Raw genomic sequence first — 288,358 nt, 5'->3', positions numbered from 1 at the left:
TTCCCCTAGGAGCGTGGGAATCTGGAGACCAAGCTTTGGGGCTCTTTGGGGGTTTTCCAAGATAGGCATCCCCTCTCTCACCACTAGCCCTGAACTTGCCACAGGGAGGCTGAAACCACTCAGAAGAGAAAAGGACAGAAGCCGATGAAGCCCAGCACCCCTCCACACCCGCATGCACAGTGATGGGGAGCTCGGGGGGGTCCCGCACTCTGGAGCCACCCCAAGTCACAGCTGAGGCTGGTGCCCAAGACAGCGGGGCTGGGACGGTGCAGCCAAAAGCCAGAGGCACCAGCAACCTGTTGGCACCGGCGGCTGCACAGGCTGCCTTCCCGGGGGTGGGGGTGACTTCTCAAACCCCAAAAAACCCCAACCCTCTCTCCTGGGCAGGCCAGCGGGCACGGGCTTGGGAGGGCTCGCTCGGTGCCGTGCAGGGGGTACTGGATGTGCCGCACTCCTCAGTGAGGGCTTGGGGGTAGCGGGGCTCTGAGAGCCGGACACAGCCCATTTCGGTTTTGATTTTACGTGGGGAGGGGGTTGTTTAGAGGGCGGCCGCCCTTGCAGCCTTGGCGGTGGCTTTGGGAGCGATGCCGGCCTATCCCCTGTCCTCCTCCCCCGGTGTTCCCTGGTCCCTCTCCGGTCCCCCCCCCGGCTCCGCCGCCGGGGTCGCCTCCCCTGCCCGGGGCTGCGCTGGGACTCGGCTTTTTGTTATTTTCACGGAGCAGATATTAATTAAAAGAAATACATGATTAAAAAGTAATGAGTTGAATAAAAATTATCTCCGCTCATTTTCTGATTATGTTAATTGTTAAAAACCCTTCAATCACGCTGTTGCAGTCAATGGGTTTTAATGTGAAATTAGTGGGCTCTTGATAACTTACAGTCCAGAATAATCCTGGAGGTTTAGTCATCATTCCTAATAACGAGATGTTACTGAGAACGGAGATTTTACATGATTTTACCACATTCAGCCCTTCCCCCACGAAAGGGGCTGCCTTTGTGGCACACAACTTCAATTTTCCTGCCGACGACTACTTTGTTAGTCTTACCCTGTGTGCTGCTCCCTTACATGCCAATTACAGATTTGATGTGTCTGGGGGACGTCTGGATATTTAAAAAATAAATAATAAAAAAGGAGCAACACATGCCCGGAATAAGGATAGAAAAATAATTTTGTCTCTCATGGATTCCTAATTTTATTTTTCCCCTCCAACTCATCACGAACCTGGAGCCTGTTTCTCTGCTCTGATTAATTATCCCCTCCGAGATAAGCAGAGGTTTATACTGAAAGTATTTAAAGTAATTAAACTCTTAGGGAAAAATTATATTTGCTGCAGGAGCTGGAATGCTACGGACAGGCTTAAAGACTACGAGGGGAAATAAAGATGGAGAGTTTTTCCGATGGGTGCTTCCTAAGAGCCAGGATTTGAAGTAACTTCAGGCCCGCGGTTCCGAGATGCTGAGAAATCCGCCTCTCCCAGAGATGACGGCCCCCAGACCACTCTTCTTTTAGCCAACGTGGGTTTTTTCCCCTAGAAATTCGTTTGAGAGAGGTTTCATTTTCATGCAGATAACTAAATGTATCCTTCTCTTCTCGACAGCCTTGAAAATTTGCATCTAAAAACCGCTCCTCGCACCCACCGAACAATTTAGCAAGAATCTCGGGCACTGACTCCTCGCTGGAAGGAATGGAGAGGGGCGGAAAGGCGAAGCGGCGGCGGGACTGAGCCGGCTCCCAGCCCGGGAGCTGCCCGGTTCCGCCGCCGGCGAGGAGCAGGCGGGGCCGGTTGACGGCCCGTGGCCCGTTCCGTTCCCTTCCACTCCTTTAGGTTAAATTGGGAAAAAGAGGAGGAAAAAAAAAAGGGGGGGGGGGGGAATGCAGCTGCAAAATTGGCACTCTCTGTTTGTGCGCATGTAAGAATACCCCCGTATTTCTGTCCCTCGAGACACAGTGCCGGTGCTGTGCATCTCTCTGTCACCGCAAGGATATCTAATTGCTGCTGATAGATAAGAAAGGACGTTTTCGTGCGGGATGAAGGGGCTGGCGAGGGCCGCTGGGTGCAGGGTGCATTCCCGGCCGGCACCTCGCATCCCGCCCTGTGGAACGGTCCCCGCTGCGGCGACTTGGGCTGCTGTCGGTTGCGTATTGATCCTCCATCACAGGCGGCCGAGACAGGGTGTTGGACTGCCTTGGAAGAGGGGTGGTATGGGGATCCGGCCGGATCCTGCACCCGTGGCTCCACTGGGATGGGGGGAGCTGCCAGGGTCGGGCTGTTTGGGTGCTTTCCCCACGACATCTTCCGGAGGCCTCGGGGAGGGGGGCGAAGGGTGTTTATGTCCTGATTTGTTGTGAAGGGGAGTGCTCGGGGGGCTGTTGTCGTTGTAGTTTTGTGGGTTTTACCTTCTCGTAAAAAGAGCCGTTTGTTTACTCTTCCCCACTGCCCTCATCTGAGCTCCCCGAAGTTGCCGGGGAGGGGGGGAAATACCCCTCCATGCCGGCCCCCCTCGCTGGTTCATTTCGCTATTTGCATCCCCTGTTAGCTGAAGATAATTTTAATAAATAACAATGAAAGGGGAGCGCATCTAGAGGGCTTGTCGGCAACATTCAAAAGCCAATAGAGTTTATAATTCTACTCTATCATTTCTTATTGATTAGAGTAATCAAGATAAAAAGCTAGCCGGGCTCCGAGAAGTTCAGCGGCATATCATTAAAGATAAGAGTCAGTTAATTCTAGCGCAGGGGTAATGGTGCCGGCGATGAAGAGTTCATTTGCATGAGATGCTGAGCCCCGTAACAAGAGGACAAAAATCACTAATTAGGACTGCAGAGTGTCTCGAGTTCTTCAAGCACCCTTTCGAGATGAGGGATGATGCAAAGAGACCGCACTTTTATGTAAATCCAGAGCAGGACACCGTGACCGGGGTGCTGCTCCCCGGCAGGGATTGCCGAGCAGGGCCGGGCTGGGCCCCCTGGGCTGCTCCGGGCCCGGTGTGCGCGGTAGCCTCCGCACCGAGCCTGCGGGACGGTGACTGCCCCGAGCAGCCGGGGAAGCACGGCCGCAGAGAGGCCCGGGTTTGCCCTGAAGTGTGCGGACAGGGGGCGACGGACAGGACAAGAAGCAAAAAAGAGAAAAAGAAAAGGTTTATTCGTAGGTTAAAAAGAAAAAAAATAAGTGAAAAATGAGTCTCATGCTAACGAGAAACCAAAAGCCTGCACGAAGGTACCCGTGGGCCCGCACGCAGCTACGAGTTGCTCAAAACTAGGAAAAGCTCTTTGCGGCAGCCGGCCGGCTTGCGGGCACAGCACGCACCTCTGCGGGCCTGCCGCGGGAGCCCGGCGAGAGGGGACTACACGGGATGGATTCCGGATCCGCCACTCCCTCCCGCTGCCTACGGGCAGCCAGACGCCTCCTTCCCCACGGACCACGAGTGGGCAGCTCTCCGTCCTTTCACCGTGGCTACTGTCCTCCCCCTTGTGATCCCCACCGTGTCTCTCCCCCTCTCTGCCAGCATCGACGAACCAAACCCGAGCAGAGCCCCGCAGCTCCTGGCAGAGGAAGGACACCCGGGGGGCTTTGGGAAGCTCCCCGCAAGAGCCGGGGGCTCAGCAGTGGTAGCTATGAAGTTGTTTACTTGCCCGAAAGGTACGAGCCGCGGGAGGCTTGGCAGCTGCCTCTCAGCGGTAACCTTGCCCCTCGCTTGGCCGGGGAGTAAAGGATTCACGGCCTTCTTGTGGCTAATTGTAGGTGTCAGCGTGGAAAGCGGCAGTGTTTGCCGCCTCTCAAAAGTCTCCCTGTCTCCCTCGCCCCGCAGCAGCCTCTGGGCAGCCCTTCCAATCCACACGCTGCCCTGTGCATATGCACACGCAGGACTGGGTGCCCCGGCTACGAGTACCCCTCGCAGCCTCGTCCCGCTTTCCTCCGTGTTCACACCTCTCTCTTTTTTTCCCCCTACACGTGTCCTTTCCCCTCCGCAAAGCTCCTTTCACACCCCTTCTTGCAACCCCTCGCAAACCCCAGCACTCTCATACACACGTACCCCCCCCCACCTTCCTGCGAGCTCACCTGCTCACATGCCCTCAGAGAGACAGACACCCCGCTTCACCCCCCCTTCCCCGGCACCCCCTGAGCCAGGCCCGGCCCGGTGGCGGCTCTCCTCCCGCCTCGCCTCCCCGGTGCCCAGCTCTTTGGACTTTTGTCTGGCTATGTGGCTGAAGGCTCCTTTCCCCTTGTTCTTCCCATAGAGAATAAAGTCAGTCTGTATTTAATGGTTATGGCGGATGTGAGGAGGATTTGGCAAATGAAGAGGCCTTTTGCTCTAAAATATTGTTCCTTACGTCGTGTGAGTCTACCAACCCACCACGACCCCATATTCTTCTCCCGGTGTCTGACTCGAATGACAAACGAGCTGATTTTTTCAGTACATCGCTGGGAAATGTAGTGAGTGATAATAGAGATTTCTCTTTCATTTTTTACGCTTGACTTGGTTATTGTTGCTTTTCTTTTCCCGTGATTCCTTCTGAGGATTAGCTCTGACTTCCCCACTATTGGCGGTCAAAGTGGCCCAAACTCTGGATGACAATTGATGGGGATCAGGGGATTGCCCATTCTGTGCCTGTAAGAACTGATTTGTGCCAGAGAAACTCATCAAGTATAGGCGAAGAATAAAAAGCATTCGGGGGTAAATGTATTCATTGAGAAGGGTTCTTCCAAATTGCTTCGAAGTTTTCTTAATGAAAAGTAACGCTTGCAGCAATCAACGGCTTTTTGACGGATTACAAACCTGGGCAGGACTATGGGGCTGCATTTAAAAGTGCCCCAGCCCTAGCATGGGGGCAACTGCCTCACAAAAGTGCAGGAACGGGGGTCAGGCCGAAAAACACAAAGCCGAGGTTTGATGCGTGGAGGAGTAATGAAAGGTGCGTTAATTTATTAACATGGTGCGAGCAGGAAAAGTGAAAGTCCGGCCCGGTGTAAGAAGAATCATTAACTCTCTACCCCAGGGACCCACCCAAGGCTCGGCATTTACATCAAAATAGTTATTGTAACTTTAGAGAGAGGGAGTGTGAGAGAAATCCCGCAGCAGCAACAGCCCATGTGAGAGGTGAAGGACAGGAGATAAATATAATAAAATAAATAATAAAATAAAATAAAATAAAATAAAATAAAATAAAATAAAAAAAGAGAAAAGAAGAAGAGAAGAGAAGAGAAGAGAAGAGAAGAGAAGAGAAGAGAAGAGAAGAGAAGAGAAGAGAAAAGGAGAAGAAGGAAGAAGTGGTGGAAGAAAGGGAGTCGATGTCAGCGGAGATTCAGGGCCGGAGGGAAGGAGCAGGGACGCGGCGGTCGGGCCCCATCCCCATTCCCGGCCCCATCCCGCGCCCCTGGCCCCGCGGCCGCCGGTGTCCCGGGGCGGGCGGGACGTTGGGCTGCAGGTCCGCTTCGCTGTCCCCTCTCCCTCCGCCTCCCACCCACACCCCCCCCGAAGTGTAGCTCCGGGAGTTTAAACATCGATTTGGTTAATTAGTGTGATCATTAAGGGCCAGGGAGAGGGGACCGGGAAAGGGTCAGGCGGAAGCCGGCTTCGCGCCGGGCCGGGTGAGCGCTCCGCCGGCACGGCTGGGCCGCGTTCCTCTTTTCCTGCGGTCTTTCTCTCTAGTAATTTTCTTAAGCAGTCGAAAGACACAGTGAGAACGGCTCCGAAGTGAAAAGGGTCGGACCAGGAACGGGAGCCGGGAGGAATCTCCAGTCCTTCCCCGCCTTCCCGTCAAACCCGAAAGGGCGGAATATTAACTTTTTTCCCCCTGCATCTTGTCAATGCTATCATGGCTTTGATGGGAGGGTCTTCAAGGTGGCACATTTCTGAACTTAACCCCTTTTCAAACTAACTCTCTACCTCCCTTGTTAGTGCCCAGCTCTGAACTTCTGAAGAGTATTTTTGTGTGAGTCAGGGTTCATTCACTCGGGGGCTTTTGTAGGACTTTCTTCCTTTCAGCCCTCAGTGTGTTACACCAATTAAAGGACGACGTGCTGTAAATGTAATGGGCCGAGCAGTGATTGTTTTTGACAAGCAACAAAACACATAGATCCACCCCTTAGATTAGGCCGTTGAAGGGAGGTTCATGCCGGTCAGTTTACTGAATAGTTCATGAACTGTAATTCTGAGGGCTTGTGTGAAAGAAAATGTCTCTCTCCCTTTTTTTTTTTTTTTCTCTCTTTTTTTTTTTTTTTTCTCTCCTCTAAAAAGAAGCAACTCCAAGCATCTCAGGGAAGGGGGTGGCTGGGAGGGTGAGGGGACTCGGAGGAGAGCAGAGGTGGCTTTGTCTTGTCATTTAGGAAGAGAAAGAGAAAAAAAAGAAGCTAACAGTCAAGCCACTTTATGTCACTAAACATGTCAACCTCCTTTGCAGAGATGCTCCTCTCCGTACATCTTTATAGGCAGCCTCTAGCTAATAACTTGCTAAGTGTTCCCAAACATGCAGTGTTTGTATCTGGCCTACAGCTCCCTTGTAGCTGGACCAGAAGCCTTGGTAATTCTGATTTCATTTCACAAGAGGAAGAAAATGGCAATTAGAGTTGAACTTTCAAGGAGCAGAAAGCATAAAAAGTATCATAGCATCATGTTATGGGCCTGATCCCATTCACTTCCAGCTCAGGAAATGGAAAAAGGGGAGAAAATCCTCTATGACCTGGACAGAAGCTGAGTCAGAGGATCTGGGAAATGGAAAATGATCTTTCCCAAAATGTCCAAGAGCCAAGGGGGTTTTTGGCTTACCGTTTAAGTCAAAGTAACCTGCATATTCCCGGGAAAAGGTAGGCACAGTTACAAGCTGTGGCAAGAGTGGGAAGGAAGAGGTGGATGTTTCTTGGAAAGCAATGAGTTCCTTCAGCCTTTCCTATGAAGATTATCCTGGGCACAGCGCATTCTCTTTAATTCAAGAGGCATCTGCGGTCCTGCAGCCACACAGGTACCACATGTGGGTGTCTGAAGGGAACAACAATAGCACAACCCTGTCAAGAAGGGTGGGAGCAGGTACAGCACAGAAATGCCTTCAGAGACTTTTGGGAGAGGAGAATGTGATCCCAAAAGCCAGCCTGCTGGGAGACCTCTGGGAAAGAAGCTACCTCAGGTGCTCCTGCTGAAGAGCCCCAACATGATCTGCTCTCCACTTGCGCCTGGGTACCATTTCACCCTCAAATTGAGAAGTTAAATAAATCATCTGTCTTACTTTCAGATGTGCTGTGTCTTCAGGCATTTTTTAGCACCTCCCAGTGTATGCTAAAACCCTGTTAATTCCTGCGGGGCCTCAGCAAAGCCTGATGACATTTGTGGAAATAATGGGGCTAGCTCTCTCTCAAAAATCCAGAATTACTGCTGTGCAATAACCAGATCACAGCCGCCTGGGCCCAGGCAGTAGTGCATTGCAAATTTTTCCAACTCTTCTTCCCTTCAGTTCAATACAATGGGACCTAATTCCTGCCACACTTTTTTGGGATGCAGCAAGTTGTTTACACTGGTAATAAGCGCACTGTATGTGCTGTAAAATTTGTATTTGTTACTGCAGGAGATTAATGAATATGTGAATCACAGCTGAGGAGTTTAACTCTCATTGACTTCATTATGCAGAAGGTATCAGAAAACAAAAAGACACGTGTGCTAACTCATAACAGAAGTACAGCACTAATTCCAGTCTGCAAGCCCTGCTACAGCAGACTTTACATCTGCTCCCCCAAAAACACTGTGTGCCACTCATGCTGACACACAGATCACAGTCATCTGAGGCCACAAATGCCACAGGAGATGGTGACACTGAGTGAACGACAGGCAGATATCAAAGAGGAGCTGTCTGACTCTGGGATCTGAAAACTCTTCATGAAGGAGATGGATCAGAACTGGGTGAAGGTGAGCAAGGACTGAGAGATGTTGCACATGATGTGCCCTTGCAAAGGATAAGACCACCATCTGATCTGTGTTTGATCAATAACAGTGCAAAATGCTGCAAAATATTATGGTAAATAAGCTCTCTCAGCAGCATGGGAAGAAAGTTACATCTGGTAAAATGAAGCGGAGGTATTTCTGCAGACGAAGGCTTCCTGAAGATTTTCTTCTGGTTGTCGTTTTCCAGATAGGCCTTCCCAAAAAGACTGAGCCTGGGAAAGCTAAGGAAATTCTCTTTTTCAGGTTGGGAGAGAATATTCAAAACAGCTAAGTAAATGAAGTTATACATTTGTAAACATTTCTGTCATGCAAACAGCCCGCTCTGGTTGCATAGCAGTAGGGTGAATCTCATTTGGGAGAGAAAGTATAACCCATGCAGAGGTTGCCAGTTGTAAGTAATGTAGCCGCCCTAAGCCCATGCCAAACAACCTTTCTGCTATGCCAAACCATCCCAGATTTTGTGTAAATTTATTACACCAAGCACACAGCAGCTGTTTAATTGCAGAGAATTTAGGACAGGAAGTGAAGAATAAATCTGCATCCAATTGAATCTGCAGCATGTAATTATCTGGAGCACAAATGGGTAAATAACTAAAACTAATGTGTCTAGGAAAATAAAAGCACACATATAGACACATATTTGTGTGTGGAATGGAAGTGTGTTTCATTCAAGTAAAATGACTCACTCACAGCGCTCCCTTGATCTGGCTCCAAGTGTTTGCAGTGTGCCTTGCGATTCTTGCCTGAAGAGTGCTACATGGCTTCAAAGCACAGTAACTATTTTCCAGGTGTTACACAGCATTTTACAGCAGTAGATCTCATGGTTTGACAACTTTGGGTAGTAGGCAGGAGGAAATGAACCTGTAGATTCATCACTGAAATTAGCGGAGAGTTGTGCTCTTTCAGGCTGGCTGTACACTCACTCCATGTAGAGGAATGAGAAAACGCATCCACTTGTACCAGTGAAAAAACGCCTGTATTTGTGGCTTCCACAGAACCAGAGAAAATGAGGACCAGCAGGGATTAATTTTTCTGTACCCCCTGTTAGAGAGAAGCACAGTATTCTTTACACTTCCTGCAATCCTGAACTTTTCCCAAAGAGAGCAGAGAAGGAGGACTGTGGGTCTGTTTTCTCAGAGCAGGTTTTAATTTTTGCAGATTGCTGTGAAAATTCGTATCTGACAACGGACCAGTAAAACCTATACCCTCAGTGAAGGTGGACAAGCTGCTGTAAGCTGCCCCAAAAATATGGGGGGAAAGTGTTCTGGCCAGTGGATAGGTGATTGGCAAGTAATGTAACCTCCTGGGGTAATGGTTTTCAGATCTCCTCCCCAAATAGATGTTGAAAGCATCATCCTGCTTATCCAAGTTAATACGGTGTGAATACAGTGCTGGTTAGCTGCGTGTAGCAGGAGAGCTATAGCCTGAAAAATCTGTAACTGAGATTTACTGGTAAATGCGGTATCAAGAAAGAGTGCCTACTAATCTGCTCCCTGCATTTTCCCTCTCCTGCTCTATGTAATTTTCCATGGCTTGTATAACCATTTGGACACTCACATTAACACTGTATACCCTTTCCCAAAGCTATGAGCCACTTTTACAGTCTTCTTAACTCTCAGGGTTTCTCAAACAACCCACTGGAGGGGAAAAAAGAATCTACTGAACTAATACTCCACATTCCTTTTGGTGGCAGGTTTATTAAAGATTATAGTTTTGGGTTTTTTTAATTGAGATATTTTTCAGAGATGAAGCAAATGGAGAGAGAGGATCAAAGCAAATTTTCATTACTGGGTGACTGAACGATAGTTAGTGAGACTAGAGGAGATTGACTGTTTTGTAGAGAGATTAGCAGAATTCACATCGCTGCTGAATGAAAGGTGGAGGAGGCAGAAACCCTAAACAAGTGAATTCAATTACTTCTGAAAGGAATAGGGTAAATGAGGATTCTCTCTTTGGGTTTGCTCCAGGAAATATTTCTGAAAAGTTTGTTGAAGAATACCAGTCATCCAAACCCTAATTTTGCTATTATGTAAAAGCCCCTTGCTCCATGGCAGCTTGTGATTTGGAAAAGCTTCCCTTGTTTTGTGTACGCTGCTGGCGCATCAGCTCTTCATTTAATTTTGCTCTCAAATTACACCACCCAGTGCAACTTGTTTGCACATGTGGTGAGGGTTTCAAAAGGAATATAAACCTGATCCCAAGCCCACCGGAGTTAAGGAACAGATCCTCCTCAGCTTCCCTGGACAACAGCCTTGATGGAGGGCGCATTGAGCTACAGGCTCTCGGCGGGGCGGTGTGCTGGGGTGTGATTGCTGGCGCTGGGAGGGATGCTGTGCTTTGAGCTTTGGTGTGCCCTGTCACAGCCTGTGACAGCCTAGAGTTCATGACCTGGAAAGTTTGGATTTTCGGTTTATTTGTTGTGTGCAAAGTTTGTAAGCAATATGGCATGGTAGGAAGTAGCATTTTTTCCACCAGGCTATTAAAGCAAAGTCTCTTGATGAAGAGGCATGTTCTTGTTGCCAGCCTGTATCTCTGTTGGGCAGGAAAGCACCACAGTGCACACAGTACTCTCCCCCTCTTTCCCACTGCATTTGAGGGTGCTAAGCACAGAGGGCCTCCCAGCTTTCCTGGGACCTTCGGGCACTGCCAGTAAAAGGACTAGGAGCTGAGAGAGTGATTCCTGCAGGGCTAGATAACGAGGTGGTACCACAGGGACACGTCTGCCCCCATCCTGATGTACCAGAAAACATTGCTAAATAGGCACAGAGTGAAGAGACACTGACTTGCAGATATTCCTTCCAAGCAGAGATTTCTCCTTTCCACATCTACTGGTCTGCTGCCGTCCCCAGCACGGTCTCTAAGCACTGCAAACCTGACATATCCCACTTCCTTCGTATTCCCCACCCTGCCTCAGTTTCTATCTGCAACTTCTGTTTCCTCCCCTGTGGGTGCCTCTGCTGCTTTCAGATCCCCCCAGCTCATGGGACACAGTTCCATATTTTTGGTCCTACCAACCCCCCGTTCTCAGTTCCGGATGCCACAGAAATGTCTCACAGTTTCACCACAGTGGGAGTTACTGAGTGAGGTGCTGTGCACCTCCCCCTGAGGTGCAGAGGGAGAACTGGCCTCTGCTAAGACTGGCCACTGTCTCCTAAGTTCTATCTTCAGTTTATCCTATTTCCTCCTCATCCATTTCTACTGCAGCAGGTGGGATTACACTTTATTCACTCTGACGTAACTATGCACTTCGGCTGTATGGTAGACAGGGACTTACGTTGTTAGAATGAGGTAACCATTTGATGATCCATCTCAGTTCTTTTTTCTCCTCTCTCTGAAAAAGTAAACAAAATTTCCTTCTTCCCCAAATTGAGTTTAAGTTCTTGAACACACCGCAGAGTTGACAGGTGTCAGGAAGGTGGCTCCCTCTCTGCAGCAGAGTGTAAGCAGAACTGCCCTAACCAAGCACACTGGGTTGACCTCAGCCACAGCTGAAGGTGGCAAAGGGTGGCTAAGGAGTTATCTTCCCAAGTACATCCAAGGTTCACTCTTGGAGCACATGTCTTGCTCTTTTCCCAACCCCCACAGCAAAAAACAACACTCAGAAAACCAAGCTGCTGTGAAAAAGCAGCTCCCTGAGGAGGGCAGAAGAGCACAGAGGAGCTGAATCTGCAGCTGGGGGGAATGGGTGGTGTTCCATGAAAGTAAATGAAGCTGTGCTGCTTTCTCCCAGCTGATGATGTGACCTACAGTCCTTAGCTGAATCTTTGTGCTGTGTACAGCCATGTGGCAGACTCTCTCCCTCATGGGGATGTTCCTGGCTGCACAAGCTGTTCAGGAAACTGAAGTAAAGTCTTGGGGTTCCTTTCTATATCCTGTCTCTAATAAATCCATAACCAGCTTCTTCCTTACTCCCGTATATGTAGTCTGTCCCAATAGCTTTATTACTGAAAAGAGCTAATTTCTTGACAAATTTCTCATGCTTTTTTTTCTGGTGTTTTACTCAGCACGAATGGTCTAATAGTTTCCCTAAGATTTTTTTAATTCTCCAAATATCTGGAAGTTTCAAAACTCTTGCATAGCTCAGGACTGAGCTTTGAGATATTTAGGATCATCAGCTTGTACCAGAGACATTGTGGAAAAGTTTTCCCACCTTTTACATAATTTTCACTTTGATCTCTTTCACAATGCCAGTTCTCCAGTACTCACGGGTGAATATATTTGCCAAGACATTTTCTAGACATGCTACACCCAAGGCAGAGTCTTTGGAAAGTATCTACAATTCTCCAGCGTATCTGATCCTGTGTAGTAGTATTCAGGACATGCATCAAACACCTTTGAGCCTGCATGTGTTACAGAAGTGAGGGGACGATCTTCTTTTCTAGAGCACCTCTCTTGAGCAATCTGGCTTAGGGCAACAATTGCAGCTGACTTTCACCAGCCAGCTGGAACAAGGTATCTGTAGGAACTTTCTTATTCCAGAACATAGTATGACTACAAAACCCCACCAATTCCCCTATTTCTAGGCAAACTGCCTCTCTGAACTCCTGTTTACAAGGTGTCTGGATTACTCAGACCATTGTTGATATAAGTAATATTAGATACTAGATCTTCAACTTTATAAATTCAATACCAAATCTTCAAATTTACATATCCTTTGAGTTCTTATTTCAGAGCAGATTTCCCATCTGCAGGGATTAGCATCGGAGCCTGCAGGGGCTACAACACCCTCATGGGTTTTAAAATTTGATCTGCCAAGACAAAACCAATCCTAACTCTGAAAGTGGTTAAGTCTCACCTATCACTGCAGTTGGTGTCTCTTTCTCACCGACTTTATATAGCGGGTCTGCAGTATTGGCCAATCCACAAATAAGGCCTTCGTGGCAAATCCAGAGCCCCACAAAACTCTGCACATCTGTGACTGCCTGGGAAATTGCCCAGTCCTGTGCACAGATGTATTTTTCTTTTCGTTAGAGAAAACTCTCTCTCTCTCATCAGGTTGTGTGTCCATGAGAAGGTGACTCTTTTCAGGGCAACTCTCATTTCAGGAAGCTCAAGTTCAGTGGTAGCCTTGATGTGATCCCAGGCTGATTGTAAATGCAGTCTTTCTTACCAGCAGTCTCTGAGTGTGCCCAGAGCTGTCTCAGCACAGCAGACAGGCTCAGAGGGACCTATTTCGCAGTGACTGCTTCCAAGATCACTCAGTGTCAGCCAGAAGCCGGCACTTTCAAGTGCTGCTTACTGACGCAGTGGATATGCTGTCTCCTGCCTTTCTCCCCTGCTCTTTGCTTCCACTGCCACTTGCCAATTCTTCCTAAAACCAAGTATGGAAACCAGATTGAAATGTTACAGTATCCAAGGTGCTATTCTCTCATGACAGCAACTGCACCTATTTTGGTGTTATTTCTTTCAGCGTGTTCTACTTTGTACTGAGGCACACGCTCTCATGTCCCTTAAGCAGATCTGTGGATGACATCCACATTACTGCTGAAGGCACCTTTAGGTCTTCACTGGTCGGTACAGTGCCTTCACCCCAGACAGTGTGGGGCAGTTTAAAGGGTCAGTGCCTCTAAAGATGAGCCTTGAGTCTTCATTATAAAGTAAAACCAGCGACTTCAGGACTCAGAGGAACCATCACTGAGCTGTTAGCAGAGGCAGAGCTTCATAGTCTTTTTCATTAACTAGAGCCATTAAAAGATGTCCTGACCTAGCACTCACCTTTTCTCTGTTTGCTGCCCATAACTCACAATTGCGCAGTTCCCGTATCTGCTGGCTGTCTCCATGTTGGCAAGAACTTTGGCTGAACAGAAGACTGAAGCAATTACTGGCCTCCAAATTTACACTGCATATAGCCTGAGGGAGGGGTTCCTTCATGTAACATTTATTCAGCTGCTTTGGACCAAACACACTAGCACATGAGTGCATGGGATGCTTGAAGCATATTCAGTGAGCATCTGAGCTTCCCAAGCAGTGTTCACCGACAAGAGATGAGCTCACATGCACTACAGCTGCTCTGTTACTAAGCCAGCGTGCAGCAAGTTGGGTTCACCACAGGATTAGCTTCAAAGCTGCACCGCTGCTCCGAAGCAACCTGCTTATGCAGAGGCTGTCCCTGATGTGAGTCAGCATTCACTGCCAAGATTTCCCAGACCTCAAGCCACATCTTGGACGCTCCTCAGCTTTCTTTTACTAGCAGAACACAGACTATGCCACCTTCTACAGAATATGACACCTTCTTCTCCTATAAGCATGGTTACTCATGCCCTATAGATCAGATACTTTCAGCTCATCTATTTCCTCCATGCAACATTGCAAAAGTGACAGTCTAGACCCCACTGTTCATAGGTTGGCCTTGCACAAGCAGCTGCAGAGAAGATCCCACCATGGTCCCTCCCTGCTTCAGCCCATGCCCACCCAATGACCTGTATGCTCAGCTGGTGCCCACTGTCCTCAGAGCTGGTAACTCCTTATTCATTTGGCCACAGCCAATCCACCTGCCTAAGATGGCTGGGTCAGCAGCTCTGACCCTTGTACTTCCACACTTTGACTTTCAGGTCAACAAGCTGCACCTTTTCCCTTTCAAAGCTGGGCAAAGGTTTTCCCTGGGTGCCATCAGTTACTCCATGTCGGCCACACTCCAGGTTGTCCTTATTGTGGTATTTCCTTACCTGCTCCCCTTAAACTAGCAGGTAAAAGAACTGCTTCCCTTCACAACCATTTTACTTGTCACGCTAACCGATTGTGTCATTCCTTCTAATCACTCAGAAGTGCCATCAGGCAGATTCCCATCCCGCATACAAGACTCTTGCCCAGACTCACTGTGTCCACAGCTCTTTGTTCTGGTCTCTGTCCTGCAGCAATGTCCCCTTTCAGCATACAGCTGCACCCAAGCCCGATGGCAAACACCAGCACCTCTCAGAACAGCTCTAGCCTCCTTGTGCTGATCTTTGCAAGCCAGGCCAAGTCCAGCTCAGTCCCTCTAAATTGGTTCATTGCCAAAGAATCTTGGCAGCCCTTGCTGGAGGCGTGCCAGAAGAGAAAGCTCCTCAGGTTCCCCCTCAGCTTAGGTAGATTCTCCCCTTCTCTCCTCAGAGACCCCCACTGAGCCCCAGCCTACTGGGCTGATTTCTGGCTTTGGGAGTGTGCCTTGGTTTAGAAATGGAGTGGACAACTGAGTTTATTTTTTGCTGCAGGTGATGCTTCAGACCTGTCTGATTCCTGGGAAATTGTTGCTGTCCATCTTCTCTGCCATAAATGTTCTGGGCATACTTCCTCAGGTCATTCACTGCAATTTCTGTGCACTTTTTTATATACTGAGAAAGTTTGTTTGACTACTTCCCTTTCGGTTTCTGCAATAGTAACAGTGTTAGGTAAGGCTAAGCAATAGAAGTTCTCTGACAGCCTTAATTCCACATCAGGTTTCTGACTTTAGCAACTTTCTGATTTCCCTGTGCTGTTGGTATTTTTAGCTTTTTTAATCCTCACTGCCATCCTGTTCAGTTAGTAACCTCCAAGCTTGCCAAAGATTCCTTGGCCTCCCCTGTCCCCGGAAAAGCTGCTGGTCCTCAGCCATCTGGTTACTGGTTCCTTATTCATCTATTTTGAACTCATTCCAGCTTCTGCTGCCCCCAAAAAATTTTACCTCCAATCTCAGGCCATCTCCCAAGCCTTTCAGCAAAGCCTTCAGATGTTGCTTTAATTCCTTCTGCAAGGTTTCATGCTCTTTTCTCAGGTCTTTACACCTTATTTTAGTCACTTGTGATAGCCTTCATTTCTGCAGGTTTTGTTCACAGAATTCCACAGGAAGTCTAAGTGCATGGCAGAGCACAGCATTCCTGTTTTCTTTTCTCTACTGGAAAGAGCTCATTTGATATAACCTAGAATTGCATTTGCCTGCTTGGCAACCCTATAACTTTAGTGTCTCATGGTCAGAGTGTAGTCAGTAATAGAAAGAGGTCTTTTCTTTTTACCCCCTTTTGCATATCTACATAATGAACTTCTAGCTTCAAGCAGAAATCCTAGAGATTCATCCTTAAGGACATTTTACTCACAAATCATCTCCATTATATTTTTAAAGGCCATGAGCTCTCCCTGTTGGATATTCCTGTCTTTCTCTGTATAGCTGATGCTGCTATGTCTTGTACCCAGATATTCATTAAAAATATAAATCCTCTTGACAAACTCCAGCAGTGATATTCCTTGATCTGACAACTCCCCTGTCAGCATAGCCACCTGCCCCCTGTTTTCTAACCAGTTTCTTTTCTACCACATAGTTCCTCAGCGATCCTTCGTTCCTTCCACAAGGTGTTATATGCTGGAGTCCCTTCATTAGAAAATGTTTCTGGTTTAGCTACAGCACTCAGTTGCAAGGTTGAACCTAACTCAGATGAAGCTGCGGTCCTGATCGCCTTTATACTCCAAGGAGGGGAGTAGGCATGTTGAGGGCACAATCCATATTGTCTTGATATGGGAGTCTGAAACAGGCCAAAAGAACAATCTTTACAAGTGTTCCTCTGCCCACTTGAATAAAAAAAGACACTTGGGACACTAAAACAGGAGCAGATGCCTAAGGCTAGGCCGAATTATCTACCTTCTAGGTATCCAGATTTACCCAGAAATCTCTTCCATGATGCTTTTAGAGAAGATGTCAGGGGCAGAAAGTGCACAGGCAGCCAAAAGCAGACTCCTGAGCATTCAGAGAACTTTGCACTTATTTTGCCTTGTCTCCTGTACTGATTCATTCCTGTGCTGTTTTAGGAAATTCAAATTAAGTGGATTAAAAAAAACCAACCCAAACTCAAACCCACTTTCTCCTTTATCAGTCCCTTATAAGAGCTGCTGTATAGAACATCATAGTTAAAAAGTATTACCTGTGTGCAGCTTTTACCAGCCTTCTCAAAGCTGTATTAGCTGTGAAATCACTGTAAAAACGTGCTTGCAATGATTTGTGTTTGCTTTGCTCCTAGTCACAGCCACCAAGAAAAAAAAAAATCACATGAAAAATCCAAGAAAGTTCCATAGCAAGGATACAAACCTAGGCTGCAACTCTAGGAACATCAGCTGAGAAAAAAATAGTGGTAAATCACTTTCTCATCCTTTGTACATTTCTTTTGTATAGCTATATACATATAGCTATATAATTGTATAGCGATACAAATCCTCTTTCACCTTGATTTTAGCTACACAAATCCTCTCCCTTCCTTGAGATTTTATCCTGTCTATACTCTTGATAACGTCTCCATTAGTAATACCCTGCTTATCAGGGGCTTTTTACAAATGCTGTTCAATACTTCCAGGCAATTCATTGCAGGAGTGCTCAAGCTAACATGGACACCAGCTCTCCACACTCACATGCATTTTAATATGAAAGCTGCTGTGACACAAAACTATGTTTAAGCAATGGGGAGCCTGTGTTCCCCTACCCAGAATGATTTCCAAAGCCTCCCAAGGATGCCACCTTAAATTTAGGAACCCTCCTCAAGTCACAGACCAAAGCTCTCAAAGCCACAGGACTGCTACTAGAAAACAAAAGGCAATAGGAAAACATATAAAAATCCATAGTAACTCTTGAACAGCCACTGCTGCTCCATAATAAAAGAATAATAGTGTGTGGCCCTCTTATAGCACTTTATCTGGGGATCTCAGTGGCTACACAATGAGTGAGTTAGTTTGTTTCTTAGCCTAAAAGAGAAAGGTCCAAAACAGAGCTGTGGGAAAACAATGCCTCTCCAGGTCAAATCACAATTCTCTGGGAGCTCTTCAAAGCATGGAGAAAGCCTTACTTATGGAGCATACCTTGCTCCATCTCCCTGTTGTGATTTAACCCCAGCTGGCAACTAAGGACCATGCAGATGCTTGCTCCCCTTGCTCTTCCCTCAGTGGGATGCAGAGAAGAGTTAAAAAAAAAGGTAAAACATGTGGATTTTTTACTTGTAAGATAAGAACAGCTTAATAATGGAAATATTATAATAATAAAAAATGTAATAATAATAACAACAACAATAATAATAATGATAATGGTCATGGAGTAAAACAAAAAACAAAAAAACAAAAACAAACAAAAAAAACAGAGAGAAATAAACCCAAAGATAGACAAGTGATGCACAATACCATTGGTGTGACCGATGCCCAGCCCGTACCCCAGAAATGATTGGCTCCTCCTGGACAACTTCCCCCAGTTTGTATACTGGGCATGATGTGCTGCGGTATTGAATACCCCTGTGGCTAGTTTGGGTCAGGTGTTCTGTCTCTGCTCACTCTCAGCTTCTTGTGCTCCTTCTTGCTGGCAAAGCATGGGAAATGGAAAAGTCCTTGACTTAGTGGTAAGAATCACTGAGCAACAACTAAAACATCGGTGCGTTATCGGCATTATTGTCAGCCAAAATCCAAAGCACAGCACTGCATCAGCTTCTAGGAAGAAAATTAACTCTATCCCAGACAAAATAAGGACACTCCTTTTTGACATAGGAAGGAAGCAGAAAAGCTGAGGGCTGCATGGAGAATATCAGAAGCAGCTTGGCATTTCTTTGCTACTGTTTCTGTGCTCATGTTTGCTTTCAATATGACAGATTTTGGATATTAAAAATACTATGTAAGCTTGAATTATTTTATGGGAGAGCTTGAATTATAAGCTATATATAAAGTACTATCTACTGCAGCACACGGAAAGATACAGGCAATAAGGCAGGTATGTGCCCTGTGCATATTAAAATTTGTTTCTAGAATGTAGCATTTCAAATTTGAATTTTTTTTGGTAGAAAAATTCATTCTAATGTGAAGAATTTTTTTTACCAGATATGGGATGTAAGAGTAAGTACAAGATTTTTTTTGGTCTTTCATGGCCTGGAACTGTGTATCATTTACCCTGAAGAAGACCAGTCAATGAAAGTATTATTCATCCAGTTGTTTCATTTTTTAAATCATTCTAAAGCATTTTGTACCACATGTTGCATAGGACATGGTCCTCTAGATATCCAAACAGCTATTGAGTCCCTATTTTTTAAAACCCTCAAACCAATGGCTCCAGGCAGCAGGTTCCAGAACGTTACTGCTGGGACAGCACTGCATTAACATAAACACCCTCGACTGCAGTAGCCCTTGTCTTTGCCTTCCTCCCCCGGAAGGTGATGGCTTCCCATGTTCAAACAAAACACGTCTTCAATGCTAGGTCACTTTCTTGCTTACAACACTGGACACGCTGGACTTGCTGTAGTCACTGTTCTTGACATAGCTTATTCAATGTATAGGGAAAAACGTCAAAACTAAACTGGTAAAGACCTTCTCCCAGCCAGTTCTCACAGTAGGTTAAAAAATATACACATTAAAATGTCAGGACTGTCTAACGTTTCACTTGAAATTCTCCATAGCAACACCACTTTGGTACTGTAGTGGGAAAAAAGAGAGTAAAAAAGAATAATCGGAGGTCTTCAAAAAGGCCCTTCAACTTTAAAGTGAATGTGTTCATGGAGAAATGAAGGGTCTGTTGTGCAGATGGCTGTTTGCTCTCATTGCTAGAGGCAGGCAGTCTTTGGTTAGGAGGGAAAGGGAGTCCGATAGTGTATTACCATGCAAAAGCAGCAAGCTTTGCTTATGATGACTGCAGTATTAACTCCCAGAGCTTCCTGTGGCTGAGAGGCAGCAGCAGCAGCAGCAGCAGCAGCGGCAGCAGCAGCAGTGAGTTTCACTTGCCCCCTGCCCCCCGCCCCCAAGCTTCCAGGTTCAATAAAGATTACATCATGGAAAAAGTATGCCATGTAAGCCTGAGAATCAAAGCCATCACAATTGGCGGCTGTTTAACTGTAATGTCGCTGAAACACATACTCCCTCTATGCGCACACACACTTTCCCCCTCAGCCCTCCCATCCCACCCTGAGCCCTCTGCATCTCCTGCGATTAAGGGTAGTATTACTGGGGAGAGGAAAATCTGATCAAAACTGTCGACCGCCAACTGCCAATTTTCTATGGATTCAATAAAGGCCACCTTAACGATTTCCCTAATTAATGGATGACATCTTTGGCTGGAGGAGAGGCGCTGTATTCTACTCTGCCTTAGTCTTTGTTAACCTTCTAATTAACTTTCGTAGGTCACCCAGGTCTCCCAAACCTAAAAGTGAAGAGAGCCATTGTGCTAGAAGCAGTAAACTTACTTTTTCTGCCTGGGTACTTAAAGGGGAGAATGATTATAGGGAGGGAAAAATAACTCCATTTAAACTCTTTGTGACTGTGGAGAATGCATAGGTCCCTGCTTTAGAAAATAATTGAAACACCTTTTATACCAATATTTGCATGCATAATAAACCAAATTAGCAAATATACAACTAAATTCAACTGCAGTTTCAAATTGATTAGGGATTTGGAGGGGGTTTTGGTCTCTTTTTTTTATTTTTCTCTTTGGAATGTGGACTTCAGTGGGTCAACAAAAGGAATTGGATTTCTTGACCAAATTGCAACTGCAACAGCTATCAGCTTTTACACGGCATGATCTCCAGCAAAGAGTCTGGGCTAATAGTACTCACACACACATTCTAATACTATAATATTAGGCCAGATTAATCCCTGTGGTAAGATCATTGAAGTCAATGGAATTGTATCAGAGATGAATTTGGTTCACTGCCTTTTGTGGAATCTAATATGAATTGACCATTGAGCTGGAGGCATCAAAGATGATAAATGCAGCCCTCTTTCAAACAGTCTGATGCAACCCAAAAAAGGGCAGGCAGAAGGCATTTAGGATGGGTGGCCTTTTCTTCTGTCTACAGCTTTCTCAGGGAAATTCTGCCCTCATTCACGCCCATTGACTGAAGTCAATTAAATTATTTTAATAAATTGTAATTAAAATTCACAGTGTACAATGAAAGATTGAAACTTCATAGCACAACTTGACTAATAAACCTGAAGTTAATTGCTTCTTGAAAGTAAAGATTGAGAGTGGTTCTTTGGCTTACGGAAGAGACATGAAATTAATTGTTCTTAGTTTTCTCTGCTCAGCAGAGAATAACAGAGCAGAGTAGAAGAGAGTAATAATTGCTTCCCAGTATAAACATACAGATGTACATCCCTGCTTGAATATCTGACTGCAACCCATATTCCTGGACAGAATGTACTGAGCTTAAAATACATGGGGGAGAAACAAAACAAACAAACAAACAAAACATAGGACAGAATAGTTTGGAGAGATTTTTAGATTAACTGAAGATGAAGCATGATATAGTGATCAAGAGATGCCTGAAAATCAGGCCGTCTACAGTCTTATCCATCACTGTCATTGGTGCATAGTGGAAAATGGTCGCTTTGACCTTGATTCAGTTTCTCCATCTTTAAAGGAGTTTTGTTTCACTGAAGTAGTGTTTAAAACAAAAGGTCTTGAACTGATGGGGTATGAAAGCTGTAGACATGCAAAATGCAACATGCCAGACCAGAAGTCTGAGTTTTTAAATAACCAAGTTCTTTTTTTTTCATGGTTTGATTCTGCCACTAGGTACACATTTTCTAATGGAATAATTGGCATGCAAGGTGGCATCTATCGCTTCTTTGCTCTATTCTCCAGTCAAGTGGTCCAAAGTATACTTACTAATCATCCTCCCAAGTGTCCCTTCTGTGTTCTAGCTGCAGCCCAGTGAGGGATACATAACTATGAAAATTTGACCATGCCACCTTTCAGAAACATCTTCAGTTTAACACACCTTCTGCATTTCTGCCTGTAAGGTGCCAAATTTGGTTTGGCATCATGTGGGTCTGATTGCTGAGGAAAGACAACCAAATTACATGTATGGGATCAAGATACAAAAAAGAAGCACATTTTCCCTCCTGCTGGATGTCACTGCTATCAGACAGCTGGAGGACGCATGGAAGCTCAGGGCTCTACCTGCTCCTACTGAACCAGGCAATGTTTTACCTGACCATGCAGAAGACTGACATTTCTGCCCCAAGTGATCCCACATCAATAGTTAGGTATTGCCCTTTCTAGCTTAATGAAAGCTTTCAGAGTCGCCAGTGTCAGGCTCTACCTCAAAAGGAGTATCTGTACTAAATCAAGAGGTCTTCCCAGAAGGGCATCACCATTAAGGTTCTCAGGAAAACTGCATTCATTCTCAGACACCAACACAAAGCTGTCAGGTGACATGGAGATGGGATGGTTCATCTCGTTTGACTTTTAATATCCATGTGAATATATATGCATCTGAGTTTTGTGAGACTGGATGCCTTCAGAGTCAGTGGAAGGAAACACATCAAGCAACTATTAACCCAGAAGTGTATATTTCAGATGTCTCATACAGGAAGGATGAACTGTGACCCAGAAGAGTTTTCTCTCAGTTGACTGCAAAGAATCCACATACCAAACTTGAACATTTGCAGTTAGTGCTACAAATGTCTGTTTTGTGGTCATATGAATACCACCTTCATCCCCTCTGCACTTCTCCATTTGTGAGAAGAAGATAATGGTATTTCCATTCTTCTGTCTTTTGCCAATTTTGCCCTCTTAAAAAGTAAGATCCTTAAAGACCTGTCTGGGACTCAGTTGGCAAGAAGTAGACTATTTTTAGGGCATCTACTAAATTGGTGCCTTTGCAATGCAATTAATCTCGCCCAAATTTGAAATCTAAAATAATAGATCTAAACAATGCATCATAAAAATGTCTTTTTCTCTGTATATAGGGAGATGGAGATAACCCATTCTGCAATTCAGATTTCTAATGTCAAGTAATATTAATCTGCTGTTTGTTTATACAATACCAAGCACAACAGAGACCTCTGACGAAAATAATTCAGGCATCTTGAAATACAGTTTTAACTACTTTTGTATCTTAAATAATCCAATGACTAATTAAGTGGGAAATCCTGATTAACAGTCAGTAGAATTAAGTGTAAGACATTTTGCTCAGCAATAAACAAAGCAGAGTCTTTAAGTCTCGTTATTTCAAACTAAATAAGTTATCTATGGAAATATTTCACAGCAACTGAGACATTCATTATCTCTCTTCCTGACACAACTCAGAGTTGGGTGTCCCTAGAACTGGACTCTGACTATTAAAATCATATTTCATAGTCTGTGAAAGAGGCAGCAGCTAGAGGCTGATGCGTTCTTCCAGCTCAGCCTATCCTTTTCCACAGGAAATCAATTATTTTTATCAGATAGCCTTGCAGAACCCAGTAGTGTTCACTTAAATTATACTCAGTTGTTATCCAGAAACAACAGTAATTTCATACAAGTAACCCTAAAAAAAAGTTATAGGCAGAAAGTGTAAACCAGGGCTCCTAAAATGAGTTTAATTTGTCTTCTTACAGCACAAAAATGATCTTTTTAGGTGAAGCTGGTAGCAAAGTCCTGGGCACATAACGCATTGAACCCAACTGCCTTAGCAAGACTGGATTTGAACCTCAGGAACTGCAAATTTTCCAACTCCGGTATTATGAACTGGACCAGAAATTCCACCTTGCCACCTTCTCAGCCTTGAGGGGTGTGATGAGCTGCTTCCCATCCCAGGGGGCTCAAACGGGCTTTCTCTGTCTTCTGAACTTTTCTGTGGAGGAGAAGCCCATGAACTCAACAGAAACAGAAAAGTCAATCCTTGTTCTTCCCAACTTCAGAGTGAGCTTGACTCTCAAAAGTGACCTTATACAAAGCAGAGCAAGACTGCACATTTGCTGCCTCTTGGTGGTTTCCATACCAAATGTGTTCAATTTACCTGAAAACAAGATAGTGCCTCTTTTCCTGCTTGGCACTCTAGCAGAGACAGCCTGGGCTCTGAGAAGCAGGAGGCTTGATCACCTCTGATCACCTCAGTGCTCTCCAGCAATCTTGTCTTCACACTTAGCTGTTCCCACATTGATGTTTACCCAAGGAGGCTGAGCAGATGGCCCTGCTTGGGATGAGCACAATGCAGCCCAGTGCAAATGACATCCTGGTACGTACCATAGCAACCTCATGTCTGGTAGACAAGCAAAATCAACTCTACCCTGTTGCCTAACATGCCAGCAAACATAGTGCCTAATGCAAGGACCACCTTAGTAAAGTTTCCATGCAATAGGCCTGCTTCTCTTGGAAGAGAGATCCACACAGTTCTTGTAATACAAATAAAACCACAACTCATAATCTTGTTTCTCCTACAAACCCATTTACACTTCCAGAGCTTTGTGGATGAGCTGGACAAGATTTACAAAGCAGTTTTAGACATAGAAAGGCTGACTGAGTTGCTTAGCATTGCCCAAGAGCAGAGGTGTAGGGAAAGCAAAGGCTTTATCTCCAAAATCAGCTTTTTTAAGTGCCTCCAGGTTGACATAGGCACCTGTATGTTCATCTTGGACACTGAAGAGAAAATCAGGAGTCAAAGGAAAATCAGGATTCAAAGAAAAGCTCAGTCTTAGCAGGAGAGCCAGTTGCTGAACACTAGACTCTCCAGGTAGGAAGCAACAACAGGCTTAGGAGGCAGGTCCACCTGTTCAAGATGCAAATCCTGATAATTGAGAAGTTCTGAGGATTCCAAAAGGTTTATATAAATGAAAAAAAAAAAAAAAAAAACCAAACAGAGAACTCATAGGCTATTCCCTGGCTGTTTTTCTGTTTGAAGAGTATTCTTTATATTATATTATCAAGGCCAGGTTGGATGGGGCCTTGGGTGTCATGGTTTAGTGTGGGGTGTCCCTGCCCATGGCAGGGGGGCTGAAACTAGATGATCTTAAGGTCCTTTCCAACCCTAACTATTCTATGATTTCCCAACTACATCAACCAAGGTAGGACCGTGGGCTTTGGAAACCCTTATGGCCACACCTGAATATGTGTTTTAATATGTCAAATATAGTTTAATATATCAAAATACCTTGTACATAATAGCACTGCTGTCTCCACAGTTCTCCCAATTCTCTTTGCCTCACTGTGAACTCTCTTATGTTTGCCAGCTGTGATGCCAGTCCCTTTCTCCCCTGTTTTCTTTCTGCTGCCTTATGGTGTGTTCATGGTAATCATTCCTTCTTCTCACTGTTGCTATTGGGCTTCTCTTGATGATTTTTGCAGCTCGAGTCCTATTTTAAGAGCTTCAAGTTTCAGCTGCCAGCCCAACAGAGAGTCACTGACCTCATGGTGTAGCTCTTTCTGCCTTTTACATCTTGTGCATTCTCCAGTTACCTTTTGGCTGCTCTGATTTCTTTGTCTTTCTTTGTCTTCCCTTTAGCCCATCAGTGTGGTGATAGTTACCCATTACTCTTCTCTCAGCTTCTCTTGTTGCCATTCCACACCCACTGACTACTAACTCTGACAGCCTTTAAACTGCCTTACTTTATTCAGGCACAGTCTGGTGAACGTCTCTGGACCCTTGTGTTCATCCTCTGCATCTTTGCATTTCTCCTGGAAAAAAATTCTTTCTTCATCCACTCCCTGCTAGGGTCCCATCAGCCTTCTCCCATCCCTACTCATTCACTGATTAGCACTTTCCTTCTCCAGACTCACCGGCCTACTCTTTGTATGGATCACCCTCTTCATCTGTTTTCAAATAAGCCTCTGAAGTCTCTGCAAAAACAACCCTCCTCTACATACCATTATGCCTTTCTCATCTCCTTTACCTCTTATCCTTTCAAATGACTAGTTTACTCCCATTCTCTTGAACTCACCTCTCTGACACTCAGCAGTCTGGTTTTCAGCCACTTCACTCTGCAGGAATTGCTCTCTCTAAAATCACTAATGATGTCCTTCTAGTCAATTCTAACCGCCTCTTCTCCAGCCTCTTTCCCTTTGATTTTTCCAACACCTTTGACATACCAGACCATTCCTTCCTTTGGAGTTCTCCATAATTCAGCTGCTCTGCTGAAAATTGCCATCTAGTTTTAGGAGAGCTTGAAGCATTACAATAAGAGCACAATGAAAAGGATAATTCTTTGTATTGTCTTATGCACATTAACGAAGATCCTCTTAGGAAACTACAAAAATTTTAAGGGCATACCCAACAATAAGGAAAACCCCAGCAAGGATCTCTCTGCTTTCCATAGACCTCTCTGCCAGACTTAATGTATGATACAAGAGATTTCACCTTTGTCTCAGATATCTTTGCCTTGATGGATTCTTATAAGGAGGAATAAAAGGGAGAATAATGAAACCAATAATTATACTTTTCTACAGATTTTTTTGTTTCATGTCTCTCCTTGTTTGCTGATAAAATCAGAGATGGATTAATTCTGAACTATATACAGACATACAATACAGACAGAAAGAGGATCAGTCTGTGAAGATAGTGGAGTCTTTCCAGTGTTAGGTCAGCTGAAAGCCAAGGAACATCATACAAGGTAAAAGTAAATGCAGTAGCATAACGAAGGTCACAGTCAAAGATCTGGGGAGTCGTGGTGCAAATCCTACAGATTAGCAATGAAGCCAGAGGCTCTTTTCAAGTTAGCTATACTTGTAGAGCTACATTGTTAATGTGAACAAATGTTCCTGTTGTTTGGCTCTTACTGTACCCATAGTTCTACTTGAAAAATGGACAGAATAAAATCTGCAATCATTTTATTTGGACCTTAAAAAATCAGAAGTTCATGTGCAGAGTGCACAGCAACATTAACACATGAGAATTATCATGAACTTCAAACCAAACTGTGGCACTCTGCAGCCTTCTACCCTAGTTTCAAGCTCTGCCTGTCATATAGTCTGTAGCAAAGCTGTGGATGATAAAACACACTGTTTCCCGTTAAAGTAAGAATAGGTTGCAGAAAAGAGTGTTTAAATCAAGAGAATTAACTGTTGGATGCCCAGCTCCCTCCACTGTGTGTCAAAACAATTAGTAAGAGTCAGATCAAAGGATCCACTCTGCAGAAAAGGAAGAAATAGAATCCAGCGTGAAATGTCCCCCTGCAGAAACAAAATATATGCAAATAAATTGCAGGTAATAGGAGATCTGATACTATACCACCGCCAGGAGGAGAGGGTCAGCAGTTACATCTGATAATAGCCTCCCTCTTTTATTTGGGGATCTCTATTTTCCAAAAGAAAAGCTAAATATTGATAAAGTGATATCTCAAATACCACAAGATTATCAAAGCAATTATGGGGATTAACCTTCTAAAATGCTCCAGTATAACTTCAGCTGCAGAAACTGTGCCAACTCGGTAATGGCTATTAACATCTGCATGCACAAGAGTAATCCCCTGGGTTTCTTTCTTCCTCTCTCTTTCTCTCTCTGATTGCTTCTATATATATTACATTTTTTTCTGAGTGAATGGGATGTATCACTTAGGAACCTTATTCTGCATTCCCTGGTGGGACCTTAGAGTCAGAGGAAGTCAAAGGTTATTCAAGGAGGACACAAGACATTTAGTTGTGTTGCACACTTCCACAGGAGAAAACCTTTGCTATTAGAATAAGGCAGGAGACTTTGCCAGTCACGAAGCCCTGTATGGATATGCTGACTTCAACCACACTAAGTCACTCTGTCTCCCTGATAGTGCTAACTACCTAAGGATTGAATGTCCTGCAAACATCTTTGAGAATAGCATCAGATGGCTGGAGAAGTTTGTCACCACAAAATAAGAGCTCTGGCTTGGTCCCCAGCATGGTCAGAGTGTTCAGGTTTCTTGGTAGCTTTCAATCCTCAGAGCCCACTCTCATGTTCATGCTGATGGGGACGGCTCACTTTTGCCTCCATTTTCTCCCCTCACTCTTCTCTTAGTGGGAGAAGCAACTTTAAAGCATGGGAGAGACAGACAGAGAGAGCATGATGCCCTATAATCCAACAAGTCAACTTCCCGAGCTCAAACATGAACTGATTTTTTTTTTCTTCCCTCGCCTTATAAAAAAGAAATTGACTTTTGTTTGGAGTTTGTGAAAAGTGGGACTCGGGGCCCAGTCAATGGGGCTCCCCGCAGCGCAGGCTGAGTGGAGCCATCTCGAACCAGTCAGCCGCGGCACCAATTAATCCGCTCTTTGTCACAGCCCCGGCCTCAGCAGCAGCGGCAGCAGTAGCAGCAACACATTTGGCCATTGTTCAGACCTTCATGCAACGGGATTTACCCTTTCAAAGAGGCAGTTTTGTCCCAAAGAGTTCGAGCGGAAGTTTCTCACTGACAATTTGCCCCAAATAGATAGATTTGTCAGCAGCAACCTTTAAAAGCAAAAAGCCATGGAGGAAAAAGGGGAGAAAAAGAAGTGTGGGGGGGAAGAGCAAGTGCATCCTTGTCTGTCTGTCTGTCTGTCTGGGGGCCTGTCCTGAGCAGGTGGGGTGGGCGCAGTGCCTGAGGTACAGAAGGGTGAAATGGCATTGATGGGAGCTCTTGTTCATCTCAAGGCAGATGTAGCAAGAGAGCTAACAAGCTCCCAGTCTGTTGTATAGCTGCTCTGACTTCTGAAAGCCTTTCAGGGAACTTCTTTTACATGGCATTGTCATGCCTGCTACACAGCACTGTGCTAGGCTGCCCAGGCTTTCTCAGCCTCAAATACTTCACCAGCAGCTCAACTCTGAGAGTAGCAGGTCTCATTCTCTGTGGTCTTGCCACCAAAATCTACATTTAAACCAATACAAGCAGTATTTTGCAAAAAGGTTGGTTTAGCTTTTCCTATGCACAGTGCACTGGGGAACACATCCCAGGCAGAAAAAAGGTGAAACAAACCCACAGATATTTCCTGCCCCCCCCCAATACTGATAAACTTCTTATGGGTGCACTCCCCTTTGAACTCCAAGGACTGTGTGCATGAATGGAGAGTCAAACCCGCTCTGTTGCAACTCCAGCTGCTCACTTGCACTGCTGTTGCTCCCACCCTCAGATCACAGCACTGTCCAGTATCCCTGGCTCACACATGGGACCAACCCTTCCCCACAACACCTCCTTGCGTACACCAAACCCAGAAAGTTAGAATGTGCAGGAAATTCTCTCCCCCCAGCTTGGGCTCCAGCAGATCCAGGTCCATACACACAGAGCCTCTCACAGCAGCATGGAGATAGCCCAGCTCTCACATTGGAGGGCAGTAACTGGGAAGTTTCTGATCCTGTCAGACTGATCTTTCTTAATAGCACAGATTTGGGGAAAAATTGAAAAAACATATCTAACCTTGCTTGTGACTGCACCTTCTGTTACACCCACTGGGCAGGGGTCAAGGGGCTGGCTAGCAAGTTCCTGTGAGCACCGGGGTGTTGAAAACTAGAGCCCTGCTTTTTCCTAGGAAAGGTTGGAAACAGTTGCTCAGCCCAATATAGGTTGTCCTTTGCATATAAGAAACTACCATTTCATCACCTAGACAGCAAGTACAGCCTGCCCTGACCAGCAAAGAAGCCAAATTCACAGAAGAACAAGGAGTTCTGCTGCAGTCACAGTCCTTACCCACTACTATTCAGACAGTTTGGCTTCCCAAACAAAGCTGAAGAAACCCAGGTCATTGAAGTAGATCTGCTGCAGCTATCTGACCAAAAGGAGGGGCATGAGAAATGAATGCAAGTCAGCTATACAGTCCTAAAACTTTGCAGTGAACTTGAGAAACTCCATTGCTAGGTGACAGCCAGTCCAGCTGTTCTGTCAGATTACTTTGTCTCGCTGTATCTTAAATGGGTTTGATCTACATTACTCAAAGAACCTCATTGTTTGAGTATTGCCCAGCCCACTGGTGTTTATTTGATGGCCTTCCCAAGGCATTTCCTGAAAGACACAAGAAAAATGAAGGCCAAGTTCAAACTGACATCAAAAATATCACCAGCTTGCTTTATACCTACCAAGTTCCCCTAAGCCTGTTTACACACGTGCTCTTGGAAAGGGAAAAGGATACAATCACTGCAATCTAATTAAAAACCAGCCAGAAGCAGGGGTCATTTACAATTAGGTTAGGGCTATTCCAAGTGAATTGTTTTACAGCAAAACTAGAACACACTGAGCTAAACTGAAACATCGGGTTCCGCTCTTGAAGACAGCAGTGGGTGTTGTGCGTTCTAGGTGGCCTTCAACATAGGGGACAGAGAGCTCAACAAACAGTTGCAGATCAGCAGTGTCCTCAGTTGCAATGAACAGATGTAAGACCTAAGGCCTTCCCCATCTGCAGAGGAGTTTTAAGAGACCATAAAAGCAGGTAAGTAAGTACAGACGCACGTTGCAATGGTGTAAGGCACTGAGTCAAGATAAAAACCAAGTGGTACAATTGCAAATATGTTAAAATACAGTTTTCTCCAGGAAGTCCAGGAGGGAAAGATGCCCATGTGGCATCCCTCCTGTGGAGGCCTCATTCATCCAACAATCCTGGAAATGCACAACCAAATTAACATTGTCCCTCCCTGGCATGGGAAGAACATTGGTACCAGGGACAATGGTATTCCCTATGAGGCTTAGCTGTCCCACCCTTTATTAACCTGACTGGCCCTAATCATCAGTAAAATTGAGGGGATTCCCAAGACAAAAACTATTCTTCCTCCTTGAATAGTGGTTTTGCCTATGATTTCAAATAGAAGAAAAATCTGGCTACTGCATATGACAGAAAATATTCTACAGCTACAATGTGTTTACCATGTGCACAGGAAAATGAACAGAAGAACTTATTTCCTCCATTCACTTACCAGGTGCTGAATCACCTCAACTTCATGCCAGCAAGAATACTAGCTGGATTTGAGTAGCATCAGCCAACACTGACTGCAATAGCAATATATTAAAAATGTCAATAATAATCAAACAAATGCTCCTGACAATATTAAACTGGTTCACAATACAGTAGATTTGAAACAATTTCCCATGTGTATCTGCAGCCAGACTACAGTATTTGGATCACTCTTGGGGTTTCCTGAACATTGATTTAATTTGCAGTATAGTCTCTGCACTTTTAATTGGAATATAAGCATTGTTGAGCAACAGTCTGCATGTTGTTCTACTGCTTTAACTAAGAGATCTGTCACACAATTTTCCTTACCAACCAGTATCAGCACTTCCACAGAACAGAGTAATTATGGTTGCAGTTAATGTAAGCATTACTAGCTTCCACATGCACCATTCCACGCTGCCTTGCCATCCATGCCAATTTTTGGAGTTTTAGGTTCAATGTTTCAATACTTTGTGCTCCATATTACAGCACAAAGAACTAAGTCACAAAATAAATCTCTGTCCCAGGATTCCCATCACACATCCCCCTGGTTTATATTTCTTTGTAAGAGCCATTCCTCATGGAAGAGAGGAACATGGGGTTACTGGAGCGTATCTGACCAAATAGATATCCTCTTTCATGTTCAAGCACCTATAATTCCCTAATATGTATGATGATACAATGTTCTTGTAACAATTACAGCAAAACTGCATCTGGCAAAAACATGTGAGGGTGTGAGTGATGATATCTGAACTCTCTTTTAAGAGCATGTAGAGCTTGGAATCCCTGGGTCGGAGGTATGCAATTGCCCCACACTGCAGAAAGCACTCCAGGCACCAGGGTTTGTGAACCACCAAAATACATTGCAAGTTTAAGTACATGTATTTTAATGGTGAAATCTTAGTTGAGGACTGCCAAGACTTTTCAGGCCAGATAGGCTGCCTAAAACTTTGATTGTTGATGCTAAATTCTGCAGATCTTGCGTACACCAGCAATGCTATCAAAGCCCATTAAACTATTACCTAATTCATATTTACAATGGAAGACCGCAGGATGAGAATCTGCCTCAGTCATATGTTTTCATTGGACTGCATTTTCTGTTCCGGTAGAACAAATGCAAATAGGTGCAAGTGTTAAATTATTTTACAGAGGAATACAGTAGACCTCTGCTTTCCCCTTTTCTTAGAGGTAAGAGTGCTAGATTTTGTTACACTGGTTTCTCAAGCTCACCATCCTGGCCTCATCTATGTCCAAAATCTCACAGGGCAGAAAATCCCAACCAACCTCATAACACATCTAGCTAGTTGCAGAGTGACGCATACTATGCTCTTCTCTGCTTGGACTTGCCAGTAGTTGCTCTACCTGCAAGAAAATTCTATGACCTGCATTTTATGAAGAAAGAGATAAAGCAAGCATGTCTATAAAAGTCATAGACAGTCATAAAACTGATAATTTCTTTTAAAAATCTATCTGCACCAACTGACTCAATACTTTCAAGCAGCACTGAATGTGATATGCTGACTCAATGCTGCATCTGGAAGAATTTATTTTCGTTGGTTCTAAATTTGTTTCCCAAAATAGATACTGCAGATCTAGTCTCTAGCCAGTATCAAGAGATATAGCAAAATTGAAGTCAGTGGAGCTGGGCCATTACATTGCTCTTCAGAAATATGGCCCTTCCTAAGAGCATTCTTTGCTGTCACTAGACAGTATTTTATTCAGTTGCCTCAAAGGTCAGCTTATAAATAAGCTTCTACAGCAAAATTTGGAAGGCCAATGTACCATAAAAATGATTATGCTCAAAGCATGATCAAAGTCACAGCTAAGGCAACTCTTTCCTACACACAAAGTGCTTAGGATGTAACCAGAGCTATTAATTTAACACATTGGCAAAATGATTTTTAAATGTCACAGCATAGCTCCGAGATGTATTTATTCCTTGTAGTCAGAATTCTTTTGTTAGTGTTTTAAAACTGTTGAAGTATAGACCCAATCTTATTTTTAGTATTCTTTTACTGAAATAATAATATATTTGCCCTTGTGTTCGGACCTTTCACTAGTTTTATATAGCTGTGTCTCTACCAGCTTCAGTATTGATACTGTCTTTTGTGTTCATGTCAGGAAAACTAAAATGAGGCTGTTTCTCTCTAAATTAGATTGCAGCTGCTGCTACATCATTGGCTTATTACGACACTTTGATTTATATCTAACTAGCAAACTAACAAATAAGTCAAGTTACTAACTAGAGCTGCTTTGTTAAGCGCTTGTCTTGCATTGTCTAGATGGGATCAGGTACCAATGTAGGCGTATAAGCCAAGCCTGACATATCCCTTTCAAAGGCATATGTGATTAATGGGGCATTTCATTGCTGCAAGTGAACTCAGGCTTGTTCCACTCCTGAATACGAGTATTGAGGAAAAGTGCCATAACTTACAGAGATACTCTTTCCTCAGTTGTCCTCCTTAGGCATAGTTTTCCCTGCTATTCTGCACAAGGTGGCTTTGCTAACATACGCTCATCAAATGCACGTGTGGAAATAGAGCTACATGGTCACTGTTTCATGCAGTCATTAACCTATTTAATCAAGCATGCACATGCACAAGGGAGAAACTCACCACTTTTTCACTGGCATCTGCAAGGAATGCAGGTCTTTCCCAACTTTTTGCTGGATGGATTACTCCAGGTGGAGGATGGGCTGAGAGCTAGTCAAGCCCAAAGTATGCCAGAGATAACTGGAACATTTGCCAGAGCACCTCAGCACACGGAGTTCTAACACAGGGTGCCACTGGCTCAGGGAAGGTCATTTCTGGCTGCAGCAGGAAAGTGGGTTTGCTTTACAGAGGATAAATAAACATGAGGAAATCCGCCTTGCGCAACAGGAGAAAGAGCCTTCACAGGGCAGTTTTTTCACTGGGTCGCCTGTTCATGCCTTGGATTTTCACACTTTGGAAAAAAGCCGTCTCTTGCTCCACCTGGAGAAAACTCACAGCACAAAGCTGTGAGACTTGGTTTTGTTTTGCCTTTTTTTTCATTAGCCAGGGCTCCCAGCACGATCCTGCAGCCCTGGAAGGTGCCCACCCACAGGGTGCTCACGAGGTGGCACCAAGATGGCCGCCAGGGCAGTTGCCATGCAGTGTCCTCAGCCCCCAGGATCAGCCATATTGGATGCAACAGCCCTGGTGGGGCACTGGGAAGGCCAATGCCACCATGGCTGTTCCGCAGTGTGGGGTCCTCTGGGGAAGGTGTCCATGAGGCAAGGGCTTTGCAAAGAAGATACTATACCTCAGGAGAGCCGATCAGGTGCATTTCCATCACCCACATGGAAAACAGCCTGAGCTGGGTGTCAAGCACAGTCATGTTGGAGGCCACAAGTGTGGCGGGCAACTGAGGAGCAGCATAGTCCCTTCAGCAACCTTTGTGGTGCCACTGCCCGTCCATCTGCCTACAGGTGGATGCAGAAAGGGATTTAGAGACATCAATTTGATGGGTGGACCACTCGGTGGATAAAGAACTGGCTGGATGGCCGCACACAAAGAGTTGTGGTCAATGGCTCAATGTCCGGCTGGAGACCGGTAACGAGTGGTGTCCCTCAGGGATCGGTGTTGGAACCGGTCTTGTTTAACATCTTTGTTGGTGACATGGACAGTGGGATTGAGTGCGCCCTCAGCAAGTTTGCCGATGACACCAAGCTGTGTGGTTCAGTTGATACACTGGAGGGAAGGGATGCCATCCAGAGGGACCTTGACATGCTTGTGAGGTGGGCTGATGCCAACCTTATGAAGTTTAACCATGCCAAGTGCGAGGTCCTACACCTGGGTCAGGGCAATCCCAGGCACAGCTACAGATTGGGTAGAGAAGAGATTCAGAGCAGCCCTGCGGAGAAGGACTTGGGGGTGTTGGTCGATGAGAAAATGAACATGAGCTGGCTTCAGTGTGCGCTTGCAGCCCAGAAAGCCAACCGTATCCTGGGCTGCATCAAAAGGATCGTGACCAGCAGGTCGAAGGAAGTGATCCTGCTCCTCTACTCTGCTCTCGTCAGACCTCACTTGGAGTATTGTGTGCAGTTCTGGTGTCCTCAACATAAAAAGGACATGGAACTGTTGGAACAAGTCGAGAGGAGGGCCACGAGGATGATCAGGGGACTGGAGCACCTCCCGTATGAAGACAGGCTGAGAAAGTTGGGGCTGTTCAGCCTGGAGAAGAGAAGGCTGCATGGAGACCTCATAGCAGCCTTCCAGTATCTGAAGGGGGCCTACAAGGATGCTGGGGATGGACTCTTCATCAGGGACTGTAGTGACAGGACAAGGGGTAACCGGTTAAAACTTAAACAGGGGAAGTTTAGATTGGATATAAGGAAGAAATTCTTTACTGAGAGGGTGGTGAGGCACTGGAATGGGTTGCCCAGGGAGGTTGTGAATGCTCCATCCTTGGTGGTGTTCAAGGCCAGGCTGGATGAGGCCTTGGGTGGCATGATTTAGTGTGGGGTGTCCCTGCCCATGGCAGGGGGGTTGGAACTAGATGATCTTAAGGTCCTTTCCAACCCTAACTATTCTATGATTTCTATGATTTGTGGTGGTGCTGCTAAAACATGGACTGTGACCTACAAAATAAGGGAAGGTGCTTCATAATTCAGAAAGGGTTTAGCAATCCAGAAGAACTAAACCCAGCAGGTATTTATTTACACTGTGAGGGTGCTGCCCTCTGCATAGGGCTGCCTGAGGCACTGAGGGACGCCTCAGGGCTCTTCCCTGGCATGTGTACCAAAGGAGAGGAGTGGAGATAGCTTCTGAAGCACCCCAAAGCAACAGCAGCTCTTCCTCCCAGGAGAAACCAGCACTATCCTTTCCTTCCTTATCTCCTGCACAAGAAAACAGGTATGTTAGATTTGCCTGATCTTATCACCTGCTTCCCACTGAGAGAAAGAGATGAAAACAGCACATCTGTGTATTGTGCTGCTACATTCATACACCTCTGGCAGCTTTAACTGACCTCCCTCATTTTTTGCTTTTCTCTTTCTTTTTTTTTTTTTTCCCCACTGAAGATCTTTTGGCTCCTCATCCAAAGAGCAAGGTAAAGGCAGAAGGAGTGATGTATTTGAAAATAGGACACACATTGGATTTTCCTTGCTTCTGAGACTCCAACTAAAGACACTTGGCAAGAAACCATGGCTCAACACTGGAAAATGCCACCATGTAACTGTAGTCATAGTCCACAGTCCTGAAGGAGATATAGTGAAAAGGGAACACACACTAGCTTCTATAGCAGGACTGATAACTCTTTGTACTTCCAAGGCATTATGAGGAGACAGTAAACTTTATTACTATATTAGCATCTTCTGTATATAGAACTGCCTGATAAACAAAATGGGATGAGAGAGAGAACTGGAAAAAGGGTAAAAGTTGTTCTTTGAGATAGAGACAGTTTAATAGGACAGAAAAGGAAGAGGTAATAATGATAAACGGATATACAGAACAAGTGATGCACAATGCAATTGCTCACCACCCATTCACTGATGCCCAGCCAGTCCATGAGTAGTGGGCCACCACCCTCCAGCCAACTTCCCCCACGTTTTTTGTTCAGCACGACACCATATGGAATATCCCTCTGGTCAGTTGGGGTCAGTTGTCCTGGCTGAGTTCCCTCCTAACTTCTTGTGCACCCCCAGCCTGCTTGCTGGCAAAGGCAGCATGAGAAGCTAAGAAGTCCTTCTACACTAAGGTGTAAGCAATGCCCAGCATCAACTAAAACATCCCTGTGTTATCAACCTTATTCCCATCCTAAATCCAAAACACAGTGCTATACAAGCTATTAGGAAGAATGCTAACTTTATCTCAGTTGAAACCAGGACAATAATGGTAAATACTAAACAGTAATAATAGTAATAATAATAATACTAAACGCTACCTATAATTTTCTGCCTTGTTGAAGCTGGACTAATTTTCCACCAGATGACCATGGAAACAGCTTTAATGGAAGCTGCAGTGAAAAGCTGGACTGGGGAGAGAGGTCTTCCCTGTACTCTTGAAGGATGCATCCTGCCTTCACTTTCAGGGGCTGAGATACCTCTGTCAATCATGGAAACCACAGGAAAGGCTCTGAAGAGACAGAGGACAAACCTCAGCTGGTGCAGGACTGCAAAGCGACACCAGTCACTGCTCAAGGGATAGGGAAGGGGCTGATGATTTGTGTCATCCTCAGGGACCTTCAGCCCCATCCCACCTGCAAGGCCAGTTTTGGGTTTCTGGGTTAGGTTAGTGGAGATTTGGGTGGAAGGGTGAGTAGTTTGGGCTATTCTTTATCTCTCTTGGCAGAGCCTGACAGTGGGAGGCAGAGCCCTGCTTGCATTCAGAACAGCCTGTCCCAGATGTGGCTGGAACCTGTGGGCACAGTTTGGCCAGCCTTTGCAATGTTTTTCATGTGGTTTTGAGTTTACAGGCAAAGAATTGTGGCTGCTATGAGGCAAGACTGCCCCATAGCACTAGTGTCTCACTAGTGTAGGGTATGCCCAGGGCCAGGTTTGGGCCATGCTGCCATTTAATCTTCTCCCTCTGTTTTGCCCTCCAAGACCTGCTAATATAGAATGGTCATCTCCTTCCCTGTTGCTTTGAATTTTGCTCAAGGAGGCAAACTTTTCCCTGCCTCCCTGGAAGCAAATTTGAAGTGAGTATCTGCCCGAGTTCCCTGATCCAGCAGTTTATTTGCTTTCTGGTATCTCCCTGAGCAACTTCCCGGCCCTCTGGACAGTGTCCCTCAGTATTAGGCAGGACTGAACTTGTCCTAATTCAAGGCCTCATTCAAGAAGGATCTGTGCCATGGATGTGCTGGACCCATGGGGAGCAAAAAGCAGAAAGCACTGGGGTCCCAGTGCTGCCAAGAGTCACGCAGCCTTGTGACACAAGTATGGTATAGGCACGAGACAAGTCACCTATGAAGAGGAGTCACCCATGGCTTAGGACAGAAGAATGGAAGAATGAAATATGAAGTGCACAAGGACAGGGACAGAGTGTCTGCGGCTGAGCTGAGCACCACATCCCTCCAGATCACAACAAGCAAGAGGGAAGTCAGTTGTGCATTAACACCTCACACCAGTGGCAGGGATGAGAAAGCAGTGACAGAGGGACATCCAAGGGCTGGTACAAGCTCCTCAGCAACTGCCGGCCCTCCTCTCTGGTGCCACCACCCACCTCAGCTTGCATCCGCAGGAGAGATGCTCTTTCCTCCCTTCCCAGACACCCACCTCTCGTCACCCTTAAGCTGCTCTGTCAGCTCCCACCTCACAGTTTTCCACAGGAGTGGGAGAGCTCGGAAGCCCCTAGGTGAAACGAGAGCTGCTGAGTTTGGAAGGGGTTCCACCTGTGGCGCCTCACCGCCCCCCTGGCAGCGCTGTGGGACACTCGGTGTCTGGATGCCGGGAGTCAGCGCAACCCTGCGGGGCAGGCGGGGCCCGGGGGGGGGGGCGGGAGGCGTGACCTCAGCTGCGGGAGGGCTCCTTGCACGGCCGCCGTGCAACAGGTCTCGGCCGCAGGGCCGGGTCGGCTGGCGGGTGGCAGGCGGAGGCGACTCCGGCTCCGGAGTTTTTCGAGGCAGGAGCAGGGCACAGCTCCCCGCCCCTCCCGAGGGCGAGCGCAGCCCTCCCGAACTCTCCCCTGCGCCCCCCCGCCGCACGCATCCAGGAGCCAGCCTAGCCAAGCTCCCGCCATGCCAGCTGCCATCTCACGCCGCAGGAACGGGGTCCGGCCGCCCGGCGGGAAGGCTGGCAGCCTGGATAGGCACGACTCTGCCCGGCGCGGGTCGGCTCGGCTGGCATCCCCTTCCCGCTCCCCGCCAGCCGCCAGCACAGCCGCTACCCGGCCTGGGGCAAGGGCAACGGCAGGGAAGAACCGCAGGCTGGTCCCACCTCGCCAGGGCAAAATGGGAAAGAAACGGGATCTTGATCCGTGCTTTCTGCTTTTCTTTTGTCTTCTCTTTTTTCTTTTATTTATTTCTCCTTTTTTCTTCCCTTTTTTTTTTTGGGGGGGGGGGTCGTGGTGGTGGAAGAGGTTGTCCCTTTCTATGACAGAGAGGGTACAAGGCGAGCAAGGAGGCGGACTCGCCTCGGCGGCCGCCGTGTCCTGTGCGAAAGGCGCTCGGGTGTTCATTAATATCATTAGCATGTAACCCCCTCCCCGTGCCCGCGCGGGGTGACGTCACGCGGCGGCGGGAGCTGGAGGGAAGCAAGGGGGGCTCGGTGGAAGAGGGGCGTCCCCTCCCCGCACCGCCGCTGTCACTTGCTTCTGCCGCTATTATAGGGGCCGAAGCCTGGAGCTCAAAGCGCAAAGTCAGCCAGTGTAATGAACTTCTGGAAACCTTTCCCTTTTTATACCATTCAGTTTCTGAGAGGCAGAGACAGCCTCCTCTGACGCCTTTTCCCCCCTTCCATTCTTTTTTCCAGGCTCTGATCTCCCTGTTCGCTGCACCCAGGCGCTCGGCGCGGAGCCCCGCTCCCCATCCCACCTTCTCCTTCGCCTCATTGTTGTCCCTGGCTGCTGCGGCTCCCGCTCGTCTTCCAGGAGCCCGGCAGCGAGCCCGCCCTCATCCCCCGCACCTTCCGGGGTCCCGAGAGCAGCCGCTCGCAGGGGAGAGCACCGGCGTTGGGCCATTTCGTTGCTTTCCCTTTTTCTTTCTTTTTTTATATTTTTCTCTTTCTTTTCTTTTTTTTTTTTTTTTTTTTTTTTCCTTTCCTTTTTGCTCCTTCCCTCCCACCGCTTTGCCGCCTTCTCGCAGCGTGCTCCCGTCCCTCGGAGGAGCGGGGCAGCGGCGAGGATGCGCCGGTCCCCTCGGCGGAGCCAGCAGTGAGCGCCCGAGGGAGGCACCTGCCTCGCGGAGCCGCCGCTGCCGACTCGCCGGCGGGCGGGAGGGGGGAAGAACACGGGGGGGGACACACGGACACCGGCCTCGCCCCGGCATCGACACTTCGCCCTGAGTTTAACGACTCCGGGGCCTTCGAGCATGAGCAAGCCGGCGGGATCAACAAGTGGGTAATAACGCGGTGGAGGCTTCGAGCAGCCTTTCCCAGACCGGCTGCAGCCTGGCCTGGGGGGCGGGAGGTGGAGGGGAGGGAGAGGCGGGGGTGTGTGTGTGTGTTGTAGTTTGGGTTCTTACCCCTTCCCCGTAATAATAGTGTTTATTTCCATCCGGAGTGGCAATATATCGGCTCGGAGTTGTCCCGATGGAGTTTGAAGGCCCGGGGATTACAAAAAGCCGCCTTCCCGCGGTCCGGCCCTGCTTTCCGCTGCGGGACCGGGGGCAGCGAGCCCCCGGAAAGGCAGCGGGGATGGGGCTTGTCCTGCCGGAGTACGGGCGGTTGTTCGCGGGTCTCCGGTACTGGGACGGAGGGAAGAAGGTTTGGGTTTAAAGGGCGTTACGGAGTTGAAAAGTGCTGTTCTTCTTACGGACTTTATGCAATCTGCTACGACATAATAATTTCTTTTTAAGAGTTTGAAACTCCGGTCACTCAATTACACGGGATCACGTAAGCAGCTCTGTGGAAGGAGGATTTAAATGCAATACTTTGCACACCATTTCCAGTTACAACAAATAATCCTGCAACGAGGAAAGCACAAACAACTTAAAAGTCACATTTTTCTTAATCCTAAATCCATACACCATACACCTCATAACTGGGGAATTTAAAGCATGACTAACCGCTCTTGCAGAATGGCTCAATCCGTATAATCCCAATGAGACTTTTGGAGTTTGTAATATGGATGGAGTCAGTAACAAAGGGGGGGAAAAAATACCCAATCCAATTTAATGTCTGACAAGTGATGGATCGGACAGATATTTCCTCCGCGCTCCTGCCGGCTCCAGGGCTTGCGGAGCGGCGGAAAACCGGCAGCAGAGCCGGGAGGGACCGACCGCTGTACCTGCCGCCGGCTGCCCCCTAGCCCTGCGGCCTTCTCCACGCCGCTGCTCTCCGTTATCTTGACCCGGGTCCGCCCTTTGTCCACGGGGGCCGGGATCCGGGTGTGTGTGTTGGGGGGGAGAGTCGAGTCCCGCAGCGGAGGGGCCGAGGGCAGGCGGGGGCCGCGGCTTGGAGGAGGTGGACGGGCAGCGCGGAGACCGCAGGGCCCGGGGCTGCGGCCGGGCCTCCGTTTCGGTGTGAGTTGAATTGCCTTTTCCCACCGCGAGGCTGAGCGAGCCGTTTTCCGAGCAAAGCCCCCGAGAGGGAAAAAATAATAATAATAAAACGAGTAACGGGGTGCGGTGGAGGTAAGAACCGGCGGAGGGGAAGGTGCAGCGGCGGCCGAGGCTGCTTCTCGCCGCCTGCGCTGCCGAACTTCCCGGTAAGTGAGAAGGGAGCCGGCGCAGGATCAGGCCCCAGAACAGCCGCATCTGGACGTTGTCGGGTACCCGGACAGAGATCTAAGTGACGGGGAAGGAAGGGCCGGGGGGGCTTCGTCCCCAAAGGACGGCGGAGCTTCTGCAGGAGACATGCTGCAGGGCAGAAATTCCGGACGGCTGGACGGCGCTACACGGCGCTGCGCGACCCCGGCCACTGCCGCCGCTTTCACTGCTTATTCTGAACTCCCCGCAGGCGCCTGGCACCCGCCCGAAAGGGATCCCCAGGCCGGACCAGGCCAGGCCCCCGCGGGGACGGGGACAAGCGGGGCCTGCGCCGAGTCGGGGCCCGAGTCCAGCCGGCCTCGGCAGCTCATACAAAAGTCCGGCTCGCTGTCCAGGGGCCTGGGCGCCCGTTTCGGAGGTCCTCGGGGGCTTCCGGGGACTCCCAGGCAAGGGGTCTCCGGACCAGCCTTTCTGCGCGCCGGTGGGCTCCTGGCGACGTTGGCTGCGGTGTCTGCTTGGGTGGTAACGAGACCCCGTCCCGCCGTCCACCGAGCACAGAGTAACTTCTTTCAACAGCCTCTGATGGTAATTACAGTAATCGGGGCTGCCATATATCCTTTAAGCAATTATGACACACAGAAAAAGCCCCCAAGGACCCCCTGTCGTGGGATGCTCAAAACGGTTTCCCAGCTGAACAGAAATCCCATTTGCTTAGTGCTAAACTTCTGAGACGAAGCTGTACCTCGGGAAACCGGAGCACTTTTAAACAGAGTTCACCAGTTATCTCATGACCCCGTGTCAAGCTTACATTTTTCTCTTCCCACACCCCCTGCCCTGCCTCTTCCCCGTCTACTTATTCCATATTTTGCCCTGTACGAAAGTTTTCTCATAACAGCCTCCGTGGGGCGGGTGAGGGTGCAGAGCGGGGCCGGGATTGCGGCGGGACAGAGCGGCCCGGCTCCAGCCGCTCCCCCCGCCTTTTCGGTGCTTCCGTGTCCCCCCTTCCCCGTCCTCCGGCTCCTCGGGGGCCACGGAACCGATCGGACCGTCCGCGCCGCTCCGACCGCTGGAAATGTGCTTGGTTGAGTTTGGCGAGGTGCTCCAGGTGCACGGGTTTTATAGACGTGTAAGGAATACACGGAACTGATGTTTACATACATGGTGTGGATATGGACCTATATAATGCATCTGACTTTTTTTTTAAAGCGACTTCCAAACTTAAAATCCGTCTGGGGAAAACTGGTTTGGAAAACTAATCCAAGTTTCTCCTTTCCCTGCTACCCGCTTTTAGCGTCGAGGGAGCTGAGCTGGCTGCCCCCCGCCGCAGGCCGGCCGGAGGAGGGGGGACCCCCAGCTCTGCCCGGTTCCAGGGACCCCCGTCCCAGCCGCTGCTGAGGAAGGCGGGAGAGGGGTGTACCCGGTGCCTGTATCGGCGGCGGGCCGGAGTGCGCGGGGGGCAGCGCGGGGCTCTGCTCCGGGATGCAGCACCGCTGCACGTACCGCTTCAGTGTCTCTCCCCTGACCCCCAGCCTGCCCCTCCTCCTCCTCCTCCTTTGTGTGCTTGCGTGTGGACCCCCTCTCTCCCCGTGGATGCTAAGGGCTGGAGAGGGAAGTCGAGCGCTTTCCCCCGTTGGCATTGTGCGATATCCGAATTCCCATGCTACACTTTTTGACGGGTCACTGGTGCCCCAATAGGCAGGTGGCAAGGAGGGCTTGTAATTACACACTCCCAGAAACCGTGCCTTGGCCCCAGCCCTCCTCACGGGCGCCTACCTGCAGCTCCAAAGCCCCGGATTGCTCGCAGGCGGCGGCGGCGGGGGGGGGGGGGGGGGGGGGGGGAAGCTTCCTTTAGCTGCGCTCCTTATTAATTGCGTAAAAGTTTTTTATTCTTTAACCTTTCTCCCTCCCTGCTTCCCTCCCACTTTCTCTCCCTCCCTCCCTCCGCCACCCCTCCCTCTCGCAGCTCCTAACCTAATCCCTGTCCCTCTCGCCGTGTTGTGTATAGCAGCTGTCGGGTTTCATTTAGGGGAGAAGCTGGCAGCTTGTGCTCATTGGAGGCAGTCATACGAGTTTCAATGGGCAAAATCATTAAGTTAACACTATCTAATGTCCCCATTGTCTGCCAGCAGGCATTGTCTTAGAGCCTTAGAGTAGACATGTCTGAAAGTATCTCGGACTCCTAAATTCTCTAGGGAGCGAGAGGAGACCCTGCGGCCTGTTTCCATCACCACCCTCCCCCTCCCGCCCCCCAGCAACGCTCCGCACCCCTCAGCACGCTGCCGCCTCCCCCCTTCCAGGCCTCACCCCCTGCCACCCGCAGCCGGGGCTCTTCCTAAACTACTTCCAAACAAAGATAGCGGCCCCGAGAGCTCTCCATTCGAGTTTGGAGACCAAGGTTTGGAATGAATCTCCAGCTTAAGTTCTGGTAGGAGGAAGGAAGGCTGTTTAGATTGAAAAAGAAAGAAGGGAGAGGAGAGGAGAAAAACGGAAGAGAAGTGAAGAGAAGTGAAGAGAAGGGAAAAGAGGAGAGGAGAGGAGAGGAGAGGAGAGGAGAGGAGAGGAGAGGAGAGGAGAGGAGAGGAGAGAAGAAGAGAAGAGAAGAGAAGAGAAGAGAAGAGAAGAGAAGAGAAGAGAAGAGAAGAGAAGAGAAGAGAAGAGAAGAGAAGAGAAGGGAAGAAAGAGGGAAGGGAAGGGAAGGGAAGGGAAGGGAAGGGAAGGGAAGGGAAGGGAAGGGAAGGGAAGGGAAGGGAAGGAAAAGAAAAAGAAAGAAAAAAGAATAAGGAGAAGATAAATGGAAAGAAAAAAAAAAAAAAGAAAATAAAAAGTAAAAGAAAAAGTAAATAGAAAAGCCGGAGAAAATGCAGAAGCCGGCGGGGGTTTGGCGAGTTTCTTGACCCAGGCTGGGATACTGTCTGTGCGAGTCTGTACTTGACACTCGGAACATTTTCAATTCCAGCCCTCCCGCCATCCACATACCCCTGCCCGCAGCTTCGACCGCGCACAAAGGCGAGACGGAAAGTTCTGCTGCAGGTTTTGGTGTGAAGAAAATGGCATCCCTCTTCTGTGCCAGGAACAGGGCTCCTCTCGCTGGGATTGTGAGATGGGGGAGGAGGTCACTTGGCTCCCCGGTCATTTTATTTTGTTTTGGTTTATTCCGCGCCTTCGTGCCCCGAGTGCTCTCCTGACCAGGGAAAGCGCCGACTTCTGTCTGCCGAGCGCCAGAAAGCGGGGGAACACCCTCCGCCCCCCTCCCGTCCCAGAAATCGTGCCCCCCCCCGCATCCCCACTTCTAGCAGGCAAGTCTGCTGCTCCTGCGGCTGTAATCTTCCCTTCCAAAATGGGTCTTGGCGATTATAGAAGATCCAAATAAACGTAGCGGGGCATGAATAATGCTCATTGTAGAAAACTGACACTTGCTCAAGGAAAAGAAAGTTGGCTATAAAATCACTTCATTATTTGCTTGTACTGCGGCTCTGGGGCTAATCCCTCCGGAGGTCAGACTGCTGAGCTCTCTCCCTCTCCCCCTTCTCTGCTTTCAGGTCGCATTTTAGACATCCCTTGCAAAGTGTGTGGGGACCGCAGCTCCGGGAAGCATTACGGGGTTTACGCCTGCGATGGGTGCTCCGGGTTTTTCAAGCGGAGCATCAGGAGGAACAGGACCTATGTTTGCAAATCAGGCAATCAGGTACCTCACCGCCTGCACCTCTTACCTTGCTTTCCCCAGGACCCCGCATTGCCCACCCCCCGCCCCCCCACCAGCAAGAACACCCGCAGCGGTACGATCCAGCTGCCGCACGGCTGGATTTCCCTCCCTCCCCGGGGGGGCTTTCGGTCCGAGGCCGCTCGCTGGGTCCCCCAGCTCTGGGGAGGATGGGGGTCTGAGCCAGGAGAGAGCGGGGATGGCGGCGAGGGGAGGCCTGCGGCCAGCTCACCAACTTGTTACACGAGGGAAGAGAAGAGGGGCAGACCCTCGGTAAGCCACCGTCCTTAGTCGGTCGATGGACAGCCCGCACGCTTTCCACCCCGACGGGTCACTCCTCTTTTCTCCCTTGCCGCTCCGGCCGCACTCATTCCCACCCCGGCCCGGACCCGCGGGGATGCGGGGATGGGGACGCGGGGAGCCGGGGGAGGGGGCACGAGGGACCAGGACCGGGGCACCCCGAGGGGGCGGTGCCGCCGTCGCTGTCTCGGGTGCTGAAGGCGGCACAGCCCGCCCCGCCGCTGGGCCAAGCAGCCCGGTACGGCTCGCTGTGCTCGGCCCCCCACTGGCGCCCTGCCAGGGGCAGCCCCCTCCGTGCCCGCTGCCGCAGCGGGGAGGGCTGCGAGCAGAGCGCGCTGGTCCCCCCGCCTGACGGCTGGCTGTGTGGCAGGGAGGCTGCCCGGTGGACAAGACGCACAGGAACCAGTGCCGGGCCTGCCGGTTGAAGAAGTGCTTGGAGGTCAACATGAACAAAGACGGTACCTGCTCCCCCTCCCCTGGGGCCGGGGCGGCAGGGAGGCAGGAGGGAGACGAGCCTTGCTGTGAACTGGGGAGCGGTGTGTTCCTGCGGGGTCTCCCTTTACTCCCCCGGGCCCCTAATAATCCCCTCCCTCCCCTTGCCATGCCGCAGCAGCCTCTCCTATTTCTCCCCAGACACTCCCCGGGTGGGGGTATGGGACTGGCCCCAAAAACCTGCCAAGAGGGAGAGAAGCCCAGTGGAGCAGTGTGGGGTACCCGGTGTATGACCCTGCAGTGACCCCCTCTCATCTTCTTGGTACCTGCAGCGGTGCAGCACGAGCGGGGCCCCCGGACATCAACGATACGGAAGCAGGTGGCCCTCTACTTCCGTGGGCACAAGGAGGAGAGCAGCAGCGCTCCGCATTTCCCTGCTGCTGCCCTGCCAGCACCCGCCTTCTTCACCACTGTCTCCCAGTTGGAGCCACATGGCCTGGAGCTGGCAGCCGTTGCTGGCACACCGGAGAGGCAGGCTCTGGTGGGCCTGGCACAGCCCACCCCAAAGGTCAGCCACTGCCTTGGTCCCAGTGAGCCTGCAGGCCTCACTGCCAGGGTGCCTGCAGCCCATCTGCTCCTTCCTGTCTCTGGGATAGGCATGGCAAAATGTTGTGGGGACTCTTTTGTTATGCCCCTAAAAGCTCTGAAGATATGGGGTACAAGGGCTAAGAGGCCCTCTGCAGAAGGAGTATGCAGAAGGACTGACGGATAGCCTTCTCCATACAAAACCTGTCTCTCCTACATCCTTACACCTTCATGGTTGCAGGAGTGCTACCCTGCCTGTAGTGGCCCATTCATAAGTCGGTTTTAATCCTTGATTCATGAGGAACGCAGTCACTGAGCTTTCTTAGTAAAATGCCCATCTCCACAGTGGTGTAGTCCAGAAAGTACTATCCGTAGCGACCAAAGCCTGCAGCTTGTCCAAACAGACATCATCATGTCTAAGCTGTCTCTGTGCTTTTTGGCTGTAACATTTTCTAAGTAGCCCAGTGGAAGCACTGCTGTGGCCTCAGCTGCATAGGTGATAAGGTGACGTTTATCATTAACTGATTTGCAATGGTATTTTGTGTATTTACAGCACCTAGAAAACCGTAGAAGAGACTGCTTAAATAGTTCTGCATTTTTAGAGTAGCTTGGCAGAATCCATCATGAACATGATCACAGTGTATATTTATATTGTAATTCTGGAAAATACCGAATGAGAAATTATTTAGCAAGAAAACAGAGCACATGTCACTCCATTCCAGCCCTACAAAACCTTTAGGTAGTTATGCTTATCTCTACACATCTGCTTACTGCCTGTTGCAGTCAGGGAGATAGATGAAGGTTAAGGCTAAACAAGTGCTTATTTCTTTGCTGAGGAAAGGCAGCAGTGCTAAATCAGCTTCTGAAGCAAAGGTTACACAAATTCTAATCAAATGTGTAGCCTTTCAATTCTAATAGGGGTGCTACTGTGTAACAGGGTAAAGGATGACATCACATTTTGGTAATTCTCCCCCCTCCCTCCCCACCTCTCTTCCTCCGTGATGTAATAATTTAATTCTCCCTTCAACCTCCTCTGGAGAACTGTTTCTGTAGTACAGTTCATCCACGCGTATGAGCAGCAGAGAGCATTTGGGGTGAGGCCGCTGAAAGCAATGCCCTCTGCTTGCAGAAGAAGAGAGTGCACACTCTGTGTTGGGCATGAGCATGATGCACTGAACGGCAGCTCTAGGGGAGAGGAAGATGAGGCTGCCTTAGTGACACTGTATGAAGTTCCTTTATTTTCTTTTTGACATTAGTACCCGCATGAAGTCAATGGTACCCCTATGTATCTCTACGAAGTGGCCACCGAATCTGTCTGCGAGTCAGCAGCCAGACTTCTGTTCATGAGCATCAAGTGGGCCAAGAGCGTCCCAGCCTTCTCCACCTTGTCCTTACAAGACCAGGTAAGACACCTGCGGTGGGAGAAGCATTGGCTTGGCCTGCCTGTTAAAGAAGGCTCCGAGCTCAGACTGGATCCTGAGCCTTCAGCCCTAGACCTTTAAATCCTCAATGGACATCAGAAGTTCTGAAGTTTAGGGCAGAGTTCTGGTCTGTCCCTGAAAACAAGGCAGTGATTTAGAAACAGCTTTCCTCCAACTTTCATTCCATGAAGCAAATGGAAATCAAGCCAGGAAAAAAATAAACCAAACAATCCAAATAACTAATATAAAGCATATATTATGGGAGGACAAGTTCTAGGGGAAAAGTCAACAGGCTATGACAGTCAGGGGGTGACTGGGGTGATTTCTGAGGACCAGTCCTTTCCTCTCCTCTCCTCTCCTTTCCTCTCCCCTCCCCTCCCCTCCTCTCTTCCTGTTTAGATAGCCAACATTTTTTCCTTATTCATGTTGGCTTCAGTGAACTTAAAATCACACCAATATGGTGGAAGCAGAATTTGGCTACCCCCCAGTATTTTTCACCATTAATTAAAATCTCCTCTAATTTGTCTTGTTTTCCTCTATGACAATTTGCCTTTGCTTTGAGTAAATCATATGTGAACCATACGAGCTGAAGCAATTTCTTAATGACTTGATTCTTGATGAGGACTCAGTGTGCTTTGTAGAATGCATTAATTTTTTAAAAAAGTAATCAGATGATTATAAACTGGAAGGGGGCAAATCTACACAAAGCTCCAATCATAAAAGACACCTAATACTTTGATATGATTGAGCTAATTTCCCTAAATGGTAACTAGAAACGTTGCACCTTAGATGTTCCATAGCAGCCATCAGAGGAACTAGTTCCTTTCTGTAGATGCATGTTGCAAGGATTGTAGTTGATATGCAAAGACATATTTTGAACTGAGAGAAGATAGCTTCTTAGGAAACCAGTAGTGTTTTCTACCTAAAGGTAAATCATGATGGTCCCAACGCAGTATAAAGCTGAAGTACATCGAAATGTTCTCTTTCTAGCACCAGCCCCGTGGTTTGAAATCCTTGCCATGAAATTAGTCAAAGGGGGTCGCTGTTCAGCTCTGGCTGCAACGAGACCATGGGAGGAGCAACTAGGTAGACCCCGGGAGGCAGTGCATGCCGGTAGCAAGGCAGCAGTCCCGGGGCGGTTCTCTTCTGCTGCCACCACTTCTGTGGAGCACCAGGTCTATCATATCTAGCAATCAAAGAAACAGGCCCAAATATCAGGCACAAGCAGCACGTGTGCCACTTCAGCAGCAGCCTCAGTACACGGGAAGGAGCCAGGTCTGTCTTTAGACCAGTGACGAACACAGGAGGCTCCTAAGGTGAAGGCTTTATTTGACATAATATGGATATGTTTCCCACTAGGTCATTGTCTCTGTTAGTGTGCAGAAGAGGGGGCAGCAGGATTTGGGGACAAAGGAGTTCTCCATTGCAGATGATCAAGCGTGCCTCAGACAGCACACCCTGCATATCCACCATACATACCAGAGTGCTCCCATTATCTTTAAATAACCTGCTGCCTCTTTCACTTTCATATCAGGTACTAATGGTAGTGAATTACTCATTAAAATCCCAGCCTTTCCTTAACATCACCTTGACTTGCTGTACCTCACTGCAAGCCAGCTTCCTCAAAACTCAGAGCTGCTCAGCTCCAAAGCTTTGACTGAGCCTCTTCCTGCTTGATTCCCTTGTCATATTTAGGAGAGCTGTAGAAGAAATAACTCTGATTTTAATAATCACCTTATTTCATCAATAATCAGTTGATTTTTATAACCATGCCATTGCATTATTTAATGTGACAATGGCCCAGCTGTAAATGTCTGCATTTCTCTTTTTGCATCCCTGACATCTGCCTGAGAAGAGTCTAAAACCCCTTCCTGGATTTTGCTTTTGTCTGTGCTCTTCCAAAAAGGCAAGTGCATTGTGACTCCAGGACTCTGTGAGAGTCTCATCTGGAAGGCAAGGAAATAAGTAGAAACCAATTTGCTGACAAAACACAAGTCAGAGGGTTGCACTGTCACTACCCTCAGTAACACAGAGGCTGTCCCTTCCCCAGCTCCACACAGCTAATCCCATTGTGGACTGGAAGCCACACAACAAAATGCCATGCTTTTAAGTTCTGCTGGCCTGCACACCTGCCCAGCTTGTCCGTAGGACAGGTTGGCCCAATGCAAGTCACCAACAAAAGGTCATACTTACAGGATAGGGTTGATTAAGAAGCAGAAACCAGTCCTTCAGAAAGCCTGGTATTTCTTGTTGCTTTGAAAAAGGAGGGCTGAGTATGACTTCAGCATGAATTATTTTAATTGGTAGTTTTACAGACTTATGCATAGGCATGAAGAAAGCTTCGGCTATTGGAATAGTCTCTTATTTCTAAAGTCTTCTGACTTTAAAGACTTAGTGGGAAAGAACACGCGAAATTGATATCTTCCAGGAACTACCATTCATTACCATTGTATCTGCATGGATGAATGACAAAAAAAGTTTTACAAAAGCAAATGAAAGGCTGTTGAATCATTTCCTATGTCATACAGAAACCTGCACATCCATCAGGCAGGATTATCTGGAGGAGGGGCTGGGTTCACAGACTGCAGCAGTTGGGAGACTCAGAAGCAGGTTCAGCTGTTCTCAGAACAGAGCTAAGATGGGCACTGCACCCCAGGCACCCCCATGCCACCTCCCATCTCATACAATGACCTGGGCAGCTTCCAGTACTGTAAAATCCTTAATTATTTCAAACAGTAACTGCATGCAGAGTCAGAAGTACTTTCCCGTCACAGTTTCCTTAGTCAGGTTATGTACAAGTTCTGCACAGCACATAGCACAAAAAGCCTACAGTGACAGAGAGCAGAGCCTCTGAAAGCTCTTCCATTCTGATTGGAACAGGGTAGTTTAAAACTTGTAACACTGTTAAGAGTTGGCACATAGATAAAGGATTCACTTTTACTGCATGCATTCTGTATCTATTACTTTCACATATGATTCCAAGGAAATAATAATTCATTTTTACAACATACTTATTTACTTTGTTCTTCCTTGCAAACTCTTTATAGACATAAAATACCCTCCTTCCTATTTTCCTAAGAAGCTAAGCTGCTGATACTTTCAGGACCATAGCAATATTAACTCTTGTCATTTGGGGTTTTCTGCTGCATTAGTTTTGGGCAATTTCTTTCCACTGGATGGAGCCACCAGATGATACCTCCTAACTCCATTACAGTTCTTACCCCTCCAAATCTCTCCCACCCTACTGATAGACATGAGGTCCCAGCAATGTGTACGAACCACAGCATGTCCTTTAGGCCATGAACTTCATCTGAACCAGAAACCCTATATACCCCTCTTAAGAGTTGTCCTGGGCCAATAATCCACAGATGCCCTCAAGACTAAACATGGCTGTTCTGGCTTTGCTAGTCTGTATCACCAGTCTTGTCTCCTCTTCAGATGCATCACTGCTTCTCCACAGAAATCAAAGGCAATGCCTCCGAACGGAGAAAAACGCATCTTCCACACAACCAGGCAATGTGCAAAAATTGCAGAGAACTAGCAATGCTGTCATTGTAGGTGCTTGGATACTCAGTTCCCTGACAGGAAAAGCTCTTAGTGCCTGGAATTTCTGAGTGATTTTAAGCAAGAAGCAGGAGAACAGGTGACATAAGAAACTGAATGTGTGTCCAGATGCTGTGCGTTAAAGAGCTAAAGACTTGCTTAGTAAGGAAGGGGTTAAAGATACGCTTGTGCTCTAAAGCAGTGCTCCCTACAGAGTGATGTAATTTCAGGATGTTGTCCAGGCTTTTCTTTACAAATCTTGTCTTCCTGAGGAAAAGGTGGGTAATCCCTAGAGGGTAATAGGAGAGCACTGTCCAGCTTGTCCTAGTACAGCTGTATGTGTGAGGAGGAGAGAGCCCACACTGTGCTGAGAAACACAGGTGAGTGCTCATGCTGTGAGCAAGCTCCCTATGGTGAGAGTTCTCACTCTCTCCTTCTCCCTTTTGGTCCACAACACAGTGCACAGTGAGCCAACCTTCAGTGGTCTGCTACAATGAAGACTTATTTCTAGACACCTTCTCAGAAAGCTAAGAGAAGAGCTAACAAATGCTGCGGGATAAATACCATGACAGGCATTTAAAGTAGCTTTTAAAATAACAGAAATTTACATATTTAAATTGTCTATAAATCTATAAATTATACACTATGTTATATTGTACATCTATTGTATGACAGCTGATGCTTTTGGAAGATGCTTGGAGAGAACTGTTTGTTCTAGGAATAGCACAATGGGCCATTCCAGTTGATGCTAACACTCTACTGGCTGTATCTGGTAAGAATTGCACGATTTAATGACTTTGTTACAAAAATTACCATAAAAATACATTACTGAAAAAAGAACAACATGTAAAGAATAACAAATTCCTACAGAACAATAGAGCATACCTGTCATTTATAAATCTATATTTAAATGCAAATAATGTTGTTTTGTTGTATTCATGACTGCTTGCATTGTCATTTAAATGCAAATTACTGTGTTTGTTATCATCCAAGAGAAGATTTTATATTAACTTTCATACAATATAGTCAGTTTACATGGAACCAGATAGACGAGTGTGACAATAGAGTGGATATTGATACAGAGGATTTTGTCAGAAATCAATATAAAATAAAGCAAATGCCTTTAATATTATTTATTTCATCTGTTTCTGTTTTAGGCATGAACGGTGACAATACAGATTCTCAGAAGCTGAATAAAATTATTTCAGAAATACAGGCTTTACAGGAGGTTGTGGCTAGATTTAGACAACTTCGGCTAGATGCTACCGAATTTGCCTGTCTCAAATGCATTGTCACTTTTAAAGCTGGTAAGCAGAGAGAATCCGTTGCTCATCTGGTCTGGTAACTATGAGGCTGCTACTTTAAAGCAACTATGATGCTTTAAACCAAACATAGCTTTATATCAACCAACAGGTTTCTCAGTATTGAATCCCAGCAGTCAGTGTTGTATTTGGAGCACTGTGGAAATAATGGGAATGTCTAATTTCCATTGATAGCACTAGCTGAACTGGTTTTGACCCACCTAAGGGTAAAGCTGAACTAGAATCATAGAAAGTTTTGGGTCGGAAGAGACCTTAAAGCTCATCCAGCCTCAACCCTCTCCTATGCACAGCGACACCTTCCATTAGATCAGGTTGCTCTAAGCCCCATCCAGCCTGGCCCTGAACAGTGCCAGGGTTGGGATAGCCGCAACTTCTCTGAGCAACCTCTGCCAGTGTCTCACCACCCTCACAGTAAAGAGCTTACATCTAATCTAAGTCTACTCTCTTTCAGCTTAAAGCCATTACTCCTTGCCCTGTCACTACAACCCCTTGTAAAATGTCCCTCTCCAGTAACTAGTAACTGATCTGCTTTCCAGTGCCTACACACAGTGGTTCTGAACTGAGGAGTTTCCGAAATGCTGCCGCCATAGCAGCCCTTCAAGATGAAGCCCAGCTCACTCTGAACAGCTACATTCATACCAGGTGAGTGGTGTCTTCTCTCAATACGTATTGCAGGTGTAGGGGTAAAATCCTGCTTTCACTGTAGTGAAAGGTGACATTTCCACTGACTGAAGTGAAGACCAGGCTGTTACAACAAGTATACATTGGCTGTCAGCCTGCTGGTATTTCCTGATGAAATAGAATAATAGAAAAGGTTATGAAAGACTCTTAGGATCATCAAGTCCAATCATTAACCTAACACTGCCAAGTCCACCACTAAACCATCTCCCCAAGCACCACATCTACACGTCTTTTAAATCCCTCCAGGGATGGTGAGACCACCCCTTCCCTAGGCAGCCTGTTCCAGTGCTTGGCAACCCTTTTGGTGAAGAAATTTTTCCTAATATCCAATCTAAACCTCCCCTGGTGCAACTTGAGGCCATTTCCTCTTGTCCTACCACTTGTTACTTGAGAGAACAGCCACCTCCTCACTACAACCTCCTTTCAGGTAGACAGTGATAAGGTACCTCCAAGCCTCCTTTTCTCAAGACTAAACAACCCCAGTTCCTTCAGCTGTTCCTCTGAGGACTTCTCCTCTAGAGCCTTCATCAGCTTCATTGCTCTTTTCTGAATGCACTCCGGTACCTCAATATATTCAGACAAACTGAAAAGCACTAGAAGGAGAGATCTTGCCTTAGGAAGTGATACCTGCTGTGGAACACTTTGCAGTTCAGAAGGCTACATTTTCCTTTACATTTTATTCAATTAAATACTGTTAATTGTGATGCTGAAAGCCACATCTGATGGCAGGATGAGTATTTTTCACCAATGATCTCCAATCCCCATATAATTTCTCCCACTTTGCAGACACAGAAATCAGGACACAAGGGAGTTAAACGGCTCTTCTAAGACACTACCCTAAGTCTGTTCTCAGGTTGAAATGAAAAACCCAGAACTTGTGAATCCCATTTTGATGCTGTAGCAGAGTGATAAGAATCATTGTGTGGGAAGAAAATATTCGCCCTTGTCTCATTCGGCTGTTCTGGTTGGTTCAGGACTTGTGTGGAGAAATGCAACAGGTTTTGCAAAGCCCATGTCTTAAGTCCCTTACCTGAAGTGGAAGTCCATGACACTAGCACAGTGGGAGATGGAGCACTGGAAGAGATACTTTTATACAATTCTTTTCCGTCTGCAGTTTTGACCTATTCTCATAATAGCTCTGTCTAGCAGAAGTCCACTTGGTATCAGAGATTAGATGGCAGCAGTTATTGAAGAACTTCTGTTTAGCCTATAGGGAATGGCCTACCATGGGGACAGGAGCAAAAATGCAAATAGCGTCCAGTTATGCCTCGTTGAGCAAAAAAAAAATAGTAGAGCAAAAAGAATAACTGCTGTAGGGCAACCTCTTCCTGTTCTTATGAAAGGCCTTTCCCATGAAGACTGCTCCCTAGGGTCTCTGAGTGAAACAGGGCCTATTGGAGATAAAAGCCAGGGAGGAACGGTTTTACATACCCATGGTTTCCCTTCCAAGCATGGCAACTTTTCCATTGCATTTCTGTGTTGCTGGAAATACTTAGCTACTGGGCTAAACAGTACTTGTTGTAAAAGACATTCTTCTACACGAAAAAAAGTGCAGTCCACTGACAGGACTGTTACATTGACTCCAGAGGGATAGGGCTTTCAGCTAGCATTTCATTCTCAGGCTTGAATTTACCCTCCTGCCAGTGTTACAGCAGCATCAACCCTTTGACCTCACTGGAACTGCTCTCAAGAGGACACGAGGAAGGCCAGACTGGAGAAGCAGAGTGTTTCTCCAAATGACCTTTTTCGGTCCTTCTTTCAGACAGACCACTGTAAGCAGAGGTTTGAGAATCACTGGTGTGAAGTCAGTGAAAGCACAGCTAGAACACATATCCTACGTTGTGCTGGCTTCAAAAGCTGGGGGAAAGGATGGGAAATATCCTATTACACAAACACAGTATCTGAGGATAAAATACAGCTTCTTTAACAAGAAAATTTCTTTCAAAATGTATATAGCAACCAAAAGGGGGCAGAATGATTACCATGACAATCCAGCTAAGTTGAAATTGCACTTTGAATGACAGGGTATTTATTATAGGTCAAGCTCTTCCCTGAACTGCATCAAGAACATTGTTGTTGTATGAGGGACAAGTCAGAGCAGATCTTGTCTCTGTATTGCTACCACCCTGAGGGAGTAAACAAAGGAGCTAATCAAAACTCCAACACATTGGTCTATATTCTGCTAATCTCCATTAGGAGAGTTTTCCTCTGAATTAACCTTCTTGCTCACTTGAGTACAAACCCCAGGGTTTTAGCACAGTAGCACCCATTTGTACAATTTGTTGAATATTGGTCTTTTCTATAAAGTAAAAGATTTTCTTTGAAAAATAGACTTTAAAACATCAATAATATTTTTTCCCTCTCTCTGTCTCCCAGGTATCCGACACAACCCTGTCGTTTTGGAAAACTTTTATTGCTTTTACCAGCTTTACGTTCCATTAGCCCATCTACAATAGAAGAAGTGTTCTTCAAAAAGACCATTGGGAATGTACCAATTACAAGACTGCTTTCAGATATGTACAAATCCAGTGACATATAAATCACCTTAAAATAAAGCATCAGGATGGACAGTTTGAGAAGAACTTTAATCTGTGGAGAATAAGCCTCAACTAACAAAGTCTACGGGAAGCATAAGCCTGGGAATGTTTAGCCTTTAAACCCATTGACACAAAATACCCCAGTAGATATGATTCTGCTGCTCTGAACAGAGTGATTTAGATCATGGAGAGAATGCTTTGTTCTACAGAAAAAGTGAAAGTGGTTGGAATTTGGCTGCTATTCCTGCTACTACAGGATGGAAGCAATTCAGATGCCAGTCATAGTTAACAAAGACTCTGCTATTCTCTCATTTAACTGGCAGATCTGAGACAAAATGTGAAAGAAGGTACTTTAGTTTGTTCAGTATTTGGAACCGGGTGACCAAACTTGGCTTCTGTTGTAACATGAGATGCGGTGGCCTTCAGAATTGTTTTAAAAGTAGCCTATGTTGAGAAAATGTTTTTAATATGGTAGGCAACATTTAAGACCAGGTTACCAAAACATTGCTTCTGCTTATAATACATCATGAAGTGGCCTTCAGAACTGATTAAAAAGTAGCTTATGATGGCAGCTCCATTCTTCCTGCAAAATGAACTGGCGATCTTTGCTGTGGATGTCACCACAATTTGTTCGGCTAACATCTCAAAGACAGAAGAGCTTTATACACTTCCTCCCTGACCTTCTTCCCTTCTTCCACACACAGAGACACGCATTCGCAAACACACCTGAAAAGACACAAGTCAAGAAAGGAAGACTAAAACAGCAAAACCAAATACAATGGAGATGACCGCTTCAGTGACCTGCTGGCTGTCCTGTTGGCACAGTGCTGAAACCAAAGGCAACGGTGGCCAAACTCTTTGTCAATGAGATGTGCAGAGAAATGACTATTAAGAAAAAATAATCAATGGAAGGAATTTTATTTCGAAGAAATGAAGTTGTTGACTGATACAATGCTAACAATATCCAAAAGTCTCCAATGCCTTTTTAGAAAACTCCAGGTTCTAATTTTGAAGCCTTGTTCACCTACACCCTCTCACACACAGACATGTTATAAGCTGCTTATTTGATGTATAAAAAAATGTAGGAAAAAAACATTTAAAGATAGCTGCTGTACTTTCCAAAATTTGATTTGTTATTAGGAACTAGCACTGAGAAAAATCAGCACTTGGACTATCATAGAATGAGTAAAACTTTTCCTGTACAAAGTGGATTAACTGATTTGTGAAGTTAAAAAGTTGTACTCATTGTATTTACAAAGAATAAAAATATATTGAATTTAAATTACTTTCCACTGTTCATTTAACAATTGTCCTTCTGTTTCCAGATTAGTTTCCTCCCCTGTACCCTACTTGCCAGGAAACAGAAATATTCTCTATTAAAATGGATTGCCTTGGATGCTGCAGAGTCTCCACCATCAGAGGTTTTAAAAAGTAGGTTAGACAAACACTAAAGGAACAGATCAGGTGATCCTGCCTTGGGGCAAGGGACTTTGAGATCCTGCATACAGCCATTTCCTGTAATTCAAATATACCTTCTGCAAGGTTTTCTTCTCAGGAGCTGACACAAAGCTTTTCCTAGGACACAATACTAAGCAGATCAGAAGTCTAACCTAGTATAAGGAAGTCTTCTGTTTTGTTATTACAATTTTTAGTATTTGCACAGCTAACAAAGGGTGCCAAATAAAAAAGATTGCTTTGATTAAAAAGATTCTGAGGTTTTACTAAAGTGTTCATTTGTGTCATCACACCAAAGAGATAAGCAGCTCCCAATGCACAGAACTAGTTGGCAACAGAATGGAAATATAACATATCCTTCATATGACAATGAGCCACACACAGTAAAATGACAGGTGGAAGCGTACAACATATATCAACGACTCAATGGTTTTCAGTGTCAAGGAATACAGACCACAAGTGAAATCCTAGCTCCATTGACTACAAATACAAAAATCTCATGTTTCAGAGGTCAGTTTTCACCCCAGCTCTATTCCATTTGCAGTCTGCTAGGGCTCAAATCCCACCCTTTCCAAGACAGCCAGGCCATCAAGTATACAAGACCGGTCTTTTGATGAGTCAGGTGAGACAAAGCAGAGACTACAGGACTTCAAAGCATCTTCTATACAAATTAGGATGGAGCACTTGTAAAAAGAACTGGACACGGCAGAAAAAGCAGTTGTGGTTCTCCACTGTGTGACAATTCAGTTTATAAGCTAAAGAAGTTGAACCAGTGCTGTGCAGAACCCATGACAGAACGGTCGTCAGTCATTTCAGTAAGATTCATGCTGCTGTCCCAGAGCATCAATAATGCCTTCTGCAGCACGCTGTAGCCCCAGTCCTTAGATCACCCAGGCCAGTGAATGCAACACTGTACTAGCTTTCTCACAGCTGAAAGCAGCCAGGGCAATGCACATCTCACTCTCTTACCTGCAGGACCTACCCCTTGCTACAGAGCAGACTCCCAACCCCTTGGTTGAGGCAAAGCTAATCTCAGAGCATGCCTTCCTCTCAGCGCTGCAGATTGCACAGAAGCTGAACCAGTTACAATACACTAGAATTAAGGTCTTTAGTTCATCTTGAAGGACTGAAGGCCAGGTAAAATCCCAGCGTCCAGTGCAGACATGCAGTGTTAACCACCGAGGTGGACAGAAGTCCTCACCTTAGAAACAGCAATGTTCTGCCATCAAGCATGCAGCTTTTCCCCTCTTTAGCTTTTTGTGTTTTGCACAGCAAATGATAAAGATTGTGCCATCATCTTTCAGGGAGGAGATGGGGCATTTACTTTGGTTTCTGAATGAAGCTTCTCTCAGAAAAGAAGATCTGAGAAAATATCTTACTACATATCTAAACCTAAATAATAAAACTGGATAGGCATTTAGAACTTCTTCCCCATTTCCAAGAGTAACTCAATTTTACATGCGACTCAATAAGCACATGGAATTTTAGCACTGATTTTACATTACCAAAAACCTCTTGGAAAGCAAGTCAGCTTCAGGCTGCAAGTGGGCTCTATCAGTTTTGGTCCCCAGTTTCATGAATAGAACTGCTGGAGAGATTCAAAGTCCCTGTTTAGTGTGAGGGAGAAAGGGCAATTACTTGAGCATCCACTGTTCAGTGTAGCTATGTACTAGCACTACATATAATCCAGTCAGCCACCACTGTTGTGTCAGTGCTATCTTTTACACCCAGATTGCCATAAAAGAGGTTAATGGTCTTAGTGAAAGGAAACTAGTAACTTTGACAGCAAGTCTATAAACGTTCTTGACAGTGATAAGTATTATAAGGAAAAAGCAGTAAAGCCACATCTAAGCCAACAGGTACAGTTACCAAATAGCACAAAATACTGGATCAGATTGTTACTAGCACACTTTTGAATCTGATTTCATGAACATCTGGGCAGGTCATGCCGTTGTCACATTTGGAAGCACTAAGGCACATCTCCAGCCATAAAAGCATCTAGTGAGAAAAAAAGACTTCAGCAGTATTGCTTGTGAGCTGCAGTTCAGGCACCAACCACCTGCATTTCACTGGTGGTTATGCAAGCACAATTCTACAGCTTCCCCCCCTTCCTTTAATGCTCAGGGAAGTGGTTTTTGAGCACATCTTATAGCATACTTGTATGACTTCGTGTCCCTAACTGTATTTGTAGAGAGCTACTTTAATCTAGGAATGAAGCTATAATGTTTCACAGGTTATGTCAACATTCATTTCTCTGTAGGATAACTTCCACTTGCTAGTTGAAGCTAGATTGATGCCTCTCATACCCGGTAGGAAAGGTACTCTTTTGCAAGTTTATTGAAGCTACAAATCTGCTGCCTGCCTATCACAAGCAGGGTTGCAGCTGTGGCTCCACAACATAGGAACAGCCTTCAATATCTTTATATGTTCTTTAACACTTGAGCGGCAAGCACAAACATCTAAGGGTATTTAGTGCTGTCTGTTAGTAACACAAGAGTGCACTGCAGAAGATCATCACAAGGCTGAAACACCAGTTCACTGATAGTCAAGTCCATGCTTCTCAGAAAACATGAGATACCCCACACTCAAGGTCAAGAGTGACAACACATTTGAAGTGCATTTTCACTTTTATTTCAAAACTTTAGACAAGTTACTTTAGTATATAAATTTGATTTTTCCTCTTACAGAATATAAAGATAATTCCCTCATTACTTCAGTATAAAGTGTTTTATAAGCTTGAAGACATTTGCATAAGTGTTTCTCATACAGGGTATCAGAAATAAAGCAGTCTTTCTACACAGGTTCAGACAGATGACTACCTCAGAAACAGCATAGCAATTTAGTCAAATACAAGTGAACACGTGACACTACAACTGTGAGTTCAAGTAAGGCCAAGTCAGTAAACATTGTAAGTCATTGCAAATAAGAGTGGAAAGGTTTGTGAGACATTGCAAGGGGTGGATGGTCTCATAGTATAATACTTTTAAATTGAGAATTCAGAGGGATTTAGATAGAAGACAAGTGTGTTCTTTAATGCTATAAAGCATACACAAAGATCAAGCAGTGTACTGATGTTAGTGGAAACTTCGTGCCTGTTTATCCTCAGCATGCTAAGACAAAATACAACCTCTTGAAACCAAGCATAAGAACCACTAATATTTGAGAAGACAGTTTCAGAACTCAAGTATGTCTTATTTTGGATGGTGTGTAGTTTTTGTCTATTACTTCATCTTGTAAGAACATGTGAAGACAGCGCTCGTTCTGTGCCAGTGGGTGACCTGCAACCCTGGAGAGGAAAACACAAGCATTAGTGCTAACAAATCAAGCCTACTTGCAGCTAGCAAGGTTTTATACCAGTAATATATGGCTCTGCACTTAGGCACAGATCTCACTTCCAGGTCACCACTGGTGACTGGAATGATGTCTAACAGCAAGACTTGTTATTTTCTCCTAGATGAAATTAGTCCACAGGAACCCAGAGCTACCCCTTCATGTTACTTCATCATCTGTCACCTGCAAATAAGAGGACTACCATCTTAGCATTAAGAAGCCTAAAGTTAAGCAAGCCAAGCAGATTTTTACAGGTCTTGATGCCTTTGACGCGGGACACCCTTCTAAAGGCCGCTTTAACTCCTCAGTCTCAGTCTAATTCAATAGCAGTTAGCCCAGGCAGAGTTAAAAACTTACTCCACCAGGGGGTGTGAAGGTCTTCTGAAGGCTCCCATGCTGCTTAGAGCAGTGTCTTTAACCACGGTCACTGGTCATGCCTGCATGTGCAAGCAGCACAGATGCACAGCCAGAGGGTACTGGCCACTCTGTTTATTGCAGGTATCTTTAGACATGAGACATAAGAGACATAGAGCTTGTCTGTGCTAGAAGAGACCAGAATCTCTACCGCAGATTTAGGTTTGTTCCACATAAAGACTCAGCCACCATCCTTTTAGCAGTAAAGGAGCTGAAACTGAATTAGAAGACACTCCAAAGCTCAGAAGAAACCCACAAGGTATACATTTAAACCCTTAAAATGCAATGAAGCCTTCTGTGTAGATAAAAATCCAAGAGTACCAGAATCCTTGGAAGTCGATCGCTTACAAAAACCTAAAACAGCTTGGTGTCAAAAAAGTTACATCCAGTTTGGTCAATCAAGACAGGCTTACTTCCTTGAAGACAGAAAACCTCCCATCCTTCCTAGGGCAGCTTATGTCAGCCTTATGGCCCCCATATCTGTCGGAACATTTCTACTCTAAATGGAAATTATATCTAGTTGAACATGTAGTACATTGTCAACTCCAGTGGCTCAGCATCAGTACTTTCAAGCACTTTGGTGCATCTTCTCCAGATGTATTTATATCAGTGCTTATTTCACCACTGGACAGATTCACTTGTCACTGATCACTTGTCATTGTGTCCTTTAAGGAAGCTGAGCTGTCCTATTCAGCACTAAGATTATTTCAAGTGCAGTCATAAAGCCTATCAATCTTGCCAGGTTCTAATAAATCAGCAGCAATCTCAAGCATTAGTTCACAAGGAAGACAGTCTGGAATAACTACTTTGAGTCTCATCCCCATCAGACTGCAGCTGCTTGAACTTTAAGGAAAAAATACACAGGAGAAGATGACGAGGCAGCAGCATATTCATTCTCCTGTTCAGGAAGTCTTGCAAATTGGCGGCTGAATGGCAAGACTAGATCTGATCCCTCAGATTCAGCTCTTGGCTTCACATGAGTATCTTGCTCTGCACTGCCTTTTCCTCAGTATTTTTCACTAAGGTGACACTCACTTAACAGCTGCTACTTCAAGAATATTCATGTACCCCAAGGTCAGATTCAGGTAGAAAAGAGCAAGCTGGCCCAAAAGAGCTGACTCAAGCTGCACTGCTGTGATATAGTCCCTCTAGATTTTATATCTGGAGGGACAAAGCTTCTCTCACCGCCCCTCTTCCAGGATTATCAAGAACTGGCACCAGTGCCATGTCTTTTTTGGATACAGTGATAACAGTTATCTGAGAGACTAGGTCTAGAAGCAAAGACCATCTTTGAGATTGCAGTAATACGCACATATGATGCAAATTACATTCAAGTCTAAGTTCACTAGTACTCACAGTATTTCATAGAAGCCAAGCCTTAAAGCTTCTATGTGGTTCAGAAATTTAGTGATATTTGCTTGATGCCATTAGAATAAATTGATGAGGTTGAATAACTGGGAACTGTGCCTGAAGAGCCTTGTTCCAGCTGTACTTAAGTCTGCCACTACATCAATATCAACATTAACAGTCTGATTTTGTTTCAAAGGAAGAAAAACTGACCAAGAAGTCTTATACTTCCACAAGATCAATGCATTACTTGCTGTAGGACTGAATAAGTGATACTAGTAAACTGGCCACTCCATTTCTGTTAGCTATACTGAGTTTTTTAGAGATTCCATTCAAGATGACTGCTTCACTATCAACTGCTTCAGAACATGAACAGCCCTCTTCCCCCACATATCACTCAACTCAGCATAGAAAGTTTTCAGTAAAGCTTTCTGCATTTAATGTAGAATCCCAAGCCTGCATGGATAAAAGCTGTATTTTACAGTCATGACTGCTTTGATTGTACAGCCTTAAAAAACAAACCCCCAAACACATTCCATCTGCCTTCATGTAGTGTGAATGGAAAACTAGATGCCTTGGAAATTCATTCCACTTGTCTTTGAACAAAGAGCAGTCTGAAGCATTTTACCTGCTCAGAACCATTAACAATACCACTAAATTGAGTTAACAAGCAACTATGTGAAAAAAAAACTTCAGAGACTTCACACGGTCACTGTCATTTGCAACTCCAAGCCACATGCCTGAACTGACTAACAACAACTGACAAGCAGATTCTTCTGAATTATGGCTCAACTCACAAACATCCTCTGCTCCTGTTAAACATCATTACTATTGAACAATGTTAGAATGCCAGTGGAACTGACAAGCTTGAACTTTTAAAAGGGAGCAGTCCCAAATCCAGTTGGTCTGAAGAGCATTTGCTCTGGAGACTAGCAGAGCTGGTTAACTGACAGTATTCCTTCTTACACACTGTTTGGATCCTCACTGCTAAAGAGACTAAGGTAGCTCTTCAGGTCAATATACAGACGGCAGTTAGTAGTGTCAGATGGCAGAAAAAGAATCATAAGACTGTTACTGTAATTTCTGCTAACCCTTTGAAAGGCAGTGACAAAACCCAAAGTGTCTATTTCAAACCTTGCATGTGCGTACCTCAGGTAGTGGTTTTACATCTTCAAAAAGATTCTCATGATGATTAGAGAAAATATGCATCATTACACAAGCTGATAAAACCTCACATCTGCAATCAAAGTAAACTGCTGTAAGCCCATTGTAAGCTCCATTGTTCACGCAGTGGAGGATACCTTTTCAGAAATGAAAAGTAGAACTATTTGAATGCTATAATTTTACTAGTAATTTACATAAATTAACAACAGCTGCTCAGGTAGGCATTAAGATATCTAACTGAACACTGGATGAGCAATGTTAGCATGTCCTATTGCAAGATTAGTAAAAGTTATCATTCTGGACCTAGCTGCAACTACCCTAGTTAGAGGACTAGCAGTTTTAATTCAGTTTTTCAGAGCAGAGTTCTGGGGTTGCCTCCACGTAACTAGAACAAGCACTTACTTGTTTATGAATTGTTCAAGAGCTTGCTTCCTTTCCTCTATAAAGGAATCATCAAATATGCCATCATCTCCTCGGAAGGGGAGCTGACGGAGAAGAGCTTTTCCTGGCAGAGGTGGTACCACAACCTGAAAGATTTAGAAAAGCATCCTTAAGCACAGCCTGAAAGCAAGTTTATACACCTCCTCTGCTACCTCCTCTTCCTAGAGGATCCAACTCAATCACATCCCTAGTGAAGTAAGATGACACGACCAGAGAAGAACAGTGTCTGCCCATAGATGTAAGCTGAATTCAAGTAGTTTAACTCTCAATTAACTCCAAACCATTAAGCAGCCAGTATAGCATTGTATAACTGAGGTTTACTAAGTTTTACAGTGTTTTAGTTCTGGACATTTTCAAGCACAATATCTGCTCTGATATATGCTTTATAACATAATAACATTTTAGCACCACTACTCTTTCTATGTCTATAAAGACTTGTATTTACCTTTCATTTTACCCACCTTGCTTTCTCTTTCTAGTTCATTCCTTAGCCATTCAAAGTCACTGTATCTTCTTCTGACTGTAGATTCTTTCAATTTGAAAATAGGTAGATTTGTCTGAGAACAAGAATATAAGATACTGATTAGATAAATTAGAAGTTTTGATAAGCAGAAGCAAGCTGTTGAGTTATACATTAGTTTTACTTAAGCAACAACAGTACTGAGAAACACTCAAGATACAGAAATACCAATAAAGCTCGGTAAGCTACACAAGTTGTGCCTCAAACTGCTTAACTGTGGGCCTCATTTATACAGTATCCTAATCACTGGTATTTTGACACCGTATCACCTAATAGAATAGCAGATTTGCTGGCCACTTAAGGATATGTTCCTAAGGTTGCACAAGCATGTGCTATTCTTACTGTCTCAGGAACTGAATTCCCAATGCCAATATATGCATGAAATTGGAAGGGAGAAGAGAAAAATCTTCACAATCCACACAGGCTCCTCTTACTGTATTTAAGTGAGTGTTTCAGGTATCAGCATGGAACATAACCAAGCTTCCTGTACTTTTCCGCTACCTGATACACCTTGGCTTCCAACATTTTCAAAAGCAAAACTATTAAGTCCTACAGTGAATCCATTCAGGACAGATGAAGCTGAAGATAGCACAAGCTGCCAAGTTTGAATAGCTCCAAAGATGTCAATAAGGTGGAGATGCAACGTAACATTCAGTGGTGATGAGATCACACTGGTTTGTTACAAAGTTATCCCAAGCAGAGCTTGATAAGGTAGAATTTTCCTGAACAAGGCTAGGAGTCAGCACTCAATTCTAATACCCTTGAAACAGTCAAATGGAAACAAGGCTATAATGCTGCACAATACCATGTTAAATAAACAAGCACCCTGGTATGTGACCTTACACTAACTCAGGAGAGCCTATACTGCTTCTGTTCATTTTTGGGGTGCAGTGTTACACTATTGTTATAATCCAACTTAAACATTATTTTAAGAGTAGACATTGAGAATGCACTCTTAATGACATCCCCAGATGTCATTAGGATTAGATGTCATCCCAAGATCCAAGACCACAATCTGAAGTTTAAATGACACTGAGGTATCAAACTGGCTAGGGTGTTACAAAAATGTTTGTAGGCATCTGACCTACTAAAAGCAAGATCAAAAGTCTGTAATTGCCATACATAACCAGCAGTTAACAGACCAAAGCTTGCTGTCAGACTGCATATTACTGTCTTCACCTCAAAATAAGACTGCTGAGAAGTACCCTAGGAAGCTGATGTTCACATGGGACTACAGTTATCCCCAGTTTTCCTGTTGGCAGAACCACAGTAGCCATTTTCAGCTAATAGCTTACAAGTTAAAAATAAACCAACAAAAAAATAAGTTCTCATATTCTGGTCACAGTTTGAGTGGATATCCCAGTATCATCTGTAGACTGTTAATGCTTAAGCTTTCATTGAGTGATACTTCTGGCTGCTCAAAACAGGTTTAGTTGCAGAGACACTCTCCTGCACTAGGCAGGACTATGACTATGGGCCACTGCATTACTGCCAACCAATAACAAGTTTTTGGCAGTCACAGTGCAAAAGTACTTGAAGAGTTAACTGTGTACTTTCACATGCTATTTAGTCCACACTTAAATGATAAAGTACAAAATATTTTGTTATGAAATCTTTGCTCTCCTTCCAAGGTAAAACATTGTTGATTGTACCAGTGACTAATAATGAAGTTGCACTTAAGACTATTGTGTCAGAAGTCAAACTTTCTAAAGAAACACTCTTGTCTTGAGGATAAGAATACTCACTGAAGAGTGAATAAAGCTAGATCCCCCAGAGTGCATGAAGGAGACTCCCAGAAGTTAACTACTGGATTATTTTTCTCTGATTTCAGCTACTGGCTTTTTAACTAAGTTCAGCCTTCCACATTACAACACCAATTCTTTGTCAGCATCTTGGATATAAAGTCCTTTACCATATTTAACACACAGGCTCTCACCTGCAAAAAAATATTACTTTCTCCTCTCAAGTTACTTACAAGAGGGATTAAAACTGAATAAAAGCAGCTAAAAGCAATGGGTTCCCAGGTCTTCAGGAACTCATTTCATGCTTCTGGGCATGAAGTCTATGAAAGTTAATCTCTAATCAACATATCAGGCTTACAGGTATAATGTGGTAGCAGAAGTGCCAACTGAGCTTGTTTTACCTTCTACATTCCCTTTTGAACTTTTGGCATGCTAGCCCAGCTAGCAAGTGGGTGAAAAGGACAGAGTACCTTGTTTTCCCCTCCAGTTGAAAAATCTCCAGTTTTGCTCATAAGCACTGGAAATGTCTGTAATGAAGGCTCCCATTATGCTAAGTGGCTTACAAGTCACAACTTGAGAACTACATGTTAAAGGAAAACGTGTGCCCCGTCCTTTAGTCTAGGTATGAATTAAAACTTCTAAACCTCATGTTTCTTAAAAGCCAGAAACTACACCAATTCTCCTTCCTCTAAGAAGATAGTACTGACAGAGCTGCATTCTTCAGATACAGCTGTTAGGCAGGATCTACTGAAAAAAGAAAAAAAAAAAAAAAAAAGGCAATTTCATAGTCCTGTTTATACTCCTTAACTTACACCTTAGCTCCATATTTTTAACTCGGAATACATTAACACCTGAGGTTACTGCTGTGCCTTTCTCACCAAGGATGATTATCCTGCTTGAGCAGATCACTTGTTCCTTTGGCACGAAGGACTTCTGCATGTCCGATTGCCTCCACCTATCATGGGTACATGACTTTCATGAAACAAGCTAGAAAGCTGCTGAAGCTTTAGCTATGATTGGACAAGAATTTGGTAGAGGGAAACAATCCTAAGGCATCAACTTCTATTGAAGTGTCACTTCAAGACCACAGAGGATATCAAAAGAGTTATTTTCAGCTTCACAGTTTATGTTGAGAGTTATCTTTGTTTAGTCACTAAGGTGCTGGGAGCTATTCTGAACACTGTTAGTGCTTTGTTTGCCTGCTAGAACAGAGATAAGAGTAAGGACAAAACTTAAAGTCAGGCTAGTTTCATTTTCACAAACACATCTCCCAAAGCTCATTCAGCATTACAGTGTTGGCTTTCTGGCCTGCTGATCTGCAAAGTCTACCATCATGAAACTCATGACCCAGTTTGGCACAGACCCTGGAGCATAGCTCATTCCTTTGATAAATTTAGCAAATTACCGCAGCAATTGCTTCTTCTACAGTGTAATAATTAGTCTAATTTTTATTAAGAACATTTTCAACAACTGCCTAGTCCAAAATCATGCCTTTTAGCAGTTTGAGTGCAAGCCCTCAACCTGATAGGATTATGCATTACCCAAGAGACCAGACAACCAAAAGTCACTACTCAATTACAGATAAAGCATTATTCCAGGAGGGCAAATAAATCAGCTCTGTAAAGTCCCACATAGCCCCAAATCCTAAGCACAGAATTAAGGCAAGACAGATTCTGTCTAGCACTGTTTCTGTATCAGACCATATGCAGACACCCATTAGGCTTTCAGTCTGTATTCTGCTGGGTGAGTTAATGGCCAAGCTAGTACAATGAAATAAACATTGTCAGAACTGGTGCCAATCACATAGTTAAACAGCAGATGACAAACCCACACCCTTAAGTCACTCCTGCATTCTTCCATTCAGATGCCAAATGAGTTTCTACATTTGGTTAGGGTTCATCAAACTGCTAATGGGAAGCGGTGGTTGCCTGCTAACAGATTTCAGGACAAAACCTGTATTCATAGCAAGCATGTTTCTTCAGCTACATTTATGTCACAACATATTCAAACTACAAGTCCAACTCTAAGCTCAGGAGGTTCCCAGTACACCTCAGAAGCAAATGACAGTCCTAAGGCAGTAATCTGGATAATCAGGTAAATTTTCTAGCTGTTGCTTCAGTCCATCCCTGAGCTGTGCCCAGTCAGAAGTCCCAGAATTGTGTATATATATACAAAACTGAAGAGACTTTCACAGGCAGAATGCAAGTAGTTTGAGTACTAGTCAATACTGCCCATTCAGCTACAGATACACACCTCCCCAGTGCAGCCATTCTGGTATATGAGTTACCTTAACTGCAGGAAGGAAAGCTAGAGTACTTTAAATACATTACCTCATAACTCTAAGAAGTTTTAAGTGTTCTGTTATCTAGACTAGATTAATTTATCCAGTGAGTGCAAAAAGCCTTGCAAATAGCCAGACTTGCTCCTACAAATTTGTTTCCAGACATAAATTGAAAGCCAATTGCATTTGGACTCCTTCAGAGGACATACTGACACTCCACAAGGTTGACTCTGAATGTCACGGCAGCCCAGTCCACCCCACAGCTGCAAAAGCTCTATAGCAGTAGCTGTCCAGGATAGTTTCTGTGGTGAATTTGATTCATTTCCTCATCTGCCAATGAGACATTCAGCAGCAGCCCTGCATCGCCCATGTCTCCCACTCCTAACAGACTGAGGATAAAGCTGCAGTGTTGCCACCGTACCTACTTTGATGCTGTCTTTTCAAGTAGGTTATGGTAGCCTTGATACATCTCTATTTCCATTAAAACAGTGAAAGAAAGCACTCAGCTCACTTCTGATAGAATTTTGTGGCCTTGACTCTCAGAAGCTAAACCTAAGCTTCTTACTATCTCTTCATAGAAGCTGTAATCTGTCAAGAGACTACACCCTTCAGCTACACTTACAAACAGCCAGTAAGAGCTCTGGGGTATTACAGAAAGTAGCATTCAGGGAGGATAGAAAAGTATAGTTTTCTTAACACAAGAGCCTGCTGCCCTTCAGTACAAGAAACTGGGTCCAGCAGTGCACTGTTGTTGCAGAAACCTTGCCAGTGACTTGTTTCCTTCCCAACTTAAGTGGCTACCTCCCCATTTCCTACAATTATAAAAAGCAAGCAAGAAGGCAAACTTCTATGAAGTAAAACCTTTCCCCACTGCAAAAGGTCAGATTAAGAGGTTGTTACTTGTTTAAGTTTCAGTCATTTTGATCAAAGCAGAATTCTACCTCCCCTTTCATCTAATTGACCTCCAGGTCTACTGAGGGTACATTACAGACAAAAAATCTGAAACTAATAGAACACTGAAAAATACGACCATTTGTATACACCTGAGTTTTAAACAATGCTGACCTAAGCGATACCAAGAACTATAGAGTTTCCCATTCCAAAGCCCCGAGACATGGAGCTAGGATGCTTCCCAGCTTGAAGACTAAAGCAGCAAAAACCTAATTCCAACACAAAGACTATTAGATTTTAGACAGGAGTTAACTTTTGCCAAGTCAAACACCTTGAGCCCAGAGCTGCTCTATGAAAATTAATGTAGGGGTGTCTGGGTGTTAGCCAAGCAGCATCTATCGCCATCTGATCCAAAGTTCACCATCATCATGAACAGCTGAACTATGGTGTGCCATGGTCAAACAGCTCAAAGCAGAGTTAAGTCTAGAAAAACATTGTTTAGGGATTCTTTATTCTTTGGATTTCATGCTTAGAAGCCAAAGGTAAAAACAGAAGCCTACTTTAAGAAGGGCACATTCAGGCATAGGCTTTTACAACACCCAGACAGAATTAGTAACTCCAGGTAACCATTTCAGGGTTAGCAAGCCAAAACCTCCTCTGGCATACCAAATACTCCTTTTAAAGAGAAGGGATTGCTACTTTTACATGATTGCAAGGTGTAACTGCCATAAGCTCTGGTTTGGCCTACTGTAATGTTACCATTCATTCCTCATTGAGAATGACTGAAAAGGGATCACATTAAGTTGATGCTTTAGCATCATTAGCTGACATCTACCAGCTACAGTCAAATGGAGCCAACAAATTGCAGTGAATTGCTGCAATTGATAGTTTTTAATCAGGAACAAAAGTTTTAACATGCTTTGTGAGCTAGAGACAGTCCAGCATCCCTACACTTCATAAGCATGTAAGAAGCAAGAAATAACTGGCATAGACATAGGCACATTAAGTAGAAAAAAAAAAAAAAAAAGAAGAAAACCCCACCAAACAACCCCCATAAAACCCAAGAACACCACAACAAAAAATTCTTCATATTTCCAGTTTTTATTGGAATAGTAACACTCATTCTTTAATTTGTAGCATACCTTCAAATTTGGCAGGTGCTGCAGCTTAGGCCCATAGTCTCTCTGAAGCATTATTTCCAGGTGTAGAGGCAGCTTTAAACCACTTAAGAGGCAGCTTCATTTTCCTCTGGATTTTAGAGTAAAGCTGCTATATGCTAGCTATTAGCTAAACTTTCAGGACTGGCTTTGTGGCCAACACAGACTGTACCGTCATGTGCCAGAGAAGATCCTCCCATGACAGCAGCTTTGAGCTGCATTCTTAAGTAACCACATAAGAAATACGTTCATGGACCTGTCTTCAGCCAGTAAAGTATTTTTTTTTTATACCTTGAGCAGAAGATTAGGGCTTCTCCATCCTTCTCACATCAAAAAAAGTTGTAACAGCAACTTCAGACCCTTTGCTCTGTGCTATAGCTTCATAGGCATTCGGATTATTTACTTACTAAAACAGCCTCTAGTAGTGCAACTGGCATTGCACTACCAAGTAAAAAAAAAACTTTTAAAGCAAATACTTCCCCTACAGTTAGAAGCTCACATCTACACTGCATTATTTAATTTCCCCAGTTGAAAGAGACCCAACTGCTCTGAAGTTCAAGCTGACACTTTTTTGACAAGTCATCTAACAATAAAAACATATCAAAATACTTTGGCATCATATGCCTACCTGGATCACAGCCATCTGTCCTACAAAGACCAGTCATTGTTTGTTTGATCTGTTCAGCACTGTACTAGAGCACACTCTTACTACATGACAATCAAGGCCCACATTGTATGTGCAGAAATAGAGTCTAAGTCACCAGTTAAACTAACATACTAATATGAAGCACTATCGAGAGACTTGGCTATTTTATTTGCACAGTAACAGACATCAACACCAAACCAGTTCAGTACCTTTGGATGAGGCTCTTGAACCTAGTTTCATAAAAAAAAACCTCTACAGAAAAATCACCTGCTCAGAGTAAATACATGCAATGGACTTGTAAATCCTCTCTCCTTGCTTCAGAAGTTTCTTCCATCCAAGCCACCCTACTTCAGTCTCTCTAGTCAGTGTCCCGGGAAGTTCTTACCATTCCAGCTATCCTTTTCTGGATATCCTTTTCTGTGCTCAATGGCACAGTGCATGTTTAAGGTGGGCTGCAGAACAAAGTCACCAGAATCACTGCATTTTTATCCTTCAAAGAGGAGTCTAAAACTGGTAGCACAGTCTAGAATAGGATATTAGAAGAGTAATTCAGCTACAGTTAGAGCAGACTTGCAGTGTGATGCAAGATTTGCAGTAGTAGAGAAAGAATTAGTGCTGATTATGCATCCCTAAACACATCTAACACTGAGTCAGTATTTAGTCTTTACCCCACCACAAGCTTCGCCTACTATGAAACTGAACAATGATGAAGTCAACTATGTATACCAGCGGATTTGATTCTTCTCATGGTAGGAGAAGAACCTGCAACTTCAAACCCAGCTAAACACATGAAGGACAGGAAATATGGCACTGTTCAAGAACAGCATTTCAAAGGCACAATCACCAGATCAGGAATGTCACGTTGCAAAGCCATAGCATAAGATAAGTGCAGTCTGAGCAATTTATACTTTCAGTTCATTTACCATCTTACTTTGACTTTGACTGCAGAAATCAAAATCAAATCAGCCACTCAAGTCAGACTACCATAAATATGCTGAAATGCAAGTATTGTATCCAAGACAGGTCTTGAAAACAATGGGTTAAGATGAGAACAGACTTTCAAAAGCAGCTCAAGTTCAGCAGTACTTTGATATACTTCCCCAATCCTTTGAGACCAATGTTATTTTTAACAATGCAGGCACTTCACAGATTGTGTGTTCATTTCCTTCCCCACATTGGGTCTACACAGTCAAACACCTCTGCAGGTCTACAGAAGTCCCTCTGCAGAAGAGAGAGCAGAGGTGACTGCTGCCTTCAAGAGCATTGGTGCCACTCAAGTGATGCATTTCACATTTGGAAGCACAACAGGAAGGCATTACCCTTCTATACCTCAAGACAGGCCACTGAGCTGTGGGACCCCAGGAAGCTAAGGTATGCTTTAGTGTCAAGTTTAAACACACTGATTAGAGGCAATTCAGTATTAAAGAATAGAATTAAGACAAAGGCTTTTTGTTTAACTTTGGTTTGACTAAAAGGAATTATTTAACTACTTGAAGTAGCAGCTCCTGTAGCAGGTATTTTATTATAATTCTAACTGCCAGTTTGACTATTAATGACTTCTCTGCAAGCTCTAACTAACCATCAACAGATAATTTAAGCTTTTAGTCTAATTGACAAACCCAACTAAAACAGGCAGCACAGAAGTCACTTTTACCTCTACAGAAACAATAACAGATAATACAGTGTGAACAAAGGGATATTTTCCCAGATGCAGCAAGTCCCTGGATATCTGTATGCTTTGTTGACAGTATTCTAACCAATGTGCTTACCTCTTATGGCACTGCTTTTACAGTGGCTGTATGGCTCTAAAGTATGTCACCAATTGCTGGGATCAGAGTTAACTTGTAAAGCTTATCTTGTCTCCTTAAAGGATTTAGCAACTGAAGCTGTTGCACAGAATCTGTTTGAGAAAAGACATTCCTGTTGACCCAGTTACCCGGAAAACTATGTCTTAAGTACAATAGAAGTCAGGTGATAACTGGATTGAGGACTGCAGACATGCTGTAGGATGATAATATAACAACTGCCATTTCTTCTACATTTGCTTCTTGGAATTCAGACAGAGGACTGGCCGACAGCCTGTACACATTATCATGTATTCACATGCCTGTGTTGACAGGCAGAAGCCCACCGTGAAAATGTGTAACAAGTAGAAGGGAACCACTACCCCTCTGGTGGTGGTTCCCGAGTGAACAGCTAAAGATTCCCAAGAAGCAGCATATGGCATATAAGGGTATTTACACTGAGACTGAACTGTTGGTTCACACTTCTCAAGAGGCAAAGGCAGCAAAGCAGTTTGCTGTATTACTTTGGCAGGCCATCTAGTTGATTATGCTAGTTGTGACCACTGCAATCACCATACTGTGACCATCTAGATACCTTTAGATGAGATTACTACTATATGAAGTTTTATTTCACTAGAAAAAGCACTTGGAGATTTATACCCTATTGCTTTGTTCTCTTTCTTAGCTCACTAAGCCTTTACACAAAGAATACCTTAGAATGATGCAAACTCGCTGTCTAATGCTGCTGATGGAGAGCAAATTCTCTAGCACCCTGTCAAGAACATGATCCACTCGGATTTCCTATTTTAGCACTGAAGGATGGTATTTACCATTACTGAACAAGCCATTTGACTTTCACTGCCAAGCTGCACTGCAGTGGCATACCACCACACTGTCTTATACTGGCTGCTATAGCAGAAAGCTTTCTGTCATCACCTTGTCCCGTCTGCCAAGAACAGTATGCTATTTAATGCAAGTTCAGGCTCAGAAAGTCAATATTTTGACCAACTGACCTTCTGTGAAGTAAGCTGCCCCACTGGAAGTGCTGTATACGTTCTACCTGCAGCACTCTGAGCCTAACTGCTTGTGAAAGTACCATGCATTTACCACAGTGCACAGCCATCCCACTAGCCTGCACAGACACACATGCTAGAAAACAGTAATGTTTTTCGTAAGTACTGAAACACAATTGACTTGCTTATCTAGTAATACTATCTAGTACTTATCTAGTAATACTTATCTAGTAATACTGCTGAGCAGTCTACCCAAAACTTTTAAGTTCCCCATTAAGCTTTCCGACTTCCACCAGAAGCTGATGACTACAGCAATATAAGAACTAAAGCATGAGGTTGTTCCACTTGTTGCTTTCCAGGCAACAGATATGCTTCAGCTGCAATACCAGCAGAACGCTTGCCAGTAAGAGCTTGGGGGGGACTCTGCAGTATTTCACACAAGTACTTTTTGTGAGATACTAATTATCCGACATGAGTTCAAGTGCCTGCTAGCAAGCTCAATCTCTCCCAAAAAAAGTTACGCTTTGAGACTCAGACAAAGCAATATAGAATTACCCTTACACCAAGTTTGTAAACACCATGGCAATGGTACAAGTCTAATTGCTTTAATTCAAACTTTAATCTCTGTGTCCTCTCTGACAATGTTTCTGGCTTAGCATGATTTCCAGCCATAGCATGAGCCTGTCCAATAGGTTTTACCAAAACTCGGTAGCAGTTAAGCTATCCATTTCTGAACCCCTAAACATTTTAATGTTGATGTTAGTTGAAGAAATAGTTTTCCAGATACAGCACAGGTAACTCACTCCATCTCAGGTTTGTACTGCTGCCACTACTAGCACCACTGTGGGACACAGCAAGCGTCAGTTGCTACTTTCTGTGAACAAAGCAGTCATCAAACCACAGAGGCTGGCTGGAGGCTGATGCCCACCATGCACCAACAAACAGCTTAAAGTACAAACCTATCTTTTAGAAATAAAATACTACAGCAATTCAAGTTCTAACTCTTCTCCCATACTGAAACTTCTGTTACTAGCAACATGGTCTATGTTCTGCTGAGAAGCAGTTAATTGATACAAGTTTAGACAGTGAACGCAATTCTGCATGACTTGTATTACCTGCTCTTTAGCCTTCCAGCACACAGAGACAGAAAACTCAATTTACAGTTCCTGACAGCTGTGAATGTATACAGCATGGATGAACTCTGTGTACAAGTAGCACACAACTGGAAAGGGAATGATCATGTATCAGAAGCAGTCCTGTATACAGACATGCAGAGGTGCAAGTAAGGAGGGGGAGGAAGAAATGTTTATATAATAGTCAGGATGGGAGGAAGAACAGAGGAAGGTCACAGTACTATCACAGCGTATGTTTGTTCAAGTCACTTTTAGGTCTTCATTACAACACCAATCCAGAATTTTCTACCCAAACAGCAGATGGGCTAATACTGATCTGTCTCAAAACCTGCTTTTCTGCTTTCCTTTCTGCTGAAGAACCTCAGTTGGGGATTTTGGAGGTGGGGGGGTGGGGTGGGGGGGAAGAAAAAAAAAAAATTTTAAATCCAGTAAATTTGGTCTCATTCCCAAGGCCATATCACAGCTATGTCCCTTTTGTATTGTCTTACCTACATGCAGCAATTCCAAATGCTCAATCTCACAAAAAGGAACATCATCAGGAACTTAAGGCACAAATACTTTCCAACAAGGTAGAGTTATATCCTTCTGCAAAGTGGGCTGCTAGGGCAGCTTAATGAAACACAAGTGTGCAAGTTCAAGTTTGTCCTCGCACAGAGGCCAAACACAGGTTACAGTTGTTTCAGTTTATTCTTCCCACCTTATGAGCACATCCTGAAACATAAGAATAGCCAGGGGACATGGCGATTTAGGAGTGTCAAGAATGAAAGAAGTATCCTCCCTCATAGCTTTAGATCCCAAATGATGTTGCTTTTTAAGTAAAGTTACACTAAGCTGAGAACTTCAACCAGAAAATCCACACAGGGTTTTAGACTTTTAGAGACCAGGGCAGCAGCCCTCAGCTGAAGCCTTCCCTGCCATGAAGACATGTGCATTTTGTGTGAAAAAAGAACCCATACTGCAAAAATAGGCACAGAGAGTCAATGAGGCTTCTTCCTCCTCTATTACTGCCTGTAATAACTGACCATGTTCAACCTGCTGCAGAAGAGTAAAGCTATACAAGTTAGTAGACTCAACCACAAGTTACAAAAAAAGAGGTCATCTTTCAACTCATCCCTGGAAGCACAGACTAAAAGGATGTCCTGCCTCAAGTCCCTACTAGCACAGGCAAGGACCAGTGCCATAGATACTGCATTGCACTGTCCACTCCTCCAAGCCCTGTTTATGAAATGAGAAAGGCCTTATTACTCCACATAGCTTTTCTCAAGCTTAAGACTATTAGCCTTTGGGGCATGCTAGTGAACACTGCCCTTCCAGCTAGGAGGAAGTCCAGTGTCACCAAGAAAAATTTGACAGCACATGAAAAACAGCCTTATTTGGCACTCAATTTATATTTAAAGTACAAAAGCAAACAGGAAGGCCTCCCTATACACACACTCACCTTATCACTTCAGCTAGCTCTGACCCAGCATGTGTGCCCACTAGACTTATTTACACATTCTCTACAGGTTTTTGAGGCTGCTGAAATCCTGAACACGACCTCGTTCTCAGGGCAGATCCACCCATATTACTACACCTCAGGCAGCTGAGAGTTCGCCCTCTTCTATTTACTTAGAGTCAGATTGCTCACAGTACAGCAATATTTCGGTCTATTGACAGTTGTGCACAGTGGCGCCGAAAGAACATTTGTCCTTTGGTTATTTCAGCCGAAGCGCACTGCCTTTGCTGCCACCAGAGCGCCAGAGTTGCCAGCTCCAGCCGCCAGCAGGGGCCAGGCCCTGCTCTCATGCTGAGAGCGAAGCCCACTGCCGCTCAGCCATCACCTGCCCAGTGGTATCCACCTCACCAGCTGTCAAACGGGCTCTGAAGGACACGACGACGGCAGCCCGCCACAGCCGTCCCGGCCCCGGGGACACCCGGCCCGGTTATGTAAGTGCCGACTGGAGCCCAACGCCGAGACACGGGCTCCGCATTCTCCCTCCATGCTCTCGATTCGCTCCCGGGGCCCGCCACAGGAGGAGCGGGCACGAACCCCACGGAGCTGCCCGATGGGCACCCCCGGCCACCCGCCCAGGCCCCCGGCAAGCAGAAACTGGGCCGGCCGCAGCGCTCAGCTACCTCCCACCCCCCCACCGAGCCGGGCGCTCACCTTGACGCGGATCTCGTAGGTAGTGAAGCGGCCGCGGCCCACCCCCACGGTCTGCGGGTTACCCACGTCAATCTCCAGGAAGTTGCTGGGCGGCCCGTAGGCGTCGTTCAGGTTCTGCGGCTTGCTGATCAGCCGCCGGGTGTCCGCGATCGTCTCAGCCATGGCGGAGCGGGCGCCTTACCACCCCGCCGAGAGGAGCGCGGCAGAACTTAAGCGACCGAGCGAGCTTGCCCAGAGCGCCCCCACCGCCCGCCCTCTTATCGCCCCGCAGCCAGCTGACTGCCCGGCAACGCGCACCCACGCCGCCGCCGCCGCCAGCGGATGCGTCCACCGCCCGCGCGAAAGGTACGCTGGGAGTTGTAGTCCTCAGGGTCCGCCACGCTCGCTAAGCCCTGCACTGCCGGGCGCCTACCGAACTACAGATCCCGGCGTGCGCGGGAGGAGGGTGAGACCTGAGAGAGCTGGCTTGGCGGGCCCGGCGCAGGCTGCGGGGCTTGGTTCCGCTGCGGGAGGGGTTCCATGGGGGTGGTGCGGGCCTTCCTGCAGGTTTCTCTCGCATTGGGGTCCGCAGCAAACCTCCTTCTCATCCGGGGAAGGAGCTCCTGTGGGGTCAGGGTGTGTGTGAGGCGGTGCGAGCTGCCCCGTGGCGGCTTGCCTGGGCCCAGCCCTCGGTGAGGGCGATGCGGGGGCCTCTGTGGGTGCGGTGGGTCGGGAGGATAGAGAGGCAGCGGCGGTGGATTCAGGCTAGGCTTTTTTCTTTTTAAACCGGGGAATGTTTTAACATGACAATAATAATGCATTACTCTTCGACTGCAACTTTTCACCTGCAGCCCTTCAAGAATGCACAAAGGAAGGATTGCTGTTCATTACAGGTGGGGAGCCCCAAGTGGGTTAAGTTGGTATTATTAGTCAGAAGCTTAACCTAGGTCTTGGTGTAAAAGAATAAGAAATGATTTTTTGCAACAGTGTTGTCAGTGGACATGCACAAAACTGTTTGTATCAAGATCAGGAAAAGGCAGTGCTGTAGTGAAAATATGAAATGGTGAAAAACAGGATGACAAGACTGCTAGGAAAAGCTATACATGCAAGGTGTTAGGCGAAAGGAATCGGCCAGGTACAAATGTAGGCCGGAAGAGGTGCCCCCCAAGTGCTCTGTGTTGGAAACAAGGTCTAGGTTATTGCAAACAAGGTGTCAATGTTGTCTGTAGTAGCTTTAAAGCAAATATTTTTAAAATCCTTGAATTTTTGCAAATTAAATGCATTTAGTAGCAGTGTGAACAGCTGGCACACATTTTATATCCTCATAGCTTGCAAAGATCAAGAGTTCACATTTCATAAAGGAAGGAAATGGAAATTGTGTTTACAGAATAATTAGGGGGAAAAAGAAAGGTATTTTAGTAACATGAAGAGAGAAAGTTGAAAACAGAATGAAAGAAGGGGAGAGGGAAGCTGACGGATTGTTCCCTTCCAAGACAAGGTCGTTGATCCTTCAGTACCTGATTAAAGTAGATGGTGTGTCATGATAACAGGAAATGTCAAAAGAAGTGGAATGCTTACTTTCTTGATGCACCTAGGACATCAGTGAATAGAGATGATATTAATGCACTGCTAGTATTTCTAAATTACTGTTATCGTAGAGGTCTTCCAGTTTTTTGTCTCTCTCTTTACAGTGCCCCTCCAATGATTAAGCACATATGTATTTTTTCTTTCCTCCTTATGAAGGAATTCTGGTGACACTCCATTACTATCCAGGAAGAATGATAGTTAAAAATAGTTATTTTATCTTTCTAAAAATGTCAGACTGCCTGCAGATCAGATCTGAAAGGCTCAGTGTTAACATGGGGCAAGTTTGGCTAGTAGTCATCTGTGTTATTGAGAAGATAATCAGAAAGCAGAGGTGAATGCAGACATGTAACCAGTGTGATTGTAGATGGTTTGCTTGGTAACTTTTCTGTGAATTACCTGCTCATCACTCCTTTAGTATTATTTCTCCCTCGTATTAGCGCACCGTCCTTACTTCCTTTCTTTCTTCTAATAGCTGCCAACTACTCCATTATTATAAACAGAAATTAAGCTGACAGAGTTTTACGTGGGAGTGAAAGGAAGCCTTACCTGAATTGTACTAGTTATTAAACTGGTCTTGCAGCAAGGCAAGAAAAAACTCATTCATTCTACTGAGATTATCCAGATGTGTGCATAAGTAATCTTCTGTTTGTTACACCAACCTCGCTACCACATCTGACTGTCTTAAGTATAATATATTGCCTGCCTCCCAGCCAAGCTTGGTTTCACTGTCTGTTCCAAAGAAACAAAAACTTGCCTAATACTGTACATTTGGGTTGTTGATGAGCCTATGATGAATCAAGAATACAATTTGTTCTCACGCTGAGTAAGTACTAAGAGTGAGGCTTAAGTTGAATGCTTTTCTCACGGCATACCATCGTAGCACCACTGTTCTGTCTGCTTTTCCTAACAGGATAACTGGTGGTGGAGAGCCGTATGGAGGCAAGCTACTGGGACTGAATGTTTAAGTGCCCATGTGTCACTAGTGTTGGTAAGTAAGGAGGTTACAGTAATTTGGTCTCCCATCTCTGTGGTATTTTTTTCATTGCAGTCACATACAAATCCTCTAGTCTGGGAGACAAAGGGAAAGATGCCCGCTTCATGACTAACCCCCCCGTACAGCATATAAAAGCATGTGTGCCACACTGGCTCATGAGGAAAAGAGAAGGAATGAATGGGGTCAAGAATCTGAGACCTGTAAGCCTCCATGTTTCCTTCCAGCTCTCAGAAAATGCATTTGTTTATTTTGATTTGTATCTTGGATGTTTTTTGCTCCATGAGACCGGAGTTACGCTGTCTGTAGTTCCTTCTGCTTGCTAGAAAGGTTCTTCTCTCAGGTTGAGGTGAACATAAATTCAGAAAAGAAGGTTTTAATTCTGTTTCTGACATGAACTTTGGGCCAGATTTCAAACCTAGAGGGAGAGGGGTCAGCCGTGTTTGCAAGTCCAAAGATTAGATGCAAAAAAATCAAGTGTTTAGAGTAACATCCAAGAGGATGTAATTGTAGATTTGTTACTACACGTTATTTAATTCAACTATGACACAAAGATTTTCTGACGTAACTTCAAGTGGCAATATGAATAGCAAAGTCTCATAGCTTGAACCCACAGAAGCAGGTATTAATGGATGATTAATTCTCAAATTTGGTGTAATAATACCTCTCAAGTAGGTTTTTCTGTTTGTTTCTTTTTTTTTAAGAGAAAAGTCACATTTATCCAGTTAGGACTCTCCAGCCTTTTGTCAAGTGTCCAGGTTAACATATTTCAGTCAACACAGGCATATTCTGTCAAAACCTGTGGGAAATGCTGATTTAGGTTAAGGCAGAACCCACAAGGCACTGAACTAATTGTGCAATGCTTTATGTGGAAAAATGACTTCCTGATTCCTGCATTAGCTGCCAGTGCTTTGAAACATGATGTTTGAGTATCTACATGGTGTATTTACCTGCCATATAAAAGTATTAAGCTTATAAATATAATTTGTAATATTCACATTTATATATATATATATTTATATGTTCAGATTTAACTATAATATTCAATTTCTCTCATCACTTTTACACAATATTCTGCCTTTCATCAAGGGATTATTCTCATAGAATAGTTACGGTTGGAAAGGACCTTTAAGATCATCTAGTTCCAACCTCCCTGCCATGGACAGGAACTCCTCACACTAAACCAGGTCACCCAAGGCTGTGTCCAACCTGGCCTTCAACACTGCCAGGGATGGAGCGTTCACAACTTTAATTCATACACACTTCTAGATTTTTTTAATGTTTAAAATGTCCAAATGCCATCCACCTCCTCAGGGTGTTCATTTCTCTTGTGAATTCCTCGTTCTGAGAGATGCTGGGTAGTGCCCATGTAGCTGGAAAACTGCAATGAATTTCTAATACGCTGAGCTGTTTGAGCTTATTGAAATGCAAGCTGTAAGCAGATAGTGAAAATGGCTGTAAATCTCTAAGTTTGGGAACATTTACACAGCTTTATTGATCTGAGGCTTTATAAGCAATGTAGAGTATTTAATAGCATATTTGTCTCACAATAGATGTGGTTATATCAAGTTTACCCCAGAGTGTTTTGACATAATGTCAGGAAAATGGCTTTTGATGGAAACTCTGTTGATGAAAACTACCCTCAAAATGCATTTTCGTAGAGCAGGCTGAATAGCCAGTTCTATATCAAAAGTATATTTATGTTTGGGAGCCAGAGATGTTTCTCATGGGGGGAATATCTTGGAGCCTTGCAGTCAGGTAAACCCTGCTATCCTGCAGGAATTCAGGATTTGTCAGACATCTAAAGACCCTTGGACACATACATCCTGATAGGGTTTAGCACATGAGAATTTCTGAAAGGAGTGGAGTTTATACCACCAGAGGCCACAGGGGACCTCTGGAGGGGTTTTATTAAACCCCTGATTTTTATTCCTGTTAAAGACCACCTATACTTTTGCCTAGCTGGCAGACTAATAGTGCAGCTGGGTTGAACAAGTGTCGATTTAATTTCTACATGGTTGCAGTGTCACATTTTTGGAGGTGAGCAAAGGGACGGCTACAGGAAATGAAGTATACAAACGTGTCACAGAACAGATACGTCTCTGTTACGGGACACTACCCATGCTAATCTGTAGAAGTATACTTGAAAGTCCTGTTTGTTTAGGTTTACACCAAAACATGGTTTTGCCAAGTGCTTACAGCCAATGGAGAATCAGTTCCTGGGGTGTGCAGTACACTAGTGTGTGATGGCATTTCAAAGTCTGCCAGTGTATCAAAGGCTCATAGCATTGCAGAGAGCTTATTCTTTTAGGAAGAAGCTTATTCTTTTAGAAGATGTTGGAATAAACTCAGATGGGGAGTTTTTCTGTGCTGTCTTAGATAACAAGATTAAGAAAAAACCCCCCACAATTTAAATAAATCAGATGTTTTTGCCGAAGATTATGCTGTCATTTTCTCCAATTATTCTTGACATTTCACCCGTGCATATTGTGATCTGAGTTAATAATGGAAGAAACACCAGCTTTCGTTGCCTTGTTTATTCTTTGTTCTCAAGGAGATAAGCTGTTTATAAAGATAACATATTTGTTATTTAAATCACTTTTACTGAAGTTGTTTCCTTGTTTGAGTTTCTAAAAATATTGCAACAATTGTGATTCATCTTTGAGATGTCTGTTCAATTCACTATGATTTGTACTGGAATACTGGAATTCATTCCTAAATAGGCACAGGTGTTGATAGCTGTAACATGCTAGAATGAGTCAAAACCATTAAATGCTCAATAAAGGCAAGAGGAAAGAAAATGCACTGAAACCAGCTCTTTCAAAATGTGATAAATTGGCACTTTAGTTCACTACTAAATTAGTTATGTACTGAAGATGTGTCTGGAGCAACTACATGTTTTAAAACAGCTGAAAATGTTAGAACATAACTTCAATCACTTAATATTTTCCAGATCATAAACATTATTTTTAAAATTAGCAATACTGTTCAGCATATAATCAACTTTGGTTTCCAAGCTGTTCTGTAGTGCCCTGATGTAACATTTTCCTATACCATTATTAAGAAAACCCAAAAAAGGTTAATAGTCTACGAAAATTACTTGCTGGCTTTCTCATGTCACACAGAAATTTAATGCTAGAACAAGACATGAGAATTCTGACATTGCAAAAGTCAGTTAAAGCATTTCCTTTGTGCTTTTACCAGGAGCAGACATTTTATTACCTATTTCTTGCACAATGCACTCTGCAGGGAACATCTGAAGCTCCATCCTGACCTTGGGGTGTGTTTCTGATGGGAATGGAGTGCTGGCCAGCAAACAGGAAAGTGTTACAGTTAGTGATTCATGAGTGCCAGTGCCTTTCCCTTGGAGCATAGGCTTTTTGCCTTGTACCCTTCTGTCAAAAGAGTGTCACAGTCATAGTGGAGATGGTGGGATAAGACAGTTGGGTATCTACCAAAGGAGGCAGGCGGCCAGCATTCTTCCGAGGAGGTCTCAGGAGCTCTGCTTGGGAATCTGAACTGATACTGCCAAGGACAAGGCTTACAGTGTGCTAAGCATGCACCAGCCAGCTGGGACTGAATCAGCTCCTAGAGTTTTGCATAACCTTCAGGGAATTCTGCATTTATATTAACATGTCTTGCTGTTGAGGTTTAGATACGTATTTATAGGCATAAAAGTGGTTGTACTGCTAACATGCAGATACGCTGTAGTAACTCTGGCCAGGAATATTTGTCCTTAATATTTTAACTATGTTTTTCCTTAATATTTTGTGGTCTGTGCTTTTAGACATAAACAGCACAAGTTAGAAATCACCGACAAACGCTAATTCAGTTGCCGAAACTCCTCAGTGACAGCCAAACTGGTCTGAAGGCCGCTGCACTGGACACAGCCACGGGGCAGCACGGTACAAATCGCAGGCGGCAAACACGTAGTTTGGAGATCTGAGTGCGTGGATGCGGCAGTAAGGTGCTATAAAAGGCACCAATGTGGCATTTGGTGGGTCTGCCTCTGGAGTGCCATTTGTGACGGGTGGCCGGAGCGGCTGCGCGGCCCTTGGGCAAGCTCGGCCGGTTCCCCAGGGGCTCGCCCGCAGCCTGCGGCTCGGTTTAGAGGGTCAGAGGAAGGGAGGGAGAGGAGCCGAGAACCCCCCCTGGACCTGCTCGCTCAGCACCATTCGAAGCCGGCTCCTCTGAGCGACAGCGGCCGTTTCTCCGGCAGTGGCGGGACTCCATTTCCCAGCGCGCCCCGCGTCCCCGCCGCAAAGGCCGGGCCGGGAAGATGGCGGCGCCCATGTCGCCCTTGGTTACTGTGCGCTGTCTGCTGCGGGCTTCGGCGCAGCGCGCCGGCCGCCTGCTATCGGCGCCGGCCGCCGCCCTGCGGAGAGGTCAGTACCGCCGATGTCCCTGAGCCGCGCCCTGCCCTGCGCCCTTCTCTGCGCCCTTTCCTGCGCCCTTTCCTGCCTGCAGCCATGCGAAGGAGGGCGAGCGACAGGTTGCAGCGGCACCGCGTAGGGAGGATACCGTGGAGCGACCGCGGGAGCTGGTGCGTCCCTTCCCGCCGCGCCGCAGGTCTCCTCTCCTTCGGAGGGGTCCGGGCTGAGGGGTCGGGGACTGCCCGTGCCGTGTCGGACCGGGCCGGGCCGCGCACCGATCCCGCCACGCTGACATGACCTGACCGTGTCCTCATGTTCCCCCGCCTGGCAGGCCGGGGCGGCCTGTCCGCAGCCAGTTCCACAGGGACCCCGTGTGACCGGGCTGTGTGGCGGGGCTGGTGCCGGGAGTGAGCCCCGGGCCCCTGAGCGGAGGGAGATGCTCACTTGCCAGGTTAACGATGCCGCTGTCCCCCAGTAAATAGACCTGCAGTACGCCGCCTCGTTAAATGCCTTGTACTGCGGGTGCACCGGGAGCTTGGCGGGCGGCGAGTGCACTGGGGTCGGCCAGAGCTTTTACTGTGCTTAAGGGTGCTGAGGGACTTTGCTCTTAAAGATCCTCCAGTGTATAACAACAGCTGAGCTCTATCTGGCAGCCTTACTTTAACAGCTGGCACAATAGACAAATTTATGGGTAACTAGGTTTTGTTAACTTGTGGCTTAAGTTAGAAGCAGAGGTCTGTTTTCTTTAGTGAGAGCTATTCGTCCTCTGCCAGGCTGACAAATGTGTGAGAGTGCAGTTAGCGTCAGGTGGGTCCCAGAGGTCTGAAGGTCAGTCAGCAGGTCCAGGAGGATTTAAATGTAAATGTGGACATACATATATTACATTGCAATTGTACAGTATTTATTCATCCTTAGGAACATAGACAAGCACTACAGATAGTACTATAGTTGTACATGTTTTATCTGATACTAGTCTAACACTTTAAATCTACATAGGTTGTTTTTTTGTAACCAACGTATCACCATTTTAAAAAAGTTGTCAGAGCAAGTCAAGTGGCTTTAGGCAGTGCTTCAGCTTCCATGTTAAAGGGAAGATTGTCCTTACATGTGTTATTTGAGGACATCTGCAGGGGTGGGCAGCCATCACTGAATTGGTTTATAATCTTGGTTTTATCATCACTGATTTATAGTCCTTCTTTTTGCTTTCTACACTTCTGTATCTTCTTAGTTAAAAGACTTCGCAAGTAGTATTTGTGTAAAGTTGCAATTTCACTGGCAAACTTCTGCTTTCATTTGTACATCAGATTGTTAAGTGAGGTGTGCATTGAAATAGTGCAAGTAATCTTATTTCAGAGTAATGCCTAGTGTTTGTGAAAAGCTCTCAAGGCAGAATTCTGTCTGCTAAGTGGTAATAAACCAGATACAATTCCTGTATATTAATTAACATTGTCTTAGCAGAAGCTGTTCCAGCTTCTTGAGTGTGTCTGTCAGCAAAGGTGGTTGTTGGGTGACTTAGGGTTGTTAACTTTGGTGCAGTTGTAGCCTTCCTGAGTTTGGTTTAGATGCAGTTCTCAAACAACTATTAATGGGAAATATTTTTTATCTTTAAGAGAAACAGTAATTAACCATTACAGCAAAGTGTCATAGGAAATAGTTAATTCTCCATCTCTTATGTCTTCAGAATATATTTTCTTCAAAATATGCTGTAATCAAGCACAATTTTTGAGTGTGGTTCAGGGGTAATTAGATAAATTTAGCTTCCTTTATATTTAGAAAGGTCAGTGTTGTCTTCCAGCCTTAATCTCCATGAATGAAAACTATTTCTGATCATTCCTATGAGGGAGTGGTTTGGAGCATACATACAGCACAATGGTTAAAGGTGATACATTTTTTTCCCTATCAGTCACTTGAAGTGCTTGTTCCAACTTTGTTTCCTGAATTGATAACAACAGGTTTTCTTGTGCACTGTGTGTGAGTGACCCTCTAGTGAGGTGAGTATTGTAATCTGAAGAATGACTCTCCTTTTGCAATAAAAGGAGTTCAGTTCCATTTGTTTGGTCTTTGCTTCTCTAACTGCATATTATCTGTCTGTCATGGTTTTTCTTTTTCACCCCATTAAAGGTCTACAGTTCTAATCATGTGTTTAAAAGATGTTTAGTTTCAGGGCAGTAAGCGGTCCTACAGGATAAATTTGAATTCATCTATGGAAGTACAATACTTTGCCTCTCCCAGATTTGAATAGGCCTCTCAAATTTACATGAAGTCTTTTTGTGTTTCTTGAAAATTCACAGATTAATGAATGCAAAGGTATTGGTTTCTGCAGTCATAGAAGGATAGCAAGGATGAAATGCATGTCGGGGAAGCCCAGTTTCTTTTCCTAGGCCCTGAAGTAAAGGGAGACAAGGACTTGCTAGGATTTTTGTCTTGGAATTATCTTCTGACAGATTTTGGACATTACAGTTCAAAACCTTATATAATGAAACCCAACTATGAGGGGAAAAATAAGGGTTACCACGGTGAGTGCTGTTTATCTTGGTTACCATTCTGTGCTCTCAACCTCCTGGCTGTTGTCAAGATCAGTTTTTGATATGCCACAACCTAGCTTCTATTTCAGAGTATCTTCTTACATAAGTAACTCTAGTGCCTGCCTCAGCTGTGACTGTTGCTTTCATAAGTTGTGTCATTGAAACTCGCATGCCTTTTTCCTGTGTCATATCAGACATCAGTTCTAAGTGGCAGTAGGAAAACCAGATAACATACTGATTAGTTTTTCAATTTACTGCTCTTTTCTCGAGCAGAAGGTCTCTGACATTAAGAACACTTTTAATATTTTTATGTAGGTACTTACCTTTGCAGTGGTAAACTAATGCCAGTTTACTGAAGGTGACTGAAGTTCCCCATTGTAAATTAAATTTTTGTAATTTAGATTGGAATCTTCATTAGGTATTTATCCATCAAGATTTTTTTTTTTTTTTTTTTTTTGCTTTGGTGAGTTTTTCCCCTTGTATTTTTCTAAAGGAGGACTTTTTTGTGTGTATCACAGTGGGTCTTCATGGCAGCTTTGTCTGTGACCCTTGCATAGGTAAGCAGAAAGGCAAATACAAGCAGCTGATTTTATTATTTGAAATAAAGTGAGATTATCTGAAATATATATGTTTTAGGAACAGGAATTTAGGAAAAAGTTATAACCTGGTGGCAGCTTTTAAAGAAGTAGGGGGTGTCAGACTAAATGTGGTACCATCTAGCACTGTCCTGCACCATGAAGGTGGGAAAGATAGGTTATGGATAAATGCATGTCTGTAGCTTTACACTGTTTTGTAAGACTAGGTGGACAATGAATTGACACTGTGCTCTTCTATAGTCATATCTAGAACACTACATAGAGATAGAAGATGCTTTTGGCTATGTGTAACACGTAAAACATTTCAGAAGGTAGCTAATAAATCAAGTAACAGTTTAGATAATGAAACACCGAGTTACAGATCAGATAATGAAACAGGAAGATATAAATGAAACCCCATCTTTTGCAATATGGAAGTTTTGTACCAGCTCAAAAGTAATTTCATTTGCAGTTTACTTTCCTACTTTATATATGAGAATGCTGTGTGACCCAATGATAAAGGTATTACTACAATTAATTTGTTTTTCTTCTACCCCCTAAGCATGTTACCTGACCAGAGAGGAAAACTTGATCTTGCTTTGTTCCATAGGAGCTGCCTTTTGTTATGTTGTTATTTTGTTAAGCGCTTTATAAAAAAAGGAAAAAAGTGCTTGTACTTGTTCTGGTATTTTTGAGTGTTTAGAAGTTGTATGGACTGACTCATGAACTTCTGGATTTGCCTTTTGCTCCTTTTTAAAGACAAGGATTGCTTCCTTTTCCTCGTGTTCTGGAACCTCACCTGCTTTCAGTGAGGCCTCTGAGAAAGCTGTTAGAGGCCGTTATGTTGCTTAGGAAACTTGCCTAAAGCATTTAGGGATGAATTTCCTTAGATCTCACAATGTTCAAAATATCTAACTATGTAGCCTATGATACGTGTTTTTCCTACTTAAATCTATTGCTTTTATCATTGCTACAAATTGTGTTACAGTTGTTGACAGTGGAAGCAAGGAAGGTATTAAGCAGCTTTTTACTGATGTAGCAAGTCTTCTCTGTAATCCTGTATATTCTTTCCTTTTATTTCATTTTATGTCCAGCAATTCTGGTTTGGTTTTTTTTTGTTGTGTTTTTTGTTTTTTTTTGTTTTTTTTTTTTTTTTTTTGTTTGTTTGTTTGTTTGTTTTTTTTTTGTTTGGTTTGGTTTGGTTTTTTTTGTTTTTTTTTTCTTTGCAAACAGAATTCCTCCTTGGGCAGAAATTATCTTCTAGGCAGAAGATAATACCAGCAGAGCAGGCTGTGGCATTGCAGGGCTTCACAGCTATTGCCTTGCTTAGTGTGCTCTTTGACTCTTTCATTTCAGCTTTCTTACAGAATTCCTGTTTGCTCTCCTGTTTGCAGGCTTCTAAATACTTTCTGTGTAGTTTAGCCCACCTCTGTTTAATGGATTAATCTGTTCAGAGAAATGTACTTTGAAATTTTTTAATGGTTTTGTCCCAGTTTGACGAAACAAAACAAAAAGAAAAAAGATCAAAACTTCTTTTGCAACTTCTCATACAAATCTTACCAACGCTCCAGCTGGACTTTTTAGTGTATGTGCTTATTAATAATAAAAATAAATGTTAAAACATACTATTAGTGGTGTTTACTGCTGAAGTTAGAAGTTGGTTTACTGAAAAACAAGGGGTAATGTGCTTTAGTGGTTGTATAAGTAAGTAACGTATATACATCTTTACATTAACTGTTAAGAATGTATGTTGTTTATGAATACAGAAGGGTGCTTTTCAAAACATCTCTATGAGTTGCCTTCTTTTCATTTTACAGCATACACAGCTGAGGCAGATGAGAAGACAGTCTCTGGTACTCCTGCAGATGCTAATGCCAGAGCTTTATTGGTTTGCAGTGGACCTTTAGAACATTATGACTTTCTGATTAAGCAAAAAGAGCTGAAGAATGATGAGCATCAAAGAAAAGTTGTGCAGCACCTGCAGAAGTTGCACGAGAGCCTTAAAGGCTACAGCATCAGTTCAAAAAATCTTCTGTCAAAGGTGAGGTTTATAATGATAATTTTTTATTTATTTATATTTTCTCATAAGAATATGATTGAAATACAGAAATTTCTGTAATTAACATGGATCTTATTTTTGCAGCTGAGTTTTTACAGTTAGCTCATTCTTCATGTTTGGATCTCTGTTCTTTCCTTTTTTGGTTTGTAAAATTCCAGTGGCACTCTAGAAGTAACCCCATTAAATATGACTCCCATCATATTATGGAAATAATTGTATAAGAAAATCTGATATGGATTCGGTTATGTCCACTGCCTGCCTTTCCAAAAATGTCATTTTACTGCAGGAGAGAGGGGCCTAGACTGCGTATAACACATACGTATTTTGGTTACATGTACTGAATGCTAATGTTTTCTGTTCTAACAGATCTTCCACAAATGAAATTAGCCAGCAAAGTCTAAATAATTTAGCTTTGCAAAACATCATAACATCAATCAGACAATCTGTATTTTCCAGTGTTGTTAGTCTCTAGGTGAGGTAAGGGAAGAAGAAGAGGTGTGATCTGCACCCTAGTTGTGGTTTTGGGAACATCACAGCTCCTTTTCAATGGATTAGCAGAAATTCAGACATACCTGTTTTGCTCAGTGCCTTAGCAACTCTAGTGCCTTAGCATTAGTCATGGTGATATGCTGCTGTTGCATCTCTGTAACTTTCCCCTGAAGCTGTTGATGAAATGTTTTCCAGAGCCTCTGTAGCAGTATTTTTCATGTCTTGTTCTCATGCCTGTATTCTGAGACTGTTGCTGTTGTGGCCTTGCAGCTGCGAATATTGATAGCATTGTTATGACAGGTTCTCATGGGAAGCACCTAGAACTGGTGTGAGAATCAGCCTTCAGCTTTCCTTGCCTCTTGTTTTGTAGATTTGAGTTTAAATCCCAGAAGACCAAACACAGTGCTCAGCAAAGCAGATAAGACATTTAATTACTTGGTAAATTTTATTCAATTATAGATGTGCACAGAAGCTGAATAACCTGTGAATATGCTTCATTTGCACCTTAGTAACACTCCAGTCAGCATAAATATTTTATGACAAACATTGTGAGGGGAAACAAGAACAGGGTGTTTGACTGAGTATAATAAAAGTATAGCGCTGGGAAAAAAGCATGGCCAAATATTCATTGCCATCATCATCTTTACTTTCCCTGTCTGCACTGGAGAGATGCCCTCCTATCCCTAAGAGAAGGATGTTCAGAAGCTGTCATTACTCTTCCCAGTCCACCACTGGGTGTTTTCCTTTTTCTTTCTCTGTTTCTCTTGCCCCACTTTTGTTTTTATTTTTTATCAGGAGTAATTTTCACATTTACAGTCAACGTATGCTGTCAGCTGCAGGCCTTGCTTATAAATATCCATGTCAGCCTTTCTCAGCATCCATTATGCAACACACCTGAGGGGCATAAATCTAAATAACTCTACTGAACTTGTTACCTACCCATACATTTCCTGTTACAACCCCAAATTATCCTATACCTAGCACAGATACTGTATTCTGTTTGCATGGCAAACCTAAATGATGAAGCATGAGATCACGAAAGCCAGAGCTACAGGGCTCAAGTGCCTCTAAATGGCGGTACTCTGTCTATTTACATAAATGCTGTCCTCTGCCCTTTATGCTATATTATAATATATAATCTTGGCTTCAAGGCGTGAAAAAAAAGAAGTGGAGAAAAGAACACTGGTATGAGAAAAAGCATTATCTTTCGGGCATACTGCCAGACTTTTACTCATTTTCATTCTTCAGAAAAAAAAGTTATGATGAAGGTGCTGGTGTTTCTATCAAAGGCTAGAGCATTTTGATCTTTTCTAGTAAATTGTTTTGGACATATAGATATTCTGTTCTAAGAGTGCTGTCTTTGAGAATAGTTTTGAGAGCTGACTTGCGTTAACTGGAGTGCCCTGAATCATTATAGTTGTTAGAGCAGTTGTCTAGTAATAGCTTTGTAGATAAAGCATTATGTAGGTTTTTTATTTACTGTTTCTTTGATTGCAAAGCATGAATAGGGAGGAAAGTCTCTATTGCAGAGAACAAATACTAATCGTATTCTATTTAGGAAATTGTGATGCTACTTTGTCCCTGTATAACAGAGCTAATCACAGTAAAGCTAGACTGACACTTTGTTAAGGGGAGAAGTCAAATGCCATTTTTTAGGTTGAGAATATGTTTTTCCCTAGTTTCTTTAAAGTGCTCCTCTCTTTCCTGAGAGTGGTGCTCTTATTTAACATTGCTTCAATTCCATGCTTTATTTTTAAACCAGCTTTTAAAAATTGCTGCATACCTGGGAACTAATGCCATACTTACTGAGAAGCGGCTGTAGAACTACTTGCTATTGAGATAAGTGTTACTGCATTTTGAGATTTTTCTGTTACAAATTGATATCTCTGTATAAACCTTAAGAAGACTGATAACCAGGTTGAGCACTATAGTGCTGTGCCACGTATCAAAACCCCAGAAAAGGAGGAGAGCAATGAGATTTGTGTAAATCTTTTAAAGCCTGCTAGTTTGTGTTATTAAATCAAATTGTGATTAATGATGGAGGAGAAGTTGCAACAACTTTTTCTCTTCTGCTGTCTTTTAGGAATTTATTTGCTTGTTCAAACAGAGTCCCTCTTGGTGTGAAATGAAGCCAAATAAATATCATTTAAATTCTAGTGCAGGCCAAGTTTTGCTTCAGCAAAGTTGTAATCAACGTCTTTAATGAAAGTTTTTCCCAGAATCAGTCACAGCTTTGACTAGGTACTTGGTAAAATCATAGGCCTCTAGCACTGTACCAGCTCAAGACAGTGGCATCATGTTTATCATATATCTGTATCTATCAAGTTTTCTAAGTAAGCAAAATGTATGTTTTTCTGTGGTAGACTTTCAGGGTAGGGATGCTGCTGCAGGCTTGGTTTAGTTTTGGAGATTAGAGCTAAAGGCTTTTTGTGCCAAGAAGAGGTGGTGGGCAGTGCTCTCTGGAACTGGCCTGGGTTGAACAGGATTTGTGTAGGCTTTTGAGCAGAAGGAGTTCCTGTAATTAGCAAAGCATCTCCAGGAAGTACTAATGATAAAAGGGTGCAGGTAAATCCTGTATTAGTGAATAGTGTTGTCACTCTCCTCCCATGAAGGTGCGCTACTTTGAAACTCTGAATACACTAGGAAGTAGACGATAAACCTTATGCTATAGATGTTCAATTGTTTTTATGATAAAATGATTGACATTGGTTTTGCTTAGTGTTTTGTACTTAAGGAGTTTTAACAGCTGTAAATTAAACTGATGTAAATTACTTAAGGACTTTTTGGAAATAAGTCGAACACTTTAATAAGTTACACATAGTAATTTGTAGATTGACTTTTTGCTTTTTCAGCAAAATAGTGGTGCTTGGCATTTCAGGCATGTTATTTTTCCTGGCTCTGCCACTGAGAAGAATGTGGTTGAGAAGTTGTAGTGAAGAAAAGGGGAAAGAAAGAGGGAGAAAAGCCTCTTCTGTAGTCTGATATTCCTTATTTTATTGCCTGATTTCTTTCATGATACATTTGCAGAAGCCTCTTCCTAAGTAATAGTTATTCCAGAAATAAAACCTTCTGAACTATGACAAGAATGGTCTGCTTTGGTTTTAGTTCTGTTCTTAATTTGTCACTTTCTATCTAAATAGTTTTATTCACTAAAAATATGGTAGAAGTAGAATTAGGGAACAAATACTTTTATCAGGTAAAATGGAAACATTTCAGTGTTTGTGTAAGAGACTTGCATTACCTCACAGGGCAAAGCTTTCTGTAATCAGTAGTCTGGGGCGGGATGGGAAAGGATATGACAGGGACGACACCACACCAGCCGTTTCCTTTATGATAATAAAACTCTCTATTTTTTATTATGTTTTTTGAGGGGGGGCATCAGCATAGGATGACTTTGAGTAGAAAAGACAATTAGTCTTGCTGCAAACCAAGTAGGTTTCTGTTTTTCAGAATTACTGTAATTTGAACAATGACTTTGATCTTGAGCTTGGTGAAAGCATGGCCTTTTATATTGAGATATTTTGAGATCCTCTGAATTGAAGTTCAAGGATGTAAGAGTTTGCATAGTCATTTCAGATCTCTAGCTTTTCAAAATAATACCAATTGGGACATCTTAAGAGTTGTTGAGTTGCTGTACTAATGACTTGAAATAAGCTCAATTATAAGTGAGGTAATGTTTTCAAAAGAGGTATGAACAATAGTAAACACCACTGAAGACCTTGAAAATGTCTTCAGCTACAACAGCAACCAAAAAGGAGGCCTGAGAAGTGGGAAAAAGAAGCAGTTTTGTTAGTGTTAAAAAAAATCTGCTGTTTGGAGGCTCATCTTTTGAATTTTGCATGTTTTAATTAACCATCTTAGTATTGATGTGTGTTTTTAATTGAAAATTTTTCAAATCAAAGTGTAAATGTTCCCAGGAAATGAGTTGCTTGCTTCTGGTGTGTGAGGTAACGAGCATGGGAGAAAGTGGGAAAACAGTGCACATTGTTGAACATATTTAGTAAAGAATAGGAAGTTGTCAGAATGAAGGAGATGTTTTGACCAATATAATTCCGTAGGTGAGGTAGGATATTGATTGATTAAAGTGCAGTTTAAACAAAAAAAGAAAAATCTGATGCAGTAGGATCAAAGCACGACATGCAGTTTTGAAACAGAAGTGTGCAAAACCATTTTGATAGTAGAGAAGAGAATTCTGTAAGTCTGGGGACACTCGTGTGTGTATCAATTTGTGCAATTGTAAATGTTTTAGCTCATGAATGATTTTCAAAGAAAAGTGTGCAAGTCAACTGATCTGTGAAAGAGCTCCTGCTGTACGTAGCATGTCCTGATGATAATGAAACTTGGTGAAGCACTTAAGTTACGCTGTCTTAAATTATTGTGGGATAAAAAATGTTACAGGAATTAAGAAACTTGGAAGGCTCAAGGGATTTTACAGGTGTGGTGATGCCCTCATTTGAAAGGATGTGGACCATTCAAAATACATATATAAGGATTTCAAAATTTTCCCCTTCAAACAGAATTTTTGTGCATCCTTTAATATCTTTTGTACATTTCAAGTATTAGCTTTAGCATCTTAAAATCTTACCATTGTTGCAAAAGCAAATCTATTGTCAACCAATTGAACATGGTTATACTGAGGCCGCAAATACACCTCAGGATAACATGGAAGTGAGGAGCAAGGAGGAGCTCATTTATTTAGTTTGTCTTCTTACATCTCCCTCTTTCCTCCCTGAAATAAGTAAGTTTGGCCTTATTTTAGGGTAACTGGAGGATCTTCTGTGTTAGATCTCCCCTCAGTTTCTTTTAGAGTATGTGTTTCAATGAAACTAAGATCAGTCATCTGCTTTCTTCACCCCCATGTACCATTGACTTTTTTGACTGCTTGCTGTGCTCTAACTTGAGCCAAGAGCATTGTCTGGATTTTATCAGAAATCCTAGTTAAAGTTGCTCTTTTTCTTACACAACTTTCAGGCTTCCGAAGATGCATGAGAATAATTAAAAAATACATAATAACAAATAATCCATTTTATGATCATGCAGAATAGCTTGAAACTGGTAGGATGTCTGAGTTTCAGTATTAAAAATCTACCAATGGAGTTTACTTTTTAAAATAAAATATTTGTTAAAAACAAAACCAACCAACCAAAAAAAAAACCCCAAACCAACCCAAAAATATAAAAATAAATTCTTAGTGTTATACGATACCTGACAGGATTGAGGAAATGGGTACCTAAAGGTGTCGATAGTGTCACTTCTGACAGAAGTACTTGTAAAACAAACTTTTTTAATTGCTCAAAGAGGGTAAGAGTTTTTCTGGCATTTGATTTGCGTTTGGAAATGATTAGCTTCAGCAAGTTTGTTTGGATCTGCCACTGTATCCATCCATTTATTTTTACCAACAGATATCTCTTAAAAATTGCTGTATTCACAGGGAAAAAAAAAATCAATTTATTAAATCAACCAGAAGTCGACTGTTATGGAGCTCAGCCATTATAATTGTTTCCTTTAGACAAAAGCCACACTTTTTCTGTAGCATGTTTTCTAGAAATGGAGTAATAAAGTATGCCTAAAAAGACAAATGTCAAGATGGTTAAATGTAATTAATAAACACTTTGCAATTAATAAAATAGTATAAAAATGGAGGCATTAATACTTGTTCTGGTTCTATAACTTTTACAAAGAGAGGTAAAGCACTAACCTAAACATTGATTTGTTTTCCAGTTTTATTGTCATTCCTTGTGAAACTGCAAATCACATTGATATGCAGTGTTTTAGGTAATACCTTTAATGTGGTAGTCTTGTTACAATGATTGTTAATCTCAAATTAAAAGTAAATAAATTCTTACAAATATCTCGTTTTAATTTTTTTTCTATTTTTCTTTTCTTTGCTGTGTAACTTTGAGCATCATAGTATTAATGAGTGCAAACTCTTAAAAAGTACACACTGAAAAATGTTTGTCAATGAAGTTGCCTTGCAGTGCTTTTGGAGCACTAGCAAATAGTTGCAGCCTTGTCTATTAATGGAATGGTTTCAGACATTCTGAAACCCTGTTCAGCCACAGATTGATGACACAGATTTTTGATGATCCGACCAATATAACTCTAAATTAAATCTATAAGTGGGTCTTATATAAGAGCTATGCTTGCTTGTTTTCTGAATAGGCTGGTATTAAATATCCTTCTACCTTTGGTCATATATTTTCTTTCACGTTTAATTGGTGTTTTGCTACTGACTCTCTCATTTCTTTAACATGGCACTGTATTTTGAAAAGTGCTTTAGATTCAAGTTGTTCAGCAATTACCCAGCTCCAAATGAGACCACAGGGCTGCAATTTTAATTTTCCTCTGTTTTGGCTCAGCTCATAGAACTCTGAAAGTGGAGCACTTTAAAATAACCACATACTCTTCTGCAGTGTTTTTTGTGGATACCAATTTGCTTTCATGGATTTGATGAGAATTTTGTTAAGATTTCCAGTTTTTAGAAGCTGTTTCTTATTAGAATTATACTTGGAAGGGCTATGCAGAGTACTGGGGTGGAGGTGGACTTTTTCAAATTTAAAGTCTTGATGTTATTTCAAGTTTTGCTATAAAAATACAAGTTTGAATAAAATAGAATAAACCAACAGGTGTCATATGTCCTGAGTAATATTAAGAGACTAAAAATTCTTAAGAAGTATTCATTCAAGATAAACGTAACTTACTTTGAAAAAAAAATAATAAATTAGGTCCCTATTTTTACTGTGACTCCATTGATTTTAATCATGTTTAAACTAGAGATGATTCTGCATTTAAGATTCAGAGTGGAGAGAAAAGGGACCTACAATGCTCACTGGCTTTGCAATACTGATTTTCTAATTCCTAATGGTTTATATCTTAAGAAGAGCTGTTTTAGTAACTGTATAGTGTATATATCTATGAATACTACAATACTGCTTGATTCTCTATCCTTTTTCCTAGGGCTGACTGCTCAAATGGCTTCATGAGGAAAAGGATTTGTTTTGATGATTGATGATGTATTGGATACATTTAATCTTTTTATATGTGTTGCAGTAAAAGGCATATGTGCTAGGACTGGGGATGGGGATATTTCAACAATGACCTGAACAAGAAAAAAAAAACCAACCCCAACCCAGCCCCTGCATGTGTGTTTGGCTTTTTTTATAGAATTTGCACAAATGTAATGTTAAGATTGCTTACCAGTTCTGAGCTGATGATTTATTCAAGGTTACGCTTTGCTAGCCAGTGCTACTTTGGTAGTTAAGTGTAGCTACTTTTTTTTACCACAGCAATATCCTTGCTTTTATTTTATGCCATATTCGTATTTATTCTTTTTCCTCTTGATTTCCAGTTCTTTGCAAAAAACACCCCCCCAAAAGGTCTTTATGTCTATGGAGATGTTGGTAAGTTTCAGTTTCATCAGTTCCAATAGAATTTTCTTGAAATGCATGTTTATTCAAATTCTGAAGTGTCTAAAAGCTTTATGCTTATGTAGCATTATTGCTTTAATGAATTTTCCAGGATTAGTGTTCTTCCACATTATGATGTTATTTCATACAGTTACACTCTGATGCTGTAAACTGTTGGATTCAACTGCGTTACCATATGTATTTTTTTCAGCTTTATTAATATTTAAGAATGCAATTTAACAATTTGGTAAGTAATTGAGAGCACCACTGAGAGAATTTATGTATTCTAATTGCAACAGTACAGCATGAAAACATGCTGGCGTTTCAGAAGGAAATACTAAGGATGTTTTCTAGATGTGTACAGAGCCTTTTGTGTGACCTTTGGGTCATCTTTTTATGGATCAAAGTTTTAAAACAGAAAAATAAAAATGCAGTTGTTCCAAGTTTTTGAACAGAAAATATAACTGTTCTTCACAAACAGTCTGGGCTTGTACTTTATTCTGTGGAAGTGTATAGTTTCATTAGTTCAAAGCTAACGAACAATCATTATTGTAATCAGTACATGCTGTTCTTAAATTAACAACCTGTTGGGGTTTTTCTTTTTTGATTTTTGTTTTTATTTGAAGGCACAGGAAAGACAATGGTGATGGACATGTTCTATTCTCACTTAGAAATAGAAAAGAAAAAGAGAGTCCATTTTCATGGCTTCATGCTAGATGTACATCAGAGTAAGTGCAGACACAGGTATTTATGAGAATTTTATGAAATACAGTATTTATAAAAAAGTCTGTCTCATTCTCATATTCATATGAATCATCGTAACTTTATTTAAGTATTTAAGCGAAAAAAGTAAAAAATAGGAGAGAAGGTGAAGGATTTTAGCATTGTCTGTTACATCAGACTAGATATTGGTTGTGTATTATTTCTCAAGTATCTTTTCTCAAAGATTTCTTTATACTTGATTGTGTAGAAAATTTGGGTGTATATTTAGGATTAAATCCTTAACTAAAAGTTTTCCAGTTACCAATTAGCTTACATGCAATCCAAAGAAGGCAATTGCTAAAACTGAAACAGTAAAGGTTAAATTCAGTTAGTATTTTGAATAAGCAATAACTAAATCAGGTGTAAATGCACGGGTGAATGAGAGCTGTTCTGGTTGGCAAACTTAGTAATACTATCAGTAATATAGAGGAAAAAATAATAGAAGGAAGTTCATCTTTAGTTTCAGAAAATTTTTCTCACAAGGTGAATAAGGTGCTTCATTCTGACTGAGATATTTTAAGGTTTGGCTCTTATCTAAATTCTGTGACTTTAAAATGCTGTGAAATTGTTAAATAATGCTGTAAGGTAGAGTTGTTGCGACAGTTACATTTTTCTTGGGAAGTGTAAACAACTTCTGCCACATTTAGTGCCCACTTTTATATCATTTTTGGGTTACTGTTGAGATTTTCTGTTTCCATTTGTTGTCATTTATGCTTAATCGTAACAAAGGTAGCTTCTTACTAAAACAACCCATGAGACAGTGAAGTATGAATGTAGTAATCATACTTTGTGTCAGCATTATCATCTTTACATTATAAGATATAACTGTGTTGCTGTGTCTGAGGTTTTTTTAACTAAATGCATTCTGAGTATATCTTCAGAGCATGCAATGCACAGAGCTGTGCCATTGGTTTGTAAACACTGTAAGGGTTCTTCACTGAGAGAAAGTTAATACAGAAAATGCCAAGTTACAAAGTGAAACTGAAACTAAGGTAATGAATTGAGGCAAGATAAAACTGTAATTTATATCAGTTTTTGAAAGATGAAGTATAGTGTAAAAAGGTTCTTTGTTTTTTGTTTCTAAACAAGAAAATACAAATCACAGAATTACGTGATCTTTTAATTGTTGCCTGGGTGTGGTTGAAAACTGTTTTCCTCTCTTGAAATTGGACTAAATTTGAAGCATTCTTATTTTTAGTGGACTAGGCTACTTTTTATTTAATAGCTAAATAATTTTTTTTCCCTGTCTTAGAAAATGAAATAAGAAATATTTGTCTGTTTTATTAACTCAGGAATACATCGCCTTAAGCAGAGCTTGCCAAAAAGAAAGGCAGGATTTATGGCCAAATCATATGACCCAATTGCTCCAGTAGCAGAGGAAATAAGTGAAGAGGCTGCTCTTTTATGTTTTGATGAATTTCAGGTAAGAAATCAGAGGTTGTTCCTTCACTTCAAGGGAAACTTCATAAAATTACTTTTGATCTTAAAATATGACACTTTTTACTGCTAATATAGTATTTGAATCACTGGCCAGTAGTGAACTATAGAAGTCACTTCACAGTTTTGAGGATGATGTTGGTTTATTTGTTTGGGTTTTTTTTTTCCAGGAGATAAGATGTAAATTGGTGGTGTAAGTGCCCTCATAGTGCTTTCGTTTTCCAGTCTAGTTACTGGTCATACAAGTGGGTATTGGAGTTTCGTGAGAGGCTTATGAGTATTTCAGAACAGGAACCATCAGCCTGTACTACGCCTGTACAGTGCCCAGGGAAGTAGCTGCCTGATACTTGCTTGGCATGTCTGGTCTTTGCTGTAGTTCACATAATGCAACAAAATTGTCTCAGTGTGATTAAGGATGTGGGAATAACATGTCAAATTCAACCTAAATTCTTTCCTAGATTTATTGGAGCCTTCGGCATGGCAGTGCCAGATTATATCAACATAGCTAACATTGTAAGAAACTTTTATTGAATTATATGTGAAGTTTAAAAATAAACTCGTAAAATGATCTTTGCCCAAGCTAACTTGTTTTTTCATTTGTTTTGCACAGCTTGTGAATTGTGTTTTAAGGGCATGTCACAAATTTAGGTGTAAAAATTGCTTTATAAAATTTTTAGGAGAGAGGTTAAAGAGGTATTGGGTATCTCTCATCAGCTGAAATGTTTTTTTATTCAGAGAGAAAATGCAGAGCAAGATAAAACCAGACCTGTGTTAGTTCTCAAATCACCAACTGTGAATTGTCTGTTATGCTATTAAATTAATACATTACTGAAATAGAGCAATTTATATCTCCTAGCTATTATTTTACATGCCTGTGCACCTGAGAAAATAACCATTTTATGATCAGCTCCCATGATGGGGATATTTGTAGCTGTAAAGAAGTAGGTGTTCTTGGTTCAAGTTACTCCTGCATTTTTCAACAAAGGGGTAATCCTTTGATCTAAGGTTTCAGATTGGGAGGAGTTGCTTGATCACTTAAATTGTACTTTATCTAGTGAATATGAATGCTGGGCATCCAAAACTTGCAGTTTAAAATCTAACTACAGAGACCATTGTATTTATACTACGAAGAAATGGGAAAGTTTGGAGAAGGCAGGGAGGAGTGTTAACTGTCGTGACATCAGATATTCAAGTGGTAGATAGAGGCATCTTTGCTGTACCATGTGTTAGTGTAGGTACCTGCTTTCCTTCCCTGGTGTTGCTGTGTTTCCAGCCTGTCATGTGCCCACATTTTAGGGGGAAGAGACTCTGGTATTTTGTGATTCTAAATTGGTTGCCTGCTCCCTCTGCTGACTTGCTTGAGGTACATCAATCACTTCAGTTGTAAAAATCACCTGTTTTTTCCCATGTGTCACAGCTGAGAAAGAACTGTTCTCTAAAATGTGTATCTTAGACTTAGTATTCTTATGTGAATGTTTAAAATCTACTTGTTCTGGGTGTAATAATGTTCTAAATTAACAGATTTCTGAACAGCTAAATTTCTTGATGGGTTTTCTGTAGCATGGAACGCTATGCAGGCTTTGCCTGCTGAAGAGCAGTCCCAGCTTTCTGAAATTTTGCAGAAGGCACTGAATTTGGGATTCTTTCTGCTTTCTGGGAAACTTTCTGCATAAATAGCCATAAGGTAGTGCAGTGACTGGAAAACCAGCTCACATGGTGACAGTTAATAAGGATTGATAATAGTTGATAATTGACACAGTTGATAATGAGCCAAATCTAATTCAGGATGTTTGCAGCTCATTTCCCCCATGGAGGTAATGGCTACGTTTCACTGCAACATTCAGTACTCAGATTTAAAGAATTAGATTAAAAGAAAACTGTAAGGAGCTGGAGACTCAGAACATACACTGCTCTAACTTGCAAGACTAAGCTGCTGTCTGTTTTGACAGGTGGGAATCAAGCTGGGTCTTTATGACTTCGACAAAACACTTGTGTAGAGGGCAGATCAGAAAATGATTGAGATTTGCTTTAAACCCTGCTTTTAAATACCTGTTTGGAAAAAAAAAAAAAAAAAAGAGCTGAAAACATTTGTTTGTTTGTCTTGAGATCAGGCACACGGATGAGTGATATTGTGACAGGGACAGCAAAGAGTATTGTTAATGTTCATATTTCAGAGGAAACAGAATGCAGAACTTCAGAAGACAAAAGCATTGCTGAGGTTGCATATTCCTCTTTGACAGTGGGCTAAAGCTAAACAGAAATACTCTGAAGTGAATCTTCTCGCGAAGCCTGGAGGACTGTTGAACAAGTGGAGATTTGATGAATTGCCATAGAAAAATATTTTGGTACTTTTAAAAGTAGTGTTCTGTTTTCCACAATATTGTATTAAAAACCCACCCAATTATTTCTAAAGTGTTTCTTTCTGCAAATACTGCGGGATGGCACTAAGCTTCTGAGTTTGTCCTTTTTGAAGCAGATTTTGTCAGCATTTGCCTAACCCACAGGCTGTCACGTTATTAAAGCATTGCTACTTATTACTGATCTTTGCCATACAGTTTATTGTAAGTATGAAAGTATTTTTTTAAATCAAAAGATCTTCTGCCATTCTAAAAAATGTGTCCTCATTTTGTAGAAAAAAATATAGAATTTAAGCAATTTTTAATTCTAATTTTGATTTTTCAGAACACAGAGGTTGGCCATGAAAAGATCCTAGTTATTGTTTAGCAATCAAATAACTATACACAGATAATTAGGAGCTCTAATTTCAGTGTGTGACTCTACCCTGTGTTCGTTCTATTGATAATGAAAACAGAATCCCTACTTTTTGGTAAGCTGAAGGATATACAGTCTAAGTCTTTATGTACCATCAGTACCACTTAGACTTAAAGCAAACTACAATTTAGGGAGTTTTTACTAACCTGCATGCTATTAAAAGACTCTAATAAAAATTAGTCTCTTATTTTTGTGCTAATACTAATTGCTCATAATACATGCTCATGTTTGTCATTCATTGCGTGGAACTGTACCAATCAGTGGCTGACTGAGTCTCAGGCACTTACACATGTAAATTAACTATTAGTCTAGTGGGTTTTTAACTTTTTTTATCCTTTTTTTTTTTTTTTTAATTATTTTTTCCTTTTTTTTTAAATGAGTCATAATGGGAAAGCAGCACTAGGTCAGAAAAATCTTTTCTCTTTAATGCTAATGAAATGTCTCCATTCTCTCCATTAGCAGGCTCTCCTTATTGGTAATTTGTAGCCTCTGCTTTTGTTCTGTCTTGCAATGAATGCTGGATACAGTAAAAAACATGAGAAATGACAATACTTTAGTTACTGTCTTCTACCTGCTTTACTTTGTAGAAATTTTCTGTCTTTCTCAAGCTGTATTAGAAACAAGAGCTCATATTTGCATGCCAGGTCTGAAAATGGCTCTTGCTTTTTGATGGAACTTTTTGAGAGTTTTGGGGTTTTTTAATGAAATTGAAAACATCAGAATTCCACATCAAATTACAGTTCTAGTTAATAAGAGAATGTTATTAATACTTTTCTTTTATGTGAGGACTAATATTCTTTCCCTGCCTGTTTTTTGAGGGTAGCATGCTTTATAGGATTTTTAAACAAAGAAGTTTGGAACAGCATAGTTTGCAGAATACGTTTTTAAAACCTGGTTATTAGCTTTGCTTTGTGATACAGGAAATCCGGTTACCCCTACAGTGCGCATGTATACGGATTCCCTGTGTGTCTTGTTTTTAAGAACAGGGGAAGTTCCTAAATTTCAGTGTTCAGAAGAAATAAATTATAAGCAGATATATTAGACATATACTGTAATAGTGAACTATGACAATGCTTTTTGGAATGTTGGATCTGATCACAGATGTGCAGATCTGAGGGGTGTGTTACTGATTGTGTAAAAGTTTGGTTTTGAAAAAAGAAGAAAATAATCTGTATTAATGTATTCCATGGAACTAATTGGAAGAAATCTTTGCATGAACAGGTGTTTACATATAGTTCCTTATGAACATTATGGCTTCCAAACTAGCTGTCAAATGTAACCTAAGTCTCTTACTGTCTTTAGTGTAGAATTCTGTAGAATTTCTGCTGCCCAGAAAGATCATTTAGAAATGGGGAATGATAGGGAGTGGGTGGTGGTGGAGTAGGGTTAAAAATTAGACTGGGTTAAATAGCCTTCCTGTAGGTGTATTACTATCACAACATACACATGTAAACTGGCGAAAGCATAGCAGCCTGTCAGTCTGTTGGGTAATGAGTGTATGTAGCTCTCAGGATGCCATCACTGTTTTATTTCCTCAGAACTGGGGTCTGTTTTGGTAAGTTAAAATGCAACAAGTGTCTAGATAATAATCAGAGGGAATGTGGGAGAAACAAGTGTAACAATAATAGGAATGGCTTACTTAATGTTGATGATCGCAGCCGGTGAACTCCTGTAAAATATAAGTTGCTGTTGTAACAATAGGATTTTCAGAGAAATTTTTTTTTTTAATTTATTTATTTTTATTTTCATTAGTACAGTACAGAGTGGTTTCTGTTTCTTTTTATTTCTTGGTGCTGTAAAGCAGGTTCTTTAAGCTAAACTTAGATATTGAAAGAAATTTTACTTCATGGCTGATTTTTAGTCATCTTATTCCTCCCTTCCCCTCTCCCCCCAGTATCACTTGTCACACCCTTTTTTTTTTTTCTTCGTGTTTTGTGCCTGAAGGTTAGAAGAGGCTGACTGTGCTGGAAGTGACTGCCTGCCTTTTGATTATTCATGGACAGTAATAGAAGGCACTTAAAAAGAACAATGAAATTGCTTATTTTTGTGATGGGCCATCTGTTGAATTGTTTTTTGCAACAATCACACAATAGTATCTATGTCATATCATTCTATTTTCAACAGCAGCTGATTATGTATAGTTGGCTACTTGTCTTTATTTCTGAAGTCCCATGACCATTTAAATTCACCTCTGCAAACCTTTGCCTCAAAGGTAATAGAAATGTAAAACAGCCGGTGTGTATTTTCTTTCTGTCTCCTGTTTTTTCATGTTGTTTCTAATTAATTAGGCCTCTTAAATGTTTAGATCTGTTTTCTCTGTCTCCCACCTGTAGTTTTATAATAGAAGTTAACATGGAATCATTTAGCAATTGGTAAAGAAATGGTGGAGTTCCGCAATAAAGAGCGGGCAAGTTTTGAAAGGCTGTGGTGCATTCACTGCTTATTAATTATCCCTCTTATTTTTTCTCACCAAGCAATAATTAGAATCTTTCTCCATGGCTTTCACTAACAAGCGTTTTTCCTAGCTACAAAGCCACTTGCAGATCTATTGCGGCAGAAGCTGAAAGCAAGATAAAACAAATGTGTTGTCTTCTACAGGTCACTGACATTGCTGATGCCATGATTCTGAAGCAGCTTTTTGAAAATCTGTTCCAAAATGGGGTTGTCGTTGTGGCAACATCTAACAGGCCTCCAGAAGGTAAAACAAACATGTTACCAATATTATCCAAATACAGTGAATGGCAGTAACTTGTAAAACAATTGTATTGAAGTCAATACGGTGTTTAATACTAATAAACTCTCTAGTCTGCAAGAATCTGAGATACTCCAATTTGTCCGGGTTTTTTGTGTTCTTAAGGAAGAGAGGTTTTTCACTAAGAGGTATTTCTTCCTTCCCTCCAACTCAAGCCATTCCTTTCCTCCAGATGCCTTCTGTGTTTTCTGATCTCCTCTAACCAGAGGAAGGGTATTTGGGGACAGGGGAGTTGAGGAGAGGTAAAATACTGCCCTGGTTTTGGATGATAGGAAAAGATCATATTCTGCAAAAGAGAGGGTAAATGAGAGTACATTCTTTCCTGGTTTCTAACTCGGAAGCTTGCAGACTTGATCCACTAGCTTAAAGGAGAACCCCTTATGAAGATGTCACACTTGGCCTGGTTTGAGATCGCTCACTGGGAATTACTTAGGTGGAGAGTTATTTCCATTGCTAACTATATTTTTAAGTGTAGAGTAATGAGCTGGATCGATTCTCCTACAAAGTCCTGAAATCTGTATGGGTTTTAACCAAACAGTAATTGTATTTTTTTGTATAGGAGAAAAGGGTTTGTTATAGAGTAGTATGATATCTTGCAACTTTTATGACACTTTAGATTGGTTAATTTCAAATGTTTGCAAAAAATACTGAAGAGTTGCAGTATTAACTGTAACTACAGTTAATTTTTCTACCCAGATTGAGTGAGAGGATCACTAAAGATTTGCAGTGCAGTCTATCTGAAGGGGAGAGAGAGAGAAGAAAACACTCATGTTTTTACTAGAGGAGGAAGTCACTTCCCCTTGGTTTATTTTTCTTGTTTAAGCAAACAAGATGAAATCATAACTGCTGTAGTTGGGTTAACTACAGATAAACTGGATGGCAGTTTGGAGCCATCCTTGTGTTTTTTGAAGCACTACTCTTTCAAGTTCAGGAGAGATTTTTATCTTAACTTGGGGATTGTATCCCACTTACTGAACTGAGATGTCAATCTGTGACCATTATCATCATACAGGGCTTTTATTTTTTAGTACATATTAAGTCACTGTGTCAACCTGAAAGTCATCCACTTGTACTAGCTACCCAACAGACGATGTCAAGAATGGCATCTCCACAACTAAACTATCTTGCAGTCCAGATGTTGGTCAATGCCTGTCACTTATTCTCTTCTCACTACTCACTGTGTGTGTCTGAAATCCTACTGCAGGAAAGAGAGTTGGGTTAGTGTAGTATACTACATCAAGGTTTGAGGCTGAATTAATTTGTTTCCTGTGGATACGAAGGGGAACAGTGGCTTTTTCATTAGAGAGCAGATGTACCCTGCTGCTGACCACTAGTGATACACTTAACCATATTAAACTTCCTCCCCAAGGGAATATGAGGGGAAATACTGAGGTGCAGTGTTTGAGGAATCCTGGCTTCATTTCTTCACCGAAATTGCTGCTTGTTTTTCTCGTTCTTACAAAACAGATATAGTACAAAACCTCACAGCCTTATTATCTAGAAGAACTAATGGAAGTAGCTGTCTCATAGTACTGTTACATATTCAGTGTTTTTTGCAAGTAAATATGCAATTGATTGTTTTTTAAACAAATGTATAGCTATCATGATTTGCAGAATTATGAATGAGAATAATATGTGGCTTAATACACTTTTGCTAGTAATTAGGGTGCGGAATCACCTTCACTGATAATTTTCCTAAATGTTTCAATGTGCGTATCCAATTTTGTGAAAACCATTTTGTAGATGTCCTGTTAGTTTCTCATGCATACTGTGTCTTTTGTCCACCATGAAGTGTTGGTAGGGCATAAAAACTTCAGCCTGTTTGTAGCCTTTAGGCAGCACAGGGAATATAGGTTGTATTAACAATCTGGTGTGGTCTTTGTGGGGAATTTTGGTGACAAGTCAGCTGAGTGCCTTTGTTCTTTTATTTTTTCCTTCAGTCAGTCATAGGTGCTGTACTGCCTTCTTATAAGGCTTCCGAATATTAATGAAACAGAGCAGCCCCTTATAGCTTTGAAGTGATAACACTTTCAAAGAAGTCATTCTGTTATGAACATGTTGGGCAGTTGGATAGTCTCCAGAGAAGCAGTGTATACTCTATAAAATTTAGAGATAAATAAGATAGAAAATGCTGCTTTATGGTTTGTTTTTATTAATTTGTATTTTCTTTGAGTGTGGATCTGCATTTTGTTATGTAATTTTTTTTTTACTTCAGTGTTATTTTTAGTAACTTTGCATAAGTTTACATATTAATTTAATTTTCTTTTTATTGTTTTGGCCTTAGGGATGACCCTTTTTCTCACTTTGGAAAGCGAGGTTTGCCTGGTAGAATTGCTAGAAGATAAAGTGTACCACAGTACACTGAACCAGAATGATGCAAACTTTGGAAACTCAGAGAATGTATTTTTAGTTGACATTCGGTTTTTCCCCTCTGCCAAACACTCGGGACTTAGCAGTTGCATAATTTTGGCCTTATAGTTGTACCAATGTTTACTCAGCATTACAAATCTTTTTTATGTCCTTACTTCTTTTGCTAAAATCAGTTATACGTCGGTAGAGATTGAAGTCATCTTTCGTTTGCTGCCTTTTTCAGAGTTTTTCAGGATGTTCCATTCTTCCTTAAGAATGTACTGAATTTTCATACAGCAAAAAAAAGAAATCAGTTTTAGCTCTCCTCTTCTGCCTTTTGTCCCTTCTCTCTCTAGCAATGCCGAGTTTTATTTGCCAGACTAAAAGACAAGCTGACATTGTTATTAAGACTAAGTATCAAAATGGTACTGATTTCCTTTCTTTCAGATCTCTATAAAAATGGTCTTCAGAGAGCTAATTTTGTACCATTCATTGCTGTGCTGAAGGTAAGGAGAGTCACTTGTTAAATGCTTTTCAGTTTTCCCTGCTGTATTAATAAATTAGAAATTTGTACAGGATTGCTTTGATGCTAGTTTCCAGATAAGATGTATATGCTTTAACTGTTCGGGGTGAAAATAATTGAAGGTAAGGCAAAAAGAACTCTTTCTGTCTACAATTAACATGTTTTGAAAGCTGGATATTTTTAGTATGACAGAAAGTTATCTTTTTGACTGAAGTAACAAAAATTTTTCGGATTAGACTTTCTACTGGTGTGCATATGCCGTGTAATACAGTATTCCTCTGACAGCTATGCTGTGTTGTACTTGTGGATATCTTGCATTTGTTATGCTACAAAACCTGGTGTTTTGTTGGTGTAAAGAAAGTAGTGTCTGGTATGTACCCCTCAATTACCTTGTTTCTGGGTCTTTCTCATGTAAGTGGTTTTCTGAATGGGTATTTGTGAGGTTTCACATAATGTTCAACGAGTAGCAGTTCTGAAGACAGCTTCCTAGAGTCCGCTTACTGTCTTCTCTGCCTTTAGCTCACGTCCAGCGGTGTGTGTCTGTAGTAGTGTCAGTCTCATCTAACCTGTTCCCTGACAGTGGCTTTGACAGCTTGAACTGCTCCTGTCTTAGTTTTCTCTGGGCTCAGAGCCTCCTGCAGGGCTTTTGTTTAGAGTTTATTGGGGGTGAATGGGTGGGTTGGTTTTGTTTGTTTGTTTTGGAAATTAACTTCTATGGCCATAAGTCTCAAAATAATGCTTTAGAACTAAAAGTAGTTCAAGTTCAGCACAGGAGCTTTAAATTCCTTTAAAATTCTTGGGAACATGGGACGAAGGGAAAGTATTTACAGTACATTTCTGTGACGAGGTGCTTCACTTGAAATAGATTTCAGGCTGTTTCTGTTCCTCGTACATGGAATGCATAGTCACCAGATACCCTGGTAACTGCTATATAAAAATCTTTCCTTGTCTTCAAATGATGAAAAGAAGTGGTTTCTTTCCTAGATCTAGAGTTATCCATGCTCATCCTTAATTTTGTTGTTGATTTTATTTTCTTCAGACAATATAATTCCAGTGTCTGTATTTGGGGTCCTATTTCTTACAAAGACAACTAAAAACCAGTTTCTGTGGAATAAGCAAAAAGTGAAATAGCGCTCTATGGAAGATACAGTTACCTTGCAAAGTTTGTCTGTATTGCCTTTCTAGGTGGTAGATTACTGAGGACAAGTGATTGCTGAATGCCTGCAGTGGGAGGTGCAATTGATAAATTCCACTTTTTGAGGCCATGAAAAGCTACAAATCCTCCAGCTGGTAGCTGCAGAAAAGCTTCAGGTTTGTGTAGTTGGGCAGGCCAGTAAGACTATTGGCAGCATTTCCCGCCCTGTGCTTGTACCCTGCCCAATTCTGAACCTTGTCAGTGTTCTGATCTTTTGAAATCTTACGTAGTGTGAGATCTAATGTTTCAGTGATTCCTTAGTTCTGTCACTAAAGGGAGTAGTTTTCATAAGCAGGAAAAACCTCTCAGTTATCAGTTTGTTGTTGTGGATAAAATTCTTTGGGAATTCTTTATGGGAGGGCTTAGTTTCTGCAACAGAGAGGAGTGCTTCTTCAGGTCATGAAATTTTGCAGAGATAGAGCTTTACAGAGATAAGTATTAAGGAGGAAAATCTTTTAATTCTATAATTGCAATTAGATTCAGGCCCTTCTGATTGCGCTTGTAATCCTGCAGGATTTCTAACTGAGCATCTTAAAGTGCATGGAACTCCTAAGTGATTTTTTTCCATTTTTTTTTTTTTTTTTTTTTAAACAAAGGCAGTTCTTGCAGAGAAACACAATCACTGCTCACTGTTACTTTGGGCAAGTGCTCAGAGCAGAAATACTCCACAAATTGTTGATCTAAACCAGTAAGAAATAGAAAAATTTTCTAAACATTTTGAAACTGGTTTACAAATAAAGCTATGTATCTTAGAATTGTAGAATCACAGAATCATCGGGGTTGGAAAGAACTTTAAGATCAAGGCCAACCACTAACCTAGCACTGCCAAGTCCACCACGAAACCATGTCCTTAATGTGTCACATCTACACGTTTTAAATCCCTCCAGGGATGGTGACTCCTTCACTGCCCTGGGCAGCCTGTTCCAGTAATTGACAACCCTCTTGGTGAAGAAATTTTTCCTAATGCTCAGCCTAAACCTTCCCTGGTGCAACTTGAGGCCATTTTCTCTTGTCCTACCACTTCTTACTTGTGAGAAGAGAACAGCCACCTCCTCGCTGCAGAGTGGCTGCAGAGAGCAGTGAGGTCCCCCCTGAGCCGTCTTTTTTCCAGGCTAAACAACTCCATTCCTCTCAGGACTTGTGCTCCAGACCCTGCACCAGCTCCATTGCCCTTCTCTGGACCTGCTCCAGCACCTCAATGTCTTTCTTGTACTGAGGGCCACAGAACTGAACACAGCATTTGATGTGCAGCCTCATCAGTACTGAGTACAGGGGATGATCACTGCCCTGGCCTTGTTGAACCTCAAGCAGTTGGCCTCAGCCAGTTGACACAGTGTGCCCATATACCTCTGCAGAGCCTTCCGGCCCTCAACCAGATCAACACTCCCACACATCCCACTCACTTCTAACAACTTGATGTAAGAGCTGAAGTGAGGCTCTTTAATTTACTGGTTTGCAGTAGTTTTGGCACGTTTTAGTTTATGCAGATATTTAATGAAGACATTTGCATCAACCATTGAGTGTTCTGGAATCCTGATTCTAATTCAGTGGCTAGTTCCAATGCTTCATTCTCTGAGCAGTCAGGAAGGAAAGCTCCTTAAACTGTTTGTGTCGAGTCTGTACCTTAAATGAGCAGTTGTTGAGTTTCCAAAGGTTTCCTGGAACCATAGTGTGTAGCTGTAAAACATCAGGCTGAGTCAAAAATGCCAAATATGTAACTTCTGCATTTTGTCAGGTTTTCTTCATGCACCAGACCTGCACTGCACTAAATTCTAACTGAAGGTCGGGAAGTTTTAGAGCATTTCACAGCCTGAGGATACCTTTTAAAGGTACAGTTCTAAAATAAAATGTTTGCTTTGACTACCCACATTTTGCTTAGAATCAACCAAAAACCTGTTGTCAGTATTGTCAGGAGGACATGAAATTACTGTAAGCTTTCTGTAGTGAACTTCTTTTTTTCTTCTGCTGTTAGGGACCAAATAATTATTTATTTTAAAACTATTTGGTTAAAAAGACTTCTAACCATAGGCATTGTACACTCATCTCAAACAGAAAGCAGTGTATTTTTATACGCTCTATTGTTCACTGTATTTCTCAAAATATGTCAGTGATTATTTATTGCCATTGTTGCCTGCTCTGGTTTTAATTAAAACATAACCTTTCTTACAAAGCAGGAAATGGAGGAATTTAAAAGTGTTTTCACTTTTCAATGACTTAAGTTCGAATACGTGAAAAATACTTGTTTAAACCATTTACAGCTGTCCCTAGGGAAATTGTGGGAGTTAGTTTTGTACAAAGGCATTGGGTAGATGTAAAATGTCTTTGATGGTGCAGTCAGCTTTTGTCCAACCACCTGTGTGAGAAATGCAGGGGTTTGTTGATTGGCGGATCTGCCTCTTTTACCCCCTTCTTACTGCCCCCGCAAAAAAAAGTCATCTCCTTGATGAAATTGATTTGTCAGTTTGTTCCAGTCTAATGGTGTGATAGCCCAGCAGCTTTCAGTATGTTGAATAGTTAAAACCTGCTTTTGAGGTCAGTGTCAGCCACTCTGACCCTTGTGAACTGTCACCTGAGTCAGAATTGCAGGGATTAGGCCTTTGATATTGTGATGGCTTCGCCTATCAATTGACTTTTTCATTACTGAAGATGTTGGGCCTTTTGTTTCCCTTCTTAGTATGTAACCAAGCAAACTCCTAAGTAGAAGGAGCATTTGTTCTTGTTCTTTCTGCAAGTAATAGAAGTACTCATCTTTTGTGAAGTGTACCTAATTAAACATAGAAAAAGTAAAAATAAAAAATAGAGCATGATTGCAAGTATTTTTTGCTGAACATCCGTATAATTTCTGGGTAATTTCAGTTTGACAAATCTGTAAGTGTCAACTAACAAAATATTGCATATAGAAAGCAAGGTGTCAGATTAGAAGTTACCAGCACTTTCGGCGTTCAGCCTTCTAAGCCTGTGTGTGTGTGTGTTAAATTTAAACACAAGGGTTATTTGAATTCTGTAGTTTAGAGCAGTTAACTGTTAGTATTTTATAACGTACCTATTGCCTTAGTGCTTTCACTAGATTTTAAGTTGTTTGGTTTGCTTACCTTCTGTGTCTGTCTTACACTTGCTTGCTTCTAGACTGTTTATTTAGGTACAGATCAAAACTTTACCTTAGGATAAAAGAGTTGCTCAGTGTTGGGCTCCCTGCCTTCTCACTGCTTTTGATTGTTAAGGATTTCCTGAGTTCTTGCTTGGTTTGGTTACTCCTTGATTAAAATGAATAAATCAAAGCATATTGTAGATATGGAATAGTTGATTCCTGCTATATCAGGGTAAATTAGTCTAATTACACGCGTCAGTTTTATTTGCTTGTGATGTAATGTGAAATGAGGTCCTGCACCCCCCCAAAAAGCCTGAGCCAATTAATAAAGCTTTTAAGCTCTTTGTCACAGGCCACCATGGAGGTCTGCAGAGAAGAACTTTAATCCAATAAACATTTCATTTAGATCATGAAAAGAAAGCATGAGAAGAAGCTCCTACAAGAGAGGGTGTTACCGGCAATTCTAGCCACGAAGAGATGTGAGGAATTTGCCAAATTAACAAAGAGGCCTTCATATTTAACACATAAATGTGTCAAAACTAATAATAGAATAATTTAATTTGAGTTGAACCTTATATTGTTAAAATTCTAAGAAGCCACAACTGTTTTCTTCAAAGACTTTGCTGTTGAGTTGGACGGACAGGGCAAGGGGAGGTTGTGAGAAACCCAGATAGCAAATAGCACTGGCTGAAGCTGGTGGAAAGGGGGGAAAAAAAAAAAGGAATAGATAATTAGGTGTAATTAGTGTGTATGAATTGTTGTCTCCCTGCCCTTGGCTTGAATAAATTTCAGAGGAAAAAAAAAAAACCCTAGTGGTGAAACCGCTTTGATGTAAGAAGAGTCATTGTGGTTTGGCAGCATAAAGGCAGTGTTTTATACTTCTTACATAATGGTTGTGATACAGAAAGAGTGAATGGACCCTGCACCCCCCAGCCTGCTTTACAGCAAGGACTTTTGGATTCCCTTGAAACAAAATGCATCAGAAGTTGGTAATGAGGCAGTGGACCTCATCAGAGCTAAGCGTAAGCCATCTTTAGCCTTTGTTTAGATCTTAATCGCATTTTTCTTTATTCTGGGAAATCCAGTTTTGTAAATCAATACTACTTTTTTTTTTTTTCCTCCTTTCCCTGCCTGCCAACAGTTCTGGCAGGAGCAAAGGCTAATACTGGGGGAGAAATACAAATCAAATGTTAGAAAGAAAAACAACAGCAAAAAAGGAATCTAGACAAGTAACTTCATCCAGGGTGTAATTCCAATGAAGTGCATGCATTCGGGGTCAATTTGACCCTCAGCTTACAAAACACCATGTTATAAATTCGGGGTGAACTCTTGGCATTTGTTTTTCACAGAGCACTGCAGCTTGTTTATTAGGAGATTGAAAGTTACAGTTGTATGGGTTCTTTAGCAAAACTGAATGTTATGCAGTGGTTTGTGGGTTGGTTTTGGTTTGCTTCATTGGTTTTTTATTACTACCGTTCTGCAAGGAAGATTTTTTCCTAAGTGATGTGAAACAGGGAGAGCTGTTCAGTGTAATTCTTATTGCATGAAAGTTTACTGTGCCATTCTTCTGCTCCCTGGCTAGAAGAAGGAGGGACTATTTGTCTCCTACCCAGCACAGCCACATCTGTACCTCCTGAATTCTTTCACTTTTGTCTGAATATCTGAAATACTATTCACACAACAGCACATTTTAAGAGTCTCTGTCTTTATTCATGCACCATTACTTTACAAGTTAATTGTCTATTTTTCCTCTGCTTAGGGGGTAGCTGATTTGTAGCTAGACATTAAAATAAGTTATTGAAAAGTTGCACAATAGATCGTATGTTCCTTGTGGTAGCAAGAATAGTGGGGGTTCTTAGTCGTTAAAGTTTTGAAGGCTGCAGTGTAAACTTGTGCAACTTCCATTGAATGAATTTTACCTCTAACTCTTCACTTTAAATGTTCTTGTCTCAAGTGTAAGAAGACGACTAGTTAAAAAATATATATATTTGGCAATATTTCACTTCCCAAACCTTTGTGCCCTAGGTCCCCTTAAAAATAATTCACAAATCAAATGTTTGTCATCCAGAGTTAATCTGAGCATGATTTGTTTCACTGATACTGTGCAGGATTCTTGGATGACAGTTTGAAAGTTTTCCTCAAGATTTGTTTGTGTAGGGCTTTGGGGTTTGTTTTGTTAAAGTGTTTACATTTGGAACAAGCATGAAGTGTCTAAAGCTATTGTAGCAATTTCCCCTGTTCCCTTATTGCGGAAGAATATGGGGGAAAGACTGTAGAAAAAATCAGTTAACCCTTTAAAGCGTTGCTGTATTTTGCAGAACAGATAGCCTTTTGTACTTGAAGTTGATTTGATCTGTGAAAGGCAACAACTGAATATCATGTAAGACTAAATAATTACGCCTGATTGTAAGAGTTTTTTTTTCAGGTACAGGTCACATGAAATTCAGTTAGGGTAGAGTATGTACAAAGCTAAGAAATATGCAGATTTTCTGTTGTAAGATAGTGTAAGAATTATTTACACTTAATACTTGCATAAAGGTTAGAAAGGTTGATGAAGCGATATTTAGTTTTGCTTTACTATTCACTGCGTGTCAGAATGTAATTATGACTGATTCATGAAACTGTCTTAGCAATGAACCATCTTTATTAAAATGCGGATCAAGACAAGAGCTGACAGTAATAAAGAATAGAACATTTTAGTCTTGTTGCTTTTGAATGATTGCTAATTACCCCAGAGGTCATGTATAGTGCTTATGAGGATTCATTGACATTTTCTTTAAAGTCTACTGTTACAACAACATCTGAACAGGGAGACAAAAACTGTATGCATATCCAACAAGGCTTGGACCAAGTTTTTACCCACCATGAAATACCTGATGATTCCCTTTCTCCTTCTCCCTCCCCCTGAGTACAACTTACTCCCACGGATCTGTGTAGCAGAAACTTAGGACTGTTACAGACTCCATTTACTTTTTATTTTTTAAACAAGATCGATTTTAAACGTGGATAAAAGGAGCAGCCCTTTGCAGGTCCTGCACCTGTACCATGCTTACTCATGGCTAATGATCTGGTTGATCTCCTTTCAGAGCTGCACCAAAGAGGAAACCCTGCACTTTGTATGCCTCTCTCAGCAGGCTGTAAACAGACCTGCGCAGCTCATGCGTCCCAGTTGGACCAGTTTCATGTTCTGAAACGTGCTGATGACTTTGAGAGTATGGCAAAATTGAAACCTGTGGGTGTGCTTTGTAGGTCAGAAATAATTTTTTCATGGCACACTGCATCTTTGCTTGAGAGGATTCTTATATGTGCCACAGTTACAAATCATCTGGGAAAACTCCAGTTGTAGTGGTATCCTTTAGATGGAGAAACCTTTTCTTGAAATTGCTTAAGAGAGAATTTTAAGAAAGAAGAAACAGAATTCTAGTTGATAATCTAACACTACATGGGCTCAAACAAGGAAAAGTAAAAATCATTATGTCAAGTGAGCTCTGTTTACCTGAGGAACGCTCCCCCTGTTGCTTGCTGGTGGAGAGCTCTTGCCACCTGTCTGCATGTTGTGTGATGCAAGAGAATTTTTCCTCTTAAGCTGGATATGTATGAGAAGGGTGATTGCCAATGAACAATCTCATTATTTTCTGATTTTATTGATCCTGTGCCATGTTAATGGAGGCCAGACCAGCAGGACAGGTGTGCGGTGATATTTAGGGGTGTGTGTGCATGTGATTTTTTTCTTTTTTTTTGGTTATACACTAATACAAAGATGCTGAGGATGTATTTGAAAAGGGAAGATGATACCTCTGTGGAAATTGATTCCTTTTGCTCAGAAAGAGTGGTTAGAAGTTGCACTTCTCAGTCAGGCATGGTTTTATTATTAATAGTAGGTGTTGTAATGTGCTCATTAAGAACTACACCAGAGGCCAAGAGTATTAATTGTGCAGTTTTGCATGCCTGGGGATAGGACTAATTTTATTTGAATGGAAAGTGCATTTGGTACTGCAGATGCAGTGCTACAGCTGCATTTGCAGGTGTCTGGTTTGGCCCGAGTGTGAAGGGCTGAGGAAACTCAGCAGGTGTGGGAATTAAGGTAATGATCATACCAAGGTGAAGCACTTTCCCATCTCTCTTCCCCTACATCTTCTCTGGAGGTGATCAGGTTGGGTTTGTGTGATCCTACGGGCTGACTTTCTGATTTGAATGAGGTTTTTTTGAATTTTTGAATGATTTTGAATTTGAATGATTTTTTAATGCCATTAAAATTCATAGCAGAGAATGACAATTTGGTTGACTTACGATGGTCTTCAATAAGGTTAAGAAATATCTACTCACCTGCATTATCCAAGGTTGTGAGTTGATCACAATATTTGAGCTTACAGGGACACATGGTATTTAGCACAGTGTTTAATGTGGACTACAAGGCCATATATTAGCATTTCAGGGTTTTTTGTGACACATGGGAAACACACATCTTGAGAAATTGCAGGTTATCCAGTTAACCTTGACTGCCTTTTGAAATTTCCTTGAACCTCTGTTCCTCTATTTAACGATCTATCCTGATGTCTCTGATTCCTTGAGCAGCTAAACATTTTAATAGCTACCATTCTTGATTGCAGCAACAAAGGAATATGAGGGGGGCTTACAGGAACAAAAATGTATACTGGTCTGTATTAAATAACTTTCTACTGCAGGTATACTGAGAGTTTAATTTTATCTATTCTATCTGAAGGTTGTTGTTTTAGGTGTTCTGTGTAGAGTTGAGCCTTGAGGCTTTGTCTTTTTTCCTTCTGGAATAAAAAGTTTTTATGCCACTTCAGTGGAAATGAGTGCATGATCATGCTGTATTTTTAACTTACTAATTGCGTTTTCAATTCTGTAATTGTATTTGTTCTTTGTATACATAAATACATAAATGACTTCAAAATAAATTGTATGACTAATTAATTTTATGCATTTGAATTGAATAGGCTAAGTCAGACTTGAAATATCTCAATAGAATAGAAAATCTGTTGGAAACTGTAGATGATTCCACAGAACAGACTCAACTAACTGTAGCTTCAATTTTAAGTATTTATTTCAAAAGAAAAGGAGAAGTATAGCCCAAGTAAATGAAATTTGAAAGTTTAAAATTCCATCTTAAGAAACGGAAACCAATACTTACAGTCATGGCTTTGACAATTAAGTACTAACAATCTGAGCACTCCAGTTAGTTCTTTGGCTGTTGATTAGGATTCCGTGGTGGTGATTAGTGTGAGGATGCAATCACATTTGTAGGGTTTAATCAGTTCAGTGCTGGAGAAGTTAGTCCACAGATGGAGAGAGAACTAGAATTCCTACATGTAATCTTAGTAGGGCTTTTCCCCATGCTGAAAAAATTTGAAGAGTAAAAAGAAGAGAAGCCTCCCCCTCCCTGAACTTGCAGGGTTTGAAAATGATAGCATTGATTTTCTAGTTCCATGATGCAGGAGTATATATAATATCTCTGACACCTGTGAAGGGGCAAGAAGATTTGTGGTCGCATACGCACCCTCTCTGGTGCTCAGTATTTCATTCTTGCAGTTGTGAGCAGTATTTGTTTTTTCCATGCTGTGCAACCATGTATCTGGTTTTCATTTTTGTAAATCTACTTTAAGTGGTTAGCTTGGATGTTTGCAATATTTTGGTGTGCTTTATTTTCTTCTGTTAAACATTCTGATTATATGATGTCTTTTTAATATTTAATTTATCTTGAAAAAAAATTTACAATTTTGAACGTTTTGCCCTCTGCATTCCTGTGAAGTGGATAAGTGAATGTTTCTGTGTGTAGAAACAAAGAACTGTGGTGGATACCCTTGTCGACAAAGGAAACCCCAAAAGGAAAAGCTTTTGGATCTCTGCTTAGCACATAGCTTCTGTGTGACCTTTCTGACTCTGGCTTTGAGTAAAGGTGACCGTGTGCTGAATCCTCCTTTAGAACCGTCTCCAGCAGTACATTCTTAATGCCTGTTATTGCCTGCCAGTGCAAGCAGTCCTCCCATTACTGCCCTTCAGTTCACTGGTACTGCTATCACACCCTTTCTGTTCTGCACTGTGTAGAGCTCAGTTTGTGTAAATAGCATTGCCCACCCCAGTGCGTGTTTGTATGCCGGTTTGTTGCCATTATTTCCACATTATCATTTAATGATTGGTTTCTTTACTCACACTTCTGTTTGATTTATTTTTTTTTTGTTACACTGTTTTCCAGTAGCACCTATAGATGTGTACTTTATCATATATTCACATAAGGAGAAGGTTGTTCCTACCCTACAAAGCTTATAATCTGACAATAGCAATCACGTTTTGAAGGAATGTTTTCTGGGAGCATGTTGCTACACAGATTATAATGTTTTGTTTTAATGGCAGGGCCGTCCATTTTATATATATTTACACAATGCTTTGAGGTCTAAGTCAGTGGTTCTTGAGACGGTAGTGGATGAAAAATGTGCTAGAGATTCGAAGTAAATACAAATCAGAATTTGATGGAGTGTGCTGGTTTGAAAAATATGAGATGGCTGTATTTGAAAGATAGGGCAGAATTAAGCCAAAAAAAGCCCCCTCAGACCCAAACTAAACTAGAAATTAATTTGGAACATCCAAGGAGCAGGATAGTAAAATGCCAAATGTTTTCCAAAGGCCTAAGTATCTCTCTATTCCCATTAACTGGCCTCTACTTCTATGCATATATTGTGTGTCGGAGAAAACTGCTGTATATCAGAATTCTAGCTTTCCATTTTGTTTATGTTTGGTTCAGTTGACTTTCGCCTCCTAAGGAAGCAAAAACTTAGTAGGACTGTAATAACTGCATTTTATATACTTCTGAACAGGATGCTGCTATTGCCTCTCTTGCTGAAAGGTCTTAAAGCCCAGAATATCCGACAGATACTTTAAAAATAAACTACGTAATGTGGTATCACATTAGAATCAATAGTGGTGCATTAGACCTTGAAGACAAGGTTTATAGGAAAAAGAAATATCATTAGTTTAGGCAGCTGTTTGTAACTTTAAAAGGGCCTCAAAACATAAGCTTCGGAGCACACAAACTCTTCTTCATTAGTGTCCATTAGTGACAGCAATTTTTTTCTGAATAGCAATAATATTAATTACTTTGAAGAAGTAGAAAAGGGAAGGAAGGCAGAATAAATGCAACTACTTCATAGCTATTGTGGTAGTATTCACGTCTATAGTCCTTACCTCCAAAACTCGTTTGATGTGATGTTAAATCATGGAGTCATAAAGACTGTCAGAGCATTTAAGGAGTGATGAGTTTGTAAGCAGGACACAAATACACTAAAATACTATATCACAAAGCGCTGATTTGTATTTCAGCAAGCTGCAGTGACCTGCATAATATAGCATAGTATTGGTCTGTGTGTGTCTGCTCAACTCAGCAGTCATTATCAGCTGGGCTTCAAGCACTACTGTAAATATCAGCACAATAGATTTACACTGGCTACAGTGCTCAGGTGCACTTATTTTTAATTTCAGCCCTACCATGACCATACCCCACTCTTAAGTATACGTAGCTCTATGTTCACTCTTCACACTATATGCAACAGCCTGAGAGACCAGCAGTGCTTATAAACCCATCCTGAAGGCAGAAAAGATGAGGCTGAATTAATGCAAAATTTCCTACCTGTTGTTTCCAAGAGAAAACCAAAACAACCAAAATTATAAACAGTATCTGAGTATCTAAATAATCTCATAGCCTGCATAGTGGTAGTGGTAATGTGCTTGTATTTCCCCTCTCCCTTCCCCCCCCCCCTTCCCCCCCGCCAACATGAAGAAGATGGTACTTGAGCTAATATACTGTTTTGGGAAAATAAAACATTAGGTGGAAAGGTGCTGAGCATCGATGCCTGGCAGAGAAAAGCAAAGTACACCAACGCTGCTGTGAAATTTCAGGAATCTTCCTTGTAGCCTTGACTGCCAGACTGATGCTGAAGAAAAGCTTTAGCATCCTCCCTCCCTTGTGCATATTATTAGATGGCTCTGGAACTTTTTTCTTCTGCTCCGTTATTCTCTTTCTTTGTAAGCTTTCACGGAAAGAAGGGGAATAGATTATAATAATATTGTAGTACCAATACTGTTGTGTTTGCCGTAGCCTTAGCCCAGGATAATGATTTGATTAGCATGGCTTTTACACTTAACGGGAATTAGAGATACATGGATTTTCCTGGGATTCTGTGCTTTCAGATTACTTCTTTTTCCTCCGCTTTCCTTCTTCAGCTGTATATGTTTTCAGGGAAGTTGGAGGTTTAAAATAGGTATCGAGTCTTCAGTAACAGCCAAGGAAAAAAACCAGGGCAATGAGTCATCAGTCACTCCTGCAGATATTTGTACTCTATAAGTCGTATGCAATGCATTTGTTCAATAGGGCCATTGTTCGTTAAATCACTGATGATAGTTCTTCTAAAATTTAAGGTTTCTTTCTGCCTGCAACGTAGTTGCTATAAATGAGATTTGACATTTCCAATTTTGTTACTTGAATGTCCTCAAGGAGGCTTTGAAAAATTTGACAGAATATGAAATACTTAATGAAAGCATTAAAGATAAACTAATAGTTCATAGTGAAGAAGCAGAGTAATTTAGTGGATTCTAGCAATCCAAAGAAATTTAATGGTGTTGAATTACCTAAAAAAACCCCAAAGTCTTACTGTTTTAATTAAATTGTTGATAGAGGTATCTTTTATAAAATATTAAAACTTTTCCTCCCTTTTTTTTATAGCATCTTTTGCTTCTAGCTACGTAACACCCACAAGTTGTGTATGGTGGCAGTAGCAAGAAGAGATAAGCAGAGCTATTCCCTTTGCCAGAGGGTGTAAAATCTTGATCCCACTGTGATTAGTGAGAGTTTTGCTCTCAGCCTCAGGCCTTGACCCAAAAAAAGCATCCTTTAGTACGGGTGGTTTTGAGTTTTCTAACAGAAGCAATTATTGTGACTACTCAGGAGCATCTGTATCACACTTGGAATCTTACAGGTTGTTTAAAGGGGGGCAGGATTTGGGGAAGCAACTTTTTCTGAGTCAACTCAAACATTACAAAATTGAAACAAAATCTTTTTGATATAGAGCTTTGTTTATTCCCTTGTGTGTTTTGGTCCATTTTGCAGCAAGACTTGGTGTGGTTCATACATTTGGTGCCTGACTCATAAAATTTTTTAATCTTAGTAGAAGGATAAAATGAGATTAGTTTTAGCTTATAAAACAGAAGTAGTTTCAGTTGTCTCTGTTGCTAGAATTGGATTGGGGTCTCTTAAACTTTTAATTTTCTGTTTTTCAATGTGTGTTTTTAATGTGGAAATAATTATTTTTACACACTACCTCAGCAAAGCACTGTCTAGAGAGAACGAGTAATATCCATTCTTGTTTCATTCCACGTGCTTCCAAAGCTGTATTAATTTTCTAGCCGCTGGACTTTTGAAGCTGGTTACTTTTTTGTTTTGGGTATGTGAATGATTTCCACCTTATTTCTTTGCTTTGATAATTGGAAAGGAGACTTCAGTTTTGTGATCTTGAGTCAGCTTTGCAGATGATATTCCTGCTGATGGTTTATCACAGCACTGTGTCTTCTCTCCAACACAGACAATAGTAAATACAGTTTTGGCTTGAGGAAAGCTATTCTTTTTTCTTTTTTTTGTCTCTGTAGAAGTACTGCAGCACAGTGCAGCTTGATTCTGGAATAGACTACAGGAAACGAGTGCTTCCTGCTGCTGGAAAGCTTTACTACCTGTAAGTTTATTTGTGATACGGTATTTACCTTCTTTTTCCTTCTTATGAGCCAGTAATTTCCTAGTCAATAGGAAATGAAAAACAGTAGAATTAGCAGGGTGTGACTTTTTCTTTCTTTGCCTTCTGGTCCATTTTTGTTCAGCAAACCGCCTTCCATTATGCCTCGATATTAACTTCATTAAACTACGTTTTCAGTATCCACACTAGCATCATTTATAATGTCTGACTGAATAAAAACTAATTAGATTTTTTTGGGGAGGTGTGGTGTTTGGAGAACTGAAGTGACAGATGGTTAGAAAGTAATGAATATCCTCTTGTAAGAGATTGCACAATTCTCCTATAATAGAAGAACATCCTTATTGTATTTAAGTAATTAAGTATTTATAGAAATCCAATGACAAGGATTAATTTAATATTGGGTGTTTCCAGTGGATTAAAAAACCCCAACACTCTCCTATTTTGACAGATTGTTTCTGTTCATCATGACAAAATTTCTTCAGCAGTTTGTTCTATATTTGCAAATAAATTTAAGTACATTCACATCTGTGCTTCTGGTTGCAGCATGTATCTGCCTAATAGAAACTTAATTTCTTCTATTTTTTAAATACTTTGAGACCTTTGCATTGCAGACATTTTTCTATCTCGTATTTGCTCATAAAGTGTTATTTAATCAATGATAATGTGAGGAGGGCTGACAACAGTAGCTTAAAATGAGATTTATAACCACTGTATCTTTCAACCCAACACACAAGATTGATTTAAAAATCATGTTTCCGTTAAGAAAGGTATGGTATTTTCATCAATGTGTACCAGGCATTTGAAACGAAGTACATCCATATCACTTCATAATAAAATTAGAAGTTGTAGTTTGTCTGGATGAAGAAGTACTGCTTAGTAGAATTGCAACAGGTAACTCTTTCTGCTTCTGGAAGGAAATGATGGAATCTCATGTATTAAAAATGGGTCCAGTGCAGGTTCTGTGTGTGACTGTATGAATTAAAGAAAAGTAACTCTCGTTCCGTATTCTTACCCGGCTTCGCTTTCTTTAAGTTTTGTGGTGTCTGTTCAGAAGTACTATTTGAAGCTGCCACTTATCTCAGCATTGCTCATCGTGGCTCTTGTTCTGACATCTACATAGCTGTCTCCTCTTACGGCTCTGCTTATTGTGCCCCTTGCACTGTGTGACTCGCTTTTGGTAATTGTGGAGAGCGCCTACCATATTCTTTTCTCATTGTCCATACTTTAAAGAAACAAAGAGCGTGTACATGGTTTCTAACAGGTAGTATGCTAAACATGGTGCCTATGGCATCAGCTCTCTGAGGAGAAGAAATGTGAAGAAGTCACAGGATTAGTACCCAGGCAGATTATTTCATGGTGTTCTACTGTAAAACTTGTGATCAAGTGAATGGCAGAGATCTGTGATAAGTCTACCTTGTGTTCTCTCATGATAGTTGGTTATCTCTACAACTTGTGTAAATCATTAAGAAGGAGTGGAAAAAAAGTATTTAAAATTCCTTGTTTCATCAGCCTTTCTTTTTCTGTGGAATCTTATTCTTCTATTCAAACTTGTTAACTGGAGCTTTAAACGCTGCAAAATTAGCTTAGTATATGGGGATTTTTCTGTTTGTTTTAAAATTACATACTATACAGTATTTTGCCACAGATTATTGAAATTTAGTTAGCAGTATTGCCCCCAAAAGAAAGTGTTCTTGTCCAACGTGTTTACATTCTTCTGTTAGTGGTCACAGTATCATCATCGGTTTTGTGGGGTTTTTTAAATCCTCTTGATGCTTTTATAGTTTTTGTAGTCTTTCATTTAAAATATGCAGCTGAGGTTTGCTTTAAGCTGCTTCATACTCATCTGAAAGCAATCAATGTAACACAATTACAAGATTCCTGATGAAAGCAACTTCCTTGATCTTAGTCTCCGGTGCCTATTTTCAAAACAAACTTTCTTGACAATTATACAAACTTCATTGAAGCATTATACATCCTACTTCTAGTTCATTATCTACCACAGCATGCATCCATCTGTCTGTCTGTCTGTCTGTCTATCTATCTATCTATCTTTAAAAATGATAGATATTATCATTACAAATGATAGATACCACAGAACCACAGAAAGATTGGCCCTCTAACCCATTCAGTGAGCAAAAATACTCCCTGATCAGACTGATTTCTAATTTTTATGGCAAGCAGAAGATGACTATAAACTTTTTAACTGAGCTGTCAGCACAGGTATTTTGTGTTTTCACCATCTGGGGTTGATTTTTTTCTAAACAGTATTGGAGACAGAGAGGGGAAACTGATAAATTTACTGATGCAGAGATCATGGTGGCCTTCTGCATTTCATAGTTTAATTTTACAAATGGTTTGGTCAATACAATCAGTTGACTTGATTCTCCCCCATCCCCCCCCCCAAAAAAAAAAAAAAGACAAAAAAGCTGCTCCAACATTTAATTTCATAAAGTCCCCTCTCAGAAATTTCAAAGGACACTTCTTTAGGTGCTTGACTGCCTTGCCTTGTCTATTTGCTCTTATTTTGCATGCAGGATAGAACCAGAAGCCTTTTTTCTCATTGTGTACACATAGTGTTAATGGATCTGCTCTGCCTGTATTGCCTCATTACTGGAAACAGCTCAAAACACAGGAGTCTTTCAGTGTATGCAAATAAGGCAGAATCATCTACCTGAGAGTTAATATTCTCTACTTTTAAGTGTATTCTAAATCTAATGTTTGTATTTAGAGCATAACATCCTGTTCTTTTTTTTTATGGGCAAAAAGCTAAGCAGGCTCAGGCAGCTGTTTGATGTTGGCTTCAAGTGTTATTAATTTCATATTCTATTATTCTTTTCACTGTAGCACAAGTGAAGCTGATGTGGAGGCTGTCATGGATAAGTTGTTTGATGAGCTGGCTCAGAAACAAAATGATTGTACGTAAGTTAATTTCTCTTGAAAGAGAATACATTTAGAACACAATGCCCAATCTCCACTGACCAATTAATAAGTTCCATTGCTGTATATGGGTTGATGCCACACTCAAGTGGCAGTCATTGTATCAGCATTTTGTCTAATTTATGTGTTGAATCATGTGCTATTATTCATGAAGCTATGCATTTCCTATCTGTAAGAGATGAATTTTATAGTAATTATCCAGAGAAGATTGAGTCTTTGTTCATGTTCCCATAGTAACTAGACCAAGGATTCTAAAAGTGCAAGGCAGAGAGCTGAGGCTGAATAAAGCATGTGGAACCATTGCAGACTTCACGTTTGAAGAGCTGTGTGACAGAGTGAGTACACAGTCAAATCTAGATCAGTAAATGCTCAGACTTTTCACAGTTTTACAAAAACAGTAATCTGAAACACACAAACTTGCTGTTTTCCCAAGGTGTACTAAACAAAAAGGGCTTTTTTTAATTTGGCACAAGGAATTTGAATTTAACAGGGTGGGTGGGAAGAATTCCCCAAAAGAACAATAGTTTTTAATGATACAGTAAATTCACTTTTAAGTGTATCAGAGATTGTTTTCAAAAATCCTAGTACAGTACATGCCTGGGCTAACATCATTGCTGGAATATTAGTAGTTAAAACATATCAGTATGTAAATAGCATTCAGACACTGTTTTTAAAGTCTGGGGATCAAGTTGATACTCAAGCAAAGGAGTAGTTATCCTGGCACCACGAGAGTGAAGCTGTTGCATGCCTTAGTTGTGAGTAGCTGTACAAGGGCTGTTTAGTCCCAGGCCTTCTCAGAATTTGCCAAATCTTGCTAAATCCTGTGAAATTCTCTGCAAAATGTGTGGGGTGTGATTCTTGAAAAGCTCTCTTTGCGTATTGACCTCCAGTGGGTTTGAAGACAGTCCTCCAGAAGTTACATTTGACTTCAGTGACCTCTCTGCAGACACCTGAAGTTAGTGTATAATGATCACAACCCTAAACTAGGCCAGTAGCACCTTTGATTCAGGATGCTGACCAGCTTTTTGTTTATAACATTACATTTTCACTTACTTGTAGCTATGTAGTTGATAACTATTTGGACAGAAATTTCACTGGTTGCATTTCGGACTGTAGGTTTTAGACTTTGTTGGGTTTTAGTTTCAGACAAAGCCAGTTAGCCGTTTGTGAGAATTGAGGTATGTCACTGGTAGAACAGCTTGCTTTTCACTAAAAGTTTTGAGATGACCTCTTCATTGTGCCTCTTAATTTATCAGGAAACTATGCTGTCAGCAAACACTTGTAAAATTCTTTAGCCCAGTAAATGCCTTATGTACTTAAATGAGATGATAAGTTGCTTCTAAGGAGAAGTGCTCCAGTATCTCACATGGTAGCGGTCACTACTTTGGGTCTGAAAGTTCTGACCTGTTGAAGAATTATGTGGGTTTCAGACCCTTATCTTGGCATAAGGAGCTGAGATGGTTGGCTTGCACTTAGAACAAATAAAGAGAATCCCTATGAAATGTCAAATATCATTTCACAGTATTGTTCTTACGTTGATTACCCCAGGACTTGGGAAGTCATGTTTCAATTCAGATAGCTTCTGCATATGTGTTATGATAGTCTAATAGGATAACAACATGCTTAAACCTAAAACAACATGGCAGACAGTAAATGTTTTTCTTTAACAAATTCCTCAGTCATTGCTTATTTTCTTTGTGTATGTTTCCATTTCTCTCTACCTTTAATTGTTATATACAATTACTTATTTTGCCATTATTTTTCTCTTTGGTTCACTGACGTACCTTTCGAGAGCCATAGACTGGTTTGGGTTGAAAGGGACCTTAAAGATCATCCAGTTCCAAGCCCCCTGCCATGGGCAGGGACACCTTCCACTAGACCAGGTTCCTCAAAGCCCCATCCAACCTGGCCTTGAACACTGCCAGGGATGGGGCAGCCACAGCTTCTCTGGGCAACCTGTGCCAGTGCCTCACCACTCTTAATTCATAAATATTACACTAGTGTGTTGGTAATGTGGTATCACTGTACTCACTTCATTGGTAGAGCAGTATAGTCATGAACTTCAGAATCATCCATTATGTTTGGATGAATGGCTTGAGTTGCTTCTAATATGACTTTTTTTCGTTAATATAAACTTTTATAGCACTTCATAGCAAGAGTAAAAAAATTCCGTTGGTATAAGCTGCTTTTGAGACCTTTCCTGCCTGTTGCTCCATTTGCCCTCCCCCATTGCTATTAAAAAGTGCTAAAAGGCAAAAGTTCAGTTGTCAAACCACAAAACCATGTTCATTTTTTTCAATAAATCTTTTAGCTTCTCAATGGAAAATTTTGTACATGAAATATCATTTTAGCAGTCAGAATGGAAAGTCATTCCCACGGATACCACAGAAGAAATAGGTAGCATCCAGAAGAGTGCCCTGGTGGTTTGTAGCCAAAAAAAAGTCAGGTTGACATTCAACGAGACAGGGTATAAAGTCATTGATATATATGCAAGTAAGCTGGCTAGTAGTGGGAACTATTCGTAGAGGAGTAAAGCATAAATCTGTCGGTATTTAGTACTGCTTATGGTGCAAATGATAAAGTTAACAGGTATCATAAGTGAAGCTATTAGGAAAAAGGAAACTAGGAGACTGAGAAAGATGTAATGAAAAGGAAGATCCATAAAAGAAAATACTGGAGAGGAATTTGTTGGATTTGGCTAGAGTGAATCTGCAGGCTTCTTTGTGCAGGACATGAGGACAAAGTCCCATGGGAAGACAGGTTGTATGAAGAGACATGGGGCAGGGAATCTGCCTGCAGCAACCAGGAAGGGGCTTAATTGTCAGTCCAAGCGAAGTATCCTAGGCAGATAAATGCAATTTAGTGTTGTGGAAGCCAATTAAACTTACAACAGAATCGAAAACAAGATTTGCAGTTGGCTTTTTATCAGTGATAAGTCCTGGTGACAAGCATGATAGATGTGAAATTCTCAAGGGGGAAAAATGACATATAATTGATAATTACTGAAACCTCAAGGGACAATTAATGATAATGTGGAATCAGTGCTTACAGCCTACTTACGGACAGAGTGGCTTAAACGAAGTGGAGGACAGTGTGGAACATTAAAGACACTGGTACCTGACTTAAAGTTAATTAGTATGAGGATCTTGAATACATATCAATCAGTCCACTAATTAACAAACCCAAGAGGGTAGTACTCATAGGGGTCTGTTGCAAATGGAGAATGAGGTGCATTGCTTCTTGAGCACTTGACTATAAAAGGCATGTGAAAAAATACCACTGTATGGGAAGCTTGTGCACTAGATGATATGCAGGAAATGGTGAAATGTAATTAGTCTGAAATTTGCAAATGATAATTTTCTAGTATAAAATGTGCTACATCCAGTACAAGATCATTTGGTTTGAGCAGCTTTATGGGAGCTTAGTGATGAATTCAGCTGGAAATTTGTATTGTGTAGGGACAATCTACTCCATAATATTCTAACATTCAGTGTAACCAGAAGATACTTCCAAACAGTGAAACTACATATTTAAGTGTTCAGGAAGAGTAATTTTCAAAAGCAAAAGGGAAGTATGACCAAAACTAACTGGAAAGGGAAGTGTAAACAACAATAACAAACAAGAACAAGAAGGACTTTTTGAAGATGATAGTAAAATTATATCCCGTGTCATTGTCGAAACAGAATCAAATAACATAGAATGTAAGGCAACTAGTTATGAAGTGTAGGGAAATTGGAGAAACTAAAGGTCAGGGGCAAATATCATGTCTGCTTGGCCATAAGACTTGTTAAGTGAAGAGGGAGTATTGATATGGTGATGTTTCCATTGAAATGAAATTCTGTTTTAAAGGGAAGTAGTAAAACAATTTCCACTTCGGTATCACGTGATTTCATGAAGTGTCAGCCAATACATAGTAGAGGGAAATAGCAAATCAGCAGTTGGTAACTTTATACCATTTGAAATGTCTCCTAGCTTTAAGTAGAATTTTCAGAATAGCTGCTTTTGTAATTAGTACCTGAAGACCCTGGGAGATAGAGTTGGTGCCTTTATGGTACTGTAGTCTTTTGTTTCTTGTTTCATGTGTTAGCATCAAATTTTTTCATGGCAGGAATATAAGGGGTTATTTCTGTCTTAAATTATGCATCAGGTATCAGTAGCTTCCAGATCTCCATTAACTTTTACGAGAACGAAATACAGAGACTATATTGTACGCAGTGCTGATATGACATGCAGTTGACATTGTAGAAGGCATGTTGTTACATTATTGTGTGCATCAGTTTTTAAATTGTAGTTTCCCATTTGAGGAAAATGCCAAGTTTTATCTGATTTAGTTAATATAAAATTCATACACTTAAGCTTTTTTGCTTTACTGGCTATGTGAACACGTGGAAAACTAAAAAATGTTGGGTGAGAGGATACTGATCTATTTTAGCTGCTTTAGAGCAAAATGAGAACCAGTTTCTCAGATCTGACATACTAGGGTTTATGTAGCAATCTGGCACATGGGAGCATTTGCTGTGGCATGAAAGTGGGTACTGCTCACTAGAATGGAGCCCTGAATGTCCTTCTGCAGTGTCATCATCCAGGAGAACTATGCTTGGTTTTCATCAGAATGTTTGTTACTATACAAGCTTTTCTGAGGCCCCATAAAATGGACAAATGTAGGCAGAGAAGGCTTGGAGAGGACCAAGCAGAATACTGACATAGTTCCTGAATTTTAATGCTGATGATAACGTCCTCCATTCTTTGTGGCCTTTAATTTCTTCCTGTCAGTTTCTCCATCTATACAATGAGGGATACATTTGCAGTGGAGTTAGATTGCTGCAAAACATAATTAGTTAATTTTTTCATCAATTTGTTGTGTGAATGAAGGATTGCCACGATACTGGATTCTAAGGTGCTGATTCTTGAGAAGCAAATACAGTTTAAAATTGTCCTTGGCAAATTCTAGAAGGCTTTTTGGCTGGTCAGATCTGGTAACTTGAACTCTACAACATGTTTATATAAAACTTTTTTTTCCTTATCCCTTTTCTCAGCAGCTGTATGTGTATCCAAAGTTCAGGTGAAAATATGTTTTAAAGTAAAATGTACATATTTACTTGATTTTAAAATCCCAAGGTCATAAACTAGCAGTCATGCAAATATAATTGTTACTGCTCCATCAGAGTAGATTAATTTCTCTGTGTTTATGCATAAAGGTCAGTGTTCATTATGCCTTAGAAAAACCACCCTCTGCCAGTCCTCTTCACTTCCCTTTTAAAATTGTGATTAAAAACTTTAAAAATTGTGAGAGTTTGGCTTGAATCTTGAGCTGGTGTAAATAATTTAGACAACAGTGTACCTTATATGTATTCTTCCAAGTAAGTAAGGAGATAGGTAAGTCTTCCTCACAGCACTAGCTTTTAAAGTCGTCCTCTCACTTGTGCATAGCAACTACTGCCCTCTGCTGGGAATTCTGACTTCATCATGTACTCAAACACATTTTAGCCTTCTCTTTACAGAAGTTGAATAACTTTGTTTCATGGATCCTATATGATCTTTCAGTAGGTAATTAAATATATACTTTCATCCAGCTGCCAAGTACCATTGAACACAGTATCTTAACATGATAGGAAAGTATCTGTAAAACTGATTTTGTAGATGGGTAGGTGGAGAACATGTTAAATGCAAAAGGTTTAATATAGGAATGCATGAAAGTTCAGGAAAAGGTATCAGTAGAAGTCAGTATCTATGTTGTAAAAAGCTATCTTAATGTGATTTTTTTTTTCCCCCCTAGAAGTTTAGCATTTATGTAATTTCTGGCAAAATATAGTATATGTGTAGATTAACACAGCAAAGAAGTGTAGAAGTGTATTGCAATAAGCACACACCGTACAGACCAGGAAGAAGATGTGGTTCCTAACTTGAACAGCTTCTACTTCAAAATGAAAGACTTAACTAAGCTTTCTTAAAAAACAAACAAACAAAAGCCACCATTTTCAAAGGCAACAAGTGATTAGTGATTCAACTGAATGTCTCCTCTACATGATGACACAACTCAGCTGCATTTGCACTTTAATGATTCTGAATCATTTTGAGGGAATTACCTTCATTAAAAACTGTTAAATGTATCCACTGTATAATTTGGTGTCATCTTTAGGATTGTAGGATTGTCAGGTGCAAACATACCGTGGTGTTGCTCTGAAGTGATTTTGATCTTAGTTTTATTCCCAGCAGATTAGTTTTTGCAGCTTAAGTTCTGTTCAACCTGGCCTTGAACACTGCCATAGATGGAGCATTTACTACTTCCTTAGGCAACCTCTTCCAGTGCCTCACCACCCTCACAGTAAAGAACTTCTTCCTTAAAGCTAACCTGAAATTCCCCTGTTTTAGTCTGAACCCGTTACCCCTTGTCCTGTCGCTACAGTCCCTGATGAAGAGCACCTCTCCATCATCCCTATAGGCCCCCTTCAGATACTGGAAGGCTGCTATGAAGTCTCCACGCAGCCTTCTCTTCTCCAGGCTGAGCAGACCCAACTTTCTCAGCCTCTCTTCATAGGGGAGGTGCTCCAGCCCCCTGATCATCCTCGTGGCCCTCCTCTGGACTTGTTCTACACAGTTCCATGTCCTTTTTATGTTGAGGACACCAGAACTGCACACAATACTCCAAGTGAGGTCTGACGAGAGCAGAGTAGAGGAGCAGGATCACTTCCTTCGACCTGCTGGTCACGATCCTTTTGATGCAGCCCAGGATACGGATGGCCTTCTGGGCTGTGAGCACACACTGCTGGCTCATGTTCATTTTCTCATTGACCAACACCCCCAAGTCCTTCTCTGCAGGGCTGCTCTGAATCTCTTCTCTACCCAACCTGTAGCTGTGCCTGGGATTGCCCTGACCCAGGTGTAGGACCTTGCACTTGGCATGGTTAAACTTCATCAGGTTGGCATTAGCCCATCTCTCAAGCGTGTCGAGGTCCCTCTGGATGGCATCCCTTCCCTCCAGTGTATCAACCGAACCACACAGCTTGGTGTCATCGGCAAACTTGCTGAGGGCGTGCTCAATCCCACTGTCCATGTCACCGACAAAGATGCTGAACAGAATTGGTCCCAACACCCACTTCTGAGGGATACTACTCATTGCCTCATCCACATCAGTCACCCCAACATAAAGACCAAGGACAGAAAAGCACTATATCCATTAGTAGATAGCACTGTCCTACATTAATATAATGTTGTTTATGAATTAAAAAAAAAAGCTGGAAGTTACAAGCATCTTCTTAATCAAGAGCAAAGGTCTGAAACAACTTTCCACTATGATAAATGTAACTAAAAAACTTCTGCTGTAAGATGAAGCAAAATCAGTTCTTGCCAGGATTCTCTGATGAAGTAACCTGAGACAGCAGGGGGTTGTACATGATCCTGAAAATATCTTTGACCCCAGGGATTACAGATCTCAGATACTGATCATCCATGTGGGTGTCAAAGCTGGAAAACAACTTATACAAAGAATACGCAATAGTCATAAGATAAGGTGCTGTCAACACCAAAATGTAGTTGGGAAATTCCAGAATGACTGTTGCTTGTGTTAGATCTGAGTTTGTTCCTCCTTGTGTATAGATACTAAAGTAATAATCATTGCTATGTGATACTGTAATTACATGATCACATATAGCTGCATTGCATAGTTGGCTACTGTCATAGTCTGCACCAGAGTTAGTGGTGTGATACTGGTCTTAATTAAAAAGACAAAACCAAGCAAGTTCAAACAAGTTAAAATAACGATGTTAAAGTTGCAGGTCAACTCATAGTGCTTAGTTATGAAGCTCCAAAACAAAACTGCATGTTACTTGAGCCTTTCCTCAGTATGCCATCTAATGTAATCTTTAACTACACAATGACATGCCTTTTTTTTCTTCTGCCATCAGAAACTTTCAGTCAAAACTTGATAAGAAATTGCCTTCTTAATTAAAATCTCAGTTTATTAATAATGCTTCAAATGAACTTCTCAGCTTTGCCTGTAACTTACAGAGCTTTCCAATAGATTTGTGCTGTTATCAGTGTGTTTACATTTTTTAACCAAGTTAGCCATGCCCTAACTATCTCACTCTTTCATTTGAACTTCAGCATACAGTTGCATCACAGATCATGCCTTGGGTTTTTCTGTCCATTTCTTGAATTATGATCTTGAAATACTACCTCAGCAGTCTATTTTATCCGCCCTACTAGTGATAGAATGTGACTCCTTTGTAAACAGCAGAAAGAGCTGTATAATTTTTTGTTACTGCTTAGTGCCTAAGTTGTAAATATTATCTAGTCTTAAACTGTATTTTGGTTTTAGGAAGTTTTGGAGTATCTGCTCTAAACTGTAGTTCTTGTCAATCACAACTCTTGAGGATGTTATTGGAACTGGCCCTGGAATATCTTCCAATATCAACAAAAATAATTTTTCTCTCAAGATGAAATATCTTTTTCTAACATATGTAAAGTGCTCTCTATTCTTCAGACAGTCTCTAAAAGGTGAGCTACTTTGTCATTGATGAGTCAACAAAGAAGAAGGATGCTTTATACTTAATTAAATGGAATATATAATAGAAACAGGAGACGACTAACTCTTAAAACAGCCCACAGAGAGCTCCAAATAATAAACGTTGCACTTGAAGTGAGATGATGATAGCTGAAAATGCATTAAGTAGACAGAGAAACAAAGACAAATGAAGGTGAGAACTCAGTCAAGCAGGCTGAAGTGGAGTAAACACTTTGTCAGGAGGGTAGCCTATGTTACTGCTAATGTGTTTTGCATTAGTATGGTGCCTATAAAATACTGACTCATGGCATCAGAGTTAATGACAAAAATCTACAACAGTTTTACCTTATATACACATGCGGGAACAGTAAGACCATAAGAAAGATTCTTACCTGTTAATGTTGGGTTTGGGTTTTTTTTTAAATATTGCATCATGTGAAAGAACTGGTAACAAATGGTGACAATTGTTACATAAATGTGTTACAGTTCTGAAGTTGAGTTTTGATTGATAATTGGTGGAAGAAAAAAGATGAGACAGTACCAGAAACACGCCATCCAGCTGTTATTTTTAGAATGTTGTTCAGAAAACCAGATGAATCAGTCTAAACTTCATCTGCAGGGTTATTTCTTTCTAAACTCTAAAAGGAGAGTTTGAGAACTCCTCTATGTAAAGAACTACAGCTGATGCCACCTGAGCTGTATATAACAGACTGGCTGACTCAGAGTTTCCATTGCATGTCACCAGACTTGAGTCTTGGTATGGAGGTACAGACTTATTCTATTAAAACACTCATGGCTGCTGGCCTCAGATATTTCTGATCATAAGATTTGGGAGTCTCCAAAGGCACGTTTCTGACAACATTTACAGAATATTACTACTTAGCACTGGTGTAGGTATTACAGAAATTCTTGTTAAACAGCTTGAAATTATCTGCCTTTTATGTCCCTAATTGGAGGGATTTTTGAATTGGCTGCTTTTTGCACAGCTGAAGTAGATTGTTCAGCTATGATAAAGATGCATACTGTAATCCTCTATGAATCATGGGTTTATGTCTGCATAAAAGCAAAAGAAGTATTCCATCTTCTTTTCTTCCCATTTGAAATGCATTTGTGTTTTATTCTCCACCTGTTTCCTCCCTCTGACTCCCTAGGTTTTTCATTTTGATGTTTGGATATCCACCAATGACCCATGAAGTTCCTAGATGTATAGCTCAGTGGTCGGGTGCTTCAGTTACTGGATTTTGCTAAAGTTTGAAGTCTTTGATTTTTATTTATTTATTTTAGGGATCAGCTTTTAATACTTGATACCTCCCCAGAAACGGGGTGTATTTATATGGTTTGGGCGAGAAAGTATGTCACAGAATAATTCCACAGGCTTTGGCAGAAGGGTGGTTGGGATCTCCATGTGATAAAAGAATGAACCTGAATAGTGGTGATACCTGTAATTTCTTACCTAAGGAGAGACATGAGAAATTATTTCCTTTCCCTCATGCAATTAAATCACTGCTGCTGTCCCTCTCAGGTACGCAGCACACTGGTGTACTTGATCTCTTCTGTACTTAACAGTACTTCAGTCCTAAGTATTGAATAAAAATTACAGTTACATAAACTGTTTGCTTACCACCAATCTTAAAATCTCCAGCAGCATCCTAGTTGTGTTGCTGCTTTTAGTGCTTCCATTGTTTTCTTTTGCACTTGATGGTATTATTGTCCAGCTACGTAGCACTATCTGATGGTGAGAGATGTGGTGGGCTAGCCCTGTGATGTTTCCGTCCAGCAGTTCCTTTCACTTTCTTGACTATTTTCATGCTTTATCTCATCAGAAGGTTTTGACTTCAGCTACTCTTTGTACACATAAGTATTTTTTCAGAGGTGATGCTTTTCAGAGGTGATGCGTGAAGCTGTTGTTGGCTCTCAAGATGATTATCTTCTTGGTTTCTGGTTAAGAAGTCCATAGCAGTGGCTGGGGAATAAAATGGAGGGAGAAAATAAACAGTATATATAACTTTGAGGAGAGGATATAGTATATACTGCTCTGAAACACTGCTAAAAAACATTTAAAAGGTTTTGTAATCATACATTTCTATAGATGTCCCAGGGAAGTTGCATGGTTATGAATGGGAGAGCAGGGTGGTTCATAGGACTGCAAATGAGAGAACTGGCTTAGAGGCAAGAGGCTTTAATACCTGCCTGGGGGTTAGCTGGTGAGAAGCTCTAGCTTATTCCCATTCATTTTCAGAAGAATTTTTGGAATGCCAGCAGGGCTTCATTCTCCTGCACTTGCGTAAGAACCATTTCTACAGGGTTTTCATTCTTGTGTCTAGATAAACCCCAAAGTCCTGGTTATGGACAGCCATTAATAATTGCTCAAGATAACTTCTTGTGGAAAAGTTTTAGGTAAGTAGTTATGCTTGGCCTACAGCACATTTGTCTAGCAATTTCAGTTAGAGAAAATATTTTTTATTTACTGTTTTTAGCAGTACTGCAGTGCTTTAGAACCATATTACACTGTAGGTACAGCACATTTCATCAGCTGGGGAGTTGTGACATTGTCATGCATTTCTTATGGGTTTTGTTTCAGCCTCTTGGAGCCAGTGACTATTTGGAAATATCAAAGCACTTTGACACAGTCTTTGTTCGTGACATACCGCTTCTTACAATGGCAAAAAGGACACAAGCTCGTCGCTTCATTACTCTTATTGATACCTTTTATGAGCATAAGGTGAGAGCCAAGCCTTTCCTATATGTGCAGAGTAATATTGGGAGCCCTAAAATCTGACATCCAATTGGTTTGAAGTAAGGCTTTCAATAGTAATGATTTGGAAAACGTAAGCAGAATGCACTAGCACTGCAAAGAAATATCATTCCAGCTTCACAAAAAAGGTCTCATCACTATAAAGGCAAATAAGCAGGTTTTGGTTTGTTGGTTTTTATATTTCTGTGAGTATTGAACATGACCATACATGCAAGCCTGAGCTCATTTGCCTTTCCCGAATAGGGCTGTTATTTCCTTCCTAACCCAGGAAATCCACAGAAACCATGTCATCATTTTCATAATGAAAGATTGTGCTGGAGTACATTTAAATTTTTTAGATTTTAATCTGTATGGGCAGTTAGTCAGGAATCAGCCTTCCTGAACAGGGTACTGAGGAGTTAATAGCATAGTTACATTATTAAGTTTAAAGGAAACAATCACTGTAGGCTTTACGTGAGGTTGCAGAACTGCTAATGGAATAGTAATGATAAATACAGCACTTCATGTGAATTTACAGAGGTTTCAATCATGGAAGCAAAATCAGCACCACTAAAACAAATGGAAGTTCATGTTTAAGATGATTTTTTAAAAGTAATACAAGGTATGAAACCCTGTCCTATGTGTGATTATGTATGCGCACACTTAAATATTTATGCAATCAGGAAATATCAATTGAGATTATTTTTTTCCAAAGAATGTCCTGGCAAGATCATCAGAAAGGCCCCAGTTCAGCAAGGTATTGAACAAAGTGTATGAGTAGTCTTATTCAGGTCAGCCAGATTCTTTGTACTTTATGATTTGGAAGTGGACAGTTTCTAAGAGGATATGCTAATACTTATAAACTAATAATAGTGTGTTAGAAATCAGGAGGGTGAGGTTGTCTGCTCTACCTACATGCTGTTGTTAAGAATTGCAAGCAAACAGCTGCTTCCTGTTACTTCCTCCACAGGAAAACCATAAGTGTTAAACTCCTGTCGCAAGTAGTTGTTAGGAAAAAGCACCTGAGAGAGCCTGTTTGTGGAGACTTGTCCACAGTGCAAATATTTTGTCTGCATACTCTCAGCAAGTATCTCCTCCTGTAACAATACTTCAGCCTGTCTTCATTGTAGCCCCCTATGATACCCTACCTCACTGCAAATTGTATCTCCTCCCAACACACGTGAAAACAGCATCATTATTGCTATTAGCAAGTAACGTGCATTGTCATTATCAATAATATGCACTTGAGTAGCATGGGTGAAAGCAAGAGTGGCTCCACTCAGCCTTCTGGAAAACTTGGAATTTAAACATTCTTTAGATGGAAATACGTGTGCAGTGCACTTAGATACTGAGAGGAATTTTAACTATGGGGGGAAAGAAAGCATTGGTTACAAATACTTTATAGCTGTTACTGTAGAAAGTTGATTGTGAACTCATTGCCTGTATAGCAGATATTCTGAGTATTCACTACCATGCTTACTCGGTTCTCTGCATAAAAGTTACGTGAGTTGTTATTGAGAAAAAGATCTTGTAAGGTTAGTATTCAAAATGACCAAGTCAAGTAAATCTGTAACAGCAGTGCTAATAAGAGAAAAGGAAAATACCTTAAAAAAAACCAAGGTCGTGATTTGAAGTTTGCTTTCCATAAAACATGGATTTTTATCTATTTCCTCCAAAGCCCAAGTGATGATATTGTTGCCTCTTTTCCTTCTCTCAGGTGCGTATTATTTGTTCTGCAGTGGCTCCTCTCCAAAGCTTGTTCCTGGTAGAACATGACAGTGGTGAGGCAGAGAACAACAGAGTCTTGATGGATGATCTGGACTTGAGCCATGTATGTGATAGTAATATCTTCTCCCTTTTGTAACAGAATTGGTTTTGGTCTCATGATCAGAGCAGCGTTTTAGGAAGAGGAACCAAGTAAATATTTGACTAGTGATTTGCTGCTTTTTCTGCAGTGTGTCTTTTGCTCTCATAATAGCATGTTATTGATTCATAGTCAATGTCATGCTATATAGAACCATTTTGCTTAAGTTAATCATTATATTTGCACAATTATGTATGAAAATACTGATTTCGGTTTACGTTTAAAATACAGAAATAAAAGGTAGTCTGTTCTACATCTTCTTAGATTACATAGGACTGCCTCACAAATCCTCACAAACAATACTGTTTTGCACGTTACCGATTCTGGTTTTCCTTTTCCCTATAGCCTAGTTATTGTTAATGAATTTTTAAATGATTTCTCTAAATCAGTATGCAAGTAGTCAACAGAAAAGTGAAAATAGATGGTTAAGACATCATCATGCAGTTTTAAACCCAAGTTACTGTTTTGCTACATTCCTTCAGAGGATTACCTAGCTGAAATAGGTGTTTTCCTTTAACATTTGGATGTAAATTTCAGTTTTTTGGTGCTATGCTACTGTCTTGTATTATCAAAGCCTGTGAAGCAGTCAGCTTTAGGAGTTGGGTAGGATGCACTTTGGTACAGCTATGTCTCTCACAGTTAGTTCTGTGGTGTTGTTTTTCTGTATTAATGTAGGATTCTGCCAAAGGACTCTCCATGTTCACAGGAGAAGAGGAAATCTTTGCCTTTCAGCGTACTGTCTCTCGGCTTACGGAAATGCAGACTGAACAGTACTGGAAAGATGGAGACAGAAGCAAAAATATGTTGTAATTAAAAGTTGAATAAAATCACCAAGAAGTAAAACTACAGAATTGGAAAGGTTTTTAGCACAACTGAAATAATAACTGCACTTTATCATCTGGACCATATTTTCTTTCATCCGTTGTTTTTTGTGTTTAAGAAATGAGGACTCGATTATTTTTCACTACCATCAGTGTGTGGACATGTGAAATTTTGCCTTAATTTTCTTTTCTGTTAAATACAATTTTGATGTTCAGTAAGTTTAATGAGATTAGAATTTTTCTGGAGAATTGGTCTAGAGACAAAGTTGATGGGCTATGCAGGGTTCACAGTAGATTTAGAATGTCACGTGAAGCGGGCACTTAATGGTTGATGCGCTGCTTCTGTCATGTACAGTGCAGTTGGCACCAGAGAAAAATTAAATGCTGTCTTTATGAAACTCCTGATATTGTATAGGTCCCTGATAGAATTCTGGAACTGCTCTGTTGTGTATTCTGTTGTGGGTTTATTTGCCCCCTGTTTTCTGTGTGGAGCCATCTGCTGACTTTGCAGGCTCTAAGCTTCCTGTAATCAGCCTGTTGCTCAGTTTAGTTCATTGTAAACTAATGGTTTGAGCCATGTGAGAACCCTGAGGAGGAGACTGAAGGTGCTTGAAACTGCACACAATTAAAACCAAGGTAATCACTGCTGGGAAAAGAAACTATGACAGGACAGTGTATACTGTAACATATAAGTGCAAGTTAATACTCTTTAAATTTTGCAGTTCTTGCACGCCTGGATATGCTGCCTGTACACCAGTGTTATATGTCTACCCTGAATTTTCTCAGGCTTCATGTATACCAAACCTTATATTGCTTCTAGCACACCTGCTCTGATCTGGGGAGAGTGATCCTGCCCCTCTACTCTGCTCTTGTGAGACCTCACTTGGAGTATTGTGTGCAGTTCTGGTGTCCTCAACAGAAAAAGGACATGGAACTGTTGGAACAAGTCCAGAGGAGGGCCACGAGGATGATCAGGGGACTGGAGCACCTCCAGTATGGAGACAGGCTGAGAAAGTTGGGTCTGCTCAGCCTGGAGAAGAGAAGGCTGCGTGGAGACCTCACAGCAGTCTTCCAGTATCTGAAGGGGGCCTATAGGGATGCTGGAGAGGTGCTCTTCATCAGGGACTGTAGCAACAGGACAAGGGATAATGTGTTCAGACTAAAACAGGGAATTTCAGGTTATCTTTAAGGAGGAAGTTCTTTACTGTGAGTGTGGTGAGGCACTGGAAGAGGTTGCCTAAGGAAGTAGTAAATGCTCCATCCATGGCAGTGTTCAAAGCCAGGTTGGATGGAGCCTTGGGTGACATGGTCTAGTGGAAGGTGTCCCTGCCCTTGGCAGGGGGTTTGGAATTGGATGATTTTAAGGTCTTTTCCAACCCCAACTATTCTATGAGTCTATGATTTTTGGGTTTAACTGAAACAAAATACAGTATTATGCTTATTATGCTTATTGACTTACAGTACATTTTTATAAAAGGTTATTTTAATAACATATTTAGAACCCCTGAAGAGGGAAAAATATTATGCAGATGAACTGATTGCCCTACTTGCTTAGGGAGGAGATAGATACATAACACACTGTCCCCAGATTTGAGGGGTTTTCTTGGACTTTGCAACATGACCTTTTTCTTGTACTGTATCTGTTACCCAAAATATTCTTCTCTGCCTTTGTTTAGCCTGATTAAATGGTTTCAGTTGTAGTCCTCCATCACAGTTATAGAAAGCTTTTGAAAGGGATTTTGGGGCAGCAGGAAAGACTGGACAGGTCCTGTGCACTTGCATGTGTTCTTAGAATACAGATAGTTTGGAGCCATGTGCTCAAGTCTGGTTTTCTGTTCTGACCACTTCTGTTTGTTCTGGAAGACTTACAGTGGCTATACCTGTTCTTCAAAGAATTTCTAAAGCCTATATTTATAGTTTACAACTTACGCAACTGTGTTGTTATTCCGACAAGGGTGACTACCATGGAGAATTTTAATGTGTATTTATGAAAACCCCAATCAGAATACATTGCTTATGCTGCATAAGCAATGACTATATGAATAACTGATGTATATTTTCAGAGATTTGTATTAGGTTTCTCAACAGAGGGACTATTGAGATTCATGCATGTGTGTCTGTGTATATACACACACCTATACTTATTATATACGTATATATAAATATAGATAAAACTAATTTATATAACTTAAGTGTGTGTGGTTCTATATTTATACGTGGCAATCTATACTCACGAGCCTGGGCCTGTGCTGACAGGCCTAGTGATGCCTAGTGTCCATCACTAGGGCATGATGGACAGCACTGGGCATGTCCCAGCCCAGGGTGCTGCATCACCTGCAGTCCTGTAGGTGATCCCAGCAGTCCTGTCCCCTGCTGCCTGGCCTGCTTCTGGCTGCTGTGAGACAGCAGTGGTCTGTGACTTTTTATTACCACATTAAGATGTTGTATTTGCCAAAATGTAAAGAGTGAGATGCCTGTGAATAAACTACGCACACTCCTTGATGGCCTTAAAATTGCTGGATTTATGCTGGATGCCTCTATCCCAAGATCAAGTATTGGCTTTTTAAGTTTTCTTAACTTGTAAATTCATGCCATCTAGGATCTGCAACAAGTTTTTATTTCCCTTTTAGTCATTCAACAACCATTATTGCCAAGTTAATTTTAAAAGTAATTTTGAGTAATCCTATTGATGTGGTACTATATTTTGCTGTCACAGGAAGCAAAATCCTTGTCATTACGGACCATGCAAAATGTTTCATGTTGGTTTGTACAGGCCACATGCTGACTAAGAATCTCTCAGCTAACTTGTTTAAAATATTTGATAGACAAAGGAATGTTCTCAGTGCCTGAAAATCTAAATTACAGCTTCTGTGAGTATAGTTACTTTATCCATACAAACATTTTATCTTTAAAGCTGTATTTTCATTTTGCATTCTTGTGCAGTAGCTCTTACTTATATTTTAAATAAATAACGCTGTTCTGTCTTTCAAAGTCACTGGTTTTCAGTATTTACCTTTGCACAGATTGAGGGAACAATTGCAGTATTCTGGCTATAACAAGACAGCCCTCCAAAGGTCTCTGGAGGGATCAGAGATGCCTTCTTGCTGTTGTTGCTTTTGATCTAAAAAGGAAAACCATTAATGGCCTTTTCAATTAAAGGTGACCATAATGACACTATAGCTGGATAATGTCACCTATTTTGAAGCAGTTTAAACATGGGAAAAAAAGACCTGACTGAGTTTCAAACAGTGCTCTTCATAGTCGCCAGCCGTCTAACAAGGAGGAAGAACAGTCTCTCCATCAAGGCCTGTCTAAGAGGATCAAGATCCAGGAGGTTTCCTTCTACAGTTACCTGGATCTGAATACTCCTGGTGACTCAGTTTCCCTGTTGATAAAATGGGAATGATGTTACTTTCTGATTTGCTGACACTGGAGTACTGCAAGATTTCACTCATTAATATTCTAAGATGCTTGCTGAGGCTCTGGGATGAAAATACTTCAGTAAAGTATGTAAATAGTGCAAAAAATAATTTAGCTACTCAAAGTGGATTAGTTTCCTTGTTTGGGTTACAGAATGATTGCCATCAACTACACATCACATGCCTCTTTGCTGTGAGGATATTTTTTTAATAAAGAATCTATTTTAAAGAAAGAAAAAAAACAAACTGAAGTTTGTGATTCAGACCTTCACCAAGGCAGGTAGATTTTCTTCCACTTGTAACAACACATTTCCTGTATGATTCATTACAACCTTAGCTTCTGTACCTGTGAACTACAGTGGCTTTGTAAATTCTGTTGGGATTCTCCTTGTATACTGAGAATTATTTTTTTAAATATATTATTTTGAGTCTAATATATAACAAATTGAACACTATTAAATCCTTCTGTTGTGATTAATTTATGTTGTAATAAAAATTAATAAATCCAGATTTTATAAACATTTCACTTATCATTCATGCCATTTTTAGGTAAGTAAGTGTTCCGAATAGAAAGGCCTTCTGTTAATGACTTGGTAAGATTTAGGGGTTTTTATCTCTGTATCCAGGGGACAAAGTTGGTTCTGCAGCACTGCCAGTTTCTGGGCACTTGGCTGCCTGGATGAGCCTGCACTGCAGGCCATTGCCCAACATGTGGCTCAGTCTTTGGTAGGTGTATCCAGGGTTTGTGAGAAAGGTCCTCCTCAGTTACTGCTGCTAGCAGCCTTCATTTTGGGGTTTGGAACCCTTTTTTCTACCTGACTCTTTTCTCCAGCAACTTGAGGGTGAGGCACTGCAGCTTGAGTGCAAACCACAATTAAAGTGCTCTTTTTTTTCCTGTTAATTTGTGATTCTTACTGTTCAAGATGTGCTTTTGCTGACAGCTCATTAGTGCTGTGGTTAGTTGTCACAGGTTCTGCGCAGCTCGTAAAAGTGCCCCTGGGAAGCAGTTAGTTAACACTTGGGCAGGCAGGGAAGTCCCTGCCCTGATGGGCTGGGAGGGTCACTGCAGCCCCCAGTGCAGGTGCCCTCATGCAGCACCTCTTAAGTGTTGTGAATGGGAGAGCAAGGCTGCAGCGCAACACCTATCCACGGGTGCCAAGGAGAAAGAGGATCAACAGTGTTTTACAGTTCGGGCTTGAGAAACCAGTGGTGTAAAATTTTCTAGGAGGGGTTAAATTTGGGGGCTATTTTTATGCCTTCTACTGGAATCATTCAGTCTCCCCATTTCTTGCAGAGAAGGATTGTCAAACTGAGTATTAAGCTGTGACCAACTTGCTCCAGTATCTTGCCTGCAGCAGTGCAATATCCAGTGCTTGAGAACAGCGTCCAGAAAATTTCTTAATACCCCCTCATTACAGATTTGCAGAGGTTTGTGGAGCAGGAGGCCGCATCCTCACCAGTGGTTGCATGCCTTGTTACTCACGTAAACACTGGATCCTTCTCCAGGCTAATTTAAATCTTTTATTTTTCCCCTCAAGCATCCTGATGCAGTGAGACATTGGGGTCTAGTTATTCTGCTCAAGGAACAGTCCCTTTACATGCTTTGCTGCTTCTTCCAAAATACTTCAAGAACAGATGCAGCTAATCTGCCTTTGCAGTTTTGTTTGCCCAATGGATGTTTCTCTCATATCCTCATCCATTTCCTGCCAGAGATGAGCAAACCCCATGTGTCCATCTCTTGTCAGAGAAGAGTGCTGCTCGTCTTGGTACCCTTAATCTTTTCCTGTTGTTCTGCACCCTCATTTATGATGTAGGTTTGTGTGTGTCTCTGCTTCCCAAGACCCCTGCACGTGGGGTTCCCTGCTGCTTGGCTTTGGGCCTTGAGAGCTCTGGCACATATGAAATACAGGTCTGGGGGTGCATCTGTGCCCCTGCAAAAAGGGGAATGTTTTCTGACCCCTGGGTTGGGGCAGTGCCTGCATTTGCCTTTCTGCCCACCGATAAGAAGGACTTGCAGCAGCAGTGCCTTGCGCGAGAGTAGAGGGAGGATGGAGCAGATGGAGGATGCAAGCCACTTGCTCCCTCTCCAGCCTTCTGCATTCTCCACATATTTATAAAACAACTTTTGTTTTAAATTGAATTGAATTCTAAGAGCGCCACTAAAATACAGAAATGCTTCTCACTGACCTATTACTCTGCATTCATGTTGGTAAAATTCTGGATGAGTTTCTATAGTCCTCCCGCCAGTTCTTTGTCAGGGTGAAGGGTTTAGTTGGCTCCGTTAATCCACTCTCTAGCTGAAATTGTTCATTTAAATCGTTATAAAAATCTACTCTTTTCCAATGCGAATCCTGTATTCCCAGATTCAATTACTGCTGCCAGTGCAAAGACTTCAAATTCTTTGAGTGCAATCACACTGTGTCAGTCCAAAGCCAAATTGCAAACACTTATCCACAATTCCCCTTACTCAGCTTTAAGCTAATTTTTCCAGCAAGCAACAATAGCCATAAAAGTATAGGGAAAGATTATTAGAAGAGTTTAAGGAATGGTTGATCAGCTCCTTCACAAGCTGTGGTACAATTCTACCGCATCCTCTTCTTGCAAGGAGCAAAACTTTTCATTCTGTTACTTAATGTATTTTTAGCACTAGGCTCTTCAGTGTCACAGTAATTAAGAGCGACCACAGCCAGTGACAGATGAAGAATGGAACAAAAGATCAAGCGATTGTTTAAGCTGAAGTTAACTGAACCAAGAAAAGTAAGCTCACTGACATGAAGAAAAAGGCTTTCTTTGTATCCTCCAGTATTTTACAATTAGCAAAGCCAAACACACTTGTGTAACTTTTTCTACCTACAGTGATGGATAACGTTCAGGTCACAACATGATTTGTTGGGTGGTGAGTTTTTTTCCTGCAGGCTTAAGAGCATTGCTCATGTCAGGTCTTTCCTGTAGCTGAGGTACGATGTGCCCAACATCTCTTCCCGCTAGTCACAGTTCAAACACGTTGCAAAGAGCTAACAAAGTTAGTTGGGGTGGAGAGTGAAATTTGTTGAAAACATAGGCAGAGGACCAGTCTCCTCCAGTTGCAGTTGCTATCTACTGAAAAGTAACATTTTGGAGGCCAGTGGAGAGAGGAGCAATTACTGTCCAGCAAAATTACAATCTGAATAGGCTGCCATTTTCAGTGCTTCACTAGGATGGCTGTGATTGCTATAGAAACTTCTGAGAGTGAGACAGAGAGGTTTTCCAGCACTGGAAATTACGAATGGAGAAGGTTAGACTGGGTGCAAAGCCCATTCAGTCAGGCAGCTGCCAGTTGAGCCTCTTTGCCAAGTAGATTGTAGGAAACGCTGATTAAAATGTCCACTGAATGCACCAGGCAAATTAAATTTCAGTCACAGCCGCCTGGGCAGTTTCGGTGGGAAGATGGCTCCGGTGCACCTGGGCTCCCTCTCCCTCTGCAGACAGCTTCTCCTGCGGGCACTTGCTCCCTCTCACAGGTACAGCAGGGATGCTGCAGCAGTGATGCTGTGGCAGTCTCAGGACACGAGTGAGATGAGGTTTGTGGGGAAAGCTGGTAGCAGCCAGCCTAATAAAGGATGCCTGTGGGGAAAAAACAAAGCCAGAGATGGTTCCAGGTGGGGGAACAGTGTCCCTCCCTGAGCCCAGCTTTGCCATCTCTCCAAGGGCACAAGCGCAGCAGATGAGGGCTGCTGCCATGTCCACCTCCATCTGACTGGGCTGGCACCCCCGTTTTGTTGTGTGTGTTGTCCCCACCATGCTGATATATAAACAAGACTGCTCTCTTTAAACACCTCGTCTGCCAGCCACTTCCCCTACAAACAACCTGTGGTAGACAGCTGAAACTGTCCCTTTGGGTCAGAGCAGCAGGCGGTACAGCCAAAATCCTGCCGCAAACCAAGAGAAGGCAAGGCCTCCCACAAACAGTGGGAGCCTCCTACAAACAACTTAGTCAAGCCCCTGAAATCCCCCTTGCAGCCCATCAGTCCCCAGCTTTGGTTGCACACCCAGGTGCATCTGCAATTCCACTAATGTCTCTCCTTAAGAGGATGCTCTTACCTCCTTTCCATATCCCCACTTCTGGTCCTTTCATCTATGCTGGGGGAGGGCTTAATATCTTTTTGTGTTCATCACTGGCCTTGAAAAAATGCTTGTCACCCTCCTGGCAGCAGGCTGGCAGCAGTTATTCCAGCCGATCCCCTGAAGGACCATCAGTATCATTTGGTTTTATCACTATCATTTCTTTTACTCCTCTCTCCTGTTTCTCCTTGGCCTCCTTTAATTTAACTCTAGGCTGTCAGCCAGAAGAGTCTCAGGCAGGTAAGCTCAGACACATGTAATGCTGTGACATAGTAACATGGCCATGCCCCTTCTCCTCCTCAAGCTGCATGTAGCCAGTGTACCAGCTCAGGCAGCATGGCCTTCAGCGCTGTGCCACTTTACAACTGCTCTGCTTGAGCCAGTTGCTTTTCCAGTTGTGCTTGGCTTTGAGACAGAACAATAAAACCACTTTGTGAATCAGTGGAACTCCCTACCTGCCTATATCACAGTTTCCAAATATACATGTTTTTCATAGGCTGTGCTTGAAAAAAAGTTTGCATTTAAGTACAAAAAGATTATATGGCCTGTATGAATAAGAACAATGAGATTTGTCCTGCAGTGTGAGGGTGAACAATGTAACAAGTCACCACTTAACAAATCCATGAAATATTTTGCTGTTTGGCATTTTCAGATTAAAAAAAAATGCATTTTGGCAGTAAATGTAACTGGCATTTTGATCTGATTGTGATTCTGTTCATTTATGGTTTCTTAATACACAGTTCTTTAGAAGTCAAACTGACTTCATCCTCTGCTCCCAGAGCACCTGAAGACAGTGCTCAAGGATTAAAACATCTGCTCAAGACAATGTTAATCATTGTCTACTTAAGCTTTTTATATACATTGGTTATTTGGCTTACTAATGGCTCACACCAAGCTGTTACAGTGGTGTGTATGTATGTGTCTGTACACATACAGATATATGTATTCAAGGAACTATGACTGGGTTTTGCAGTCCTTGTGACTTGTAACTAACTGCTCCCACAGCCATGAGTTAAGGGCTAGTTAATGGATGCCAATCTGTCAATTCTTGAGCAATTTAGGAAATTAGTTATTGACATAATGGAGAAATTATGAGTGTATCACAGCAACTCATACTTGAGGACACCTCTGTCTGCTAAGGTTGAACCTAATAATTAACAGCTTTACCCAGTGCTCCAGAGGTGCTTTATAAGACACAAGGCTGAAGGTTAAACAGCTTCTGTGCATCAGATGTGCTCATTACATCAGTATGTCTAAAACGGTTTTCCTGAAGCCACAGCAGCTTGTTAATTGATTGTTCTCATTTTACAGTCTTTCCAGGGGTCCTCTGTACCATTACAAAGCTGTGCCCTTGTCCTTCAGATTGCCTTTTCCTGTCCAGCTTGAGAAGTAGCGTCCCTTCAACCAAACAGGGACCCGCCTGCCAATCTTTTGCTTGTCCTTGGTCGGCTGCACAGTGCTGCTTCCTCCTCCCCCAGCCCCACTCCTCCACCTCAGCTCCTCTTTCTGTGAAACTCAAAGGCGCAATTGCCACCTGCCTCCTGTTTAAGCATCCACCACCGCAGTTCAGCATCCAGGCAGCTCAGTGGTTCCCCTCTGTTGGGTTCAAGGTTCATGTAAGTTTTCCAGAATGAGAAGGCGATGACGAATCTAAGGCTGAGTGTCATGAATGACTTGATGTGGAAGAGGAACGAAGTTTACAAGGTGAGCACAACCAACTGCTAAACCACCTGCTCCTCCCATCAACTGCTACAGAGGGAAAGAAAACAAAAAAACTTTCTGGGCTGAGAACACCATTGTCAGCTCACTGGGAGCTGAAGTTATTGAGGTGTTAATGCCATATGCTCCTGCCTATGTCCCAGGTGAGAAATCACCCGCAAAATCCTCAGCTCTTGAGTCAAAATCCTCCAGTGTATGAGAGTACCTGGCTAGAGTGGAATGTAGGTCCCTACAAAGAAGGAGCTGGGCTTTAGCACCTCTTGTCCTTTAAACAGGAAGATGACCAAAGAGGCTAAAACCAGAGGAAAGTGGGTTTCAGCAGAGCTTCCCATTTCTTAAAAGACACAAGCTCCCATCTTCCCATTGCCTTCACTCCGCAGCTCTCCCAGGGTCATCCAAGGGGCGTGCATGAAACCCTGTTATGCTACAGCTCTTGGGGAGATTTTACAGTTTCACTGGGGCCGAGATGCTCCTGAGGAACGGAGAGGATAGACATGCTGTCAGGATTTGTGACCCCCTCTCCCCTAACTTCAATGCATTTGCCATTAGTGGCAACAGACAAGTTCATTGCTGTATTCCAAGTGGCTTGAGGCACCACTATTCCATAATCTAGGAAAATTGCAGAACCTAGACTAAGGCAGGATGAGCAATAAATTACCCTAACAGGCTGACTCTGAGAAAAGAAAGCTAGTCCCTAATCCTGTTTTATCAGAATACCTTTGTACTTGGGCACACAATATGCCATCATCTAGCTCCACCGTGTGTTGGGATCTCTCCTCTTGCCACAGGGGAGAGAATTTCTTTTTCCCTCACCAGAGTGCAAGCCCTAGCAATGCTCTCTCTTCGGCGGGTGTTTCAATAGCCACAAGCAGGGCATTGCACATAGATCACACTTGTTACTTGAGCAGTTCAACAGCACTTCCAATTGAAACACACAGCCTCGCCTTCTCCATAGTGTGCATAGTCTGGCCTCTCTGATGGTAAGAAATTAGAAAGCAAAAAATTGGGGCTATAAAGTTCCAGACTGGCAAAGATCTATCGGGATATCTGCCCTAAGGATAATGGGAGGAGACATCTGGACAGCCCAGGACCCCCTAAGGCTTATATCTACCAGGGCTTTGAAAACACATCCACTTGCTCTGCAGTCTGTCATCTCCCCCGATGACGAAATGGCCCGTGTGCCTCAGGACGGTGCCTCAGGCGTCCTTCTACCCTTAATTAAAAGAGAGAGAAGGGGAAGAAAAATATATATATATATATATAAAGCATATATATATATATATATATGTTTTATGAGGATTTCGCGTTGTGTTCTGAGCTGCGAGGGCTGACAGTCGGCCTGCAAGCGCGGCGAGGCCCACAAGATGGCAGGGCGGCCTCACGGCACACGGCCCAGCCCGAGCTGTTACCGGCTGCTGCTTCTACAAAAGCCATTCTAAAAAGAACTGGTAAAATATGCCCAGACTTTCACCTTGCCGTCAGACTGAGAACGAAGTGAAATAAATACACCGTGATAGCTTGGGCAGACATTCCTTTCAAACAAAAAACGGAGACTCCGAAGACCACTGTTCCAGGCGCGGAAGCAAAGGTTAAGTGGCTGCACAGGGCCCTGTGGGAGCAGCGCTGGGGCATGCTCCATGGCTGGCTGGAGGCAGAAGACATGCGTGTGGTCACACCAAATGCTTTAGGGACATCCCATATTCCACGTGTCCTGGCTTGAGCCCAGCCAGCAGCTAAGGGTCACACAGCCACTTGCTCATGCCCTCATCACCCCTGTGAGATGGAAACAGGCAAACCCCACAGGTTAAGAACAGTTTAGTAATTGAGAAAAAGTTTAATAATAAAAGGAAAAGGAGAGAGGAATAAACCCCAAGACAGACGACTGATACACAATACCATTGCTCACCATCCAGCCTGACCTAGGCTGTCATCTGCCCTTTCAAGTAACTTCCCCCCCAGTTTATATACTGGGCATGACGTGCTGCAGTATGGAATACCCCTTTGGTTAATCTGGGTCAGGTGTCCTGTCTCTGCTTCCTCCCGGCTTCTTGTGCCCCTCCTCACTGGCAGAGCATGAGAGACTCAAAAGTCCTTGATCAAGGTAAGTGCTATTTAGCAACCACTAAAACATCGGTGTGTTATCAGCATTGTCCTCAGCCTAAATCCAAAGCACAGCACTGCACCAGCTACTAGGAAGAAAATTAACTCTATCCCAGCGGAAACCAAGACACCATGTCAGGCAGGGCAGTCAGCAAAAAGAGGTGCTAAGGGGTTGCATGGGGCTGCAGGGAGGCTTATATATAGCGTGGTGCGGGGCAGGTGAGCAGCGGAAGCTTACACAGGCCTGGGATGACATGACCCTCACTGTGACACAGAAGATCTGTATTTTTAATATACAACCATTTTTGGGAAGAGAGGGGTTCCTTGGAAGTGGACCTGCCTTCCTTATATTCAGATAAATATGACATATCACATCGCTTGGTCCTATCCCAGCCTTCCCCCCAGAGCCAGATCCTGCCCTGAAATGGCTCAAGCAAAATCTTCCTGTCTGCATTATCATGCAGGATCCCCCGATTCGGGGTATGAGGCATATGTGCTTCTGAGTGAAGCAACAGGCAGGCCCCGGAAGCTTCCCCAGGTCTTCTGCATGGCTACCTTGTGACTTCTCAGGCAGGCACATCCTCACCTGGATTGCTGCCTCCAGCCTACCCTTTTTAGCATATGTTGGCACCACGCTGGCATGGTGTTGCGAGGCCATCTCCACCCTGGGGTGCAGAAACTCTTAGGGAAGACTCATTGCTGTTGCTACATGTGGGGACTTTTTGGCAAGTGGAACTGGTGAGTAATGCCATGCATGCCTGGGATTTTATTTAATTCTAGGATACTCATTGCACTTATAAGTGGTCTTATGAGAAAGGAAGAATCTCCTACCTTCAGGTGCAGCTGTGAGTTCCCCAACTTCAAGGGCAGCCGTGATGACAGCTCTCTGTATTGCTTTCTGTATATCAGTGAAGAAATCTCCTTAGTGCGGTCGTCTTCACCTGCTGGAATCCTGACACTGTTCTCAAAAAAATCACAACACCTGGAACAGCTTTGGAGTTCATACAGCCTCATTTCGTCCACAACAGTACAAGCCAATGCCCTTCAAGATGGGAAAGACCTGGCTTTTGAACAAGCCTGAAACCCTCACACTCTGAGATGCAGAGCACTCGTAGGATTTGACTTATGGTGGCCTCCTCAAGCACTTGTAGGATTTCACTTATGGTAGACTTCTCAAACTAAAATCCGTGACTATGCCTTCATAAAAAGAGATGGCCCTTGCTTGGGCTTGCTGTGGTTAAAAGCTTCAGGAAACTCCCCAGTCTTGTTCTGCCACCCCTTCATCACCACAGTCTCTCCATTCCTCCTCCCATGAGGTTCATCTTGCATCAATCCTCTCCACTGCCAGTATCCAGAGGAGAATGTGCGAGCTGTGTCCTCTCCAAAAGCATGGGCAAAGAGGCAAAGAAGATACTAAAAGCCATGGGTCAATCTGTGTTTAACATTTCATGGGTTGTTTGTGGGGTTTTTTTTTATTATTCTGTTGGATTTTTTTCAATGGGAGCAGCTCTTGTCTGCCTGGTCATCCCCATGTGGGCTTCCCCTCTCAGGCTCATATCCTCTGCTGGCTGGTGCAAGCAGCAGCTCGTGCATCCAGGTTTTGTTCTTGTGGGGCACTAAACTCTTCTCCATATAGAGTGCAAACAACCCACATGGCATTCACTGAGCCAGGCATTTGAATGCTCAGTGTTGCTGCATATTTAAGTACCTCGTAGGTTGTATCTCTTCATCCTCAAGCTCTAAAAAATGCTAAAATCAAGTGGAAAATATAGACAAAGTTGTTATGATTACTCCCTCTGTGGCTTGCCTAGAGGCAGAAATGATGTTGAGAGTTTTTCAAGTCAAACTATTGTACAAGCACATTGAAGGGAGGCACATAAGAGACTTTTACTGGAAAACTTCATTCCTACTGAGAACTTACTGGAACAGAAGCCTAGTGATATGTAGAAAAATTACCCCACTGTTTCAAGAAACAAGAACCAGCAGCCCAGCCAGAGTGAAGAAGACATGAGGAAAGAAAATCAGCTCCAATCAAGTGTGCCAGAGCATAACCCTCTCTGCAGATCTCTTCTCACATGGGTCCAAGCCCATGAAACAATTTGCAATCAATGAATGCTGAAGTCTACTGAAGGAGCAAGCAGGCCATTAATGTAACAAGTCAATGAACTCTGATGGAGCTGACATTTCTGGAAAATTAGCTGGATTGCCAGGGTAACCAAACCACAAAAGGATGCAGGACACAATCAACACAACGAAAGATACAGACATTCGCTGAAAAGTTTTATGGGCATGACAAAATTAAATGAAACTGGATGTCCTAGAAAACAGTTTTCACTTTCATCATGTCTCTTGGCTGGATTCCACGGCATCGCAGAAATGTTTCTACAAGAATTGATTATTTCTCACATTCTAGGCCCTGGAGAGCTTCCCATGCCACTCAGAATAGTTAGGTCTTTTTGAGTACAGGCTTAGAGGTGAGATCTAAGCCAGCTGGGCAAAGCCACCATCCTTCAATTACACATTACTATGCATATGTCTGAATCCTTCTACTGCTTTCCAGAGGCACCTTCCCCCCTACTCTCCCCCCTAAAAAAGAAAAAATTCTTACTTTTTTTTCCCTTACTTAAAAATCAGTTTAGGACTTTCACTTACTATTTGGAGATCTCAGTTCAAACCCCTGCTTTGCCTCTAACTTCCCATATTCTGGAGGATCGATGCACCAGGTTAACAGCTTGTGGGTTTTGATGACAACTGGATGACAACTCCATCTCATCATTTGCCTTGTTTCAGCTCTGACTTTGTACAAAACTACCCTTTGGAACAAGGAGAAGCCAGCAAACCTGACTTTTAGTCTGAGAGAATAAAATTCTTGTTTCATCCCAAACAGATGGGGAGGACCAGATTGTCCAGTGGAGGGCCACATGGATGATCAGGGGTCTGGAGCATTTCTCTTATGAGGAGAGATTGCAGGAGCCTGGCCCATTTAGTCTAGAGAAGAGAAGGCTGAGAGGGGATCTCATTAATGCATATAAATATACCAAAGGCGGGTGCCAGGAACATGGTGCCAGACTTTTTTCAGTGGTGCCCAGTGACAGGACAAGGAGCAATGGCCATAAACTAAACCACAAGTAGTTTCACCTCAACATGAGGAAGAGCTTTTTTATGTTGAGGGTGGCAAAGCACTGGAACAGGCTGTCCAGTGAGATTGTGGAGTCTCCCTCCCCGGAGACATTCAAAACCCACCTGGACGCGTTCCTGTGTAACCTGCTCTAGGTGGCCCTGCCTTGGTAGGGCGGTCGGACTAGATGATCTCCAGAAGTCCCTTCCAACACTAATGATTCTGTGAAGTGGAACCCCAGAAAAGACAACAGAAAATGAGAAATTCTAGATTTCCACTACCAACTGGTTTTCTGGGAGAGAAGTTTTGTTTTTAAAAGGAGATTAGAGCACTTTTCTAGATACAAATTGCAGGTATTTTGCAAAGATACCTTACTGCATTTCTCTCAATAGCTACAGCATCTACAGATTTGTACTTCTGGATGAAAGGCACTTATCAAAAAGTTCCTGACAAGCTCTTACATACACAGCACATCCCTGACATACCCATCCCGTGTGAAATCTGTGCAAGAAAGGCAGGGTTCTTTTTCTCAAGTTATGAGGAACAAATGGTGACAGACTGAGTAAGAAGCAGTCTCCAAGATCTACTGCATTACAGATTATCAACACAGCACCATGTGCTGAGCCTGGTGGCAAAGGCAATACAAAGAAATGGATATTAGGGAAACTAGGAGGCATGGAGAACAGGCGAGTCCAAAGCTCATGAAGATGAAACAATAGCAAACAAAAAGGAAAACTACTTAGCCAAGCTACTACATGAGCCACTATGCATCATGAATTTTTATTCATGCTCTTCTAAGACAAAAGACGCTGATGGCAATCAGTACAGAGGGCTTGTGGACTGGAGAAAGATCAGCTTTCTGGTGGGTGTTGGCAATACGTTAGTAAAGCCCTGAGCAGAAAGATACAGTCCTTGCAGGAACAGAGGGCACATTAGTGTGCCAGTAACTGGGCTGTCATTTTGATTCTTCCCTTCCGCTTTCTGCTAAGTGCTGTTTTACTCAGTCTCCCACAGGTTAAGGACAGATGGGAACCATTAGATCTTCACAGCTCCTTTGGGAACTGTTAGTCAGCCCTCTTGCGTATCACAGCCTTTCAAACCTCACCAGCATACCTTGCCTGAGACTTGACTACAGTGTCACTCATGCTTTTAACTGCAGTTAGAGCACACCCATCAGAAGCATGCCCGTCTTGGCTTGGACACATCTGGAAAACGTGCCAACTGCCCTGACAGCTTGTTACAGTGATTAATCACCTGCATAGTGATTAATCACCTTCATTCCAAGAAATTTTTGCCCAGGTTTTTTTCATATGAATTTATCTGGTTTCAGCTTGCTGCTACACATACCCATAATTTACTAGATTAAAGAGCCTTTCAGTACCTGATATTTTTCTCCCAGGGAAGTTTCTTCACCATCATAATCAATTCCCTGCTCAGTCTTTTTTGATAAGCTAGAGAGAGTGAGTGCTTCACATCTCCCATTGCAAAGCATTTTCTTCAGGCTCTGAATCATTTTGTGTGGCTCTAATGTTCCACCACCCATTTTTCAACATCAATTTAAAACACTCAAGTCATCCCAGTGCTGGTCTCACGAATACAGTACGTGCTCATATCCAGTTGCTTGTGCCTTATGACTTAAAATAAATCTATGCAGAATTTTAGGCAGATGCAAGCTGGCTTCCTTCTGGCTGGCATTTGGAGCAACTGAAAAACAGCCAGTCACCTTCGTTGGTGCTGCCATCTCAGCAGTCTCAGCAGGTGAAGAGAAAGCATGACAAAGCTGTCTCTCTGCTTGCTCACTGTGACATGATTCAACATGGAAAATCAAGGCTGACCCTGTGCAGGGTACACAGATAGGGGCACAGATCACCTCAGGCACAGCTAGACCACATCCATAAGGATAAACTAGCCAATGGATACCGAGCGACTGTATCCAGGCTGTTAAACCCTCTTACCCGTCGAAGTGGAGTAGCTGCAGCTAGACTTTTTGCATCCACGCCTGGGAACTGCTTGGGAAAGTGCTAGCAGCGTGGGCCAACACTGTGCCAGCGACCATTTTGCAAGTCTTGCAGTGGACCCAGCTGAGTTCCAGTCCCTGGAGTGCTCCCCACCACCACTCCTCCTTCACCAAAAGAGAGAAATCTTAACACAGAATCAGCCTCCGAGGAAGCAGGAGCACAAAGCAATTCCTTCGCTTTCTCCTTCTGAACCCTCTTTCCTGACAGGTCAGCAGGGTTTCAGATTAGAGAGGTGGCAACAGGCTGGGGCATCCTTTTCCTGCCCGGTGGTGGTCTAAGGGCTCACACTGACACGGAAGAGGCAACATTTCCATTGCAGCAGAGCTTCCAGCAGGAAGCTTCACCCAGGTACGTAAAACCAACAAAGCTGGTGGCACGTTACACCAGTTATAAGTAGAGGAGGCATCCAGGCTAAGCCTATGAACCAATTTTTCTCCAATTCCAGGGTTCTCAGATCAGGAGGTTGAGGGAAGAGTGATTTTTGAGAAAAATAATCTCCCCCCAACTCCACAGAAGGGAACAAAAATACCTGATGTCTAGTATTTTATTAGATTTTGGCTAGAACAACAGGAACATTCTTTCTTTCCACTGAATTTTTCCCTTTCTTTTATTCTCTCAGTGGCAGAAAATGCTGAATCACAAACCTGGAGCTTTAAAAAAAAAAAGTATTCCTATGCAGAAGAAACAAATCTTGTATCATTTCATGCTTCCTGCTCTGCTCTCTGGTGCCACGCTCCTCATTTTCAGGCTGTTTTAAAGGTCAGCTTCACAGACCAGACCCTGATCTCAGACATGGGATACATGCAGCCTCTCACTCCAGGATCTTTTCTCACATGATTAGTCCCAGCATTCCTGCAAGTAGAACAGTCCCCATCACCCAAAAAAAAGGCAAGATATTTGTCTTCCCATTCCCCAAGTTAATATTCACCACCAACACAGCCTCATTTATTTCTTAGGCTGGGGGCTACTTCAGCAGTGTAATGCTATTGCCATCTATGGGCAAGTAATAGTCTTACCAGTCACACATACAAGTTAAAGTCAGAATACATACTTAAACTGACAATTACTCTCAGTAATGCTTAAGGGACTTCAAAGAAGATTTTATTTAAGATTTTCCAATACCTAAGACATAGAATCTGGATAAAAGCTAATCAAAGACAGCAATTACTTTTCATGGTATTTGTTTTAATCCTCATTGAGTATTCATTCAACTGGCTTCATTTTGCCTGAAGAATGTTATTTGATGCTATAATTTGAGCAGGCGGGTGAGGTCATGTGAAGGTGTTGATCCAGAAGCAGCATGCATACTCTTACTTGTTCTGAACAAAAGAGTTGAACTTATTTGAAATTACTACTATCAATTATCAAACATTTAACAAATGATGGAAGGCACAACATGATGAACAAGCTTCAATGCTACAGGAAAGCTGAAGATTAATTGCTTGCTTAATAGCACTTTTAAAAATGTAAGATTTCAACCTTAATAAAACAACCAGTCAATTAATCTACTGGTCATAAATGACAAATATAAACTGACAAAACAATCTGAAGTGTAAAAGTTACTGCAAACACTTTTTAGTTTGCTTATGCCTCAAACAATCTGTCTCTTTTTCAGTGACCTAGTGGATCATGTTCATATGAAAAAGTTTCTATTAGTATCTGTAATAAATATAAAGCAAAACTGAAGCTCCCACTCACTGGGAGACTCTACAGATGACATTTAAAAGAAAGCACAGCACCACAACAAGATGAAAAATGGACTTTCTGTTAAATTATAACTAGTCAGATGATTATAATGCTCTCAGGTTCATGATAAAGGTATAAAGATTGCCTCTGATGCCTGCAGAGCTCATTGCCAGGTGGCATGAACTATGCATGGTTAACTCATCAGAGTCAGCCTCCACTTGTTGGTCTCTGCTGAACCACTAAAAGGAAAATGCCTGGGCCCAAGAGCAAAGATTGCCCCACAGCTCATCACTCAGCAAAAGAAAAAACCCAAAACCAGCAGCTAAGGCATTGGACCCCTCTCAGCTCTTTGCCAGAGGAAGGGCACTGCAAGTCTTAACCTTGCAGAAGTCATACAAAAAGAACCAAAGCACAAAGTCCTACTCTAACAAAGTTAGAACAAAAAACGTTTGGATTTGATTTCTGGAAGAAAGAGACAGAGGTGTCCCCTTCTTTTCAGAATATTGAAACATCCAGTAATCTGAAACAGATTTGGTGACCCTACGGCATTAAACCATGCTTTGTGGTGCTTTATTCCCGCTCCAAAAGACTTTATGCATTAGCGAGTACATAAAATTGCACCAGAGACTGAATACATATTGAAAAGTAATAAATGATTCCATATGGTCTTAATTTTTCAAAGCAGTGCACCACTGTTTTGAGGCAATAGGGTTTCATTTTCCAATTAGGAAGATTTTAAAATAGCCCTTCTAACCCACAGATATGGGAACACTCTCACTTAAGATATTCTCCCCAGCTGAGAGATTTGGGTGCACCAACAATTTTCATAGTCAAATGGTGTCCTTGGTTAGCTAGCTAGCAAGGGTACAATTAGCCAAGGCAGTTAATTTCTTCCTTTTATTCAAAAAAGCTTGTGTCATCATTACTGCGAAGACACAGGTCACAAAGCCTCTGTGAGCAAACTGAATAGCATACGTTCCTCTTTAAGCTTCACATACTTGAACATCTGTCAGATCTCAGCTACAGTTCCTCCAGTTTTCCTTGTTTGCTTCCAAGGGAAAAAAAATCCATTTTGATAAAACAGGTCTTATAGTACTTCTACTTGGATATATTTTAAACTTAACATGCCTACTATGAAGAGTAGCTACTGTATTTAGAAAATGCAGGCTCTTCAGCAGATCAGTTCTCAGCATGTATTCAGTTATGTGTGCTCACTTAAACAGTACCCCCCAAAGAAACAACTTAATAAAATCAAGCCTCACTCTCCCTGTCATTGGCTCTCTGCAGGTAAAACAGCAGTGAATGACTTATGCACACCTTTAACACGGCAGTTTGCTAGACTGAAGAAAATGCTTTTGCAAGGCAGGCAAGGATGCATACAAATGGAAGACTTCAACTTTTCATATTCCAGGAGGAGTTTCCAGGGCAGCTAGCTATAATTGCATGCCCCAAACACATTTAAGTGACATTCACGAGCCACAAGGAACATAAGGACTTTAATATCAGAAGCAGGACAGGAACAGAACTGAGGCATTAAAGTTAAGAAATGCCCTCCCAAAAGCCCCGGCTCAACCAATACCTAATCCCAGAGGCTCTGGAGTCCTATTTTTAAATTATCAGCATCCCAAGATACAGGACATTCTGCCTTTCACATACCCAGAACCACCCCACATTGGGCAGCTCCGTGCCCCTCCTCACCCTTGGCCCAGCACTGGAATTGAGAGCGCAGACACATCTCCATGCAAGATGAGACCCACGTCCCCAGCTGTGCAGCCTGTTCAGAACACATCCAACACATACCAGTGGGCTCCAGCCCCCTACAGCACACTGCTACAATTGCTCTTCCAAGATGCAATAGCAGGTATGAGGTACCCATCTATAGCATTGCTAGATGCAGCATGTCTCAAACGCTCAGGAAATGTGACCCCTTTCCCATTCCTCTGACTTGCTGCAGCTCCTGAGTCAGCAGCCGCCCAGTTCCTCCGGGTGGGAGAGAGAGAACCAGCTGCAAATGCTTATCATTGACTTCCCCACCATGTGCTGAGCCGCTGACTGCTTTTGCTTAACACTTCACCAGCCCCTTTGAACCCTTTCTCAACTCCCCAGGGGGGAGAAATTCCTTCACTCTGTGCACATTGCAGTGCCCCCCATAGCAGGAGACCCAAGGTCAACTTCTCCCCCTTCGGCCCAACGGGGTTCAGATGACTCCCTCTGACCTTCCTGAAGAGTATCTTAGCCAGGAGGTAGGCTAGCCTGAAGAATATCCACTGGGAGGGAGGCTAGCCTAACATGCACTCCAGTTTTCAACCAGCCTGTTGAACCCGTACTGCTGCCTGGGGGAGAGGGTGGGGATTCAGGATTCACGGGAGCAATCAAGGAAAGGCCATGACCTAGCAATAATAACATTGCCACAGGGAAGGGAGAGGAACAACCTTGGATTTCAGTCCCCTTCTCAAAGTTTGCTCACTATGCTTTACATCAAATGTTTGTCAGAGAACAAAACACAAAGTTCTGGGAAAAGAACCAGGAGCCGTATCTCCACCTTCTAGGCAAGTGCTCTGATCACTGCAGATACAGAATGACAGGGGAAGGGAGGTGCTTGGACTTCTTCTTTCTGGGGCCACACACAGGAGACAGTAATTAATTCTTTGGAAGAACTGAAATAGGCTCTATGTAGGCATCTGCTCTCAAAAAGAGCTGCCAGGCTGAGCCTCGGCAAAGGGAAATCCTTTCCTGTAGCACTTTCTTTACCTGATCCCCTATTAAAGCTTCTGTTATACAAGTGTGCCTTATGCTTGCAGGTAGAGGGAAGCAGGACTGTGAAAGGTGGTTATTTCAGGGCTGGAATGCGTAAGAACCACTACCACGAAGAAGGGATTGAAGCTACATCTCTCTGCACAGCACCATGTAGACAGGACAGCCACCTTGGGGACATCTTTTGCCCCATGAAGCCAACCAACAGTGATGGAGTTTTAGAGGTGTAGCTTTTGAGTCTGTCAGTGCTGCAACTCTAGGCACTTGGCTCGCTGGATCCTTGTTCTCAAAACGCACCCAGTCCCTGTCCCTCACAACCATGTTCAGGCCTTCACTGCTTCAGGCTGGGCTGCGAGTCCCCTCCGGAGGTAGGCTTCAGCTTAGCTCTGAGACAAGAGCGACAGGGAAACCAAAGGATGGCTTTGCTCGTCCCTCGGTGCAGCAGTAGCTTCTGGCTGAAGGTAACGTTCAGTGCGAGTGCCGCAATACCTTCCGGAAAGCCTTTTCTCCCAGCGCCGCCGTCAGCCGTACCCGAAGCCTGCCCGCTGCTTTCCTCTGCTGAGAGGGCAGCTCCGCGGGATGGGGCCCGGGCACGGCCTGCAGGGACCGTACCGGAGCCGCCCGTCCCCACCGTGCATAAGCGGCCGCCTCCCGGCCAGCCTCACGCCAGCCAGGGCCTGGAGATCGCCGCTCACCCCGGCAACCAGTCCCGCAGCAGGCCCGGCCTGGGGCCCAGCCAGCCCTCCCGGGCCCGCCGCCGCCGCTGCTGCTGCTGCTGCCTCCTGGGTGCGGCCCCGGCCGAGCCCGCCCAAGCCCGTCAGGGGGGGCTGAGGGGAGGGTGTCGGCACCCATACACTCCGCACCGGGACGACGCCGGGCACCCCGGCCGACACCCTGCACCCCAGCGACACCGTCAAACCCCCCCTTCCCCCCCCCGCCGCATTTTACTCGATTGTTTATTATTTTCCAAGGGGCGGTGGCGGGGCGGAGGCGCGGGCCAATTGGAAGCGCCGCTGCGCTGACGAGCGACGGGCGACTGCCAATGGGCGGCGAGGGCGGGCCCCGGCGGTCACGCGCGGCTCTAGAGCATGACATCATCCAGTTTGCACGGCGCAGCCTAGCTTGGCGCGGGAGGGGCAGCCACCAGGGGGCGGGGCCACCAGAGGGGGGCGGGGCCGGGGCGGGCGAGGTCTCCCCGGCGGACGGCCAACGTCCGCTTAAACGCCCCGCTGAGGTAACTTCGCCGCTGGTCTTTGGGTAAAGCTGTTGTGTCCGGCCCCCTGTTGTGTGTGGGCAAAAGGAAGGTGTTAGAGTGTAATCATGGAGCAATTAAACGATAAGTGGGTATAAGTAAGCCCCTATGAGGTAACCGGGACTGGTTAAGTGACATGCCCAGGTTGCACAACGAGTCGGTGGCGAGGCAGAACGGCATTTGGCCGAACCAAGCGGGAGAGCTGGATGTCTGTCTTCACAGGTCCGTGGAGGTGTCCTGAGGGGACAGGAGGCAAGGGGAGATGGCTAAATAGCTCCTTGAATTAAAAAGTTTACATATATATATATATATATAAAAGCAAGCTGTTTACCAATATTTCTCAAAAGGTGGTATAAAGACACAAGATAAAAACACAGCTTCCAGTATAAGACTGGCAGTTACTGTTCTAGAAACTGCTGTTGCAAACATTAAGTCCTTTCATATCATTTAAGATGAATGTTAGAACAAAAAGGGTGGAGTTTCTTGCTGGATTTTAGCGTTTTGACTCAGTTCACCCTAATGATACAAACTCAATAATCGCATGGACTCCAAAGTATTCAAAAATTATGACACAAGCTTTTTGAACAGCGTAATGTCAGCTTAAAAATAAGGTTGTAAAAGGTTTTAAAATGTGCAATTAGTTTGTTGGGGTTTTTTCTTTTCCACCTTCTTTCTTCCTGGCCTTGAAAGTATACTTGGGTTGCATCCATGGTACATCAGGAAATTGGCTATTGGTTTAAAATGAGATGCTCCTTTAATGGGACTTTAAGAACAGGGATTTCAGGAAAACATCAGCCTTGCAGGACTCATAAATAAAGCTGAGAGAGCTGGCAACAGCACTATGCCCAGCTATTTGTGTGTGTTATTAGGTGTACAAAACACTTAGAAACCTACTTCTATTCATGAGAAGCTGAGAGTCTTGGCCTACAAGATGTGTGACATTGTGGCAATGCAGCTTCAGCAGACGCGAGGCTGCTGTAATTACAATTTCTGAAGCTATAGGGTTGAATTTTCCCACTTCCTCAGCTTCACAGTTCCTTATTAGACCATTTCTGGGGGTAGGTTTCACTGTAAACATTATTTCTTCCAGAAAGGTGATGCTGTTTTTTAGTGTGGATGTCTGTGGTCACTGTACTCCACAAAAAGCAGAAATGGGTCAAGAATTCTTCAGCAGTGGGTGCTCAAGTTTAGATGTGTGCAGAGCTGAGTGCTTCCCGCCTTAGAGCTCAGTCCCCAAATTGTCAAGATCACTTGAGGAAAGAGTTCTTCTATCCACAGTAGTAATATCACTGTTTCCTTCTGCTACTGCACTTCCTTCCCCTCCCCTCTGTTACAGCTGTCAGCCAACCAGTTCACAGGCTGAAGTCCAACTTCAATTGATCTTTAAATTTCTGTTCATCACTTTGAGAAAATTTTATAGTCAGAACTCCATAGTCATCTTTGGCAAACCCTTCATGTCTCCACTGGCACACTTTGGACCCTTGCTCTGTGTCTCTCTGCCAATCAGCCAATGTCCCTGTAATAACTGTGGAACCCATTAGCTAGTTTTAGCCAAATTGGGCAGAACGGTTAAAGTCTCAGAGCATGAAGTTGGCTGGCTTATAGACAATGTTTCTTTCCAATCAGTACACAGGTTGCTCTGATCAGCCACAAAACCCTACTCTGCCCTTTGCCCAGTCTGTGTTTAAAAGACGTATTAGGGAACTGTGGGAAGAACAAAAAATGCACTGCAGAAGCTGCTCTCTCAGGGGGTGACTGTGAGGGGTAGACACGCTTATTGCAATGGGCACAGACTTCTCAGAGACCAGGTTGCAGGTGGCTTACAAAACAACCCATCATATGCTTGCTTGTGTGAAGTCCACACAGACAATGCAGCCATTGTTTCATGTAAGTGCAAGTTTTATTGAGCAGCAGTACACTTTACAGCAGATTTCTATAATGATGTAATGACAAGAAGTTCCAGGCCCTCCATCCTGCTTCATTTCCCTGAAGCAGTATGCCACAGGCCTCACATCCCATGCGTCCTGCATGGTCCATGTACGGCTGAGATCACCCACAGAGATGACTTGGAACTGTGATCTCACCAGCTCCATATAATCAGGTATTGTGATGGGTACACATGTTCTCAATACAAACTATTGCAGGAGTCTTAGATAAAAGGTGATGATGTGGAGGAAGATGCAGCACTACCCTGAAATACAGTCTAAGTAGGCACAGTAAGTGAGGCTTTCAAATGGCCTCAGGGCTGGCCTAACTTTATTCCTCTTGAAGTCAGTGATAAAATTCCCATAAATGGAGCCTTTTTGAAAATCCCACCCTTGAGGCATTACAGTACTTAAGGGAAGAGACCAGAAATCGTGCAGGTTTAGATCCAATTTTGATCAGTTTTTGTATGTCTTTCAGTGGGCCTAGCCACTAAACAACGATAAGAAGGGTTCCTCCATTTTTCTGTTTTGCTCCTGCTAAGTCAAATGTGTAGGAACAGTTATACTGTGGTTTTAATTCTGCCTCTAAACTGCAACATCATGGGCACACGCATGCTGTGTGGAGTTGTGAAGAACTGGTACACTGACTTATGGGATGAAGGCTGATACACCAGTGAATTCTGAAAAGGGCAGGTAATCTTGCAGTAAAGGCCAAGGGCTGGCACTCAGGAGATCTAGTTTTATTTCTCACTTCTGACACGGGCTTCCTGTATGACCTCAGCACATGTAATTGCTTGGTGCCTCAGTCCATCATCTCTTTAATAGGGTTACTACTTACTTATTTCCTTTCTCCCGCCCTGGCCTGCCTTACTTAGACTGCAATTCCACCAGGGAGTGGAGCATTTCTTACCACGTGCAGGGCCTTCACCCGGTACAATGAGACCTAATGGCCATGCCTGTAGAATAATGCAGTGCCAATTAAATAAATAAATGAAGATGATAATATCATTTAGGACTAGATTTGCAAGCTTGTTATCCAGCCCAAGGTCGAACAGCTGTTTTTCTCTGGACCCTGGAGTCCTAAGGAAGCGCTCCATGGGGAGGGTTCTGCAATGGGCAAGATGAACCCCAAGCAGCAGCAGGTTTTGGGAAAAGGCTGAGTGTCAGTCACAGCTTCATGGCCAGCCTGCTCTGGGTAACTGCTGAAAGCCACAAGTAGAGGCTCCTTGGAGGTGTGGTGTTGGACGGACTAGGTATCCTCTAAATATGCACAGCCTTGTCTGATCTTGGTTCCTGGCTCTTCGTAGCTACCACAGCTCTCCTCCCCTACCAACTGCTAAATCACACAGACCAACACCAGTATCACAACTGCAGAGAAACTAGTGTCTTTCTGAGCTGCTTTGCATTCCCATAATTGTTACAGCAAAAGCTGTGGCAGCACACACAACATCGTGACCCAAAATGGAGCTGCAGTGAAAATTATTTCCATTACTCGAACCTGCATTCATTCCGATTAATTCAGTGTCTCCTACTATATTTAGGTAACTAAGAATTAATTGTATGCATGCTGAAATGCTGTCCCTTGTAATAAAATCATGCCGAACTATTCCTAACTTAAGTGCCACTTGAATTTGAAACCTAACTAGACCCTGAGGGCCTTAGGCCTTACTTAGTGGGACATGTAAGACATGCAGGATCAGGGCCTTGCTTGTCTTCTAATCAAACCTAATGCTTTTCAAATCTCATCGCTTGTCTACAATGCTAAATAAATCAGGAATAGCTTAATTTGTCTGCCAATTCTGCCCAGCAATGCTCCAGAAGCACACCTACTTCTCAACACCTGCGGTGGTCTGCATCCAGGATAGGAGACCACACTACCATTGTGCTATATCTATAGTTTAGGTCAATACGAAGCTAGGTGAGAACTGATACAGCTATGCTGCTATGTAATGTATTTATAGCTACATACATATTAATAGTTTTATGTTCCTTGGCTTTGTGGGTCACCCCTTTATCCAACCCGTAATTAACTATGTCTTCAAGTGAGCTACTTTGGAGGGCTTTCTGCTAGGGCATGGCATCTGAGGAGGAAGTACAGCAGGATTATATTCACATGCAGACATGTCTGAACATGCTCCCACATCACCCAAAGGGGGAATGGAAGTTTTAAAATAAAATTACTAAATTGGACTCCAGATTTAAAGTTTACCACGTAACTCGTGCACCAATAACTTGTGATGAGTGGAAACAAGTCAGAAAAGAACCAGCATGCTCTTTCCCCATCGTGACTGGCAGCCAGAGCCGGGTTTATGGTGAGGTATAGGCACTGCGCTGAAGCCGTGCCTCTGCCGGGCCAGGTGGGCCTGACAAGGGCAAGAAGTATGAAGAAGCGATACGTCTGGTTCTGCCCCTTAAATCCTAGTAAGCACAAGAAGCCGGAGCTAACGCAGCCCCTCGAAAGAGTTACAGTATGCTTCGAGACCTAAGCTCTTCCTGCCGCCTTCCCGCGGCCCTGGCAGCGCGGCATGGCCCCAGGCCCAGAGATACCGAGGAAGGGCAAGCAAACAAAACCCACCCCCACCGCGCCCCTGCAGGCTCTCCCGGTCTCCCAGCCCCGGCAGCTCCCCTCGGCCTGGCGCTCCCGCCCCATCGGGGCGGCCCCTGCGCGGCACCGCCCGCCCTCCGCCCGTGGGCGGGCCGTGCCGTGCCGTGCGGTTAGGTTGAGGCTCCCTGCGTGTGCCTATAACTTTGTGTTGCTGCCGGTGGTTGTTAGGGGGAGGGATGTGGAAGGTGGTGGCGAGCAGGGTGACGGGCTATTCGGGCGGGCGGTGGCGGCGGCGGGTGGATCGGTTGCCTCTCGCCGGTTGCTCGCAGAGGGAGCGGATGGCTCGCCGCTTCCCCCTCCTTCGCCTTTAAAGGGAAGGCTCCTCGGAGCTGAAGGCGCAGGAGCAGCAGAAATCATGCAGCAGCGCTGCTTCTTCCTCCCGTGAATTTGGAGCTCGATATCTGCCGGTGTGGAGGTGGCTGTTGATTCTTCCCGCACCCCACCGCTCTCCCGCCCCTCCTGATGTGGCTCTCCCTGCCTCTTCTGCCTGCGCTTTTTAAATGACTTGAGTGAAGGGGGGAAAAACTGTCAAGATGGCAGCAGCAGGAGCAAGGAGGTTATGAATGTGGTGTTGATGCTGGAACAAAACCTATTCTCTTTGGCAGCCCTAGGGAGGGCTTACAGCTTCTGGACCTGTTGGAAGACTACGATTTGATTTCTTCCCGTTGTGTTTGCTTTTTCCCTGCGAGAAAAAAGATTATTATTTTTTTTTAACCGACCAGCCCCCAGCGTGGCCTTTTACCGCCCCTTGCTCCGTCGGCTGTGAGATTTTGGGGGGGGTGCTCGCCTGTGGTTTGGGGAGCACCGCAAAGTGACAAGCTTACGCTAGTATGCAGTTGGGTGTATGCTAGGACTTCTCCTTTCAGGGCGTTCTGAAGAAAGAAAAAAAGTCTTTGGCGTAATCCGAAGGACCCCTTTCCCTGCCCTCCTGCCGAGGGAGGGCGCAAAGGACCACCCCGCTCCCCCAAAAGGGAAGGTATCTGCGGAAGCGACCACGAGCGAGCTCGGAGCCGGCGAGGGTCTTCTCCTGACTGGAAACAGTGCGGTTCCCGTTGGAGCTACTTCTGCATCCGCATGGAGTGAAACATAAACAAACGCACACGGGCACCGCGGGAGCGGCCACCGCTCCGCCAGCGCGGAGGGCACCTCCGGCACCGCCCGGTACCGCGCTGCCCGCCCCGCGCTGCCGCTCCGGCTCCTAATCGGATTTCGGATTTTTTTTTCTCTTCCCTCCCTCCTCCTTCCCCCACCCCTCTCCCCCCGTGCGCAGCGCCCGCGGGCAGCGGGCTCCGGGTGCTGCGGAGCGCTTGCCAGCCCGTAGCGGTGAGCGGCATGCCCGCCCGGCGGCCCCCCTCCTGCTAGGCTCCCGTCGGCACCAAGGAGGCGGCGGAGGAGGAGCGGGGTCGGCGGCCTCCCGCCCGCCCCGTCGCAGCGCTCCCCTGCCGCCGCCGCAGCCACCCGCGGGGGAGGCCAAGATGGCAGAGGCGTCGCCCCCCGCCCCGCTGTCGCCCCTGGAAGTGGAGCTAGACCCCGAGTTTGAGCCGCAGAGCCGGCCCCGCTCCTGCACCTGGCCCCTGCAGAGGCCCGAGCTGCAGGCCAGCCCAGCCAAGCCCGCCGGCGAGCCGCCCGCCGACGCCGCCTCCATGATCCCCGAGGAGGAGGACGACGAGGAGGAGGGGGGCGGCTCGGCCATGGCCGTCGGCAGCGCGGCCCCCGCGGGCAGAGAAGCAGCGGCGGCCACCAGCGTCCCGGAGGAGGCGGCGCGGCTGCTGGCCCCGCTGCCCGGAGCCGGCCCGGAGGGGCCAAGCCTTTCACCGGGTGGAGCGGCAGCAGGAGGTGGGGGGCTGACCGGGGGCCCGGCGGCGGCGCCGAGGAAGTGCTCGTCGCGGCGCAACGCGTGGGGCAACCTCTCCTACGCCGACCTCATCACCCGCGCTATCGAGAGCTCCCCGGAGAAGCGCCTCACGCTTTCCCAGATCTACGACTGGATGGTCCGCTGCGTGCCCTACTTCAAGGACAAGGGTGACAGCAACAGCTCGGCCGGCTGGAAGGTGAGGGGGGGGTCTAGGGTCCGCGGCGAGACCCACCGCGCCGCCCCGACGGGCGGGCTGCAGCGGGGGATGCCGCGGCTTCCTCCGGTGCAGCCGGCCGGGTGCTGCGGCGTGCCTGTGGTCGCCCTGTTCCCTGTGCTTGTTTATTTATTTATTAATGAAGGGAGGGGGTAAGAAAAGTTTTGTCTCTTTCCTGTTGCTGCGTGCAGGCGGTGAGGGCTCCTAACTATGGGAGCAAGGAAAACGCTGGAGCGAAGCTGGCTTCTCTCGTGCACAAGCACATAAGCAGGGGAAGAAAAAGAGGGGAAAAAAAGAAAGGAAATATATTTGTTATGGTGTGTGTGGTGGTGTTTTTTGTGGGGTTTTGTTGGTTGGTTTTTTGTTGTTTTTTTTTTTTTTAAAGTTAGACACGCCTTTGGTGTAACTCGTGCTGGAAATAAGCAGAGTTGCTTTTGTGCAGGGTCAGTCTGAGTCTCAGAGCTCAAATACAAAATGACTGTTATTTTCGTCTAGAAAAGCCCCAGTGGTTTCACGACACGTTCCTCAAAGGCAGTAAAGGGAAATTCGGGTCTTGACATTTCTTCATAAAGTTAATCAAAGCGTGGAGTTGTTGGCTGCTCAGCCACGGGAATGCTTGGTTTGTGATTCTTGCGGTGCCAGTGCATGAGGGCACTGTCTGCTGATAAATCCCTTGCAGCCGAGCATTTTCTGTCCAGCGCTGGGAAGGTTAGCAGCTAAGATTACTACTGTTTTAATAAGTAAGAAAACAAAAACCCGCCTGTTTTTGAGGCTTGTTTACTCAGCATGTGCAAAAGCACGTTGCAGGCAGGCAGGGCTTTACTCTCAGGGTCTAGGAAGGCCTACCAGGAGCCTGTGCTGCACCTAAAGCATATTTGAGGTGACTTTCAGAGTTGCTTTTTTTTCCTCCTCATTTTCCACATCCATCTATTAGTGTCTTTTGGACGCAGAAATGTCACGTACTCGCTGCTACACAGAAATACAGGTGCTGCTTGATGTCGATGCTGTTTGCAGAGGGAAATCCCGGTACGGTTCAGTAGCTGCCGACGGCTGATAGTGGCAGCATCTGCGACAGAGTTTTTGAACGGATGACTGAGGGCGAATTTGCCGGGAAGTTTTATTGCGTTACAGAGGAATTACATTTCTTCTTTCAATCTCTGTAGCTTTGGATCAGGGGATAACTTAGAGTATACAAGTCAGTCAGAAGTACTGTATGGGTGAAATGAAACATTTCTGGCAGTTTTCATATCAGCAGCCCTGTCTCATAGTTTGGTGCCTGAGTAGGATTTGCTGCTAGGAACTGAAGTACAGCTGTGTGATTTTTTTCTCTTCCAAATGGAGCACTGTAGAGAAAGCATTTTACTGACAGACTTGTCTCAGGCTGGGGAAAATAGCAAAGTTTATCAGTGGCACAACTAATTCAAGACAAGGCTTTTAAAAACACAGATCCCTTTTATAGCTTTTGTGTCTGTATTAGGTGTTGAATCTTGGTCTGATTTCACAAGTGCGACATGGAGTGTGATAAAGGGTTACATCTTATGATGACAGCCTGTGCCTTTCATAAATTGGTTTCACGCAGAAGCAGCGGCTGTAGATGTCATCTGCTGTGTCAAATGCAGCCTTTTTATCTGATACTTCGACTTTTCAGTAAATTCTGGATACCTGATTGAAGCGAAGACTTCTCAAACAACGGGGCTAATACCGTTTCGTCTGAATTTGGTGGCAGAACTCCCATTCGTTTCAGCAGGCACAGGATCTGGGACATAACCTGAAGTGCTTACCTTGATTAGTGTGCTTAATACAGTCACAATTTTTCTGACAATTTACACTGTTAATTTGATTCCATTGCTGAGCAGCATTAACTGGTACTTTGAGCTAATTAAAATGTTAAAAACTTGGATTCCTTGAGATTCCTCTGATATAATTTAGTTCAGAAGTTTCTGACAAACGTTTAAGATTACTTTTATCAGGAGATGCTTGCATACTGGTAGCAGAAAACTCAGCCTCCTTAATGATCGTGAGGTGTCTCTGGAAGTTTGGGTAAGGCGTTTTGACTGTATTAGTGGTGGGTGCAGTTGTTCACGGGTAGTAGGGGCATGATGAAAGGGGCTAAGGAGAGGTCAGGAGCTAATAATTTGCCAGGCATCCAAAACAGCAAAATTTAATTCCTTAGCAGGGCTAGAGTTTCTTTTAATGTATGCCTGTGCATTCAGGAGAGGACTGTTTCAGAACAGGACTATTTCAGTTTCTTAGCTGGAACGTAAATTAGTTTGTCCAAGAAGCAACACTTAAATAGAGACTCCATCTTTGTCTCCTGATGCTGAAACACATTAGATGTTATTATCATCTTTGTTTCCCTCACAGGTAATGAATATAACTCTTCAGGAACTTATGTCAGCTTTTCACATCAGACTTTTCCAGATTGCTAGGTACACTGAGATTTTAAATGAGCAGAATATAGTTCTGTATCAGGAGGCTTTTATCTTAATTTAGAATATTTTTACACAGCTAAGTTCATCTTTGAAGGCAGCAGGCCCATTTAACAGTGTTCTGCTCTGGCACTGAGTGGGAAAATTGTCACTTTAAACAAAGGGAAGAAAAGAACGTGGTTTTATTATCTTAGGTGTTATTATATATGAAATATTAATCTGTTTCTAGTGAGATGTGCTGTTTCTAGTGAGATGTGCTGAATGCCATAATCCATAAACATAGCTGGGATTATACCCCTCAAAACAATTATTTTAAGAGCTATGAAGTTACAACTATTCCTTTTTCTTTCTTTTTTTCCTAGGGCATTAAAGCAGAAGTGACTATTTCAGATGTGGTTAAGAAGGCATATATTACACTTCCGCTAATTTAGATGAGGTTTGCCCAATACACCCCCCAACAATCTCCTTTGTTGCCCCCTCCCCCTGGCCCCGGTGGGACATCAGCTAACCTAATACTGCCTGACAGCTAACTAGGGCAGTAGTGTGCGGTGCATTGCCGTAGAGCTGGCACACTGTGGGCACTGTCATGTACCACGGGCAGCCAGGTTTGATACAGCCCTGTGTACTTCCAAATCACTGGGAAGGGTTTAGATGCGTGCTTCAATATCCAGTCTTGAATACTTATGGGGAGTGATATTTATATTTATCATATTTATATTTATCATCACTGGAGGGGGGCAAAGGTATGAGGGTGAGCTGGTGAAATGCAGTGCCAGGCGGCTGTTGCAGGCAGTTCCACGGAGCTTCTCAGTGACCAGATCTACCCATCTTTCCAAATTCACGTATCCGTTACACTGTCAGTGTCCTGCAGTCACAAAACTAGTGTGCTGACTTAAAAAGCAGGTGGGTGTCCCGTGCCGTTCCCTGCCCCCTCCCCCCCCACCCCCCCGAGATATTTTGGATACAGTAACTCCACTGACTAATTTTGAAATAGAAAACTGAAGCACCCTTATGTCCCTGTATATAGTAGAGGTGCTTGGTTTCACTATAGCTTAAGTACTTCCACATCTCTTCCTATAATGTTATTTTGTAATTTCTTGCAGCACTGTCTTGTGAAACAGTCTTTTCTACATGAAGAGTACACTAGGGGGACTATTTTCCTTTGTTGAGCGGTATGAATCTGGTCCTTCATACACAGATACCAGCAATTCCCAAATTTAAATGCAGCTGATTTGCTTTGATTCGTTTTTTTCATATCAGAAGCCTGATTGTTTTACACCTGTTGCATTCATCTTCCTTACGAAAGATAAATACAAGTTACTGGGATATTTGCTCTGAAGAGGAGATTTCTGTAAACTTAGTATGTGGACATTTCATCATTTCTCACCATGTTTTATTAACCAACACGTACCGATGGGCTGCAGTCCCTTCAGGGCAGCAAACACACGAGTCTCTTCTCCAGTTGTTGAGACTTGAGAAACTTGCCAGCAATGTAGACAAATGTCTAAATCTGTTAGCCAGATGCTGATATGCAAGATGTGTCAGACTTTTTTTATCATCTTTTTTCAAAGGATGTGGGAAGGAAGCAACACCACTCTGTTCTTATTTCTCTTTCCTCGAAGTGGCACAGAACGTCTTTATCAGGAGTGGCAGCAGAAAACTGGAGTTTGCATCAGTTTCATTTTTTTTTCTCCATTGTCTTTTTTCAGGCTATTTTCCAGTTGACTGCTAGCATGATATTTTTCCAGCCTTCTCTTCTACTTTGGTTTTTTTATTCTAATTTTGAGCTGCCTTGTTGCGTCTGTACAGAAGGGTCTGAGTTACAAACTGTAGCCTGATTATTTTAAGTTTTGATCTACACAAGCAAGCACGGGTTTAAGCATGTGAATGGATCCTTGGGGCTTCACTGGGATTACTTGTGTGCTTAACCTTACTGCTTAAGGATCTTACCTGATCAAAGCCTTACTATGTTGTGCTTTAACAAAATACTTGGTGACATTTCTAAGTGAATTTTGTGCTGACCAACTTAGAGAGATGTGTGATTCCAGCTGCAAAGTTGAAACTGCTAGATTAACAAGCTTCTTGCATCGAAGAGGAACGTTCTTCAGTATCAAAGTAACAAATGACTTCTTAAACTTTCTGGTAGAAACCATATGTAGATATTAGCACACATTATTTTATATCTGTAATGTACATCAAAGATCTTGCTTTTCCCCAGCTCATGCAGGAAGGTGACAGCTATTAGAGGAAAGAGACACGGAGTATATCTCCAAGAATCAATGACTTTGTTTGATTCAGAGTGTGACAGTGAGGATCACCTCCACTGAAAGATTTGTTAAATGGAGATACAAACACATTGCCTGGGTGTATGTCATCAGCTGCAAGGAGTCACAGGTTCTGATAAACCTAACTTTTTATGTGAATGGGAAACCCTCAGTGAATGATGCTGGATAGTATTGCTGTCAGGTAGACAGGTGTGATAAATAGTGGAATCAGCATTCCTCAGTTCTTTAGAGAGAGAAGGTTACCTAAAACAGTCATGCAACATTAACATTGTCTAAAATCAGTTATTAGTGTCAATATTTAAGCATATTTAAAATAGGAAGCTTGGGAGTCAAAAGGTTTGGCTCCTACACTTACCTGTGTGTTTGAAAGCACATGGTTATTGCTAATAAAAATGAAATCACCTTAGTGGCTTTCATATCTGCTGTATTGTACTGGCTTGAACAAACACTGAGACTATCAGGCTGGGGAAGAGAGGTGCCCTGGTGCCCTTCCTCCAGAACATCCTCCCTTTGCATGGTTTTGTCTTCGTAAAGCGAGCAGTGTCTTAACACACGAGGCCATTTTGTATTCGGGTCATTTTGGTGGTGCTACACCACTTTGCTGTAATCCTGGGAGATTAGGGGAGGCTGGGCACGTGCTGGTGCATTTAGAAAGGCAAGTGATTAGGGTTAGCCCGGTGGTTTTGTGAAAGCTCTTTGTGCTGACGTGGACAAAGTAGAAACCCAGAGTCGGTGGCGTCTCTTACAGAAGGCAGGCAGCGCTGGGGCTGGTGCAGCTCCCCCAGGCCTCCCTGCAGCTGCTGTGCTGTTTTCAACCACCTTGCATGGTGTGTACGGGGAGAAAAAGTGAGCAATCACCCCAGAAAATTACAGTGGGGGTTCTGAGAAGAGAGGCTGAAGGGATTGCCTTGGAAATAAGGAAAAACTGAGGATAACCAGCCAAAGCATTTCTCTAGGTGGCAGCCTCCTAAAGGTGCCTTGCAAGATTTTGGCAGCCAGCTATTTTTCGTGGAAGTATGGAAAATCTTTTGTGAGGATTGTTTCTTATTTACAAGGCAATTACAGGGGGTCTTAGTGTAGTGGCGGCTTGCCAAGGGAGAAACTGAAAGTGTTTCCTAATGCAGGTTGTTACTTAAACTAAAATCTTTGCATGTTCTTGTTTCTCTCCCACTTTTTAAAAAGCCTTACTACTATCTTTGTCACAGAATATGTGCCTAAGGGCAGGGTTATAAAATGCCAGCGTTAGTTTCTTTAAAAGGCACGAGGCCCTCTGTGTTTTGAGGCACACTCTCTTCTGGAGGAGGGCAAGCTCTGAGCATCCTCCTGCCACTGTTTTATTCCCCTTGCCATCAAAAACGGCATCGGTTCCCAACTCAGCGCTGGAAAGGGACAACAGCCTTGCCAGGTCCTGGGGCAGGAGGTGTATCCAGGTCCTGCAGCACGTAGGGAGTGCTCCCATAAAGACCTGCCTGATAACACAGTGCTCGGGGATCGGCAGGGTTTTTTTGATGTGGCTTTTCTCGGGGCTGACAATATATGTGTAGCACAGTGGTTCAGGAGCAAAATAAAGTGTTAATGTGCACAGTCATTCAGTTTCTGGTAGTGCTGGCTCAGCACTCCACGGGTTATGTGAAGATTATGCTTAACCTTTTATCTGGTCTTTTTAGTGCTTCTACAAACTTAGACTGTTCTTTTCTGTTACAATTTCCTGAGCATTGCCTCACACAGAGCTTGGAAAATGAGGTGCATTTAGCCAATTTATGGCCTGACATATGTTAATTAACATTAATTACCTGCTTGAATAGTCCATTTAGCACTTATTATTAAAAAGAGGCTTGTCTACAGAAGGGGATTTTCCTTCAGAGTGAGATGTTTTGTTCTAACTTGCTTCAGACAAAGTCAGGATGGGGTATCCTGTGCTTTTCTGCCTGGCTGTACCATTTCCTGATGTTCCAGTTGTGTGTGTGGGATACCACTGCAACACTGACAGGCACCAACTCCTTACCCCTTTGTATCTGACATTTTCTTGACATTGGCTTAGATTTCCCAAGCAAACCAGCATGTTTCTAAGCTCTTTTTGCTCCTCTGATTGAGGCACTTGGAGAAAGAGCCATGCTTCTCAGCTTGCCAGGAAATGCAGGGAGATTGGAGGCTTGCGGTGGTGTGGTTCCAGTCCCTGTTCAGGATAGAGGAGTAGGAAAAGCTCAAGTGTGCAAGGCTGGAGAGGGTACATAAGAGCTGCTGGGGCTTACTGTGGTGCCTTGCAGGGAAGGCATCCTCAGCTCTGTGTGACTGAGGGTGATGGATCTTGAGGATCCCACAGCCGTTGAGAGCAGGCCAGTGCTGGAGTGGAGTATGATCCCTAACAGCAGTGGGTTATAACCTGTGAGATAAAGGAGTTAACAAGCAGAGAGTGATTGTTCAATCTTCAAATACCAATATAAAAAAAAAAAAAATTCCATTCCTCAGTTCTTCATACCTCCATTCCTTCTCATTCGTGGCTTGGGAGACTCTAGGGACATTATATCCTACTTTACCTTCTCCATCCTTCTTCTTGTACCACCAGATACATGGTGCATGGGGTGCCTCTGTGGGAAATGGAGGGCTGGCTCATAACTGTGCAGGGCATGTTGCAGATCAAAGCTGATTTTCAGTTGGGGATACATGTGGAGTTGATTAGACTACAGGACTGATAAAGAGCAATTTCAGGGGAGTGTAAGGTGTTGGGAACAAGTGAATGATTGTGTTAGTGCTCTGCCTCATCCCGTTGGTGAAATAGCAAGAGAGCTGCTGTTCAGTGCGGATGAAGAAGAACATTGCTGTGACACTATTGCTTTTCACCAGAGCTGTTCCTCCTGATGCTGCACCTCGCTATGATGTCTGAGGGGGGCCAGTCTTGCCGTATAAAGCCAGAGTTCTTTCTATGGGCCACCCCCTTTGCACATTTGCTCAAGGACTGATACACGCTTAATGCTGATTGGCAGGGAATTTGAGTCAGGTCAGGAGTTAACAGCATTGGTGTCTTGTTAATAACTTGTGTGTGTGTGCTACTTGGACTTTGCTTGTTGGGCAATTTTCTTTATCTGTACACTGGTACCTGTTAAAAATGAAGGCTATTTAAATACTTCTACTGATATAAAACACCTTTGTAAGATTTCACTGAAAGAGAAATGCCTTTCTGGGGATTTGTACTGGTGAAGAAATGCCTTGTGAAAATTAGTTCTTATAATAGACATGTGCTAATGAATTGAATGGATTGCTTGCTCGATCACAATATGCTGTGTACTTAAATGCTGAATTATGAAATGCTGGGTTCTCACCTGCGTGTGTTTATTTGGCAAGGTATTCTTTCGCTTTTCTTTATTACTTTTCCCCTGCTGGTGAAGTTGCCACTCACTGTGCATGAAGGGACATGTGCAGGAGGTGCGCACTGGAACAGGAGGGCAGAAGCAGGCTATGGATCATGGCCGGAGGGCTGGAGGAAGCCCCACTTGAAGTAAGTAGGAGGGTGTGCAGCACCGCTAGCTTGTTGCAGGGCCTCTGCAGCTTGTGCTTGCAGGTCTCCTGCAGAGTGCTGCTGCCAGTGCTGGAAGCAGGAGGATGCTGGTGCTGGGACTCTGCCTGTGCAGCCTCTGGCTGCTGCACACCTGAGTGCTGCTGGCACTGGTCGGGTGCATTTCCGTGGGGTGACTCACTGGATCACGCCACTTCTGCATCCCTTCACACATTGCCCATGCTGAGGTGAAGGGTGGGTCTGTGCTGACGTCTCCATGCCAAAATCCTATTGAGAGCTCAGGAATGAGGGCAAGGAGTGCTTGGCAAAAGTGCCCTTTTCCGCCTTTGACACCTAGGTCTGAGGCTGCCTTCGCACTTTGTGCTGCGGTCTGCCTGGAGGCTGCTTCTAAGGCAGCCTTGCAGTGCCTTCAGGCCAGCCCGCCTCCCTACCCCTCCCTTTCTGAGACTCTCTGCTCTCCATAGGGACCAGCAGCGGCCATGGGCACACTCGGCATTGCGGCCAGTGGGTGGGATCCTAGGAAAAAGTTTTCAATCCTAGGAAAAAGTTTTTAGTAGGCCTGCTCTCTCCCATGTCATGTGAGCAGAAAAGGGCAGGTCAGGCTGCTTGCCAGCACTTGAACAGGGAGGTAACGTGTGCTTATCCTGACCCCATAGGAGTGGGAGGCAGCAGATAAGTTGGAAGGCTGATGAGGACAGACAGCGGCCTGCTGGGGGTGGACAGATAGAGGAGCACCCAAACACATCGGCACACGTACACTTGGGCTTCACTCTGCCTCCTGGCTGCTGCAACTGCTCCATTCGGAGTGGGAATGAAAATGGTTTATGTGAATGCAGCCTGGTTATGCTGGTGCAACTTCCATGGGTAGATGAAGTAAAGAGAGCAGGATTTGACTCTCCTCCCTTCTAAAGGCCATGTTACCTTAAAGCAGCAGTGGGGCTCTCCTGTGGTGCTGCAGCAGCATGCATTTGCATTAGTGTGACTAAGACTCAAGCCGGCAATGCTTGAAATCCTGATTGCAGCTCAGCCTGAACTCCCTGTGAGGACTGTGCATGACCAGGGAGTGTTAGTAACAGTGTTGCACTTAAATAAACAAAGCTTTGTTTAAAAATGTATTAATTGCCTAATAACATTCTAATACAAACTACTCTCCTAGTCTAGACAGCCAGCACCTCTGACATTGTAGATCGTTTGCCCTTATAACTTAGTGTTTTTTTCATGCTGTATTATGTTGGTTTCTACACTTTTTCCCAAATAGGATGCAGAAGAATAGATATGTTATCCTAAAGAAATCATTTTAGGACAATGGGCCATATTCACAGAATCACAGAATCCCAAGGGTTGGAAGGGACCTCAAAAGATCATCTAGTCCAACCCCCCTGCAACAGCATGGTAACCTAGAGTACATCACACAGGAACTTGTCCAGCCGAGCCTTGAATATCTCCAACGTAGGAGACAATTCCAGGGCCATACTTGTTTTATCTAGAATATGGACTGAATTATCTTGATATATACTCCAGTTAGGCGTCAGTGCTCTTAAAACCTGCTGGATTTGTTGGTTTTGGTTTTGTTTTTGTTTTTTTGTTTTTTTGTTTTTTTCTCTCCATGCTAGCTCTTCAAGCAGCTATTTCAGGTCTCTGAAGACACATTATAACCAAAGTTAGCCCCACTTTTTCAGGTGAAATTTGCAGTGTAAACATACCTTTAAATGCGAGACTTAATCCAGATCAAAAGATTCTGACTTTGCAGGTATTTGTGGAGTTAGGCTGGGAACCTCTATCTTGTGTAAATATATTTGCTAGTACTTCATGGAGGATTTATCAGTTTTATATATAAAGTTCTAGATATGCTTGGTACATAAAATTTGGCGTCTGATAAGTGAGAATGGCACTCAACAAAGAATGTCTTTTTGTGATACTCTTGCAGGCTCCCACATTATCACCTTTTTCGCTGATTGGTTTTATGCTCAGAGCAGTGATGTGGTTTCCTGAAATGTATAACCTACTGTTTGTTCTGCAAAACTGCTCTGGACCTTAACTAATTTTCAGAGAATGTTTTTTTTTTTTTTTCCAGGAATTCATAGGAGAAGGTGACACCAGTTCAAGTTGTGTCCCTAGATGCTTGTAAGCTGAGACACGTAAAGCTGCTGTCCCTGTTTTTGTGCAACACGATCTGTTGTGTTTGAAAGTTTCACTGTATGGGGGAACTCAAAACCATTTGTCTGAGATGTCAGGTTTCAGAGTGAATGGTGCTTCTTTAAGTATTCATCAAGATCTACAATGGAGGCTGCTAGTCCTGCCATGCCTTTGCAGGAGAACAACTTTGGCACCAAGAATGATGCTGCCACTGAGGAGCTATAAAATCTCAGAAGCATTTTGTGAACCTTGTTCAAGCAGCTTCTGCTTTTGCATAGCCTGAGCCATATATATGTGGCCCAGATAAATGGGCCGCATCTAAAATCTTTGTTTTGCAAATGGAAGCCATATCAGAGTCCTGCATAAAATGGTCCAGAGGTTTCCAGCCTAGTTTGTGCAGCAGCTAAAAGCCTCAACCCAACATTGTTATTTTCATCATAATGTTGACAGTGTAATTTTCACTTCTCATAGCATGTTAGGATTTATTTCTTGCCCCATTGCTTTTAAAGCCTGGCTGATGCATGGTGAAAATGCTTCTGGTTGAAAGGTGCTAACTGTTTGCACACTTGGGGTAGGAGAGAAATCTTTTGTTAGGAGCTGTTTTTTATAAAGTTTGGGACATGGAACCGTGTGCTTAAGAAGGTATTTTAAAATCGATAGGGAAAATGTGTAGGCCATAAGGTAGTGGCATACGGGGCTGGGAGGGGGAAGGATTCTGTGAACTAGCAGTAGAGAGTAAATCAAACTCATGTATGTTCATAGACATCTTATGTCTACTGGGCCTACTGGGGTAGCTTGGAGCAGGTGGAAGCAGCATACTGTTTACCTAATTAGAAACATAAATAAAATCTTTCCAACATTTTTCTAAATTAAAATGCATTTGAAGCATATGTCAGACTTCTCACATCCAGGAAAGATCTCTAAAACCTTGCCGTTCTCCAGGGAGGCTGTTTCCAGCCCACCTTCTTCAAGGCTTTGACAGGTAAAGAGTCTTCACGGTTGGAGTGGGATGTGCATTAGCAGCTGGAGATGTTGGGGTTCTTCCTGAGCGCACCCGTACTCCTCTTCAATCAGTGGGAAAAGGTTTGTCATTTGAGGCAGTAAGCCAGAAAATGATCATGGTTGAAGTCATTGAAGATAGGATTTCACCTCTGTGTATGTACTGAGAAGTCAGTGATGGTGGAGAGCAGGGCCTGGGCTGCTGCACAGTCAGAGCAGCTCTGTATCTCCTGTGTATTTTAGACGCTGAAGAGACAAAGATGATGCTAATTGCAAGAGAAACTGCTTAACTGCTTTGTATTATGTGTGAAATGAAGAGGGAATAACACTGATTGAATGACCTATTTTGACTTTCTCAGTATAATATGTTTAATGTTTTAGTCTCTTTCTGGACAGTGAATTATAATTTTATCAAATCCTGCTGGAAATGAATATGTTGCTGGGCAGAGTATTTTATCCTCACAATTTTAACTGCAGAGTTACCTCTTGCCACTTGACTCAGTGGCAGGAGCTTTCTCTTTCGTCTGGAAAGGTCTTTTGCTATGCAACACAATGACAGCAGGGGTTTTTAATACGAAATGGGGACCTGTCAGGAAGAGTATAAGATAGGGCATTGACGGAGTCTAACTTACAAGAAGAAAAGGCATAAATCTCCACCTCCCTCTGATGACCGAAGGCCAAAGTACAGCAGAAACGTTTCCCTGCTTGTAAAATGTTGGTCCTGATACCAGAGAATTTGTTCTGTTAAGGGCACAATCATGTCTAGCCTCCTTACAAGTTTTTCAACTTTATTTCTGATACATAAGGGGATTCTTAGACAACGAAGCGGCTCCGTTAGGGTCCTCTCTTGCTTATTGTGCTTTTACAGAAATTGTTAGCTGTTTTGGACTGGTGTCAGGCAGAATAATACTGAGTAAGTCCCAGATGAATGTGGGTGGTGAAAGGAGAAAAATAACTTCAAATAAAGAGGGGTATTATCAACCGAGCAGCCAGTGTTGATCCTATGGTGCTGAAAAATTGAAGGAGGAAAAATAGGCTTTTTTTTTTTTTTAAAAAAAAGATGGAAAATCTTAGCTGAAAAATCTGTTCTGGGCAGAGTTTAGTATCCTACTTAAACCCGCAGCAAACTGGCATCGGTGCAGCAGCACTGTAAAGTATTGAGAGGGAAAAGTACAAACAAGCCTCCAAAACTTGAGAGGATCTTCAGATTCTTTGTCCGTTTAGGAGAACATGACCTGTAGTGTCTCTTGCAGCTGCTGGATCCAAGAGTATAAATAGTGAAAAGAACACTGATTTGGCCAGGATAAGATGTTCACTTTGGGTTTTTCCAACAGCTGTGTCAGGACTTAACCCTGGCAAAAGCTTCTCACGTGTCGTTTTTTTATTGAGGGTTGTACTAAGCATGTGGAATGTTCTCTAATTGAAGGGGGGGGGGGGGGGGGGTGTTGAGAAAAAGGGTGAAAGTAGTAAATTGAGAAATGGTGGATTTGGTGTCCCCTCAGCCTGAAGGAAAAACAGTTTGCTCAAACAGTGTGATAGCAGTTGTTTGAGAAATTAAGTATGGATTTCCTTTGATTGTAGTTGAATCATGACATCTTACTAAATTTATCCAGTCTAGAGTGCCTGGTTTCTGGTTTGACATTTTTGTGGATTTTTTTTTTTAATTAACTAAAAATAGCTGCTTTTTTTTTTTTTTTTTTTTTTTTTTTTTACAAAAAGCTCTGCATGGGCCGAGAGATGACAGTTTCCTTATTTTCTGCAGGAAACTGTATCAAGTGTTGAGCACCAATTCTTCATGTGGGGGCCAGCAGCTTTCTCTCCAGAAGCACCAGGATACAGTGGCTGGGTTTGAACAATGCCATTTTCCAGAAGCAGACTGGGAATAGGAAAGTTGTATTTGGCATGGCTTGACCATTAATCCAGCAGATTGCTGCAGTATCTCTGTGGATAGTTCTCACTGTTCAGTGAAGTGCTGAGCAGAAGTACTAAATAAGAGTGTACTTAATTTACACAAAAATCTACACCAAAAAGAAGTGTTTCAATATAAAAGCCAAGTGCTCTGGAAGTACAAAATGTCAGAAATAAAGTTGCCTCTAACACTTGAAATGACTTCTAATGCTGCCTGTGATGCTGTCGTTAGTAACAAGTTCACTCAACTCTAACCACCCACGGTCACCTTGTCGGGCTGGATGCTTTAAGGGGTATTCAGGGTTTCAGCTTATCCCTGTGACCCCTGTGTGGGCCCTGTGCCATATTTGTTGCACTCAGCTCTTGAGTAAAGAAATACACCCTCCTTGGTGTGCTGCTCTGTCACTCACCTCCCCAGTATCTGTGGGTTTCCCCAGTTAAGCACCCTTCCAGCCCTGCATCCTCTTCTCCCCCCCCCAAGCTCCTCGTGCCCTTGTGGCCTCCCACCCCAGTCTCCTTCTCTGCAATTCCCAGTTCTGCTTCATCTGCCTCCCTTCTTCCTTTTCCTGTGATCTCCCCACCCCTCTGCCTACCTTTCCTGGTTTTCATATTTGCTCTGCTTATCCGTTGCTTGGGTTTTGTTTTGTGGTTTTTTTTTTGGTTTTTTTTTTTTTTTTTTTTTGTTGGTTTTTTTTTTTTTTTTTTTTTTTGTTTTGTTTTGTTTTGTTGGTGTCCAGCTCCCCATTGCACCTTTCTTCCCTGCTCCAGAATTCCTTACTTCCCCTGTCTTGTCAGGCCACTAATCCTGTTTCTAATCCCGGTTTCAGTTCAGGTTTGCAAAGCTGTTAGTGATGGGGACCAGGGTTTTATAGTAGGAAGTGTTGGACAATACAAGGTGTAGGTGGGGCTCACACTACCACCTGTAATTATGAGCATTGTTTATTTTTTTTACTAATCCACCCTTAGGTAAGCAGTCCTGGTGCTGTCAGTGTACAAATCCTTAGTCATTTGGGTAGTCCTGTTCCGTCTGCTGATACTGTGTACAGAGGGGTTGCTCGTTTGTGTAAGAGATGGAGGATCCAGCCCTAGGGGGACTTTAGTCTCTATTTTTGTGTGGTCTGAACTGGACAGCAAACAGTGTCTGAGATTATACAGTTCACAGGAGTGTACTACTGAGCTGTCCCTGAAATACTTAAAGTTACATGTAGTAATTGCTCTTATTTCTGAAAAAGGGGCTGTTCCTTTTTCTTTCCTTATTGGTGAGAACAGAGGAGACATACAAGCTCCTCACTGATAATATGTAAGACATGAAAGCATACATTCCATAGTTATAACATATTTGGCAACCTCTAGTAGGTGCCCTCTGACTTGGTGTATTTAGACTTGAAAATAAAAAGAGACTTTTCCTTACATAGCTCCATGTTTTTCTTGTATCTTATGCTTCTGCTGCTGCCTTCATTCCTGGTCTTTACTGATTTTGGTAAATGCCTCCACATCTAGTTGAGAAACTGTTCACATGGTTTTTATTATCAGAATTAGTCTGAGAAGCTCATACTGAATTATTACTTAAAATTGCAAGGTGGTGTCTTGGAGTGTAGGAGGATGGAAAATTCCGCTGCTTTCGCTGCATGTGACTTAGTGTCTGTCATAATACACAGCTTCCAATGGACTTGGTGCTAGATAAAGTAATTTAATGGTGTGAATAACCTTAGACTGACTTTTTAAGGAGCTTATGCACAGCGTGTGCAGTTGACGAGTCCCTTGTTCCTTAGTTATAAAGTTCAGACCTTTAATCAAGTAACAGGGTGGCCTGTCGTCTTCCTGTGGCAATAAAATGCATGCAAACATGCATTGCAACAAACAGTGCAAAGGCAAATCTAGCATGTCCTGTTTCCTCTCCTGCAAGATGGATCTGTGGTTTATTCTCCACCGTTGCTCCCCAAGCCATTTCAGCAGCTTTGTTGGCTGAGGGGTTCACTGGGAGTAGTTGATGCCTGTCAGGTACTGCACTTCGGCTTCCCAGGCTAGTGATCACAGCTGTTGAGTTGCTGCTCTCTGAGTCGCAATGTATGGGGATTTTCTGATGGTTGTGATGACCTTCGGGGAGGAATTAGACTGGATGTAATGTTTCCAAGAATTGGAGACGCCTCTGCCATTGAGCTGGTGCACGTTGCCGAATCAATTACAAGCATTGGCAGGATTTTGCTTTAGGGGAATCTCGCAGCTACATCACAGTCTTGTTATTAGTAGATTATTGTTAATTGGGTTTAATGCAGAGCCAGATATTTGCAGAGAGGAGGGACCTTACATAGTTGGTTTCTGTGAAATATTTTCCCTATATGCAGCGTTGTTGCAGCAGGTGCCCTGGCACCGTTATCTTGCTTTTGTTTTGGGGAAATCTTTATCAGCTCCTGTGTGGAAATACATGCTTGGTACAGAATTGTCATCCTGAGGTGAGGAATGTCGTGTGGAGCCCCGACCTTCTCCAAAGCTGGTGATGACAACTTAAACTCTCTGCCTGGAGGTTTTGTAACTTGCTTGTGATGTATTGAATCACGATAAGGGGACTGGTCCCTTTTGTAACTTGCTGATGTGATGTAGGCCCCTGTGAGCTTTTGCAGAGGGGCTTCCTAGTGAACCCCTCATTTCTTACGTGCAGCCTCTGGTCTAAATCAGGTCGCGGACTCTCCCACACTGTTGCTGTAGGGTGGCATGGAGCAGTCATGTCACAATGTGCTCAGCAGCTTTCACAGATTGTGAATGTGCCTCTTCACAGGAGGATGCCAGGACCTCACTTCACCAGTGCAAGTGTTGAGCCGCATGGTTTCATTTTGTGAGATCTGGTCAGGCTTAGGACTGCCTCCCTCTTTGGCTTTTCAACTTGGTGGCAGCACAACGTGGTGTGCTTGCAGGCCTGAGCAGCTCAAGACTCATGTGGTTGCCGAAGTTACCAAGAGTCCTCTGTGGAAATGCAGCCCCCCTAATTCCGTCTGTCCGTTGTTTACTGTGTTTGTAATTGACTGTCAAAGTGCTGCATTTAGTTCAAGTGCTGGTGGGGTTTTCTTCAAAATGCCTGTGTAGCATTAAGCCAGTTAGGAGTTACAAATGTAGATATGTTGACACAAAAAAGGAGGAATGCATGAAAGCTGGCATTGCTTAAGGAGCCAAAAGCAGTGTGATTATATGCTAGAGGAACACTGAAAATGTAGGTTGCTGGAGTTTGCCTCCAGAAGTAAATCCCAACCAGAAGTGCTTGCAGCCCTTTACTTGTAATGCACTATGTCTGCTGTGCCTGCTGAGGTGGCATGGAGGAGAGGGCTTGGGAGTCTGTGGGCTTCCTCGTGGAGTTCGATAGGAAAGTTTGAAATGCCAGAGAGAAGTGTCAGCTGTATCTAAATGGGTCCTTGTAGATTTTCCTGGGCTGTAGCAACATAGCTGGCAACTGGGTGACTTCTGATGCTCGTGTTTCGTAACTGACAGCTAGGCAGTTTTCATGAGCTGTCTTGTTTCGGGTTGTGAGTGCGGGCACACGCACATGCACACCCCCCGCACACCCTCCCAGCACATTGTTTACTTCCTCTGTAAGTTCTGGGACATTCAGTACTAAGGAGCATGATACGCTTGCATAAACACCCCAGCCAGATTTATCTCTCAAGCCTATCTTTCCTTACGCATCTTGGAAAGTGATTAATCTGGAGCACACATTTTGTTCTTTGATCGCAGGGCATTATTCTGTAATCATTTACAGTTTTGCAGAGCTGTAACACTCTCTTGATGGAGTATTTCTGTCATGTAGCCGGCGCTGTTGGTTGAAGCTGTAGCTGCATAACGTGGGGGGAGCAGCTCTGTGTCATGGTAAAACTGGTTTTCTTTTTACATTGCGCGCTTTCTGCGCATTCAGAAAAAGCTATATGTACATACTTAACATGCAGGTAAGTGTCTGCAGCAATACATGCTGGGGGCTGCTTTGTAGGTTTTGAAAACAGTGTCAGTACTGCAGCGTGCTGGCTGCCAGCTGAGGTTTTGCCATGCATTAGTAGAGGCTGGAGGAGTTCTAGTAACTTTTGTTTTCCATGCTGCACTGCACATCATGTGTTGAAGACTACACCAGTTAGAAATTGGCAGCCTATGTAGTTACAAGAACCTGTACATACCACCATCTGAGGAAAACAAAAAAGTGAAGAGATCGAAGGTGAATCAGAAAATGTGTCCTGACTGTATTGCACTGAGGTGTTTCCATGTGTGCTTTGTGGGTTTTGTTTGTTTTCCACATTTTCCAGCAGTGTGTGAGGAAAGGAGGTGGGAGAGGTAACAACCCTGAGTTAACATGCCATGGGTTGAGATAAGGCTATCAAGCAGTGTTTCATTCGATGCAAGTGTCCAAGCTGTAAGTCACCACTTCCTGCAGTAAAAAAGTGTAAGAAATAGGTAGGAAAAAAAAATAAATTAAGAAACCCATAGGACTTTGGCTTCTGACACATTGGGAAGTTTATTTCTGCAATATATGTGCACCATTCTCCTACAAAAAAAAAGTTTGTAGTGGACTTTAAATTCGGTGGGTCTGCACCAGTCACCCATGCCAATGGGTCTCAGAGATCTGGCCTACACACCATGTCAGACGAAACACTTTCATGTCACCTTACGAGAAACCAAAGCCCCATAGTTAAAAGACAGAAGCCACAACACTGATGTGCTGTGTGCAAAGACGAGGGAACACTGACCGCATTGCAGGTGCGGAGTGTTTGTTAAATGAGATGTCTGGAGGATCCCATGCCAGAAGTCGGGACAAAAAAATCTTCCAACAGCCTTCCCTGTCAGTCTGATTGGAGGGGAGGGCAGGCAAAGGAGGGGGGTTTCCTCTGACTACAAACCCAGCAGTTGTTTTAAATGGGCAGGTGTCAGAAGAGTACCCTGCTCTGCCTCAGAGACCTGAGAGCGCTAGGCTTGAAGGAACACCGGCCTCACATCTCCAGCAATGGGCTTCAGAGCAGGAAGAAGAGGCAGCACAGACAAGTAGCAACATGGTTTTTTTTTTCTTTAAACCCCTGCCCCCGATATACCAGTGTATAGGGCTGTCTGGAGCATCTGATCACAAATTTCACTTCTCCCTCCTAGAAGTGAAAATTTCTGTAAAGTCCTCATGTAAATTCCTTAATTGTAAGCAAAGGGGAACTTAAAAGCAAGGAGAAGGAAGGCTAAGGCTCTTGTGAAACATCAGCTGTTTAGGAAAACTACAAACTGTGCTAGGAAGCGAAAGGTTCAGAGTATTCATATTTATGGAAGTATCCAACTGCTTGGTTGGGCCCCACCGCAGGATTAAGGCACCTGACCTGTGGTTGTTGGAGGGCAGCATCCCGCTTGGGATTGTGAATTTGCACCATCTCCACTCAAGCGGGACGGGGCCCTTGGTTAGGTTGTGTTTAAGGAAGGTGCCAGGTAAATAACACTTTTCTGCGGTTGTGAATTAGTGGCAATGGCCATCTTAGGAATAGACAACTTTTCTTGGCATCTGCGAAAGACCAGAATTTCACAAACTGGTGCCAGCCACTTCCCGTACTCTGCATTCCCCTGAAACCAAATGGAGCCACTGGTCATATGATGTGACTTCAGTCATGCAGCTGACTTTAAGCACTGATACGTGAGTGGAAGCAACTCCGCACAGGAGTGAGACCAGAGTGCTGTGCTGCCAGAATGCCCTGTGCCCACAGCTGGGACTTGCTGGGGTGGGTTGTGGCTCAGCTTCAGGAACTGAATAATTTGTATTCAGTGTTTTTTGGTGCAAACTTCCTCTTGCTGTGCTTGGACGTGTGCCGCAGGGTCATGGAGTCCGGGTTCAGCATCACTCACCCCAAACTCCTTATCACTGCAAAATAGTTTGTAACAGTTGTATTTATTCTCCTTTAACAGCAAAAGATGAACCCCATTAATATCTGCTGTTTATGTTGCTGTTTATACAGAGTACAGCTGCCACCATGAAGATTCTTAAGGCATACAGGGTTCAGTACGAAGGAGCTTCACACTCAAAACTTGAGGCCCCATCCCATAAGGCCGAAAGGAGCCTTTGCCTCAGTTTGGGTTAATTATTTGTTAATAGCTGTCTGAGTAGGCAGGACAGTCATGGACAAGGCTCAACTATGTCCAGAGTAATGTTTCTGAGAGTTAGAAGGGGTTTTCCTTTGCCCATGAGAAACGTCAGAGTTAATGTCATGCTCAAGTTACGAATCGTGGAAAAGCTTTGGAAGGAAAAGAAGTTTTGGGCTTGAGCATATTCAGTTACTAAAGAACATGTGCACTGACAGCAAGAACCTCTTAAGTGAGGTTTTGGATAAGGACCAGGTGGTGGGAACATCTGAACATCCTGACCACTTGCTGGGTGGGTGCAGCAGATAGCTGCTGCTTTGAAGCTTAGCTAAAATCTTTGTGTGGTTGTGGAGGTGGAGGTGTCCATTCCTGTGTACAGCCCTCTCAGTCCTGTAACTGCAGTGTTAATACTTCTAACTCCGCACTTACCTGATGTAAGGGTGGGTGGAAATAAGATGTGTTTGCTTGAAGGAAGAAGACCCTTTGCCGAGCTGGACAGTTGAATTCAGGAGGTGTTGCTGTGGGTTTCAGTGCAGAGGAGCCACTGGCTCCTTGTCATGCATCACATCTGTGGAGAACCCCTGAACCCTGAAAAGTGTCACAGAAAAGTGGAAGAGCCTGTTAAATTCCACGCTACCATTTATCCTCTTCTAGCTCAGCCAAAAAGCATGTTTGTCCTCCTTCACCCAAGGAGTTTGTTTTTAGACAGACTAAGATCCAGTACTACTGAGTGTAGCTGTTGTGCAACTGCATGATTTTTGACCGCGATAGCCGCAGTTGGGTCAGAGCTTTACAGAGATCTTGTTCTGTGCAAGCCCCAGTAAGATTTGTAGTAAGTCCAGCAGAGATTTGAGCTGACACTGGTGGTATCTGAGGGAGCAGCAGATGACAGGCAGCTCTCCTCCACTGCCACTCCCCTAGCTCATTGCTGACCTTCAGTCCTTTCTTTTCACTAAATTGGGGCATCGGAGAGCAAGTCTTGTTTATAGGTCACCCACAAGGGAAATTGGACATTAAATTCTAAACTTCTAACTAGGCTAATGTTTTATTTCTTTATTTCATGCTAGAGGTTGGTTCTGAGTGCAGTCTTGAAAGCAGCTCCTGTGCAACGTAGAACTGGGCTTGGAGAGAGGAAATAAAATCAGAAATGAGAGAAGTTATTTTAATCATAAATAGCTGTGGTAGGAAGGTAGATGTTTATATGTGCAGTAGTACAGTACCTACTGTGTATATTTTAAGAGAACCTGAGAATAGCAGCTGTGCTGAAATACTTAACAGCGAAAAACACTTGACAGTGAAGTCAAATATAGTTTAGGTTGAAGTTTAGGTTAAAAAAAAAGGGGTGGGGAGAAAAGTTGCTGAGGAGGGTGGATTTGTATTGTGAAGCCTGTTGGTGTTATCTCTGCCACGCGGCACAGAACAGCCTGTGATTCTGGCGCTTGTTTGTGAACATGCAGTCCCCGTAAGGGGATACCTCCCGAGCCTATCAGCGTGGAATTGTGCCCGGGTAGATGCTCCCCCGCCTCCCAAGTTTACCCAAGAACTGCAAGAGGCTGACAGCTTTATTTCTCCAAAGGCTGCCTTTTCTGAAGCGTCACTGGTTTTGCAGCTGTGATGGACCTGTTGAGTTTTAGATCCATAGAGCTCTAAAAGCAACAAAGCTGCAGGCATTAAAACCAAAGCTCTAGCTAATATGCTGAGGTCAGAAGGATCAAAACCTAAATTAAACTTGTCCCTGAGATTTGGCTCTGAATCACAAAATCAGGAAGTCGTACATGAAAATCAGTCTGGGCACTGTTTCTTTCTTTAGAGTTCTTTGGCTAAAAATAATATCTTGCGCTATAGTTATAAATAATACGGGCGCTTTTTTTTTTCCTTCCCCCATCTAATTAAATTGTTACTCTTGCCGCAATGAAAGGAAAGGGAGACGATAATAACACAAATCTGGTTGAACAAGTATGTAGCTTGCAGGTTTCAGCTAGAGTGTTTGCAGCTGCAGCGATGCTGAACCTTACGCTAATGCATTTAATTGTCAAAATGAAAAGAGGGTGCTCTGAGAGATTGGTAGTGGTTCCTGTGTGTCCATCATTCGGGAAACCTTCTTGAAAGCTCACTCAAAGTGAGTTTTCCTTGTGATGTCAAAATACAGGAAAAAAAGGGATTTTTATCTTATGACTTTTTTCTTTTTTTTTCCCCTTTCCATGGAAGTGCAGTGCTTTCTGTAAAATTGTGGTTGAAACGTACAGTAGGATGTTTTGATGGACTCTAGTGTCTTACTAAAATGACAAGCAGTGGCCATGGATAGCCCTGCCATTATAAAAAGTGGCTCTTGGCATGTTTGCAGCAGGTGAATAGTGGATGAAGCTGGAAGAATGAATTGGTCTGCATTGTGATCATGGCACCAAGATGCTATTGAAAAGCCACTTGGGCAACCTGGCCATGGCTGTTTGCCTGCTGAACAGTAATGCAGGCAGACATGGTGCTTGTCACACCTATCGCTGCTTCTGTGTTAGCACCCAGAAAAGTTTTGTGTGTCTTGCTGCTGGGATTTGCCAGTGATTGCTGGAGCCTTTAGCAATGGTCGGGGTTTAAGGTGGATTTTGGGCCATCGGAGAGGCCATTTAGCACAGCACGGCTCCTGGGAGAATGCTGATAATGGTCAGTGAAAGCAGTAATTCCAAAGGCCTAAAGGGATAAAGAAAGGCAATAATATGGCTGCCAATCTTTAAGCTTAATCATGACATCTTTCAGGTGGCAAGAGGGTTATTTTTCCCAAATGAGGCCATGGTGGGGAAAAAGAAGGGTTCGCAAACGCAGGGTACTGCAGTGGAGCGTTGCCTGCACGGGCAGTAGAGCTGGGCACAGGCTCTTGAGTTTTATTGCATTGAAATTCACTGTCGCTTAACAAAAAAAAAGTGTTGAGGCAGCTGCGTTGTTTCACTGGCAGTGATGCAATGCCGGTGACACCCAGGACGGGAAGGACCAGTGTGCTCAGTGACAGGACGGCATGTACACCGTGTCAGCTGAGCAGCACCCCACCAGCCGGCCGCTTTGGCCAGTGCTGGCGCTTCAGCTAGGGCTGCATTTCCCAGCCTGTATTTATACGCAACAGCTGGAAGCATGTTTTTGGAAGTAATACATAGTTACCACACGTGTACAATTTCCAAAACACCCCGTTTGCCCCTCCTATTTGCTGTGCTTTGAGGAGTTTAAGACTTCTCGAAAAATTATTTTATTATAATGCAGATGAGGCATTTACTGATTTCTCATTCACTTGTCAACTGCTCTGCAAGAATGGAAATCTCACAGGAAATGCCATGCTCTCATAAGGTTGTAAACAGAAAGCAGAAATCTTAGTATTCATTTTAACTGCATTGTCCTGAAGTCGTCTGCTGCCCTCTGAAAACTAGTGATGGCACAGGCAAAAAGGAACACTGTAATACTGAAATGAAAGACCTGAAAACAAGAAACTTAAGCATTTTTTAAAGAAAAAAAATGCAAAGGGGGTGAGGGAGAAAGCTGGTGAGTAAGCATATGTGTTTGTTTAAGGAACCGAATGGGTAGCAAATACTTTTCCATGTGTGTGGAAAATATGATTTGGCTTTTGCAATAGCATTTTATGGGAAAAAAGATCAAGGGTTCAGGAGCTGAAATACTTATTCATAAAATGTAGGGAGCAAAGACAAGCTACTTGTTGTGCTTCTGCCTGTTTGCTGTAAGTCCAATCTAGCTGAATCATTTCTAGGAATGGAGTGGGTAACTGGATTTCCAGCCTCCTCTCTGGCCTTGTCTTCTCTCCTAAATGGCTGCTGCTGATTCCTACTGGTTGTACTGAGCTTTATGTAGAGGGTGTGTGCCTGTCTGCTTGATTGCTAAAGCTTTTACCACCCTGGGATCTAAGCACAATCCACTTGAAACTGGATTGAAACAGCCAACTCGTTTTACAGAGGCTTTTTGACAACTCTCAGGCAGAAAGCAGAAGCTGACCTGGGTGGGATTTTGATCTGATGCTGGGAAAATGAAAGGGCCTTCTCTATCTTTGGTCCCATTGCTGCACTCTGTGTGTGGTTTCTGACAAAAGCAAACCCAACCCAAGCATTTCCCCCAGTGTCTGAGGTCTTCCGAAAGGCTGGAGACGTATGGTCTGCTGCATGAAGCCAAGGTGTGCTGCAGGTGTAGCACTTGTTAGTTGCGTGAATGCTATCTTTCATTTGTATCTCAGGAAGTTTGGGGCTGGGCTGCAGGGCTGCTCACCTGCAGGTTTTCACTGGCTGCTTCCCCCACCCCACGCTGCCTGGACGGTTTGAGCCCTGCTCAGCTACTGGAGCGTGAGTATAGTATATGTAGTATATATATATATATATATATATGTAGAGCGTGAGTATAGTATATGTACTGAGCGTCAGTACAGCAACCTGCCACGCCGTCCCGCGCCTGGCTTTGTTTAATCTTACACCTTCCCAGCTTGTCTTAAATGCTGCCATGTGCCTGAAGTTGGTACAGCTCAGTGAGGCTGTGCTGCAGAGGGGCACAGTGGGGTTTTCACCCCTTTCTTTTCAGTAAGTGTAATGGGAGAGGGAATTAAAACGCATGAGCCCCTGTGCTTTCCATGGGTTTCAGGAGGGGTTAATACTGCATCCGAGGACTAAAGTTTGTCCATCTGTCAGGAGGCAAAGAGGCTGGGCTGGTGCCATGCAGGCTGAATTGGGCTTGGTTAGGTTAGAAAAGGCAGCCTCGGTTATCTTGGTGATGAATATAAGCCCATTTGAATGTTAGCTGCTGAATTTTGTTATGTAGTATTTTTGAAATCTGGTTCTGAAAGAGGCACAGTTTGGAGCTTGTGTTCTTTTATTCCCAAAAGAGGAAGGAGTTATTTAAATGGTGGTTTTGGTCCAAAGTGCAGATTGGTTTTTAGCAGCAAATGAAGGAGCTTTTAAGCAAAAAAGGTTCTTGGTAAAACTGTCACCTCTGCATTGTGCAGTTACCCTGTCTTTAACAAATGGCTTTGGAGGGCTAACAAAGTTCTTTAAAAGCAATTTGTTTACCTGAACAAAGCCTGTGTGAAAATGCCCTGACTGAAGGGACTCAAAACCTTCTAATGGCTTTGTGGAGAGGAAAGAAAGTTTTTTTGTTGTTACTGTTTTTAATCCTTAAATGTGATTCCCCTTCGCCCCTGGCTTTTCTAGCTCTATGCCCATTTGTGTGTGTGTGCTTGTGTGGTTATCAGCCCAAATGTAGTTCCAGGTCCCTTGGGGCAGCAGCCTTGCCTTGCCTTATGGCTCTGAAAGGGCTCTGCACAGCCAAAAAGATTCTGGTGATTTACAGTTACCACCCTCTTTTTTTATTGCATGCCTCTTGCAGGCTCCTCTGCCGAGGCGATGCTGTGCCAGATAAGAGACTTTTCTGCTGTTTTGGAGCAGCTGTTGGACCTGGGGGTATTCCTGCTGCTGGGGGCCACGGGAGAGGATGCTGACAGGCTGGGCAGAGCAGCTTTAGCTGGGATGCTGGCAGCTTTCCATCCCCTCTGCTGGGCTTGCCCTACTTCTGCTTAGGGCAACCAAAAGAAAATGGTCTGTGCTCCCCAGTACACTGTTGCAAGCACAAATAGGGGTATGCAAAGGGCCAGTGTATGCTCACTTATATATGTACTGCTCCATTGCTGTGGTGTGTGAAATACCCACCCCCATTACCTATTCTGTAGATTCTTCCTTCCATTGCTGGCTGCCTCCTGGCTAACCCTCACAGGTGGGTGTTTCGGCAGCCTTAGCTTCAGCAAAGTTAGGGGAGCACTTGCTAAGGCTGAGAGTTTGGAAGTTGCTGCAGGGGATGGTGAATTGTAAAGGGGAGATGATGACCAGTTTTTGGGGCATGAGGACAGAGGAGTCGTGGGCTGGCATACTCCCCATGCAGGTTCTTGCAAGGCCAGGCTGCTTCTTGAGATGTTGGCTCTACATATTACCAGTTGAAACCTAGAAAATATTTCACCCTGCCCTCACAGCTTACTTCGGTGAACTTGAGTCCTTCTCTGTTTAAAACAGCATGAATTAATGTGAAAATTGGACGAATCAAAGCCAGAAGGTTTATGATGGCAAAATGATAATTAGTGTCTTCTCTGTCTTTCCTTCTCATGGATGAATGTCCCCCACCTTTAGCTGCCGGGGCAGCTTGACCCTGGTGTGTAAAACACATCAGTGCTAGTATGCTGGAGTTGTGGCGGATGCTTAGGATGTGAGTGCTGTGTCCACCAGGACTTCTGCAGCCTTTTGGGAGACCTGGTGGTGGGGACTTCTTGCCTTCCTCAGAATTCCTCTCCTCCCAAGGGGAGATGTCAGAGTTAGGGACAGAAGAGCCGTAAAGAGAAGGTTGTAAATGAATGTGATACTTCAGTCAGATAGCATGGCTGTGTTAAATACCTCTTTGGCTGCAGGAACTAGCCTCTTGTACCTAGCACTGTCATCTAAAAGAATAAATAGCAAGAGATGGGACTGAATTGTTTTTTAAGTATTTTAAAGCTAGCCAAGATATAGATGTTCCCAAGACCTCTGGCAAAAAGAAATGAAATTGTTTTTAATCTAGTGTATTAAGAGGATTAAAGGGAACCTGTCTTTTAGGAACTTTCTCCCCCCCTTTTTTCCCCAACAATTGGGGAAAGCAAACCTCTTTCTTTAGGAATAAATATTTCTTTGCTGTGCTGGGACACAGTTGTCCAGTATTCTCACCTTTGCCGCCTCCAGTCAGCTTTATTGAGTTGTGTTTGTTCTTTTCAGCCTGAGAGTTTGTTTCAGATTAGTGCTGTGCTTCCACACAGAGTCAGCTCAGATCCTTCATTATTATCTCTAATATGTGAAGCAATTAAAATAATGCAGTATTCTGCAAGATGAGCAAAATCAGAAGACGTTCCTCTCTCCTCCCAGCCTCTTCCACGTTGTGCAAGCGGTTTCACTCAGAGGCTGTGTGTTTCGAGAGGTTTTCTGACTTCCTTGCATGTCAGGCCAGCAAAATTTAAATCCTAAAGGTTGCGAGGCAACTGCCTACGTGATCCTGTAAGTGTTGCCAGGACTGGGATGATCCGACCAGGCCATTTGAAGATGGAGGATGTTGACATGGTCTTGCAGGGTGTGATTTATAGTTGTCCTCCCTCAGGCAGGAGGTACCTCGGTCAACCAGAGACAAATGACCAAAAGGCTCCCTTCATTGCAGAGTCCAGGCAGGTAACTCAAACCCCTGAATGTTTCCTTTGCAGTATCTTAAGAAATTCACTCTGTTGGAGGCAGTCAGGTGTATTCAGAACAAACAAGCAGTGGACCACATATTTTGTGCATAATTTTCCTACAGTAAATATTAGTAGGTTGCGTTATCGTTGGATCACCGTTTTAGTCAGGAGCTGCTTCTCCATTCCAGAATGAAGATATATTAATACTTATATCAGTGCATAATATGAAATGGCTCCTCTGCAGCAGAAATAATTTCAGAATTCAGATTGAATGGAACAGTCTTGAGAACAGCTTTGTAAATTCCTCGCTTATTTTAGGTACTTGTCAGTGATTAGGTTTGTTTGTCCACCAGTAACCTTTCCCTTTTCTCCAGGGATTATTTTTGTGTGGGGTTGTTTCATTAGCATTGTGTGCTTGGTGGTCACAGTTTGCTGCCCAACAGCAGTTACTTGGATTCTAAGCAGGAAAAAGGGGAAATTAATTTATCGTCATTTTTATTTTAACCAAATACAGATGCAGGATTATGCCAGAGAAGACTTACGTGTACCTAATATTCCATATATTTTTGGTTTAATGCAGGATATTCTTCTGCGTCTCCTGACTCAGAAAGGAGGGAATGAAAATTGAATTAATGTCATAATGTAATATTAAGTCTGGTCTACAATTCCATTTTTCCACAGACTCTTAAGGAACAGTGTGAACAGTTTTCCCAGACAATAGAAGACCATATTGAGAAACATTTTTTTCTTTCAGTTGCCACATTTAGGCATCATTTTAAAAGCTACTGCTGTAGTGTGATACTTGCTCCTTCAGAGCCAGTGTGGCTGGATATGGGGAGAGGGTTTAGGCTGTGCTTCAACAAGTTCTGTCCAAGACATTGGGCACTTTTCCCAGAAGCATCCCCTTATTGAGACAGGAAGGGACAAGATGAGAGGACATCACTGTGACTTAGGACGTTCTGTAGTCAAGCAGGACATGTCTGTGTGTGTGGATGATGGTCACATTAAGGCGGCACATAAGCTGGCTTATTTGGTGTTGAAAGGCTCTGCCGCCTGCCTCTCTGTTGTCGGGAGCCTCTCTGCTGAAGAAGAATGTCATTTGGGAATTGGACTTTTGTTATTATTGTTTTCAGTCTGGCTTGTGTGTTGCTGGAAAGTAGCTCAGACCTTCAGTGTGTTATGACAAGCTGACTGAAATTAATACCATATTTTACATTGTTTTAGAGAGTGACCTCTCCTCACTTGAGAAACATAAAGGAGCTTGTCTTATTTCCCCAGCACTTCTTTATAAATCCCTTGATTGGGGCGAATTTATAATGCTGTGACAAAAGTCAAATGCAGAAGATTTAAAAGAGCTGGTTCTTGTCTATTCAAGTTCCCTTGAATAGACTGAGCACTTCTAAATGTCTCCTTACAGCTTTTTTTCTTTTCCCTTCTGGAATTCCTGAATTGGGTGAAGATTTCCAGTGTTACTGTGCTGGAAATTGATCTGTGCTTTCCATGTTAGTTTAACAAAAAAGATCACCAAAAAACCACCCTATGCTAAAGCTGTATTCCTTTCCTTTTGCATTGTTAACCTAATTATTTAAGTGTAATCTTAGGGCACCTGGTAATCGGACATTGTATAAGAACTCTGCTGAATTTTTTTGAATCTCATTGAATTTCTCTATCACTGGCATCTGAATGAAAGACAACAGGACTGACTCCACAGCAGTCACCTTCCATCTTCCTTTGCTTAAAGGATGGGCGGCAGTTGTAACCTTGTGCCCTGAACCCTCTTCTCTAGGTACTTGTTAAATTTGCAAGTTGTGCTTTTTTTTTTCTGGCTTTTTTGGAAATTACAAGCAGCAGAGTAGAACTGAGTCCAGGATCTGGTATATTTTATCAGAGTGGTTACCTGTGTATTTAAAAGTGTTGAACAGTGATGAAGGAGATGCTTGTGTTTATCACTCAGTTGCTTCTCTCAGAGCTTGGGTCAGAAGTTCTATGGAGCAAATGAGTAGGTTTTTCTTACCAAAAGCACATGTTTTGTTTACTTCTAAAACTAAAGGACCTAGTATCTTCTCTCATCAGCAACTTGCAATGGACTGTCTGGATAATTGTTTTTTTTCTATAACAAGATTGACACAGTAGAGATGAGAGCTCCTTGGAGATTTTTCTCGGAGCAGTCCGAGCCTTTGGACCCAAATCAGCTCAGTACTGATGCTTTTTCTGGGAGTCAAAGGCAGGGGTGTGTGGGATTTTCGGGACCCTTGACAGCTTCTGGAGACCTCAGCTGTCTTTCTGATGTGCATGCCCCTTGGAGCGTGTTGTACCCATATTTATGGGTTTCAAAGGACCTTGAGCCCCAGCTCTAATGGACAGAAAGGTGAACTCTTGACTGATTTATGTGAGCCAGCTTTTGCTGTGGTCTTCAAGGAGAGTATTCAGTGGAGACTTGAGATCCTCATATAGCTGATCTAGCAGCTTTTTGAACATAGTCAATCTTTGCCTTTGTTAGCAGATAGGTGATTATTGCCTTTCACGTTGTATTTTGTAATTTATTTTTGGTGGGAGGACCTGTTAGGCCCAGCCACTTACCTGAATCTGCTGTTGCCTCACATTGTGTGCAATGTGCCCATTGCTCTAGCAACACAGGAGGACATCTTTCGACCTAGACCACATGCGCCCACACATCCCTTGTAGCTCCGGGGGCTTTTCTGAGTCCTTTGAGTGACTGGACTTTTTAAATTTTTAGCCTTTTTCTGTTCTCAACATTTCTGGCTTCCAGGGCTTTTAATTTTCACCATCTTCCAGTAACTCAGCCTAGAGGCAAGTGAGCAGCAGTTGTTGTAGGCTGTGGACCCAGGTTCCTAGTCTCAGAGGACACTTGCGTAGTAATCCCATTTCGTCAAAGAAAACGAAACCTGTGCTTCCCTTGCCGGACAGCAACATGGCTGAGATGAGCAAATCTGGTCATTAGGTCTGTGACTTGCTTCATCTCCCTTCCATGCAATTATTGGCAGACAGAAAAACTCCCATCGCATGTTTTCATTCACATCATCCAAACTTGAGGACTCGGTCTAGAAAGATTAAACTTGTGTTCTTTATTTGCTGCCAAGGTGCTGCAATCTACTGGAGATAAAATTAATTCATTTTTGCTGAGAATTCAAAGCTGTTTATTAATAAAGAAAAGAAGACACCAGATCTTTCTCCTGCCCATCTTGCATGTTCACATGGTACTGGTCCTGCTTTTGATCCTCCACCTCCCCCTTTCCAAAGGGTGTTTCATATAAATCAGCATTAGAATTAGCAGGTTTCTGAAAGCAGTTGTGTCAGAAATAGCTTTCACTGAAATGCCTTTTAATTTGAAATCATTCATGCTTTTCCAGTGTTTGAAGAGTAATGAGGAGGCTTTCAGGTGTACTAGAAGAGTTGGTCTCTCAGCTCCTGTTAGCCCTTCCTGGGACATGAGAAAAAGCTGTTGTTGCTGTCCTTGAAAAATCTCTCTGTAAATGCCTAGCATTTTGTGATGAGTTGGTGTTTCTCTCTGTGACTCTTTGAAGCTGGTATTTTCCTGAACTTACCAGAATTACCAAGCAGAGCTTTATATTCAGATATTTAAAAGATTTTAATTGCTTTAATTAAAAAAACATGTACGTACCTGTTTTTGATTTATATTACAAATACCTGTATTATCAAGTTGTATTTGCCAGAGTAAATACCTGAAAGGTTTCAAGAAACTCATTACATTGAAGCTCGTGGACTGAGCTGGCCTGTTTCTCAGGTTTCACAGGGTTTTGTCATATCTTCCTGTGTGTGTGCATGTTTACATGGGTGTATATGTGTCCTTGCATTTACCCTACCGCAAAGCAATCAGCCTGAAGATCTGTAATCATCCTTGGTCGGTATAAATGCACATCACTGTGTTTTCTAGAACTATTGCAAACACTGATAAAATTGTCTTGAATTGCAAGAAAAGATCTGGTTTGCTCCTACGTAGACAGTCTGAGTCTGTCTTCTGTGCAAACCAAAGCAAAGCGGAAACACTTTGCTCCAAGTGAGATCCAGGCCTGGTGTCACCGACCCTTTCTGCAAGGAGTGTGTATTCCCCTCAGTAATGTCACATGCAGCCACGTGAGAATTGCTGGCCCTATGTATGAGAGGAGCACGGGTGATCTTCTGCTACCTTGAAATTTGGGGGTTTGTTTCCTTTTCATGGAGTTATATGGCTTGCTTCAGCTCCCGCTGAAAAATACATGTTGGAAGGAAACACTCCATAGGGGACAGCATTTTCTAACCTGTTCTATAAGGGATTTAATGCACACTATTAAACAATATACCTTATCACCTCTATACTTAGCATGTATTTCTACAGCTGTATGTAATGGTGCATCAAAACAAGTCACATAGACAGGAGCTTCAGCTGGTGTCCCCAGATGAGTTGGGGACCAGGATTGCCAAGCTCCCTTGTTCCTTGCAAGAGCCAAGGTCAGGACAGGCATTCTTGTTCTAAGCTAAACTTCAGGAAATCTCAAGAATTCAGAAGTTAAATTTCACTGACAAGTAAGTAATGTAAATCAAATAAAGAGCAAATACTTTTTTTTTTTTTTCCTAGAACAATATGGTAGTCCAGTTGCATGTGCCTTAAATATGAAAAGGGAGCAGGGCAGGCTCTCAATAACAGGGGTGATGGGTGAGGATGGGAGGAGTGGGAAGGTAGAAACCTCTTTTTTCTCACCTTTGTCCCAGGAGTGGAACTGTAGTGGAGGGTCTGACTGGGTGAGTGATGGGGGTTGGAAGATACATGTGCAAAATCTGGAAGGAGTTTTCAGTTTTGGGTGCAGAAAAAGCTATCTTTGTTTGAAAGTGGTCTTGGGAAAGAGCAGAGCAAACAACACTATCATAATGCATCTTCTCTTCCTTGGCGTGCAGTTGTCACGAGAGATTTGTAACTCTTTTCTTGGTTCATTGTTCCCCGGCTAGTGTGTACTCTCCATTCAGTAGTGCCAGAATTAAGATGAAGCCTGCCCGTTTCAATAAGGCGGCTTTGTTGTCCAAATGGCAGCACTTGTATAGAAATTGGATTGACTCCAGCAAAGCTTGCACGATACACTGCAAAACTGTTGTCATATGATCCTTTTTATTACTAAGAAAAAGCCTGTTCTCAAAAAACAGACTAGTCCTTTTTTATTTTCTTTCCCCTGTTTTGTTAGGGGAAAAAAAATCACCAAAAAATTCTTTCTATTAATAATAAGCTGCAATTTTAAAACTATGTCTAATGATTGAGTATAGTGAAGAGGTGGGATTAAGTGAAGTGACATTAATGTAGAAATATCATGGAGCCCTATCTACTTCATTTTATGTAGCAGCAGCCTTGATTAATTAACTCATGAGTGTAAGTAAGCATGTACTGTGCAACCTTAGCAAGAAGGGATGGGAGGCGATGGCACAAAGCGGAAGGGAGAGGTGTTGGAGTGATGCAGAGTGCAGCTGTGGTTTCTGAAAGGTATGTTTCTTTAACTACCTGCATCTCCTTAAGACGTGGAAAAGAGACAGCTTGCTCTAAGCAAGCTGCTTGAGGAAGCAAGCATCTCTTGGTGCTCTGTGTTTGTATAGCACCTGGCACTAGGAGTGTCTCACCCAGGCCAGGCACGAGGTAGGGTGCATCTTTATGAGAAAGACATTAACTGCTAATGTCTGCTAGTGCTAATAATGGAATTTGCTATTTCAACTGAAAGTATTTTATTCTCTAAGATTGGTTTTTTTTTGTTTTTGGTTTGTTTTTTTTTTTTTTAATTCTCCATTCTGGAATAAAACATCTATAAAGAGAGTACTTCTTATCAACAAAGGTCCAGGTGTTGGGTTTGAAAAGAGAATCCTCCTCTCTTTATTCTTTTTTTTTCCCAGTCATTTGCAGAAAACTGGTGAACGCATTTTGTTACCATTATAGATACTAATAGTTAACCTAGAAATGTTGTTAAAAAAATGGTGTGATAACACTGGGATAATGTGAGAAGAAATTGTCTTGGGTCTAGAAGAGTTCTAGAAAGCTTCTTTTCCTTTTTTTTAATTGATTAGTGCACATTCGTCTTAAGGTGCACTAAGAAGCCTGTAGTGACATATAAACTATTTCTTCTTTAGGCTGTCTTTTGCAGCAATGTGGTAATATTTGTATAGGTTTTGGTAGCTGCAATATGTAGTTGAGTCCCTAGCACATACAGAGTAGAACTAACAGATTTTAAAGCTGGAGGAACCCATTATGCTCATCGTCTGATGTCTGCGTGACATAGAGGACATCAAATCTCATCTAATAATTCTTGCATCAAGCACATAAATTCTGTCTGAGCTTGAGGGTATTTTGAAGGCATCCAATCCTGATTTAAAGACTGGTGATGATAAAGCTCTTGGAAGTTTTTTCAGTGGTTAATTACCTTTTTTGTTATAAGAAGTTTGGTACTGCTTTTCCACTCTGAATTTGTCAAGCCACTGGTGGTTCTGTTTGGTTTTTTTCATGTGCTAACTTCAGCTGATGTCTGCTGTCACACATCTTCACTTAGGGAGGGTACGTATGGCCGGGTCACCTCTTGGTCTTCTCTTAGATAACTGAATCAGTTGGACTCTTCCTGTCCTCGCTGAAAGGTGTGTGTTTTAGGGCTTTACTCTGGTAGGCCTTTACTCTTCTTAATATCATTTATGTAAGTATTGCTCGTCATGTTTTGGTTTTGCCTCTTTTTTTTAGATTTTTTTATTTTTTATGGACACACTAAGCTTTTTGAAATAATAGAATTCTCTAAAATCCTATTTGCTGTTCCATCAAGTACTAGTTCCACATCCATCTGTAGGCACTACAGAGTATAATTTGTGTTTGGTAGGTGTGGAGGCGATTATTTGTGTGTTAAGTGACTAAGGAACTGCCTGTTTTTAGGTTCTCCAAGAGTCGGGAGGTTATATGCCTGAGAGGTGTGCCAGGTGATGTGATGAGACACAAATATGTCACCTTGTAGATAATTGTTTCTAACTTCTCTCCCTCATCCCCTCCCTGGCTCAGAATAGTTACCTGGAGAGAGGTAGTTTCACATAAATTGTAGGTCTGAGAAATAAAATTGTATATAGTGAAGGCCAGTCAAGCTGCCCTCTGTAGTGTCAAGTGTTGTGTGTGCGAGATGATGAAAAAATTGCTTCTCACTGCTAGGGATTCAGGATCTTTGCATTTGGTTTGATTATGAAGCTAAAGGTAAGAATGTGCTTTCCTTTTACTTAATAACAGCCTGCAGTGCTGCTACTCCACATGTTAGTGTCTGTTCCAGAGCATTTCTGCAGTCTTGATGGGGAAAAAATAGCTCTTCTCTACAAATTATTTGGTTTTCCTAATTGTAGCTTCTTTTCTTCAAAGATTTTTGTTTACATGGGACATAAAGGAACAAATATTAGTTCATACAGTTAGTGGAATTCAGTAGGCAGAGGTTAATGGTGCGGGCTTGGTGGATGGGCTTCTTACAACATGAAAATCTCACTTCTACTCTTTTGTCAACCTGAGCTGCTGGCAGCAGGAGAGATCATCCCCTTGTGCCCTGCTTCCTTTCGGCCTCTTCCACAGATGCTTGCTGTCGACCATGTTACTGGACTAGGGGGACCACTGGTCCCACCAAGGGTGGAAGAATTTATCATGAAATCAAATCAAATGTTATGTTTACTGTTGAACAAACCAAACTGTTCACTGTGAACTGCAAGACTTGGTACTATTGGTCACTACTTTATCTTGTAACAATCCATATCAATAAATTATGTGTTGTAATAGTATTCAGGAAGGACTTACAGAGATGAATCTGTTATTGAACTGAGAGAGACATTTGGGATGAATGTATTCCTGAACAGAGAAATGTCAAAACTGTACGTTAGGTGTTCATTAGGATGCACACTGCCCTTTGCTGCTTTTCATTTGCTTGTTGCCTTGCACTGCAGTTTGAAGCGGGAAGTGATGCTGAAGCTCTTGGGAAGTGCTGAGCTCTGGGATAGCAGAATGAGTTGCAGGAGGCTGCAAGCCCTTCTATCAGTGAGGTCAGCGGCATGTTGGAAACCTTTCTGCCTGCATGGTGGTGTAAAGAAAGTCAGAGACAGACTACAGGACTTTTTTTTTCAGATGTCAGAGGGAGCTGCTGTTCGTGTCATGTCTGGCTTCTGTTCCTTGAAGGTTAGGCATGGAGAGGGAGGTGCTTGCCTCCACTAACAGTTACAGCGCCGTCTCCGTGCAGGGAAAGGCGTAGATGTCTTCTGTCATCAGCAGGCCACTGCAAGCTCAGTGACAATTTTGGTTTGCTTCTGTCTTAATCCGTATCCGCAGCTTTCCAAGTATGTGGCACAGGGGAGGTTACTATGGGTCACTTAGCAGTTTCCAAGTTCATTGAAGCTGCTGTGCAGTGCTTATTAAGGGGATGGGAGTATAACAGGTAAGCCAAGTAAAATGGATTAGCTGTAAGCAGTCCTATTGTTGACGCTGCCTGGAGATGGGTTGTGAACCGAGCAGGCGTGTCTTGCAAGCGATATTCTTTCATCCCCGATTACAGAAGAGCATCATAAATAGAGTGGCCTACATCAAAATGATTCCTGGAGGAAAAAGGCATTTAAAGCCAGGGATGGTTACTGGTTCTTGGAGCAAAGTGTTCAGCCCACAATACCCTTTCCAAGAAGGAGGAGAGGGGAGAGGGGAAAGAGCATTAAGCTGGCTGTCTCACTGTCCATCTTTGTCTGAATGCTTGAGATGTTAGGGACAAATGATTCCTTCGAGGCACACAGCGTTGCTATTGTCTTTAGGACCTTTATAGAGCAGCTTTTACCTTTTGACTATTTTTGTGGTTGGCTACTGTTGGCTTGAGGGGGAGTTACATGAGGAAGGCCGCTTAAGAGGACGCCTTTGTGTTTTATTAACAAAACTGGTTGGGGAAGGGTAGAAGCGTCGTATGCTTCTAATGGTGCACATTGACATATTTAGAAAAAGTATCAGTCTGAAGCACAGCAGCTGCTAATAAAAAGTATGGTTTGTGCTTGTAGTCCCTGTCCAAGAAGGATATTTATCCTTTGAGTCCCCTGTGCCCTAACCATAGGAGAAGGTGACTTGCCCATGCTGGCTGGGCTGGCAGGATGCCCATCCACCCATGCAGTGGCAGCTGGGGTGTGTGTGGCATGGGAATGCTGGCTGGCAGGTGTTTGTCCCCAGTTTTGGAGTGTCAGTTCTCCTTTCTCCCACTCTGTGGCTTGCTTTTCAGCAGAGCAGCTAGCCCAGATTAGTCTTCGCTGAGGTATCGCATGGTCTGTTTGGTGGCGTGTTTTTGGTGTCTCCCCATAGCCTCCTGGCAAGGTTTGCAGCATTGCAAGTGTTTGACAGCGTGGCTCGCTGGAATCAAAGGAGCACAGAAGGCTTAGTGTTGGATATTTATGCATTTGTTTATTACCTACTATTGTGACTCGTATTATCTACAATTAACTGAAAGAGCTTGGGCAAAACAGTAATCTCCACAGTTTTCCTTACTCTGGGCTGCTTCCAGAGGAAGTGGTATCATCCAGAGCTGCCTCCCCACCATCAGCTCCTCTGGGCACTGATGCATCCCCTAACACGTGGGCACCCAGCAAGGGCTGTGTGCGCCCATGGTGCTGTCTCTGGGCAGTGGAGGAGAGGGTCCTCTACTTCTCCTATCTCTGCTGGGAAACTTGTTCCACTCCCCATCTCTTTCCCATTATGGCACTGGTACCACTTAGCTACCACAGGTGTCTAAATCTCGTCTCTTTAGGTCAGAAAAAGGCTCTTTCCCAATTGAAGCAGCACTCTGGACTTTCTACCTGGGTATAAACAGGCCCTTTCAGGTGGGCTGAATGGAACTATAAATACACAACAGATTCTAGGCAGTTCGTGTCCTACCTTTACCCCCCACCCCCATTCTCTCTTTTTTTCCCCTTTTTCTATTTTATTAAACTAATGGGATTTTGGGCTGATAGCAGGTCTTTGATGAAGATAAAAAGACATTTTCTATTGTGTGCATTAAAGCCCCCTGTAAGGTAAATGACTTCCATGCAAACCACATTGTTTGAAGTATCCTGCTGTTTCTGCCAGGTGGAGTTGCAGAATTTAACACAGTTTATCACCTAGAAACAATCTTTTGCTATCTGCAGGCAAAAAAAGATTCTGAGAGATAGAATAAAAACTCAGACACTTTTTACGTGGAGACTAAGGCTGTTGAGAGAACATGTTAAGCGTTAAAGGATTGCAGGGTCAGCTTCTCTCTGGGGCTTGTCCTCTCACCAGTGTAAACCCTGTTCTGCAAAGACTTGGACATAAATGTTTGTGAATTTGTTGAGGGAGCTGGGGGAAGCGTACATCCAGAAAACAGGCATATCTGGCATCAGCTCTTCTCTTTTCTGCCTCATCCTCCATTTGTGACCATTGTCAGGGTCTTCAGAGTGATCTGGTTCTATGGCAGATTTGTTTCCACATGTAAGTGGAACAAACGTTGCAATTTCTTCAATCATCTGTCTACTTTTTGGTGTTTCTCCCACTGACTAACAGGGTTGAAAGTCACAGCAGCGACTGAAGCCAAGTTAGAAATAGAACCTTCCTCTGACAGCTCTGTCCCAGACCTAGCACAATGGGCAGCCCGCAGCATTGCCTTGGCGCTAAGAGGGCCCACTGATGTTTTGTTGGATGATGTCTCTTTCCACGGCCACTGCTGCAGCAGGTAACAAGCTCCTTCAGCAACTTGCATTCATGAAACTCCCTAAGAAAGCTTTCTGTTGGTGCAGGGGAGGTGGAAACAGGCTACATGTTTTCTAGTTTTGCTATTAGCATATACAGATTTTAAGGTCAGAAAGAACCACGTAGCTGTTCACAGTATCAGTTTATCCAACGCTTCCATATCAAATGGGAATTTGTTGGAAATACAGCACTTTTTTAGAAAAACATTGACTTTAAACAATTGGTCTAATAGGATTACTCATTTTCTGATGCGTTTGATTTTAAATCTTTGTAAATCTCCACATGGCTCATTTCCCCCTCAAAATTATTTTCTTTTTCTGTGTGAAATCGTCTACAGTTATACCGAACGAACAGAATTCACATTTAACATAGCATAGAAATAAGTGAGTATGTCCAATTTTCATTTGATTCTTTTTTTAAGGATTTCTATTAATGCAGATCTTAAAATACCATGCAACGTTGTCTGCAAATACAGTCATGAAATGACTGTGTCGCTGAGCTGCCTTGAATTCACCAGCAAGGCTGAAGAGCTTTCTTGGTGCCTTGCAGCTGGTCAGAGGAACTCTGATTCCACGTTTCTTCAACTGTAGGAATGATAGGGGTATTTCACATAATTTTGCTCCTTTGGCAGTTCTTCACAGAGAACTTGGCAAAGCTGCAGTGATCCACTTCAAGCACTGAGTGTGTCAGAGAGTGGGTACGTGCCATCAGTTTTGGCCTCATGCTATGTGAAAAATTGATGAGTTTCGTTTCAGGAATGTTAATTGAGCCGTTTGAGTTCAGGTATGAACTCTTTGCATAACTGCCTTTCATCGAGGGAGTGAATTCATATGACCCTTGCCTGTCACTCCTCACTTGTGTAGTTTCTTTTTTTCACTGCACCCCTGCTCCTAGCTTATTCCATAATCTAGATTATGGCCAAAGGGAAGACCTACATAAGCATATGGTGCACGTTGCACATTGCATTATCTGAAGTAATGAGGGTGTGATTAATGGGCTTAGGGTTTTAATTTGGCCTGTCTTACTCTTGTGTCTCTCTCTCTCCAGCGAGGTTGCAAAGCCTGACAAGTGACTGTGGGGTGCGCACACCAAGTGGTGAGGTGACACTGATTTCCTTGAAGTGCTGGGCAGCTGCTGGAGGTAGACCTCTGCTGAGAGGAGAAAGGGGAGCTTGCTTCAAACTGGTCAACCTGCTTTGGATGGCATGTTTTTGTCAGATCCTAGTGTATCAAAGCAGCTCAGTCTCTGCCTTCTGAGTTGCAGTGGGGAGAGTGGGTTTTCTAATTAATGGGTCACATCAAATGGTGTCAGTTTGCTTTCAGATGTTGTTTGGCCTTGTGGAGCAGCGTAGATGCTGCAGGTTTGTAGGAAGGAACTGCTTGCAGCATACTTGCTTGTAGTAACATATCTTAGAAGGGAAAAAAGTTGAAGCTTCCGTTTTCAGCCAGCTTGCTTCAGGTAGTGCAATTAGCTTTAGAGATACAGAAATTGAAGTTATATCTATTTTATCCGTGGTGTGGTGTTCAAACAAACTAAATTAGAAGCTTTGTTTGTGGACTGATAGTCAGAATTCTAAGTTTTTATTTATCTTGGAAAGATGTAATGGTTTGTTTTTAGTAATAACAGTTCTGCTAATTTTTATGTGAGGCAGCCAAATATTGTTGGCTTAGATAGCTGTGTCCCTCAGAACTCCTGGTTTTAATTTTTGGATTTGGAACAAACCCAGCATCCTAAGTTAAAAGCAAAACTTTTCTCAGCAGGTTAGGACAAAAAAGAAAGCGATTATATCACAGAATACATGCACTTAACAGCTAAGGTTTTTGATTCCATGGTTACAGCAACAAAACAGAAAACCCCACGCATATAGCCAGTTGGTGATTTTATTGTTCAAGTTGGATGGCCTTTCTTAAAATGAATTTTAATAGACAAGCAAGAAAGAATGCATTGCTGAACTTGTGCAACTGAAGTTCATGAAATAGGATTGGAAAAAGACACAGAATAATTGGGCACATCCTGTACTTAGTGAATCACCGAACTAGTGCAACAAACATTGCTGCGTTCGGAAATTTAAATCTATACCCTGTTTTTGCCAAGAGCATTTGGAATTGCTTGGGATCGTGGATGGCTCTATAACATGAGCGACCTGAACCTTATCCTGTGCAAAGTCTTTTTTTTTCTTCTTTGCATATTTTGTGTTGTGAGGTAATTGTTGGTTTTATGACATGGGCGTCAGTCCAGTTCTGTGACACCTTGCATCTGCTTGGACTAATGTGATGGAATCCAGGAGACAGACCAGGAGCCACATGTAGCAGGACCTCTGCAGGTGTTGGTGTTGTAAAGGAGAAAGATTCTGAGCATCAAAGGATGCAGTCTAGCCAACCTCTTCCTTCAGAGAAATAGTCTTTTGTAGTCAAAAGTAAAAACAAAAGCTACAGACGTTTGATAGCTTCAGTATTGCTTGCCAGATAAGAGGGATAAACTTGTGAACATGTTTAAGAAATCACTGAATTTCCAGAAAACAGGCTGTTATTTAAGGGACATGTGAACCATTACAAAGCCAGAAATAAACACAACATCCAAGTCTGCTCTTGGATACACACGTGGCTCTTGCAAATTCTGAGAGAGCTGCACATGCACAGGCTTAATGGGATCCTGATGGAAACCATCCAGGGCTGGAGTCTGGCTCCTGGTGAAACTAGGACTGCTGTCTGGCTAGGAGTGATGTTCGGGTCTCAGGCGAACTGGTGGAGATGTTTTCTTCCCTCAAAGAAATATGTGTTTAGTCATCAGCCAGAAAGATGGGGTGGCTTGTGTATGAGGCTTTTGCAGCATTGCTTAGTATTAGCTCTGGGCTTCATCCATCTTTGTTGCTTCCTCTAATTGTGACAGTCCTTTTAAGGAGAAACTTTTCAGTTTTTTCCCAGTAGCAGAGGGAGTGAACCAGGTGTAAACTGAAGAGGGTGCGCGCCTTCTCTTTCACCCTGTGAGGACAACTGCCATTCAGGAGATGCAGATGTGTCATGCGTTTCTGGTACCATTGAGCTGAATGGCAGAATTTAAGTTTTCAGTCAAAGCAACTAGTCTTTTCTTCAAGTGTCTGCAAACATGGATTAATAAATCCCCACAGGGTCTTCTACAGTTCTGCTTCATGTAGGGAGCAAGAGCTGAGGAAGTGGGAGTAGGCTGGAAAAGTCTCACTACCCCCTGAGAAGTGCTTCTGTTTGGAGCAGCAGGACAGACAGAAAGAAACGGCATCACCAAAACGTCTATGTTAGCAAAATTTCTGGAGATTAAACTTAAAAAGCGTAGTCTTTTTTGTTAAAGACGTAGCCTCTCTTGGGGGAAGAGAGAAACAGATTCAACCAGCAGAAAGTGCCTGATGGTCTTGCCCTCCTGGATAAAACCCATTAAAGGTTCAGGACGTTCCTGGGTAGGGGAAATCAATTTTCTCCACTCCTCAGTTCAATGCAGATGCAGCCGCGACTGTACAGTAAGTGACTCATTCTGTGGCCATCTTTTTAATGATGAAACTATTATGTGATACATCACCCATTGAGGCATTTTGTTTTCTAATTCTCTGCTCCTGGTTCCCAGAAACATGAATAATGAAGCTTTTAGCAGAGAGGCGGAAGTGCTCCCCGAAACACACCATAAGGGTAGGACATGCTGTTGGTTGATGCTGTGGATAATAGTAGGGGTATGAGGGGGTATCATTGGCTTGAACTTTTGCTCACCCCTAGAATTAAATCCAAAGCTTTTTCAACAAGTTCAGATAAGGTTCCTGCCTCTGTTTGACTCCCATAAGAGCTCTGTCCTTCTGTGTAGCTCCTGGTGGTGTCTCTTCCCTTCTGCTTGGGGTTTCAGGTGCGAATGGCAGTGCGTTGCAGATGCAAAAGTTGAACCCTGTCCTACAAAACCCAGTAAGCTTAGACAATAAGGAAAGATAGTTCATTACTCCAAGAGCTGCCTTTCCCACATCAAGTAGATTTACATCAGACAATTGCGTGAATCAGATCTTGAACTTCATTACCACAAAATACAGCAAGGAAAATCCCATTTCTGGGAGTCTTTCTACTGTACACAGCGCCAGATGTAAAGCACTGCTCTGTGCACAGTGAATGGGACTCGCATGTATTTTATTAATGTAAGTGTAATGTAATTATTCTCTTGTCCATCTGGCAGGTGGTGTTTTCATTAAGAAGTGAATAATCTAAGCTATAGGCTCTGTAGAGGGGGATGAGTATGGAGGAGATTCAGGTCATCTGCTGTGGGACCATAAATAGAAGCTAACAAGGGAGCCCTTACTGTCCTTGTCTACTAAAACTGAAAATCTGTTGCTTTTATTTTTCCTTTAGCAGACTGCAAGCTTAGAAGCTAGTCTGTTAATGGAATCTTTTCGCCATCATGCAGTTTAACTCCTCAGTTATGGTAGTGGCTGGAAGGCACAGTGTGAAAAAATAGGCATTATATAAGAGAACAAAAAGTAAGTCCTTATATAAACCACTATGCATAGGAAGATAAGATTAAAATCATGATTCCGGAGGTACCCGGTACGTGTCTGGGTGTGAAGCACTGTTTGGGAAAGAAACATGGATTACTTAAGTGTTTTTATTCATGTGGAAGGTCCTGATTAAAAAAAGCAAAACAAAACACACAGAAGAACAGCAAGCCTGCGCTGTCCTCCAAAAGTTTTGAGAAGTGTGGTGTGTGGAGCTTTCTAAAGGAAATCTGGCTGCTCTCTGACTGTCTGTGTGGCATCTTCTGTTTCCAGACAAAGTTTTCTAATGTCCACATGGAAACAGGAGCAATTTCCTCTTTCCATGTCCTAGCAAGACTTTTCTTGGCACAAGTGATAGTGCAAGGCCTAGTGCGAGTTTTGCCCTGGGAAGATATAAATATCCTGGCCCCATCCCAGGAACGTTCAAGCAAGGATTAGGTTTTATTTTTTATCTGGTAACATTCAGGGAAGTCTATCAGGGTGACTAGCCTGGGAGGGGTGTTCATTTAGTAAAGCCTGGGAGTCAAGAAGAAAACTGAGCTTTTTTAAAAATTATTATTACTTTTTATTCTGTTATTTTAAATTAGGAGGGGGTGCTGAGCATCGTTTATTTGTGTATGATGTAGGTGTCGCCAGGCAGGAGGTTAGAGATTGCTGTTGCCCTTTTGTAAAGATTCCCATTCAGATGGGTTTGTCCTTTCCCAGAGGATCCTGCTTATTTTCCTTTCCAGTAAAGCTTAGGTTCAGTTGCTGTTCGGACAGGGTGGAGTGCAGAGCCTGCCGCACCACCACTGCCAAGGAAACACCTCCAAGGGTGCTCATCCCCCTGGCTGCAGATAATGGGAGACTGAAACAAAACCTGAGCAACAGCCCCTTGAAAACAGCTTTAGAGGCTGGGTGCCAAAGAGTTTAGTGCTGTCTGGAGCTGCTAGTGTGATTCCTTCTCATTAAGGATACTGCTGAGCTGCTTTCTTTTGTGGGTATTGAGAATGCTTGAAAGGAGATATTTAACTACAGCAGAATTTACTCAGTACAAGGACCAATGGAAGTAGGGACAGTAAATAGAGCATCCCAAGCAAGTGGTGAGTTAAGAACTTTGCCAGGCTGTAATAAAGCAAAAGTGACCCTTTGTCAGGCATCCTCTTTCCTCTTCTGTTTAAAGATGTTATTTATTCCCCAGACTTCATGAGGTATTGTCTGGATAGGCTGGCTGTGCAGATCAGTCTTTGCCCTAAGCCATCTTTGATACACTTTGCTTAGGGGAGATTCCTCAGTTTCTGCAGGATTCAGTGATCTTGATGTTTAACAGTTCTCCTGTTTCAAGAGAGAATCTGCTCTTCTGGATGCATCAAGCCTCAGTCGTTTGTATGTATGTGTGAAGGTCAGTGGGCTTGTCAGATACCCTGTTGTAAATCCTGTCACTAAATCAATTTCTTTTAATTAAAAAAAAAAAAAAAAAAAAAAAAGTGCTGCTCTTCAGAAGTTCAGCACCCTTTCAGCTGGACAAACCTCATTATATCCCAACACAAACACAATAGCTGTGAGCTCTGTGCTTGTCTCTCAGTGGCTGCTTGTTCCAGGTAGTACGTTTGTGGTTTGGAACTCTTGATGGCCAGAGAGGGCTGCATTTCCCCTTCCTCTGAGCAAAATGGCCGCTGTTACTACTCTGTCGTTATCGAACTTTGCAACATCAGGAGCAGAGAGTCAACAGTGGAAAACAGGTACACCAACAGGTGAGAGATGTTCAAGCCCCCTACTCGCTCCACCAGCACCTGCATCAGAAGCATGCAGAAGACTGACAACAGCTAAGAGCAGGGCAGGATTTTGCATTCATTTAGTAATTCCCTTGGGGCTATACTCCTAGATGACTTAATGACTTAGTGTATACCCCGTCTGGAAGATAAGCAGGCATAATTCATTGCAGGCAGGTCATTCATCCTTCAAGATAACAAGCAACTACAGGCCATAGGGAGCACGGAGATAAAGATACTATACATCAGCAGCAGTAGTTCAAGGTTTCAACCTCTCCACCTCCTTCTGTGACCCAGAAGTCATTTGCAGTTGATTATTCAGCCATTTGCTTTCTTTAGAGAGAAATACACTGGCAGTGGTTGGTGAAGTGTGTACATTTTCTTTTCTGCCTGTGCCTTTCAAGGCAGCCACAGCACCTCTGCCTGGAAGTAGGCATCCTCATGTCCCTTGGAGGCTTTACGGGTGCGTTATATGCTTGTATTGAAAACATAGTGTAAATTGATTCCAGTTTTTCTGATGTTACTTAAATGGTGACTGGTTTTTATCTACTGCTTGGGATGCTTGCATGGGATTAATTTTCAGTTTCGGTCTGAGAGAAGCTTTTAGGGATCCAGTTTATGTGTTAGCAATACATACGGTCCTGTCTGAGGCACAAAGAGAAGAAAGAGTGTGTACATAAGATAGTATATTACATTTCTTGATTTTCTTGTAAAAATAAAATTACTTCGAGTGTCAGTAGGTACATTTTAAAGCTGAACAAGTCACACAAAACCATGCTGCTCATAAGCCCACGAACATTAGGATCAAACATCCAATGTGGCCTCTTCCTAGTTAATATTTCCTCCTCCAAAAATCTGAAGTCCATGTTTTTTGCAAACAAAAATGCCTACACCATACACAAAACAGCAGTCTACATCTTGAGATCCATGGCATTGCAAAGCTAAATGATTGACTCAGCAGGTACTTTATGATGACTAACTCTACGCAAAACATTTTTCTCTTGTCTACACGCGAAGCAAAAGAAATAGCAAGTACGAGGCTTTTGATATGGACATCTGATGGCTGTGTTTTGATTCACAGTCTGTGATGTTGCTTTAGTTGAGGAGAAGGGGGGAAGAGAAAGAAAAGTCTGGTTTTGTTTGTTTGTTTTCTAATTACTTGAGCTATTTTTTCATGGACTCACCAACTCTGAACGGTATGTACTGTACTACTGTCACTGGCAGTCAGGGCTGGGAAGTCGAACGATGGTGATGATAAAAGTAAATATCCTGCGTTCTCAGAGGGATTAGAGGGAAATGGAGGAATTAGTCACATGGTTTTGTGCGGTGTCTGTCCCTTTCTGCATCAATGCTATCCTGTATGTAATCTTTAGACCTGTATTTCTCAAGTGAAATAAGGAATCAGAATAGTTTTATTTTCACGTATTTTTTAATCTATGAAACCTATTTGTTTAGATGATGAAGACATATACCTCACACAAGAAACTGTGCTGCAAAGAAAACAGTCTTGTTTTTCGCAGCAGTGCTTATGGCCTGTTTGGAAAGTGTCTTAAAAATGGAGTGGAGGCTGATTTTAATTGACATGAAATAATTTGATAATTAATACGAAAAAATTTGACATGAAATACCCTGTACCTCACGATGCTTTCCGTCAGTCTGCATGCTACACTGTAAGAGTTTTACTCATCATTGCACACATTTGCTTGGCTGTCTCATTCAAAATGGTTTAAATCCTACTTTCCAAGGTGAGCTGTTACTACTCTTAAAGGCATTAAGTTGTATTTGTGTTTTCACATAACTGAACACTCAATCCTGTAATGGATTGTGAGGGATTCTGTCTGCAAGGGAAAGAACTGCAGCCCATGGACTGCTTTGTCCAGGAAGGGATGCTCACTTACGCACTTGTCATCTTTGTGTTCTGTGCCAACCTGCTTTGTTAATGCAAGACATTCACATGTCAGAGTATGTTTAATACAAGACTTTCTGGCTCCTTGGGGAAAGAGCCTCACTTTAGTGAGAGTTGTTCATTAGAGTTAGTTGGGTGTGAATTTTAAGCAGGATATCCAGGCAGAAGAGTTGGTGTTGATAGTCACTGGGGAGCAGATTCCAGAGACTTTGTTTCAAAGATTCATGACCCCTCAAGATCTGGGAATTGAAAACTGTTTTTTATTCTATCTTACAGGGTAAAATCCCTGCAAAGCATGTTCTTCCCCTTTCCAACACACTCTTCTGAGAAGTTTCAAGCGATGAGGAGGCTTTGTAGAAAGCCAGTGGGGTTCTTGGGAGAGTTTCCCACCCAGTTCTTTCGTGGGTAGCAGCTCCCATTTGGTTCCTTTCTAAAGGGTCTTGTTACAGATTTCCAATGCGTTACTCCATGTTCTTGCTTCCAGTGTTCATCACAGTACTAGAAAACCTAAATATGTCCTCTTGCAGCCTTTAATTATGTGATAAAAGCCATGGCCATTTTAAAGCCTATTCTTTTTCCAGACAGGCTGACCTGTGGATGGCATTCTCTTGTGAAGCAATAGGGCTTCACATTTGCTGTTGCTGGCTTTCCCCCTTTCTCTGTTCCTTACTGTATTTTTTTTTTTTTTCAGTTCAAAATGGTTTCCCTGTGATTGTAATTGCACTAAATACATTTGATAATGCAGAAGTGACCTATTTTGTGCACAGTTTAGCTGATTCCACAATTGCCTGTAAGGTTTCTTAGCAGTGTTCTTCAGCTGCTCCGTGAGTTACAAAAGCCTGGTAAGTTAAGCATGGCCAGCACAACATACTGGAGGCAAGGAAAGTTCAATGTAATGGAGAAGGGTGAGCCATACAGGTGTGAATGCCTTGAACTGGGTGTTTATAAGGCAAGACGGAGGCCTCTGGAACAGCCAAGGCTGTTCTAGTCTAGAGGACTGGAACAGATGTCATTAAAAATATTAAGCTGTTGGAGATCCTGTGTACAAGTTTGTTAATATCCAGTGACATGGTCAGATATTGTGCCTCAGTAGGCTCAGCAGTCAGTGTGTGATACCTCTGGCATCTGAAGTAAGTACTCAACTATAAAAAGACAGATGAGCTGGGACCATTAACATAAACACTGTCTGCAACACTAGCCCTGGTAACAGATTGTTCTGTGCCTCATTAAAAGGAGATAGCACTGTCAGAGGAGCCATGCTTCATTTTTCCATGTTTGCTACATAATCAGTTAATTTTGCTTAATAATGGATTGCATCACAGATGTGCAAAAGGGCATAGTCACTTCACTTTCTGCATAAAGCCTCCGCTCTGGTGCAGCTGCAATCTTAACGGAGTGTGGTAGCAGGCGAGCTGACCTCAGCTGGTGTCCCTGACTTACCCCCCTCTGGGTTCTCCCAGCTGTGCTCTGGCCAAGCTCTCTGCTTGTAAAGATTAAAGGTATGAGTTTGTCAGAGGAAGTTAGATACAAATGTAGATGAGGGTGGTCATTCAGTGTCTGCTCTGCTTTTTTTTAAAGAAAAAACCTTACATAAGGTACTGTCAAGGACTTCCCCATGTTTCATTGGGAAGTTCTTTAGTGCCTTTCATCTAAGCATTACTTAGAATATGAAAGTTAGTATTACTGATTTCTAATGAGATGAAGCCAAATATGTCTGTCTTACCATGGATCTTGACATTTTACTGCCCTTTGAGTGCAGCTTCCGGGAAGATTATTGACAAGTCAAATACGGTAAGACAGGATATGTGGAGAAGCCAAGTTTAGACCGCTGTTTAGGGACAGATTATTAAACATCATAACTCAAGGTTTTAGAAGATTAACATGCTACACAGTGATACAGTGTATCCAACAATTAGTGCTAAGCATATAATGCTTAAATTTTTAGTGAAACTGGGTATGTGTAAACTGTTTTTTTCAGATGAAGAGTAATGTAGTCCAAATAAGTATACTGATGGATTCCCCAACATTGGACGCTTTTAAGATTTAGCTGGACAAGGTGCTGGGCCATCTAGATCATGCTTTGTCAAGAAAGGTTGGACTGGATGATCCTTGAGGTAACTTGCAGTCTGGTATTCTGTGATATTCTGTACTCACATATCCCAGTTTGAAAGTACTAAGTTTATAGATTCTCTAGTGTGGTGTGAAATGTCTTGTTTAAAAAAGAAAACAAACCAAGCAAGCAAACAAACAAAAAAAGCAAAAACCAAAACCGTGCAAAAAGTAATAGTGGATGTGTAAAGGGCTTCTTTTCAGAAGAACAGGTAGACATGTAATTAAGTTCATCTTTCTTCAGAAAAGTAAGCAAGCACCTACTTAAATCTAAATGTGCTTAAGTTGTGTTTACTTCAAGAAATACTTAAGTTCATTTTAAGTTAATCATCCACACAAATGATTTTCCCTAGTGAAGACTTGCATACGCACAAAGGGAGAAAGGCACTTCAAAACTTAAGTATGATTATAGGTGTAAGCAACGGGTTTGATTTTAGGAGAACCTGAAGGAAGTAAGTGCAAAAATCTAATTGAAATTCAGTGAGTCTAGGGCATCTAATTCTCTTAAGTCCCTCTGAATGCCTCGACCTCTTTTAAATGCTAACAACTGAGGGAGGTGCTGGCTCTTATGAACTGGTTTCACATTAGCACACCACCATGGTGGATGTTTCTCCCCAGATGCTAAGTGTGGGAACGTAACCTTCTGTGTATGGTTTCTCCAGTATTGCCAAATACTGGTGTTGCTTTGTGAACTAAAACCCACATCCAAATGCCAGTGTGTTTACAAACTTTAGCATTTATTAGTGTTATTTAGTAGTTAGTAAATGGTGGTTCAATTGCAGTGCTGTGAAGTTGTGAGCAGAAAAGCCTTCTGGAAGCTAGCATGGTGCAGGTGAGAAAACAACAAACAAATCCTTGAATTTGGGGTGCTTCACTGATTTCCTCTGAAGTCATGGCTGTAACTTCCCAGGAATGTTCCCATGCTCACTGATGTTCAGAGCACAGAGAAGAGTACAGCTTCTAACAGCCACGTTTTCCGTGGCGATATAGACTTAACATCAGAAGGACTTCGGTTGTCCTTCATTCCCCCTCTTCTCCCTGCATCCCCAGGGGTTTCTTGTTTCCTCCCTTTCCTTGTCTACATCAGCAGGCCATTTCAGAGATCTGATCTGGCCAAAATCTGTCAAGAAAAAGAAAAAAACAAACAAGAAAAAGGACTATGGGAGCCTGTTTGGACCAGTGCCACCCAGTATGAGTCTCCCATTGTGGTGGTGGTGGAGCTGTGTGTAGGCAGGTAGTTCTCTCGGTGGGGAACTGCTAAGGGTCGAAGATGATAAACCAGGAGAAAATCAAGGGTATTTTTATGTTGGGTTGGCTACAGCATCTCCAGAAAATCCTGGGGGCTGGTGCAGGAACAGGCCTTGGCAGTGGGAGAGAGACCCACTTGAGGCAGCGTTGCCTCTGAAGAACGTGTTCCTCATAGCACAGCTTCCACCCTGCTTGGCAGGTACGTGCTTCATGGCTGTAGCAGCAGAAATGCAATGCTGCTGCAAACAGATGCATTGGGACCAAAGACAAATGCCTTTAAAGAGAAAGAGGAAGGTTTGGGGGTGGCTGGCATTAGCTCTTAGGACAGTAGAATGGGAATCTCAACAGTGCAGTGCACCCAGCAAGGCCAGCCCTGGTGTTTGAGCTGTGTGGTCCGTGGGGTCTGGCGACGTGGGCAGGCAGTGGCGTATGCTAGTCCCAAATTGCAGATTGTTCGCATCAAGGGGTGTTGTGTAGCAGGGCCCACAGGATCTCTGGGATGCCTTTTATTTGTTTATTTATTTTTATTAAAAATGGCTGGCAGCAGTATGACCTTCTGAAGCTGGCATACTTCTCCATTAGCTCTTCCACTTGCACGTAGACACATACAGCCAAACTCACGCAGCAGCCTGTCACATGCAATTTGTGTTCTTTGTTTGAGAAGCAGCCTGTAGACAAAACCCCTTTGCTTCTCCCTTTTGTTTCATTAAGCTAGTACTGAGTGGATTTTGGAGGCGCGGATATGTTAGGCACCTGATTTCTGCTGACTTGGGTAGGAATCAAGACTGATTCCTACTGCTGCCTCTGGTGACTGAAAATCTCCCCATGGGTTTTGGCTCACTGAAAGCTTCTTCATTTTGTTTGGAAAAGGATGAATTGGCTTTAAATAAGGAGTGCACGCTCTTTGGGGTGAAGGCCTTGTCTTATTAAAGCTCTTACTATGCAAGCTAAATAAAATGAAGTCCTAAATGCTAGGGCTAGTAGCAGCTTTATTAAGCCTTTCCTTTAGTTGCATATTGACACTGCAAGGGAGCAAGGCAGACGGCCAGGACTTTCTGCTGCCTTGCCTGGTTCCTTCTTGTGTTAAATTTGGTTAAATTTTCGTGATGGTGGAGCATGTCTCCATGGGGCTGCTACACCAGGCTGGCTTCTAGTGTGGGTCATGTTCACCATAGCCTGGGGAGAGAGGCTTGCATGCAGGAGTTTGCATATGGGGATTTTTAAAGCTGGGTTGTACCTGTGCTGTCTGTGTGATGGCTGTTTCTTGGGACCTTTTTCTGAGCATCACAGAGTTTCCCAGTTTGTCTCCTGCAGCACAGAAGTGCAGTTTCTCAGGTATCTTTTGTTTTAGTTAACAGAGTTAACCCTGGTTATTTATCAAGAGGGGCACAAACTGTTAGATGCATGAGGAGTTTGCAAATGAGAAATAACCATCACACTGGTAATACCAGGTTTGCATAGCTGGTAGATTTCTAAAGCTCACACCAAAGCTTGTTGTTTTTAAACAGGGAACCACTTTGAAGGCAACCAAAAACATCTCACATAGTGCAGTCTTGCTATCTCCAATCTTCCTGTCTCTTTCTAGTAGTCAGTACTTGATATAGCATAAGCACCATAAAAACTTAATTTTCCCTGGATGCTGTTATGTTTAAATCAGAGTAAGTTAAAACGTTTAATAATTTACAGTTGCGCATGCAGTATAATTGCATTTCTGTTTGGCTTTCTGTGGCTGGATTTAACACCCAGGCATTTACCAGAATCCTCTGCATCACGGGACATGTTCTGCTCTCACCCCGCTTGCTGACTGCTGCTGGCATGAGACAGAGGTCCTGTTGGAGCTGCAGGAGAAACCAGGATTGTACCTTTTTTTTTTTTTAATGGCCGCTTATTTTCTAAGGTTCAAGATTGGGTTTTCCAGCACTGACATGGAGGTTAGTGGTCAGGATCCCAATCGGTGCTGCACAGCCATTTCTGCACCCGCTGCCTGGGGTGCTGGGGTGGGAACAGTAGGTTCTGCCTGGTTTGCTCCCACATGACACCTGCAAAGTCAATCTGCTTTTAAGCTTGTTTGTGCTCACTTCTTGAACAATGTATGCTGTGTATGTTGTTTGCTTTTCATTCTTTTAGTCAAGCAGAAAGGTAACTTTTGCACTTTATGCCAAAAGCAGTGGAAGTATTTTCCTAATGTTTGTAGTTGGACTCAGTAATGAGCTGAACTATTTAGTATCTATTAAAGCAAGCTTTAAAGGAAGGATAAGGGCTTCAAAATTATTGTAGTTTAGGCATGCAGTGAAATGCACTTCTGCTTTACTGAGAGGTGCATGGAAATTCTGGACAGCAATAAATACAGAGGATCTTATAGTGAAATATGAAGCAATCTTTATCATGGATGATTTTGATATGTAGATGAATATGCAACAAATAATACATGTTCTGGTTTTTGAGCCAAGGCTATAATTCATCTATAAGAGGCTTGATACAGCACAAATGAAGGTAAGATCAAAACTGGCTCTTTTCCTTTATTCTGACAACTTTTCTAACCTTTCTTCCAGTTCTTTGTTGGGCTCTCTCATAATGCCATTGGAAAAATAGAAAAGGCTAGTGGGCTTAACCTCTGATTTTCATGTCATTCTACCTATTTATATATGGGGTGTTTTTCACCAATTCTGTATGTCTTCAGAGGAACAGTATTTCTAGCAGCAATACTGTGAGTCTCAGGAAAGGTACTTCCATATTTTTTCAGTTGAGAAGACAATGCAATACTGCAGAGTGTATTACAAGCTTGGAATAGCCTTTATTACAATCACAAGTATTATAATTAATGCCATGACATGTGAATTATTTATTTTGCAATGCCAGTCACTCCAAGCATCCCCTGTTGCACTGAACATAAAGACCAGCATATTTTGTTGGACAGTGTCTTATCGAAGGGGGGGAGAGGGGGAAAGAGCAGACTACAGTGCTTCCTGTAACATACTGTTTATTTTCACTGCTTACCCAGGCTGACTTTTTCTGTCAAAAGCCCAGCACCTGCACCTGAGGAGCTCTGTGCCAAGTGTGGTAGGTCTGACTAAAAGGGTACAGCAACACTGTTTGGTTTTTTTTTTCTTTTGCAGAGATTTCTTTCTGTAGGAAAGGGCAGCATGAAGGCTCTCTTCACCAGCATCACTAATGACAGGGCACAATAGCCTCACCGCTGCCTTACTAGCACCATATTACGAATGTGTTTTATGGAGTGTCCATCAATAGCATTGCCAGCTTTCAGTATGTAGCAGGAGGAGCAAGGTCTCCATTAAAATCTTTACTCACGGGATGGTGGGGTGAAGCTTGCAACTTCTCCAGGCTGGGCAGGCAGCCATGCCATGCTAGTGGAGGCTCACCCTCGAGGGAAGGCAGATGGCGTTGGTCCCATCAGCCCTGCCCCAAGGGCTGTGCTGTGGATAGATGGCTTCGTCCTGTGGATAAGACAGGAGACCTAGCCTGATCCTGTGGGTGGGGATTAGAGCCAGAGGCTGTTGAAGAAGCATACCAAATTAGTTTACATCCTGGCCGGGCACCTTGCTGGCTGGTGGCACCCTTTAGGGAGATGCTGGTGAGCCTCCCATCCTGACGGTCCCGGGCTACGCTTGTGGGCTGCTGTCTACCCACCTCCAGGCTGGCTTTCCTGCCCTCTGCACACAGCTGATGCCACTGGACCAGAGGTCTTTCCTCAGCCCAGCCCATGGGCACAGCCTTTCCTCTGCATCCTGTGAGAGAGGCAAGTTTCAGCATCCTCCTTCCTCCTGCCTCAGCAGCTTGGGGAGTGAGCCCTTCAGGGGACTGGGGTACCAGCAAGGTGACGGGTTACAGAGCCTGAGCCCAGCTGCTAGGGCTGGTCGCAGACACAGTGTGAGCGCAGTTGGGTGCCTGTTGTGGCTCGTGTGCCTGCTTGTGTCCCTTGGGTCTGGGCTCTAATCCTGACTGGAAATGTTAAATATTGACAGAGTTAATTCCCCACTGCTTCAGACTGCAGAAACTGGTCTCTGATAAGGCTGTGTTTAATAAGGATATTCTCGCTAAAGAGCTTTGTTGGCTAGACAGAGCTTTACCTTGCCCAGTTCTGCTCTGACAGGCAGGGAAGAGGAGGTCCTCTCCCAGTGCCCTCCCTTCTTAAACCTGGCAGTGCGATGGAGTAGGAGACACAGGAGGGACTATACCTCTTTCTTCTCCCCAAAAAATAGCCACAAAATACCTTTACACAGATGGCTGCAGGCAGTATGAGGAGCCAGAGTAAATGTACTGCTGCAGTAGGCCTCAACTCTTAGACAAATGCCAAAAATAAAAGCAGCCTAACTTACTTTTTCCACCTCACATAGCAGTTTCCAACCACATCAAGTGAAAAGTCTAGGTGGGTGTATAGTGTTTATAATCACTGAGTAATACACATTACAGTAGCTGGGATGTTTGTTTTGTTCCTGACTACTGGTTTTAAAATGGGTTTATTGAGGGCAGGAAAAATGATTAAAGTTTATATTGTCACCTGAGAGATAGGACTGTGTTCCTGTTTTGGGGAGGAAGGCTGGAAATGTAAGAAATACTGCTTATTTTTCTTCCTCCCCACTACAACTGCAAGTAGGCAGACGGTGAAAGTGCAGAATCCAGCTTGATTTCTGTAAGAGATGGTGTCTGTAAGAGTGGTTTCTGTAAGAGTGGTTTCTGTGCCCGCATTCATCTGCAGCAATTGTGTCCTCCAGTACCTGAAAATTGTTTACATGGGTGGCAGCAAAATTTTACATCCAAAGCAATGAAAAATTGAAAACAGATCCACATCCCAAACTGCTGTGTTTTTGTTTCTCATGTGGTATCTCTTGTATGTAGTATTGCAAGCCTCTGTCCAGGGAGTCTTGGCCCTGGCTAAACTGCACCCAAGGGCGAGCGCTAACCAGTGCACACAGAAGGGCTCACTGCAGTGCAGGAAGCAGGTGATGGTGCAACATCTCTGACCTGGGGTGGTACCAGGGGAGTGGGGATCACTGAGGGAGCAGCAGGCATGGTGTGTGTTGTAGTGATGCATTGCAAATGAAGAGGGGGCAGGATTTATCAGCCATGCTTAAGGTCTGCACAAAAGCACTCAGAATGGTGAATGGGCAAGTCATGGGACACAAAAGTTTCTGACCCTATGCATGCTGCAAACAGTGGTGGTGTGATGCCAAGGCTCAGTGGGCTGCAGGAGGATGTTGCCAGTATGTGGGGAGGGATGGATTGAAAAGGCAAAGTCCAAGGTTTTTATAGGCTCTAAGGTCAGAAACATACCAAATGCAGACCCAGAGGATACATAAGAGCTAGCATAAGGGGAATGCTGGTGCATCTGGAAGTGCTGGACAAAGGGATCCATGTTGCCTTGCAGGCTTTTAGCCTTTGATGCATTCATTTCAGTCACAGGATGTTCAAGTTTAGCCAGGAGTTGGCAGACAGATGGACCGCGAGGCAGTTCATGGAGTGACTCAGTCTAGGCAAGCATGAAGAGTCATCTACATAAAGGTAACCTATTACAGTATTTTCACAGAAACTACTGTTTTTTTTCCTCCCTGGGTTCTCATGTTTTTGTGATAATTCTTCAGGTTTCATTCATGGTAGTTTTCCAGTTGATCCTTTGCTTCCTGCCTGCTCTGCCACCCACTCACACCTCCCCAGAATGGAGACACAAGGATTTGGTTTGCCTGACCTGTGGTCTTGCCTTTTCGAGGAGCTGTCAGGCAGAACTATGGTCAATGTAAAAACTGTGGTAGCGTCCCTGTATTTCCTCACCACCTCCCCACAATCGTTTATTGGCCACAGCGGTTGTGCTTCCTTCTGTTAGCTTCATGGAGGACTAAGAAGCATCTGTGGTGTGTGATTTAAGGCACTTGTCTGGCTCCTTATTACTTGGTGTGACCCTGTTTCTGCTGTCAGGAAAACTCTTGAGGAACAACTGTTTCACTTGGCCTTGCTTTCTAGAAAGCTGTGGCCTTCAGTCTGCATCATGGTGGTGATGGTGGGCTTTTTCTAAATGAAGAAGGAAGGAAAAGCACTGTATCTATTCATGCTGGATTTTCTCAGAGGAAGCTGAGAAAATTTCTGCTTTAAATGAGGGTAGAGAGATTTCTCCTTTGGATTGAGGTTGATCAGTTTGTTATCTTGCCATTTGATGCCTGATAAATTGCTGTGGAAGCACCAGAGTGAGGAGCAAATGATCTTTTCAGAAGTAAAAGAAATTGAAAAATGAAGGATTAAATGGTTTACTCTCTGAGGCTAAAATTACAGGTATTGAGTGCTTTGTCTGTTTTATTGGTAGGGAAACCTTTATTGTTTGTTACAAGTTGTTCACTTGAGAAGGGCAAGAAGAAAGGCCATTTGGATGAATTACCATGTGTCTTGCTAGTACTAATTCCACTTATATACCTCTCTGCCTGCCTGCCTTTCCCCTCATTTTGGGCATGAGTGATGTATCCCCACTCACTTTGATAGACTATACACCATGGTCTTGGGAAAGTTTCACCCTTTTAATATGCTATTATTATAATTCGGTTTATTTCTCTGGGCATGCAAAGATGAGAACAGCTTGCACAGAGCTTGAAATCTTAGCGATGAAAAGGGAGAGGCTAAAGGAAAAAAAATAACTTTGGGGAGAGAGGAGAAAATCGTCACGGTCTAACTTCAGATGCCTCTGTGCCTCACACGAGTGGTTGGGCAGTTTTGATCTGAGGTGCTCTGAAACAAGCCTCAGGTCTCAGGATGCCCTCAGGAGCCTCAACTGCCAGCTTGGACATCCAAGATGCCTAAAGTGGGGGTCCTCCTGCTTTTCCTCACTCTCTGTCCCCTGTGTGGTGCACATCTGCTGGAGATGGAGGGGGTACACACCTTAGTATTGAAATGTTTACAGTAGGATAGCTCTTAGGTTGGTTTAATATTGAAGTAGTTTTAAAAACAACCAGGCAAGCAAGACAGTGGCTGCTGGTAAAATGACTCTGGGAAGATGCCCCAGGGGGGGATTAAGATATGCTGAAGCTATTAGCTAGGAAGATCCTACCTCCTCAGCTCCTTAGTTTGTTTTGCCAGTGTTAAGAAGGAGCAGATCAAAGGAACTCTAAACAGTTAAAACCTCTGCAGGCAGAAAGGAGGCAGTTGTTCAGGGGCTGCTCTCTGGGAGCAGACACCTGCCTGTGAGTTTGCAGGAATCTCGGCTTCTTAGCAGTTCCTAAAACATGTGGCGGTGCAGGACTGAGCAAGGAGAGACGTATGTCCTCTCTTGTATGGATTTTAGAAAATACTATGCTGCCTATCTTCTGTTGGTAGTAAACTGTATTTTGATACCAGAAAGCTGTTTCATGGGGCTTCAGGCCCCAGGAGTCCCTGAGTGCTGTCCTGAGGAGCTGCAGTCCCCACGCCCTGGTGAGTGCTTTTGGAGAGGGAGAAAGGATACAGCAGTGCTGGGGAGCACATCTGTAGCTGCTTGCCAGTCTGCTGTGCACTGACCCCTGCACACAGGGGAAGCAGTAAATCCTTGCTGGCCCTTGAGGAGGAGGGTGTGAGGGGACTTGAGCGGATAAGGTCAGGCACCTTCCAGCCCTTCAATAGCAATGCTGCATCCTTTGCAGGAGGCAGTTATGGCTACTGGTACCAGCACAACCTTTAGCTCAAGGCATGTAGCTCAAGGAAGCCTGAGCGTTTTGAGCAGTCTCCTTTTCAGTCTGTCCTGCCTTCTCTGAGGGTTTTAAGAATCTACTTTTCTAGTAAACAAGAGTCTCAGTCTTTCCCCTTGTGCCTCCTTGCCTATCCCACTCCAGAAAAAGGAGTTGCTTGGCCTCGCTGGCAAGACAGCCTGTCATAAATCTCTGCAGGCCAGATGGTTTGTAATTTATTGCCCCCCTACCCCACCAGATATTTTCAGATTATTCATGTTACTTGCTGGCTTGCCTTTTGCCGTCCATTTTCCCCTTCTTTCCCTTCTAGCGAAGTATTTATCCAAGGCCTTTCACACATGTGAAAAAACCTTCAATTTAGATACGTCAGTTTTGAAGAAGTCCGTCTCTTCTGCTTTGGTATGGTTTGTCCCTCTTGACTTTGACTTCTCTGCAATAGGAACCTGTGTTGCAGAGGAATCTGTGGCTACTGGGTTGCCTACTGCATTCTGGTAGAAGTGTTACATGAAGCAACAGCCTCTGAATCTCGGAGGCTTAAACTGTGTCCTTTCCTGGATTTCTCTTGCCACATGTCACTTCTTGTACGTGAAGTTGTTTATTTGGCTAGATGATGGCAGTCTGTGGCTTTTGCTATCTCTGCAGACGCATATGGTCCTGCTGATAGAAAGTCCTCTGTGTGTGCCTGAGATCTGCAGGTGACAGTGGCATGTGCAGAAAGAAATGGGTGGAGTTGGCTGCACTGTACAGCACACAGGGCACTGCAGAATCCCTGTCTGTGGGAATTGCTAGCCAGCTCTCACCGGTCACATCCCAACGCAGTGAGTTATAGAAATCAAATTAGCAGACAAGTCAATTGCTTACATCAGTCAGAAGTTTTGCACTGGGGATGATGTGATAGTCCAGGGCCCCTCGCTGGGGAGTGTCTCTGGGTTTGATTATGAGGGTTGAAACAAAATGAACACCTGACAGTGCAGTTTTGTTTCTGTCTTGCCTTTTTTACCTCCTTTCTTGCTCAAAACATTCTTTCTCACTGTCATTTGGGGCAAGCAAAGCAGAGAATTTGTCCTTGCTGTGAAAGCAGAGAAAGCTTTGCCCTGTTATTTTATAAAACAAGTTGTTGTGACATACCACTTGCTTCCTCACATCACTCATCAGTCACTGTACAAGCATATTAAATGGCAAGCTAAAAATCACAAGACAGTGCAGCGGTCCGTTAAAATTTGTGAAGGATATCAAATATTCAAAGTAAAGGATGTAAAAAGAAGCCATTTGCTGTAAATACCAATACCTGTAGTTGCACAAACATAATGAAGTGCTGTTTGCTGCCAAGCAGCGGACGGCTGCTGACAAACACGTGGCTGTGGGAATCCCCACAGTTATTTATTTCCAGAGAACTGCTACTGCTTCAGCAAAAGGTCTCCTTCAGAAGCTCCAGCCTGTCATGTGAGCCTCTTCTCCTAAACAAACAACACGGATAACTTGAAATTAGAGTAAGATCAATTACTTTCAAGCTCTCAGTGGCACAAGGCATGGTGTTACTAATTTCTCATGTACACTGCAAAAGCAATGGACTCTGGCTTAACTTTTTTGGAGGGCTGTTACACTTTTTTGGTTTCTCCCTGTACTGCTTTCCCTGGATATATAAGTCATATGTCATGATACCCTCTGGTAATTCTTAAGTTTCTTTATATTAACTTGCCAAGGGCAGGCAGCAGGCAAACTGAGGTTTTAAGGGCAGGCCTTCTGAATAAAAGCTTCAGAGCTCACATCAGCTCTTTCAACAGTAAATCCCAAATTCAGTTTCAGCTTCATCCCACCTTTTGGAATACTGACTAGCTGTATATTCAAAACCTAAAAGGTGGAGTGGATTCTCCATTGCTTTTAAGTGTGTTTTTCAGAAGGTTAATTATCTTCACTGCTAATAGGTACGTGTTATTTCTGCTGTGGTTTTGGTTTCCAAATACTTGTGCCTTGTTAAGGCTTTGTCTGCTACTAATACAGTCCCCAGCCTCCTCTATCCAAATCTGTAATGAATTAGTTTCTGAGGCTTTTGTCTGTAGTGATTCTAAAAATAATTTCTTATTGGAATCCAATTGAATCTGAGGGAAGCGAGGTGATAATCAAATGATGTCACCCTCACTTCTTGCGCTGCATCTCGCTGCCTGCCAAAACTAGCAACTGTTGCTATGTACCCAGGGGAAGGTGATACTCCCAGCCTTTTCTTGGTGCTGGAAAGCACTCCCTTCTAGTGCTTGTCAGGCCCCTGAGAGCTGATGACATCTGTCCCAGGCTTTGCGTTTTACCCTTACTTGTTGGGATAGCCATGGAGGAACGTGAATCGTGTCCTGTGGGGTGCATTGAATTCTTCCTCTTCCTGAAGAAGACCATTTCTCACAACCACTGCCAGCCTGGAGAACTGATGTGGTTTAGCTTGTGAAGTGCAGTGCCTGAGCTGTGTGGTAATGTCTGTGAAAATCCATGCATCGGGACAATGGCATTAACCCATGATGCTTCCCAGCCAGTTTAGTTCTTTTTTTCAGTAGCACTCCTGCACACTTGGCTGATGATGGGACTCTTCCCCGAGCTTTTCTCTGGATACTTCCAGAAGATCAAAAAATCCCACCAGAACAGGAGGGCTCATTGTCACACAACACATGGTGTTCTAGGAGTTCTTCAGTAGCAATCCCAATTCTGCTCTAGCAGCAGGTGGGTGATGTAGCAGGTTGCTCTTCTCTCCAGTAAGAGTCAGCATGAACTGGGGATTTAGTACCTGGCAGATGCTGTTCAGCACATTGCAAGGTCCGGTTGTCAACAAGACCAGAGCTGTGATTTGTTTTATTTTTATCCCATGCTCTCCTAGTAAACGTGCTGTTGGGGTGTCCCAGATCTGCTGTTAATACGGCTTCTTACTGGTGGTGTGTGCTCACAAAAGGGTAAATGCTCCTCCTGACAAGCATGTGACAACTATTAATACTCGCAGGCATTAGGCTCTGGCACTGTTACCTCCCTCCTGCCAGCACTGCTCCTCTGCACGGCAGAGTGCTGGGCTTGCAGAGACCTCTCTGACATGCCCAGCATCGTGCTGACCTCTCTGAGTCCGTGCCTGGAACAGAGCAGGAGGGTCTGAATGTACTCCCCTGTGCTGGCTGGCTGGTTTGCCTGGAGCTGTGGGATGTGCCCTCCTCTGTCTGTGCCAGCTGGCCCCTTCCTGCTGGGAGGGCAGCTGCAGATATGGGGCTCTCCCAGGCCTGACTGTGTCCCTGGATGACTTCCACCCACCAAAGACTCTGTGTGTAAACCTGGGAGTGAAACAACTCAAACGTTCATAGGGCCTTGGTTAGCACCAGCACATCTTGGCAGCTGCTCCCTGCCCTGTCTGCATTTAAAAGGGATTGCTTACAGTTTTTTTGTCTTCACTTTGCTACAGTTGTTATCTAAACTTGTAAGTTCCGTCTTTGTGTTTTTGGGCAGTGTAAGGGTGCTGGATCGCAGGCAGCCTGAGATACAGTCATGGGTTTGTACAGCACTCCATTTTTAATATTAAGCATGCATGATTGCCAACAGCGCTGTGCCTGGTTCCAACCATGTCCTAATTCTGGGGAGGGAGCAGGGGACGGAGAAGGGGCACAGTAAAAGAAAACTCTCTGTGTTCACTGGCTGGTGTACCAGAATGATGAGGTAGGGTTGAAGAACTGAGGCATTTTATGTCATTATAATTCCCAAGGACTCTTTTCCAAGAAGGTACACTGTCCCAATAAATAGCAGCAGGCCAGAGCTAACTGACATGTAAGTGCCCATAAATGGTGAAGTTATTTAAAGTTATTGAAGTTATTTAGCCTTTTACCAGGTGAAAAAAACAAAGTTATCTAGGTGGAAACAAGGAGAGGAGTAAAAATGGGCAGAGTACCAAACTGTGACTCTTTCAAAGTAGCTTGTGAAAGTATCTTGAGGTCGTCTTTCCTAAAAGCCTTTGAAATTCAAAGACTATGGACTCTTGCCTCTTGGGACATGGACCAATTCCTTCTCCTCCTCCTGGCAGGTGCTCCCTAGCAGTTGCCCTTTTTTTCCTCTTTTGAATACCCCTGAATCACAGAGCTTGCTCATTCTGCTTTTTCTCATTGAGGTTTAAAACCTTAAGGACAGTGTCAAAGTAGTGAAGAGGACAGCATGTACTGGATGCTAGAGCAAAGGAAAGGGGGTGGGCAGGAGGAAGAGATGACCGTGTCTCTAGGCTTCTGTCCTAATCCTGCAAACTTTTTCTCCAGTTCTGCAGCGGTCAGCCAGACTTCCTGCATGAACAGCAATTACTTGCTATTCAGCATCATGCTCGGATTATGCTTAAAGTAATCCTAATAATATGGCTAGAGTTTGTGATAAGGCATGGATGGGGTGCTTTAAGCCAAAGGAATGGAGAGGCTGCTGAAGACATGCGTGGGATTAATTAAATAGAAGTTTTGCTTGCTTGGCAAGCAGGGCTGAGTTAGGCCAAGGTCTGGAACTCAAAAAAAGTGTCTCCCTAAAAAGAACATAGAAATGCAGTGTCACCAGTGTCCAGTGTGCACTCCCTAGCATTGGCCCCAAGGAGGAAGGTTAGTCCAAGAGCACATGATCTTTTCAAGAATTACCTGTCCAGGTGGCCCAGTTCCCTGTGTGCTGGTATCTTGTGTAATCCCATGTTTGTCACTGCTATCAAATCAGGAGGCAGCGTTTTGAATCACCCTGTACTCCCGTTGCATTTGTGATTATGTTGTTGGCTCTTGCAGTGGGAACCATTTGGGGCCTGGAGCTCCAGAGCAGCTCACCCAGTGCGGCCCAAAGGCATGGTCATTGCTCACAAGTGTGGCACTGGAGCAGCAGGAAGGAGGTGAAAATGGCCAGAAATTTCACCCTGTTTGCTGGAATGCCTTATGAGTACACTCAGGGTCTCCTGATACAGAAAGTCTGGCAGGTAACTGCAGTTGGTCTCCTGGATATTCAGTTTCATTCCTTGCTGTTCTACTGGACAGGTGTTTACTGTCATATGCCTATGTTAAGCTACTTCACTAAAATGCAACTTATGAGTGACATGTAGTCCAAAGTGCCCAACAGTTCAACACTGGAAAAAAAGATGCTCCTCTATGCCTATAGCTTTATGGTTTCTCACTGTCCTGACTGTAATTGCTTTTGACACACTCATTTAAGGGCAGTAGGGCGGGGGAACAACTCTTCAGCCTGAGTTAATAGGAACCCAAGTGCTGCCTGCTCCTGCCCACGCAGGCAGAGTGCCACAAGGGCAACAGCTGACATGGCTGGCAGCTGCTGCAGATGCAGGAGAAGACAAGTACTCATCTGCTCCCTTACACTGTCCTCCCCCTCTGGTGACAGCATTGCTGTTTGTCCTGCTGAATCCTTATGTGGCTATCGGTACCTGTCTGCTTGAAGGCCCAGAGTATGGTGAAAGGCTGGGCTGCTTCTTAGCCTCTTCCTTCTTATCTGTGTGTCACAGGAGGAAAAAACCTAGACAAAAATAGGTTGTCCAGGGTCATCCTGATGATGATGGCAACAATTCATAGCTGAAGCTTTTGATTTGTTAACCTTATAAAAAGATGCCATTAAATACTGTATTTAGTTCCTCAGGGGAAGTAGCCTAGTTTCTTTTTCATTTTCCTTTTCTCATCCCTGTTTTAACATTAGTGACTCCACTGTCACTATGCTTTGGAAGGACCGTTGGGGTTATAGCTGTGATTGGATGGTACCAAGAACCCATTTCTGCTGAAAATAATTATTATGGTGCATTTTCATCTCAAAAGTCTGATGTAAAATTACTGGAATTTTTTCATTAACTTTCGCAAGCTTAGAAACCTGCATGTGAACGATATTGGAAATTTCTGTATATCTCCTCTTGCTTATCCTTTTCAACAAGACAGTCTGGCAAAGACTGATGCATACCTAACCCTACAGACTGAGGACATTCCTGTTGAAGTCCACAAAGCATTTCACAGGGTATGCATTTAGATACATGCAAAAGCCTTTGCAGGTAAGAATCTCACTTTGCAATAGAGCACATGGTCAGATCCTATGAACAGAATGAGTTTCCACCAACTCTGAAAAAAATCTGACTAGAGGCGTGTGTGAATTCCTCCATCTCCCTAATTTTTTCATTCTCTACTTTGCTGATCCTAACCAAAAATGTATCCTGGTTCATTTCTATTTTTCTAGCTATCCCATCTCCTCTAAACTTTAATCACAGGAAAAAAAAAAGAAGGAAAAAGAAGGGCATAGGGATAGTGTGTGTTAGCCTGTTCTGTATTTTGCGTATCAGCTCCTATTACAGAAATATTAGCAGATCTGTCATGATGTATGTGCATACATGTTGCTCAGGGTACTTTGTAGTGGGTCCCTTCCCTTTCTCAGAAGGAGGGAAAATATCCCCATATGCATTTGCCCTCATCTGATCAGCTGCAACTTGAAGGTACTTGCTTCTTACGTACCTTTGTTATGAAAATGATACTTGGCATACCTAGGAGGCCTTGCATTCTTGACCTATGAATACTGTGAAGTGTCATAAGAAAAAGAGGATGTACAAAGGCACAATCATTCTTAGCATTGTCCCTTTGAAATTTGCCCTGTGTCTTGAACACGTAGGTGTTGAAAATAGACTTACTTCAAGCAGTGTCGTTTTGCTAACGTAACTCAATGTTATCCACCTAAAAGCAGCATGTTACATGTATCCATCCAGCCCACCTGGGGTCTGGGGCCAGTTTCTCTGAGCAGCAGAAATTCATCCCCCTGTCCAGTGTTGGAGACCAGACAGGGGGATGAATCCATTTGGAGGGATTGTGTGGCCATCTCAGCGTACTACATACAGCTTCTGAAACTCCAAGGCACATAGATTTTGATTCAGCAAGTCAATACTTAAAATTTTCCAGAGCAGGGGACGGTGTCTGTGAAGTGACATCATCTCAGGGTACTGAGAGGTTGCCTCAGTGCTTGTCTTGAAGGGCAAGTAAGGCAAAGCTGGTTTGTGCTAGCAAATGAAACCAAAGCAAGTCTCTCAGTTTTATCTTCTGTGTGTCTTTATTGGATTGAAGCTTCGTTTGCCTGTTGAGGCTGTAAACTTCTAGATGCAAGTGTCTTCTACTTCTGCAGTCCTTCCCATAATGGGAGCTCACCCAGGCTGCAACCTACAGCGTAGGTAATTCTTGTCCTAGTACCTGGTGACAACCGTGGCTATTGGTACAGTCAGGGTTCTCAAAACCATCATCCTGTGGCTCTGCAGTTGTCTCTGAAAAATGTCCCAGTCTGAGTGATACAAGGGCCTCATCGTGGCCTGAATGTTGGCTTCAGGAGGGATTACTCATGTGAACAGGTTCAAACCGGGAACATGAAAGGGCTCCTCCACTCATCAGTCTGCTATTTGGGCTCTGGTGTTGGGGTGGGGTGCTAACACAGCATCGTGAAATGCCAAAGCATTTTGACACAGCCTAGCTTTAGGCCCAACGTTTAGCACTTACAATTGTGATTGTATTGATGACAGTGATTTTAATTTCTCAGATTAGGTAAATAGCTTAAAAAGTAAAAAAAAAAAAAAAAAAAAAAAAGATGAAAAGATGACTTTCATACCTGTGCATTTACCTGGGTCGTGAGGTTTCTGGGATGGTGCTGTTGCATGTGAAACAGGAATGTCCTGCTTGCTGTAGCAAAGGGCTGATTCACTGGCAGCATAGTAGGTGTCATCTTCCCTTTTGTCAGCTCCTCAGGTATATTTTACCCTTGCAGTAAACAGAAAATTGATTTTTAAAAATCTGGTGAAACCAGTAACATGCAAGTCATGCCTGACCTGGAGCTGCCCAGGCTGTGTAAGGAGAGGTAAATTTTAGGGCTGTAAAAAAGCTTTTCTCCATAAGGGTGAAAAAAAAATAAAATCAAATGTTGTCAACTTTGAGGTTGCAGCCAGGGCATCGCAGTGTGGAAACTAAAGCCATGTGCCTCAGCAGAGAGTCTGTGGGTAGGGCAGGTTTTGGGGATGGGTGTCATAGAATCAAAGAATGGTTTGGATTGGAAGAGACCTTAAAAATCCAAAAAAGTTCCAATCCCACTGCTATGGGCAGGGACACCTGCCACTAGACCAGGTTGCTCAAATCCCTGTCCAACCGGGCCTTGAACACTGCCAGGGATGGAGCAGCCACAGCTTCTCTGAGCAACGTGTTCTACGCTCATAGTGAAGAATTTCTTCCTTATATCTAATATCAGTCTCCCCTCTGCCAGTTCAGAGTTATTTCCCCTTGTCCTATCACTACATGCTCTTGTAAAAATTCCCTCTGGAGATTTATCGTTGGCCCCTTTAGGCATTGGAAGGCTCCCCAGAGCCTTCTCTTCTCCAGCCTGAACAAGCCCAACCTCTTGAAGCCTGTCTTCATAGGAGAGGTGCTCCAGCTCTTGGATCATCTTTGTGGCTTCCTCTGGACTTGCTCCATCAGGTCCACACCCTTCTTATGTTGGGGACCCCAGAGCTGGATGCAGTGCTCTGGGTGGGGTTTTGCAAGAGCAGAGGGGGAGAATCACCTCCCTTGAACTGCTGCCAACACTTCTTCTGATGCAGCCCAGGACGTGGTTGGCTTTCTGGCAGGCTCACATTACCAGGTCATGTTGAGATTCTCATCAACCAACACCCCCAAGTCCTTCTCCTCAGGGCTGCTCTCAATCCATTCTCTGCCCAATGTGTGTTTGTGCTTGGGATTGCCCCGACCCAGCTATAGGACCTTGCACTTGGCCTTGTTGAACTTCATGAGGTTTGCACAGGCCCAGCTCTCAAGCATGTCAAGGTCTCTCTGGATGGCATCCCTTCCTTCCAGCATGTTGACAACACCACACAGCTTGGTGTCATCAACATGCTTGCTGAGGGTGCACTTGATCCCAATGTCCATGACCCAGCGCAGTGCGCCTGTGGAAGTGAGATCGAAGACTGGGCTGAAGAAAGACTCCTGCAGTAAGCCCACCTCCCTACTGTTTGTATAAAAATGGTGAGGAGATGGATGTTTTTGTCCACCCTTGTCATCTGGCACAGTATGAACTTGATTTATGTATACAGAAAGCAAGTCTGTATAATTTTTCAAATATGTTCTTAAATGCAGTGTTTAAAGTATGTTCCCCAGTGCAGAGGGAAAACATAGGAAATTGTATGACACTGAGAGGCTAAGGGAGACCCATGCGTTCTGAGAACAAAAGCAGAATGAGCGTCGGAGTACATCAAAAGGAAAACTGATCACTTTCTGCTTTTGAAAGGCATTAATATTTTACAGCTGCCAGTTTTGAAGAGTGTGCAGGTATTTATTGGTAGTGCCACAGCTACCCAGTCCTGCGTCTTGAAGGAGGAGAAACCTGTTTTTCAAGTTGTTCTGTTCGCTTGTCCCTCTGTGGACTGTGTAACTCTGTGACTATCTGGAGTTGCGGTTGTGTATTTCTACACAGGCTGCCCTTCCTATGAGGCTCCCAAGGGTTTTTTTGCCCCAAAAGCCATTGGGTCAGACCCACCGAGAATCATACCTTAGGTGTGTCTCTGGCTTCCCCTGGTGCTTGGATGCATGGACCAGGGCCCGTCCCTTTGCCATGTCATCTGCCAACTGAAGCTCATCATATTTTAAAATGCACTTTTTAAGCAGATAGTATCTTCAGGTTCAATAATAAACTAATTATGTGCTTAAAATAGCACAGGCGAGGGGTCCTGTTTCAGATTAGTCTACATAGCAGAAATGCCGGGGGCTGTTCTGGAGATTGCTTGAAGGCTTTCTTGCGGGAAGGTCTCAGGTGCCTGTGCCGGCTGTTGAAGAGCTTGCTCAGGCCTGATCAAACTCAGTCAGGCGACAGCATATCAGATCTATTCCTCTCATCAGTCACACGTCAGCCGTAACTGTCACCAGATTTGCAATTTAACATGCGCAGCTCAACACTTCCAATTAATCCAGCCTGGGTATTTAACAATCTATTATTTCAGAGCTAGCACTTCACTGAGCCACGTGCGAGGCAGCCCTGCACTTCAGTAAGGCAGGAGCCCTGGAAGGCTGTTTTCATGCACACAGATTTTACTCTTTCCCTGCCACTGTGTGGTGGAAGTTATTGCTGGTGTGGTTGCGTTTCACAGGCTTAGGAAGTGTTAAAAGAAATCAACACATGACCATGAAAAAATGTCAAAAAATGAAGATTATAATAGGTGATTCAGCAATGAGAGGCTTCTGTGATCTTCCATGAGAAGCTACTATTTTTAGTGAATTATTATAAGCTGTAGCATCACTCACATTTATTTTTAAAGGCATGAAAGAACGCCCATGCATGTTTCTAAATAGTCGATGTATAGTAACGGCCATATGCTGAGAATGAGCAAAAATAAAGCTGAGCACTCTGGTTTCCACACCGCCTCGTGAGGGTTGTGCTGGGATCTGTGCATCTAAGAAACGAAAAACAGAGGGATTTTTATTTTTTTTTCTAGTTGTTCTTTCTAGCAAAACAAACCCCAAGCCGTGGGGGTGAAAGTCTGCCTCACAGTAAAACTGCATTGTTTTCACTGAGGTCTAACTGGGTGACCACTGAGGTTTGTGAGGACTCCTCCAGTAGCTTCAGCAGCTGGTGGACTGTAGCTGTGCTGACAGTGGTAGCTGGTTTTATGACACTTACTGTGCATATATTTGGGTTGACTAGTTGCATGTGCCTGCTCTTCTTGTGGGGCTCTGTGGCATGGAGGAGGAGAAATGCAGCAATGCTGTGCTGAAAGGGCTCCACAAATACAGAGTGGAGTCATTTCCAAAGTTCCTACAGTGGAAAAGCTTCAAAGGCTGGGGCTTGCCATTAAGAAAAATATAAAAGAAATAAAGGTGCTGGTGACGCCACTCCTGAACAAATGAAAACTGTTTTGATCGGAGTCTGCAAAACCCCAGCCGTGTATGTCTTATTGCAGCCTTTTTGTGTGCAACTCCTTGGGTTTAAGTTCAGTAAGGGGCAACATCTTCCACTTTCTGGCTATGTTTGTGTCCCAGTCAAGCCTGCACTGAGGTGCCTTGGGATTTTCACAAATCAGCACCTTGCAAGAGTCATGCATTAAAGTAAATGCCTGCTGATAATTAAGTTAAATCCTTTGATGGAAATCAACTGTGTTCTTCAATTTGGGGCAGCTGTGAGATGAAGTGTGTGGAAGGGAGTAAAAAAGGCAGCTCTTGACAAGGTGTCTTTAGCAGCCTCCTGATGTTGGTGCTTGCCTCCTGATTCCCAGATCCTGTTTTAACATGGAAAAGCATCGGTATAGCATGCAGAGGCGACAATTTATATATTACGGGGCTTCCTGTAGCAAATGGTGCCTGGGATACCTGTCTCCTGATGCTGGGAGGAGTTGCTGAAGAGACTTTGTTCTTGCTCCGCAGCTGCATTAGTTAAAAGTATCAGCATTTTCCTCGTTCTCTGCTTCCTTTCTCCCAAACACCCAGTGGAAAAAAATATATGACAACCAGCATGCTCTGCTCACAGCAAAACAAATGTTATTTATTAGAGTCCTCCTGCTGTCAGAGGATATCTGACTGTAAAATAACTGGAGATTTTTCTGCTAACTGGAAGCGTGATGCTCTGAGACAATTTCCAGGCAGTGTGTATTTTCAGCTAAGTTTTATTTGCGTCAGCGTAGTGATTTGCAATATCACTGTTTGCAAAGAGTGAGGCAGCAGTTGTTTTAGCTAGAATTAATTTTTAAGGTTGTTTTTCTGTAATTAAAAACTTGATTAAGTTGTAACTCAGTTCCCATAGCTCTATGCACCAAGATGTTTTTCTTTTCAAAAGGGAGAGCATGAACTTCCTTGGCAGGCACGTGGCTCACATACTGTCCTTGTGGCAAGGAGCAGCTGGGGTGGTGGGGAGTGAGGCACATGTTGTTAGGGAGGGCTTGTTTTCCCTGTGCTAATCACCTTCTCCTGTTGTAATTTGGCACGGCATGGCGCCCTGTGTGTAGGATGGAGGCAGATCCACGGATTGCTTGCCTATCTGAGCCAGCACATTTCAGAGGATAAATCTTCGCTGCACTTCATGTTCTCCCAGGGAGCTTTAATATCCCTCAAGGCTTTCTTCTCTTCCTAGGGGTTGGGAACGATGGGCAGAGACGGAGGCAGAGAGCTAATTGCAGTGAGGGCCTCTTCTAGCTGTTCCTCTACCACCAAGGTCAGCAATACTTCTTTGAAGGCTGGATGAGGAGGGGAATCCATAGAGCCACCCTTCAGATGCTGAGCTGATTTTTTCTCCCTAAATCTGTAGGGATATTTTTCCCTGTTTTCCTGCATGAGGGCATGCTTGAGTAGGGCTGAGCCTGTGTCACCCTGCTTATACTTTCCAGGCCTATGAGGCCTTTGCCAGCCAGGTGTGAAGGGATGTACCCTGCAGGACCTTGGTGCGCTCTCGCTGCCTGCTTCTGCTGAACATCTGGTGGGATTTGCGGAAGCTGCCTTGGGAACTTGCAGATGATACCAGACAGAGAGTATCGAAAACATTTGGGTGTCAGGAATGATTTCTTTTTCTGTGTGTAATTTGCTTAATGCCCCTCCCCCCCCCAACTTCTGTAACTTTGAAAGAATATAACAACCTGGAAGACATAATATTTGTTTTTATATGGAAAACATGTATATTGATACATGGATGGATGGATATTGTGGGAGGACTTTCCTTATGATTTAGTTCTTGCTTTTACTCTGGTGCATCTCTAGAGCACCCTCACTACTTTATGAAATTATATCTATTTTTCTAGTTTGCAAAAACTCACGGGTAAGGGGTGGCAATTCTGAGACCTTTTTGGGTTGAGGATTTCAGAGTTCCTTGAGAAGAGCAGCACGGCACCCTTACAGAGCTAGGCAGAAAATGGCTGTATGGAACCAACAGATTGGTACTTCCTAAAGATCTCCTTGCATGGACTCAGAAATCCTTTTCACCAGAAATTCCTACATATGTGCACGCAATTGGCAACTTTAATTATTTGGAGTCACTATTTTCTTGATTACTTGCAGTTGAATCTCACTGAGGACTTTAAAGCAAACAAAGTGTAAAACTGGTAGTTGAGGCAAATTTTGAGTTACTTCATGAGAAGGCACTGGTCTGAACGGGTGGGCAAAATATGCTGGGATTATTCACAACCTCCTATTTCAGCAGTAGCTGAATGCTAAGAAAGCAGTTTGTTTGTTTTGCTTTTCTTAAAGAAATTAGCTTTAGTGGAGGCCCTCTGTAGGGGTGTTCACCCCAGAGGAGGTTTGTGCTATAACGTTTTGAGCAAGGTGACATAGGCTGGAAACTGAAATTCAAGTGAGCAAGCAGAGCCATGGGGAAGAAGGGCTCCCTGCCGTCAGTGGAGGTTGATAAACTGGAGTTATTTTCATGGCTTCTTTTCGGTGGTGTTAGATCTGATGTCTGTCCCTACTGTGTGGCCAACAGAAAACTTCATATGGTGAAATTAGAACATGAAATATGTTAATACAGTATAAAATAAAGTGTAATTCTCTCAAGTGAGCATTAGCAGCATTTACGGGTCTGCAGATAGCATTTGTTTTTCTCCCATCATGTCCTGGTATCCCACTTGTTAAAATAAGCAACTGCTTTTGATTTATAGCTTTAACTTTACAGTTTAGGAGCCTGTATCTGAAATAACGAATTAGCTACTCACTAGAAAACACTGAAATAAAAACAGACCAGTGTGTAACTTGGACTCGGCAGCCACCAGCTGCACCTCATCTTGCTAATCTTTAGGCTTGCTTTTTTTTTTTTTAAAGTGAGGGCTTTTAAGAGTTAAGTTACACAACTCTTTTTATTTTTAAAGCCAGTGGATTCCTTGTTGCGTTGTTGAAGATGATAAATTGATACCACATGTTGCTCCCAGACAAAAAAGACTCTGTACTGCAGTGGAAGCACTTGCAGCTGGTGTCTGAGTTTATGGACGGGCTCCACAAGGTAAACATGGCTTGGAAGAGGCTGAAGAAAGCACGGGAAGGGGGAATTTTCTCCATTTTAAAGGCTCAGGCATTTGCTGCTGTTGCCTGACCAGGGCTGAGTGTTGAAATAATGTGCAGTCCTGTCCTCCCCGGGAGACTTGTTCAAATGTTCATACTGAATGAGGTATACGGCATTTTGGCAATGTTTGAGTGTCCTCTCTGGGAGTTTACCCATTTGCAGTCGTATCAGAATATCAAGGGAGACACGTGTAATTAGGACATGGTAGTTGATTTTATTTATTTCATTTTTGTGAGCAAAATGTGGCTGGTTCCCTCGAGGAGCATTAACTGAACAAAATGCGGTGCAGTGGGCTGATGTTTGTGAAAGCTGAGAGCATGGCCCTGAGTTTGGGCAAGCTGCTGCCACCCCTCATGTTGCTGCCCTGGCTACAATGGGCACCCACCCCACTGCACCCCTTCTCCTGAAACCATCGGCCTAAGCCCATGCAGGGTAGTAGCACTGCTTCCCTGTGGCACTAAGCTACCCTCTGCTCACACAACACCTGCCCTGCCTCATGTGTTCTTTGGCCCTAGGTCTTGCTCATCTCCACGGCTGGTCGTTCTTCCCTGCAGGACCACTTCCCCAGGGGACTGGGACCCAGCTGGGCTGGGCTCACTGCCATATGGGATGCTCTTGATCTTAAATGAAGGAACCTTGGGCTTCTGGCTCTTAGCAGAGCACACAGCATTCTTCAAGTCCAGTATAAATAGTAACACTATTAAAGGGAGGAGCTCATTGTATTTCTTTCCTACTCTGCTCTTGTACAGTCCATATGTTGTACCCATTGGTGGTATCTGAGCTCTTTCCAAGGTGTCTGCAGCCTGGCTAGCATCTGTCCCATCTACATATGGTCTCTAGGGCAGATGATGGAACTTCCTTTATAGATCTTTTAAAGTTTCTCATTGCATTTTGGCATGGAAAAATGTGTTATGTTTCCATCATCATGGCCTAATCTCTCCCCCACATAAGTCAAAGACAAATCTTCATTAATTTCAGCAGCAGCAGGTTCAAATGTTTAACTGTATTTTTGTAAGATGTATATTCTTTGCTTCCCCACGTCCTTTATGGCTTATCACATGGTCATATATTACTAATGCACATGGTTGTGAGAGAAGATTGTCCCATGATATTTTCCTATAATTTAAGCAGATGGGAAGATTATTTGACAGCTCCAAAATCAGGTAGAAAATACAGTTATTTCCATCCTATGTGGCCTGGTAGCACAGCACAACAGCCTTTACTAATGTGAGTTGTCAGTCTTGGTGACTCCTGTAGCAAAACTTGCATGTGAAAGGATAATAGGATCCAGCCCTAATTTGATTTGGCAGAGCATCCAACACAAGGAGAAACCAAGAAACTCAGATACTGTTGCTGAAGAGGTTAGCGGAGGAGGTTACATGAAAGAAGTGGGTTTTAAGGCAGTGTTTGAACAGAGGGTGGAGATAGGGTACACAAAAATAAATTGGCCCATAATTATGCTTAAGGAAACAATCTTCCTACAGAAGAAAAGTAAAGAAAAACAGAAGCTGGAGTGTAAGTAGCATATTGCTTAATGTAAAAGAAAACAAACTGCTCAGATTTTTTACAACCACCAATTTTCAATGCAGAAGTATTATTACATTATTATTTGAGCAATACCAATGCTGAGCAAAAAGATATAATAAGAAGAAAATTACACTTGTGCCTACACGTATCCACACATGAAGGACCCCTCATCCTGAAAGGTGCCTCAGTCTCACAGTTTTACCATTTAGGACTTTTCATGGGTTTAGACTAAATAGTTTCATACTATGGCTACCACCAGCACAAATAACCCATTTTATGATGAGAATACTAGAGGCTGAGAACTATTAGCTGCTGGCGCTTTGGCTGAGTGTTTTTATATCTGCAGCTATGTGGCACACTGTGTATGCCACCTTGGGTGTTTCTTTTCTGTGTTCTCTAAGATTTTTGTCATGAGAAGGAGTCACAGCGCTATGTATTCTTATACCCAGCATTTATAGGTGGGGAGCAACATGGTTTGCATAGCTCTTGTACCCATGTGTAGTGGTCTAGCTCTGGTTGTCCTCATCCTGTCGCTGGCTCTTTATGAGGCAGATGTTTTCACACGTGGTTGTCCATGAAAGTCCTGGGGGATGAATGTGACAGCTACCTGCACTGATGCTGTACAAGCTGGAGTATCAACATTTATATTTATTTAAAAAATAGCAGTTCTCCTGCCAGCTGGGAGAAATGTGAGCAAGTAGGCAGTGGCACCTACTTATTAGAAGTTAGAAACAGACTCTTGCCAGACTCAAAATGTAGTTAAAATGTCATGAGTTAAATAATAAAAATCTCTTTCCTTCCTTAGACTGAAGAACTATTATGCTGCAACTCAATCCACTGTATTTTGATGGCATGAAAGTCCCTTAGAAAAGGACAAGTTTATAGCTGAGGCACTGACTCAAACTTCTCTCGAGTATGTCTGCAAAGTCTGGTCTGCTGTTTTGTGCAAATTGTTTAAAACATAACAGTTGCTATTTTGAACCGTGGTCCATATGATTTCTCTTTTCATTAAGTGATAATCACAACCGCGTCTGCTGTCTGCGTGTGAGAAGAACTTCAGGCGTGTTTTCCATTTCACAATCTGACAAAAACCACAACACTTAACAGGGAGAAAAAAGGCATTTCATACCGAAAGGAATTGTTTAAAAAAAGCTGGGCTGTATTACTTTGTACATCAAACGTGTCTCCAGTTCGCTTATGTCAAACATCCGTTTATATTAAGGATGCAAATGTCAAGATGCTCGTGAATAATTTGTTGATTGATTCATTCTTTCCCCATTTAACTCTGGAATTTTTTCAGTACCTTGTAAATGAAGGAAACTTACTCTGGATGGTTTGATTATGCTATGGTCCTGTGGACTTCGTGTTTTTAAATCACGCTGGTAGAACAAACATAATTTTTCGCCTCTTTATAGATATACCTGGTAATTGCCAAAATTTAAGAAAAAAGAACTTGTGTGACTTTTTAAACTTGAACATCTTTAACCTGGAGGAATAGCATATCTGTTTTGTCAAAGGAATATGGGATAGCTCCAAAGATCTTCGGACTTGCACATGAAAGAAAAAACAACCCAAACCTGGAAGCATTCTCACTAACAAATACTACTTGCCTGTCCTTTCTTCAAGCCATATTTTAAGCCCAAGATCAGCAGGATGAGGAGAGTGGGATTTTCATGTCAGTTATTTTGGTTTAAATCTGGAGCCTTTTCACTAGGGTACCATGCACTGGTTTTCTTGGCCTCTTTTCTCATTCTGAGGTGATTATCGTTGTTTGGAGCCAGCGTAGGCTTTGGATGGTAGCTGTTGCTGACTAGTGCAAGCAGGTAATAGGCAAGATCAGGCGGTGCACAGGCCCCCTCAAAAGTACTGTATTTTGTAGCATCCTGTACTGTGCGGGGTATCCAACTGCGTACATCAGCTTTCCACAGCTCCGTTATCTAGCAGCTTACAGGGACAGGGATATCGTCGTGTACTGTGTCACATCTTGTTTTGAAGACTATGAGGATAATATAGTGAGGGGACAGCTGGCCAGCTACTGCAGTACAGGCGTTATTCTGGTGCCTCTGATCAAGAGAGAAAGTACAGCTTAGTCATGCACAGAGTGCCTGTGGGAGAGGAGCAACAGCACTTGCAGTTTCCTCAAGAATTATTATAACAAATACACAACACATGCCCATGAAGAATTAAAAAGACATTTGCAAAGGCTGTGATGAGTGTGACTACCCCTCCAGTCAGATTTTTGCAGTGCCTGTGCAGTTTTTATTTCAAGGAACTGATGGCAAGATTGCTGATAGTATAGAGAGAGGTCTGTCCTGAGTCAAAAGTAAGGGGGGAACATCTAACTCCTTGCTAACAGGAGTGGAGCTCCTGAGTGAAGGAGTGGAGCTGTCATGCTGCTTTCCTTAGGATGCAGCTTTTGGGAGTGTAGAGATGGACACCAGGAGCACACAGCTAGTGCAAGCATGGGGCTTATTTACAGCAGCATGCTGGCAAGCTGCAGTCACACTCCAGTCTTTCCATATTCACCACCCAAGAAACCCATAGTGATGTCCAGGAGGGTCTAATGCTTTTATTCATGTTGCTGTTTTCATGTGATGTTGGTTTAATGATTGAGATTTGGGCAGCAAAAGAAGTGGGGTGCCAGTCTTGACATTTTGTTTTGTTCCTTCCTGCAGAATTCTATCCGGCACAACTTGTCACTCCACAGCCGATTTGTCAGGGTGCAGAATGAAGGCACTGGGAAAAGCTCCTGGTGGATGATCAATCCAGATGGTGGGAAAGGCGGCAAGGCGCCCCGGCGACGCGCTGTGTCAATGGACAACAGCAACAAGTACACAAAGAGCAGAGGGCGAGCGGCTAAGAAAAAGGCAGCCCTGCAGACCGCCCAGGAGACGAGCGAGGACAGCCCTTCTCAGCTCTCCAAGTGGCCAGGGAGTCCCACCTCCCGCAGCAGTGACGAGCTGGATGCATGGACAGATTTTCGCTCCCGTACAAATTCCAATGCCAGTACGGTCAGTGGCCGCTTGTCACCAATTTTGGCAAGCACCGAACTAGATGATGTCCAAGATGATGATGCTCCGCTTTCTCCCATGCTATACAGTAGTCCATCGAGCTTGTCCCCTTCAGTAAACAAACCATGTACTGTGGAGTTGCCTAGGTTGACTGATATGGCTGGGACAATGAATTTGAACGATGGACTGACAGATAACCTCATGGATGATCTCTTAGACAACATAACACTTCCTCCCTCCCAGCAGTCACCCACAGGAGGGATGATGCAGAGAAGCTCCAGTTTTCCATATGGTTCCAAAGGTTCAGGGCTGGGTTCTCCATCAAGTAGTTTCAACAACGCCGTGTTTGGGCCGTCGTCCCTGAATTCCCTCCGCCAGTCACCCATGCAAACCATTCAGGAGAACAAGCAGGCCACCTTCTCTTCCATTTCTCATTACAACAACCAGACGCTGCAGGATCTCCTCGCCTCTGATGCACTTAGTCACAGCGATGTCATGATGACACAGTCTGACCCACTCATGTCACAAGCCAGCACAGCTGTGTCCGCCCAGAATTCCCGCAGGAATATAATGCTCCGCAATGACCCCATGATGTCGTTTGCCGCACAGTCCAGCCAGGGCGGTCTGGTCAATCAGAGCCTGCCCCACCACCAGCACCAGTCCCACAACTCGTCTCTTAGTGGCAGCCGTGCCTTGTCCAGTTCCATCAGTAACATAGGCTTGAGTGATTCTAACACCTTGGGATCTACCAAACATCAGCAGTCACCTGTCAATCAGTCTATGCAAACACTTTCTGACCCGCTCTCAGGCTCCTCTTTGTACTCCTCTAGCATGAACCTCCCAGTAATGGGACATGAGAAATTCCCAAGTGACTTGGACCTGGATATTTTCAATGGGAGCCTGGAGTGTGACATGGAGTCCATTATCCGCAGTGAACTCATGGATGCAGATGGGCTGGACTTTAACTTTGATTCCCTCATCTCAGCTCAGAACGTTGTCAGTCTGAATGTGGGGAACTTCACTGGTGCTAAACAGGCTTCATCACAGAGTTGGGTACCAGGCTGAAGGATCTTTGAGAACAGGGAAAATGGGCAAACAGGTCAGTGCCCCGTAGATGTGGCAAAATAATTGGTTCCTTAGTTTTATTGGAGTTTGCACCAAACCCTTAATAATTAGCACACATTAATAATATTAATTTGGCTTTTGATGGCTTGCTATATGTTGGTATGCAACAGGAACAACCAAGAAACATTTGGAGGTGTGGAGGGAAATGATGCTAAGCTATAAAAGCTGTTTAGCTGCAACACTGTCAGCACACGTGTGATGCTTTGTGTCCTTCCTAATTTAGGCATGAGAAATAGTAATGACAAATCAGGCAAACCAAGGTGGAATATTTGTGGGGTTTAGGAATCACAGAGCTCCAACTTGTAGTCTTTGAAGTCACAACAGATGAATTCTTCTCTGCAGCTGATGCCATGTGTAGCCAAGATGTGTTACAGAGGGAGAGGGCAGTCAGTGGAGCAATGTTAATGCAGGGGAGGAGAAAAAGTGTCTTTGCATGATCAGTGCATGCACTTGAGGATAGGGAGTGTGGAACAGATCTGGACTGAATTAGAGTCGTACTGCTGCTATGCTAGCAAAACTGCTTGGTTTGGGGGTTTTTAATTGTATTTCTTGGGGAAAAATCACCTCCAAACAACCAGTAAATGGAGGAATTAAATGATGAGGTAGCAAAGGTGGGATCCTGGTCCCAGGGGTGTCATGGGTTTAATGTTTTAAATGCACTAAAATTGTTGGCTTATCCTCCCTGGAACTGGGGTGGGTATCACTTTCACTTGGATTCCACCCAGAGAATGTCTGTAGGTTTGGGTTCTGACATTGGTGCTTTTCACATGTTAGCCCTCTTCAGATTAATTTTTTCCAGATTGTTGTGTTTTTTTTCCATTGCTTCTTTTCCACAGCTGGGGTCATTTGAACTTGTAAACATTGTTTCTGTCACCCTTTCTGATTCTGCAGTCTCCTGCCCATACCTCTGCCTGCTCACATGTACGTGTTCACTGACTCATAGGGTAGGTGCCACACAAAGTGCCCTTTCTCCTTTGTTTATTTATTAGTATAAGGGAGTAGATTTCAAAATATAGTAAGATAAAAGGTTAGCTATAAATAATTGAAAGTGTTCTGTTAACTTCAGAATAATATGTAGAGTATCCCAGTGGTGAGGTTAAACAAGGTATTCATTCACCTTGCAGCTTACTTCCAGCGCTCTAATTTTCTAGATGAAGGATGGAAAGGAGTTAGTGCCTTTGACTTTATGGTTCTTAATCTGTCCTTTTCATCTTTAATTGCGTTTTCATTCTTGTGTTTCACAGTTAGATGTTCAAGGGGAAGCTTTGCAGTAGGTGAGCAGCAGTGGTGAACCTCCTGAATGTCTTCTTGTGTGTATGGAATACCCCAGGAGACGTGTGCTGTGATCTGCTGTCTGTGAGGGAGAACAGGACTGCACAGGAGTCCTTCTTTCAGCAGTTCTGCAAAGCAGCACGCTCCAGTGGAGCGGTTGGTTTGTGCAGTCTTTTCTCTGTCAGTGGGAAGATTTCCTCTGGTTCTTTCACATCTTCTCACTCAAAGCAAGAGTGTTTCAGTGCGTGGCCAGAAGACAGGCTGCAGAAGTGAGCTGTAGAGGACACCATGTCCCCCTGACCCCGCATGTCAGGGCCCTGCATGTGGCCCTGTGGCCAGGGCCACAGCTGAATTCTGGTTTTCCTTTAGTTCCAGTGCTGGGGAGCTTAAGGAAAGGGGAAAAAAATTAAATAATTGACTCATGAACCAGGAGGCAAGATTTGCAGAAGGTTGCACTTACTGATCGGTTCTGTCTTCCTCCAGGTGCACGAGCTGTTTGGATTTAAAAGTCCTTTTTACATGAAGTAAAAGAAAAGGCTGTAGGAACTTTATCGCTGTGAGACATCTAACAGTACTGTCTGACAGACGGGGCCTAAAAGATAGGTGTTATTGACACCTTTGCTTGGCACAGGCAAATAGGACAGTCTCCTACTTTCATAGCTTGCTTTGTTGCGTATAGGCAGAAGTGGCTTGTTGGGAGACCTGCCTGGGCTGTGCAGAGGAGGCACACCACACCACCTCCTCACCTCAGCTCACTGCTGCCTCTATACCCCAGCCTGTGCCATTCACGGAAAGCATATCCACTGTGATCTTTTTCAGGCTGCTCCCTCTGAATAGAGGAGCTGACACATCTGTATGAGCAGAGTCTCATTGCAAAGGACAGATTTATTAACGAGACAGCTCTCCACGGCAGATTACTGTCCAGTCATCTGTGGAAGCCTCTCTTACTCTTTCTGATAAGTGGACTGGCTGATGCAGAGTGCTTCTGGTATCAGGTGCAAGTGCAGATGATTTCTGCTGAGCTGGTTCATCAGCACCCTTCCTCGTCTGTTAAGCAGCGCTGTTTGAGAGTTTGTCTCCCTATGAGCATCTTGTATTTTGATAGAGGCTCCTCATGTGACATCAGGTGCAATCATTCTGAATTGCTCTCTCAGTTACCTCTTTGCTTTGCTTTAGCAATAGGGACCCTTGAATTAAAGTCTTCTTTTGGCAGCATTCATGACCTCCATAATGAATCTTCACAGGCTTGAAGACTGGGGAACACTTTGAGCAGAGCAGCATGGTGCTTGCTCATGCTCAGTCCGTTTCAGGAGGGCAGCCAGCTGTGTTTTGCAGGCAGGCAGAAGCAGTTGCAATGGATTATTCGCATACCTGGGAATAGCGAGTGCTGTGTTTTCTGTGAAAAATAAGAGAAACTTTGGAGTCAGTTTTCAGGAAGGAAAGAAAGAAGCAAAACCATGGGTATTTAGTTTATACGTGCTCTAGGTATAGAGGGGGATTTACTTTGGAAAAAAATCAACTGCAGTTTCTTCACAGGAGAAGTAAGAAACCTGTGCAGAAAATGCCATCGTTGTGGGTTTCATGGCTGTGCATGTTTGCTGCACATAAGCCTGTGCACGGTCCCTGGAGAGACCCTTGCCTGTCCCACTGTGCTGCCCTTGTGCCTGTGAGGCTGCTCATGCCCAGACTTTCAGAGATTCCTCATTGAGGCATATAAATGAATTTGGGTTTGGCTTGTGGTTTTGTTTGGTTTGGGGTTTTTTTCTCTTACAAGAAGGAAAGGAGAAAATCAATATGCTCTTCTTTTGCTTTATTCACTCAGCCATAATTTTCCCTTCTTAAACTGGCTGGGCCTCTATTCCCCTATCTCTGCCTGCTTCCCAAGAGCACTGGATACACCCTCCACCTACTCAGATAATCATCACCTTGTTTCTTCAGCTTGTTTATCAATAAAGATATCACTATTTCCTCGCCTGTCTCTAGAATACCTTTTTTTTTGAAATTAATGGGTCCTCTGTTAGCCTGTAGTCCCCCACAGCTCTGTACTTTGCTCCATGGTCCTTCTCAGCCAGCAAGTCCCAAGAAAGAGTAGTCCCAAAGAGACTGTTAAGTTCAGAAGCTGGTGATCAACTACTGCTTCAGCCAACATTTCCTCTGGTATCAGGCATCCAAGAAGTTTCTTTTACCTGGATTGTTTTAGCGATCCAGTTTACAGTAGTGCGACGCAGGCAGTGATGCTGGCAGGGCTTGGGCAGGAGGTAGAGGATGGCTCAGGGCAAGTAGGGCAGTAACTTCCTGAGCTGGTTTTGCTGTCTGAAAAACTCATCTATCTGCATCTTCTGAAAGAGATTTTAATGTGCCATTTAGGAGGATGCCTCTGGGCTCTGTGCTGGAGCCACATTGACTTGTTTGAAAACTATAAGTAAAACACTTCACAGGTCAGTTAAAGTCACTCATTTCCCCCTAGCATCATCTTGGTCCTTCATCTTGTTATTGTAGCAATAGAATGCACAAGCTACTAATAGCAGCGTCATGTAATGCTTGCACGATTTGATGATTAACATCTCTCATAAAGCAAAATCCTAGGAAATGTAACAAAAGATCTGTTGGTATTTCGTTACTCCATATCAGTTTGAACTACTTGCCAGTTCGTTAATTGGTGTTCATTCTGTTTCTGAGTGAAATTCATACCAAAGACGTATGATAGGTCTGAGGATGACTATTCGCTACAATGCTATCTTAAAAGTTGAAATAGGTAGTAAAAGATCTCCATTTGTATGGAGTTTCAAATCAGAGGGCTCTGTACAATATGCCGTGAGGAAGGTGATTTTTGTTCTTTACCAGAAATCTTCTTTTCTGCTTATGGAAGCTGAAATGTGGAAACTAGAATTAGTGGACCTCTTCCTTAGGATGCTGACTGCCTTGGTACCATAGCTTCCTCCTCAGTTATGTTCAGCAGTGAGGTTTTAGGGGTAGGCCTGCAGGTTTCTTACAAGGAGCCAAGATGGTTTTGGCTGACTTTAAAATACCTAAAGGAAATTCAGGAGCAGCAAATTCTTCTGCTCCATTTCTAACAGGTTAGTGGTTAAGGAGGTGGTGCACTTCTAACATTTCAGTGTTGTTTCAGCCAGCCCAAGTTTTGAAAGGTGGTTTTGTGACTAGCTAAATGCCACGCTCACCAAGTTTAGTCTTTGAACAAAAATATCTGTGTGGAAAGCGTATTTTACTGGGCACAGGGATCCTATTAACTCCCAAGAAGCCTGCCCCAAGCAGGCTCCTCACTCCCTGGCCAAGCACCAGCGGCATGGGGGCAAACTCTGTGCTTGTGGCTGGTGGGGAGGAAGAAAGGGAAAGCTGGGCAAACCCTGCTGGGGCTGCCCCCTGTGCGGTCCCACTGACCACAGTGCCCCTGGAAGCCCTATGCACACAGGGGCCAGTTCTAGACTTACAGGGATGCTGTGGCTTTTGGTGTGTGAAGGCAGCAGGAGCTGACACACAAACATAATGAATTGCTTATTCCTTCTGGGAGTAGGGCTTTTTGGGCTTGGTGGCTTTTTAAATCTGGGTTTATGTTTTGGGGTTTTATTAACCTGGGGAAAAGGTCTGTAAAAACCAGGATTGCCTCTGCAGGCTTGTGTTGCGAATGTGCAGCAGCTGGAGCCAGGACAGTGGTCTGATCTTGTGGTTTGGGTGTTCTTCTAGTGGTGTTTTATATAGATATATTTTTTAGTACATCATGCTTTGTCATGTGATTCAGCAGCAATAATTAGGCAGAAACTTGCTGTCCCTGCAGATGCCAAGATTACAGGATGACATACTCTCACCAGATGACAGCACAAACTGATATTTTTAGAACAGCCCACATCAACTGGTCTCCCCAGTGCTTTCCTCCCTGGATCAGCAGCACACAGGTTTTATTACAGAATGAGTCTTCACAAACCATCTTTCTCATGTGAATGAGCCATAATGATTGTTTAGAGCTGCAGATCAGTGTTGGTCCCCAGACATGCTGTTGCCTGATAGCTGGGCTGGTTACAGGTGGTTTTTCATTTTTCTTTTCTTCTTGTGAGCCAGACTTTAAATAGCCGCCCTAAAAACATTTTCTTGAAGAAGTGTGTAATAAGGGATCCTTTTTATACACATAGCGTCATGCAGCTGAGGTCGAGATCTTTCTTCATAACAATTCAGCACTCAGCCGACGTGATGAACTGACAGCTGGTGAGGTTTAAGTCTTGTGTTGATGACAGGCAAAGAGCACAGGTATAGCATAGGCAGCAGGAGTGCACGTATTTGAGTAGTACTGTACATAAATAGTCTTTCTGTCCTGGCCTGGGGAGGGAGGATGAAGGAAGGATGCTCATGCAATGCCAGTCTGGGCTCCTGGTGCTGCCGGTGAAGAGTGTCAAGCAGGATGCTCCCATCAGCACTGTCCCTGATGCAATGCCACACAGTGGGTGGGGACACTGTCACCATTAAATCAGGTTCCTGCAGCTGGGTAGTGGGAACGCTCTACTGCGGTCCAGTCTATGGGGGCTTTTCCACTCAGATTAGTGCACAGGGTGACAGTTGTTGGAGCCTGGTGGAGTAGACTTCTGCTGAGCAGTAATCGGGTGGACATGCAGCTCAGCTGAAGGAGGCTGCTGTGTAGCTGTGGTTGTCTGCCTTTACTCCAGGAAAAAAGCCGCTTTTCCCAGACCATGCCATTGCGTTTATGCACTTCTACAGCTGAGCTCAATATCTTGCCTGTTGTTTTTCCCTTGTACTGTCTGCTTCTGCTGACTTTCATAGGCAATTTATTTCATACAAATGTAGAGAAAATCTGGGTTTGAGGAAGGACTTTCACTCCCTTGCGTTTTCTACCACTTCTAAGTCCTGAGAGAGGATGTCCTGCCTTATATCAACATGGTGGAAGTCATTTTGTATGACCTGTGTGAGCATTATTGTCATGTCGTTTTCAGCTTGCTGCAGAGGAAAGTGAGAACACTTCATAGCAGGGAGGATGTTTTAAATTTTTAAAATAGACTTGGTACCTGGCAGAGAAAAAGAAACCCTCTATGAGGACATTCAGACTAAAGAGTGCGTAGCACGTTTCCATAGTGCTATAAGCCCATAATTCAGGATGTTTCCAGCCATGCTGGTACCTTTTACTCTAGAAGCGGCTCTTATTCTTCAGATTCAAAAGCAAAATACGTGTCTCGTCTTGGCACAGGTGCAGTAGTTATCCATCCTTTTCTGATCCATAGTAGAGGTCGCCTTCCTTGTGCTTCAGAGTGCCTAAAGAAAGCACCATTTTTCAAGCCCATGTACCTTACCCCTAACAGAAGATGTATTTTACAAGCATTTTTGGCCTTCTTCCTGTAGTCCAGCAGCATTTTGCCTGTGAGGTGCTGTGTTGAATACCCAGGCCGACGTCTGTCAATGGCAGTGTCACCCATAACTGACCGGATTTCCACCCTATTCCTCAGGCCCATGAACAAAAGGCAAGGGATAAAATTTACAATAAGGCTGCCAAGTAAGAAGCCTGGAGACTTTGTAGAGAGGTGCTGTTCTGTATCTAGCCTCTGTTGGCCAGAGCAGAGGACTGAACCCAGCTAGATGTGATGCAATTGGTTATCAGCAGTGCTTGTGCTGGAAAGCCAGCATAACTGCACACTGACGTATCTATGGGTGTAAAAACAGTTCTGTCAGCATATGGTCTTCTTGTATGGACAACAACAAAGTGACATACAGTGGAGTCTGCATGTGCCTGCTCCTCTTGCAAGGAAGTGCAGAATTTCCTATGAATCTGGTTGTTTAGCATCCTGGTTGGCCCTGATACATTAGAGAACCCCAACCTACTTTTCCTTTCAAGTGTGTGAGCATGGATGGACCACTTTCTGGGTGTCTCCTTTTCATGTGTACAGTGAGTAAAAGGGAACTTACCCACCACTGGCAGTAAAATGAGCTGCCCAGAAGAGTGGTGAATGCTCCCTTGCTGGGAATATTCCAGACTTGACTTGACAGGGAGCTGGATAACCTAACCTAGGGCTCTGCCTTCAGATGATGCGGAGTCCCTTCCAGCCCGGACTTTTCTATGATTCTGTAGACAAGTGGGATATCACACATATCAATAGTTGTGGCACCTCACTACAGTTCTGGGCAAGCCTTTCGTCCGAGGGAGCTGCTACAGGGTGAGAGAATGATCTCCTGTCTTTAGTTACATTTACTGCCAAAATACTTGATTGTCTGCTGTGGTTTGCAGTGTTTCTTGGAGTGGAAGAACAGCAGCAGAAAAAGAGACATTTTTGTGCTTTATGTGCATGCACAAGTACCAGCACAGCAACTTTCTAGCTCCCATAATTTTTAGTTCTGTGCCAGCATTCTTCCTCTTTCCATCCTTCTCCCTCACTCTTTGTTCCCAGTTCTGAGCTAAGAAAGGATCTATTTTTGTGAGTAGAACTTAGAAAAAGTGAAGTTGCAACATGCCTGAAAGTTCATGAAAACACATTAAGTTGCCAGCTCTTTTTTCCCCTTTGGGTTTCTCACCATCACCTCAGTGTTGTCTCTCAGCACAGATCCATCCTAGTGCATCGTACATGAAGCCTCTATGGTGTCACTGGCACACCTGCCATGGCATCAGGGTTCCTAATTTTTATTCTGCTTGAACAAAAAAATCTGGTGCTGCAGTTTGTCAGTATGGAGTGATTAGCCGCAGTAGTTGTCTTCCTTACCTGTTTCTAAATAAATACTGTGTATTCTTCAGTCTTCAACTGGGAAACCTCAGGCAGAATATTAACTTGTAACCCCACATAATCAAGTCTTGCTTTTTGAGCCTACCTCCATTTTTGAGTAGAAACTGCATTGCTGGTGGCAGTGACAAGGGGCAAAGGCACCAAGATGAATACACATCTGCCACTAAAAGACGCAAGTTTACTCCCAAATGTTTGCATCCGAAGTCTCTGGACAGTAAAAGCAGTTACTAGGATTTCCTCTGCCTGGGGAGTTGTTGCAGAGTGGTACCCGGGAAAAACACTTGTTTTACAGACCTCCAAGTGGTGATACTTTTCAAGAGGCAGTCCACTGAACAGGAAGCCTTCCAGTCAAATCAGGATGTCCTTGGTAGGCTGCTGTACAGCGAAGTTGCGTGTTAGTAGTGTGGTTCCTTATACCATAATTACATAAAGGAGCACATAACTTTTCTTTAACAGAAAACTATATGTGCTGATTGTTATTTTAGCTTACTGATAAACTTGCCGCCAGTGCACATTATCTGTGCCTCGCTCTGGGGAGCATTGATGCATCACCTTTTCTATTCTGAAGAAATTTCCCGTTTATATTATGCAATTGTTGCATAATTGGCACCACTGGGGATCAAAAGGAGAAAGCAGCACATGGAAGGTGATCCTTCAGAGCTGGTCTGACGGTGCATGAGCTGGCATGGGGCTTGGAAGACAGCTATCCAGTTAAGTGGCCGAATGATAGGAGACAGAGATGAGGAAATGTTGCTGCTGGAGGGAAATCACAGCCAATGGCTTGGCCATAAAGTAAAGCAAGAACAGCATTTGTAACTGGTCAGTAGTACAGTAGAGGGTGGGAAAGCAGAGAAAAGGACAGAAGGGATGTTTCATCTCCCACATAATTGCTTGCAAGCTGAAGAATCAGAAAAGACAGAAATACTTGCTTTTTGTATGGCATTTTTCCACCAAATAGGATAAACACATTTAGAATCTAGGGTTCAAAACGTCTGTAGAACATGAGAAAGCAGTAGTTCATCCTCACCTCTAACTTAATGCTTTTTCTGTTTGTGTTTTAAAGTGGTTATTTTCACCAGTCATATGCATCTATGTTTGCATAAGCTGTAGCTTGGTGTAGTGTTACAGGTTTTTCTAATGTCCAGCAGATCAGACTTATATACTGAGGAGGTCAAAACAGCCATAGTGGAATGGCTTCTACTTCCAGTGTGTGCGTGCATGTGTGCAACAGAACCCAGAAATCAATGCATTTCTGAAGACTGCACTCTAGAAAAAAGCCTTCACTATCTTCAGAGCAAAGTCTTAAGAAAAGGAAGTCTCTAAGAAAGTATAAATTCCTCCTTCCTTTCTACTCCCTGATGATTGAAGGTGGGCTTCAGGTTTGGCAGAGGAGCTTTTCAAGGGAGAACTGAGTTTTCCAAGGTGTGGCTTAAGAAGTACAGGCAAATATTTTCCAGTAATGCCCTTTTCGGGGCAGCCTGAGAAACAAGAAACCATGCCGCGTGTAAGTGGGGGCTCTACTGCTTTGCAGTGGCAAGTTGGCAAACGCTGCTCTAACCTACTGACCCTGCTAGACTTCACCTTTATTGTACCCTTCCTTGCCCTCTGTTCTGTTGTTTGGTTTTTTTTCATCGCTCCCTGTGCTCATACCTGTGCTGCTCTTATCCACCAAAACAGGACACGATAGTAAAGACCAAGAAAAAGGATAAAGTGGGGACTGGAGTACTTTGCCTGAAGAGGAGTGTGTTGCCCTTAGAGGACAGCGTTGTCCTGGCTTACTCATCTACCTCTGCAAATTCAGGGAGACACTCCGGAGGATGAGCTTTTCTCTGTGGCTGTCAGGAATGTGAAAAAACCTCGTGGTGGCTCAGGATGCAGCTGGAGATATTTTGGGACAGGGAGAGAGGAACACTGGGGAGTTGTGCTTGAGGACCACTGATAAATGGAGATGTAACTGGAGTGGCTGCTTCCCTGCCTGATACAGTTTTCATGGCTATGAAGCAGCAGGCCACTAGCTCAGGGTTAGCAGAGGCTTTTTGTGGAGAGAACGGAAAGCGAGAGTTTGTGAGTCTATTGTGGACTTTAATGGAGTAATTTGAAGGCAGGCAGGTTAAGACTTTGATCTGCTTCTTTTCTTTTTTATCCATTATTCTTTTTTAATCCATTTGCAAAGTCCGTGTAAACAGAAGTGTGAAATTGAAGTTGGGTTTAGTTCTACTAAACAAATCTCACCTCAGCTGCATGCCTGTCTCCTAAACATTTGCACTGTCTGCAGGATGGGTGTCCTCAGGAAAAAATACTGGGCAGTGCCACTTCCACAAATGATGCCCCTCGTCATCTGTCCCCCAGCTTTTTCTCTTACCATTTTGGTTCATAGTATATTTTACATGAATTTTTAATTTAAACATTGAACAGTACTTTGGTACTTTCTCTGGAGTTTCTGTACTCATTTACTTTCAATTAATGGCTTCATTCAAAGTCAGCAGGACTCCTCACATGAGCCGATGCTGTGCTCAGCAAAACTGGTGGCTGCATGAGAGCAAGCCAGCTTGCTGGGCTGCAGCATGCAAGAAGTGAGCCTTGCCTTCCTTCAGATGAGGTTGTGCTTCGGGAAGTCACCTGTTTCCAGTCCCCTGGTGCTAAGACTTTAAGAAGTAGAGAAAAGGGCATGCACTCATTTGAGCTGCATGCAAGCTGCTAACCAGGTTTTACTGGGGGTTACCAGCCCTGTCTGGGTGGATATCTTCTGCTGACCTTGTTACGGCCATCAGGACACACCAAATGGAGTCGTTGCCAGGCAGTCACATTAACGAGCGGCTAGCGTTAATTTGCCCTTTGAAAATGAAGAAATCAATAATGTTGATCCAGGCAGAAATCCCTTTACTCACAAAACAGTCTATCCCAAACCCTTCCCCATAATTAAGGCTAAAGACAAATTTTGTTTGGGTGAAACATGCAATCTGTCTGCTTCCTAAGCTCTGCTGAATGAAGTTCTCCCCTAATGGCACAGGGAGCAGCTGTCATGCTGTTGCTCTAATAACCATGAGACAAAATGATTAAATTTCCGTCAGTCATTCAGCATTATCAGAATAGGTCATTTTAATAAAATGTTATCACAGTATCCATGCCTGGTACCTTAGAATGGAGAGAGGCAGTGATAGAGAGTCATCTCGTGACAGCCTTTAAGTGATCTCCATTGCAGGAGGTGCTGTTCCTGATTAATCCAGCAGTTATGCTAAATCCACCATTTTTCATGAGTGTGCCTGATACCAGGATCTTTGAGAGTAAAGACATTCCTGTAATCAACTCAAATGGCTTTTTGGTTTCAGCAAGTCTCCACTTGTGCTTGCACTGTGTAAAAAAAGCCACCAATCATTCATCTCAGAGAAAATCCTCAGCGAGTTGTAGGTGGTGTGGGGACTAAGCCCACACCAGTGGCTTTCAGAAGCCATTTCAGAAGCAAAAGTTACATGCCCAGCAGTGCAGATGGCTACCACGAGATGCTGATGAAGATGTGAAAGGATTTTATGGGAATGTTCAAATGTATGTACGTTCCAAAACCATACTTGGCACCTGCCTTCATCTCTAGGCCCCCAAGTGCCTTTAAAAACCTGTCCCCTTGGCTCCGTTAGTTGGAATGATCATTTGTTTTCAGTGTTTTACCTACCTAACCATGTCACTTTTTAGTCATCTCCGTGCTGCATCCAAGGTGTCTTTCCCTCTGCCTTGAAGTTTCATGGCTATGGAACAAGCTGGACCCTAGCCCTGTTTTAAAGCTGGGTCAACCCTGTCTGTTGATGGTGTGTTGTATGAGCAGGAAAATGGAAAACTCCCAAGTTCCAACTGAAATCCGTGGCTCCTCGCTGCTTCTCTTGAGCAGCCTCCTTCAGCTGTCCTTCAAGCATGGTGGTTGATGTCAAACAGTCAGAAGATTTGTCCAGCCTTTTGATTATGCTGTGAACAGATGATCTGGAGAAAGGGTTTTCCTTTCCTGCTTGGGAGCGTCTAAGCCAGTAAAGCAGCACACTCAAGCCCTGGCAAGGGAGAAGCATCTTCAGGCCAGGATCACGGTGCAACTCACTCCTTGCTATAAGTTTGAAGCTGCTGGGTGCAAACAAATCAAAATCGCTTGTCAGTGTAAACTGTTGTTGGGTTTGGAGGTTTGCCTGGTTGACTTTTTTGTCCTGTGTTTTTGTTCCTGCATGCAGCAGTCTCACTTGTCTTTTCTTTTTTCTTCTTCCTCTCTAGGCCCTCAAACTGACACGAGATGTAGAAAGAGAACCCTTTGCCAAATCTGCTGTCAGCAAGTGGACAGTGATTCTGTTTACAGCTTACGACCTTTGTGAACCCTGCATTATTTTCCTAATGAAGCAGACTGTTAACAGCCCCTTATCAGAGTGAAGATCCTGGGTTTTTTTCCTTTCTTTTTTTTTTTTTTTTTTCCCTCCTTTTTTTTTTTTTTGAGAATTGAACTAATTCTGAAGTATGCAAAATCTTGCTTTTCTGGGATGCCCAAGCACCTGCTGTGGAGACAATGTTCAGCACCATCCTGTTGAGAACACACTGTGTAGCCTTTACAGTAGTTACTTATCAATGAGTATGTGGTGTTTCAATATATTAATGGTTTGTGGGATGTTTTAAGTTGGCTTTTCTTTTTGGAGGTTTTTCTGTCTGCCCACCTTCCTCTCTACAAACTCGAGTTTGATTTCTTTTAGATTTTTGACCATTTTGCTTTCTCTCCCTGGGGAATCTGAAGTACTGCGCACACGCAAGGAAATATTGCTCAGACGTCAGGGGTTTCTGAATATACAATGTTATTACCCATCAACCGGCTGAATTCCAGAGAGAGGTGATGCGTGTGATCTGTTTGTTTGTTGGGTTGGTTGGTTTGTTTCTTTCTTATTCTTCCCTTAAGTTTGATGGTACACCCCTGTTTTCTGTTAAGTGTCAAACCAGGGTTGGTTGCAAAACAAGGAAGCCGGCAAGTTTGCCTCTTGGCTCGTGAGGATGGACTGACAGCGGGTGCCGTCGCCTGCACGTGCATGGAGGCAAAGCCTGACTGAACAGGCTCCTCTCCTGCCTTACGTTAGCAAGGCTGCCCCTGCTGCTGCAGCAGGCTGGTAAGGAGTTACAAGCTGAGCTGCCAGACAAATTGAACATAGTCACCTCTAAAGATGTGCTTGGAAAAGCAAAAATGAAAAGAAATAATGCCACTTTGCAGAAAAGCTAAGGTTAGAGGCTGAGCATCGGCAGGGAACTTGCGGTGGCAATGCCAGGAGTTGAGGCACAGGTTGTTGCAGGGTGTATTACTACGTCAGTGATCCTTTTGTTTGTTTGTTTTGAACATATCCTCAATTATTTTTTCCTTCTTATTACGTATAATCTGTTATGGCAGGAGAAGCAGGAGAAGGAATGACAAGGTGACAGTATCATACAAATGGCTTTTCATGTGAGCATAGATTGTAACAGGATAAATGACACTGAAAGACAAGGCAGTTTTATATATTTTGCTTCTAAGATTTTCTTTTGTAAAATGAATAATAATTAATAATAATGATGATGAATAAAAGGTATGGTGCTGTATAGATCCTCTCTATAATCTGGAAAGTTTGATTACTTTTTATTAGTATCTTGGGGGGGAAGGGATACAAAGAGGGGAAAACACCAATGGTACATAGGAACTCAGTCTGAAGAGGTTCTGAATAGGACAGTGTATACCTAATTCTCCAAAGTGATATATGAAGTTTTTTTTGTTTGCATAAAAGCATTATGCATATAAATATATAAATATATTTTATTATGTACAGAAATGGATCATTATGCATGGATGTTAGGAAAACAAACTAGCATTTTAACCCAAAGTCTCAGTGCATGAGTTCCCACCGACCCGTGTCCCATGCAATGTGGAGTGACTCCCTCTCGCCACTGACACCACACATGCACAGTCATGCACACACACACACGCACACAGACACAAGCATTCGTGGGCCTTTCCTTGCTCCTTACGTTCCAGGTCCCCAAGGTGATATTGGTGAAACAACAGCTCCTAGTGTGATGGAAGTTTTGGTTTTGTGTCGTAGCCCCCACGCTGTAAAGATGCACCTCCTGGTTTCTCCCCGCAGTTAGGACTCTGTAGAATCTGTGCAGTTGTGGTAATTGTAGCCCTGTAGCATATCAACTCTTCCAAGCAGCCAAGGGTCTATCGTTTGCCTTTTATACAAATGTCTTTTTTTTTTCACACCGAGGTGGTCTATTTGTCAGCGTGGGGACTAGTTTATTGCGTTTATTGGAGTTAGGTGATGCTCGTTGCCTATCTCGGTCAGCAGCCAGCTTGCCCAGGATGCTCATGTTGCACAGCAGCCACCTAGGCTAGAGGTCGCTTTGCTCATCGGAGTCCAGGCACCTTCTACCAAAACTGGTCAAGAGCTTTATCACCAGCCCCCTCTGGTGTGTAGCATTAGCTCTCAGCTTCCCATTATAACCCAAAACATGAGTGTGTGCTGAAGGACTTCCCTCTGGTGCTGCTTCCCCTGAGGCTCTTGTGGCTGCTGCCCTGCAGCTGGGCTTGTTCCCCTGCCCCATGTTTTTGGCTGCCACCAGAGCTCACACTGTGGCTCCCTGTGCTGGGACACAGCATTTGGCCCATTCACAGGTGAGCCTCTGGTGAGATCTGAGTGCCTGCCCGAACACCACTCGCCAGGTCGCTGACAGCACCAGTAAGGCCTGACTTGGTGGTATGGCCAAGGCGATCAGAATCCATCATTTTATTTATTTCTCTTGGTATAGATGCAGTTCTTGTCAAAGGCAAGGGAAGGACCATTAGCTTAAACCAAATGAGAGCAACTTCTGCTCTGCTATGGCAGGCTAGTCCCGTGGAGTTCAACAGAGCTAGATCTTGCTGGCAGAAATGAGAGAGAAAATGATGGTCTGTTCTATTCAAGAAATGAAGAAAACTCCTTTGATTTAGAGACAGCCCATCAATGGCAGGCTATGAATGATAAATAAACAAGGAAAGCATTAGCATCCCAAAGGCTTAACCTGCCTCCCAGCAGTGTCAAGGGCAGCATTTCCACTGGCACAGCTGGCACCCTTTGGGCACCTGCTTTGGAAAACATGCTGGCACTCATTGAAGATGAGTGGATTTGGCCAACCTCTTTGGTTTGGTTTCTGTTGCCCATCTTTGGGCACAAAATCTTCAAGCAGGAATGCCTGGAGTCAGGCACCCAATGTGAAGGACTCTAGCATGGTTGCAGGGGGTGAGTGGCTCTGCCCTTGTTGCCTCTTGAAGGAGGGAGAGGTGCCGGGTCTGCCCAGGCCCAGGGGGAGGTCACCACCCTCTACACCTGCTGAGGTGCCCAGCAACACCCTCCCCTCCAGAGGTGCTAGATAAATCTCACTGAATTCAAAGGGCCACTTATTTAGGTGTCAAAATACAGACTTGAATGGCTAATTCTGGGAGCCTACCTTTTGAAAATATGGCCTTTGAGTCTTTGAATATGTTTATGATTAGAAGTTTTCCTTCTGAAACTGTGTAAAGCAGATAAAGGTGCAGAACAATGACATAGTTACTGTTTAAACACTTAGTATACAAAAAAAAGGTCTAAAAAGGTGACATTTATGCAGTTCCTTGTCACAGGCTTGGGACTTGATACAATGATTTTGTAAAAAAACTTCATCTTGACAATAGTGGGATAGTTGACCACTGCTTAACTCCAGACATTTTTGTGCCACCGCTTCAAAAAGTTATTTTTTAGGTCATGTATTTCTCTAAAATGATGTAATTGCTTGGCAATTGGTGTCCTGTAAGCGTTTCCAGTACACGACATACCTTTGGAATTGCCAACACATGCAAAGGGGGACCAGATACATTTCGTTACTATGGGTTGGAAAAAATAGATTGTACATTTGGCTTCACATGTTTAACTTTTTTTTTTTTCAAAAAAAGTTGCATGATTGGAAAAAAATATGTATACAGTATCTGTAAAACTGTTTTATCTGTTTTTGTTTCAAGCCATGTAAATTGGAAGAATATTAAATCCACAGCCTTATCATGCATGGCCGTCGTTACATACCGAAGAGCTGAACAGTTTATACTTTTCATTTGGGCTATCTTGTACTTTCATTTGAAAGCAGACACTCTCACGTTGCAGTCTTACTGAGGATTTTATATTTTAAGAAAAGAAAAAAAGATGCTGCCCTGGAGGAATATACTACCTTACTACACAGAGGTTGGAAGGAAGTTTGTTTTGAAGCAAAACCTGCCCCTTTCCGAGCGAAGTAGAGATGCAGTGCTTACTCCACTTGGTGTTAGTAGATATTGCCTTGTGTATTCCATTTTAAATTGTAATCTAGTTTGTAAAAGAGATGGTGACGCATGTAAATAAAGCATAATGGATCTCTACATTGCACATTTGCCTTTGCTCTGTTTTTCTGTGTCATGGACAGAGGATCTGGATGCAGGCCCTGGAGAAGTGATGATTTCCAAGTGGGTGAAACCGGCTGGTAGTGGGGTTGGGCTGGGGAGGGGGCTTGATACTGCATCTGCTTGAGTCTGCAAATGCATATTTACGCGGTCCTCTGCGCTTCAGCCAAGCCAGCACAGTTTTGGTGGTCAGATAACCCCTAATGGGATCATTTACTGCTGCTAAACGTCACAAAGTCCACTTTATTTTTGGGGTCAGGAGAGTTGTCCCCTGGGGTGGCGGCTGCACCCTGCAGCTGCAGCTCGGCTTGCCAGTCCCGCGAGACAACCAGCCCAACTGCACATTGGTTACACCCCCCTGCGGGCTTGGCTGGGCTTCAGGCTGTCTTTGAAAAATGCCTGGAGTACTTGAAACCACCCGTTTGGGATTTGGGGTAAGAAAACCAGCAGCCTGACTTCAGCAAAAAGTTATACCAAGGGCTCTGGCCAAGGTGCAGGAGAGCGTGCTCAGAAACATGAGCCATGTCGGCAGAAAACACTTCTCCCTCCCTGACGGGATGCCACAGATGTATATGGGGGTTTTGGAGTCGTTTTTCAAGAGCAAATGATACTTTGCAGAAAGAGGAGACTTTCCTTGCAGCAGGGAGGGGGTTCCCGTGACCCCAGGGGGATGACCGCTGTGTCAGCCGGGCAAAGCCTGTGGGAGCGTTGCGCCCAAATACTGCAGCATAAAGAGCTGCTTGGGGATATCCCTTGTTTAACATAGCCAAAGCTCTTCAAGCGTTGTCCTAACTAGAGATAGCCTGAAATATTACAACATCCAGTCAGGAAATAGCCTTTGACCAAGATAAAACAGTGCAGAAGCCTTCCCAGAGGCAGAGGGTGCTTGTCTGGCAGCAATTACAGCTGCTCCTTGGAAATGGAGCTGCTTTGCTTGATTTTTCTAAAGGCTCCTCCAGCAACTCTCTGACAGGGAAGGGCCTGTGTTCCTCCACCTCATTGGCATCACCCCAGTGGTATTTAGGCCAAACAATGAGAGCGCTTGGCCCAGTGAGGTGCCTGGTGGAAGCTTTGACCTGAATTTAGGCAGAGGCAGCAGTAGTGATGACGAGCTGATCAAATCCTGTGCGAGTTTTGTGCTGAACCGACTTGGCTGCGTTGTGCAATGCCTTAACTGTGACCTTCAGTTCACCCGCCTTGGAATAGATCATTCTTATCTTCCAGTGTACTTTCAAAACAAGTCCAAACATTTTAAAGTTCTCCAAGTTGTCCCAGAAGACAAAAGGCTTTTCTTGCTGCTTCTGAGACTGGTGAGGCAACCGAGAGCTATTCTGGGAGCTCCCCACCACATATGCTGAGTTGCAAGTTCAACCAGACCAGGGAAAACAGTGTTTTACAGCTCTTGTTTGGCTACCACTGCCAAGGAAGTTTGGGGTGCTCCAAGAAGATTGAGATAAGCAAATCCGGGAGGCTGCCTCTTCTTCTGGTGGAGTCATCATGACTGGTATCTCCCTGTTCAAAAGGAGGACTTCTTGCATGAAGTGGAGCCCAAGCCAGATGCAGTAGATAACCGCGCTCACCAGCGCACAGATTCATCCCCTGCCAGCAACTTCTGCAGTGTCTCATCGCTCCTCTGTTTGCCTGACCCAGCCCACAGAGCTTTTTTCCCACTGGCTTTGCCTGTGGAGCTTTTTTAAAAATTAAAATACTTTTATCATGTAAACACAAAACACAGAAAATTCCATTAGAGAGAAACCAAAAAAAGGTCTTTTTATTTTTCTCTTCTACTGCCGTTTCAATCTTTAGAAAACTTTGGAATTCTCTGACAAAATTCAGAAATTCTGGGCTGGAATTTTTATCTCTGTACTTGGATTTTCTTTTCATACTGATGACACCAGTAGTTCGGCATGTGCCACAACATTTACTTACTGGAACAAAGCGTCTCCTGCTTTTATTGTTTGATGCTTTGATGACATACCAAGGAACCCATTTAATCTAGAAAATGAGATAAAATGTCTCGATTCAGTAGGAACAATTGGCCTGAATGAAGGTAACTGTTGTAACATTCTTTGAATGTTACATTATGCCATGCCGCCTTAAAGATACTATATCCTGTGAATGGCATGCTGTGAAGTGGAGGGAAACAGTAAAAATATATGACATTTCATAAAAAATCTTTCCAACTTCCAAGACATACGATCCTGAACGGCTTTAAACTGACAGAGGGTAGATTTATATTAGATATAAGGAAGAAGTTCCTCACTGTGAGGGTGGTGAGGCACTGGCACAGGTTGCCCAGAGAAGCTGTGGGTGCCCTGTCCCTGTCAGTGTTCAAGGCCAGGTTGGACGGGGCTTTGAGCAGCCTGGTCTAGTGGAAAGTGTCCCTGCCCATGGCAGGAGGTTGGAACTTGGTGAGCTTTAAGGTCCATTCTAATCCAAGCCATTCCGATTCTGTGGTCCCCACTCCGCCTCAGTTTTCAACCTCTTTTAAGTGATAACCTTAAACTTTGTGTTTGATGACTTCAAAGCACAAGGCAATGATTCTCAAGTGCTGCCTTTCCCTTGTGATGAGCATTGCTGTGGTGCTGACAGGCTGTACATGCCGCCCTGCTTTGCACACCCAGATGGGCACTGAGGCAGCTGCCAGCACTGTGCCATGTGGCACCATGTGCACATCAGGCTTTGGCTCTGTTTCATGCCCTGGGGGCCAGTGTAAGCCCTGTAAGATGCCCAGGCTGATGCAATGAGGTGCCAAGGCAAGAGGATGGGGAGGATGTCAGTGGGAGCAAAGCACAGCAGATGCCAGCACACTGCTCTGATAGAGATGTGTTGCATGGGACCTTTCTAAAGCTTCTGCTGCTGCATGAACAACAGGTCCTTCTGTTTGTAACCACCTTGGAAAAGGGCAGTATTAGTAAGAAAGTGCTACTTAAGAAACACAGTGTATTCTACCTCTGACCTCCAAAGCAGAAATGGAGGAAAGCTGCATTGCCATGGCCACCTCGGAGGTCCTCTCTGGGGAGCTGCAGAGGATGCTGCTCCTGACATCTGCCCTTCCTGGAGGGTGAGGTCCAGCCTTTCCAAGCCTCTGCTGTGAACAGCAGGCCTGGTGTCTGGGCATCCTTTCATGTCACATTTGTTGTTTCAGTAGGAAATTCATACTTCACGAGCTCATATTTTTAATCTCTGTATGCACCTCTTACTTAAGGCTATCCAGGCTTGTACGCCACTGACTAGTTCATGGATGAATGTCCTGGAGAAAAGTCACTGCTTAGAAAGCGATTCATAAAAGACATAAAATAATAAACCCCCAAACTTAGTCCTTTTACTCATTAAATGAAATCCATTGTCATTCACACTTCTCTTGAGAATCATACTTGCAATATCAAACTGTGTTATCAGCCTCAGTGTGCATCTGTTAAGCAAAATTTATGGTGAGGCTGTCTCATTTGTACAGAAGTTTTGCTATGCACTGTCACTCAGCCTAGCAGACTCCTATGGAAAAGCCACAATTTAAGTCAAAACTCTACTGTGCCTGAATGGTTATAAAATTACAGGGCCTTCCAGAGCTAGGAGATATCAAAGTCTCTTCCTAGGGAAGGCAGCTACCCTTCAAGTGTCTGCTCTGAAGCTTCTGCCCCTAGGACTACAGCTGGAAGGAGAAGGTAGCACAGGGGGAAGAAGGTCAGGGCGAATATACAGGGGATCTTCACTTTGCAGCTGAGCTTGCTCTGCGGTCCAGGTAAGGTGAGCTACCTTGTTGTCACCAAAGGGTCTAGCTAGCACTTAGCTAGATTACCACAGAATGGGAGCGGTTATGAGGGAACTTACCCTGGAGTAATACAGGGTATTGCTTCCCTTTATCTCGTCGGTAACTAGTACTGCAGGGTGAGCACAATTCACTGTTTTTCACAAGAGGACATCCCGGGGACGAGTCACCTGCGGACAATGCCCTGAATTGCTGGGGCTTGAGGGACTCAGCTGAATCTGTCGACACATTTCCAGCCTCTTAAAGCTCCTGCCTGGGTAGCTTTGTTTTTCCAGAGTCCCTTCACCTGACCTTGCCAAAGCTGTGTTCCTTTCCTGAGACAGGGCCTCAGGGACAATGACATAATGTTGCTGTTAGCGGGACCCTCTCGTGGTTTGGTTTACCCACACAAATGCATGTGTGGGGAGCAGGGGGGCTGCTCTCACCTATCTCATGGCCCATGCATCTGAGTGTGTTTCTGTGATTCTCTGTGTGCGCAGAGAGAATGTTAAGAGGTCTGAACGTACAGGAATGGCAAATAAGGTGGCACATGAAAAAGGCCTAACAGGATGCTGTCCTTTAAATGATAGGTTGCCATGGGGGCTCCTGAACAGCTCCTTCATGCCCTTCAATCGTTCTTCGATCCATGTCTGAAGTCACCAGTGTTTCTCATTGCTGTCAGCAATTGTCTTTGTAACTTTTGATCCCTGTGAGCCTTTCTTTGAAGTCTTTTACCCTTTTTTTTCTTTTTTTCATTCTCTGACTCCTTTGCATTCTCTGTTTTTTCCAAGGCCAGATATTGAAATGTTTGTGGGGTCAGGAATGTCAGTTGTGGATATGGTTATTTTTAATGATGTTTTTATACAAGCAGGAAACCCAGGTAACAGTTCTCTGACAACAGCTCATTGCCAGTACAACTCACTCCATTCCAGCTACGCTGGCAAGAAGCGCTCTTTGTTTTGCTGCTTCAAGCTACATCTGAGTCTGCAGGCACAGTTTGCTGGTCTAGCTACGCCAGCCACCTTTTCCTAACACAGGCTAAACCTTGAACATTGCTTCGTGTGGAATAGCGAGTTTGCAGCCAATGTGAACTGGTGGCTGTGTTCAAAGGTCTGCTAAGTTCAGGAGACACAGAGCTGAGAGTAAGTACAAATGGCTTGTGGACCTATTACCAAGTACAGCTGCTCAAAGAGACGTGAGCACATCACTTCAGAGCAAACCACTACAGCCAAAGGAATGGGGAAAAAATGATTGCTCTTTTTAAAGTGTTCCTCTTTGTTCATGCTCTGCCGAGTCTTTCTGTGAGAGATGGGTATTGTGAAGTATGTTCATACAGCCTAGATGCAGCCTAGAACAACCATCTACAGAGCTGGTTGTGATGCATGCCCTCTGGCAGTGCTGGTGCTTGTGACCCGTCATACTTCCCTGGGCCTTAATCACTGAATAGTTTGGGTTTAAGGGGTCTTAAAGACCATCTGGTTCCAGCCTCCCTCCGCAAAATAGAACTGAAAACCTCTGTTTTCAGAGTTCACTGTTCACTGTTCAGTGAGTAAAGAATCTGCTGGTTTTACCTCTTGAAAGTTAACAGAATTTGAACATTTTATGCGGATCGCCACATCCCTAAGCTGGCAAAGGGCTTGGCTGCTTCTTTTCCTCTATAATTGACAGTCCTCTGTGGACTCATGTTCAGCATTTCAAGACTAACTTAAAGGTCAAATTTATGATGCGGGCAGACTGGATGAGCTCATGGTTGAGGAAAGACCACCTAAAGGTGACTTGTCTAACATACCTGTGCACACACACAGAGCACACGCACGTGTCTCTTTGGTCTAGCTTTGTCACAGACATCACTCGTGTGCCAAGAGTCTCAGGACAGTGTACCGGAAGTGTTATCAGTGGATTGAATTTGACACCTGGAACATAAGATAATAGTGAGGGTCTGACCAAAGAAATTTTCTATTCAGAAATTGATAGAGTGGAATTTCACCCTTCTGACCCTTCTTATCTGAAATCTTTATTACACCAAACTGCTGAAACACCTCGTTTGTGTTTCTGCAGGTCACTCCCAAATCCAGTATATCCAGGCATGGGTCTGTGCCGCACCAAAGAACATTTAGAGACCCCTACATCTCACTGTACGTCTGTGTATCAGCCACAGCTGATAACTGTACCTGAAACAAACCCTGGGGACCCTCGCACCCCACACATGGGGCAGTCATCTGCAAGTGATGGCCTGTAACCCCCATGTACCCTGGGCATGTACTCAGCTTCTTCACACAAAATTGATGTATGAAACTCAAACTGTGATAAAGCTGTAGGCACAGGTGAAGGTGTGAACTGAGTAGGGGGAGTACGTAACTTCCCCCAGTTAAAATCAGTACTTCCAGTGGCATCCTCTCCACCCTATTTGGTAGCAGACTACAGGATGCAGACTCTCCTGTTGGGAAACGGTGATCAGCTGAAAGTACCTTTCCCCTGGGGATTTCTCTGCTGTGTCCCACGGACTTTTTGGCTGAGTGCTACTTTCCAGCCCCTGCACCCTCCTCCTGCCATAACCACAAGTGGTGGCAGCAGGAGAGGAATTTGGAGGCAGAAACTGTTTTTCCACGGAGACGCCTTGGCAGCTATCGGCTCTCGCACACACGTTTCCCAAGCAGGACCTGCTCGCTATCTCCTCTCCCATCCTCCTCCCGGGAGCCTAATCTCACACCACACTTGTCCCCCTGGTCCCCGCATGGGCCTGCCCCACCCAGCCTTGGCTGGGTGCCCACGGAAACCCCAAAGCTGTCGGCAGCCTCTGCCTGCTGTGGGGTCAGCCATCGCCGCGGCTGGGGGACACGTGTCTCGCACCCCAGGCAAGGCCCTCGTGCGGAGCCGGCAGTGACACCGTGTGCTGCCGCAGGGAGCTGGGAGGGAAAACCAGCCGTTCAGTAGGCAAGTGCTAAGGAGCGATGGGCACGCCAAGAGGGTGTGAGCAGCGTCACTGGAAAAGGTGCTGCGGGCAGCACTGAGCTAGAAACCGTCTGAGCTCCTGCTGCGGTGTTACAGCACTGGGGCAGCCCTGAAGGCTGGATCCAGCCTGAAGAAGAGCAACAAGAGTGAGCAGAGTCAGCAAAAATGGGGACCTACTGGGGAGGGCCGATTTTCTTTGTTAGAACAGGTTGAGAGGGGACACAAACTGCCCTTTACATGGAAGATTGCTAAATAAAACCCTTCCTGCCCACTGAGGAGAGGACATGGCTGTGTTTCACCTCCAACAAGTGTTCTCTTAGCTACAAGGGTAATTAATACATTCCCTAGAAGTGTGAACTTTTCTTCATTAAGGGTGGTTTTGGGAGCATAATGTTACCCTGGAATTTCCTTGGCCCTGCCTCAGAGCAGGAGGATGCTCTCCTGAGGTCCCTTCTCACTCTATGCTCCTTAGAGTGTTAAAACAGCTTTAGAAACAAAACAAAAGCACAAAGGCGTCTGCCCTTTCCTACCTGAGGCACAGGTCTCTTCGTACAGTAGAAAATGGTTATCTTTTCTCCCGGTTTGAGTGTAGCAGCTATTGAGCATTGTTGTCCCAGTGTGTTGGTGCACGAACCAGGGTGTGCCCCAGACCCCAAGAGGTATTGATGTAGCGAAACCGCCTGCTAGATGTCTGCTCTTTGGTTCCTTCTGCTCTCAAAAAGCATCTCCCTTTGCCCCCAGGGCAGCTGTACATTGTCCTGATCTGTCCTCTAGGTGCCATAGATGTTGCTGTCACCCATTCCTAGTGAGACTCAAAGCTCTGAGGAGATGCCCCCCCTCACAGGTTAACTTCCGGTGATGGAAACCAGTGCAGAAAGCACTCCTCTTGGAGCACCACGCGCCTTGACGTCTGTCGACCCATCTTGTGGCTGGATGCCTGTAAGGCAAGGTCTGAAGGACCGGAAGCATAAATACAGGTGAAAAGGCAGGTATTTCTGCAGTGGGTCAGGTTCATTTCAGAGTAGCCAGTTTCCCCTGCTGACGGAATGTGTTGGCCTTCCCAGCAGGGACGAGAAACTGGATCAGAAGAGGATGTGAGCATCAAAGCCCCATTGACCATGAGCAGCAGGGCTGGTGTAGGCAGAGATGTGGGAGGCATGGCAGAAAGCAGCAGCTTTTTGTGAGCACTTGCTTATCAGTAAACCCAGGAGCTGGAGAAAGACACAGCTTGAAGCCGTTTGGGTTGTCCCCATTGCTGCTGCCAGGCCACAAAGGCTGGTGTCTGGGAGGGCATCCCTCTAGGGCTGGAGGAGCCAGACAGCCCTTGCTGGCAACCATGGGCAAAACTTGGCCACCTGAGTGCTTGTGTGGCGGGCTGTGCCAGAGGACAGTAGGGATGCTCATTGGTGGTATCAGCCTCCTCTCCTGCTGGCAAAGAAGAGCAGCCACTGCCTCCTTGCCCTGGAGGCAATGGAGCTTCTGGCAATGGAGCCAGCAGCACCACACACATACCTACAACAGGGTCCCAGCATAGTCAGCCAGTAACTCATACTGGACTTGGGCTCCCAGACAGAAACAACAAACCACTGTGTGTTCGATGTTTACATTAGATGTTTATTTTACAGTTCATTTCACAATCCGTTTCTCTTCTCCCTTTGCCTTGAGTTGATTTATGGTGCTGCAGATCCTATCTGCCTGCCCTGCCCAGAGCATGGGCTTGGAGAAAATCCTCGTAGGAAGGGTCTTTCCTTCTTGTTGTTGCTGCTTTGTTTACAACTGCCTTTACCTGAGAGTTAAACTGAAGCGGTTTCTTCCAAATAGCCACAAATTATTCTCTTACTTCCTTGTGCTTGTGTTGGTGTTTTGAGGGATGGGTGGCTCAGGGTCTCTGAAGAAAACAAGAGCAAAACGTCACGGGCAAGAGGCTGCCCTGAGCTCCCCTCTGGCTCACTTCTCCCCTGGCTGGACTGGTGAGGTGTTGAGGACTCCCGGCACGCTGTGGGACTACAGACCCTGTGCCACATCCGCTGTGCCCTCCTTATGACGAGATGTCCTACCTGGCCATGGGACAAGGTCCTGGGCTGCTAGGATGGTCAGTGACTGCAGGAGATAGCTGGTCCCTGCCTGCGCCATAAGGGACTGTCTGGCTGCTGGGGTTAACCAGGATTCCTTGCTCCATGGTACATTTAAATTTTGATTTTTGTGCTGCCATGTCTGAGCGGTCCTGGGGGAGGTGGTTTAGCCTCGCTGGTTTAATCAGAGCCTTTGCTCCACAGCTGAATGTCCAAAAGAGATGTGTTGCGTTTTAGAGAGCAAGTAAGAGATCAGACGTGAATATCTGGTGGGAAATCCCTGGATAAAACTTGGCCTTCCTTGCTGGCTGCGTGCTTTGGACAAGGAGAAGGATTCACTGCTTCCTCATACAGAGCTGGGTGCTCCCCATGAATAACTGGACCCAACCTAAAAGCAGAAGGAAGTGTATTTAAAAAAACAGAGGTGTGGTAATGACACTGTCACGTTTTAAGTGCGTTGTGTAACCCATGAGGTGTGCATGGCTCCTGAAGAGCCTGCTCCCAGTCACGGCCAAAGCACTCCTTGAAAACAATGATAAAATCCTAAGAAGCTGACTGGCTACAGGGTTTGTTCCTGTTCCCCATGGAAATGACACTCACCACAAGCAAATGTGTATTTCTGTGTATTGAATTCTCATGTGATGGACACGGTGGCTTCTGTACAGCCAGTGCAAAAGTTATGAAAGGAGATTTCTTTCCTTCCAGTTTTCCTTACCACCACTGTTTGCCCTCACTATGGCAATGTGAATGGCTAGCAAAAAACCACAAGTTTCACATACACGGCACTGAGGATCCATGATTGCCTAAATTAATAGCTAAAGAAGTGTCTCCCCACAAACTTGTTTAGCAATTCACACCTTTCAAATTGCAGTTGTACCAAGTGAGGGGGTTTAATCTTAAGAAATTGCTTTAGTGTCCAACTTGGTGCAAACTAGAGTCTAAAAGAAGGGAACTGATTTGGCAATACATGCTTTCAAGCTCTAGCTCGTTGGTCTGAATTTAGCCTATTCCTGCACTGGTAACAGTTCTTAAAGGCAAGATAAAAATACCTTCTTTTTTCTCCTTTCCTACAAAAAGCGTATGTACTTTTCTTTAACCATGGAACAATTCTTTCTTATCTGTAATAATTCTGAAGCCACTGGAGAATGATGTTGGAAACAGAGAAACAAAATGGTTTTGTGCGCTTTTGTGCACACGAGGATTAAATACTTAAAAGGAAGATTCGCTACGTTTCACCGTTTTATATGTCAGTAACACATCCAAACAGTACATTAAAGAATAACAATCCAACTCTGTGAGTTGAAAAATTGACCCTAGATTAGCCAAAATTGTATCTGATGAGCCCAAATAGAACCTAAACCATTTGCATCGATACTGTGAAGCTAGCGTAGGGTTTGGGAGTTTCTTTTCCTCTAATTGAAACTGAGCAGTTTAGGACAGGCAGCAAGGCTCACACCGCTTGGCAGCCTGTGTGGAGACATCCCTAAAAGCTTGTAAGCAAGTCAAGGGTAGGACTGAAAAGCTGAGGGGCAGGAGCACGACTGAGGGCAAGGACGATTTCTGCAGGGTGATCAGGAGGTGCATTTCGTAAGAGAGAAACCTTCTCCCTGAAGAACTTTTCATAGCAAGCACCCTTGAACCGAGCCTTGCAGCATCTGTCTTGCAACAGAAGTTATGAAGAGATTTTGTGTCCCTATCTGAACTGTTCCCCCTGCAAGAGGGCCATGAAGCCTCAAGGGAAAGACCCAGCCCCTGGGGACTCCTGCTGACACCTCCTTGCCCGTCTGTTGTCCCCCACAGGGTACCCTGGCATTGCAGAGGTGCTGTGGGTACCCCAGCATTGCAGCATCACCACGGACAGCCGAGCACTGCAGAGGTGACGTGGGCACCCTGACATTGCAGGAGTAGCATAGGCGCCCCCCAAAATTGCCCATAACTTCTCATGCCTGGTGTGAGCTCTGCCCAAGAGGCGCTGGCAGAACATGGGCTTCCTCCTTGCAAGCCTGCCTTCATGTGGAGCAGAAGTGGAGAGGTTGTCCCTGTCACCTCCTGCCAGCCTTGCCTGCCCAACCAAACTCAAAATCCCAAGGGAAAAGATTTCACTGGTATTTTGCAACATCCTTCCTCTGGTTTTGCTGAACTTATTTCTTGGTTTGTTGGCTAAGATCAGGCATAGTATCTGAAGGACACGCTGGTCCCATCTTCCTCTGCTCCTCAGGAGGAAATAAGAAGGGATGCAAACAGATTTGAGAACACTTGCTTATAGTATTTTGTAATTTCTTGGCAATCTTCAATGAAGTACAGCAACCCATGAACTGAAAGTAACCCAAGGAAAGCAATTAGTAAAGGGCTTGTCAATGTACGCAATGAGGACTGAAACATGGCAAATGTAACTGCTAGAAAGACTGGAGACATAGCTGCTGGGGTCTGGGTTTCTTCTGTTTGTAGGTCAAATTTAGTGCCCAGTCAGTACATCCAGCTCCCCTGTCCTGAAGAGTTTGGCTCCTGAAGCCCTGCTCCCTGCAGTAGGTTTGGGTGTGCAGTTTTTTCCCACAACAGTTCTCGTGGTTCATGAGGAAGGGTTTGCCAGCACTTCATTCCACCACACCTCCCAGGAATGCAGTGTAGGATTAAGGCAAATCTGCAATGTATCTTTGGAGCAGTTTGCACTTAGCGGTGCAACGTGTGTAATATTTATGCAGGTAAAGATTCCCCTAAATGTATGTGCTAGACATAGGACACGAGCATAGGGCTCTCCCAGCATCACCATAGGGAGGTACCCAGTGTGACATCAACAGAGCAGCCAGCAGTCACATCCCAGGGAAGGGCAGCTTTGTGCTATATTGGCATCTCGGGGATCTGCCACAGGGTAAACCATGAGAGCTCTGGACCACAGACATGCAGAGCAAGTGTAATGGAGCAAACTGCTGGCATAAAAAGAGCTGCTGCTCTTTATTCAGCATACAGAAATGGCCTCTGAAATCAGGAAGGGACGGATCAGAGATCTGTGGAGTACTACTTTTTCTTGCTGATTGCAGGGAACTGCTCTAATAGGACTGCTGAATGTTGATAGGGGCTGTTATAGTGAGAGAAGCCAACTGATATGATAAGACATGTATTTTTGTGTCCTGTTTCAAGCCATTTAATACCGTTGGATGGGGGTGGGGTGAACAGGAGCAAAAGTTGGGTTAAAAGATGCCCTTTATATTAAAGGCACCTACCTGAACTCGCTTTCCTGTAGCTTAAATGAGAAAGTGGGTTAAATTAGTTCTGATAAAGCATTAACTGCATGAGTTACGTTCACAGACAGGAAAAGTGCAAATTTCTACCACAATTCTGCCCATGCAGCCTTTTGGATTTGGGGTGGGTTTTTGTATGGCCTCCCGTAGGACTGCACTCAAGGCTTTTCCCAAATAATAGCATCAATTGTAGGAAGCTGCATGAGGATTCTGCATTCCTGCTAACCCAGGGACAGGGATGCCAAACTTGATTCATTGCGGATGATTTGATTCACCTTTTATTGAGTCTGCGGAAGGCTATTGAACCGACTCAGACACCCTTTCTGTGTTTCAAAGTCCCGAGGTGTTTTTTATCCGATCCCTCCCTTCCCTTTCCCTCAGAGCGCAGAAAGCTGCAATTAGAGGCGGCTTTCAAGGCTGGCAGCCCTCGCTAACAGCCAGGACTTGTTGGGGCGCAGAGTGGAGGAGCTGAATTGCACTTGGACCAGAATGAAAGCCATTTGAAATGGTGCCACTCAACCCCCTAGGGCTGGGACCTCCCCTCATCTCTGGATGTGCACGCTCAGAGGCCGGGATTCGGCTGTGTAGCCCATCATTCAGGTTGTAATCAGTTGCTCCTCTGCTGTGGGGAACAAATACTCATATATGTGTATGTGTATATATATATGTATATATCTCATATATATATATTTAACATATATGCATTTCCATGTCCTCTGCCAGCACTCCGACCCCCCTGGTCATACCTCCCTGTGCAAACCAGGAAAGGGTATCATCTGCATGAAAACTCAGGGACTGGGTGTTCACAGGGGTCCTCACGTCCTGCCAAGCTTGATCAAAACCAGCCAATGGTTTCAAAAGGTTCTATACAGGGAGCATCTGAGCTTACGTGGCTTGAATCTGTAGAGAACCAAGCTTGAACAAATCCTGAGCTGAAGATGAAATTTCTTCACTTGTCTCCTGTTCCCTGCAGCTCTTCTGAGGGGACCTGGGCCTTTCCATGGCTTTTTTCAAGCCCTCCCAGAAGCCTAACCTGAAGTACTTGAATATGCTTGCAAGCTGGTGTTTTTCCTCAAGAGGCTATGGTAGCATTAGCATGTGGCAACATCTAGTGAACAGCACGCAGAGGGCATTGCTGGAGGAAAGGGGAAAGGCATCGTGTATGATTTCTGGTCTTGTCGGTGAACCTCAGGGACTTCCATTAGAAGGCAGTGACTTGTTCTTGAAATGTTACTGTGATGAGGTGGCTCCCTTTTGTAGGACTCACCTCCTGGCTCTGATGTACCTAGATCTACCTTTGATCCTGGGTGTACTGGCGGGTGCTTCACGATGTTGGACTTGTCTCTGGAAGGAAAGGGCTGCCTCTGGCACTGCAGGCAGCTCTACCCCCTACAATTTCAGGAGTTAGCTCACTTTTACACTACTGCACTATGTCTATGGGGGGAGGAGGATTTTTCCTCTTTTAGAGGTGATTCTGGGACTTTCTGTGGCACGAGGGCTGGCAACTTTCTGTCTTGGCTCACAGGGTTGTTAGTTTTATTAATGGTCATAATGTTATTGCACCCTTTCCTAATATCGGTTGACTTTGGACTTGGAGCCAGTGCTACCCTTTACATGTTAGCATTTCACAAGGACTTCAGATGTTGGCAGTGAGAGCTGGTATGAACTAATCTGGGCAGCAAGTTACGGCGTTGCTTCACTTAAGCTTTTCCACGTGTTGACTTGAGGATCAGCTTCTATGTGGCTCTGCTGTGTGTAAATGTGAGAATTCATTTTTTCCCCTGCACTTGCTGTGACTGAGCTTGAAAAATTGGTTCCTCTGGAAGCCACTCTAGTTTAGGTTTTGCTAAAGTGAACTTTTATTTCCAGACAAGTGGAGTACTGGGCTGAGATTAACCTTTGTGATTCAATCCTTGCGCTTGCAGCCACTTCTCTCTGTTGGCATGAGGCTGAGGAGACACGAAGTGGAGATGATTCCCTTCAAAGAAAAAGCAAGAAGTTCTTCTAAGAAGGCCCAAAATACCTATGGCCCGAAAACTCCTTCAGGAATCAATTTATGGTGCGTGTCTGGGGGAGAGAATATCAGGTAGATGTACCCCATACATCTTCATCTGTGCATATCTCCTTTTGTGATCCTTCACCCAGAACTGTATATTAATATTACAACTGAAGACATGTATTTAATTGCTGTGGTGCCTATAAGAAACTACAGGCTCCTCTGAAGTCCTCTGAAACTGTGAAATGTTTCACAATGTCTGAAGAGGTAATTTGCATTGAGAATCAATATGCTAATTATTGTGTCAACACTTACTGTTTTGGCGTGTTTCTCGGCTTCTTGTCCCAGGGTGTACAGCCGCGTATGGTCCCAGCTCATCTGCGAGATGTAAGATGTGCCTTGGCTCTGCGACAGTCACAAGACTTGTTAAAAAGAGATGCAAACTGAAGAAGACCGGCACAGTTTGTACTCTCTTATCCAGCCTAGCTTTATTCTGTAGGGGAACATCAATTAAATCAGATTAAGAAATTAGGGAGCTTGTGTCTAGCCGGTAAGTTAAATAAATATTGATTAAATAAAATGATTGTTAAACAGATGAGTCAAAATAACTACCATACCAATCCGTGTGGTTTATATAACGTCGAGTGGTGTTGAATTACAAGTGTCAAATATGGGCCCAAAGACGTTCTCCTTTTTCATTGTATTTATTCTGGAGATGGTTGTGCCCTGAGTCAGAGACCAGGAATAGCTGTTCCCAGCACTGTGGTACCTCACAACAGAAAGGTGAACTTTGCCTCTTGGCTTCTTCTGCAGCCTGAAGGCTCCTTGGGACACCAGGGCAAGGCACATGGGAGGAGCATGAGAAACAGGCGGACAGTACAGCTTTTAACATTGCGGCTCCCAGCATGGAACAGCATAAACTCAGGATGCACACTACGTGGTGGCTGTAGCATGCCGGGCACAGAGTTTTTGCTGTATAATACTCTGTGACAGGGTTGAGAACCATCCAGGAGGTCAGCCAAAATGGTCCTGGGAGCAACCGGAAAAGACCAGCTCTCTGCTAGACTTGTTAGTTGCTCAGTGGTAACCAATAACTAAGTTGTGTAGGAAGAATTATAACGCAAACTTGGATTATGCTTCCAGCCTTTTTAACGTGCTTGCTTTAAGGGCTACGTGTACGTGTGAGGCATGGGGAAGGCCACCGAAATGAAAAGGTGCTGTGGGTCGGGATGAGTAGCTATGTAGGGAGAATGTGTTTCTTTACCCACCCTCAGTGTCCCTGGATACATTGAAAACCGGTGCAGGCCAAAGGAACAGTTACACACCTGGGAGCTCCTTGCTGTCCAAGTGCTCACAGCACAAATGAGAGTGGCTGGAGCTCCTGCAGTTGCCCAAATGGCCACTGCAAGCTTTCTGGCAGATCAGTTTGCATCTGGTTGTTGCCCCCTCACCTGGGAAATAGGCTGCTGGATTATTCCTTTTCCAGACAGCTGCTAACCCAGTAGCACACAACCAAGTCTGGCCCCCCACTGCCTCAGACATGCTTATCAAGCACTGTTACACATCCCCACAGCAATAAAATGGCTCTTAAACCCCCCATCTATATGTTCTCCCTGGGATATACATGTATCTACTGTGGATCCCAGTCACGGCGGCCAGGTGCTAGTGGTGGGGTGGGTGATGCTGGGTCAGTCACACACCCTCTCCAGCACAAGAAGAATAGTTATTCATTCTCTCTACTGCAAAGGTAAAAAGCAAAAGCTAGGAAGGGGTTATGATATATTGGTATTTACAAATAATTTTCAGATACAATTTCTGTAAGTCTCTGTGATGAAGAACTAGGAAGAAAAGTGTTCGTAAACGGTGCTACTCCCCGCCTCAGGCAACCTTCAAAGCCTTTATTTTTATCCCCACAAGTAGCTCTAATTTTACTGCACCAAGGCTGCCAAGGACCTTCAGAGCCTGATGACAGCCTTTTCATTTGAACAAGCACATTTTTGAATGGGTTTTCTCCTAAAAGGTGAGAGACGACACACATGCAGGGTATAGCGAACCTAGAGATGTCCTGCCCTGCTGCTGGCTCATCTCCTGGCTTTTTTCTGTTTTGTTTTGGGTTTGTTTTACCAGCAAATTTCAGGGCTACATGTGTTAGGCTTATGTTCTAACACCTTCCCTAATATTTTTGCTTTGAATGTCAGCTTTTCGCTTTCCCATGCTAGCTACTATCAGATAACTGAGGTTAACAGAGGTTTCTTTCAATAGCTATAACTTAGTAGAAGAGCACTGAACTCTGGGTATTCCTGACAAGTCTCACTCAAAACATAGCAGTGCTTTCACTTATTTACCTGCAGTAATTAACCTCAGCCTCCCCGCTCTCCCTGGTGAGCAGCTCTGCCTGCGGGACACTTCCAGCAGCCGCTCTTGCAGGTGGGCACAAAGGCTCACAAAGCAGAAATGCCTTCTGGCCCCAGGGGTGTCAATAGGTCTGCTCAGCTATGCCAAGTGTAGTCATGCATTTTAAGTTTCTTCCTGAACCGGAGTCTTAATTCTTGTGCCATTTTAATGGAACAAAGAGGTCGGATTATTTATAGGTTGGTCGCCTTTGTGTGCGTGCAGCTAGCAATGCCTTCAGTGCTCCAGTTCCTGGGACTCTTTTTCCCTCCGGCTCTTAAGTCTCAGCTATTCTGTCCTAATGCAATAACAGTAATTATCCTATCGCTGGCCACTGCAGCACCCTCCATTAGCGCCCGCCTCACCTAGTGTACAGCGCAGGCTGGGAGCCAGGTAAAGCCTGTGTAATTTATAGCTCATCAGAGAAGCCAACCAGCCCACGGTCTTCCTGTTTTGTAAAGAGACAGACCTATCACCTAGACACTGCTGCGATGGGTGCGCTGGGAATGCAGGAAGATAAAAGTAGTGCACAGGCAAGCTTTGGCCCCATCTCTGTTTGTGTTCTCTGTTGTTTCATCCAGGCATGCAGTCAAGCAAAATCATCGTGACTCGGTGCAACCAGAAGACAATATTGACGTGGTTTTTTGCTCCCCAGTAGACCCATGACATTTCACAATGTAATTGTTGTTTCACATTTGGCTGCTGAGCACAGAACAAGAGTCGTAGAGCTGGCCCTGCTAAGTTTTCATCTAAGGCCAGGATTCAGCACAAGGATGACCTCTTACATGTTTTATTTGATTGCTGTCCTATAGCATCCTATAGGGCATGCTGGATGGTGCACAGACTGACTTCACACCTTCTTCAGTCCTTATACATTTTCAGCGTACCTATAGCTCCTTTGGGCTGAAATTGCCACCTCATCCTCTGGTACATGGCTTGATCTCAAAATTGCAGAAAAGGGACCGAATGAGGAGAAAAACAAACTGCTCTGAAGGGACAGGGGAGTTTGGCTCCCACCTGTCTTTCTGCCACCAAACCCCTTGACCTGGGGCATCCTGGGGCCATCTGAAAACAACACCCTGATTGTGTTTTTGCCTAACATCCTACCCTTTTTATGGTGAAATTCTATTTCACTCTCCTCACCCAGGAAAGTGCTGTGCCAGGCAAGGAGCTGCCCCTAGGGGACTTTTGCTCATCCCCCCCCCAGACCGAGCACGGACACTCTGTTGAGTTGTTGGTGACTTGAACCATCAGCAGCCATCCTGACAGTCCAGCTTCCCATCTCAGGCACCAAAGAACTGCTGTCACTGTCAAAGATACTTTCAAAAATGTAACCGAAAAGAAAACCAGAATCTATAAATAAAAGGCTGGATGGGGCTTTGAGCAACCTGGTCCAGTAGAAGTTGTCCAGGCACATCACAGGGGGGTTGCAACTAGATTATCCTTAAGGTCCCTTCCAACTGAAGCCATTCTATGGTTCTGTGAAATTCTCCCTCATGACAGCTCTTGTGAGGTGTCTGCTCTTGGAAGGAAAAGTTATTTTTCTTTAGCTGCTAAGCTGACCCATTCAGCAGGATTTGGAGGGCAGAGCTAATTGATGTGGTTAGGTGAAATGAGAGCAGATCTTGAGAGAATCACTGCTGACGCAGATCCCAACCTCATGCCGGCAAGGCCAGATAGTCCTTTGTGCAGAGGATGCAAAATGAACCTATCTGCACTGGAGAGATTGGTCAAGGAAAATTTTCTCCAACACCATTCGGGCTTGGTAGCTCTAGGCAGTGAGGAGTATTTTCCGCCATGCCTTAGAATACTTCGGTTTGATAACCATGCATTTTCCAGCATAGGAGTTTCTGGCAATGTTTTTCTGAGAAGGTCTTACACTTATGATAGTCACACATGGCCTCTGAAAGTCAGCAGGAGCAAAGCTGCAGGGTCAGAAATACACTTTGTCTTTGTGCCTTTAACTGCTGCTCATGTTTTTGACTGAGATAAGAACTCTTTTGGAAATTATTCATGTCTTCATTCAGGGCTTTGGCAGTCTGAGGAGACTGCGTTACTTGATTATGCTTCAAGCTAGCTCTGGTAGGGCACAAATATTCTTGGATTTGACAACCAACAAATGTCTTCATCAGTAAACTTGTACAAGGTGATGTTGTTTTGATGTGCAATTAAGTTACGAGGGATTTAGTCACAGAGCAGAGCTTTGAACTGAGTAGCTTTCACTGTTTGAAGCAAAGAGGGGAATAAACACAAATACATTTGCATCTGAGACTCTGTCTGCCAGAGGGCAAACTGATCAAGTGGGTGATACTGCTCAGCAAAGCAGGCTCAAGTGGAGAAGGTGGAGGCATGAGTGCAGGGGAAGTACAGGTGTGGAGGTGAGGGATCCCGCACCCTGCCTGCTCACTCCACATGTCCTTGGAACTGAGTTCTCTGGTTAGTCCTGGGGAGCCTTGGGAAGGCTGTTAGGAAGACACAAGGATTCACAGGCTGCAGAAAGAGGACCAGACCATTTAGAGGCTAAAAAATGCCAGTGTAACTGTCAAAACCAAACCTGAGCTGAAACTTGCAAAGTATTCCAGAGAAAAAAAAATGGGAAAAAGTTCTTCAAACCTTGATGTAAGAAAGCAAGAAAAATAGAGTCGGGCTGCTGTGCCGTAAATGAGATTAAAGATAATCTAGGCATGGACTACAATCAAAGGAGCATTTTACCTCTGTTCTCCTTTAAGGAAGACAAATCCTAGGGGCAAAAGCAGGCTGGTTAATGGGAACAGGGATATGGAAATGGAATTGCTACTGTGCTCAAAGAGCAGACTGCATTCCTCTTGGGGGGCAGGTCATGTCTGTCCAGGAGTTCTGGGAAGACCAGCGTGTGAGGTGGTCCGTCTAATAGCAACTATGTTCCTATACATCCATCAAGTCAGTGAGGGACCCCATGGCTGCAGAATATCCATTACAATGTGTTTGGTTGTGCAGGGTTAAAAAATAATCCAGCCAACCATTGTCCTTGTAGCTCCGACCTCACTGGTATGTGGGGCTTTGGAACATGCCTTGAAGGTTAATTAAAAATGCAAAGGCACATCAAAATGGGATGAAATGCAGCTAAAGCTGCATCCTGCCAGACTAACCTGATGGTTCTCTTTGATAAAACAATTATTTTTCCAGACAGGTAATATCTGCCAGATTTCCTTTATCTTGACTACTTTAATGTACTTGCTATGGTGTCAAATGTGAAACTGATGTTGCCAGAGACAAAATGGATTAGCAGAGGAATTGCGTTGTTGGTAAGTAGAGGAGACAATGAGTGCTGAAGATGGAGATCTCAGGCCAGGAAGATTTATCTAGGAGAGCTCTTCAAACAGGAGTTTTGGGACCAGTTTTGTTTTAATGTTTGCATTAATGGCACACTCCTGACCCATGCGAGCATTGCGCTAATGAAATGCGCTGCACAAAGCTGTGACGCATTGCTGGCATGGAGGTGGTTTGCAGGCCAGGCAGAACGAGTGGGGCACCTCAAGAACAGCTGTAATAAAAGGAGGATGACATTCAAGTAAAAGACAAAGAGTCTTGAAGGTGAAAACCAGTGTCAGAGGTGACTTTTGTTATTAACAGGGAGTGAGTCAGTTGTGAAAATAATTGAGGGAAAAGAAAAATCAGCATTAAATAGTCACAGAAGAGTTGTGTGTTGCCAGCTTGATCCTTATGTTGCATCTATTTCCAGTTGAGATGAGAAAATATTAGTGCCAGCACACATGCCCCAGATCAACTCTCCTACTTTCCTGCCCTTCCTTTTGGGAAAGATGCATTAACAGCAGAGCAGCTGCAGAGAAGAGCTACAAGGGAGACCAGGGAACCAGGGACCCTCTCTTCCAGGATGCCACAGGAAGGTCCTGGAGCATATGTGTGTGGTAATGGGGATGGAGTTCGACAGAGCGAGTACTGCCTGCAGTCTTGGGTTTAAGTATCCAAACACCGCCTGCATGGGGGCTGCTGTTGCCATCCCACAGCCCTCTGCTAGCTGCGAGCACTCTCACATCTGTTTTCTTTGGATTAGGGGCAAAAGCAACCCCCTGGGGCAAGCGGCATAGGTTGGGTTGGGTAGAGGCTGGGCCAGCTCAGTGGTCTCCCAGAGCTTTGGTACCACTTGAAGCCCTGGTGCAATGTCTCACACTCTGCCCAGGGAGTTACCAGCCCTTCCGCCAGCACCTCGTGCTGCAGCCTGGCTCAGCCCGTGCCAGCGATGGCGCGCCATGAGGAGTGGCTCCAGTTGCATGCAATTACCTTTGTTTTAATATTTTTCCTCAAAGCTTGGAAGAGCAACTGAAAGATGAATGAGAACAGCGGCCTGTCTGCGCGATTCACAGCCAGAGCGGTAAACTGCACGTTGCTCTGCCCAGCAATTACCAGAAGTTATTCTGCATGTGTTGTGGTGAAGGGAATTTTCAGGAAGGCCCCAGATGAAGGCTGAACAAACAGGTATGAACAGAGTCCAACCGTCTGGTCATGCCTTAAGCCAGTCAGACATGGAACAACCTGGGCCTGGAAGCTGCATTGCCACCTTTGCTGAAGACACTGTTGGAGGGATGCTGTTGCTGGGGGCTGTCAGATGAGGCCCAGCAAGTCACTAAGAGTAATGGTTTCCACCCGAGTTTGTCACCCCAACACTCAGGTCAGCAAGGGGAGCAGAGGTGCTTGAGGCTGTTGAGACTGGGCTGCAGGGCTGTGCCGTCTGTGGAGGGATTGCACGGTTATGTTTCCGAATTTCTTTGGCTTCCCTAGGAGCTAATATTTTCTTTATTACTGATGCCTTTCTAAAGAGAGGGGTGAGAGGGAAAGGCAGAATGTGAGAGCAGAGTAAATAAGAAAGAGAAGAGCCGGATGCCTGTTCGAAACTGCAAGAATTGAAAGTGGAGGGTCTTAAAACTTGTGCAAGGCTCACACAGCATCTGCAGGTTTGGCAAAGCAGCCAGGAAGGCTCCTGCTCCTCTCGTGAGAGCAGCCGGGAGCAGGGCAGGACTATCCCACCGGGAACCCTGGCAGCCTGTTGATAAACACGTTGGTGTCGAGAAGCTAAGTCAAATACAATTATTAAACTGATTATTCATATTGCATGCTGTTCGCTGTGGGAAGATACTCCTTTTGGGGTTAGGTTTATGGGCCACACAGATTGTCAGAGTGAATCTAATTAGCGAAAGAAATCCAAATGGAACAATGACTGGTAATTGTTGTTAATGATGCAAGCGTATTATACCAGCTGAAATGAAACTTTGGGTCGCAAGCAGCACTGAAAGGCAAATGAACATTAACAGTTGTACGCTGTAAGTCCCTACCTCACTGATGTCAAGTGTGGTTAAGATGAGCTCCCACATATAAAACAGCAGTGGCTTGCCAAATGTTTCCCAGCGGCCAGTGGAATAAAATGCTGCAAGAAATTAATGACCTGCAGAGCTTCTTTAGGAGAGGTGGTCTGGAACTGGTGAACAGGCTGAAAGCTATCCCCTGCTTTGCTTTCACCAAAGCAAACCTCAGCTGCTTCCAGAGCTGAATTGAAAAACAGGATCCTTTTTACTTGCACAGTCTCTGGATTGTGCCTCCCGCCTGGGAGTCAGACCATCCCAGGCTCCCCAGCTGTTGGTGCTGCTCTTGGCATGCCGCTCCAGTTCCACCAAGCAAGTGTGGGGTGGGCCGCCATCCAAATATTTTGGATTAAATTTGGATCGTGAATTATGCAATGCGCACAGACACACACACACAAACCCTACATTGTTCTGCCACCGGAGGTGGGCACGCAGACCTCCCAACCGTATGGCAAGCTGTGCGTCTGAATTCATTGGAAAGATGTGGTCGAGAGCCTGCATTTTGGTTAGCAGCCCCCAAACTAGAGTGCTGATGACGGGTACTCTCAGTCTGGGGAAACTGCCATGCTTAAACAGTCAGTGGAACTGGGACAGCTCATAGCAGTTGTGGATTTGGTCCAGCACTGAGCTTCAGCTCTCATATGGGATGGCCCTGGTCCCATGCCTTGTTTTTCTCTTTCTAGCCTTCAGAATATTTTGGACTGGTCTTCAGTTCAAGTCCTACCTATTCCTTTGGTTTTTTTGGGTATGATGGGTTTTTAAGAGGTGAATTGTATAGAAATGTTGTTGGGAAAGGTGGTTCAAGCTATGTAATTTTGTTTTCAGATACTAAACACAAATTAGCTGGGTTTTTTGGCAATACTGTAAATGTAACTCTGTTGGGAAGCCTGGACAGTTGAAACATTTTCTGCTTGTTCATCCTTCCAAATGTGTGTGGGCAAGACAACCTGGTACGGACAGAAATGCAGACTCTCCTTTACATTGTTTTATGTTTCCTGTGGCATAAAAGAGGACACTTATAATGGCCAAGTGCGGGAAGGAGAGCGGAAGGAAGAATGTGAGAGTGAGACTTTTAAGACCGTGGCACCAGCTAAAATCTCGACGCCTGCAGTCCACAGCGCCCTTGACCAGAATGTGCCAGCTGGCTGCTAAATATCACTTCATTGATACAGTGTTGGAGCTTTGGAGATGAAGCTGAACACTCGGCTAAAATGAAGATGTTTTCATTTAAAAAGAAAAAAGAAGTTTATACCAACAGTTGTAGAACTTGAATAAAAACAAATAAAAGAGCTGGCAAAACCTAATGCAGATACTTTTGCTAGAAATAACATTAAAGAGTGGTCTGAGACAGCTGGTTTCTTATAAAAACCCTCAAAATTTAAACAATAATTTTTATTTCTCTTAAATAGGTTTATCAGCACTTTTAAAAGCAGAGAGAAAAGAAACCTTTCTTTTGTGTAGTTCTCCTCCTGATGCAGGTTTGAGTCATTATAATGAGTCCATTGATAGGCACTCAGTTTTGCCAAGAACGCATAAGGTTAAAAATTGAAAAGCTGTGAAAGTACTCAGTACATTTAATATATATTAAAGTCTTTCATCTGAGTTTTTCCAATGAGTGGCATAGAAGCTTTTTTCATATATCCAAATTCATACATAGAAAAGTATTTTCCACAGCTAACAGTGTCATCATAACTTCATTTTTGTCTCAAAAATAATGATGAGAGTTGACTTTTTCTATGCTTCTATTTTTACAGGAGTATAAACAGTGATTTTTTTTTTTTTTAATTTCTCTTTGCTATTCAGATGTGCCAAGGAATTTCAAAGAAAACCAAAAATTTGCCGTTCAAAACAAAGTTCCTACAGTGTCAGGCACCCCTTGTTTTAAGCATCAGGAGTGAATTGTTTCTTTGTAAATTATTAGAATAAAAGAATGCATAAATCCAAATTCTCCATTTTTGCAGATTTTAAAAACTCAGTTGAACAAAGCACTGAAGAGCCTGAACTAGTGTAGAAGCTGGTCCAGCTCCAAGCAGGGTGTTGTACCACGTAAGCGCCAGAGGTCCATTCCAACCCAAACTATTCCATGATACTGAAATCAAATTTTCACAGATTTCAGTATATTACTTCTAGTCTTATTTGATTCCAGAGTTCTTCCAGTGAAGATTTGAATGCTTTTTTGTTGTCAACAAAACCTGGGTCAGAGTTCATTTATTTCTTCATTATTATCAGTTACAATAAATAAATCTGTTACCTTCAACTGGAAGGCTAAGGAATGATTAAAAGTTACAAAGAGACCTCTTGGTATCCCTTTAACAAGACTGAATAAATGCTCAAGAGAAATCTTCACAAACCATTTTGCTAATTCATTTGCAAGTATTGTGTAAGATGGCATAACAGAACCAGCAAGATATCTCTCATCATATTATAACCAAGCTTTATTCTGTAACAGCTTCAATATACTAACAAAACCTTTATGTCTTTATTGCCAAAAACCAGCACACTGTGTCTAACTTAAATTGCCTGGTGTTTTAAATATACTTTCACAGGCAAATCTCTGTAAAACAAGTTTCTCACATATATGCCTTGAAATTATCAGTGAATGGAACATTTAAGAACACAAAAATGGGCAAAGCGTGACAGTATGGGCTCCCCAGTACAGAGCAAGACTCTTTTTTGCAGTAACTTAAAAAACACACTATACCTCACATACAGTCCCCAAAATACCCAAGAAGATTGTCTTATTTATTCTAGAATCCATGACCCTGCACAGGTGGAAATAGTTTATTTTGTTAAGCAGTAAGCTTCCAAGCCTTAGCATGGCAGCTACGGGTTTTCAGGAACTAGAACTATCCCACCTGTGACTCTAGTGATGGACAGTGGCTCTCAGTAGCACAAAGACTTGTTATCAGAAGCTTAAAGAGCAAAAATGGCAGTTAACATTTGTTGATTTAAACAGCATCATCACCTTTTTCCTTGATGTACACTTGATGCTATCCTAAGGTGTTGTCCAATGTCGGTGCCCACTCCTTTTTGTCCACATTACTTCTTCTCTGTTCAGTCACTTCCCTAAGGGTTGATGTTTTGTCTTTTCTATTAATACAGAACTAGAGGAGGCAGCAGCAGGAGGTGAAAAAACAGCAACTATCCAGGTGGATGTGAGAAAATATTCTCCCAGCCTGTGAACATGGAAGCATGAGAGGAGATCTGCATCAGAGCAGGATGAGGTTTATGGCATCCAAATTACACGTGTGCTGTTGGACATTCATTCACCTCCTGAAAAACACTGATGAAGAAAACCCCCAAAATGTTTTAACCTCATCTCCCTAATGCAATAAACCTTCTTAACCTTACAAAATGTGATTATCAAAGAAGAAAGAATTCCACCTACTTTACTTATTATGTATAATTTACATACTACGCCATCCTTCCAGTGCAGGTTAATAATATTTAACGGGCACTGAAATACGATAATAACAAGTCCTATGCTTGCTGATATATTATGATATGAAATGCATCCCATTAGTCACGTTGTATCTGAAAGGCAGGAAAATATCTACCTAGCAACAGTGAGGCTTTTAGGATTAAAAAAATATTTGGCAGGCAGTAGGCGTGTTAAACTACGCCAGGAAGAACTCAACCAGAGGCTTCTGAAGGCAACAGGAGCACAAATAAGTTGCCACCAGTGTTGCCCACCACAGAGCTGGAAGACAGTTCAAAGCTCTTTAACCTGAAGGAGCAGAAGACAAGTGAAGGGCAGCCCAGTGGCAGCCGTGTGTGGAGATCTCTGCGAGGAAACATTGCCCTCCAAAACTGCAGAGAGAAATGTGGCAGCAGACGCTACAGCTCACCTGATCCCCACTGTGCTATTATGCGGGCCACAAAGATGCCATCTTGGTTTTGTAGCTTAGGAAACAGATCCACCACCAGAAAGGCTCTATTAATTATGGTGGCAGTGAGAGAGATGGAGAGGTTCTTGCCAAGTCTTTTATTTTTTTCCTCTTACATAAGAACATAGCTGGTGCAAGAGATGTTACCACTGGAAAATGGATCAAGCAGAACACTTTCATTTTGGACACAAAGCAAGCCAGAAAAAGGAAAAGAACTTTCCCTGTTTGTTTATATCATTAACTACCTAGAATTCTTTTTTCTGTCACCTGTAATTTATCCAGACACAGCAACGTTCTCAATGGGCCAGGCAAAGCCTTTTTCCAAGAGGACCATGTTTCAATCACATTAAAATATCCATTCAATTCTTTTCTTTTGGAGGAGGAGCTCTTTTAGCAGAACAGGAGTAAGCAACCAGCAACCTCCTTGCATAGCCCAAGAGCAGCACACTGAAAATAGGCAGGAGTACTTTATTTCCCAGATGCATCCAAGTCCAGGACCAGCGATTTCAGAAGGCAGCCGGGGAACTTCTACAGGCTTTGGGGAAGATCCAAAATCTTCTGCCTCAGAAGGACGTGTGCCTCAGCCTCACAGCACATTCACAGAAAGTCATCCTAAAATGAAGATTGAGAAATTGCTTTTCCACCTGTGAAGTAACACTGCTTTGATATCTGACCATGATCAGTAAAATGAGCAAAATGAATACAAGTGTGCATAGTGAATGCACGTGACTCCTCGGTCTGGCTTCTGGAGGGAGCTGGTTTACTTACAGGACAATATTTCTGCTGCACAGAGAAGACCACCAGAGGAAGGAGGCCCGAGGAAGGACAAGCCTTGTCAGCCCCCACCTTTTTGAAGAGGCAGGCAGCCCACAGCAGTCAATGTTCCCGCCTTCTCCCTACGAGCCATTACATGGACATTGCTGGACATCTCTGGCTATTTGTCTGGAGGAATGGATCACATCCCCAGCTGGGACTCACCCACGTTTGCCTTATTTTACTAGTGGTGAGCGACAATATTTGTGTCAAAACTTCAGGAAAGACTATACATTGCCCAAGACAGCAGAAGGGTAGCTCTGAGCTGAGTATTCAGCAAAGAAACACTGTCCGTGCCTCCTGCAGCTTGTCCCCCAAATGCCTTCCAGAACAAACAGCTCTGTGGTACTCCCATGAAGGGTGCCAGTGAGCAAAACAGTGCTGGGTAGTGGAAAAAGGTTTGCTGCTGGTTATCTAAGAAGCCTTCAGATGCTTTGTTCCTTATTCCCATCTACTGGAGATGGTGCTGAAGCTGATAAACTTCTGCCTGGAGTAAAAGTCTTCCCATCCTTTATGTTAAACGGAGCCCTCTTTACTCTAGTTTGGGGACAAGCCATAAGCCATAATCTGAGGACAGCTAAAATTGCTGTGAACTTCCCTTCTGCTCAGCTCAGTCTTTGTGTTTCCTATCATGAATTAGGTAGGGCAAACACAGCCAGACAAAACAAGAGCTGAAACCTGCCATCAGAGCTCAGCCCCATCACACAACCAGTGCCCGAGGCTGGAATTCGATCATGGGGAAGCTAATAATAACAACACACAGCAAAGAACAGAGTACTTTGCTGCTGTTGCTGAAAGCATGAAAAATACCGTCTTAATTTAGAGACTTATTATGGCATATTATGGCAGGGCATGCTGATAAATGTGGAGAGACGTAGAAGTGCTACGCTACGGTACGTGCTCTTATTCCAATAATAACATAAAAATAATAATAAACCAACCTTCTGAAAATCACAGAATTTCACAGAATGGTTGAGGCTGGAAGGGACCACCGGGGGTCATCTAGTCCAACCTTCCTGCTCAAGCAGGGTCACCTTGAGCACATTGCTCAGGACTGTGTCCAGGCAGCTCATAAATATCTCCAGGCAAGGAGACTCCGCAATCTCTCTGAGCAACCTTCTCCAATTATCAGTCACCATCACAGCAAAGAACTTCCTCATGTTCAGGTGGAACTTCCTGTGTTTTAGTTTATGCCAATTGCCTCTCATCCTATTGCCTGGCATGACCAAGAGGAGTCTGACCAAAATACAGTTTGAAAAAAAGAAAGGATGTTCTGCTGTTTATTCAACAATAAAAGCTAAAAGCTATGATATACACAAAATACTCTCTCTTTAAAAAGACCAAAAATAAACTAAAATGAATTGTTACTTTTCTGCCTCTGAAAACCTGTTAAACATCCCTGTGGCCTGCAGAATATTCCACACAAGTGCTTTAAATCTTTTTCAGATTTTTCATTGTACTTGACGTGTTCTTTTTATCAAATTTCACTCTAAAAAAATAACAAAGCTCACAGCCAAAGAAACACAGGCACTTCAAAAGCCTAGTGGTACTCCATAGCTTTCATTTAGGACATTGCAGCCAGCTTGGTTAGGGGTACCAGAGGTGAGAGCACACATGTGGGGCCCACCATCTGCTCTTGGGCTGCTCTAGCTGGGAAAGCAGAGGTGGGCTGCAGACCTGCTGGAGTCTCTGCTGGTGAAAAGAAGATTTCAGATTCAGAAGGACTGGAATCCCTTGCTCCTTGCTGCCCTCAGCTACCTGTCAGACCAGAAACAGGAGAGGTGGAGAAACTTAGGCATACCCTGGAGTTGCTGTTGACTGACATCCTTCAGGACCATCACCTGTACTCACTCTGTGGGCATCAGGGCACCCCAGTGCCAAGCTGGAATCAGGCTGCTCTTTGCTGTTCCACAGCATCTCCTGCAGCATCATGTAAAACCACCATGGTACAGGAGCAGGCTGCATCACCACCCCTACCAGAACAGTCAGAGCCTTCCACATGCATCCTTGGGGGTCACCTGTATTTCATGTAACAGGAGCTTATAATTACTATCCAGTAGGAGGGTTTCTTAGCAAAATACTAGATAAATCCTAAATTTGGCTGGAAGATGATCAGCCTTTTCTGTTTGCAGTTGCTTGGTAGAGAGATTATTCTCAGGAGTTATAAACCATTCTCCAGCAAGGAAGGAATGTTTGGGATTTCCAGCATTAATGCTTGTAAGAAATCATTTGGCTGTCACTAACGTTATGTAAATAGATGGTTCATGTTTATACTCTACAAAATGCATTTACAAGAAAAAGTCTGACTAATTCAGAGGTCACCTTCTAATTCAA

The 288,358-nt window shown here is 43.6% G+C and overlaps 4 protein-coding genes and 1 long non-coding RNA gene across 9 annotated transcripts; 4 read left to right on the top strand and 1 right to left on the bottom strand.

The window, feature by feature from the left end:
* Window positions 1–39,445: 39,445 nt before the first annotated feature.
* NR2E1 (nuclear receptor subfamily 2 group E member 1) lies at window positions 39,446–55,306 on the top strand (the record flags this gene model as incomplete). Its single annotated transcript, XM_080616251.1, has 9 exons — window positions 39,446–39,470; window positions 44,323–44,468; window positions 45,154–45,241; window positions 45,548–45,783; window positions 47,057–47,203; window positions 51,440–51,536; window positions 51,922–52,071; window positions 52,623–52,728; window positions 55,144–55,306. 9 exons carry the CDS (start codon window positions 39,446–39,448, stop codon window positions 55,304–55,306), a joined length of 1,158 nt encoding a protein of 385 aa, XP_080472377.1.
* Window positions 55,307–58,589: 3,283 nt separating this feature from the next.
* Window positions 58,590–77,096, bottom strand: SNX3 (sorting nexin 3). Of its 2 annotated transcripts, XM_080616623.1 has the most exons (4): window positions 76,769–77,082; window positions 63,917–64,012; window positions 63,417–63,541; window positions 58,599–60,045 (listed from the first exon to the last, which is right to left on the bottom strand). In XM_080616623.1, the coding sequence occupies exons 1-4, from the start codon at window positions 76,928–76,930 to the stop codon at window positions 59,940–59,942; spliced, it is 489 nt and encodes a 162-aa protein (XP_080472749.1). In that variant the 5' UTR covers window positions 76,931–77,082; the 3' UTR covers window positions 58,599–59,939. The 2 variants fall into 2 exon arrangements, with proteins under 2 accessions (XP_080472750.1, XP_080472749.1); XM_080616624.1 differs by lacking the exon at window positions 63,417–63,541 and having other exon boundaries at window positions 58,590–60,045; window positions 76,769–77,096.
* Window positions 77,097–83,603: 6,507 nt separating this feature from the next.
* Window positions 83,604–142,193, top strand: AFG1L (AFG1 like ATPase). 2 transcript variants are annotated; one of them, XM_080615210.1, is made up of 13 exons: window positions 83,604–83,710; window positions 88,616–88,839; window positions 96,695–96,746; window positions 97,379–97,480; window positions 98,807–98,937; window positions 104,322–104,421; window positions 107,272–107,330; window positions 121,288–121,370; window positions 124,233–124,303; window positions 124,560–124,660; window positions 135,410–135,550; window positions 137,280–137,393; window positions 138,102–142,193. In XM_080615210.1, the coding sequence occupies exons 1-13, from the start codon at window positions 83,605–83,607 to the stop codon at window positions 138,234–138,236; spliced, it is 1,419 nt and encodes a 472-aa protein (XP_080471336.1). In that variant the 5' UTR covers window position 83,604; the 3' UTR covers window positions 138,237–142,193. The 2 variants fall into 2 exon arrangements, with proteins under 2 accessions (XP_080471336.1, XP_080471335.1); XM_080615209.1 differs by lacking the exon at window positions 83,604–83,710 and adding an exon at window positions 85,946–86,214.
* Window positions 142,194–166,154: 23,961 nt separating this feature from the next.
* FOXO3 (forkhead box O3) lies at window positions 166,155–255,534 on the top strand. Of its 2 annotated transcripts, XM_080614506.1 has the most exons (4): window positions 166,912–166,995; window positions 237,291–237,421; window positions 241,684–243,118; window positions 255,396–255,534. In XM_080614506.1, the coding sequence occupies exons 2-3, from the start codon at window positions 237,338–237,340 to the stop codon at window positions 243,082–243,084; spliced, it is 1,485 nt and encodes a 494-aa protein (XP_080470632.1). In that variant the 5' UTR covers window positions 166,912–166,995; window positions 237,291–237,337; the 3' UTR covers window positions 243,085–243,118; window positions 255,396–255,534. The 2 variants fall into 2 exon arrangements, with proteins under 2 accessions (XP_080470631.1, XP_080470632.1); XM_080614505.1 differs by lacking the exon at window positions 237,291–237,421 and having other exon boundaries at window positions 166,155–166,995.
* Window positions 255,535–266,144: 10,610 nt separating this feature from the next.
* On the top strand, window positions 266,145–274,162 carry LOC308219801. 2 transcript variants are annotated; one of them, XR_013956580.1, is made up of 4 exons: window positions 266,145–266,415; window positions 267,044–267,254; window positions 273,506–273,639; window positions 273,925–274,162. It is a non-coding gene; the product is annotated as an uncharacterized lncRNA (long non-coding RNA). The 2 variants fall into 2 exon arrangements; XR_013956581.1 differs by having other exon boundaries at window positions 273,506–274,162.
* The last annotated feature ends 14,196 nt before the right edge of the window (window positions 274,163–288,358 follow it).

This window comes from Psittacula echo, assembly GCF_963264785.1.
Source record: "Psittacula echo genome assembly, chromosome: 4".
Lineage (NCBI taxonomy): Eukaryota > Metazoa > Chordata > Aves > Psittaciformes > Psittacidae > Psittacula > Psittacula echo.
Note: the sequence above shows the minus strand (reverse complement) of the source record. Positions and strands in the feature narration are given on the sequence as shown.

Bases quoted from the DNA above. Each gene is read 5' to 3' on its own strand.
- SNX3 (XM_080616623.1), bottom strand. From the start codon at position 76,930: ATGGCTGAGACGATCGCGGACACCCGGCGGCTGATCAGCAAGCCGCAG. The intron at 64,013-76,768 runs GTGAGCGCCCGG...TCTTGTTCTCAG, and splicing joins CCTACGAGATCCGCGTCAAG to ACAAATCTACCTATTTTCAA. The intron at 63,542-63,916 runs GTGGGTAAAATG...TAAATCTTTCAG, and splicing joins AACTAGAAAGAGAAAGCAAG to GTTGTGGTACCACCTCTGCC.
- AFG1L (XM_080615209.1), top strand. From the start codon at position 86,046: ATGCATGTCGGGGAAGCCCAGTTTCTTTTCCTAGGCCCTGAAGTAAAG. The intron at 88,840-96,694 runs GTGAGGTTTATA...CTTGATTTCCAG, and splicing joins CAAAAAATCTTCTGTCAAAG to TTCTTTGCAAAAAACACCCC. The intron at 96,747-97,378 runs GTAAGTTTCAGT...TTTTATTTGAAG, and splicing joins TTATGTCTATGGAGATGTTG to GCACAGGAAAGACAATGGTG.
- FOXO3 (XM_080614505.1), top strand. From the start codon at position 166,420: ATGGCAGAGGCGTCGCCCCCCGCCCCGCTGTCGCCCCTGGAAGTGGAG. The intron at 166,996-241,683 runs GTGAGGGGGGGG...TCCTTCCTGCAG, and splicing joins ACAGCTCGGCCGGCTGGAAG to AATTCTATCCGGCACAACTT.